We start from the raw sequence: 243,793 nt of genomic DNA on the forward strand, positions 1-243,793 counted from the left end.
CTATGAAGTTAGAAAAGCTAATATAAATAACCTTGAATTATGATTTTATCTAACTATGGATTTTAAGATTGGTTGCTGAATTTGATAAGAATATTACAGGATTTAAGGGAATAAATGGAATACTTATCAATGATTCAGCAGTGAGCAGGAAAAAACCAAGAGTAAAAGATATCCCTAAATTGTTTAACCCTTAACCACAGACATACCATTTCGGCTACACTATTACAGACATGAGGTCATAATGACCTCACTAACAAAAAGACATTTGATGTTTTCATGGTTGGATCTAAACATTGATGTATAGAGCAGTAAACCAAAAAATGTATTGATCTCTATTAAATCCACATCGTGCAGGTCACTTTTTGTTTCTCCATCCTTGATCTTCAATCTTTCTTCTCTAATTTTTGCATTGGTCCACTGAATGATAGTGCTAATAATTTCTTTAGAAAATAATAATTTCCAAATCTCTAGGGGAGTCAGTGAATTTCTGACATATCTAGCTGATGGCCATAATCTAGGTAATTGCACAACAATATTGTGACTAGCAGTTCTGGATGTCGAGCCCAGCTACATGCTCGACAACGCTGACGCTCGATGAAGCGGAAGACGGGACAAACCTGCATTCACAAATGGTGTTAGTGGCACTGGGTGTCAGGCGGTCATGTGCGGGGTGGGGGAATGGCGGATATGGCAGGGATAGGTGTTATGAGTGTTAGCTCGTTGCTGGAATGTGGAAGGCAGATGAATAACGAGCGCCGCTTCCGTGGTGCATTCGGGATGCCGGAACCGCTTGTTACGAGGCATGGGCGTGTTAATAAACATGACGTTCACGGGGTGGACTATTTAATCGCACCAATCCAGATGGGGGTGGATCTATTGCTTCCAAAAGGTGCAATTTGTCCTTGCCATATAAATTATTGCACGACGTAGATTGTATCTAGTCATCAATTTCATTGGGAGCTTCATCATCGCTGATGTTAGAATTGGTGGCGGCAGCGCAGCGGGTTCCTCATCATCTGTTACAAAATTTTCATCACAATCAGATTCCACTTCACTCAGATCACTGTCTGCTTCTCCATACCATTTTAGAACAGTTTCTTTGAAGTTTGGATCACCAAATCGTACTCTTTTTGGTGGAAAACATGGCCCCGACATTATAAAAAAAATATGTTAACAAAGATCTGCGGTCAAAATGACCGAAACTCAAATTCAAATGCCGCTATGGAAAACACCAAATAACTGACACAAGTGCAATACTGCATATATCCTTATTGGTGGGAAAACAAAAACCATTCGCAACTGGAATGGTCTATTTATAAAAATAGGGGTGTTCCGAACATTTTGGAAAACTGTTGCAGTCACTATGACCGCAGGTCTGTGGTTATGGGTTAATATGATTATGGATAAATATATAAATAATGCTTTTGGTGATGTTAGTATTGGTATGATATGTTGGTTCAGGATGTGAATATTGCATATACTTTTACATGCGGATAGTGTCATATTGTTGACATGTATATATGAAAAAAGGTTAATGGATTGAAGGGAAGAGGACAAAAATTAAAGTTGTGGTTGAATCGCATACAGAAGATCCTGAAAAACTTAGAACAGAATACAGAATAATGGAGTTGGAAAGGACCTTGGTGGTCTTCTAGCCCAACCCCCTGCTTAAACAGGAAACCCTATACCATACCAACTGGCTATTAAATATCTTCTTAAAAACCACCAGTGGTGGAGCATCCACAACTTCTGGAGGCAAGCCTTTCCACTGATTAATCGTTCTCACTGACAGAAAATTTCTCCTTAATTCTAGATTGGATAGGTCTTTGTTAAATTTCTTAACTTCTTTCTTTTTACCTTCATTTTATTCTTCTCCTCTTTTTTGTTCTTTTTATCCTACCCTAACAGCCATGCAAGGAAAAAAAATGCTATGAGGAAAAGTTCATCAGTAGCAGGCACCCCATGCCATGCCACTGCTGACAATGCCACTATTCTTAAATTCCCCTTCTCCTTCTTCTCCTTCTCTTCCCTCTCCTTGTGTGTAAACAACAGTAATATAGTGTGCAAGCTGTATTTCCTTTTCTCCCAATTTGATTTAATGTCTTGATTATTTAATTAATGTCACTGGATGAAGTCATCCACCAGTTTTGAATTAGGTATCATTCTGTATGCTGATAATATCCAGATATACATTTTAATCCTTGCATCCTAGGCAAAGCAGTTGAAGTTCTGTCTTAATATCAGGATATTGTGGCGATAAAGATTGGAGAAAGAAGCTCGGATTCAACCTTACTAGACTGAATTACTGTGGCTTTGGATGCAGGGAATTTTTACCTTTGATTCTGGATGGAGTTCTGCATACCAGATAGAACCACTATGCAATTCTTCCACTATGCACTCATGGCTCCTCTTTGAAGAGATGATAACAACCATGGTTCAGAGACCCTTTGCACAAATCCATTGTCTATGACAGAATAACAGAATTTGAAAGGACCTTGGAAGTCTTCTGTTCCAACCCCCTGCTCAAGCACTAAACCCTATATCATTTCAGAAAAATGGTTGTCCAATCTCTACTTAAAAACCTCCAGTGTTGGAACACCACCGCTTCTGGAGGTGAGTCATTCCAATGATTAAAACTTTCTAATGGCCAGGAAATTTTTCCTTAGTTTGATCTTGGTTCTCTACTTGATTAGTTTGCATCCATTCCTTCTTGTTCTGCCTTCAGAATAGGTTGACCTCCCTGTGGCAGCCTCTTAGATTTGGAACACTGCTGTCACCCCTAGTCCTTTTTCTCAACTAGACATTCCCACCTGCAACCATTCTTCAAGTGTTTTAGCCTCCAGTCCCCTAATCATCTTCTCTTCTCTGTATTCTTTCCAGAGTCTCAAGATTTAATTGTCGCAACATTTTTATAAGACAAAAACTGGATACAATATTCCAAGTATGGTCTTACCAAGTGGTAGTAACACTTCATGTGAGCTTGATTCTATCCCTCTATTAATACAGCCTAGAACTGCGTTGGCTTTTTTGGCAGCTGTAGGATACTGTTGGCTCATAATTAAATGATTTTTCCACTAGGACTCCAAGATCCCAATGAAGATCCCAAGATCTCCAATGGACAATTGTGTCCATTTCTGAATCATAAGCCCTGTTCGTAGTCATTCAGTCAACTTTCAGCTGGAATACACTCTATTAAATAAAATGCACACTTCAGCAGGGGTGGAATACTTCCGGTTCAGACCAGATCGCCCGATCTGGTAGCAATGGAGGTGGGTGGTTCAGAGAACCAGTAGCAAAAATCCCTCCCCTCCCACATTGCCCAGCTGAGCTGCGCAATCATCAGAGGCTTTTTTTTATTATTTTTAAAAGCATTTTTTCTACAACCTCTTTGGCCAAAAAAATGTTTTTAAAAGTAAAAAAAAAAAAAAGCCTCTGATGATCGCACGGCTCAGCTGGGATCATCAGAGGCTTTTAAAAGCATTTTTTCTATAACCTCTTCAGCCAAAGAGGTTATAGAAAAAATGTTTTTAAAGGGAAAAAAAGCCTCTGCCGATCAGGCAAGTCAGCTGAGATCGTCAGAGGCTTTAAAAAAAAAGCTTCTGCCAATCAGGCAAGTCAGCTGGGATCGTCAGAGGCTTTTTTAAAAAAAGCTTCTGCCGATCAGGCAAGTCAGCTGGGATCGTCAGGGGCTTAAAAAAAAAAGAAAGAAAGCCTCTGCCAATCAGGCAAGTCAGCTGGGATCGTCAGAGCCTTTAAAAGCATTTTTTTTACAACCTCTTCAGCCGAAGAGGTTGTAGAAAAAATGGTTTTAAAAGTAAAAAAAAAAGTTGGCCATGCCCACTCAGTCATATTACCCACCACCACCAAGCCATACCCACAGAACCAGTAGTAACAAATTTTACATTTCACCACTGCACTACAGGAATCTAAATTTCTTGAAGATCACTAGAAAGCTACAACGGGCCAAGAATTTAAAAGCCTGAGTGGTTATGGCATTATCTCAAGATATCCGTGTAATACCACAAATGGCACTGACTACTAATATTTTGGGTTCCATTCAAGATGGTGATTGTGATTTGAAAGTTTTTCCTGGTATGAGGCTCTCTTATTTGTACAACCATCTGTCTCGCTTTATTTCTGCTCACCCAATAAAATATGACAGTTTTGGTGGGCATGCTCCATGTCCCATCAGTTAAACAGTGTAGGAATATTTGCACTCTCTGGTGCCACACCTGCCCTATGAAACAGCATTCACCTCAATATTTGAATGACCTTTTCCCAACCTACCTTTCAGAAGGCTGGATTGTCCATGCCTTCTATCAGGAGGGTGTTCTGTCCATCAATAATTTTGATTGTTTGGGGATGAATGATGTTGCTTTCTGTGCAATATATTTTACTACTGTTAAGGATATTGTTGTGTTAACCAACCAGCAGAGTAAGTGCACAGAGAAACGGTACTGAGAGCAATGAATACAATACATACAAACTGGTTTAACAAAGCTTTTACTTTGTAGTGAAAAACAATTGCATAGTCTTTTAGTCAATCCAAGTCTTTAGCCATTCAAATCAGTCTGAAGTTACAGATATCTTCTTACCAAACAAACAGCAGTAGGTAATAAACAGCAATTCAATGCTGGTAACAAGTCATGATGGTAGCAGATCTATCCACTTCTTCACACACGACGGTAACAGTTCCAACCAGCAGGTCAAGCAATTCTGACCAACAACGACTATAGCTCGGCTCTCTCCTTATATACAGTTTACACTAGTAATTATCCACTTAAGATAAGTGGAGTCAGCAGTGCAATGACTCAAGAGTACAATTAGGATAATTGCAGTCAGCAGTCAGTCAGCAGTCAATTACAATGACTCATCAGTACAATTACTCAGCATTACATCTTAAAGTTACAGAATACATTTAAAGTTATAGCACATATATAATGCTTGGACAACTTGTTAGGCTTACACTATATCGTAACAACTACTTTTTCAATTTTTTGAAGTTATGGTTATTTTTATATTTTAGCTACCTGAGTTCCATGTTTGGGCAGGTATATAGATAAAATAAAATAATTCCTTATCATAGATAGAGCTGATAAATATATTTATGAAAAGAATGTTTGAAAATAATTCCTTAGCATATGTTAGGAAATGGTTATTGCCTAATTGGTTGGCCAGGAAATATATAAGCCAACATTGTATGTTTGTATTATGTGAATGTATTATGTAGCTTTAAGAATTGTGCTGAGTCATTCTGCATCCTGATTGGCTGAGCTCTGTAGACAATGTATTTAAGGAGAGCTAAATTATGGTTAGTGTGAACTACTACACCATTTTACCTGCTGCTACCCTGTAACTCTGATTACTGCTTTCTGATATTTATTGAACTGTTTTTATATTGTTCCTGATTGTTCCTTGTATTTTTCTACAAACTGGTAAGAAGATTTTATATCCCTGGACTGATCTTATATTGCACTTTATATGGCTAAGATCTGGATTGTTAAAGGACTATGATTTTGCTTTTCCCTAAAAGTAAAATACTATAAAAACCAGTTTGTCTGTATGTTATTCACAATTACTCTCAAACAGTTTCCATGTGTAAAACTCTAATGGTACTCTGCTTTATAAGCCACAACTTCTGTGTAACTCAATAATATCCTTAACAGCACAGATGAAATTATTAAGTACATTTTAATTATCATAAGCCATAGCAACTATTTCAGAGAATATTTTTGGAATAAAAGAAATATGCTAAAAGTTATAAACAACTGAGAAATTGGATATATAACAAATCTTAGCAGACTTCAGACAAAGTTTTCATTCAAATTCCACTCCCATTATCCATTGAACTGAAGTTTTACTGCAAATGATTCCATTTACACCAATGAGGTAATAATTCAAATGACATATAAATGACATAAATTCACAATTCAATAAATTCAACAAATCTCTGTCAAATGATCTGTTAAATGAAAATTTTACTCACACAAACACACATACTTTTTCTATCTCTGTGTGTGTGTCAGAGTTACATTTCACTCTGATAGGAATGGCATTTATTAAAACAGTGAGCAAACTGAGATTATTATTTCATTGTAAAAGGGAAGCATGTTTAATTTTATACACAGTTAGAGCAGGAGGAAGCACAGGAATGTTTCCAGCCTAAATTGCCTATGTAAAGGTGTCTTGTTCAAAATAGAGTGCTTGCTAGAATTTTTGGGGTATACTTTCACTTTTCGTATAAAAAGTCTATAAGCATAGGCCTTGTATTTCCAGGCTAGTTCCCTAAAGCTACAGAGAAAGGCTGATAAGACAGTGATAGAGAAAAAGACATATATTTGTGTATAAATAAACACATCTATTTTACTGCTATCTCTAATTCATATTCTATCTCCATAAAAACAAATATACGGAAGTACAATTTTTCAAAGATATAATTAAAAGTGCTTGGCAACACTTAAAGTTCTGTTCCAAAGAAGCGTTTTGGAGAATGCAAGGGATATATATACCAGGGGTGAAATGCTCCCGGTTCGCACCGGATCGCCCAATCTGGTAGCAATGGTGGCGGGTGGTTCGGAGAACCGGTAGCAAAAATTCCTGCGCAACCCCCCCCCCCCATGCCCAGATGAGCTGCACGATCATCAGAGGCACTTTTTTTTTAACTTTTAAACGCATTTTTTCTACAACCTCTTCCGACGAAAAAATGCTTTTAAAAGTAAAAAAAAAAAAACCCTCTGATGATCACGCAGCTCAGCTGGGATCGTCAGAGGCTTTTCAAAGTATTTTTTTTCTGCAACCTCTTGGCCGAAGAGGTGGTTTAAAAAATGCTTTGAAAAGTCTCTGACAATCCCAGCTGAGTTGCCTGATCGTCAGAGAGGCATTTTTTAAAAAGCCTCTCTGACGATCCCAGCTGAGTTGCCTGATCGTCAGAGATGCTTTTCAAAGCATTTTTTAAAAAGCCTCTCTGACGATCCCAGCTGAGTTGCCTGATCGGCAGAGGCTTTTCAAAGCATTAAAAAAAAATGCTTTGAAAAGTTTTTTTAAAAAAAAAAGTTGGCCATGCCCCCCCACCAAGCCATGCCCACAAAACCGGTAGTAACAAATTTTACATTTCACTTCTGATATATACCCTTAAAGTTGCTGCAGACAGGTACAGATAGTCCTCGACAGTTCGTTTAATGACCGTTCAAAGTTACAATGGTACTGAAAAAAAAAACGATACAATCATTTTTCACACTTACAACCATTGCAGCATCCCCATGGTCATGTGATTTACCCTCAGATGCTTGACAACTGGTTCATATTTATGATGGTTGCAGTGTCCTGGGGTTGTGTGATCCCCTTTTGAGAACTTCTGGCAAGCAAAGTCAATGGGAAAACCATATTCAGTTAACAACTGTGTTATTATTGATTAGCGATTCCACTTGCAAAAAAAGAAAGATATATCTAAATTTATTTGGCAAAATAAAAAACCAAGAATTAAATATAAGATTCTAAAGATAGAGGAGGTCTGGTTTGCCAGATCTTATATTATATTACGATGTTTGTTGTCTGGCATGGTTAAAAGATTGGAAAACTTTAAAACATTCAAGACTGTTAAACTTTGAAGGTTTTGATTTAAGATTTAGCTGGTATGCCTATCTGTGGTATGATAAAGAAAAGTTAACCCTAGTTTTAAGATTCATGCTATTAGAGAAATCGATTGCACAAATGCACATTTATGGTGGAAGTATGAAAGAAGATTAGCTGATAAAGTGCCATTTTGGCTATCACCTCATGAAGCACTACATGGAACAGAGATGATTTTGGAATGTAAATGGATGACATATTTGGAAAGAAAGAGAGATGCCAGCTCTGTTGAAGAATGGATTTTGAAATTGACTGAATTAGCAGAGATGACAAAATTAACTGCTTTGATTAGAGATAATGAACTAGACAGCTTTATAAGAGACTGGACTTTCTACACGCTAAATATAATAGATGGTTAACAGAGGGGTTTGAAGTTTAGTGTTATGTTTAGCTTAACCTGTTGACTGCCTTTTGTTCTTTCTTCGTTATAAATATGTAAAAGGGGAGGAGAATTTACTGCTTTTTCTTTTTTTTTCAGTAAACAGCCAGGGTGGATCCTACATGTTAAATGTAAATGTTTAATTTATTTGGTCACTTTTTCCTCTCTTTTTTTTGTACACTATTTTTGTTCTTTTTTGTTGTTGTTAGGGTTGAATGTATACTTTTGTTTGTTTCATTTTGTTTGTTTTTCTGTTTTGTATTTTACTTTTTATGATAAAACAATTAAAAATATTTTTTTAAAAGGATTAGCCTAAGCCTAGCTAGTAATTTATATTGTTTTCTGCTGTACATCATTTAATATATGGCAAATTTCACAGATTAATAGGTGAAATACTGCAGCAGTAAATTGAAGGAGAAGTGGACAAGATGTTAGTGGAACACTTCTCCACTAATTTTCCATTCCTGCTGTCAGCACACTATCCACTTGCCTGCATAGGGAAGACAGAGCAAACAGTTAAAATAGCCACAGAGTCACCACAAAAGAATGGGCCTTCTCACTTTCCATATCAAATCTCAATATCCCTCAAACTTTGGTACCCAAGATCTAATTTTTGTACATATTCAGAAACACACATTTAATACAAATTTGGCACAATAACTAACTTTTCTTTTAAAATAATTCCATGTCAAGCTAAAAAAAAAAAGACTGTTTTCATCTTCACATTTGCAAAAGACAATTGGATTTGACATATTCCTACATAGAATGTGTGGAAAAACATAGTACGCAGATCTTTGGTTCATAATAATCAGAATTCAGTCATAAGCAAAATATGACTGACATGGTTGTCCACACATTCTTTCTTTTCCTGATTCATGTTGCTTGGAAGCTTTAGGCTGGAGGTTCACAGACACTGCTAGTTCTGTAATACAGATGACCTCATGTGCATACCACACAGCTGCAGGAACAAGCTGTGAGCACTCGGCTTGAAACAACAGATTTCTGAGGGTTTTATTTGTTCACACATGAACAGTAAATCAGCTTTCAGGATGTGTGTGTGTGTGTGTGTGTGTGTGTGTGTGTGTGAATTCTATGGGAAATGCCTAATCATTAAGTTTCTGTTTTCTGTTCAGAGCTGGGTGTGGAGATGTAGAGAGATAAGAATCTGACTGAAATAAGCAATGGGGACTAGCCAAAAGTAAACTATTCTTTCTGTGCAACCCAATCTTTTGCATCTTTTCTTGGTGAACCTTATCTAGCTTTGTGAATAGAATGAAATCCGCAATCTCCAAATGCTAAAACAATCCCATCTCTTAAAAACACAATAAAATATGTAAAACCTAAAGTAAAGTACTTTCAGACACTAAGGTATCAGTGGAATCCATGTTATTTATTTGATACCTAATTTCAGACAGAATTTCCTATTCCTAGACTGCAAATCGAGGTCAAGTTACCCAAAGGGTAAGCCCAGTAGCACAGAATGAGACTACTTCTTACTAAACGTCCATAACATTGTATTCTGAATCCACATCCCACTTTGATTAAATATGAGCCTCAGAAAATAGCAGCACCTGACTGAACTTCTCCAGGCTTGGAAACCAATGTTGTCATCATGTAACATATTGTGACTTTTTCCCCCTTTGCTAAAATGGGGGTGGGCATGGCCAGCACATGACGCATCTGGCCGGTGGGTCATGAGTTTGACACCCCTTCTATAGACCATAATAAGAAGTAAAAAAGAAATATTCAGAGAAGACAGTGTCAAGCCACTTCAATATTATTGCCAAGAAAATGATTTTTATATATAAAAATATACCAAGATAGATGCAAAGGAAAGTTTACTTTTAAATTATAGGGCGGCTGGTCTACTTCTTCAACTGAACACCTTTCCTGAACTTCCTTCTCTGAGGAAACATAATAAACCATGATACATAGGATAATTTCCATCCTACTTTCCATCTATTGTATATATGTAAGTTTTAAGTAATTCTAGTATGAGTTGGAGATTAATTATGAATAGCAATAAATATTCAATTGGGATACTATGAAAAACAATTACTAAAACTAGTAGACAGTACAGTTTAATACAGACTACAGTGACATGTATGCAAACCAGGAGTGGAAAAATCTGAATAATTTTTACTAAATCTCCGTGTCCTAGATTATTTTTATATTTGGTTTATTATACAGAAACTATATCTAATTATTGCACTTTTTATGCAAATAGGCAAAAAAAATTTTTGGCTTAGTTTCATATGAATAGCACATTTTACAGTAAAAGAACAACATTTAAAATGTGGATTTTAAGACTTGGTAAATTGTAAATGATTATTTGAACTGAGTTGCAAACCCTTTTTACAAAATCTATTTTAATCTATTAAAACAATCAAAATATGTTTAGATATATTGCTAGTACTAACAAGAAATGCATGTCAGTTCTGCCATCTTTGGCTCCAAGCCTGATCAACATCTTGCCATCAGCTCATGCCAGTCTTCAAGGACATGTCAAACTCAAGACCCGCAGACCAGATCCGGCCCGCAATGTGTTTAAATCTGGCCTGCAAGGCCGCCCTGGAGATGGTGAGTGACCAGCCCTGCAACCCCAGCCTCAGCCTACTCCAACCTGACTGGATGCTCCCCCTTGGCCTCTGCACCTTGCCCCTACCTCAACATCCACCCCTCCCCCAAATAAGCTTGGAACCCCACTTTCTTTTCTCCTGAGAGCTTCCCTGGTGCCTCTCCTGCTGTTGTTTTTGTGGGGCAGGAGGACACATTGACAGGTGTCTTAGCCCCTGACCACCGCCAGCCAGCCAGCCAGCCAGCCAGCTAGCCTGCCTGCCTACTGTCTCCTTCAGGCTGGGCCAAAGCCGCTGGGTGCGGTGTGAAAAGGAGGAAGAGCAGGAGGAGTAACTGGCCGAGGCATCTGAGTCCAGCTTGTTCTGTTCGCGGAACAAAGGCTAAAGAAGGGAGGCAAGGCAGGATAAACATTTAACAAATGTTTATTGGCTAACAATAACAGCTAACAGTGACTCGCTCTGATTAGCTAACTACCTTGGAGAGCGAGCAAGGTTTTGAGACATGGATAGCTCTTTTATACTTCAGCTGTCAGAGACTGGGCCAATCAGGAGCTGCCAATTTCCCGCCGGCTGCCTGCCGGCGTTTAGACCAATCGGCTGCTCTCTTGGCTGCTCGTGCTTGCCGTCCAGACGTAACACAGCTCCTCCAGAGTCAGTGGCACTGACACTGCTGCTGGCCCCCCGAAAAGGGGAGTGTGAGAAATGGAGGTCACCACAATTGATGTGATCTGTTGGGCTTCGGATTTCTTCATCCCCACCATCACTGAACAGAAAAGCTGTTTTGCGTATAGGCATTCTTAAGCATTTTCCATGTTTATATTGCAAAATAAAATGGCATTTCCAGGCAGACTGGGCTCCTTCTTTCCCTCCCTCCTTCCTTCTTTTCTTCCTTCCTTTCTTTCCTTCTTTCCTTCCTTCCTTTTCTTTCTTTCCTTCCTTCTTTTCCTCCTTCTTTCCTCCCTTCATGCCTTTCCTCTCCTGATGGCTCCTTTGTTCAACTGCTGTGGAGGAAGGCTCCACCACTCTCCTCCAGCCCGGGAAGCCCACATGCACACACACACACACACACACACACACACACACACATACACACACACACACACACCATTCCAAGCTTGCAGACTTTTATCAACATCTGAGATTCCAATCATGCCTGGGCTTGGGAGGAAGAACCTCCCTTTCCTCTGTGGATAAAACTCCACAGAATTGCAATGCAGTGTGTGTATGCATGCGTGCATTTGTGCATACGCTTAGCTACCAGCAGTTTGGGTAGGCGAGGAGCTTGTGGTGCATCGAATTGTCCTCATATTGAGTTAGACTTGTTCCATCCTGACCCCGCAGTCCCAAGTCAGCTGCTCCCAGTGAGTGGCCTCACCCACCCAGCCGCACCCACCTATTAGCAGCCACGCCTACCTAGCCATTTCTGGCCTCTGTGAGTTATCAGTCTTGCATGCAATTGGTCCTTTGAGGGCAATCATAATGCTGAAGTGGCCCTCAATGAAATTGAGTTTGACACCCATGGTATAGATTGATATTTAAACATAAATAATTTTATTTTTCAAATCCATAATTAGATATATTATTATGAGAACTATGCTATTATGTATTAATATAATATTGTATTTTAAGAATATCTAAAGCAAAGAAAAAATGAGCAAGTTGTGCAAAACTGTTATCATTCTGAATGTACATATGACAGGAGATGGGAATCAGCTTGGGAAGTTGGAGGAACAATTAATAAAACACTCAAAATAGAATAAATGTTATTGTACATCTATCAGAAACTTTCGAGGAGTCTTTGTTAATACAATATCAAAATAATCAACTGACAATCAATCACTGACAACTTCATGAGGCACACATTTATTCTGTATCTAAGCTGGTGTATGCGCATCTCTACTTTATCTTTTTCACAATGGGAAAAGGTCATTGGGAGGGATTTATTAATAACTCCTCGAAGGTCCTATTCATATACAATAAATTTTCCCTCAGCCTAATAATAGAAGTGTAGCAATTTGTTCATGGGGTGTTGAGGACATTCAGGTATTCACTAAATTATAGATTTCCAAGGGAAATCTTGAGTAGCTGATACTGTAAAATATAAAAATATAACACCTGGATTTTTATGAATAATAACAGTTGTGAAAAAGATAAAGCTTTCAAGCATTCTGGGTGTTTTTTTAAAAATTCATTAGAAAGCAGAACAATATACTGCTTAGGGCAAATGACTATGAGTACATTAAAATAATTTAGTTGTCAGAAAAATATACTGCCCCATAACCAAGTCATCTTCTGCCACAGTAATGGAGCCAGGGAATGGTGCTGCCCATAGATTTAGTGCAAAAAAAAAAGTTAAGAAAAGCAGTTGATAGTTTATTGTAGCTTCATTTCATCTTGAATCCACTCTTTGGAAAAAGTCAACTATCAATCATCCTCTTTAACATGTTGGGGCAGAGCTGGGAGATTGGAAGCACAGACTTTAGGCTGTGAGTTTAGACACATGTCAAGTTGTCCAAATAACAGGCCACAGGCCTGTTTAAAAGAGCACTAGACCTACTTTCATAAATAATTCAGCTGACAGTTGAAGGCAGAGAAGAAAAGTATGGAATGAGGCAGAAGTCAGTTTCCCTATGGATTTCAGAGAACCCTTACTCTGTGCTAGCCTCTGTCAGTCAGGCTAATGGAGAATAGTGTGGGGTGAAGGAGGAGGCAATAATCAATAAGAAATACACACCATAGTCCAGTACTGCAGAGAAATAGCAGTGCTGCCTGAAAATATGATATGTGGACAGAATGCACAGAAATATATCACAAAGAAGACACAATGGTGTGGGAGTAGACAATATGGCATCACCCACACAATAATAAAAACAGTAAACACTATGGTTACATGAAATGCCTTTTTGGAAAAAGCAGAATTAAAATTGCAGCAAAATAATTAGTGACAAAATGAACAGCACACAATTGGCAAAACCCTCATTTTTTCCCTAGTGGATTCAGAAAAAAAAATAGTATGTGTTTCTCTACTAGTGTATCTGGCAGTGAAATACAATAACAATCATGTTTTAATACTATTATATAACTGATATTTGGCTAGTTCCAAAATAATAAATACCATCCTTCTCTATTAAACTGACTTGTGATAGTGAATTTGAGAGAAATACATCTGCATGTGTAATATTTTCTGGATTATTTTTTTTAAAACTGCAATAAACTTGTACTGATTTAAATTACTGCTGGTTAGCTGAATATTAAACATCCAGATATCATCATTTTTATGAGACCTACTTCCTGAGATTCATTTCATTTATATAGTGCTCTCTTTTGACGGTGTAAAGGGCTGCTGGTTTGGTGTTACACTTCAGTAATGCAATTTGCCACCAAAATTAAAAAGGCCAAGATGAGGGTTTTTAAACATTTAATTTTCTGGACATGTTAAATTTTGGCATTGATCATACTTCCTTTCCCCTGTCCCTGCAAACTTTCATAATTCTTTTATTTTTGTAATCCGTTCATTCTTCTGATATGATCCTAGCTATCTTGGATTATGTTAATGCAGATACTTAATATTATAAAAGGAAAAATAAAGAAAAATAAAGAAATCCTCTTTAAAAATGATATCATAATTCCTAGATATATATAAAAATAAATAAAATACAAAAAATACAAAAAAGAATGCACTATCGTGTAAATAAAATGTCAGGTACTATACATGTCAAAATTCATTTTATACAAGGAGTTCATCTAATTGTACTTTATTGCTATTAAGATAAATCATAAAATCCAATCAAGTTTGAAGAAATTGTGGTTTGGCTTCTGAAATCTGACTACTTTAATTTTATCTGTACATTTCTTCTAATGTGGCAATTGAGGAGGCTTTATTAATCCATAACTCTGTTATATTATCTAAAGCTTTGACAAATGGATTTGTTTATGCCAGTCTCTACCAAATATAAACTGGTTTGGATAGGAATTCATTCTCTTTTTTGGGCTGAATAGAGGTATTCTTAGAACAGGTGGACTATTTCTAACCATTACATGGAAATGAATAGCTATAATTTCACCACCTTCAAAAGTCAAATTTCTTACAATGCCCCACAGTCTGAATTAAAAAGATTGGCATTCTAGTGTTGGAAGATTTTCTATTGACACTCTTGATGCAATCAAAGACAAGAGGGATTCATTACAGACTAATTATTAAAGTACTGTTGATTAAGAAAAATAGTTCCATTAATTGGTACTAAGGATTATAAAATAGTCTTTTCTGCTAACCTGTTAGTAGTCTGGTATTGTTTCTTTAGATTATATGCTGTTGTAAAAAGCCTAAGAATGTGGATATTCTGGAATCAGGATAGCATGCATACACATACCCTATTCAACAAATGTGGCAGCAGCTGCTGTTTAAATAATGATTTAAGGAAACCTATATTTAATATAATAATAGTTTCAAATTATGAATACACATTGCCTTACTATAGAAATCTTGAAGTATAATGATATAGGTACAGTCTAATTATTGTTATATATTATGCATTATAGTTTTTGTATGTTTTCAGATACTGTATAATATTATTTATTTATTTATTTATTTATTTATTTATTTATTTAATCAAATTTCTATACCGCCCTACTCCCAAAGGACTCAGGGCGGTGAACAGCCAAGATAAAGTACAGATAATACAAATATTAAAAATCCCTTAAAATTATTAAATATTTTGGCCGAAACACAGATTAAAACACCCAATTTATAAAATCACAAATTTAAAAATTTAAAAAATTTAAAAGAGGGGAGTTAGGCCAGGCCAGCTTGCTGAAATAGAAAAGTTTTGAGAGCACGGCGAAATGTGCGCAGGTCCGGGATCTTCCGTATCTCTGGGGGGAGCTTGTTCCAGATGGTAGGTGCCCCCACAGAGAAGGCTCTCCCCCTGGGGGCCGCCAGTCGACACTCTTTGGCCAACAGCACCCTGAGGAGCCCCTCTCTATGGGAGCGTACTGGTTGGTGAGAGGCTATTGGTAGCAGAAGGCAGTCTCGTAGATACCCCAGTCCGATGCCATGGAGCGCTCTAAAGGTGGTAACCAAAACCTTGAAGCGCACCCGGAAGACCACCGGGAGCCAGTGCAGCTCGCGCAGGAGGGGGGTCACATGGGAGCGCCACATCGTTCCCATAACCACCCGCGCGGCTGCATTCTGGACCAGCTGGAGCCTCTGGGTGCTCCTCAAGAGGAGCCCCATGTAGAGAGCATTGCAGTAGTCCAAGCGGGAAGTAAGGAGAGCATGAGTGACCATATTTAACGAGTTCCGATCCAGAAAGGGACGCAACTGGTGAATCAGGCGGACGTGATAAAAAGTCCCCCTGGCCACGGCCGTCATGTGCTCTTCTAAAGACAGCCGTGAGTCCAGGAGGACACCCAAGTTGTGAACCCTCTCCGTGGGGGCCAATGACTCGTCCCCAATAGTCAGTGATGGCACCAACTGACTATATCGGGATGTCGGAAACCACAGCCACTCGGTCTTGGATGGGTTGAGCCTGAGTCTGTTTCTCCCCATCCAGATCCGCACGGCCTCCAGGCACCGGGACATCACTTCAAGGGCATCATTGGGGTGGTCTGGGGTGAAGATGTACAGCTGAGTATCATCAGCGTACTGATGGTACTTCACCCCGAAACCACGGATGATCTCACCCAGCGGCTTCACATAAATGTTGAACAGAAGGGGCGAGAGGACCGACCCTTGTGGCACCCCACATACAAGGGGCCTCGGGGTCGACCTCTGCCCCCCTGTCAACACAGACTGCGATCGGTCAGAGAGAAAGGAGGAGAACCACCGTAGGACGGTGCCCCCCACCCCTAACTCCTCTAGCTGGTGCAGCATGATACCATGGTCGATGGTATCAAAAGCCGCTGAGAGGTCTAATAGGACCAGGACAGAGGAACAACCGCTGTCCCGAGCCCTCCCGAGATCATCAACCAACGCGACCAATGCCGTTTCCGTGCTGTACCCAGGCCTGAAGCCCGACTGGAACGGATCCAGATACGACGATTCATCCAGGTACTGAGGGAGCTGTCGCGCTACCACACTCTCAACAACCTTCGCAACGAAGCGAAGGTTGGAGACTGGACAATAATTTGCCAACACTGCCGGGTCCAGGGAAGTCTTCTTGAGGAGAGGCCTCACCACCGCCTCTTTCAAGGCGGCAGGGAAGACACCCTCACTCAAGGAAGCATTTATAATCCCCTGGAGCCAGCCTCGTGTAACCTCCTGAGAGGCCAGCACCAACCAGGAGGGACACAGGTCCAATAAACATGTGGCTGCGCTCAGTCTGCCCAGTATCCTGTCCACGTCTTCAGGCGTCACAGAATCAAATTCTTCCCAGATAATACTCACAAGACCTGCCTCTGTCCTCCCCACTGAATCTACCCAGTCAGAGTCCAGGTGTTCCTGAATCTGAGCGATTTTGTCATACAGATACTGTACAAAATCCTCGGCTCTACCCTCCAAGGGGTCCTCCCGTGCTTCCTGGTGGAGCAGGGAGCGGGTCACCCTAAACAGGGTGGCCGGGCGATTATCTGATGACGCAATAAGAGTGGCAAAATAGTTATACTTTGCCACTTTTATCGCCCCCAGGTAGGTCTTAATATGAGTCCTTACCAGTGTTCGGTCAGATTCAGAATGGCTGGCCCTCCAACCACTCTCCAGGCGTCTTTTCCGGCGCTTCATCTCCCTCAGCTCCTCGGTAAACCAAGGAGCCAGGCGAGATCGACGACGGGTCAGAGGCCGCAAAGGCACGACACGATCCAAAGCTCCAGCGGCCGCCCTATCCAAGGCGGCCACCAGCTCCTCAGTTGAGCCGTGTACCAGAGCCTCAGGAAATGGCCCAAGCTCCGTTTGGAACCTATCAGGATCCATCAGGTGCCTGGGGCGGTACCACCTCAATGGTTCCGCCTCCCTGCAGCGGGGTGCGGCGGTTCAAAAGTCAAAGCGAAGGAGGGAGTGATCTGACCATGACAAGGGCTCGAACACTATATCCCCTATCTCAAGATCACTCAACCACTGACCAGAGACAAAAACCAGGTCTAGCGTGTTTCCCCCCGTGTGAGTAGGGCCATGAACTAACTGGGTCAGGTCCATGGCCGTCATGGAAGCCATGAACTCCCGAGCCACCTCAGACGCCTCACCGACGGATGGCAGGTTAAAATCCCCCATGACCATAAGCCTGGGGGTGTCAACTGCCACCGCGGCTATAACGTTGAGCAGTTCGGGCAGGGCTGCCGTCACGTGGCATGGAGCCAGGTACGTAACCAGCACACCCATCTGCACCCCATGACCCCACTTCACAAGGAGGGACTCACAACCAGCCGTCTGAGGAACAGTGACCTCCCTCGGCATATGGCATATCTGTCAATACTGGTAAAAACAGTATGAGTGCAATAGTTCAATGGTTGCAAAAGGGAAATATTTATTTCAGTTCATATAAATAAAACTCCTTCAGAATAATCTCACAGACTCAATAGTAACAGAACTCTGTCAAGGAAATTATAGTTTAAAAAATATAAAAGGTAATCCAATAACCATATAGTAATCCAAATATATCAATTAGATTCAATTTCACAGACTCTCTCTCACACACAGACACACATGCAAGCGCGCGCACACAAATACAGAGAGAGAGAGAGAGAGAGAGAGAGAGAGAGAGAGAGAGAGAGAGAGAGAGAGAGAGAGAGAGAGAGAGAGAGAGAGAGAGGATATACAGTATTTGTCACCAACTATTAGTAATTGTGCCCTTCAGTCTGGATTTTTCTGAATGAGATTTAAAGCAAAGCATTTTATTTTATAGACTTGTTTTGTACTGAGGAATTAACATAAATAAGGACTTTAAAATAAGTCCTGTGTTCTTTTGTAGAACCTTAAAAAAAGATTGCTGCTAAAGTATGGATTAAGTATGAATTTCAGTGTAGATTAAAATGTGGATAGTAAAGAACTGCAGTCATCCACAGAAGCTTCAGTCATGTGAAGAGGGAATCCCCTCTTTTGACCATGTATGGTAATAAACAGCAGTAGAAAAATGAGCCTCCCACAAAATCAGCTTGCCAGAAAGAGCCGTGACAGGAAAGATTTACAATATGTACTGGATAAATTCCAGAGGGATTTCAAGCACAGGTGGGGAATGAGAATTTCTTTGATCTAACCACCAGATGCTTTTTTTTTCTTTTTGTAAACAAAAGAAGACATAATCACAGGCAGACATTAAAACTATATTTGTATCTGACAAAACAGAAATATTTGCAGAGGAGATTAGGAACACTGGCTACATTCACTAAAAAGAACATCAAGAAAATCAGTCTCAGTAGATAAAGCACAATGGTTGGCACGTTTCTAGCTAGCTTAATGTTAGTTGAGCTCAGACATTTGTAATGAGACATGGGAGGGGGGACATAGAATTGCTATATGTGATTATAGCACACCATGTGAATGCACCCTATTTTTGTTGCTATTGTTTATTTAACCCAGAAGCAATAGAGGAAGATGTCATGGTTGCCCAATAACCACAGATATGTTCCTTTTTCACATGAAGAGTTATTGAATATTTCCAATATGAATGAAAGTAGTACAAGTAGTACAAGCTGCACGATATGTTCAGGACCAACGCAGGACTCAAGTGATTTGGAAGAGATCATCCTGTGTTCTACAACATGTTTGCCATATTTTTCAGTTTGTTATCATGCAAACAGGAGTAAATATATGAGTGCCTAGGTGCAAATATGGTATTTGCTGGATCTTGACAGGGGCTGAGTATCATTGTGATCTTTCTTCTGATCATTAAAAGAAAAGAAGCTCTTTGTTATTACCACATTTTTTTTCTTTATAACTATATTTCCAGGTTTTTGTATTGTGGAATTGTGTGTGATTCTATAATTCCCCTTTTATGTGTGTCTTCTTCAGGTAGCCAAATATGGACAAAAAAGAGAGAGAGAAATCTAGACAATAAAAAATATTAAGGTATGTAAGATGTGTGTTGTATTAAATTACACTGAAAGAAATCTGAGTGGATAATTTTTATGCTCAAGCCCTAAGCATTTTGCAGTCAGTCAGAAACTCAGTCGTAATAAAACAAGAAATGACAAACTGTTGTTTTCTGTAAACAGAAGAAACAATTTAGAATTATATTTTCCCTTGCCAAATCACCATGTAATTTATTCTCAAACCTGGCTTGTTTAAAACATGAAACCTGTGGGTATGTTCCAAGTTAGTAACACATGTACATTTTCCAGTTTTGAAGCTCTGTTGCTTTTACATTGCTGTTCTAATCTAGACTTCCTGATACAATAAAAGCACACAATGAGTCCCAAAAACCCTCTTTTTATTTCAACGGCTGTGAATTCTGTTCATTCACAGATGAGTCCCAAATAGTTGTAAAGAGTCTGACAGAAGTCTGCCACAGTCCTTTATCTCCCTTGACACACTGCCAAGACCTAATTGGCAATTAACTTTGCAAGGCCACATGGAACACAGAGTCAAAATGGAGCTGCTGAAGTGAAACAGGCCAGCACGAACAACATTGCTTCCTGCAAAGGCCCACGTGCCTTTGCTCCTCCTTTATGTCTTATGGGAGGGGCCAATCATCTCCAAGCCCTACTCCCAAGTCGTCCCTTTTGTTTTAACTGTTCTTGCCTTCTGGCAGCTCTGTGCATGTGTGCACTGGGAACAGGCTCCCCCTGTTCCTCTGCCTTGCTGATGTCCGACTCTGGAAGCTCTGGAGTCCGCATATAACTCCCAGATGGCCCCGGCCCCATCTCTGCCTCCAATGCAGAGCCCTCGTCCAAGCCTTCCCCAGACTCCAGGACTGGCCCATGTTCCTCTCCAGCCTTCTCACTGTCCAACTCTGCTGCCAGCTCCGCAGGCCGCCAGTGGACCACAACAATTGCTTTGGATGAAAACACATATAACATTTCCTGTGGCAGAACATTGATTTTCCATAAATAACAGGTACTTTCTGTAAGAAGCTTGATGGACTAGTGATTAAGACACTTGATCAGGAGCCAGAAGTCTCAAGTTCTAGTTCTCCCTTATATACATATAGTGGTAGGATTCAGCTGGTTCATACTGGTTCAACTGAACCGGTTGTTAACTTTTTACGCAGTTCGGTGAACCGGCTGATCCCACCACTGGCTGGCCCTGCCCCTTGCCCCTTGCCCCTCACCCTTCCCCATCACTCATCACCTGGCCTGACAAGGTAAGGGTGATGGCAGGGGAGGGAGACTCATGGCATAGAAGGTGGTACAAGAACTGGTGCAAGGAGTAGCGCAGCCCTTGCCGGCCTGAGGGAGGTAATGGCACTGTTGCGGCAAGGTGGGGAGGTGCAGGCGGGCTAAAGCAGTGGTGGTGATGGCCGGAGCCTTAATAAGGGAGTGAATCATCCCTGTACTTGCTTTTGTGCAGCAACAGCATTCCTCTTTTGTCGCTGTACATTTGCACTCAAGGCAGCCTGCACCTCCCACCACTTCAGGCTCAGAGCTGTAAGCCACGTCTGGTAAGTGCTGTGATGGAGAGAAGTGACAGGTCTGATTCTCCAGCGCTTCATCTCTTGCTGGGTCTTGCTGCCCGACAGTCAGGGGATTTTAAAAGATTTTTGCAGTAGGAAATGGCGGGCGGCTACTTCCAGCCTTTGTTGGTACAGCTGGGCATGCATGCCGCAGTCACTCGGAGAGATGCGTGACCTGATCTCCACACTGAGATACTGCCCTGCCGCATTCATGTTCACGGCCATCTCATGTTCTGCCTGCTGATCCGACCCATTGCCACCATTGCCACCGCCGCTGCTGTTGCCACTTCATGGCCCAAGTGGCCTCCCCGGTGCTCTCACAGTGCCTTGCACAGTACAGTGAAATTTAGTGTGCTACATAATGGGGGAGGTGGGGTCCTATCCCCCTCCTGGAGCCCATTACAATGCAGAGCCACAGTGTGACCCTGGCCCACTTGCCCCTGGCAACAGCAACAGCAGCAGCAGCAGCCAGGTCGGGTTGGATCACGTCAGTGGACAGGACATGAGGCAACCACGGTGGTGAACGCAGCTGGCCAATGTCTTGGGGAAGAGAGCAAGGTTGCACATCTTCCCGAGTGACAGAGGCCTGCTTGCCCAGCTGCACCAACAAAGGCCAGAAATAGCTGCCCACCATTTCCTGCTGCAAAAATCTTTTATATATATATAATATATTTGCAATAAAGAGGATAATTTTTGTATTTTAGTCAAATACAGTAGATGCTCTTCTGGATTGTCCTGCACTTATCCTATAAAGGACCAGTACTTATTTATTGTCGGAGAACTGTTTTTGAAAGTAAGTTTTCATATTTTAAAATTATTGAATATATCATGACAGTCACATAAATAATTGCAAAAACTACTTTGATTCCTTAGATAATGTGTGTGCCTGTTCTTTTTCTATCCCACTCTCTCTCAAGAATTTATTCCCACAGAATATGCGCATGTGCCTTCCAATAGAAGAAACAGTGAAGTGGTTTTTACCCAATGACAGAGGGAATTTGTCAGAATATTCATGACTGGGAAGACATGGTAACAAGGTCAGCCAATGAATAGGCATGGCAACTAAGTCAGCCAACTGGGAGCCAGGGCGTGTCTTAGTATGCAGCTTCAGAGTCTGTAAAGAGAAACTGAAACCAGTGTGTGTGTGCATGCGGTCTGCTCTGCTGAAATGAAACTGTAAACTTACTTTATGTATTATTGTGAATATAAAGAAGTTAATGAATCCTGCTGAATCAGTTTATTTGTGTGTGCTTCTGGATTTGATTTTTGCAAGAAATTCTGACAGAATTGCAACCATCCAATAATTAATGTAACCAAGCCAACCGCTCAGTTGGTAAATGTGCTTATTCATGTCACAAGTTAAAAAAAAAACTTTCCAAAACTTACTCTAAATTATTTTTACAATCTCTCTATATGCTTGCCTTAACCTTACCAATCAATAACAGTGCCCTTTTTTGTTTTCCTTTATATTGATATTTTACACTAGAAATCTAGCCTATCTACTTACCTAGCCCTTCTGCTCAACTATTAGAAATCAATAATATTTTTTAAAAAAAGTTTGTTGTCAGAATTTCAGCAGCAGAGTGTGTTTATTACTAAAGCCCCATAGCACATTAAAAATTGCTCTTGAAATCTATAGAGAAAAACAAGGCCGATATACATACTTACAGTAATTCTGATACAATGTCAGATTTAGGGGGTGGGGATTTTTTTACACTCTTGAGAGAAATTATAGACAAAACCCAGTTTTTTCTGTGAACCTGACATTTACTAAAATTTGCTTTCACATCTTTCAAAATTGGCCAAGGGTTGTTAGTACCCTTGCCATGTGTCCACTATCTGAGCGGACAGTCCGCTTTTTTCACATTATGTTCACTATTTTTTTTCACAAAAGAGTGGACAATTTTTTTATTCAAAAGCTTTATGATGAAATGGTACGTAATCTAAAGCTGTACAGTCTTAGAGAATTAGGATAGGAGAATCGCGTTTTGTCTTTTTTTTCATAAGTTAGAATGAGACAAAGATTGAATATCCATTGAACTTGATTCTCCGAAAAAATTAAAATAAAGAGATTAAAATAATCTCTTTAAAATATGAGATTAAAATAAAAATATATTATAAAATTATGTACAGTTCACATTTTTAAAATGTATTGTAGCTTGTGTCGACTGACCTAAAATGGCGTCGAGTGATGAGAGTGACAGCGGTGAGATTTCGAATTCTTTAAAACGAAAGAGAGGAGTGTGCAAATACATCAAAGACTGGGAAGATACTTTTACATGGATTACCAACAACGAAACCGACAGAACAAATACGACGGCCTACTGTAAATTGTGTCAGAAATCGTTCACAATTGAATATAATGGTATAAAAGCTGTCACACAGCATGCAAGCACAAAAAATCATTTAGATAAGGAGAAAATAGCTTCCAGCAACAAGTGAATCAATTCGTTTTTCATTGTTAAAGACTCCTCTTTCAGTGAGAAAGTGACTGTAGCTGAAATTGCTGAAATTTACCATGGGATCAAACACCATATTTCTTTCCTGGCTCAAGATTGCGGTATTAAGTTGATGAAGCAAATTTTTGATGATTCAGAAATTGTAAAAAAGATGTCTTGTGGAAGAACCAAATCATCAGCTATTGCCAATGAGGTTTTGTATCCTTTTTCTATTGAGTTGGTTCTCAATTATCTTAAAACTGGAATTCCATTTTCTTTCTCCACTGACGCATCAAACAAGGGAAATCGCAAAATGTATCCCGTTGTTGCACAATATTTTACTTGTGAAGAAGGACTGTGTGTGAAAATTTTAGACTTTTATGAGGATTCTTTCTAAGATTCTACATCAATAAAAAATCAGCTGTGTTGAGTTCTTAGTGATAACGAATTGGAAATAAATAATGTTTCAGCTTACTCAGCAGATAATGCATCGGTCAATTATGGAGTGAACAAATCTGTTTACCAAAAATTATTGCTGGAAAATGACAATTTTGTAGCTGCTCATTGCAATAATCACATTTTACACAACAGCGCAAAAATGCATTAAAGCAGTTATCTTTTGATATCGAAAATTTAGTGCTGAAGGTTTTTGCCGAATTTTCGAATTCTGCGAAGAAACGAGAAGAGTTGAAATCATTTTTTGAGTTTTGCGAGTCAGAATTCCATGAAGTTTTGCGCCATGTTCCAATATGTTGGTTAAGTTTGTTTAAAGCGGTCGAAAGACTTCTTTTAAACTGGATACCTCTAAAATCGTATTTTATTTCTCTTGGATCTGATGAGTGCCATAAGGTTATCTGGAACCTTATTTCGGATCAGGAAAATGAACTCACAAAGGACGATGAACCAACAATTTCAGAATTGTATTTATATTTCATGCATTTCTTCATGTCAATAATGCAAGACACCCTACTGAAGCTGGAAAGCAAGAAAATTCTTGCATGTGATCTTCACATTATCATGTGTAAGCTGCATGATTCTTTGCAAAAAAAAATACGATGAGCAGTTTTTTGGAATGAAAGTTTTATTTGCCTGAGAATGCCGTGCAAAAGTTCAAGAAAGAAGCCATCAACGTGTATCAAAGAGCCATTGCGTACCTAGAAAAGTGGTATAATTTCACCGATTCAGTATATGAGACGCTAAATTGTTTCAATCTAATTGATCGCAATAATCCTCCAACTTTAGAAGAAATGACAAACATCTGGTTATGATCACCATGGCGAGAAGAACTTCCACCCAACACTCTCTTCGATGAAATTTCTGCCTTAGAAGAAGTTTATGTTCATCTGCAGGGCGATTCATCCCTTGATAAGTGGACGTACTTTTTCAAGAAAGAGCCAGCTCCGAGTTTACTGAAACTGTTCCAGTATTGTGCATCAATTCCGGTATCAAATGCAAACGTTGAACGAATTTTCAGCGTCATGGGAAATTTATGGACTGACGAACTTAACCAACTGCTTGTACCATCAGTTCGAAGTGAACTTTGTATATTTTTTAATATTTCTCAACGTTGTACTGAAATTAAAGAATTATTCCTTAAACACAAAGAATTGATCAAAGCTGCGCAATCAAATAAAAAATACACACGACAGCAAAATAAAATGTAATTTAATATTTTACATATTATTATAATATATTTGATGTTTTGAATTTTAAGTAAAGTTTTGAAGTGATTATTTTAATACGTGTTAAAATGTTTGTAAGAAAATATATAATTTAATTGTAATTTTTTTTTAAAAAAAATTACTATTTAAACCCCCCCCCCCCTCCCACTTGTCCGCTATTCTTTGGAAGCAGACCTGGCAACCCTAGTTGTTAGATTTAGCATAGGGGAAATGGGATATAAATTGTCAGATAAGTTAACAACAGCAACAACAACAGCAGCAAAAAATCAGCCTTCCAAAACTGATTTTGATCAGATCACTCATTTAGTTCTGTTTACTCTTTTATGGGTCATAAAAAATTTTGAAGGCTTATCTTAGTCCAGGCCAATTTGTTATGAATTATATAGCTTTGATTTCCCGCTTCATTATCCTATTCTTATATTTAAAAAAATGTATTAGAAGAAAATTAGGGAAACGTAATCGTTCCAGTCATGCTCATGCTATGTTTTCTATACAGAAAATATAACAAGGGTTGCTCCTCTGTCCTGGTCCTATTAGATCTCTCAGCGGCTTTTGATACCATCGACCATGATATCATGCTGCACCGATTGGAAGAGTTGGGGGTGGGGGGCACTGTGTTGTGGTGGTTCTCCTCCTTTCTCTCTGACCGGTCACAGTCTGTGTTGGCAGCGAGGCAGAGGTTGACCCTGAGGCGCCTTATATGTGGGGTGCCACAGGGATCGGTCCTCTCACCCCTTCTGTTCAACATCTATGTGAAGCCACTGGGTGAGATCATCCGTGGTTTTGGGGTGAAGTACCATCAGTATGATGACACTTAGCTGTACATCTCCACCCCGGACCACCCCAATGATGCCCTTGAAGTGATGTCCCAGTGCCTGGAGGCCGTGCGGATCTGGATGGGGAGAAACAGACTCAGGCTCAACCCATCCAAGACCAAGTGGCTGTGGTTTCCGGCGTCCCGATATAGTCAGTTGGTGCCATCACTGACTATTGGGGGCGAGTCGTTGGCCCCCACGGAGAGGGCTCACAACTTGGGCGTCCTCCTGGATTCACGGCTGTCTTTAGAAGAGCATTTGACAGCCGTGGCCGGGAGGACTTTCTATCAGGTTCGCCTGATCCGCCAGTTGCATCCCTTTCTGGATCGGGACTCCTTACGCACGGTCACTCATGCCCTCGTCACCTCCTGCCTGGACTACTGTAATGCTCTCTACATGGGGCTCCCCTTGAGGAGCACCCGGAGGCTCCAACTGGTGCAAAGTGCGGCCGCACGGGTGGTTATGGCAGCGACGTGGCGTTCCCATATAACACCTCTCCTGCGCGAGCTGCATGGCTCCCGGTGGTCTTCCGGGTGCGCTTCAAGGTTTTGGTTACCACCTTTAGAGCGCTCCAGGGCTTAGGACCGGGGTACTTACGGGACCGCCTGCTACCACCAGTAGCCTGTCACCGGCCAGTATGCTGTCATAGAGAGGGGCTCTTCAGGGTGCTGTCGGCCAAACAGTGTTGACTGGTGGCCCCCAGGGGGAGAGCCTTCTCTGTGGGGGCACCTGCTATCTGGAATGAGCTTCCCCTGGAGATACAGAGGATCCCGGATTTACACACCTTCCGCCGTGCCCTCAAGACCTTTTTATTTCAACAGGCTGGCCTGGCCTAACTTCCCTTTTTAATTGTAAATTTTAAATTTGTCTTAAAACATTGGGGGTGTTTTAATCTGTTTCGGGCCAAATTTATTTAATGGGTTTTTATATTGTTTTTAAATTTTGTAGTCTGTGTGTTTTATCTCTTTGGCTGTTCACCGCCCTGAGTCCTTCGGGAGTAGGGAGTAATCTAATAAAAATAAATAAAATAAATAAAATAAATAAAATAAAATGTTCAATTGCAACATCAATTGTATAATATAGGAATACAGATAATCCTCGACTAATGACCATAATTGAGTTCAAAATTTCTGTTGTTAAGTAAGACATTTGTTAAGTGAATTTTACAATTTTCCTTGCCACATTTGTTAAGTGAATCACTGTAGTTGTTAAGTTAGTAACATGGTTGTTAAGTGAATCTGCCTTCCCCATGAATATGAACCTATCTGAATTTTGATTACATGGCCATGGGGATGCTGCAGTAGTCATGAATGTAAAAAACGTTCATAAATAACTTTTTTCAGTGCCATGGTAACTTTGAAAGGTCATTAAATGAACTGTTGTAAGTCGAGGACTACCTGTATTTCATGATATGTCAATTTGTCAACTAGAAGATTATATTTATACTTCTGTAAATGTTCAAAACACTTCACAATGAGTGTATAATAACACAAATATTTTCTAAACAGGTACCAACCAGAATCCAAATTCATATTTTTTTGTAAGTTGCCAAGAGGTCTGCTGCAAATAGTACTTCCTTAAAGTAAGTACTAAAATTACATGTTGTGAAAAGAATAAATTGCTCTCATTTTGATTATATAAACAGTTTTAAAATTTCTACATTTATACTTCATATCAGTTTTAATTAAGTCATATCAGTTTTAAGGATATTAACGGTGCTTGAACCATACCAAAAAAATTTTGATGGCTTCTCAAAAAACTTTAGGAGTCTTTCCCTTTAGATGTAATCCATAACAAGGTCTTACTGTTTCACACTTTGCCAATTAAATCAGAAGTTTGCTTTTATATAACAGAGTTAATATTTTTTCCCAAAGCTGTTTCCCAATAAAAATGTGAATTGAAAAAAATTGAATCAAGTGTATTAATTATTGAATAAAATATTACTATGCACATTAGAGAGTTTCATGTGATTAACTAAAATAAAAAATTCATAATGTTCATTATGGTTTATGGAAAGTATTATTGAAATAATTATTGAAATAAAATTCCTATGGAAAATTTAAACTGAGCTTGGTTCTATATTTGTATTTTTGACTGCAAGATTTTTTCATTCTCAAGAACATTTTTTAATTCCACAGTTATGTAAATTGGAATGAAATTTATTCCATAATCTATTCTACAATTTATTTCTATGTTTCTATCACAAATTGAGTTAGGAATCTAGGGGGATTTAATCCTTTATTTCAGTCTAATCATTCTGCATGGCTGCTCTTTCAAATGCTTTCCTCCTTGTTTCCTTTTTCCAAGAATCATCAAGATGGCCAGAAGAGATTATCTGCCCCACAATTTCTACCCTTATTTCATGGTTTTTATGAAAATCCACAAAGAAAATACAGTATGTCTAGAAGCAGAGCCTGGTGAGAAAATATAGGTTATCGGTTGGTTAGCCACTAACACCCCCAATAGCATTTTGAAGTTTAAAATAAATAAAAATACAAACCGATTTATAGTTTGCATTTCTCTAGCTTGTTATTTTATGTAATTTTATTTAATGCTAATATTTTATTGATAATAAAATTAATAAAATTAATTAATTAATTATGCACCCACACAAATACACATATATAAAATTAATAGAATTCCACAGTTGATGGACAGGCATATTGATTAAGGCTAGTAGGTTGTCAAATATACAATAATTAACTGCTGTTTCTGTTACATATCTAAACTACAAAATTCCACCCATACGATTCATGGAAAAAATGAATCTTGAAGAGGGGGCTGAGAGATTTTTATATTCTATACACATTTTTCTTCTTCCTTTTACTTTTTTTTTTTACATAAACCCTTAATGAGGCCTCAGTAACCACCGCCCACATTTCATCTGCAGTCCAAAAAAATATAATGTGTGTTAACGTCTGCCTGAACTGGAAAGGAAACTGTAAATTTTATACAGTCTGGTAAAAATATTTGGCATTTGGATCTTAATAAGTCTGTGGAATGAAACTAGGCTGAGTTCTTCCTTCCCCTTCTGCTTTCCCGAGTAAGGTTTCAGAACAGAGCTTCAGCCTCTTTTCCTGCGTGTGTGTGTGTGTGTGTGTGTGTCTGTGTCTGTGTGTCTGTGTGTGTATGTGTAGGGAGAGAGAGAGAGAGAGATGTATGCTCCACCCTTCCCCCAACTGTAGATTACCATCCAAATTCTGTGCTGTCTAGAAAGGTCATGTGACCCTCATCAGTCTCCTGGGGTGGAGGAGGGGAAGCAGATTGAACCTGTTCTTTGTTAAGAGGTCAATGCCAGCTCCTGGAGTAGGAATTACCAACACATTTAGAATAGCTGCGCAGCCTCCTTCTCTTCCTCCTCTAGCTGTGACTGCTGATGAAGCCTTGTGTAATTCTATGTCTTCTTAGGCACAACACAATTTGCATCGAGTTCTTTTCTAATCCCAAAGAAATCTACAACTGAAACGGCAGGAAAGCAACACAGCTCAGTCAATATTGTGTCATGCTTAGGGATGCAATGTTGCCAGGATCAAACTCAAACTAATAAATGGAATATTTACACAGGAAAGAATATAGGTGGACAACTTCTATGTGTAATAATAACAATAACAGCAATAACAGCAACATTAACAGGATTACATTAATTGTCAGACCTGCCCTAAAGGGGGAAAAACCCCTCAACTCCATTTGATTGAAGTAAAGGTACTCACTAAGAGATGTTGGTTTCAGTAAAGTCAGGGGGAATCTAAGTTCCCACGCAAAGAGACAAATACTATTCCCTTTGGTCTCATCCTCCCCCACCCCCCACCCCCATCCCATGACCAGTCCAAACCCAGCCAATGTGATGCTGCCTGGAGTTCTACTATAAGGTCCATAGATATCTCCTCCCATGGAGCATTTGGCTCTGCTACTGGTTGGAGGAGTCCTGGGGTTTCCCCTTGATGTTGTTTTACCAAGGAACAAACTGGGCAGATAGCTACATAGCATTCAATGTCCTTTTTTAAGTGATGGCCACCAAAACTGTCTTTAGATCAGGTGTAAAGTTTTCACAAACCCGAAATGCCTGGCAGTTTTAGAGTCATGACTCTTTTCTAGTACCAGTAATTGTTGGCTTGCAGGGATGTACAATTTAGCCCGTACCCAGGCTAAACCATCTCACATCATGCATTCATTTCTATGGGCTTGAAACCACTTGTCATTTTCTACTGGTATCTGCTTGAATGACGAATGGGGCATTTGGTCTTGGTGTTTCTATGTTCTTGCCTATTTGAGGCTTCATTTTTTTCTTGTGCATGGGTGGTTACCGATGCAGCAAGTTGGCGGGATGAAATGACTGGCCTCATCATCTCTGTCTTGGTGCTGTTGCATTGTGGCATCTTGGACAGGGCATCTGCAAAGAAATTTTTTCCTCCTGGGATGTACTGAAAAGTAAAATTAAACTGATTAAAGTATTGAGCCCAGCGGACTTGTTTGGAAAACAAACTTCTACAGGATTTTAAAGCTTCTAGGTTTTTGTGATCAGTCCACACCTCAAAAGGTTTTTTGTCCCCCCTCCAGAAAGTGCCACCAAGTTAGGAGTGCTCAGCATACTGCGTTAAGTCTCCTTTTCCCAGACTGCCTACCATTGCTCAGTTTCAGTGAGTTTTCAGCAAGTGTATGCTCATGGTTGTATGGTTCCCTGTTTATTTTTCTGTAAGACTACTGCCCCTATGTCTACATCACTGGTATCTGCTTGAATGACAAATGGGGCATTTGGTCTTGGTGTTTCAACACCAGCTCAGCCGCAAATAGGTGTTTAATTTTTTCTAATGCTGTTTGGCATTCCATTCTCCATTTCAGCAGCTGGCTGGGCTTGGGTTTAACACTTCCCGCTTTCATTTTTAGCAACTTGGTAATGGGGAGAGAGATTTGGGCAAATGAAGGTGTAAATTGATGATAAAAATTGCCGAACCCCAGGAAGCTTTGCAGTTGCTTATGGGTGTGAGGTGGAGCCCTGTTCTGTCCCCGTACCACACACGCACCCCCACAGATGGCCCGGAGTTAATAAGCCACATGACAAAACTCTTTGAAGATAAAGCTGGCAGCAACCCAGTGGCTAGCTGCCAATTCAGACTTTACTCACACAAAACAAAGATTAGACTGCAAGCATTCCGATAAAACAGGCAGAGTTTCAACCATACAAGAAATAATCCAAATGCAGTCCGATAAAGCAGGCAAAGTCCAGTAACACAGAGATCGTGGATTATTTCCAGTTTTTGCTCATCACAAACTGAACCGGCCACCACACCCACATTTATACCCTGTGGGGTGTGGTCCAGTGACTCAGCTAATCTCTGGCACGCCTTCCCCTCTGCTGTGCACGCTTCTCCCTGCGCCTCTGCCGAGGGTCCAGCCAGCACTTATCTTCTTTGTTGCTGTCCACCTGTGGCTGTGGGGACGTGCTTGGCTCTGAGCCTATCATTTGGCCTTCGGTGTCCTCCTGAGGCATTGCCAGAGAGGAGGGTCCTGGAGAGGGAGGCCTTGCCAACTCCTCTCCCTCACTCTCAGAGTCTGCATCTGTTGATAGCCCAGGCTCAAGCAACGGAGCCACAACAAGCCCAGTCTAATGTGGCTTGGACCTTCTCAGGTTCCATCTCTATCCCTTCATGAGAGATGCAGTAGCCCTGGTAAACAGTTTAACTTGATGGAACATTTGGAGAGCTTAGTGTATAACTGAATGGCTCGAAGCTTTTTGAGGACTGCCCTCACCAATTTCACATGCTCTGCCATAGTTTCAGTATAAATCAATATGTCGTTAAGTAAACCAACATGCACTTGTATAGATGTTCATGCAGCACTTCATTTATTAGCTGCATGAAGATAGCAGAGTCCCCCTGTAGTCCAAAGGGGAAAACTCGGAATTGGAAACATCCCAAGGAGCAGTTAAATGCGGTTTTCCATTCATCACCCTCCTTAATCCTGACTCAGTAATATGCTTCTTGCAAGTCTAGTTTGGTTAAAAAAAAAAAAAATCTTCCCCTTCGCCGAGTGGGCAAGCATATCTTTCATCAGGGACAATGGGTAGATGTTCTAGATGCACACATGATTCAGCCCTCTATAGTCCATGCATAAGCGAAGGGACCCATCTTTCTTTTCCCGAAACAGGACCGAGGCAGCCACCCTAGGTTGGGCTGGTAGAATGAATCTCCATTTCAGATTTTTGTCTATAAAAGTCCTTAACTCGTCCAATTTCCTGTCATTGAGTACAGCTAGGATTTAGGTAGTTTAGCCCCTGGTAATATCTCTATGGAGCAGTCAATTGGCTAATGGGCTGGGAGCTCATATGAGCCCTTCCCACAGGACCCACAGGTCCAAGTACAAGTTGACCTGCATGGAGCCCCACCTCCTACCTTGTCTTTCAGTTCTCTAGGCCCCTATTTGGCTCTCTCTTAGCCTCACCTCACTGGATTTTTAGTAGCCCTCTCCTCCAGTTCACATAGGGGTTTCATTTCCACAGCCATGCTAATCCTATTACCAGGGTCTCTCCATGCCTGGTGCTCAACAGAAACCCTGATGAAATTCAGGGTTTCTCTGTGCATTTCTATATCCATTCACATTTTTATGGGCTCAGTGACAAACATCACTGGGATCCTCCCCCACTATGTAGCCATCTAGTTGGCAGAATGCCACCAGCACTTTGAATGGCCTAAGCTGCATCCCTAACTTTTCCATCAAAGCAGAGCTTACCAGGAATTTGGTGCATTTGAGTCCACAAGGGCCACAGGCTGGTTTTTTGTCCTGAAGATCGGACTATCAGTTAAGTAGGGGTGACTGGGCCACTTACCAGGGGATCAGAGTTGGAGTCAGTTTTGCTCTCTCCAGGGCCCTTGGTTGGGTCGGTCAAAGTTCCCTTACCATCCTTGGGGACTGGGATGAACTCTATGACTTCCACTCCCTTTAAAGCCATTTTGCAGGTTTGAGGTGATAGTTTGGCAGCTTTCTCGGTGGCGCTCAGAGTCATTTTTTGGGTAGAACAATCAGACTTGCACTCAGCAGCCCAGTGTGTCTCCTTTCAAAATTTAAAGCAGGTGGTCGAGCATCGTTGTGAGTTCGAGACACCCAGTTGTGGCTTCAGCACTTCCTTCTTGTCTGGAAAGGATTTTCACCATCCACATCCTGGGCAGTGCTTATTCCGAGCCAGGTCAATCTCCTCCTCTGCCAACACATTCCAACCATGAAGGGTAGAGGGATACCCCTGGAAGTTGTAGGTTTCATCACTCAGCCAATCTTTGAGGGCAACTGAATAGGATGGTCAGTCATTGAGCCTCCATGCCAGGTCACAAAACTCTTGGGTATACTCGGCCACCACTCTGCACCATAGCTGATGGTTTTGATGCAGTCTCTGGCTTTGCAATCAGCCAGGGGTTCCTCGAATTGCTTGTAGAGTGCTGCCATGAATTGGTTGGTTTCTCAGCTCCGGGGCATCATAATTATAGAGGGTGATCATCCACCATGCTGCGGCCTCTTCTAGAGCCATGGTGACACACCATAGCTTTCCATCTTCTGTGGCTATCTCTGGACCATACCCCAAATGCTGAGGATCTCTGTCAAACTTCACACCCAGCAGTAGGGTCTTCAGTCTCCTCTTGCTCACTGGTGCTCCTCCCGGGGGGGGGGGGGCGATTTGGATCCCCACCACAGATGCTGGGTCCATGGCTGCTAAGAATCCAACTCTGGTATTGCCAGAAGTGTGTGCCCCGTTGGCCACTGAGCCTGGAAACTGCTGGTCATTGGATTGCATCACTCAGGCAAGGGCTTCGCACACCTTGAGGTTTTCAAAAGGCCCACACATGAATTTTATGGCTTGCTCCATCATCCAGTCAGCCTGGCCATGTTCCCCGCTCATCTCTTCTTCCTCCTATAGCTCCTCCAACTCTGCTCGTTGCCCCAAAGAGGGTGCATCTGACACTTATAATCACTCTACCTTTGCCTCATCTCTTGTTTAAAAACAAATTGCTTAGAATCCTGGAAAACCTATGATGCTTGTGTGTGTGTGTGTGTGTGTGTGTGCGCGCGTATACATGTTTGTTTGTTAGTTTGTTTGTTAGTTTGTTTGTTTGTTTGTTTGTTTGGAATTGGGTGGCTGATTGCTTGGCTATAAAAAGTAGCTTAACCTGTGAATAGCATTATAACTAATGTTCTTTTAAGAATAAATCAGAATTTGGTAAGACTATTATTTTCATGGCAGAAGGCTACTAGGGAAAATACGGTATAACAATGTTGTTTCCATCAGCACCATCACTTCATCACATCTGAACTATTTAAAAAAAGGTGAGCAGTAGATGGCAACAGAGAACTATGTTTTTTCTCTTTGCTGCCATCTAATATTCATCCAGATTTTTGCAAACCATATCTGGCATCTGTACATGATATTCTTTTGGTATAATGATACAGATGGTGCAAGTAACATTGTTGTTATTGTGAAAATTCATAGGATGGGGGTAGTTAGGATTATTTAAAATGGATTTGATTTCCTTTATTTATTTAAATTGAGTTACAGGCCTAGATATTCTCCCCAATTTATGTTGAAGTAGCTTGGCCACTTTTGAAACAATGCTTTTGAAGAAGTAAAATGAAATTATGCAGTACAATGCTAGGGTGGAAGTTCCCTTTACCAAGATAATATGGTAAATACTTTCCTGAAACCTACAACCAAGAATAATTGGATCAGGATGTACTAATGCTAGCAGCATTTTTTCCTGTTTATATTGACTACGAAAATTATAAACTTGAATTATAAAATCTATCCAATTTCCAATAGAAATTAGGAAATTGCCATACAAACAGCAAAATAAAGTTCATTCTGGGGAAAGGATTATTGTTGATGATTCCACTGTGTCCCAATAAAATGGTTCGTATAGCTTGTAGCAGCATAGAAAGCATAGGGAAAAGAACACATGAAGCATTTTCCAAGACTGTAATGCTTGGGGCAAAATTCATTCAAGTGAATCAGTAATGTAATAATTCTGCAAAGCATTTAGGACAAAGGCAATGATCCCAGCTTTGTTGAAACTTGAAATTGTCTTTTCTCAACTAGTATATAGCTTGTCTGATGCAATCTGAGATTTTTTTAAAAAAAGTTCATTAAGCTGCATTTTTAGATGCCTGATTATAAAATCCAGTTTTCTCCTTAAATGGTGCCTCTTTCCTTGAGATTCCTACAAGTAATTAGACCTGTATGTTGATTTTTTTCTCTTGTATTTAAAATAATAATGCAGAATCCAGTCTGGGTCAATCACCCGGACCAGAGTTTTGTCAGAAATTGTGTGGGTGATGTTACTCTGGTCCCAGTGACCAATGCAGATCGGATCCTGCAACATTATCCTAGGACACGTATATTCACCTTCATTTGTAAAATAATAATGTCTCTCCTGCATGTGTACTGCATGTATACTTCTCCAACAGAAGGTCCAATGTGATGGATCACATTTTAGGGCAGAGACATACTTAGCATTTTCTCCTTTCTATAATGCTATGTTCTTTCAGATTTCCAATAATGCAATAGCGAATTCATTGCATTCCACTAAACTTTTCTTTATATCCTTTTTTTCTAGTCCTGTATAAAATGGCTTGCCTGATTTGTTTGGAGCTGCTTCTGTACAAATGTTTCTAGTATGCAAAAATGGCATGACAGGTTATTGCTACATCTAAATAGCAGGTATAAACTATCCAGCAGAACAAGGCTAACAGGTTTCCTGTCCCATATTCACCTTTGGCATATATACATACACAGGCCATGTGTGTGTGCGCGCACACACACACACACACACACACCATTTCCTCTCTCTCTTTCTTTCCCTTTCCATACATGGCTACCTCACATTTGGCAATCTTTTCTTCTCTTTTTCTTCTGAATTTCTATTTTTCAAGATAATTTTTTGTTCTGAATTTTGACAAAGTGAAAATTATTTCAAGACCAGCACATTCGGAATTTATGTTTTATTTCTAATTAATTACAAGTAGTCCTTGAGTTACAACAGTTCATTTAGTAACTATTCAAATTACAACACTAGTGAAGAAAGTGACTTATTACCATTTTTCCCACTTATGACCATTGCAGTATCTCCATGGTCACATGATTTATATTTGGATGTTTGATGTGGTTCATATTTATGATTGTTGAAGTGACCAGGGGTCATGTGATCCCCTTTTGCAACCTTCTGACAAGCAAAGTCAAAAGGGAAGCCAGATTCATTTTGCAACCATGTTACTAACTCAAAAACTGCAGTCATTCACTTAACAAATGTGGCAACAAAAGTTGTAAAATGGGGCAAAACTCACTTAACAAATTTCTCACTTAGCAACATAAATTTTGGGCTCAATTGTGGTCGTAAGTAGAGAACTACCTTTATGCTTTCTAGATATTTTTTTCTCTGTAGTAAATGTCTGGCACAAATAGGCATTACTGAGATACATGTTAGAAATGTGTTTTTGACTAGTGGTAAACCAAGTATCCTGATCCAGCCAAAGCAATTATTTGCCCATTATATTTTGAAAAAGTATCTATAAACAAGTTTATTTTTAATTATTAATAAATTGTGCATAGATTCACATATTATTGCAAGAGATCTTATGAAAATATGAAAACTTTGTCATGTCTCAAAAACAGTACAATTTAATAAGGTTTTATCATTCATAAAGGTAAAAATTTCCTCTGTCCAGATGTGTCCAACTCTAGGAGGCAGTGCTCATCTCCATTTCTTAGCCAAGGGAGCCAGTATTGTCCAAACAAATTTCTGTGTTCATGTCAAGGCATCCAGAATGCTGTTACCTTCCCACCAAAGTGATACATATTTATCTACTTGCATTTGCATGCTTTCAAACTGTTAGGTGGGTATTATTCATAACTGAGTTCTAATGTATATTACTCAAAACATGGACCTAAATTTGACAGGATCTCACAAAAATCATATTAGATTTGAGTGACTTTCTTGGTAGTAGAGAACTGTTTTATGAAGCCCTCCAAAAATTGATAGTCTCTGCTATATATCATTATTGATATTACCTCTGTATAGGTTGGCAATCACAGAGAGCTAAAATACCTGCAGTATGCCCTAATATAGCACATGTAATATTATAGATAGTACTTAGATAAACTTTGTTGAATGTCCATTAGGATAATTGGGTAATATTAAGAGAGATGTGAAAAAAGATAACATTAGCTTTGTAACAGATGCAATTCCTTTCCCCACAAATAATGTTTACTACATTACATGAGATAGAACCTTAGAGAAAGCTGCTGTTTTCTGGGCAAATACATCTATCTGTTGCAATATAACATATGAGAAGTTTTTAAGTAGAATAGCTGAATTTTTATTACATTAGAAACAGAATACAAAGCCTTCAAAATAGTCCCATTATTTCAATATCATGAATACAAAGCCTTCAAAATTGTCCCATTATGGGCAACATTATGTTTGTATCAGGGCATGTTTTAAGTGATTCAATAATAAACAAAATGACATTAGTTTTTAAGAAACAAGACGTTCTTAGTTCTTCAAATAGCAAGAAGTTGAGCTAGTCATCATTTCTCTGAATATCTATGTCTGTAATTTTAAACGTATTGCAGGATCCAAACTTGGTCAGTTACCAGAACCAGAGGTTTAGTCTTCCGAATTTCAGACTCATGCTGGAGCCCATCTTCAGGGAACTTCTCTATAGCCAAGTGTGTGTTTAAACATATTTACTGGGCAATACAACTCATTAAGACTAAGATAAAATATAAAGAATGGCAAAACAGACTGTCTTCAGGCATTCTCTTTTTTATTTAATCTATATGATGAATGTATATTAAGGGAAGCTGGATTGGAAGATAAGTGTTGTTTAAAACTGAAAGAAGAAACACAATAAACTGTGTTATAATAATAATAATAATAATAATAATTTTATTTCTATACCGCCCTTCTCCCGAAGGACTCAGGGCGGTGTACAGCCTATTTAAAAACACAAAAAAACACAACAACAATTTAAAATTTAAAATCATTAAATAATTAGGCTCCAATTAAAATCCCAGAAATTTAAAATACCCCAATTTAAAACGTTATGTTAATAGCCCTGCCTGGCGGAACAACAGGGTCTTCAGGGCGCAGCGAAACACCCGGAGGTCGGAAATCTTTCGTATTTCGGGGGGCAGTTCATTCCACAGGGCTGGAGCTCCCACAGAGAAGGCCCTCCCCCTGGGTGTCGCCAGCCGACATAACTTGGCTGATGGCACCCGGAGGAGACCCTCTCTGTGGGAGCGGACTGGTCGGTGGGAGGCTATTGGTGGCAGAAGTCGGTCTCGAAGGTACCCGGGTCCTATGCCATGGAGCGCTTTAAAGGTGGTAACCAACACCTTGAATCGCACCCGGAAGACCACTGGGAGCCAGTGCAGCTCGCGCAGGAGGGGTGTCACGTGGGCACAATGGGTTGCACCCATAACCACCCGCGCGGCCGCATTCTGGACCAGTTGGAGCCTCCGAGTGCTCTTCAAGGGGAGCCCCATGTAGAGAGCATTACAATAGTCCAACCGTTATGCTGATGACACTATCCCAATAACTAAAAATGCAAAGGCTCTGCAAGCCCTAGTACAAAAAGCCAAAGAGCACATTGAAAAAATGAGACTAAAATTAAATATAGAGAAGACCAAACTAATGACAACAGGTAGAACTACCAGCCTTGAAATTGACAATGAAGGTATTGAAAAAGTGGATAGGTTCTGCCTAGGTGACTCAGCGGTTAGAATGCAGTAGTGCAGACTAATTCTGCCGACAGCCAGGAGTTCAATCCTGACCAGCTCAAGGTTGACTCAGCCTTCCATTCTTCTGAGGTGGGTAAAATGAGTACCCAGATTGTCGGGGGCAACAGGCTGACATTTGTAAATCACTCAGAGAAAGCATTATGGAGTGCTATATAAATCTAAGTGCTATTGCTATTTTCATATCAACCATCATCAATTCAGGAAAAAGGAGTCAAGAAATACACTGCAGACTACTATAGTAGAACAGCCATGAAGCCTTAGAAAACATTCAAGTATTACAGATCAGATCATGCAAGCCATGTTATTCCCTGTGACTCTTTTAAAAAGCAGGAAGAGGTTTGTTAATAAATATGAAATTGGAAAGGAGATTTTATTTTGCATTTTTAGAAGTTACTGTGTAAAGTAAATAAAAGAAATATGAAATTGATTTACTTGTATAACACACACACAAGATTTCTAATAGCTCTTAATAGACTTTTGCTGATTACAATTGAGTTATGAGGCTTTATTATTTGCTAACAGATAAAGATTTGATATAGAATGAAGAGATTTTAGGTTAAATGTTAGACAAGGTTAGATAAGTTACTGAAATTATTTGTACTTGTTTTGATGCAAAAAGTCATTTCTTTATATATTTTCCCCTTTTTAATATCTATTTTTCTTCCTTTTTTCTCTTTGTACTTTTTTTCTTTCGTGTATTTGGTTTATCTTTGTATTTTTAAATTCACTTAAATTTATTATTTCAAAAGCAAAAAATAATAATTAATAGTTATATTACTGCCTAATGTTTAAACATTTTTATTTGTAGATTTTAGATACAAAATGTTAAAATGTTCTAAGAGGTCAGGGAACAAGTTTCACATTTTAATTGCACAATCACATACTTGGACTCAACATTACAAAACAATTCACTACTTAAGAAGTTCTTATATAAATCTTAGCTTTAAACAATATGTTGGAAGTTGAATTTTCAGTTATAACTAACAGATGTTTTGAGACTCAACTAAAAAAAATTACAAAATTAGATCTAATAATAATGATGCATTTTTCTAGAAAGAAGTATTTTGAACATCATTTTGATTTAAATTATAATTTTATTATTTTATATAAAATGGTTATGACTTTATGGAAGTATTATCTATATACTTATCTACATTTTATCACTCCATTTTTCTAAATAATGACTATAGTAAATTTCCTTTTAAGAGTCACAAGGCTTTGATTTCTTTATTCATGATAGCATTTTTTAAGTGACTCAAAAAAAATTATTTCATTGCTTCTTTATGGTTTATAGTCTAAAAATGTCTAAAAATGTCAGTTATAAATTGGATATTTTGAAGATTGAATGATCTCAGGTTAACTCAAGACGTAAGCAAGAAAAATAAATTAGAGACAAATTACCATATTTTTCATACTATAAGATGCTCTGGACCATAAGATGCACCAAGCTTTTGGGGAGGAAAACAAGAAAAAAAATCTGCCTCTGCCTCCCAGCAATTTGCCTCCTTGCAGCAAACAGCAAACAGCCTGGTCAGGTTCAGCACAGCCTGATTTAGTATGAGCAGCTGATTGGCAGTTGGATTGGCGTCCCAGAATACTGCCAATCAGCTGTTCCAGGCTGCAGGGATTGCTGCCGCCCACCGCTGCTGTTGCCGCCGCCTATCACCGCCTCCGCACGCCCCATTTTTGGCCTCCACACCCCCATTTTTGGCCTCTGTGCATCCCATTTTCAGCCTCCACACACCTCATTTTCAGTCTCCCTGTGTCCCGTTTTTGGCCCATTCCAGGTGGTGGGAAATGCTGCCGCTGCCTATTGCTGTTGAATGGCAGTGGCAGCAGCAGTGATCAGCAGCAATTGGTGGTGGCAGGGGCAGCACTCCTTCCCACCTGGAATGGGCCAAAAATGGGCAAAGGCTGAAGATTGGGTTCATGGAGGCTAAAAATTAGGCGGAGGCCAAAAATTGAGTGTGCGGAGGTGGTAATAGGTGGTGGTGGGCAGTGATGGAAGTGATGGACGGTGGCGATCCCCACAGCTTGAAACAGCTGATCGGTGGTATTCCAGCGGGGCCAGCCAACCACCAATCAGCTGCTTGTGCTAAATCAGGTTGTGCTGAACCTGACCAGGCTGTTTGCTGCAAGGAGGCAAATTGCAGGGAGGCCGAAGGGTCAGAGCCGGCGGGTGGGTGGGGCTTCAGCAACATTTGCTCTATAAGACACACAGAAATTTCCACCCACTTTTGGGGGGTGGGAAAGTGCATCTTATAGACCAAAAAATATGATATATCTTGCATTATATACGGTATGTACTTTCATGTAATGTTTTTGGTACACTTTTTAAAAAAGTGGTGTAAATTAAGTAAGAGGGCCGTTGGCCCTCTTGGAAAAAATGGGGGCGTATGCATGGGGGAGGCGTACATGCACAGTGTGGATGTGCAGTACGGGGCACATGTGCATGGGATCATGGCAGGGGGTCATGTGTACATGCGCAAGTAGGGGTGCCCATTGCACTATGGGTGCTGGCACGCGAGAGTACTCGCGCACTCAAACTTTTGGCACGCAACATCAAAAAGGTTCATCATCACTGCTATGGAGTGTCAAAGAGAGAAAACCATTGCCTTCATTATTCTGATATTTATAAGTATAAATATAAATAAATATGCCCAAGCATTTCAATATTTTTTTCAATGCCTTCATGTTTACTCTAGAGACTATAAGTCTAAAACTCATTCTCAAATTGTATTTTAAAATAATTGAGAGATAGGTCTGCATGATTTCTGTATATAAAGTTCTTTATTGAAGCACTAAGAGGAAAGGTAATTTTTAAGGTTAAAGGAATGTGATTATTATATGGTGGTTTGAAGATATACTGAAAATTTGTTTGTTTGTTTGTTTGTTTGATTGATAGATTGATTGATTGATTTTTATGTGCCGCCATCTCATCTAGAGATGATGTTGCGTGAATTAGATAAGGTCTGCACACACTGTTTATACACTTTTTTATTATTACATGTTAATTTAATGACTATATGACCTTTGCTAAAATGTTGAAATAAAATAAAACTTCACTAGAATATATTGAATTTACAAGACAGCAGATTGACATATTTCTTCCACCATAAAAATTTAGCAGACCCAATAACTGATTTCTGCATAAGCCACATATTGGCCATGTTAAAGATAAATGCATTAATGTGGGAGGCTAGACTCTTCTATTAAATGTGACTTAATGAAGCTATAATGGCTGAACTTTTGGCAACTCAGAAGATAAATTCATCTTTTAGAAACTCAGAAACATCAGTTTCAATTCTAGATTAGTATTTCATACAATTCCCACTGGCAGTTCTGACCTTGGAGTGGTTTTTTGCTGTAACAGTGACTATTTTCCATTACTAGGGTATTTGATGTCATTACTCTAAAATGTGGGCTCACTGAATGCAGGTATATAATCCTCAAGTTAAGTAACCTAATTTGAATGGTCTTGTTGAAGTTTCTACAAGATTAATTTAAATTTAGGTCTGCCTTTTTCCAAAGTAATTAAACAGAAAGTACTCATAAGCCATAAAGAAAGCATTTGTCAACCCTGAAGTGAACCTCAGCCAGGTTCACTTCATTCTAGTTAAGGCTAACTTTGTGGCTGCATTTAGGACTACCAAACACAACATTACCACTGTTTTCACATCTTGAAAGCAGAATGTAGGGGTAGCTGATGAAAGAAAAAACTGCTATTTCAGAAAGCAGATTGGAAAAGATTGCTGCAAGCAGCCAAAGAAGTCATTGAACAAGAGAACATTGAAAGTGGGCTTTAGGCCAGGTTTCTTAACTTTTGTTCAAAATATCATCTTCCAATGTTTGGATGCAAAATATTCAAGCTGCCCCCATGGAATCCTTTATATCAGTTTTATTGACTGGAAAGTGATTTTTTTATTAGAACTGCCATGAGAAGTTATGGCAGAATCTGGAAAGTTATTCTATCACCTACCCATTACTGTGATTGTTTTAAAGCTTCATGAGGCTTCCTCAACAGTTGAAAGTGATACCAAGGGCACTTCCGAATTGCATTCCCATGCAACAGGGTGTTAAGCAAGAATGTCTATTTCTTCCCATTTGGTTCAATTATTACATTAAAGGAATTGGGCAAGCTTTGCCTAAGCATGAATTTCATCCTGTCTTGCTAAATCAGCTTAACCTCCTTTTTTTCTATCCCCCCCCCCCCTAAAATGACATTGTTATTTTCTGTTAATCCAGGTTATCCTTCTCTGGCCACCCAGAACATGGAAATACACTACCTGTATTTGAAAATGAAGATTTGGCTTCTCTAGAAAAGATGCTGCTAGTATAAATATAAAATTAATGACCTCTCAATAGTGCAGGTAAAGACATTTAAATACTTATCCTTTAAAGTTCAATTCTTCCTATAAATCATAAACACATGAAGTTTCAGTCTGGGTTCAAAATGCTTCCAATACAATTATAAGATTGGCCAGATGCAATGGGAACACTTTGGTTTATGCTGCTATTAAGTTGTTTAATATTAAAGTCCTACGTTTTCTGCCTCTTGGCACTCAGTTTCATGCTTACTCTAAATCACTGTACTAGAAAATCATTCACTCAAAATTCATTAGAAATTGATTGTGATTTCTTTGCTCTATTTAGAATGTACTCCTTTGTCTGAAGAGATTGAAAATTTTCCCCTGGAAATTTTGGTTGAGACAAATGTTTTGGAGCAAGTTGCTGGCTCATTGGGAAGTTCATCTGCTCTTGGGGGGGAATCATAATTAATGACTTTTTATGTTTGTGGAGGGGTCCCCTGCCCCATTTTTCATATTGGTTGCCTTGGTATAGTTATTACACAAGACATTAAACAAGCTGTCCTTTATCTGTATATACAGTACAATAGATTCAACATTGTTTTAAAAACTCCATTTATAACTCTTTGGAGACTTCTAAAAATCTTTAGAATAACTTCTGCCAAAGACACAATAACATTAGGTTAGTGAGGCCAATGACCTACTTTCAATGTTGATGTATGAAAGATTTAATAGTACCTTTATGCCAACCATTTATGTATTTGCTGAGAGGAAGTAGAATACACATTATTTTACTGCCTACTTTATTATAGATGACATTTAGAGTTTACAGTGTACCCGATGTCTCATCTACTGCATAGGTTTATCAAAACTGAAAGTTGTTTACTTACGCGTTTTTCAGTAACAATTTTCAGGAATATAGCAAAGTTTTCCTCTATTCCTAGAGCCACTACAAGGCTTGGGACAATCATCTTTATTCTGAGGCTGGTTTTCTGGTTTTTTTAATCACTTGACATTATTATTACAATTCACTTGGTTACGTGCCCTTCATTATTGGTTGCATTGGTGTTTTGTTTTTGTTTCTGGTTTCTGTCAGTAAATGGATATACCAGAATATGTTCAATCTGCAAGCTCAGCTGACTGGCATATTTGTTCCCATTAAAAAGATTTTTGCTGATCCAATTGCTTCAGTGATTTCTGCATAAAGCCACAATTAGGTTCTTTTTATCAGCAGTATCTCTGCAACTTGATAAGTGCAAGGCAGCCTCTTGAGACTTTTCCAAATAGCTGGAAAGAAAACAAGATATCCTTGAGTCTGTTGTAAGAAGAAAAACAAAAGATAATTTTGAATTTTCTCTGTTAAGCTTAATGAAAATTTCAATTTTATAGTTCTTTGCATGGGGATGATATGAGGTGTCATGTTTTACCCCCTCTGGAATCTTACGTTCCATAAAATACATATAGTTTGTAAGTATTAGCTGCGATCAAAATGAGTTAATTTCTATTAAAGTTCTACTTTGTTCTATAATTTTATCATTAAAAATATTGAGCATATTAACAGATACCTGGCATTATCCTTTTCTATCTTTATAATGCAGTTGAAAATGAAATAATAAAAAAGAAAATGGGACGGTTTACATATAAAACACCTTTCCTTTGCCATTGAGCAATCTTAGCCAGACTTCACACAAAGACTAGACAATCAGTATCAGTTCTAGGCAGGTCTGTGAACCTGAATTCCTTTTAGAAAGAAGTACAATTTTTACTCTGCCTGGATCACACTCGTTCCAAAAGTCACAGATAAAGAGGCTTTTAATCTAAAATTAATCTCATTCTCAGGGTCCAGTGGCTTAGCATCTGAGTGTGCTTAATAACAACAACAAAAAAAAAGTTAACGGTACTCTAGATTCAATGTCCTATCAGTTAATAAACTCATCCAAGGTGTACTTTAAATTCATTGAGGAGTTTCATCATTAATCTAATCAGGCCTTCCTCAGAGCAACACAATGGAAAATATCTGAGAATATAACTTCCTTCCCTCCCTCTTTACTTTTTTCAGAACAGAGTGAAATTGTTTCTGCCAGGCGTTAAAGGAATATTATTGATATCTGTGATTTGTTAACTGTTGTAAAGAAAAGGCAGCACAAGATACGTGAAAGTTAATCATTAATCAAAAGTTCGCTAGCTGACATTGATAAAAGTCTACCTTACCTGATATAAAGCCTGATATTTTCTCCTTCCCTGACATCAGGAATTACTACAATATGTCTGTGCTTTCAAATGAAATACCGAACATAAAAGTCAATAATTATATCAATCATTAGGCTGGTTCATCTTATGTATCAATCCATGATTAATTTTTGAGATGATAAAACTGTAACTTTCTGTTATTTTATCACTCCAATTGTATATGCAGTGCAACATAAAGAGGTAAATTGCTGGATCTGATCTGGGTTGTCTTTAGCTTGAGAGAAGTTCCCTGAAGATGGGCTCCAGCACAAGTCAGAAAGCTCAGAAGACAAAATCCATTGTACCGGTGACTGACCCAGATTGGCTCCTGTAACATTATCCTGGGACATGTATATTCACCTTCATTCATGAGGTAAACTGCTCTCTATCCCCATCATATGTATATTTAGAGAAGGCAGAGTCAAACTGTGACAAATCTAATCTTGCATAGCTTCTTCTCTGGTAATGTTGTACTACTAACTAGAGCAAACAAAACATTTGCTAGACCAATTATTGAGTACAGCTCATCTGTCTGGAACCCGCACTGCATATCAGACATAAATACAATCAAGAGTCCAGAGATATTTTACGAGAAGAGTCCTCCATTCTTCTAACCGCAATAAAATACCTTATGCCACCAGACTTCAAATTTGGGGCTTAGACAGCTTAGAACTATGCCGACTTCAGTCTGACCTAAGCATAGTACATAAAATTATCTGCCACAATGTTCTTCCTGTCAATGACTACTTCAGCTTCAACCACAACAATACACGACCAAATAATAGATACAAACTCAAGGTAAACCGTTCCAAACTTGATTGCAGAAAATATGACTTCAGTAACAGAGTGGTCAATGCCTGGAATGCACTACCTGACTCTGTAGTTTAACTTTAACTACAACTTTAACCTTAAACTGTCTACTGTTGACCTCACCCCATTCCTAAGAGGTATGTAAGGGGCATGCATAAGTGCACCAGCATGCCTATCGTACCTGTCCTAATATTCCTTTTTACTTACACTTTTCATGTATTCAAATTATGTTTATATTTTCACCAGTTATCTTATATATACTTGACAAATAAATAAATAAATAAAATCATTTTGTTCCCCCCAAATTTGCATTCTTTTCTTTTGAAAAGATGACATCCTAGAAGTCTAATATCATCTAATAGTTTTTTCTTTGCCTGTACTTGTCTGCACTAAATGTGCTATAACTTTTTAAGATGTCATTTCCATTTCTCAAATCATTACTCCCACCCTTTAATTATTTTAATATATATAAAATCTTCTTAGAGTCAAGCTCAGCTCTTGGTGGCTTTGTGGACAGGTCCATGCAGTTTTTTTGGCAACAATATAAAGTGATTCATATTTACTTTCTTATTGTGATTTTTAAAAACATTTTATAGTCTAATTTACAGCTGTGCTATTTCCTGGTGGTTTCAAATCCAGATACTAACTAAACCCAATGCTGATTCCAATTCCAAACATAGATAATATCTCTAATTATTTTGGTAAGATTTTAAATAACTGAATTTAATCCAAGGAACTGAATTTGAACAAGAAAAAGCCTATATTCTATTCAGGAGTGTCTACCTGTAAATTAGGAAGCATGATGGCTCAGCGATTAAAGATGCTGAGCTTAACAAGCGGAAAGAGACCCAAGTACTGTGCGATGTGGTGAGTTCTCATTACTCGCTCCACCTAGCGTTTTGAAAGCATGCAAATGCAAATAGATAAATAGATACTTTGATGGAAAGGTAACAACGTTCCATGCATCTCAGCATATACTCATGCAGGTCACATAACCATGGAAGTGTCTTCAGACAACACTGGCTCTCATCTAAGAAAAGGAGATGAACACTGCCCCTAGAGTCAGACGCAACTGGACAGGAAAATCTTTACCTTTACATGGAAGTTAGTAAAAAAAAAAAAAAAGTCACATGATACATGTAAAAAAGGTGAGACTTTGTTTGCATGGACACAAAAATGACTCAGTTAGTGCCATGCTCTTGATAGTGATTGGCTTCCCTGTCCCACCTGACTCACAAAATATATACTCTTGTTATTGGTGAGAAAGAACATTATAAGATGGTGACAAGTATTAAAAAACAATGAAATGTTTTTATATCCCCAAGCCAAAGACATACATGCCTCTCCCTGGAATCTACCAATTATTTATCAAGGGAACTTTGATCATATGAACAGAGTTTGATTTCAAATTACAATTGGAATAATAATAAATATAACAAATTAACCTTGGAGGTATTCTAGTCCAACCCTTTGCTCAAGCAGGAAACCCTTTACCATTTTGGACAAATGATTGTCCAATCTCTTCTTAAAAACTTCCAGTGTTGGAGCACCCAAAACTTCTGGAGGCAAGTTGTCCTCCTCTACGACTTGTCCATAATCTTAACCCCACAGTCATGTCCTGTTAAATCTCATCCCCAATACTTAATAATTAGTGTGAAAATAATACTGATCTAGATGGACTATTGGGTTGAAATAAAGTAATAAATTGTTTTGTCTGTGTGGTTTTGGAGAGAGAGAGAGAGAGAGAGAGAGAGAGAGAGAGACTGAAAATCCAGCCATGCTACTTGTTCATTGTTAATGATTTTCTGATGAGAAAGCTAGGTTACTGAGGTAATTTGTAATCATTCATACAGAGTATTAAATTGAAGTAAAGGTGAAAGAAATAAATAAAACAATTGATGAATTAAATTAAATTGAAAGAATTAAATTAAACAAATCTTAAAAACCCTCAGTCAAGTTTAATTCAAGGAATTTTCTTGCTTTGTCAACTGATCACCATGTGGCAATACTTTTTTTGGAAACATATGACACTGAAGTTCTTTTTCTTGAGTGTTTTTCTACACTTTTTCTCCCACTTACAGATACTCCCAAAGTATCTGTTAAATGTTTGATTGCAACTGGACTACAGGTAGTCTTCAACTTATGACCACAATTGAGCCCAAAATTGATATTGTTAAATGAAAATTTTGTTAAGTGAATTTGTCCCATTTTACAACTTTTCTTGTCACATTTGTTAAGTGAATCACTGCAGTTGTTAAATTAGTAACATGGTTGTTAAGTGAATCTGGGTTCTCCATTGACTTTGCTTGTCAGAAGGTCATAAAATGATCCTGAACACTGCAATCATCATAAATATGAGTCAGTTGTCAAGCATCTGAATGTAAATCACATGACTACTGGGATGTTGCAATAATCATAAATATGAAAAATGGTCATAAGTCACTATTTCAGTGCCTTTGTAACTTTGAATGGTCACTAAATGAACTGTTGTAAATCGAGGACTACCTGTACTAAAATAAAACTGGAAATCCAAATCTTTCCACATAGTTCTTCTTTATTGCAAGTCAGATTTATAAAGCACCTTAAGTATTCATAAATTTTTCTCCATATGAAAGGCTGGAAAACAGCTCAAAACAATCTGAAAAAAATCTTCACCAAATGAAAATTGTGCTATAGATTAACTACTACATATGTTTTTTAACTTTTATTTTCTTTAATTATACAGGGCTTCTGAAGTCTAGAACTGATGAATAGTTGTGGAATTATAAAAACTATATGAGTCTTTCAGCATGTCTGGCTTCTTGGCCTATTCAGTAATTGCACATTCCACTATAGACTGTAAACAGATTTACAATTATCATGGCCATACATCTCATATATTTCCACTCCAAGAGGTATGGCTATATTAAAATACATTTATTTATTCATCAGATTTCTAAGCTGCCCAAGTATAAATTCTCAACAGCTTCACAATTAAAATAAGTAAGAAACAATATCATACAGAAAAGAACAGTTGCATGGACAGAGCAAATCAAAAAGAACATTTGTTCCACCTTAACTCCACCCCCACCCCCCATTTAAAGGGTTTCACATGTAAGGCCTAGGGAGAATAGCCAGGTTTTCAAGATTTGTTTAAAGATGGGCAGGGTGGGAGGGCATATGAATCTCTAAGTCACTGCTATTCCAAAGATAGATGCAATAACAAAGAAGGCTTGCTTTTTTATTTCTGATACATGACATTATGCATTTGAGAGAACCCAAAGCAAACTGATTCTGTGTAGTGCCCCGCCAGAGGCCTGCGCGGATTGTTGTTGATCCCGACGAGGAGGCTGGTGTGGTGCTGTGCAACAGCCTGTGCAGCCGGCGCTCGAGTCGGACAGCGAAGAGGCTGAAGAAGACGTGGTGCCAGAGGCAGGGATTCAGTCGGGGCCTTCAGAACCTCCAGAGGCTCCTTTAAGTGAAGAGGATGAAGAGGAGGAGCCTCTTCTCAATGCACGGGCATGCAGAGCTGCCAAAAGGCAGGAGTGGTCCTCAGGAGGAGGTCTCCTCAAGAGTAAGGCTTGGGGCTAATTGGCCACTCCCTTAGCCTATTTAAGAAAGTACGCAGCTTGCAACAAGCTGCAGGAAACAACTTTAGTTCGCTAATCATCGCATTGGGATGTCTTTGCAACCTTGCTTCTGGGCTTTCTGCCAACTTCAGTAAGACTCTGACTATCTTATCTGTGGAATTCTGGCAGGCTGTTAAGAAGCTTATTAACAGCTGGCATTTGCTAAAACTGCGTTATTTGAGTAAACTAAGTTTTGTTCAGAGTTTGTGTGTGCTGTGTTCTTTGGGATCCGTAGCTGGAGCAGAACATTCTGTCCACTTTTATCGATGAGAAGAACACTATGAGAGATAGTTGATCTCTCAGGTCCTATGTCATGTAATCACCAGCACTTCAAATTGTATTTGGAAGCTTTCTGGTAACTACTGCAGCTCGTGGAGTAGGGGTGTTATACAGATCCATCACAGTTTGCCCATCACTGTGCCATTGCATTTTGGGCCAACTGCAGCTTCCAAGTGCTCTTCAAGGGCAGCCTCATGTAGAGCACATTGCAATAGACTACATATGAGATGATCAAAGCATAGGAATTTGAAAAGAGGGATAGGATGATGATTAGCCTCCCAGTCCATAAACGGGTGCAATTGATACAGAAGCTGAAACTAGGCAAAAGCCTCACTGAGCAGAAACTGAGAATCCAGAAAGACCCCAGATTGTTTACTACTCCCAAATAGAATAGTACAATCTCAGTCTTAATCAGAGCTGGAAGATCTTTTGAACTGGGTGATAGAAGAACCCATAACCACTCAATCATTGTAGGAAGATTGAACTGAAGCCTATTTCTCCCAATCCAGACACCACCACCCCCAAAGCCTTCAGGCACAGGGACAAGACCTTGACTACACTATTTGGTTGGCCAAGGATCAACATGTACAAGCATAATGTATTGATGATATCTGAGTCTGAATCAAAAGATGATCTTTTCCACTGGAGTCTTGAACATGCTAAGCAAGTGGGTGAGAATGTTCAGTCCTATGTCACATCACACCGGGCATTTGTACTTCATCATCTCTGATCAACACCAAGAGGAACAGGTCTCAGAGAAAGAGCCAACATGTCTCCTCACAGTTGCTTCAGGTTTATACTGTGGCTGATATTATAAAAAGCTGAAAGATACAGTAGAAACAGAATCCCCATATCAGCACCACCATCTCATTTTATTAGATTTTATTTGGCCATGAAAGAGTTAAATTCCATGCAGAATTCATAATGAGATAAGATAGAAGGGAAAATATTGCCCCTTGGGTTTTTTTTAAATCTAATTTTAGTAATAGTTGGCATTTCTAAAACAAAATTCCCAACTCTTTGTACAGGTCAGCCTATATCAGTTGTTTTACCATTAGTCTTTAATGTCATTTTGATGTACAGTATAATGTATGTATTTATACGACTACTTTTGTTCACCAATTTTCCTTTTGTATATTTCACTATTTCACTTTAAATATATAATGGATTTATCTGTAACTTCCTTTAGCTGTGTAGCATGAGAGTCTAATTCTAAAGAATACGGGATCAAAATTTTGCTTGAAATCTTTCCTCCTCTACTGTACATCACAAATTCTATTTGACTAGTTTATTTTAAGTCTCAAATTGTGATGGAATAAAATAACAAAATGAATAACAGAATTATTATAATAATATACCAAATTATGTGACATGTTCTGATAGGTCACACATTTATATTACAGTAAAAGGCAGGCAGTAGTTTCACAGCTATTATTCAAAGCTGTTATTATCGCCACAGCCACAGGTATACCTAGTCAGAAAAATACTTTTGTTCACTCTTCAGATCTGAATGAACACTGGCTGCTTTTAGAGTCCTTACAGTAGTTGCAACTGATACAAAGGACAACTATATACATATTAAAAGAAGTCTGCAAAAGCATGCTTTCAAGAGAGAACTATATGCAGCAATGAAGAGGAATATTGTTTTTTTCTTTCCGATTAAATACAAAAACTCACATGAAAAAGCTGAAAATTAATTGGCATAAAAAAGCAAATTCTGTTTAAGTAAGATGTTGAGAGGGCTTATTAAAGAGGAAAAGAATAGAAGAGAAGTTATTAAGAATTTCACACCACAAATCTTTTAAAATAACTGTTTTTTATACAAATACAAGAATAGGTATCTGAAGAAAACTGACATTTCAGAACAGATATTTAAGATGAAGACTTCGGAAAGGATTGTTGAGAATCTCTGCTTTCAATAACAGCTAACAAAATGCAGTGATTTCATGGGTTAATTTAAATAAATGCCATATCATAAACTGACTGTCTAGGTGATAAACTATGGTTACATCATCTGTTCTCATGCTAAATTTTGAAACCTAGTGTTGCAGAACAAATGTATTTGAAATACAAAAATCCAGCAACTGCTAAATGACAACATATGCAGTAACCTAGCAGTCATCTCAATATTTGCAAACCTGATTTCATAGTCCTCATATTTGCAGATAGCACAGAGTTTTCTCCAACAACTAATAAATAACCACGTGCTCAATGAATTGTCATATAATCAATACAAATAAAATAGAGAAGAATAGAATAACAGAGTTGGAAGAGACCTTGCAGGTCTTCTAGTCCAACCTCCTGCTTAGGCAGGAAACCCTATACCATTTCAGACAAATGGTTGTCCAATCTCGCCTTAAAAACTTGCAGTGTTGGAGCATTCAAAACTTCTGGAGGCAAGTTGTTCCATTGATTAATTGTTCTGTCAGGAAATTTCTCAAAATAGTTTGGAGGTATTTTTTTTACCTTGCAGTAGGTATGGCAAACAAATTAGAACCATAGTAATTCATGCTTATTGCTGGTATATATACTGCTCAAAAAAATAAAGGGAACACAAGCAGAAGACATCCAAGATCTGAATGAATGAAATAGCCTTATTAAATACTTTGTTCTTTACATACAAGTAGTTTATACACTGCTCAAAGTGTATTTAAGTATTTAATAAGGCTATTTCATTCATTCAGATCTCGGATATCTTCTGCTTGTGTTCCCTTTATTTTTTTGAGCAGTGTATAATATTCTAATTTACCAATGTTAACAAATCAAGTACCCCAATTCATCAGCAGCATTGCTAGATTAATCCAGAAAATTGATTAGCAGCATGCTTTTTAGCCTTCATATCATCTTTTATATTAAAGCACAATGTCTCTAAACAATTATTAAGTTGTGTTCTGATCTTTATATTGAAAATATACTCCCCTGTAATTGCATCACTCACAATTGGAAGTCTTGGAAAGGAAAAGTAAAACTGACCAAGTCTTTTCATCAATGGTACATCTATATAATAGGACATTCCTGAGCAGACAAAAGATAAAATGATTTGATATGATGTTTAGCATGAAGCATATAGGAAATCTATGTTCAATGAATGTAGAATTAAATTATTTTACAGATGGTTCCCAAAGTTACAATAGACCCCCCAAAAAGGGGATGATTAGCTCCCCACCTATGACCACACTTTGGGTGCTCAATAACCTGGCCACATTTATGGCTATTTGAAGTTACATGACCACATTTTATTAGTTTTGTTGAGAACTGGCACATACTTTTTGCAAAACCATATGATAGTGAACAATTGGTTTTCTTAACAACCGTTGCATTTGCTTTACGTTGCAGTATTCACCTAATGACTGCCATAAAAATGTTGCAAAATGGGTTGATTGTATAAACAAAATTTAGAATGAGAACAGCTGATGTAATTATGGTTTGCCACCTAGACAGTCAATTTATGATATGGCATTTATTTAAACTAACTCATTTTATAACTGTTACAACTCATGACTATGATGGCTGGCTAACTTGATAACTACTTGTCAGCTGTCTTGGGACATTGTGCTTCCCTAAAGTTAAACTTTATTGAATACACTACATTGACACAGAAGAAGCAAAACCAGCTCTGGTTTTCCCACATGCAAGCTCACATAGTTAAACTTGCTTTTTCCCTTTGGCCAACCCACTCAGTTCATCGCATTGTCCAATTGCATCCACTTCTTTGTGATGGAAACAGTCTAGATCATTCAAACACCTGCGCTGTGTGATCTTAGGGCTGGCAACAGGGTCTCACGATCTGCAGACAGAGTCTGGGCATTCCATTTCCAGCTCGACATTCCAACCACCCCTTCCTAATTATTGTCAAGCTGAGAGTGAAGAAGTAACTAGGTTAAAGAGCTAATCACTCTTGACATTATCTTCAACAGTTTTGTCTCCTGCTTTCATTTTACTTCCTTATTTTACATGAAAAGGTAGTCTCTTGGTTTATCACTTGGTTGCCCTGGTTATCAACTGCAAATTATTTCAGAAGACATCAGTGTTGCTAATTCATATTATAAGCCTTATTGACTTGATTTTTTAAAATCTATCATGAGGTCCAACCTACAGCAAATGGTGATCACATGAAGAAAGAATAGAAATAGGAAAAGTTAAATTATTTTGCCAGACAATTTACACTGACACAACAAAGCTTAAAATTGCTGAAACACATATTGAAAAAAGTTTGATGCAGTTCAGTGATCAATTATTAGAGCGAAGATGACATACATGTGGAATCAATAATGTTCTCAACATGGGAGAACTATGAAAATGTCACCATATACTGTATATAATTTAATGGTGTGATTTTACATTACTTTCATACTCATGAGTATGAGTATGCAAAGTAGAAATAACAGTTGACTAGGTTGCCAAAACACATAATTGTGTTCCTTTTGTAGCATATTAGTTTAATAGAAGGAATTTGTGGCAGATAAAGAGCCAATACAAGAGAGGGAAACAATACTGTTTATTATTTCCAGAATGTTTATATGTGTGTGGTTAGGTTTGTTATTGTTTTTTGAGCCAGGAATAAGAAAGTAAAAGAGTTCATTGATTTTGTCAAATATTGTTGGTTTTATTCAAATGATAGAAAATGGTATAGGCTACTGTTTCAGATTGTTTACCTTGTTTTTCTCTTTCTGTTTTTGTTGCATTTTTGGTTCAATAAATCTGAAAGCTGGAACTATTTCAGGCTGAATTACAGTTGAGAATAAGTCCATTTTAATGTCCTATTCTTATGTTCTCGTTTTTTTCATCATCTTCTCATATATCTAATCTTATGTTTTGAAAATAAGTATTTTCTTTTCATTGACTGCCTCTTTTATATTAAATGAATAGGACTTCCAGAAGAAGGGAGAATGATTTGTGTTCATTTGTGACATTTTTTCTCCTTTGCTGCCTTAATGCCATTTTTTCTTTGCTGAAACAATGGTTATAACAGAGTAAAAGAGAAATTAGTGCAATTTCCTGTGACAAAGATGTGTCCCATACTTTCGATTTCAGTGCTTTTGCATGTACCAATTTTTAATCATCATCAAATAGTCTGCCATATCAGATTGCTGTGTATAACCTCTACTTAACCCTACAGACCTTATATTTATTCTGTAATTGAATAAAGTAGTATCAAATTCTGCAAACTGAAACAAGTTTAAAACTGTGAAACATATACCTAGTGTAATTTATTCTAGCACATTATCTCTTACCAAACTATTAATTTTATTTTGCTCTAAGAGAGATAAATCTGCAATAAGACAAATGGCAATATTTTAGGAATGATTCTATTTATTTATACAGAAAGCTTTATTTATAGACAATTGTATTCCTATGTAAGACTTAAAGTAACATTTAGCAGGCATTGGTTATATAGCACATCTGCTTAAGCAAACACAGTTTTTGTTTTGTTAATTATTGAGGACATCTCCTTGGGTAAGGATTAGACAAAAGTAGTCCATTTAAATATAGCTAAATTATTCATTCCTTAACAGTGCTATGAAATAGTATTTATTGCTTGTCATTGATTAAATTGGTTAGAGTAACACTCTGCATACAATGCTTAACAGAACTTATATTTGATTAACTTATACCACACAGTTTGCTTAACAACTGTGATTTGCTTAACAGCTGTGATGATTCGCTTATCCAAAAAATGTAGAATAACCAGGATCAGTCTCGTGCATGCCTTGATTTACAATAGCAATGACTTATGACCTGATATGTGGTCCCAGTTGTGGGCATAAATCAAATATGACATGTGTGTGTGTGTGTGTGTGTGTGTGTGTGTGTGTGTGTGTGTGTGTGAATTTTAAGCATGTTATAGTAGTGACTTATTTGTGGGTTTTTTAAAGTTGCTTTCAATTTATGGTAAACTGATTTTTTCCCCCAGATATTTTATTTTTAAAATTGAAAAGCAAATTTAAAATATTAATAATAATAAATAGTAATATTCTGTGGTTAAATAAATTCTGGCTGCTATTGCAATTATGTACAAGGCAGAGTGAATACCTATGGTAGATTCATAGTTTAATTCATAATCATATCCAGTCTTTTTCTCTCCTAAATAGTTCTTCGAAAAAAATTTGTGTTTTTTCATTTTTCAATCAATAAGATTCTGTTCTACTATTGTCCACAGTGAATTTCACAATTATGAGAACATGGATCATTATTTCGGAATGAGCCAAAGTGATACTAATACTCTAAATGCAGTACAATAATTTTTCCTCTCCTTGAATGCACAAAAATACTTTTATATACCTCTGCTTTTAATTAATATCACCAGTGTAAACTGGTAGAATACATGGATACCAGATGTGGTAGCCCACAATTTTGTAGGTTATTTTGGATGAGAATTATGAGAATACAATTCAGCATACCAGAACAGCGTTAATTGGAAATAGCATGATGGACAAATGAAACAAACAAAATATTTGTAAATGTTATAGTATTTGTAAAAGTTATGGTAGATGTGCTTGGTATGGTTACAACTGTAACCATGTCACAACTTTTGAGCACCCCTAATGTTCGGAAATTGAAAGCTGAAAAATTTGACACGCCCTATAAATTAAGGTAGGTCTATTATTTACATTGTTGAACATCTGTTTGTTAAAATTTTTGTTGTGACTTTTATCTAGATGAAATGATACATCATAGAGCAACAATTTTTGATTCAAAGTACCTCAAATGAGCTAACTTACAGAATGTGTCCAAATCCAGACCAATGACACCTGAGGGAATGACATTTTGGAAAATTGATTGCTACAGTGCTACTGGCTATTGCAGCATTGTGGTTGCAGTCATGTTCAACATTTTGTGATAGCTTTGCAATTCTCACTCCCCCCCCCAATGTTGACTCATTAGGTGACTCTTAAGGAAGTAATAAATTTAAGGTGCATAAAAAAATATCAGATTATTTTTATTGTTTTACATCTCCTTCTCCAACACACAAACATGCACATCTATCTACACCCCATCTTTGCTCAGGAACTCAAGACAAATACATAATGCTCCATCCTCCTATATCTCTTCACAATAAACCTGTGTGCTAAGTTGGACTGAACATCACCAAGTGAACTGCTGTGGCTGTAAATGGAGTAGAAATTTGATCTCTCTGGTGTGAGTCAAGTACATTAGCCACCATATGTTAATCCTTGCCATCCTGTTTCATTTTTCATCTGCTTCCAATTCTGAAACTGAATGTAGGCCGGTCCCTTCTTTGGACACTGAGATCAGATAGACTGGTCCCTATGGAGAAATCCATCTAGCTGGAGAGGTAATATCATTATTGCAGCAACATTGATGCCTAGTTGTAGCACAGCCCATTTAAGGTTCAAGATACAGCCCAAAGTCAATGAAAATGCTTTGCAACCTCAAAAAAACCTTTAATACTGCAAATTTACTTTGACATGCAAAGTTTATTGTCTGGGATCACAGCTCCAGGATTAGGAGGAAGAACTTTGAATCTGTAGACTGGACTTGTTGCAATATATGTGGCAAGAATGAGGTCTTTGGGAAATTTTAACCAATTGCAGTTGTGATTTCTATTGGTTTCTACCACTTGTGAAAAGAGGAAATGATCTTGATATGAAGAATTCATGCTTCAAAAAGTCATATTTTTGGAGAAAGCTTGTCAAGTTTCAGTTGAAGAAAAACATGCAGCTGAATGAGGAAGAATAAAGAAGTTTTGATTTCTTATTTGGATATTCTGAACAAAATTCAGAAAATTTCAAAATGATGAAATAGAATTGTCTGAATATATGTTCCATCAGCAAGAACTGTAGAAGAATATATACAGATTTCATCCACACAATATTTGACAATCTTGCAGAATTGTTTTCAAAGAAACCTATCTTGGTTCCTCTCAATGAAATGATAATAAAAATCAATTCCACATACATTAGAAGCTTCCCTGGAATGGTGAAAGAATATTGTTCCTTCAGTGCTATCAATGAAGGAGCTAACACTACTCAATTTCCAACAGAATTCCTTGATTTGGTTGAATGGTCTGGATTGGCACCACATAAACTGGAATTGAAAGTAGAATGTCTTGTAATTTTAATAAGAAACTTGGATCTTTCATCATTTTGCAATGATGATAATGAAAGAACTCCACAAGAATCTTATTGTAGCAAAGATAAACAAACTTTGGCGTGTTCAAAAATGACATTGTCATGATTCCTATTACACCCAATTTTATTAGAAAGTGAAGATGTCTGTCTTCAGCAGACACAGTTTCCAACGCAGTCATGCTTTGCTGTCAGTATACATAAAGCATAAGGAGAAACCATGGAGAATGTTCTGATTTATCTGGAGAAACCGGTATTCCAGCATAGTCAGCATAGTCAGCTGTATGCTGAGGAAAAAGAAGTAAAAACGTTAAAGAATGGCATATCAACCATAAATGTTGTCATCAAAAGAGTTCTTTGTTAAATAAAAAGCATCTATATTTTTCTTGTTATGCATGTTTCTTCTGTAATAAAATGATGTTTTCTTCTTTAATTCTAAAACCAAAACAATAGTAATCCACCAGTGGTTATTCTATTTTTCTGTGGTGGTAAGGAAATATCTCTGAAAGGATGACCCCATCAGTCATGGGTTGTCTAGTAGCTCATAGAATCAAGAAAGATAATTTAGAATGAGAAAAAATTACCTAGTTTTAGAAAAAATAGGTTAAAATAATAAAATGTTAAGAGATTTCCCGAATCAACTAGCAGTTTAAGAGATTATGAAATGATTCTTTAAAAAAATACTAGACAAGAATCTGTCAAGAATGCATCATATGTATTTTAGAAATGACCTTTAGATTAAATTAATTTTAAACTGGTTCCAACTTTGGTTTTATCAACTTTTCTTCATAATTTGAATGAAAAAAAAAAAGAAAAGTGCAGCTCTTTCTTAATATTGGATTTTTAAATGAAATACTCTGAGTGCTAAAAAGCAAAGTGTAGAAATATCATGTCTTAAAACTAAGCTGTGAAAATGTACCTCCCACATAATACATTTGTGAGTAATAACAATTATCTTCTTAGTTTTTTTTCAAGACATGAGTTGGGAGATCTATATAGAAGTTTAATCACTCTGCTTTTGTACCATGTTTCCCTGAAAATAAGACAGGGTCTTATTTTCTTTTGAACCCCGAAATAAAGGCTTGGCCTTATTATTGGGGGGTGTCTTATTATTTTGGGGGTGGAGGCAGTGAGCATAGGATTGAATGTCCCATTGCTGCCACCACTTCCCCTCCCTATTCCTTGCGCTGGCCGAGCCGCTTGTTGTGCCGCTGCCCTGACGCATCCTGCTGCCACCGCTGCCTCGTAGAGCAGGACTCTGCAAAGCTTGTTGTGCCGTTGCATGCACGAACTGTATGCAGGTCTTACCTTTCAAGCCCCATGGTGTTCCTCGCCATTGTGTCCAGGGAAGCACGTTGTAAAAAGAAACTATTGAACTCGTGAGAAGGGTTTTTTACAATGTGTTTCCCTGGACACAATGGTGAGGAACACCACAGAGCTTGAAAGGTAAGATATGTGTCCCACTTCTCGCCCACCCCACTTGCCACCCCCAAATTGCATCCCTAAAGGGGATGGGTGGCTAAGCAAGGGGCAGGAGCCCTGCCATGCCCGACAAGGGGGGGAGAGAAGAGATGGCAAGGGGAGCCATGTCTCGCTCCATGTGTCTTGCTTCTCCCCCACCTGTCAGAAATGAGTCTTTGTGAGACTCATTGTGCCGCTGTCGCCTCGTGGAGCAGGACTCTGCAAGGCTTGTGCCATTGCATGCACGAACGGCAGCACTGCCACAAGATTTGACATACCAGCACAGCCGTGAGTGGTAGGACACCAGCTGTACTGGTATGATGAAGCTCGCAGTGGTGCTGGAGTTCGTGCGTGCAATGGCACAACAAGCCTTGCAGAGTCCTGCTTCACGAGGCAGCGATGGCGGGACATGTCAGGGCAGCAGCGGCCAGCCGCTTGGCCAGCATAAAGAACAGGGAGGGGGAGCATGTCCCCCCTTCCCCCACGGTCTTGCCTCACCTCGTGTTTTTGCATGGCAAGTAACCAGAGGAAAGGGCGGGACTGGCTGAACATGAGTGTAAGTAATTGGTGGGGGGATTATTTGGGAGGGCTTATTTCAAGGATGCACTGAAAAGCCCAATTGGGCTTATTACTCAGACAGGTCTTAGTTTCGGGAAAACACGGTAGTTGTTTCACTTTCATAATAATAGCACTGACCATTTAGCTTCAAAGTTACCTTTGTACTTTCTTTGTGCTTCTGAAAATGATTTACCAGTTGAATCACTGCTTTAACAATAATGTCACAGTGAGAAAATGCAGGTATCTTTAAAAGCAAGTGGAATATATGAACAGCTAGATTTGAATTGGATCAACCTATGATTGCCACCTAGCATTAAATTTAACCTTAAAGTCATCTCAACTTATTTCATAAGATTGGCGCAATTGCAATATTTTGATTCCGAGGTACATGGAGGTAGGATGGAATTTCAACATAACACACATGCAGAATACAATAACATGAACAGACATGTCAAATATATATGGGATGCCTACAAACTATGAGTGCAATTCAACCCTCTTTTCCTATTTCCCAGAATTGCTAATATTTCTTACAACCTTTGATCATGACTGTAATGCATAATGTTTATGACTACCACAATAGCCATTGACACAGATTAAATCAAGAACTTCTGTTTTTTATTGGGATTGAACTAATATTATCGAGAAACAGTACTCTTGTTCATTTTGTCTCCTGAATACACAAGCAATAGAATATTATCATACTTTCGATTCCGATCACACGTAGTCTCATATAACAGTGTTTTAAATGAGTACATTTCCTCTCAGAATATCAATCCACTCCATAAATCAGGTTTGTCTCAGCAGGTCCTTTGATGTTCCAAAGATTACTTTCTATATAACAAAATAACTTTAGGAATTCTACTTGAATAGTCTGTAGCAATTTTAGATTTCTCTAAAGTTCCTCTTTTGTCACAGACATGCATTTTATATAGTGGCCTTGTATTGTATTTTAAGCGAGGGGAAGAGAAAGATAGATCAGAAATAATTCCTGATTCCTAATTATCAAATACTACTTACTAAAAAGCTTTTCCTCCCTAAATTAGGGTGCTGAAAAAAAAATCTTGGGGAAAAAAAGTTTTTTTTATCAGAAAGTCTGGCTCTCAAGGAATATCATATTCCTTAATTCTTGCTAGTTAAATTGCCTACCTATTTCTGTTTGCATATATTAGGCTAAAGCGTAGTCAATGTGTAGCTCAATGTATTCCATGAACCCAGCCAATAAAGTGAATTCATTAAGTCATGATTAATTAAACCATGGGTTATGATACTTTGAATCAACCTTCTTTTGGTATCATCTATATTTATCAGTGATGACAGTTAGAAAAATTGGAAGTTACACTTCTAATGAAACCAAAGAACACAGGATGGGGAAGCCTGCATCATATCATTCTTTGTAGCTGAGTCAATACATAATACTATAATGTAGGCTGGGTGATCTTTTATTTACTGAATTGTTCAACAATTCAATCTTTAGTTACTGGCTAAGTACATAAATCAGCCAGTTGTGATTTATTCATTAAACCATGGTTAAGCTAACCATACCTTACTGAAATATAAACATAAACATAGTGACCTCTTGTGAATACAGGTAGTCCTCCACTTACAACCACAATTGATCCCAAAATTGTTGCTAAGTAAGACAGTTAAGTGAGTTTTGCTCCATTTTATGACCTTTCTTGCCACAGTTGCTAAGTGAAGCACTGCAGTTGTTAAGTTAATAACAAGGTTGTTAAATCAATCTGGCTTCCCCATTGACTTTGCTTGTCAGCAGGTTGCAAAGGTAATCACATGACCCTGGGACACTGCAAATAGAAACCAGTAGCCGAGCATCCAAATTTTATTCACCTGACCTGTGGATATCATGGTCATATGTCACTTTTCTCAGTGCCATTGTAACTTTGAATGGTCAGGAAAAGTTGAGAACTACCTGTACTACTTTTTATGGCAATCAGTGGTATAAAGCTCCGATGATTATCTACAGGGCCATGCAGATGACTGTGTTGAAATGTGCCCGCCAGGTTTCCAAGCATTCCATCAGCCCAGGTCACAGGGGAGGGGCGGGGGGGGTAGCGGTTATTATTAAAGAAGGTCTGAGACCGAGGGAGGCCACTGTTCCTCAGACGGCCGGCTGTGAATCCCTCCTTGTGAAATGGGGTCATGGGGTTCAGATGGGTTTGCTGATCACGTGGCAAACAGCCCTGGCTCCCTGCCACGTGGCAATAGCCCTGCCCAAGCTACTCAACGTCATCGCCAGGCTTAGGGTCATAGGGGATTTCAACCTGCCATCCGTGGGTGAGATGTCTGAGGTGGCTCGGGAGTTCATGGCTTCCATGACAGCTATGGACCTGACCCAGTTAATTCATGGCCCTACCCACACGGGGGGAAACACGCTGGATCTGGTTTTTGTCTCTGGACAGTGGTTGAGTGATCTTGAGATAGGGGATATAGTCACCGAGCCCTTGTCATGGTCAGATCACTCTCTCCTTCATCTCGACCTTCGAACCGCTGCACCCCACCGCAGGGAGGTGGAGTCAGTAAGATGGTTCCATCCCAGGCGGCTGATGGAACCTGATAGGTTCCAGATGGAGCTTGGTCCATTTCCTGAGGCTCTGGCACACACCTCAACTGGAGACCTAGTGGCCGCCTGGGATAGGGTGGCCGCTGGAGCTCTGGATTGGGTTGTGCCTTTGCGGCCTCTGACCCAGCGCCGATCTCAATTGGCTCCTTGGTTCTCCGAGGAGCTGAGGGAGTTGAAGCGCCGGAAAAGACCCCTAAAAAGTAGTTGGAGGGCCAGTCTTTCTGAATCTGACCAGACACTAGTAAGATCCCATATTAGGAATTACCTAGTGGCGATAAAAGCAGCGAAATGTAGTTATTTTGTTGCTCTTATTGCATCATCAGATAACCGCCCGGCCGCCTTCTTTAGGGTGACCTGCTCCCTGCTCCATCAGGAAGCACGGGAGGACCCCTTGGAGGGTAGAGCCAAGGATTTTGCTCAGTATCTGTATGACAAAATCACTCAGATTCGGGACGATCTGGACTCCGACTGGGTAGTCTCAGGGGGAGGGACTGGGGCAGGTATTGAGAATGTTATCTGGGATGAGTTTGATCCTGTGACCCCTGAGGACGTGGACAGGATTCTGGGCAGACTGAACACGACCACTTGTTTATTGGACCCGCGTCCTTCTTGGTTAGTGCTGGCTTCCCGGGAAGTGACACGAGGCTGGCTCCAGGGGATTATAAATGCTTCGTTGGGTGAGGGTGACTTTCCCACCACCTTGAAAGAGGCGGTGGTGAGGCCTCTTCTCAAGAAGCCTTCCCTGGACCCGGCAATGTTGGTAAACTATCATCCGGTCTCCAACCTTTGCTTTGTGGCGAAGGTTGTTGAGAGTGTGGCTGCACAACAGTTCCCCCAGCACCTGGATCTGGATCCATTCCAGTCGGGCTTCAGGCCTGGGTACAGCATGGAAACGGCACTGGTCGCATTGGTAGATGATCTCTGGAGGGCTAGGGATAGGGGGTGCTCCTCTGTCCTGGTCCTGTTAGATCTCTCAGCGGCTTTTGATACCATCGACCATGATATCATGCTGCACCGGTTGGAAGAGTTAGGAGTGGGAGGCACTGTGTTGCAGTGGTTCTCCTCCTTTCTCTCTGACCGGTCGCAGTCTGTGTTGACAGGGGGGCAGAGGTCGACTCCGAGGTCCCTCTTATGTGGGGTGCCGCAAGGGTCGGTCCTCTCGCCCCTTCTGTTCAACATTTATGTGAAGCCACTGGGCGAGATCATCCGTGGTTTCGGGGTGAAGAACCACCAGTACGCTGACGACACCCAGCTGTACATCTCCACCCCAGACCACCCCAACGATGCCCTTGAAGTGATGTCCCGGTGCCTGAAGGCTGTGTGGATCTGGATGGGGAGGAATAGGCTCAGCTCAACCCATCCAAGACCGAGTGGCTGTGGTTTCCGACGTCCCGATATAGTCAGTTGGTGCCATCACTGACTATTGGGGGCGAATCATTGGCCCCCATGGAGAGGGTGAGCAACTTGGGCGTCCTCCTGGATTCACGGCTGTCTTTAGAAGAGCATTTGACAGCTGTGACCGGGAGGATTTTTCATCAGGTTTGCCTGATTCGCCAGTTGCGTCCCTTTCTGGATCGGGACTCCTTACACACGGTCACTCATGCCCTCAACACCTCACACCTGGACTATTGTAACACTCTCTACATGGGGCTCCCCTTGAGGAGCATCCAGAGGCTCCAACTGGTGCAGAGTGCGGCCACGCAACATGGCGCTCCCATGTAACACCCCTCCTGTGTGAGCTGCACTGGCTCCCAGTGGTCTTCTGGGTGCGCTTCAAGGTTTTGGTTACCATCTTTAAAGCACTCCATGGCTCAGGACCTGGGTACTTGTGGGACCGCCTACTACCACCAATAGCCTCCCACAGGCTGGTACGCTGTCATAGAGAGGGGCTCCTCCAGGTGCCGTCGGCCAAACAATGTTGACTGGCAGCCCCCAGGGGGAGAGCCTTCTCTGTAGGGGCACCTACTATCTGGAACGAGCTCCCCCCGGAGATACGGAGGATCCCGGATCTGTGCACCTTCCGCCGCGCTCTAAAGACCTTTTTATTTCACCAGGCGGGCCTGGCCTAATTTTCTCCCTCTTTTTAAACAATTTTAATATTTTTAATATCTTTTAAATTTTCAAAGTTTAAATCTGTTTTAAATTGATTGGGGTTTTAATCTGTCTGGGCCAAATTATTTAATTCGATTTTATTTCTGTTTTTTAAATTTTGTATGTATGTATTTTATTGTTGGCTGTTCACCGCCCTGAGTCCTTCGGGAGTAGGGCGGTATACAAATCAAATAAAAGTAAAGTAAAGTAAAGTGTGGTACAAGTCCATGTGAGATGCCTGGGGAAAGGTTTTCCTCAATGATCTGGGAATGGTTTGACCTTGTTGGACCTGAGGAAGTGGGCAGGGTCCTCAATGCTGTCAGTGTTACCACCTGTCAGTTAGATTTTTGTCCCTCCTAGATACTAAGTCTCCAGCATTGCTAAGCATCCCTCCTAGATGCTAAGGTTCAGGCAGTGATTAATTCATCATTGCAGGTGGGGACATTTCTAGGACCTTTTAAGGAGACCCTGGTTTGCCTCCTTTTTTAAAAAAATCACATGTCTCACCTGTCTGTTTCCCATCTTCTTTTTTAGGGAAAGTGGTGGAAAAGTGGTTGCTTGGCAGCTTCAGAGGGTCCTGGATAAAATGGATTGTCTGGACCCTTTCAGTCAGGATTCAGGCCTGATTATGGGACAGAAACAGCATTGGTTGCAATTGATGATCTTTAGTGAAAGCAGGATGGAGATAGTGCAATCATCCTCACTCTTGTTGACCTCTCAGTGGTCTTCAGTACCATAACCATAGTATCCTTTTGGGTGGCTATGGGGGCTGAGGCCAGGTGGCAGAGTCTTACACTGGTTGGCTCCTTTCTCCAAGGCTGGTCCCAATCAGTGTTAATTGGGAGTAAAAGATCCAGCCCACAGCCACTCTCTTGTCGCATGCTGCAGGGCTTGGTACTCTCTCCACTCCTTTTTTATATGTACATAAAATCGCTGGGTGAGATCATCTGTCCTCTTGAGTTGAGGTATCATAGAGTTGAGTATCATCAGCATACTGATATCTCTACTCCTAGTGAACAAGTGATGCTGTTGTTGCCCTCTTGTGGAGGGAAGCTAGAAGTTTTGGCTAAACCCTGGCAAGACTGAATGGCTTTGCGTACATGGAATCTCAAGATCCGGGATTTTGACATCCTTAGGACTGGAATAGGTGGCACTACCTCAGACAGATCCAGTCCACAACTTGGGGGATCTCCTGGACTTGCAATTCTTGCTTGAAGACCTTTTATCAAATTTCAGGTTATGCGCCAGTTGTGGTCTTTCCTGGAGCAGGAGTTCCTGCACCTAGTCATTCAAGCTCTAGTCCTTTCATGTTTGGACGACTGCAATGCACTCTACATGGGGCTACACTTGAAAAGCATTCAGAAGTTACAGTTGGTGCAGAGTGCAGTGGCGTGGGTAGCTTTTGGGCTCCCAGACTGGCCCATATTACACCTCCATTCCATGAACTGCACCGGCTGCTGGTTGGGCTTCCAGGTACAATTCAAGGTGTTGGTTATCACTTTTAAAGCACTTCATAGCATGGATCCAGGTTCCCTGGGAAACTGTCTCATCCCAATGGGATTGGCCCGCCCCACGTGCTGGCAGAGGAGGCATGATGCATCAAATTTCCTGGATCAGCCAGGACATTTGGCCTGATGGGATCCAGGAGTGGAGCCTTCTCTGTTGTCGCTCTTGCCCTTTGGAACATCTTACACATACACTCCTCAGAGGGAGGTTGCTCCCACCTTTCTGACCTTCTGCGGAAGTTTGAAGACCTGGCTCTGACAGTTGGCCTGAGGCTCCAATGGGGAACTGTCACGCTAGAGGTGATTAACAACAGACCTCTCCTCTCAATAAATCCTCCAGCTCATCCTACTCCCTCTCCCCCCATCTTTTAGTTATAGCTGATAATTTGTATTTTTGTAGTATTTTATTCTTATTATATACATATTTTTGTATACTTTTATTCTAACATTATAAGCTATCCAGAGTCACCTGGTTGTGAGATGGGCAAACAAATTTAATAACTAACTAAATAAATCTTTTAATTATTTGAGTTGTATTGTATCCTATCACGGCAACCCCATTTTCCCAAAGAATGATAGAGAAGATGTAGTAGGATACTGATGAATGGGATAGATTACAGTTAAAAGATAAGGGGATTTCCCAAGAGAGATACTGTGGGTGACTGGAAAGGTCAGAGAATCAGACTTCTACCAGTCTGATTCCATTTGCATATATCTAAATGGAACTTTCTATATTTAGTTCATTTGTCTGGTTTCTGATTCTCACTCTGTATTTTAAAAGAGAAACAGTATGTATATTTTATATATGTGTGTATGTGTGTGTGTGTTAAATTTAATTTTCACTGAGAATACTCGGGCTACGTGGTGACAAATAAGTAGTTATTATTGCTATGCATAGACAGCAGGAAAGTTGACAGAATTTTCCTGTTTTATGTTGAGTCAATTGGATAAGACATAATTTTTACATATAAAGATAATAGAATTGTGAGTTCTATTTAATATATCACAACAAAAATTACTCTGACTCTGTAATTTTCAGCTATTTAAATCCAGGGTTTTCTAGATCTTAATCAGCTACTGATATTTAATATAGAAGAAACATTAAGAAGGAAGTACTTATGTATCCAGCATGTTTCATTTTTTTTGTTTCTATAGATATTTGTATAGAAACATCTGCATGGAAGAAGTTGTTTTTTTAAAAAAAATTCATTAGTGGTAGGTCGGTTATAGTTTGGCAAGAGTATAGGTGTATATTTACTTCTAATATATATATATTAGAAACATATGCTTAGGCATAATAATAAGAAATTAAGTTATTCCCACAAGTGTCCTTGCCAGCTCTCTTGGTAAAAGACTTTTTATTATGCCTATTCATTTCACTATTCAGATACCAGTTTTTTCAAATGACTCCTGACAACTTTGGCTTCAGAGCTCAAGCCTGCTTCTGTGTTATGTCATTAGAATTTGTTACTAGGATATGTTCACAAGCTGCCATTTCTTCACGTTTTCTGGTGCTCTTTTGTACATGCAGTCTGCAAAGCTGAAGATGTGATATCCTTTTTTCTGCTTATAATTTCCTATAAAACCACAAAGCGTATTTTCAGTGATAAATGAATTCACTTTTAAAAAGCATGTGTGGACATCATGCACACATAGCTAAGATCAAGTTTCTAGTTAAACATATAAAGAACCACTTTTAAGGCTTGAAGGATCTAACTTTAAATAATGAGGGTGTCACAAATTCCACTGTTCACAACATATGTTATAACTCATATTGCTGCCAACCATATGTCAAAAATGATCACAGATTTTTACTCTGGAGGTTCTGATTAGGAATTAAAGCTATGACCAAAAGCAATTATTTGAAGTAATCATTCTAGAAGCCTAGACCAACTTTGAGTTGGTTTACACACTAAAATGCATTATGGAATCAACCTTACTATAGCTCAATTTCACAAAGCTCCAAATAATATGAATATATAAATCATATGAGGCAGAAGAATCCCATGAGAATGATCAATTCTATATCTTTCTGAAATCTTTTCTCATTGTTGTCATTCCAGTAATAATAGGCTTCTTCATGCATTTAATAATCAAATTAAAGCCGCCTCAACTCTGTAACTAGCTAATGTGTTTGATGATGATGCATCAAACATAGACAAAGGATAGCCTATGTAAAAACATCACTCATATTCAGGAATTCTACACCACGTAGATTCCAAACATAATCCAACAAGTATAGGTTCTTCATTAAATAAATCCAGGTCTAATGTTTACCTTTAACGTAGGTTTCACTCCAATTTTTATTTAATATATTATACAAACTAGGGGAGCTATAACAAATATGGAAAAGACAGAAAATTTGAGAAAGTCCCAAACTGGTATCATGATTCTCCAGAGTGAAGTGTTACTAAAACATAAGATTTGTGATGGGATAGACCAAAGGCCGTTATAATCAATATTCTGTCAGAATAATAATAAGGTATATGTTTTTGAGACATGAATGCTATGTTTCACATTAACAAGTATTGAGGGATATGTCTCAGATATTGAAGGTTACACATAGGTATCTACACCTTACACTGTATTAATCTGTCCCTTTTCAAATCTGTCATATTCAACAGCCTTTACTACTACTTATCTCTATTTCTATTGTTTAACTATGGTCTGTGTAAAAAGCTATTTACTGAATATAGATTTGTGGAATGTTCCCAGATTCTAGGGTTAGGAAACGGGGGGGGGGATCCCTTTTCCTTATGCACATGCTTAATTTTATATGTCCCTGCCATGTTCTTTTTAAAACTTCATTTTGTTTTCTAAAAAAGAATGATAAAAGGCCCTAAACTGGCAACCTTTCTTTCCTAAGAAGGAAATTGTTACAGCCTCTTGATCAGATTGACTGTGCCTGCCATGTCCTTTTTGATATGGAAACTTGGTTATAGTTCATTCATTGCTGAAATACATTCTAAACTAGGGACTTCCTCTTTCCACTTTTCTATCCTTTCCTTTCACCTAGTCCTAGAGAGCTCTGTGTCATTGTTTAAAAAGTTGGTTCTTATATCTGCTTACTGGTCAGCACTTTTGAGACACTGTTGTAGGAGGATTATCCTGGGATCATCAAGAGTTAAACCCCTTCCTAAATTATTCTGCATTAGCAAGAGAACTATTGTTTGATGATACAAAATAACATTTTTCTTAAAGATTGTATTGGCCTACTCCACCTATTATTCCAAGTGGAGTAAGTTCCATGGAGATGAGGCCTTTCTGAACTCTGTTGATATCACCAGGGCTAAATGGTCTAATTCTACCACACTATTTTCTAGTATGCAGAATCAGTCTATAAATCAGAACAGTATAGTGTATTATATCTATAATACAAAAGATCCCAGATTCATTTCCTGCCATTTCAGGGCAGAGCTGGAACCAGTACTTTCTGACTTCTGGAGAAATGTTGTCAATGCTTTATTTCACATATTATAAAATACTATATTTTGTTAAATCATGGTAAGCTGGTTTTGTATATAAAGCCAAACTAAAATTCAGCCAACAAGAGTTAATAGTACTGAGATAAATAGACCAAATACTGTGACTCAGTAGAAAGTCTGTGTGTTGCCAGTAACATGTGTAGAATGTTTAAAATGAAAAAAAAATACATAGATATATAGCAAGACAACTGTATCACACAGTTGGTCTACCAAAGTTGCTTTGGTGAATGTACAAATATATATTTACTTATATCTCTTATTCTATAAGAGTTGCAAACTATATTGGCCTTATACAAAGGACACTTCAGTGGTGGGTTGCTACAGTAGCAGCGACGGCAGCTCTACCCAACCACCCAGATGCTTCTGAGCATGCGCAGAAGCGTTGCGCCTGCATGAGCAAAATGGTAGCAAACTAAATTGAAACCCACTACTGGGACACTTCAGTGCATTGATTAGGACTTCAGAGTCTTTATACTTCAGAACAGTACAGGTAGTCTTCGACTTGCAACCATTTATTTAGTGACCATTTGAAGTTACAACAGCACTGAAAAAAGTGACTTACAATTGGTTTTCCCACTTATCACTGTTGCAGCATCTCCATGTCATGTGATCAAATTTCAAGCACTTGGCAGTTGGCATGTGTTTATGACAATTGTACTTTCCCAGCATCATGGGATCATCATTTATAACCTTCCCAGTCAGCTTCTGACAAGCAAAGTATTATATAATATTTTCTAATGTCAAAACTTTCTCTGTTTTGAATTTTAATGCCTATCTACCCAAGGCAGCATGACTAGTAACAACTGAATATAGGAGCTGCAATCCAAAATTTATGAGCACCAGGTTGCTTACCAATACATCAGCACAATTGGGTGATCCTATTAACTAATATAGCTGCAATCAGAGACTATTTAATATAAAAGGCTTCAGTATTAATTAATCAGGCCAAAGGGACATGTTAATATTGACATATTTTCCTAACTTGTATGAAATTAAACTTATAAGGTAATGTTTATTTATTTGGAAGCAAACTTTAATATGTTCCATAAACTTCCAAGTAAACAAGGCTAGTGCTTGCTGAATAAAAATAATCACTTATATATATGGTTGTACACATATATTTATAATTTAGTGAAATTTCAGTGAAATTTGCTTCCAAGATTTTATATACATGATAGCATATGCTTTTTTAATTTTTGAATTTAGTATTCCATACATTTCTGTGTCTTTTCACCACACACATTTATTTAAGCATAAATTGTATGCACAAACTGATCAAGCCACTCTTTTCTTTCTGCGCAGCTAATAGAGTGTGCTTGGTAGCACAGGAATGTGTCACAGTAATGCAGAGAGCAGTAATGATGTCAGCTTGTTATTTACTTTCCAAATCTGAATGACTGAGCAAGGCGAAAGGAGAACCAATCCGCCACAATGTGACCCTGCAGGCAGAAAAAACACAGCACTCTCACCAGTAAGAGATTGGGGGATGGGAGGCACATGTAACCAGGGTAATGTTGCATCATGTATTTGCACTGCTTTTTGCACAGCTTCCTTTTTCTTTTTCTGTAAAATGACTGTTGTAATTCAGAAAGCTCTGCCAGCCTAGAGAAAAATAAGAAAAGGAGGATTAATTCAAGACAAAAAACATCTATCTATGTCAGGGCTAAGTGTAATAATACCTATTCCGCTGAATAACAGTTATGGAGATAGCGTAAGTCTACATTTAAATACATTATAATTATATCATGGCAGCACTGGTTTTCATAAAGTATATAAATATTATGGGTTGTCCCCCCCCTTTTTTTAACTGAATTTCCAAATATAAAATACTGAATTTGCAAAAGCATTGTATTCTGATGTCCTAGTAGGTTACATTTTATTTGACACAAAATTACTTCTTGACTTTTAGAAACAGGATGTAAATAAAAGTATCAGATTCTTTATCAAAATTTAGCTGCTTAAAAAAGCAGTCTTAATGTTTTACACATTATCCAATAGTGTATTACATTATTCTCTTATTAAAAGGAGAGTGAAAATAAGATTGATAAGTAACACTGGTCCATAGGAGATTGTGTAAACATAGATTTTACTACCCTTTGATCGAATTTCTTTTCTTTCTTTCTTTTTTACTCCACAGGACAAAGAATTAATTTGAACAGTAGAAAGCTGGTGAGGTGGGCAAGAATTCCTTTTTGTGGAACAAAACATTTCAATTACCCCTAAAAGTGACTAAGGAGTTATTTCAGGACACTGCAATTGGAAGAGAAATTCATTTGACGGTCGGGGTAGGTGTTGATGTTTTTGTTGGTTGCAAATCATTAAGGCAGAACTGCTGATAAACCCACCGCATCTCCTCTCTCCGGGTTTCCTCCTTGAAGATCAATATGCTGATTTCCACCAGCAGCTCCGGAGACCACTTAGTCAGCCGGGTTCTGCCAGCCTTTGCCTGCTGCTTCGTTCTCTGGTAGAGAGTTGCAGCAGGGAGAGGCTGGCCCTGGACTTCCACATGCACTTCGCTCTCCGAGCACATTAACTTGCTCACGAAGTCATGAGCATGAGCAGCAGCAGCAGCAGCACCACCACCACCACCTGACCGCCATTCTGCACCCCGAAACTTTCCGTTTTCCTGCCCGCCACTCTCTCGGACTTCCTTTTGATCCCCTCCGCCACCGGAGTGGATGTGGTGGTAGTGGTGGAGGTAGAGAAGGAGGAGGAAGGGAGGGGGGGAGAGAAGAGCTACGAGGGCTGCTCGAGATTTACCATCTGCTTCACGATCTCGGGACCTCAGGGTTGGAAAGAAGAGTTCCACCATGGGCTGCCTGTGAAAGGAACTTGGCTTACTCGGGGCTTTGGCAGAAGTTGACTTTCCTCGGGGGCTTCCTGGAGGGCGAGCCGGGCCTTTCTACACGCGGAGGGAGGTGAGTTTTTCCGGCCGGCCTTTTGGGGACTCCCTAAGAGAAATTGACAAACGAGGGTCGGCAGCGCCGAGAACGCCTCGGGAGGGCCATGTTTTCCAGCGCGATTTCAACTTCCTTCTGTTTCCCCGGCCGTAATGGATGGGCGGTTGACTATTGTTTATATGGGTGGACGTTTGCGCCTCACGTTTCGGTGGCCTTCGAGCTGGGTTGGCCCTCGGACTCCCCCGCTCCCCCTACTTTCCCAGCAGGATGGGCTGCGTTTCCTTGTGGCAACCCCTCTCCCCCCCAGGCTTTGAAATGGGCCGGAACAACTCTCCGGGCCTTGCGTTGAACGCACACCCTGGGCGGGGGTGCCGATTGGCCTCCCGGTCCCCTCATTCGATCGCAGGGACCTCGGGTTGATATTTATTTCGTTTCGTCTGGTTTAAACAGTATCGCTGCAGAGTGGGGGGAAGGGAGCTTCCGTGCTTTTTTGGCCGTTTGCCTTGGCTAAGGCTGAGGGAGGAGGACTGCGGCCAAGGGGGCTGCTGAACTTGGACCCGGGGGGAGGAGGGTGCCTTTTAAACTGAAATAAGCGGTGGGGGTGGGGACGTGAGCGCGGAAAATGGTGTCGCGGTTGTGTAACCCCAGCATGGGGGAAGGGAGCCCCTGAATCAAGCCTGTCGCTGAGGCCGTTCCTGAAGTTTTCCCGGGGTGGTGTGGCCCATAAGCCCTTGGGGGCTGCCTAGTGAAGGACAACGTTTTAGAAAAGCGCTCGGCTGCTTTTCAGACTGCAGCCTTAAGACCTGTTGCATGCTGAAAGTTCAGAAAGACGGAGAGCCCTCTTTATGGGGACCTCATTGGTTCACTCCTGCAAATGACTTCCGCACGTTGGCTTTGTCTTCTTTCTCTTCCGTTTCCCCCTCCCAAGTTTTGTTTTGTCCCAGTAGTCAGCCTATTTTCATTTAGGTTGGGTAGGGGGGAGCACACGTTATTCTTTCCTCTATGAACCCTTGGCCTACTTATTGACATGGCGGGTGACTCATAGAAACAAAAAGAATCACCTATCCTCCACTTTCTGCCAAGCTTTTCTTGAGCTTATAGCTCTAAAGCTGCATGAGGTAGCCCTTAAATAGTTTAACGTGTGCACATGTGTGATCTAGAAACTGCATTTGCGGGGTATATTGGCATTAATTGTAAATAAGCTTTATAAAAAAGGGTTTTTTTTTATTTCAGATGGCTTATGAAATGAAATACTGTCTGAAGAGAAAGGTCCAGTATGGAAGTTTTAGTTCAATACTTTTCATGATAGTTTCTCCCCAAAGAGATAATAGAAGTAACAGCTTGTCAGAGCTCTTTCTGTAGTGGATTCAGTATGGTAGCTTTTTTCTTTGATTACTTATTAGTTGATTTTAAACAAGACCTTTTCACAGAGTAAAGACAAAGTTAATGCAATAAACCTTTCTTCCTATATCTCTGTGCAAGGTAGATGTACTTCTTTTTTAGGCCAGATGTAAATAATGTAGTGTCACATTTTTCAAAATTGATTTATAATTTCAACTTTTTGTCAACCCACATGGTATGAGGCCTGATTCAGAAAGAATGTTTATGAAGTCCAGGAATATAATTAGAGTTTGCTTATTTTGTTACTTTTTCCAAAACAGCAAGTCTACTTCAGGTTTGTTTACATGTTTGGCGATTCCCAATGGCTTTCTAGGCTCAGCTGCTTGCAGATTATTTTGGGTCACTGCTACTCCTTGATGTGGATGACTGATCAAACTTCATCTAGTCAAACTATCATCATACTGTTTACATAGACTAATATCTTTAAGAAGCAATACATTAATTCATTTTGACTTTGAAGTTGTATGAATAAGGAGCTGACATGTTGCTGCGAACAGTTTATAGTTGATAAAGAATTTCCAATTTTTTCAAAATACTACGGTATTAAGTAAATACTTAAAATTAAATAGTATAATTACATTGCTTAACTTCCAACATAACTCTCATTCAGAGAAATATATCCTTCTTTAAAGGATATAAATCACTTCCCACAGAATGTCCAAAGCAGTAGAAGTATTCTAACAAAAACAGATTTTTTGTCTCCATTAAAAAGCAACTAAGTATATTATAGTTTAATGTTTTCAAAAAAAAATTTTGAGTAAATAGACTGTTGTCTATGAAAACCTATGTATAATCTTATGCATTTTTAGTCTTTTAGGTGACACAAATTATTATTAAATCAGTGAATACATTCTAGTCAATTTGTTTTCAAGTGAACATTTCAAGTATGTGAATTGGATGCATTATCTCAAGTTATACTGTGTGTTGGTGTGTGTGATACTTTTTGCTGAGTGGTAATTCTGATAAGTTGCTGAGTGATTCTGTAAGATTGAAATAAGTCTTAATTGAATATTTACAGTGCTGAATCATTTTTGGCTATGTACAGTATTGTGGTAATTTTATACAAAATAGTATTTATTTAAATAATTTGGAGAATGAACTTGACCATAACAATAAATTACTGCTCTATCTTCAAAACTACTTGTCTATTTTCAGAAAGTAACTGAATATATGTATATGCAATATTGTTACAAAAATCTGAAATGCCTTTATCAATATGGAAAAAAGACTATTACTATCTTTTATGTTTTATTTAAAAGAGACAGTCATTCTTTGTTGCATCTTTCTAGGGGAACTGGTAGAACATAGTGTTGGCAGCTAGACTGCCACCTGTTCAGTTTAACACTGATGTTAATAAGGAAGGCTATTTTTATAAAAGAAGTATGGCTATCTGCACTTCATTTAGGATTTGGATCCATTTTTATTCATATGATTCTTGTATTTATTTAGTATCAAATATTGTAATAGACATGCAACAAATTGCCAATTGAACATGCATCAAATTGCAAATTGAATGTAGAATATTTAATAAAATGCTTATATGGTTACATGGTTTCATTTTGAACAGAACATTTAAATCTGTGGGAGACTTCCAATGCAGCATAGTTTTTCTTGTTGTGGAGCAGAGAAAAGTAGAAGTGTTGATGCAAGGGTTCATCTCTAAAAAAAGGAATGTGCCCAGAATATTGTGGGACACTGTTAATAGCATGGAAAATGACACCAGGAACTTCAGAATAAAAACAAGAACCATACTATAGAAATTAAGAGTCCTAATCCACCCTTAGACATGAAAACTGACTGGCTGATATTGGGCAAGTCACTCTACCTCAGTCCAACTTCTCAAATGGTTGTTTTTGTGGAGGAAATAGGAGGATTATATATGTCACCTTGAGTTGAACAAGAAAATGTGGTATACATATTAAAAATGAATCCAACAAAATAAAAATGGTTTCCCTAACTCCTGGATAGAACATCTTGAATAAACTCTGCTTTGTACATGCCCTTCCAGGAAATACGACATTCTGGATCCAAACTGTTGCAATTAATGGTATACAGAAAGGATGACTGGCATAATTTGTGTATCTCAATTTTTCTTCATATTGCATTATTTATTACTCTTAGAAAATATTGGAAATATTGGTTGGAAAATATTCCCAGTTTTCTTGAACTACTTTTTTTCAGTAACAAAAAATCTAGGAGCACTTGTCCTTAAACAGCCAATACTGAGAATTTGTTTATATATAAAAAGAGCATTTGATAAAGAAAATACATGATAAACAAAATCATCCAGATTCTACAACTGAACTCTCTTAAGGCTGCCTTCATTCTGATTGAGATAGTAAAAACAGATTTTACCTGACATATTACATGAAAGCTGGCCTAGTATCCAGTTAGCTTCTGAGAAAATTCTGTGCTCTAATTTGTAACATCTAAACTTCTTTTCAGTAACAATAAAACTATTTTAGACAGCTCGCTGAATGCATTTAACTGTGTTCCATATGTGGATTGATGGAAAGTCAGTAGACATCATTTTTTGAGGTTCTGATATTATGGAACAGAGGAATAAAATTTTGGGGTTTGGACTAACAATTTGGTTTTTCTTGATGATTAAACTAAAAAAGAGATGATTGGGGTTTTTTACATCGAGTACTAATGTAATCTCGGTAGTCTTATTCTGTACTTGGATGCCTTCATTATTCATCTTCCTTACATGATTAAATTTAATAATACATTATAGTTGAATAGTGGTAGTTGAACAGTAATAAATCAATTTGGCAATGATACCCTGACCTGACCTAAAAAATATTATCAGTCTGTATAAAAAGCATTACCGGCCAACTTCTATTTTTAAAGCAAATTTGTGTGATTCAAATTAGTCTTCTGAGTAAAAAGTCGCTGGAGAAACTATGTTTAATTTTCATTGGCAAATCATCTGGGAAATATTTTTTTCCCTACTTCCCAGGTTTTGGCCAATCTCTAGAGTAGAGATGGGTAATTATGGCCCCTTTAAAACCTTTGGACTTCAACTCTTAGAATTCCTGAGCATGGCTGTCTCAGGAATTCTGGGAGTTGAAGTCCACAGGTCGTAAAGGGGCTATAGTTGCCCACTCCTGCTCTACAGAATGTTCTTTACTTAGGTATTTTTCTCCTTTGCTCTGTACATAGGAGTCATTTTTAATATGAAGGGGGCAAAAACTGTCTTCCATGGCTATTGGAACAAACCATCCTTGCTGTCTGTAAGGCATTTATTTTGTTGAACTAATCCATATTCCCGAAATTCTGTCATCTTTATTTGCATTCTTTGAATATATTCATACAGTGTGTATGTGTTTGTGTATGAGTGTGTGTGTGTACAGTATATGTATATACAGTATATGTGTATACACAGACACACATATATATATATACACACACAGTATATTTGATATATACTGTTATTATACCAATCACTCTCAGGCCAATTTACTGTCTACAATTGTTGTGGTTAAAATAGGAAGGTGTGTTGGATATGTTCGCCAGCTTGAGTTATTTATTATAGTAAATATAGTAAAAATAATAAAGACAGGATATAAATATTCATGTATCAAAGGAACCTTAGAATGGGATATAGGTTAAGCTGTTTGGTATATGTTATCCTTTTAGTCTAGCATGGCAATTGCTGTCTAATAAATTTTAACTGAAAGTAAAACACATGCTTAGTTCACTAATTCATTTATCAGATTTATATCCTGGATTTAATTTAAGAGTTTAAGAGCTTAAGGCATATACAGCATACCTTCCTCTATTTTCTCCAATAGCTCTGTAAAATAAATTGAAGGAGAGAGAGGGTTTGCCCAGAGTCACCCAGCGAGCTTCTATGTTTGCGACTAAAGTGTACTTAAACCACTATACTTAGCTCTCAAGTCTTCAGCAATCAGTATTTCCAGGCAGATCTTCTATTCAAAAACTAACCAAATATGATTCTACTTCGTGTCTGAGATTCAGCACATTCAGAGTAGTATTCTCTTACCTTCACCCTGCCTCACTTTATTCCACAGAATCATAATTTTGAAAGATTCCTTGGAGATCTTCAACTCCTTGCTCAGTGTTGGAATCTCCTATCATCTCAGACAAATGGTATGATCTTTGAAAGTTTCCAGTGATAGTGTACCCACTACTATAGACTGAGCCTGTTTCACTGCTTAACTCTCACAATAAGAAGAGATTTTTTATTTCGAGTATGGATTTTTCTTTGGTTCTTGTCCTACCTTTTGCAGCTGTGGAGTATACACCTAACCATATGACATCTCAGTTTACACAAAATGTACCCATTTTCTTTAATCATTTTTTTATTTTTTTATTTTTATTTTATTTGGAATTTATATACTGCACCTTCTCCCGAGGGACTCAGGCGGTTTACAGCTAAATAAAAACATACAAACATTAAAAATAATTAAAAGGATATATATTAATTTGGCCCCAATTTAAGATAACAAACCAATTAAAAATTAAAAAAAATATGTTAAAAAATATGTTAAGCCAGCCCGGCTTGCTGAAAAAAGAAAGTTTTAAGGGCACGGCAGAAGGCACCGAGGTCTTGGATTCTCCTTATCTCTGGGGGCAGCTGATTCCAGAGGGTAGGTGCCCCCACAGAGAAGGCCCTCCCCCTGGGGGTCACCAGCCTACATTGTTTGGCTGATGGCACCCCGAGGAGGCCCTCTCTGTGGGAGCACACAGGTCGGTGGGAGGTCATCGGTAGTAGCAAGCGGTCTCGAAGATAACTAGGTCCTATGCCATGGAGTGCTTTAAAAGTGATGACCAACACCTTGAAGCGCACCCGGAAGACCACTGGGAGCCAGTGCAGCTCACGCAGGAGCGGTGTTATGTGGGAGCGCCAGGCAGCTCCCGTGATTACCCGCGCAGCCGCACAGGGAATCCCGATCAAGAAAGGGCCGCAACTGGCGAATCAGGTGAACCTGACAGTCCCCCTGGCTACAGCCGTCAGATGTTCCTCCAAGGACAGCTGCTTATCCAGGAGGACTCCCAGATTGCGCGCCCTCTCCACGGGGGCCAAAGACTCCCCCCCGATAGTCAGTGATGGAGTCAACTGACTATATCGGGATGCCGGGAACCACAGCCACTCAGTCTTGGAAGGGTTGAGCTTGAGCCTGTTCCTCCCCATCCAGATCCGCACAGCCTCCAGGCACTGGGACATCACTTCAAGGGTATCATTGGGGCATTGTAGAAGTTAGCCTCTGAGTCACTCACCATCTTTTGTAAGTTTTCTCACACAATTTCCAGTTTTTCAGTGTCCATGCACGAGGGCAACCAGTACTGGACACAGCATTCTAGGTACAGTCTGGCCAGTGCAGTATAGAATAGAAATATAATTTCCATGATCTTTTCATTATAACTCTTTAGATACAGCCCAGGATTGCCCTAGGTCAGGAGTGGGCAAATGTGGCTCTTTTACAACCTCTGGACTTCAACTCCCAGAATTCCTGAGACAGCTTGGCTGGGAGTTGAAGTCCACAGGTTGTAAAAGAGCCACATTTGCCCACCCCTGCCCTAGATCTTTTGACAGCTGTAGCACAGTGCTGGTTCATGCTTACTGTTTGATCTGTTAGGATGCTTATATCTTTCTTACAAGTACTACTGCTGAGCAAGGTACTATCTATTTTACTATTGTATATCATTTCCTAAGACCAGAAACCCACATTAGATAATTGTATTTTGTGATATAAGACCTAATGTTCAAGTCTACCAAGATTATTTTAAACTTGTGGGACTGTTTATGAAAGTAAACAGTTTATGAAAGTCCTTAATCAGGACTGTTTATGAAAATCCTTAATCAGTTATTGCCATGATTGTTTTCCAACAAATTAGATAGGGTTTTTGGGTGCTTGATCCCATTTCATATTGTCTACTTTGAATTTTTATTACTATTTTGACATAAGCTCTAGTTATGTTCATGTGTTGTTTGAGATATGGGAGAGTAGAAATCTCCCGCAAATTCTTGTGAGGAGCTTAATTTTTTTCCCCAAATGTTTTATCATTAGGCAAGATTGAAGTTTTAAAAACTATTTTTTGAACTGCTAAATTAAGCATTTCCCCCCTCGCTATTTTTACTCTAAAATACTGGCCTCTTTGGTATAAGAACTCAGTTCCCATGGGTGTAATTTATAGGTTTCTAACAAATGGCCTATTTGGACAACTTGATTGAACTAGGACTAAAACAGCAATAGAACAAGGATTGTCTTAAGATAATAGTAGTCTAGTTCACAAATACAAGATATGCTATCTTAATTTCTTGATTGCTGATCAGAATATAGATTCACTGAGTATTGATGTGTTCAAAATACCCTTATTCTATTTTATAGAATTGAGTAATATATGTGTTGAAGGCCTATTTCATATAGTGATTAATGCATCAAGTAATAAACCAAGAGAGAGTCAATTCTAGTCATGCCTTAGGCTGGGTGACCTTGGGCTAATAATCTTTTCACATCCCTACAATGAAGGCAATGGTAAACCACTTCAGAAAAACATTGCCAAGAAAACTGAAGGGACCTATCAAGTAATCTCCAAGAATAATTGAAAGAAAGAAAAGTATTATATAAGTAAAATATCCTTAGCATTTTCCTCCAGCCTCTCCACACCTTTTTGTAAACTTTGTAGATATATCTTGTTTGTATGTATAGGAAATTCTCAGAAATAAAATTTCATAGCTCTTCCTCTTCCCCATAAAAGCATAGTTACTCAAAGCCTTTCTCCCAGTTAGGAAGAAGACGAAGAAGATAAGGGTTCTGGGGCAGAGTGTTGGGAATCCTGTAAAAGTTGTTTATCCCTCACCTTTTGTCCCTTTCACCATTATTAGTTCTCTCTCTCAAACAGACACACAGCGCCAGGGAGAAAGAAAAAGTTGAACACTTTTCTTTTGAACTTCTTTGCATTTATTTAAGTTTCAAAGGTGGAATATTTGGGAGGGGCATTCTGTGACAAGGTATATTTCATGTTTTTTTCCCATAAATTAAAATATAGGTATCATTATGTTTCCAAATTGTAGCTTAATTGTTACTCTGCCTGAGTGCCAGCACTCTTAAAATCAATTTAAGGGTGCCAAAGAAACTGAATCTTGTTGATTGATTAAAAAACAACAACTTGATCTTGATAAACAGATTATTGTATTTTAATTTCCCCATGTTGATTAGCATTAATTTTATTGGGGGAAAATGTAATAATTTTAAGGCTGTTTTATACCCCAATCATACTAGCTGCGTAAAACATGCATGTTGGGCTGGCAGCTATATGAACAGTTTTAAGCAGTTTTTTGATCTGGGAGGAAACAAAACAAATCACAATATATTTTTATTATTGGTTTGTAGTGTGGCCTGGTTTACCGTTACAGTCTGGTTTACAGTTGGCCTTATCAGCAATTCATTAATCTTGCCCACAGAATTATTCTCTGTGTACAGTAGAGAGAACTGTAGTATAGTTCAACATTAAAAACCCAAACTTTTACAGATCAGTGTTTGGGAAATGAATAATTTCTTTGACAGTACTGAGTAAAGGGAGCTATTGTGATACTTTTATTAATTCATGTACAACTCTTATGTAAGATTCATGCTTGGAAAAAGTGCTGTAATAAATTCATGCTGATTTTCACATTCAAGTAGCCTACAGTACACAGATTCACAAAGTTCTGCCAAAAACAATAAGCTTCATAGAGTATGCTTAAATGTAAACAGTAGATTTTGTTTTTGAGCATAGAAACATGGCCTTAATTGTTAATAGTAAATATGTACTAATTATATAAACAATCTGGCAGCTGTTTTGTTCTTTTTTTCAGAATGTCTTTTACTTGACTCTAAGGATGATTCTTAGTCATTCCTAGTGTGTACTTCCTAGTAATTCCTAGCTAGTGATCTTGACTTGTCTACTACTAAGAGTTGAGATACAAACATCAATATGGCAAGCCATGCCCAATGTTTATCTAACCTAATTTCAGTGAGCACATTCTTGGCAGACTGTGCACAGTAGGTTTGAAAGAACACCACCACCCTGCGTAGTATAAATTTACCAATGGTCACATATACATACTCCACCAAATTAGTGGTGTAGATGACACTTATAAAGGCCAAGTTTTGAGTCATTGTTGTGAGTGATGGGTTTCTTCATAAAGGTGTATGAATTACCAGTTGTGGTCAGACTAGTGGGCCATTTTTTAATTTATAAATTTGTTAATTAAAAGTTTTACAATGATCCTGAAAAGTAACAAACTAATAAAAAGTAAATTCAAAAAAAGAAAGGAAAAAAGTGCAGAAAGGAGGAATAAAAATAAATAGAAATTTCAGATTTTCTTTGCAACAAATATAAGTACAAATACAAAGTTATCTCTGAACCTCAATTACAAAAATATTACTTTTTCTATTGTCCCATTTTTTCTAATCATCAAAACCACAAATTATAAATATATTTTGTTCCATTTTATACAAAAAAGTCTATAATGGGTTTCCAATCAACCATAGATATAGACATTATTTTTTTCTCTAATCAAGAGAAATTAATTTAGCCATCTCTGCAACTACCATCATTTTCACCAACTATTCTTCTAAATTGGGTTATGTCGATCCTCCAGTGAGCCAATAAAGCAATTCCCAGTAGACTGTCTTAACCTGGAAGACAAAACACATGCAACAAATTTATTTTATCTTTCACTTGACTTTTATGTTATGAGATTGCTTGAGATATTGGCTCTTAATCTTCCTTGGAGCTTCATCATATACATTGTTACTCCTTGAACCTGGATCTTCATTTTGTATGCTTTTTTCTCAATTACTTTGTGATACTTGTTGACTAGAAGTGATGGGTTATTCATGGTAATTAATTTATGTGTAAACAAACACATTTTTGAATAATAGTTCTGGGTATATTTTTGTATACTTGGTTTGAGCAGGAGAAACGGAAGTCTTTAGTTCTTTTCTTTTGCCTATACACAGAATGTGTTCCATTACATTAAAGTAAATTTATTTGGACAATGGAAACAGTTCAACTGTTCTGATCAATTTAGGCCTTAAGAATGAGAGGTGTAGAATAACAAGCCAGTGCAACGGAGTACTTCATATTTGGATTTGATTGCGGTTAATTATAAGGATGACACAGAAATATGATTTGCATTTTATTTATATTTCTTCTACTTTCTTACTTGTGGTTTTAATACTGTTCTGTATTTTATATTTTGTTTTCTGGTGTGGCCTAATGGTTAATCAATAAAGTTATATTTAACCGCTAGCAAAACTATCCAGTTGGCCTGGAAAATAGGAAATTTGATCCAAAATTTTAAACAAATGTTTATACCTGTAAATGTTTATATACCTGTAAAGCAGATGGTAAAAAAAAGGAACCTTTTAGACTATATTAGGTGCTGTTTCCGTTAATGATCACTTAATATTATAGCAAGCCCACAGGCAAAGGCCAAGGTTTGATAGAGTGGGTGTGAGGATTAGATTTTAACAAATCTGATTGGGCAACAAGTCAGGCAGTGCAATTAAGGCAGTCTGGCTAATATATTTGTCTGGAGTAATGAAAGTGTATGGCTTTCTTATGTTTTTAAAGTCAAATACTTATCCTGGTCAGCATAGCCAGTGGTATAGTGTTATTGCACTTACAGTAAAATGTCTGTCACAGTGTGTATAGCCAGGCATAACACATCTGTTTTAAAAAAGGGTAGATGGTATTATCACCCAGCTATCTATCCCATTGCTATGGGTTGTTTTTTTAAAAAAAATCATTGTTTATTATTGATTTTTTTTCCTGACAAAATGAATGTACTTTTAACAAAATAATTGGATTTGTGGAGATTTAAAAAAAAAAATAACTTAAAAACCAGGCAAGATAGCAAGCCTATCTCATGCAAGTGCCTATGGACACGTTGATCGTTATCTACAGTATGTAATACTTAAAATGACTCAATTGACAATTACTTTGACTGTAAATGATCACTTGGATTCTACTTTAAAAAGAAAGAAGTTCAAAAAATAACAGATAACAGATACAAAAGCAGGACAGAATTTATCTTTAATAGTAATAAGAGATGATCTAATACTTATACTTTACAAAAGTGACCTGTATATAAAGACTTTGACTTTATTATCACAGAAAGTCACTGGTTTAATTGGTTATATCCAGAGGATTGTTGAACCTGTAGTTAATATTTAAATAGTGCCCGTTGTCTCATCTTGTTTACATAATCTTTAAAATATTATTATGGATAAGGATGGAGATGTATCGGTAAATGCTACAGGCAATTTCTCTATAAAAAATTGTCTTATTTCTATCAAGAAAATATAATTTCCTTTATCTTCTTAGCTATCTTTTTATATGGCAACATCAGAGATTATAATTAGAATATTTATATTTAAGATATTCTGCATATGGGGCAAAACTCATTTAACAACTGTCTCACTTAGCAACAGAAATTTTCGGTTCAATTATGGTCATAAGTCGATGACTAGCTGTACATGATAGGTTTATGATAGCTTAAAAAGTTCATTCACTTGGTGTTGCCATGGTTTAGCTAAAGCTAAAGAGAACCTTGATGGCATCAATTGGGTGGCCTAGGACAGACATTTAATTGTGCATGATCAGTATATTGATGATATTGTATTCTAATTTGATGGATTGCTACCACCCCCAGCAGCCTGTGGACATTAAATAGGAACAGGAAGTGTGGGTACTGAGAAACCCGACAAGGGCTTGAACTTGATCATTTCATACTAATACTAGCAAAACAGGCAGAAAAAGACTCATAGAGCTGATCCATAATTCCATGATTTGGAAAGTTTCTAGAAGATAATGGAAGCCAGGTTGGTTATATACCACCATCCAGTACTTGTCAAAAGTCATCAACAAGATCAGTGCCATCGCAGTGTTATAACAAGGTCTGGATCCTGACTGAAAAAGATAGTTGCTTCCTTTGGGGCCTTCTGGAGCTTCAAGCCAAAGACCTCCGAGGTCCCTTCCAGCACTATTCTTATTAAAGATGGAAACTGGGAAAAAGCTGTCTAATTCTGTGGGGTCAATCAATAGCCTCTTGAGGAGAAGGCAGATATCCACCTCTTTTAAAAAAGTTAGCACTATCCCCTTCCTCAAAGAAGCATTAGCAACAGCATGGGACCAGCCAGCCACATGTCATCTTCAAGGAATTCTTAACTACCAGGAAGGAAATTGATAAGAAATATAAGCCAAGATCATAGCTTAAAAATTTCCACTTCAACTTACTGTTCACTTTGTCAAAGAAGTTCAAACTCTTCCAAGATATTTGGACATTATTATGTTTCAACCACCTCCATTGGACTTAACCAGCCAGAGTCCAACTTTGAGTGAATGTGAGCGACTCTATCTAACATGTATCTAAAATAACATAAAATTCCTGTAGGTTTTATCTGAGTCCTCTTACTCATGTCTAACCCATGAGTCTCTGGTTCCAATTGTGAGTCCGGCTATAGATGACCAGAATCAAGGCCATGGTTAAACTTCTAAGATGTCTCTGAGTTTGCATCCAGGAACAGCAGCATAATTGAGTGTCATACAAGTTTAATAAATCATCACCTTACTCCTGGGGAATTCCACTGCTAATCTTCCCACAGTTTGGAGCAAGTCAAGTAGAGAAGTTGATGTGTACCATAAAAGAATGGTACACCAGCACAATCCCATCTGATTCATACAGGCCTACACAAGCAGATATCTATGGAGCAGCAACTCTGAAAATTACAAGGGTTTCTTGGATAATTATGGCTATATCTTCATGTAAACTCACGATTGACACCACACAAAAAACTTTGTACGGAACATCTCCAAAAGGGAAGCAGCAGAGAAGCACAGTGTTGTTGCCACATGTAAAGAAAGTTTTTTTTCTAAGTTCCATTTCAGTAGAGAGCGAAACTATAGATGATAGCAATAGATAGTAAGGAGGCTGCCATCATCTGTCTTTAGAGAAACTCTAAAGTAAGTCTGGTGAATAAAACTGCATCATTTAACATATGTTAGAATACTCTATTGTGATCTTTGCTATTCAAGAGCATACGTTAGTCTGGTTCACTGCTATTATGTAATCCAATTAGTTTTTATTGACTGGAAAAAACCTTAATAGGTTTTATTTATGTATTTTGGGTTTATTGCAGTTAAGTGTTCTAAAATCCACACAAACTTTCCAGAATAACAAAGATGTTATTAATGTGATGTTCTTTGGATACTTTGAGATAATATTAGGATATAATTAACTTATTATTCAGAAGTCATAGCAATAATGTTTCCAAGTCTGTCCAATGGTATATTTTTCTTACGCTGCAGTTTTGCTGAATTATTTGTTCTTTTTTTATGGGAAGAATAATGTAACAATTGAGTATGTTTTAATAAAATAAATTATAAAATATGTGCTCTTCAGTCAGATAATTTCTTTAAGCAAGAAATATTTTTATTTTTAGAATGAAAAATACATTTTCATAGACTTTTATTTGAGAGTACAAGTTTGTGTTTTATACGAAACAATTTTAAAGATGGGCCCATGGCCGCATTGTCATCATTTAGTTGCAGTTTTTTTAAAAAAATAAATTGGCTAAATTAATGAAGAAGAAAATAAGACTAATTAAATTCTTAACTTTGTAGTAAGCTAAAGAATTGCATGTGTAGTCTGGATGAAGAATAGTGATTATTTTCTGAGTACAGCTTAATGCTTAAATCAGCAAAAATATTAAACTTTAATTTTGAATCTATAGCCAAAACACTAAAAAGAGTAAAAGGTTCTCTCATAATTGTAGGAGTAGGAAATATAAAATTTCTGAAAATTTGAAACAATGAAAATTAGCAGTCATATTTGATAGCTGAATTGCTGTTGTTTTACATTTTAACTTATTATTTCATTTGTGATATTCCAACTCTGATTCACTTTATTTCCATATTTAACCACTGTATGCAATATTTAAAATGAAAATATTTTTTTTCTAGTTTACAGGCAAAATCCCTCTCTGTCAGGGTTTTTTTTCTTCCAATTTTTATCTCCCCCACCCCCTTATTTTGATTTAGGAGAAATGTATATGAAGCTGATTTGAGAACATTAGGCAAAAAGTTTTGGGTTAAGCCTTGGTCATGAACTTATGTTACTTGAATCCATGGGAGTCATCTGAAAATCATTACCATTTGTTTTCTGTCCACCCATTAGAGATGCGAAGAAAAAACAAGCTTCAACTAGTTTTCTTTCAGGTTTTACCCCATGAACCTCTTCCTTATCAATTAAGTTCCTTTCTTTTTACTGTACAGTATCTGGCAAAAAGAAAGAATCTGTGCAGGAAAGATTATGGAGCTTATTTGGCTCACATTCAGATAAATCTGAAACCAAGAGAGGAAGTCTTTCTATATCATTTCTCTATATCAGGAAAAAGAAAGTCACTGAGTTATTTTCTCTTCTAAACTACTTAGATCTCTTGAAATTTTCAGTATTCATGAGATTTTTTTTTTAATTTTGATTTTTAAAAAATGCAAAGTTACAAGTCAAATAGAAAAAAACAATTTAAAAAAGCTCAAGAAAGAAAAAGAGTAAAAGTATAGAAAAATAGAGGGGGGAAATGTAAAAAAGATAGAAAAAGAATAACCTGGCTTTTTTAGATACAGATATAGATTTTTAAAAATACATAAAAGTATTTATGTAACATTAAAGTATTTTTCTACATTATTTCCAAAGTCCCATATAAAACTAATAATCAAATCCCAAAATCAACTTTTGAATTGCTAGATGGTGGGATGGGCAGGATATAAATTTTATAAATAAATATTTTCAGTTTTTAACAAAAGAACCAAAGAAAAAGAAAATTTGTCTTTTCATTCATCTCGCCATCTCTGCCAATTTCACTAGCTTCACCTCCACTTTTCCACTGTAGGTTCTACCTTTGAGACTATAAAATTTCTGTATTATTATCATATAATACATAATCAATATATTTGATAAGTATTCCTGCAATTTCTTTATTGAAGTCATTAGTAGAAGTGTTAACTCAAGGGCTGAACCTTTCTTATTTATTTATTTATATACAATTTAAAGGCTTTCCTACATCATCTGACTCTGGGTAGCTTACAGTTAAAATGTTTTTAAAATAAAAAAGACTCCCCTCCTCAAAATAATAATAATGAGCAGCTAAAACTCAATTTGTAACCCCTTCCCCTTTTTCAACAGGGATTCAATCTGCTCCAAAGCCTGGGAGAATAGTCAGGCCTTACTAGCTTCCTGAATGTCAACCAGGGTGAAAACTATCTGAACATCATCTGACTTGATAACTCATTCCAGTTTGATAAAAGAATCACTAGTGAGCACGCTTTGAGAACTGCTTTCAAGTCAGCTATAGATTTTGTTAATTATCATACTATTAAGTGCATGCCAATCAAAAAGTCATGGGTACTGTATTCTTTGCTGAGTCAAGAAACATTACATGTACTGCATTCTCACAATCTATTACTTAATCAAAAAATGAGATAAAGGTAATCAGGAAAGTTGTTATGCCATATTAACATTTTGTAATTACTGCACTGTTTTAAGGTATTTGAATCTATATGTGATTTCTCTAGAATCATAAATAATGAATGTTAGAATGACTGGTTTGTGGTTCTCTGGTTCTGGTATCTTCCCTTTTTTGAAGATACAAATATTTCTTATTCTTCTTCATATTTTAGCGGTATGCAAATTGCAAAGACCCAATTTAACTTTAACTTGAGTTTGCAATATATTTGAATAAAAGTCTGCGTCCACAAAAATCCATCAAATGGACTGATTTGAAATGATTTAAAGGCATTTGAGATGATTCATCATACCAATTGGTTTAAAAGAATGTTTCACATTGAATTTTCAGATTGTAGACTTGTTATAATTCGTATTTTAATATCTTTTGCAGTTAAACTGTTAAATAGTTTTCAAAACTATACTATAATGTATGATCATAGTCTCAAATAATAGTACTAAGTTCAGATTTCATTACATACTCATTATTTACAGAATTTGGAAATAAAGATAACTAAAAGTAGGCAAGTTGTTTTGTAATATATTTCTTTTACATTTCCTTTTTTAATATTTAAAAAAAGCATAAGTCAAGTGCCCACTAACTACTCACCATTTACAGTACTTAGAAATAAAAATAACTAAAAGTAGGCATTTTGTTCTGTAGTATGTTTCTTTTACATTTCCTTTTTTAATATTTAAAAAATATGTCAGGTGAAAATAGAAAACCTGCTGATGTACCGGTGAACACCAATTTGTTCATCCCTGATTTTCAAAAGTTTTAAACAATAGAAATGCAATGAGATAATTGTCTACTGCAGATCCTTAGTGCTATAAGATGAAAGTCATTATTAATTTAAAATATGAATAAAAGAAGGAAGATCCAGTTCTAGATATCCGTGTTTCCCCGAAAATAAGACCCTGTCTTATATTTTTTTGAATCCTGAAATAAGCGCTTGGCCTTATTGCCATGCACTCAAAAGCCCGATTGGGCTTATTATCAGGGGATGTCTTATTTTGGGGGGAAAACAGGTATATGTTTTTAGAGGTTTTGAGAACCTCAAAGTTAATCCTTTTGATTGACTGTTTCAGTGGCAGATTCCTCAACTCCAGAAGGTGACTAGGTACTATGGGAAAAAAGTGACTTCCATATTATTTATGATATGTTTTCTATCACTCTTGCCATGCACATTACCCAGTAGCCTTGGCCATGCCTGATCTCAGTAAACCCCAGGTCACAAAACAACCACTTAAGCTTTTCTGCCCATATTGATGTATTGACAAAGATCCCTTCCTGACTACCGGTAATACCGTACCTCCAGCCACAGGAAGCCGATTGATATTGTAAATGAGTGGACAAAGACCCATTGCTCAGTGGAGTGCTTAAGCACCCCTTTTGGCCATCCAAGTATTTACAGTTCCAATAATTCCTAGTGGTGGGCTCTGTTTCTAGGAGGAACAAAGGAAAAGGTATAAAGGTAATCACTTAACAACTGTAACTCTGTAGCCTATCTTTATTTTGTTGTGCACATTATGCTGTCAAAATAAATTCTGCCTCTGCTCCAAGTAACTTGCCCTGTATGTTCTATGGAAGGCACAGGCTAGATTTGAAGCCAGAATTTTCTTCTAATTGTACCATCTTGAGTCAGTCTGGCAGTTGTCTGTTTAGGAGTATGATCAGAAAACTGAAACTCTACTGTTAATATTTGCATATCAACATACACACACATATACATATAACTGTGTATGTATATGTTTTTATAGGGGTGTTGAGGAGAGGACAATTATTTCTTTTTTCAGTTGCCTAAATAATAAAATCATCTGGGCTAAATCAGTACCTGATATCTCATTCCTACCAGTCACCCAGTATAAAAGGAAACCTCTACAGATAAGCAGAGCTTGATCTTTTTCCCCCCAAGCCCCTTCCACTTAAAGAGAAGCAAATACCGTATTTTCCGGCATATAAGACGACTGGGCGTGTAAGACGACCCCCGACTTTTCCTGTTAAAATACAGGGTTTGGGCTATACTCACCGTATAAGACTACCCCTCTTCCAACACACACCAAATAAAAATTAAAAAACATCAACTGGCTCACCCACAATGTAAAAGCAGCTGTGCTAGACCCAAAATGGCCCCTTCAACAAGCAGGAACCTCACACAGCCACAAAAAGCCCCAAAAAAACAACTTTCACACTTTACACACACAAAATTCCACATACAGCTTTGTGAGATTTTGTGTGTTTGTGTAGTTAGAGTGAAACACTACAGAAACACACTAAATCTTGGAAAGCTGCACAAATATTATTTTATTTTTATTTTTATATGAAAACAAAATTTAAAACTTCCTAAACTTTAAATGGCTAGGTCTAAAAAAGAACAACTAAAAAAAAACCCAATTAACTATTTTTTTTGAAAGCTCCCAAAGGGGGAAAAAACTTACCCAATAGAACAGGGGTCTCCAACCTTGGCAACTTTAAGACTTGTAGACTTCAACTCCCAGAATTCCTCAGCCAGCTTTGCTTTGCTGGCTGAGGAATTCTGGGAGTTGAAGTCCATAACTCCCTGCCTGCTTGATTGCAGGCAGGGAGTGGCTTGCTGATGGAATGGATTTAGGCAAGCGAAGCAAGGCAAGCATTGCGATTAGCAGCTAAGGTAAGCAAGCTGGAGGGGGGAAACTTTTTTCCTTTTACAGGGCTCTGGCGATCCCAGCTGAGTTGCCTGATTAGCAGGCAACTCAGTTGGGATCGTCAGAGCTTGTAGAGTCACGTAAAAGGAAAAAAGTTTTTTCCCTTTTACATGGCTCTGGTAACCCAGCTGAGTTGCCTGATTAGCAGGCAAAGCTGGGATCGTCAGAGCTTGGATCGCCAGAGCCATTTAAGGCTCATCAGAGTCTTTCGGGCTGGTCTGCCTGGTTACAGAAGAATGACACCTGGCGTATAAGACGACCCCCAACTTTTGAGAAGATTTTCATGTGTTAAAAAGTCGTCTTATAGGCCGGAAAATACGGTATGTTTGTTGTATAGAAGAAGAAAGGAAGGGCAACATTCTCTCTGCTTCTGTAATATGATTAAGCAAAAGCAAACACCCATTTTACTCCATGCCTTTCACTGTATAATTTTAGCAAATATCCAAAATTCTGAAATGGGTATGTAACAGTGATCTGGTTGCAGGGGTCTCTCTAATTTGAGGGGAACTTTATGATCATAAATCCATAAATCCAACCCACCAAATCATTTTGTGCAAGCGTTTTCCCCTTCTTGATTTTCAGTATCCTTTGCAGAGTGGCATATGCCCATACTAAAGCTTAAAGAAAGATTTTCAATCAGGAAGAGTTGAAGATCTTTCTTTTACCTTGATGAAATTTAAAACTGCAGTTTTGCACTGGGTTCTGCTTCATCTCCAGTTAAAAGCTAGTGCATTTCATTTTTTTTTAGTTTAACCTTTGCCTCCAGTTATGGATTAAAAGGACGGTACTTAATTATTAAAACATGTGAATACTGTATAGTAGTAGTATAATACACACATATTAGTTAATAATACAACCCAAAATAAAGTGTTCTGTGTAGTTAATCATACACACAACTTTGATTACTCATACAATAGTGTTGAGGAATTCGCAGAGCAACCCTTGAGTAGCAAGGGTGTGCGCATGAAAAGCGATTGAGATTAGTTAGGAAATAACACAGCCAACACAGAGATACACTGAGTTGTGTTTACTTTCAGGAAATAGTAATAAGGCACAGTCCAATAAACAGTCCAGGTCATACACAGATAAAGCAGTAGATGGTTAAACAATAGTCCAGGGATAATCCAATAAGTCTTTTTACCAGTCGTTGTAGTCATACATGATAAACAGTTGCAAACAGTAGCAAAACACAGCACAATGCAGTAAAGAGCATCAGAAAGAAACAAACCAGGTTTCTAGCTCCCTTTTAAGGACATTGGCTACAGAGCTAACCAATCAGGACACAGTATGATGCAATACAGCAATACAGCAGTCTTAAAGCTATATTCATGGTTTATATATTGCCAACCCAGCAAGATAGGTAAAACCATTTCCTAACAAATAGTTCATAAGGACTTGGAATTCAATAAACACATTTTTGTTTGCTTACTTGCTTTAAATGTGAGATGCTACATTCTAAATTGGTGGGGTTTTCTTTACAACAGATCCAAAGTAGCTTGCATTATATCTTACTGTTGCCATTGCTAGGAATACACAAGATTCATTTCATATCGCATTTCTATGTCAGTACCATCTGGAACATCAAGTGATTTTTATGTGGTTTCATTTTGTTGTGCTATTGATCTTTGTGGAAAGAGACTGTTAGAATGACCCACTAGACCTGTTATAGGGATTTAACAATGTCATTTGGAACTGCATTGTTTGTACATCTTGTGAATCTTTGATGGCAGATGTAACCCAAGTAATTCCCTTAGCCTTACAGTATATAAGTCATCATATGCAAATTAATTCTTACATTCCAGGCAATTTGGAAATACATTCATGTAATAAAACTTCCTGCATGTGTGCATATATGTATTTGATTATTAGAGGCAAATTAATGCTTGGGGGAAATCTAAATTTTCTCAAATTTAATTGCATGTTAGTTATAATGTGAAGGCAGCCATTAATAATATTGCATAGATTCTTGTAGAAGAAAATTCCCAGACTCTCAGGTGAATAGCAAAAATTGATATGTATATCAGGTGGAGCAATGTATTATCTTGAGGCAAAAGTTGTAACTGGGTGATAAATCAAATACTATGACAACCTGTCTGAGTTCTTTGATATTTAGATTTTTTTTTCCTATCACATATTTTGGAATGCCAGGAACTCAAAGATAAATTTCCAATGGTTAGTTTTTCTCCTGAAATGTTTCATCAAAATTATAATTAATAATAACATTAAAGCTATTGTTTTATTTTTATTGTTTATTCAAAGTTGATATGACACTTGTTCTCATAGAAAATTTTGTTTTGGGGGGAGCCAGTTGGTGTCATCATGAACGGGTGTGTGGGTGGGATCTCCACAGAGCACAGCTGGTTTCTGTCCATCTGGGGCGCTCCTTGGAGCTGAAGTCACCCTGTAGGGACAATGGGAGAGGAAGGGCTCTTCGTTGATTGCAAACAGGCGGTGGTCCATTTTGCTGGTCAGGAGTAATCCTTCCTGAAAGAAGACAGAGAAGAAGACGGCCATTAATGGCCAAACTGAAGCGATGACAACTGGTCAGAGCAAGCATTGAGAAAGTGGAAGAAAAGAGTGGATTGCACCCGGTTGAAGTTTCTTTCCAACTTCCACCAAAGTGAGTGAATTTCCCTATGCTGATTTAAGAAAAAAGGGGGACTCCAGAGAGAAGGAGGGAAATGGAATTTCTTCTCCCTCCCCCCACCTTTGAAGTGGCAAGGAAAAACGCAGAGCAGTTAAAGATCCATAATAATAAGGAAGGAGTGAAGTGAGAGTTGTTAAAAAAAAATAAAATCAGAGAGACTGGACTGGACTGGACCTTATAAAAGAAGAAGATTTGGACAGAAGTAACTTTGGATAGAGACAATTTGCAATTATATTGAGTTGCTTTCATGGACTTTGGGTTAAAATAGGGAAATAATAAAATGTCTCCCCCTCCTTGCACTGTCATATAAAGTACTATGAGAAGAGAAGAAAGGAGCAAGGAGGACATCTACTAGACAAAGAGGGTACAAAGAGGATATAAAACTGAAGGATTGTGGAAGTGACGAGTACCCCTTCTTTTTTATCCTTTTCTCTTTTTCCTGGATATCTTATAATCTATAATCTTGGTTGATTTGTGGATTACAAATAACGTGGACTAAAGATTAAGCACTCACTGCCTCCATCTCTTTGGAATACTGAGATATTGGAAGTTGGCAATTTAACAGGCCCTGTGGATTATAAATACTCTTGATGAACTCATAATACTATTGGACAGATAAAGTAGTACATTAAGAACAAGTATAGCGGTCCCTTTTGGATTACAAATTCCTTCTTATCCTGGGATGATGATGATGATTTTCTCTACTAATTGCATATAAAGACATTGTGAATTACAAAAAGAATGGTCTAAAAGGAGGATTGAACCGGGATTGGATCTGAAAGATGTTTTTATATGTTTTTCTATAACTATAGGTCAAGCGAGATTTGGGGTGCTGGAAGGTTATATACATGTTAAAAGGTGATTGGAGGTGAAATCTGACGTAAAATTGTTGACCTTGACAACCAGTAAAAACCTAACAAAGATAAGATTAGGGAGGAAACTTGCCTCCACCCTATCATCAGCCACTTCAAGTCCATCTAGGCAGAGGTCAATAGAAGATATGTTACAAATGGAGAGATCAAATCCATTTAAGGAATTGCAGGCTATGATTCAATAGATGCAGGAGAACATGACAAAAAACCATGAGGAAATAAAGAGGGAAATACCATGTTTTCCTGAAAATAAGACCGGGTCTTATATTAATATTTGCTCCAAAAGACCCATTAGGGCTTATTTTCTGGTTAGGTCTTATTCTGGGAGAAATACAGTACTAAATGCACCCATTTGGCTGACAATCTTAACTGGGGCTTATTTTAGGGATAGGGCTTATCTAACGAGCATCCTGAAAAATTATGCTAGGACTTATTTTCTGGTTGGGTCTTATTTTCAGGGAAACAGGGTAGGAGAAGTGAGAAACAATAAGGGAGAATTAAAAGAAAAGATACAAAAGATGGATGAAAAGTTTGAAAATTTCCAGCAATTGATTACAAAAAACCAACAGGAAATACAGGAAGTAGAAGAGAGGATGGAGAAAGAAGAAAAAAGGGTAGATGAAATAAACGATAGACTAACCCAGGCAAATAAAGAATTAGAAACCACAGTAATATTGCTAGAGACAGAAAAAGTAGCACATTATCTGAGATTCCAGAATATGGAAGAGGAGAAAGGGGAAGATTTACCGGATGTTATGGCAGAATTACTACAGAGGCATTAGGGACAGAGAAAGAAGAGATGCTGATAGAAATCGACGAAACATATAGAATACATACGACCTACACAAGGAGACACAAATTACCAAAGGAGGTGCACATAAGATTTGTGAAGAAATCGATGAGGGACGAAGTGCTCAACAAGACAAGAGATGAGCCAATACAGTATAAAGGGAAACAATTGGTAGTTCTGAAACAGAGTTAGAGTTAGAGTTAGAGAGTTAGAGAGTTGCAGAAGCAGTACCAATTTTTAACCACATTGTTGACTAAGTATAATGTAAACTTCAGATGGTTGACCCCAGAAGGAATACTGGTCACATGGCATGAAAAGAGGCACAGACTGGACTCATTGGATAAAGCAATGGAGTTCTACAACCAGCATTTCGGTACCGAAGAGGAACTGGAGGAGAGGGAAGTAATAGAAATTAGAGATTAAGGAATGCTTGCTGTGGAAGAAAGCGAACTGCAGCAAAAGGAAAATGAAAAAGAGAAAAGGGACCATACAGAGAGCAACGGAGCAAGGCCCAAAGAATCGAGAGAAATAAGAGCAACCAGGAGTATAAGATCCAGATATAGATAGAACAATGCAAGAAGAACTTAAGATACTGTCATTAAACATCAATGGATTGAACTCACCCATGAAAAGGAAGAAAACCTTCTATAAATTACAAATATTGAATTTAGACATAATATCACTACAAGAAGTCCATATAAAAGAAAAACAAACAACTACTGGAGTATTCTAAATTGGAGAAACTATTAGTGTTGTTATTACAACAAAAGAAGAGAGGAGTGGTGTTATATGTTAAAGAAACAATTCAGGCTAACCAAATATATAGTGATGAAGAGGGAAGTATCCTGATTGTGGAAGTAACATTAAATCAAAAGTGGGTACTCCTAGTTGCAATCTAAGCACCAAATAGCGGACAAGAACATTTTAATAAAAAACTACATAATACTATACATGATATAGTGTATGATAATCTCTGTCTCCTAGGAGATTTCAATACAATAATAGATAAAAAATTGGACTATAAAGGTAATAGAATAAGGAAAGGAGTAAGGATTCTACCTAGAACTTTATTTTAAAATGACAGAAGAGTTAAACATACAAGATGTATGGAGAGAGAGGAACCCAGGAGAACCAACCAATACACATTCTATTCTAATAGACACCAATCCTGGTCTAGAATAGACATGATATGGATGTCGATGGAATTAAATACTAATGTATATGGGGTAGAAATAGATACAAATCTATGGGGAGATCATAATCCAGTGAAAATTAGCTGGAAAGGATGAGAGAAAAGTATAAGATGGACTCTGAACTGATCAATATTAAAATATATAGAATTTAGGCAGACATTGGAAAAAAAAATGGGATTCTTCTTTAAAGAAAATAGGAAAGCAGACATGTTGTTACAAAACCTATGGGACCAAGGGAGAAATTCAGCAGGTTCTGAGAGGTTCTGGAGAACAAGTAGCGGAAATTTTGAGTAGTTCAGAGAACCAGCAAATACCATCTCTGGCTGGTCCCAGAGTAGGGTGGGAATGGAGATTTTGCAATATCCTTCCCCCAGGTATGGGGAGGGAATGGGGATTTTGCAGTATCCTTCCCCTGGAGTGGGGTGGGAATGGGGATTTTGCAGTATCCTTCCTCTGGAGCGGGGTGGGAATGGAGTTTTTGCAGTATCTTTCCCCTGCCACGTCCACCAAGCCACGCCACGCCCTCAAAACCGGTAGTAAAAATTTTTGAATTCCACCATTGTATGGGACACAGCAAAAGTATACATGAAAGAAGTTCCTATAACATTTATAGCGAAGAAAAATAAAAGGAAGAAGCAACAACAAAGAACTTTAGAAGAAGAATATAAAAGGCTTAAAGCAGAGTTACAAAAGGAACCACAAAAACTAAATTTAAAACAGCAAATGGAACTAACTAAACATAAATTGAATATCCTTGAAAAAGAAGATCTGGCGCAACATATAAAAAGAATGAAACAAAACTTTTGAGTATGCAAACAAACCAGGGAGATGGCTAGCTTACAAATTGAAAAAGGAGAAAGAGAAAAAATGGATAAGTAAATTGCAAGACAAAGATGGAACTCTACATTACCAAATTGAGGGAAAAAAGAATTTATCCAGGACATTTATAGGAAACTATCATATTTTTTGGAGTATAAGATGAATCTTTTCCCCCCAAAAAAGGTGAAAATCTGGGTGCATCTTATACTCCGAATGTAGCCCCGCCCAGCTTCTCAATGGAGGTTTCAGAGGCTGAAAAAAGCATCAGAAACGAAGCTTCAGAAAAGAAGCCCCCAAACAGAGCTTCAGAAGCTTTTATTTGGAAGCTCTGTTTCGGAAGCTTTCAGAGGCAGGAAAAAAAGTTTTTTCTGAAATGGATTTTCAGAAGTTTCAGAGGCAAGAAAAAAAGCCAAAAAAAGCAAGGCACAGAGCTCACAACCAAGGAACCTGTTGCTAAAATTCACCTCTGGGAATAGCTGATTGGGAGTATTCCGGGAGGCCGATCCACCTGCTAATCAGCTTTTTTCTTATTTTCCTCCCCAAAAACTAAGGTGTGTCATACTCTGGTGCGTCTTATACTCCAAAAAATATGGTATATGATGAGGAGGAGGAACATTTAGAAGAGAAAATATTACAATTCCTGGAAAAAGCCAACTTATCTAAGGTTCCAGAAGCAATGAAATCTATCCTGAATGAGAGGATAACAATGACAGAACTAGAAGAGGTGATCAAAAAACAAAAACAAAAAAACACCTGGCCCAGATGGGCTACCGGCAAAAATATATAAAGAGCTACAAGATACTCTGGGCCAATCATTATTAGAGGTATACAATGCAGTTTTATCTGAAGCGAAGATACCACCATCATAGGTGGAAGCTAACATTACTTTGATACCAAAAGAGGATTCAGACTTAACGCAAATTAAGAACTACAGACCCATATCCCTATTAAAGGCAGACTACAAAATATTCACCTCAATAGTAGCAGAAAGACTGAAGAGATTTTTGAAGGAGTTTATACACCTTGACTAAAATGGCTTCCTACCCAAAAGGCAGATATGAAATAATATGAGAGTAATATTAGATACATTGGAATATTATGAAACACATAGTGAAAAGTAATTGGCACTGTTGTTTCTAGATGCCCAAAAGGCATTTGACAATGTTAACTGGCAATTCATGTTGTACCAAGTAAGACATATGGGTTTTGGAGATAAATTTATAAACATGTTCAAGGTAATATATACAAATCAGAAAGCCAAAGTGATTGTGAATGGCTAGGTAACTGTAAACTTTTCAATACAAAAAGGTACAAGGCAAGGCAGTCCATTATCTCCATTGTTATTTATCTTAACACTGGAAGTACTAACCAGAAATATCAGGCAAGATGAGCAAATCAAAGGAATGGAAATCAAAAGAGAAAAGTACAAACTACAAGCATTTGGAGATGATTTAGTTTTCATCTTAGAGCAACCATTAGAATCAGGACTCAGGAAACTCAGAGAGAAATTAGAGGAATATGGAGAGGTTGCTGGATTAAAAATAAACAAGGAAAAAAAACAAAATGATAGTTAAAAATCTTATAAATAAACAGAGAGATGAATTAATCGAGAAAATGGATATTCAGATAATGAAAAAAGTGAAATACTTAGGAATCTAACAGCAAGATGTACAACAATCAAAGAGGACAATTATACGAAATTAATGTATCAAATTAAGCTGGATATGGAGAGATGGCTTGCAACTTTCTATGATGGGTAGAATAGCCACAATAAAGGTGAACATACTGCCAAACATACTTTTTTTTTATTCCAAACAATACCAATAAAACTAGAGAAAAAATATTTTGATGAGTTGAATAAAATAATGTTAAAATTCATTTGGCAAGGGAAAAAAACGAGAATAAAACTGAAACTACTGCAAGAGTCAAAAGGGAAAGGAGGTTTTGGTCTACCAGACTGGGAATTGTATTACCAAGCAGCTGCACTCACGTGGGTGAAAGAGTGGATACTTTTGAGGCATAGAAGACTATTATTATTGGAGGGTCATGATCTTCAAGTAGGGGGGCATGCATTTCTCTGGTACAGGAGAAACATAACACATTGATATTTCCAAAGACATTATGTAATGTCCACCACCCGCGCGCAGAGTGCGGCCGCGCGGGTGGTGATGGGAGCGACGTGGCGCTCCCATGTAACGCCTCTCCTGCGCGAGCTGCACTGGCTCCCGGTGGTCTTCCGAGTGCGCTTCAAGGTTTTGGTCATCACCTTCAGAGCGCTCCATGGCTTAGGACCTGGCTATTTACGGGACTGCCTGCTGCCACCAATAGCCTCCCACCGACCAGTACGCTCCCACAGAGAGGGGCTCCTCCGGGTGCCATCGGCCAAACAATGTCGACTGGCGGCCCCCAGGGGGAGAGCCTTCTCTGTGGGGGCACCTACGATCTGGAACGAGCTCCCCCCGGAGATACGGAGGATTCCGGATCTGCGTACCTTCCATCGCGCGCTTAAGACGTTCTTATTTCATCAAGCTGGCCTGACCTAAATTTTTCCTCTTTTTAAATGGAAATTTTAAATTTGGTTTTAATTTATTGGGGTTTTAGAATTGGTTCAGCCAAATTTATTTAATTAGTTTTATCTCTATTTTAAATTTTGTATCTATATGTTTTATTTTATGGCTGTTCACCGCCCTGAGTCCTTCGGGAGTAGGGCGGTATACAAATTTAATAAAATGAAAATGAAATGAAATGAAAATGTAAGAAATGCACTGCTATCAGTGTGGGACAAAATTAAACAACAAAACTATAGGGAAATACCAGCCTGGCTCTCCACCTTAGAAATATTGATACACTGAAATCTTATAAACATGGAAAAATTGTTTCTTAAAAAGATATATTAAATGAGAATGGTAAATTGAAAACCAGATTAGAACTAAAAAGCCAAGGGGTGGAATTAGAGTGGTGGTCGTACATGCAGATACAATCATGTTGTGTGAAAGATGTGAAAATATGGGGTTTTTTATAGAGAACTAACAACATTGGATAAGGTATTAGTGGGGACTGATGACAAATTGATAAGGATATTATACAATTATCTATTAAACTATAAAATGGAAGAAGAACAAGTTAAAGATGATAGCATGGGCCAAAAACTTTGGATATAATATAGATTTGGATAAATGGCAAAAGCTTTTGGATAAAAACCGGAAACTGACAAATGACCACATCATATAAGGAAAATCTCTATAAAATGTTCTATAGGTGGCATCTATATGTTTAACAATATGTCCCCAAACTGTTGGAAATGTAAACAAATATCAGGCACATATTACCACATGTGGTGGACTTGCATAAAGGCAAGGAAATTCTGGACACAAATCCATACATAGTTAGAAAAAAAATGATCAGACAACATATAGATTTTAAGCCAGAATTGTTTTTATTAGGCATTATATCAGATGGCTATGACAAAGGGACAATATATCTAATATTATACATCTTGACCACAGCAAGAATTGTGAGCAGCAGTGGAAGAACGAAAACACCCCTGCAAAGGATGAGACAATAAGGAAGATACTAGACTGTGCAGAAATGGACAGACTAACGCTAAAAATAAAAGATAAAGGAGATACAGAATACTATTCAACATGGAATAGATTCTATCAATGGTTAGAAACGAGGTAAAGTTGAAATGTGAAAGAATCAAGTTAGGTGGACATGGAAAGAGATATTATTTTTAATATTGATATAGGAATGTAAATATTAGAATGATAAATAAGTTGACATACTAGAATATGATGGTCAGAAACTATTGTACAACATTAGCATTGTTTAAAATAGTATATATGTTATTCTGATTTTTACTTTTGTTTTATAGTAAGTGGAATGCCAGGACAATTACACTGTATTCAATATATTCATCTATAAACAATAAAAATATATCTTTAAAAAAAAATTATTTTCTAAAATGATAAATATAGCATTTGTTAATTTATAACAAATGCTTTTTTCTGAATTTGGGACTTATATGTGTTTATTGTTTTGAACTTCAGCAGTATCAGAATGCTATTGCATTTACCCAACAGGAAGACCCACCACCACCATCCTATTCCCAGAGTCAAAAGGAAAAGCATATATTTAAGAATCTTATTAAGTGTCCACTTTCATACCATACCAGGCTAGGGTTGCCACCTACAAGTGAAAACAGTTTTAAAGATTTTTCCAATAAAGTTGCATTTGTATGTATGTAACTATTCCATATACTGATTGTTGTACACCACCCAGAGTTGCTTTCTGTGACATGAGCAACCATAAGAATATGATTAATTGATTGATCTTTCTTTTGTATATACCAACAATTTTTATCAAACCAAAGCATTCAATTACACACATCCATATACTTAGTATATGATGATGAAATGAATGATTGTATTATATAAGGTGATCCAATGTAAAAAGATATTATTTTATTAGTATCTTTCATGAATATCTTTAGTAAATAGAATTAAAGAAAAAATGTGTGTGTAATTCAGGCTTCTTTGCATTATGTGGCTTTTAAAATTATTGCTGCCAAAATACTAATGCCTGATTGGTGATTGGTGTAGAATCTAATATAAAGTTTCATCTATCAACAGTAAGTTCCTAGTTTTGCTATGATATGAGTGTCTGAGAAGTCTCAGAATTAAGTTTTGTATAAATCTGTTATAGGGAGTTTTGAACACATTTGAACTTTTTCTGATTATTTTTATATGGTGAAGTTGCTAGGAAAAGTTAAATTGATGGGAACATTTTTGAGAAATAACTTTTATTTCATAGTGGTCTTTTGGGAGAAGCATAAAAGCTTAAAGACCTTTTTACACTTCCTGCTAAAAGTAGAAGCAAAATATCTGTGAGAAGCCTCACACGAGTGTCTCTTGTTTGGTAAAGGATAATCACTTATTTTGTATGACTGTCTAGACAATATCATGTGCAATAAATAATAAAATAATAGGAAAAATAGTTTTGGGTTTGTTAAAGTATAAGTTGCTGTAGAAATGATATGACATATCAGGAAATTTTCACTTACTATGCAAATGTTATGATCCTTGACATAGATTTTAGTGCTAAATTGAATACTTTTGTTATCACTGGGAAGTACATAAATATAAAGTATATTTTTGCTATGAGCTTGGACATTAGATCATGGATTTGCTTATCAGCTTGGCTAGAAGTTCTTCACAGATATAAGAAAGGAAACCATTCCGGCTGATGATAAAATAAGATATGCTTTTTAAAAAGCCTTTCTTTTCCATGATATTCCAATTATTATCCATTCTTTGCTGATATGTATGTTCTGAAAAAGAAGATGTAATCTATACATTTTCTAGTACACTACAGTATATATGGAGTATTGAAAATACAGTGTTGTTTTCTTGGCTGATGTCATCATGTCATAATAATCACAGGGATTGATTCCTACCAGTGTTAAAATAATAGATAGAATACATGAAATTTTTTCTGTAGTATCGCTGCCCTGATGTTATCCCATCACATACATTTTCCCATAAAATGAAAAGAACCTGAAATGGAATGTCATGCTCTTAATAAGGCAAGTGAAAACATCGCCCTGATTTGTAGTTAAAAATATTCTGATCTGTGTATATGGGCACATGTTCTTTGGCAAGACATGAGAAATTTCTTTGAAACCTGTAATTATTATATCATTGCTTAATCAACTGTAATTTTTAAAGAGTTCATTCTAGCAATTTTTTGAGAATTAAACTTTTCAAATTCCAATAATTTTATAGAACTGTGTAATTTTATAGAACTACAGTGTTTGAAGGTATTAGCAGAATTGGATTTTTTCATAATATAATTTTTTAAAAAACACTGTAAAATGTTTTACAATTATTAAAACAGACACCAAATTCAATAATAGTGAATAGTAACTACAAAAATCTATCTTTCTTCATTCCTTCCTCTTTATGTTATTTGACATGCCTGAATATATGATGATTTTGTTGCTTGTTTACACAGTCCATTTTTCTTTGCTTAAAGCAATCTTTGAAACATTACATCCTTGTCACTTCTATATCTGGCATAAGTGCATTAGGCATTAGAAAAAGCCTACAACATCACTTCGCACAGGAGCATTTCTGTCTAATTTTAATTCTAGATATGTTTCCTGTGTTGGGAAAAGAGCAATGTAAACATGGCTGCTCACATAGTTCAACATGATGATGATGCCCTTAAAGTGATGTTCCAGTGCCTGGAGGCTGTACGGATCTGGATGGGGAGGAACAGACTCAGGCTCAATCCATCCAAGACCGAGTGGCTGTGGTTTCCGACGTCCCGATATAGTCAATTGGTGCCATCACTGACTATTGGGGATGAGTCATTGCCCCCCACGGAGAGGGTTCGCAACTTAGGCGTCCTCTTGGACTCACGGCTGTCTTTAGAAGAACACTTGACGGCTGTGGCCGGGAGGTCTTTTTATCAGGTTCGCCTGATTCGCCAGTTGCGTCCCTTTCTGGATCGGGACTCATTAAATACAGTCACTCATGCCCTCGTCACTTCACGCCTGGACTACTGTAATGCTCTCTACATGGGGCTCCCCTTGAGGAGCACCTGGAGGCTCCAGCTGGTCCAGAATGCGGCCACGCGGGTAGTTATGGGAGCAGCATGGTGCTCCCATGTGGCTCCCCTCCTGCGCGAGCTGCACTGGCTCCCTGTGGTCTTCCGGGTGCGCTTCAAGGTCTTAGTTACCACCTTTAGAGCGCTCCATGGCTTAGGACCGGGGTACTTACGAGACCGCCTTCTGCCACCAATAGCCTCTCACTGCCCAGTACGCTCCCATAGAGAGGGGCTTCTCAGGGTGCTGTCAGCCAAACAGTGTCGACTGGCGGCCCCCGGGGGGAGAGCCTTTTCTGTGAGGGCACCCACCATCTGGAACGAGCTCCCCCCAGAGATACAGAAGATTCCAGATCTGCGCACTTTCCGCTGTGCCCTCAAAACATTCCTGTTTCAGCAGGCCGGCCTGGCCTAACTTTCCCTTTATATTGCTTTTTTGATTTTATTTTAAACTGGGATGTCTTGAATTATCTAGGACCAGAGTGTTTAGTATATTTTAATTGGTTTTTTATTAACGTTTGTATTACATGTATTTTTATCGTTCGCTGTTCACCGCCCTGAGTCCCTTAGGAATAGGGCGGTATATAAATTTAAATAATAATAATAATAATAACAACAACAACAACAACAACAACAACAACAACATGAAGTGAGTTTTAGTGTGCAGATTTGATTGAGAATGCTTGCTAACCCAGAAGCCTTGTTCAACAGGGACCTAGATTAAGGGCTATTTCTTGATAGAACATAGACATATATACATACAGTTATTCAGTGACTATTTAAAGTTACAATAGCACTGAAAAAGTGGTACAGGTAGTCTTTGATGTTTAACAATTCATTTAGTATGGTCATGTGACATTGCACTTTATGACTGCATTGCTTAGTGAGGGAAATTCTGCTCCCATGTACCATTATTAAGCAATAACTACCTGTAGTTTAATTGTCCCTTTGTATGTATATTTAATGTATGAATGCATTTCAGTGTAATTTTTGTTATGACTATTTTCTTTATTTTGCTACTACATTTTGTCAGAAGTAAAGGATTAGCTGGTGACATCACCATTGCCCAGGGGAGGGCCAAGGAGGCTTCTTTCATGCCCCTGATATCTATTTATCTACTTGCATTTGTATGCATTTGTATGCAAGTACAAACGGCTAGGTTGTCAGGAGCTGGGACAAATTGATGGGACTATTCCATCATGCAACTCACTCACAGGTTTCAGGGTCCTAACCACATGAGCGACTGCGGCTTCTTCTTTTATGGCTTAAACAGTTATATATCATAGTTTAATTCCTGGGGTATAGAGATTTTTTTATACTGTGCTCTTTTTGTTTTAGGAATCAAAGTATTTATTTTTTAAAATTTATTTTAGATTTTTTATCCCATCTTTATTATTTTTATAATTACCTCAAAATGGTGAAGATATTCCTATTTTTTCCATTGCGATGCTTTGCAATTCAATGGTGGGTTCTCTCATACTTAGTTGATTGGGAGTGAGTATAGTGGGTCTTTAAATTTTCTTGTCTGGCCACGCCTCCTTGGCTTCGTTGATCTCCAGTTATTTCTCTCAGTCTGAGGTAAAGGGACGTGTGTTTTAGCTGTCCTCACTATTTGTGAGGTTTCTTGTTTTCTGTTAGTATAGTTAGTATTGATAGTGTGTATATTTTGTATATAGTTATATTGTATAGAGTATATAGTGTATATAGGCAATTTTTTTTGGTTAGGCTGAGGGAGCGAAACGGAATGAACAGAAACTGCTGTGGCTGCAGCCAGTCTCCCGCTGATGGCGTCGGTGTGTCCCTGGGGATCCGGCTTGACTGCCCCGTCAAATTGATCTAATTTTGAGCAGCAATCGGAGTTTTCTTCAGCAGGACCTCCGGACACCCTGTAAGGCTGATTGATCGGCCGCCGGTGTGTGAGCAGCATTCCTGGTCTGCTGGATTTCCCATCGCCGCCATTTGCTCCCTCTTATCCTGGGCGGCTACAGAGTACCTGCTTGGGGCTCTGAGTCACACTCTGTCAACTTAGATCACCTCGCAATGCTTTAAGGGGCAGTTTGTCTCTTGCGCTTGGATCGCCAGGCTCACTAAAGGACAATTCATCAATTGTGAGTAGTGGAGGAATGACTGAGGCGTTTGAACTGTGCGCCAATTTGGGTGCCATTTTGTGAGCCAGTGGCCATTTTAGGGATCCTTTTGTTCCCGCCTGACTTGTGGGGCTTTCTTTGGCGAGGCCTTCAACTATAGAAATTACTTTGACACTGTGTGGCTGCACATCTTACTTAAGTCTGTTGGCAGCATGTTTAGATCTTTTAAAATATTTTTCTCTGTCACTGCCTGTCAGCTTTGCAGGGTCTGACAAGGATCTTTATTAAACATGGCTGACCAAGAATTTTCCTCTGATTCCGAACTGGCCTCTGTTCCTCCCATACCCAAGAAGGTTCTAAGCCTTCTTCTTCTAGGTCAAAGTCCAACCTCTGCACCAACGTGGCTGCTTCCAGCAGGCCTAACTCTACTTCTTCCACTACTAATAAGGAAGAACAGAAAAGACATAAGGCCTTGGAGAGACAATTTTCAAAGGCACAAAAGAAAGTCCAGGAAGGGGTGCAGGCTCTCCCAGTTGCTAGGGAGACACCAACTATAAGTCACCAGTCTGTGGACCTTCAAGGTCCTGAACTTCCTCCACAAGTTTCTCAAGTACCAATTCCAATTTCCCATGGGGACATCCATGGAACTTCCCAAGGGGTTCCTACCTCTAGTAGACCAGGACCATCAGCGACCTTTACCCCAACTGCTGCAGGGCTCTGTCCACAGGAGGGGCTGGGTTGGCCTCCTCAATTTGATTTCCAGGCCCTCTTCACTGATGCATTGACCAAAGCTATCGCCTCTGGGTTGCATCAAGGGGGTCAGGACGCCTGGGCTTCCTGCTTGGCAGATGCCTATGGCTCCTCCTCCTATACCTGCCCCGGTAGTCAGGTGACAATGGAAGAGGCTAGTAGTGACAATTCCGGGGCTGGGGACACAGAACAGGTTGATCCTGAGTTCTCGGACGATGAGGAGGTTATGCCAGATAGACCAGCGTTCTCCACCTTATTCCGGCCAGCGGTCTTCAAGACCCTTCTTAGAAAGGCCAAAATAGCAACCAACATGGGCACGATTGTGAATCCTGCTGACCAAAGCCCAGGAGGGGTACAACCTCATGGGGATCTTTTTGCTGTGCCTGCTCCTGACCAGGATTTCATTCCTTGTCCTGAGCTATTCAAAGATGTGATCAAAAGACAGTGGGAGTCACCAGGTGTTCTTTCTGCTCCTACTGGACATGATAAGAAGCTATATTGTGCTGACCCAGTGTTGGACGGGCTTCTGGGCCTCCCGACCATGGATCCTCCAGTTGTCAGTCTGTCCTCCTATACAGTTTTGTCTACTGACGCTGTGGAGGTTTTGAAGTTGGATGAAAGGAGGGTGGAAGTGTCGTTTAGGAAAATGCACTAGGCAGCTGCTTGAGCAGTGAAGGCAGCAACCTCTGCATCATTTTTTAATAGGGCCACCCTGATTTGGCTTCGCCAATTACAGGAGAGACTTCCCCCCGATGACACCAGGATCAAACAGGATTTTAGCAAGTTAGTAGCTGCCACGGAGAATTCCGCGGATGCATCGTTAGATGCGGCCAGATTTGCTGCCAGAGCAATGGCGTCCTCTGTGACCTCTCGCAGGCTGCTTTGGCTTAATCCTTGGATGGCTAATGCCAAATCTAAATGGAAGTTGGCAACAGCTCCGTATCACGGATCCTCCCTCTTTGGATCAGCTTTAGATCCAATATTGGTGGAGGACAGACATAGAGGAAGATGTTACCAGTCTCGTATAATAGACCTGAACGTAGATTCACTCCCTATGGTGACCGGCAGCCCTTTCGTGCAGAGTCAGGGCCCAGTGGGTCCTACTATAATAGATCCTTCTCTCAAGGGTTTGATCGTTCAGCCAATAGACAGGGCTTTAGGGACCGGGGTAGGTACAATCTACCTCCAAACGACCGTTTAGAGGCACAGGTTCTAGGGCCGCTAAGCGGGGCAAATGACTCTCCATCCCACATTCCCATTGGGGGCAGCTACATCTTTTTCTACCCCTGTGGGAGACCACCACATCCGACTCTTGGGTGCAATGGACGATGAAACAAGGACTTCGCTTGGAATTCCGAGCTACTCCCAAGGATTTTTTCATTCCTTCTCCAGTTTCCCGTCACAAGGACAGGCAAGACAATATAAGGGCAGAGATCCAGCATCTGCTGGAAATAGGGGCGATAGAAAGGGTACCGGCGGGACAGGAGTTTACTCCATATTGTTCCTGGTGGCCAAGTTGTCGGGGTTGGAGGGCCATCTTGAACCTCAAGCATCTCAACAACTTCATTTGTTACAAGAGGTTCAAGATGCAGTCCCTCACGACCATCTTAGACTGTATATGGAAAGGGGACGTTATGACCTCCTTGGATCTTTAGGAGGCACACCTCCACGTGCCGGTCCATCCACACCATTGCAGATATCTCAGATTTACGTATGCCAACCAATATTACCAGTATTGGGCAATGCCGTTCGGCCTCTCATCGGCACCATGGACATTCACCAAACTTCTCACCGCGGTGGCTGCCTCAATTCGCCTGGTCCCTATTATCCTCTGTTATCTAGGCGATATTTTAATTCTGTCTCCTTCCCACCTCCAAGCTCAATAGGATTTGCTGACAGTCTGTTGTATCCTGAATCTACACGGTTTCTTCATAAATCTCCAGAAAAGCCACCTGATTCCCACCACGTCCATCATACACCTGGGAGCAAAGATCGACTCGGAGCGGCTCCAGGTTTTTCTTTTGCTCGACCGGCAACAGAACATCAAAGCGTTGGTTCATCACATTCTGTCCCTGAAACATGTGACATTACTAAGCTTATCACAACTGCTTGGCAAATTTATCAAAAGTGCCAGGGTCACACAGACACTCGAGACCGCTCCAGTGGTTTCTCCTACCATTTTAGAGAACGGGACATGGCTCGTCCACGACCAAGGTATCCCTTCCTGTTCAGGTACGTGCATCCCTCCAATGGTGGGCATCGGGGGCTCTGTCAAAAGGGTGTGTGTTCTATGAACCTAACCAAGTGGTAGTCACAACGGATGTGAGTCTCTCCGGCTGGGGAGCCCATCTAGAGTCTCAGGTAGTTCAGGGACTTTGGTCACACACAGACTGCCTAGACAATATCAATTTCCTAGAGCTGAGAGCAGTACATCTCGCTCTGGTACATTTCCAACACACTCTACTTCACCGTCATGTTCTGGTCTTAACCACAACATATCCGCAAAGGCCCACATAAATCGGGAGGGGGGCACTCACTCACGCTTGCTGATGAGGGAGGCAGAATCATTACTGGAGTGGGCAGAGACTCACCTATTATCACTACGGGCGGAACACATCTCGGGGGCATCCAACATCAGGGCGGACTGGCTCAGCAGGAAACAATTGGATCCGTCAGAGTGGAGACTACATCCAGCTCTATTTCAGGACATGGTCCGCAGGTTTGGTCAACCGTTGGTCGATCTCTTCACCCAACTGGACAATGCTCAACTGCCCAGGTTTGACACAAGGTTTCCTTGCAGGGGGCTGATGCCTTCAATGCCCTACGTTGCCCGTGGCCTCCGGGGCTTTTTTATGCCTTTCCCCCCATCCCTCCTTCCAAGGGTGATTCGCAAGTTATTGTCCGAACGGGCAGAGCTTCTGTTAGTGGCACCTCATTGGCCTCGTCGTTCCTGGTTTGCCGACCTGGTGAGCCTCTCCGTGGATCGACCCTGGCGCATTCCTCAGGATCAGATCTCTCTCAGCCAGGGGGTTGTACTTCATCCAAACCCCCAGTGGCTGCAATTAACCATATGGCACTTGAGAGGATCCACCTGAGGAAAGACAACCTTTCGGGTAATGTCATTCATGCCATCCAGGTCGCTAGGCGTCCTTCAACCATCAGAATCTATGATGCCTCTTGGAAAGTCTTCTGTCTCTGGTACCCCAACAGCCATGTTGACCCCACGTTGGTGACCATATCTGACATTTTAGACTTCCTGCAATCAGGTGTGACCAAAGGCCTTGCCCCTTCAACACTGAGATGCCAGGTAGCCGCCTTGTCAACAGTACTGGCTCCGGATGCTGCCCAGTCTCTGTCTCACGATCCTCGAATTAGAGGCTTTCTGCGGGGGGCCACTAACAAGGCCTCCTGTCATTCATCGCTACCCTTCCTGGGATCTGTCCCTAGTGTTAAGGGCCCTTACCACTACCCCCTTTGAACCATTGGCTTCAGTTAGTCTCCGTTTTTTGTCTTTCAAATTGGCCTTTCTCCTTGCCATTACATCAGCGAGGAGGATTTCTGAACTGGCGGCATTGTCTATAAGTAGTAGCTTGTGCATGTTCCACGCCAACACTTTTGTGGATCCTGCCTTTGTGCCAAAGGTGAACTCGCCATTCCACAGGGGTCAAGAGGTTATACTGGCCAACTTTTGCCCACAGCCTAGACACCCTTTGAAGATCCAGTGGCACATGCTGGATGTCTGGTGGACTTTGCGTCATTATATTGCCAGGACTGCATCATTTCGCAAGTCGGAAGCACTCCTGGTATCCTTTCACCCTGCATCCATGGGGAAGAAGGTATCCTCGCAGACAGTTGCCAGATGGATTAAAGCATGCATTTCGCTAGCTTATAGCACTCAGGGCAAGCAATTGTCGGGTAGGATCTGGGCTCACTCCACACGTAGCGCGGCTATGTCTGCTGCCTGGTCCACTCAGGCATCGGTGCTAGACATTTGTTGGGCTGCTACGTGGACATCCCTCTCGCCCTTTGTTAGACACTATAGATTGGACTCCTTTGCTTCGGCGGAGGCCTCCTTTGGGCGTAGGGTACTTCAGTCTGTCCACTCTCCTGGCATCCCGGGATCCAGCCAGCCTCCCTCCCATTGACTCTGTGCTTGGGCATATCCCACTATTGAATTGCATAGCATCGCAATGGAAAATGGACGTTGGCTTACCTGAATGTCCCTTTTCTTGGCGATGCAAAGCAATTCAACCCACCACTCAGGCTGCCTGGGGGACCTCCCGGGAAGTTGTTTGTGTTTCTCCTTTGGTCACGTCTTCCATGGACGTCTTCGAGAAATAACTGGAGATCAACATAGCCAAGGAGGCATGGCCTGACAAGAAAATTTAAAGACATACTACACTCAGTCCCAATAAACCAAGTATGAGAGAACCCACCATTGAATTGCTTCGCATCGCCAAGAAAAGGGACGTTCAGGTAAGCCAACGTCCATTCTTCACAATAACAATCCTGTGAGGTGAGTTGTGGTGAACCAAGTTGTCTAGAAGAGTACCATAACTAAAATATTGTTCATAGTGGACTACCATGGATACTTTCATTTATGTGAATATTGGAGACAGGTTTTATAAACTTAGGTGAACCGTTGCTAGCTATATTACTCTTTGGATTATTTTCTTGATCCTACTCTATTTATAGCTTCCATATTTCATAAAATGAAAAATATACGAATGGAAGCCTATATCTTATTCAAATGATAAATGTTTATTTTTAATAGCCCCTAAATTGGACAATTCTAAGCATACAAATATAATGAAACATAAATAACAAAAAAGCAATACATTTGTTAAAAATACAATACTCATTTCAATTCATTAAGATATAATAAGAAAATCATACATACGACTACAATTTGTAGTTAAAATTCCTTTGATCTGTGTATATGACTTGCTAATATTTCAATTTGTGACCCTCTGGAGTCCAGAAGTAAGAAAATACAGTTGTCTAATTGTAGAAGTTTTTAATGTAGGTAATCAGTGCAAACAGTCTACAATCATTACAAAATGATACTGAGACAAATTGTTATACTTCAGGAAGAATTTGTGGTCCTGCGGTATTCTTAGCATTAAAATTCCTCAGGAAACTCCTGGAGAATGAGTGGCACCGTTTCCCCTGGGACTGAAAGCCATAGAGCAGGGCTGTCAAACTCAGGGCCCGGGGCCAGATCCAGCCTGCAGGGTACTTAGATCTGGCCTGCAGGGCTGGCCTGGAAACAGTGGAGAACCGGACTGCCATGCTTCTGCCAGCGAAAACGGGCTCCCAAGCTCTGTTTTGGCTGCCATGGCCTCCTGCAACCCTCTGCCAGCGAAAACAGAGCTTGGAGGGCACCAGGTCCCGCAGATCACCACAGGCACCCCCGACACAAGTGACATTGAGCTGGCCCTACCCATCCTGGCCATGCCCATCCTGGCCTCACAGGTCAAACACAACCCTGATGTGGCCCTCAATGAAATCGAGTTTGACACCTCTGCCATAGAGCAAAAGTTGCCCAGGCAGGGAACTCAAGCAAATGCTTAAAAATCAACTACTACTGGTAAACTGTCTTCTTCCCTTTATGTACACTTGAAATTCAGTTCTGAACAATGAGGCTCCATTATTTAACATTTAACATTTGTATTATATGTATTTTTTCTTTTGGCTGTTCACCGCTCTGAGTCCTTCAGGAGTAGGGCGGTATACAAATTTAATAAATAATAATAATATTATTAATAATAATAATAATAATAATAATAATAATAATAATAATAATAATAATCTTTATTAAACATGGCTATAATTATTATTATTATTATTATTATTATTATTATTATTATTATTATTATTATTATTATTATTATTGGTGGTGATGGGATAGGGTTACATAAGGTTCTTCCTTACCACAAATGTTAGCTGTATTTTGTCCATGAAAACTCAGATTTTAAAATATTTTCATGGAATCTTATATAAAGCTATATAAAACATAAAGTATACATGGTGGTATTCAAAATATTCACCTTTGCCAAGTTATACTTTTTATGAAGAGGCTGATATGAATAGAATTATGTTAACACAGTTTGGCAAAGAAAGAAAGATATGCTACTTCTCATGCCAAACCACTTAAACTGCAAGTGTGTACCTGCCAAGATAGTTCAAGGCACCCTTCTTTCCATCTTCACAACTCATTGGGTGTGGTGATCCAAATTTGGCCAACAAATATTTAAGAATGGGAAACTAACTTCAATTCGGGCTATCTTTTGATTCTTCAGCTATTACGTGTTCCTTGGTTCAACAGTTTTGTTATATAATGTAATAAATTTCTAATGTATTATGAATGTACAGTTTTACATTCAGTTCTAAATATCTCAGGAGATCAAGATCCTTTCCCAGCTGTTACCTGTCCTTGAGGGCCATCTTCAGTTCTAGAAGTGCCAGCGTTTATTTCAATTTCTAATTCCTGGAGTATTTGCAACTTCAGCAGCTATCATTGATCATTTGCTGCTTCTAGAAACAGCAGAAGTATCTTATAATCATAGAATAAAATAGCATGCTATCAAATAAACTAGAGGTGTAAATTTGTCATTTGAATTTTGAAAATTCTTTAGCTTTAATGCGATGTTCTTAGAGCAGGATGGACATTTGCCCTTCAGATGATATCTTCTTATCAAAATGCTGCTTTGGGAAAAATGAGCTGTTGACTGTTCATGAAACAGTGAAGGTGAATGGATATGCCATTGAAGCAGATTACGTTATGGATTTTGTTCAAAATGCAATACTGTTGTACTGTTGATGTTAAACTAGAGCAGCCTTGCTTTCCTTGGCATGTTCAGATGTGTTGAGACTGGAATTTTTAAACTTCTCAATCAGCATAGCTAAAGAACAGGCTGCCTAAGAATATAGAGAATTGAGTTCTGACAAACATGCAAGGCACACAAGTTAGGCAAAACGTAAAAGCTCTAATTTGCAAATTTGAAAATGTGCTTCAGGAAATATATTCTATGTCTGAACATGCCTGGCCAGAAAAATTAGTAAAACTCAAGGCAGAAAGCAGAAACCTTGAAGTTGTGAATCCAGCTTCACCAAATGTGCTGTTGACTGCTATTACACTATAATTAAATGAGAAAAATCAATTCACCAGAAGTCTGGTAGTGTAAAGTGAAAATAGCTTTGGTTTTGCTGGATGTAATTTTCATCAGTCTATTTCTTGCAGAGGCAGAAAATAAATCTTGTCACAATGTCTTCTACTCTGATTTGGAATATATTAAATAAGCATTACTTAATTAAAGTATTTAATTTAGTGAGATGGATTAAGGGCAGAAAGTAGTTTGTAGTGTGATATAGTTTATTTTCAATTTAAAATACAATTCAAAAATATGAATATTTAAACACCTGGATATAAATTACATTATTCTATTTGCAATAAGTTTTTATAGTAATGTCATGACACCATCGGAGCCTGAATCTGAGCAGGAGGAGGACAAGACAGAGCTAGGGCCAACAGAAGAACGACCAGAGCTGCAGGACAAGGCAGTCCTAGGTCCCTTGGCCTGGGCAGTGGTCACCAGTGAGGGAGAGGGGGCACAAGAGGACCAGGTAAGGGGGGAGGACAGGGCAGGCAGTGGAGCAGAGAAGCAACGGAGCTCCTGCGGCAAGCAATTACCTTCCCCCCCCTCTGATCCCCAAGCATGAAGAATGGAGAGGAGGCGGGATCAGTGCAGGGCAACCGGACGACTCAGGAGGTGGGCGCCTTGCCCCTTTTCACAAGGCTCACCTGGGGAATGAGATTTAAAGAGACGCTGTTGGGAGGAGAACAAGCGTTGCTTTTTTCAGCCTCACATGCTGTTACCGAAGTCTGGATACTTTGCTGTGTTTTGTTTTGTCTTGTTTGCCTTGTTTGCTATGTATAACAGTAACACAGTTATACTCTGGGTGGTGCTGCAGTCTCAGGGAACTCTTCCTGGGACTCTCTGAAATCAAACTCCTTGAACTGTGGCTGCTCTCAGAACTGTGCTGCTCCTCCGGACGGATAGCAGCCAAGACCTATTGGAGGTGCAAGTTTAGAGTTGGCTCCTGGACTTGCAGGGAACGGTGGGAGTTTGGGGGGAAAATTGAAACAATAAAGGAAAGTTAAGCCTTTCCTTTAAGTAATTGATTAGAGAATTTCAGAATATGTTAATGAATCTAGATTGGTGACCCTGACTCAGAAATTGATTTTTAAATTTAAAGTAATAATTTAAATAAAAATATTTTTAAAATTATTTAAAGACGTACTGGCTTACAAGTGCACAATAGTAGAAACTGAACTTGCTGTTTAAAGGGAAACACATCACTGTTGTGCTGATCAATAGCCAACACAAATGTCACTGTTGCAGTTCATTTGAAGTGTGAACCTTGCTTTATTATTAAAACTGTAGTGTGAATAGGTTGCATGCTAGCAACCACTGCTGAGTCTATTACTTGCACTTTAATTTTAACTTGGACAGGTTTATAACACAAGTACTCCTTGCTTAATGACCATTCATTTAGTAACCGAAATTGAGTCTTCGGAGGAAGGCGGCATACAAGTTGAACAAATAAATAAATAAAATAAATAAATAAATATAGCATTGAACAAGTGGTACTTATGACTGATCCATGAAGTTAAGGCTGTCTTAATACCTTGATGGTCACATCAGTGGTGGGTTGCTACCAGTTCAGATTACAGATTAACAGAGTTCGACATGGATCAGGCGAACCGGTAGCAGCGGTGGGAGGTTCCGCCCGGATGCTTCTGCATATGTGCAGAAGCATCGCGCACGAGCGAACCAGTAGTGACGGGTTTTGAAACCCACTCCTGGGTCACATGATTGCAATCTGAGTGCTTGGCTCACACTTAAACAACATTTGCAGCCTTCCATGGTCATGTGATTACTATTTGTAACACTCCCTGCCACTTCTCACAAGTTAAGTCAAAGGGGAAATTAGCAGGGAAGGTTTTAAGTCACTCTGATGAGTTACTGGCACTCTTTCCAGCCCCTTCAAATAGGCTACCTGGACTCTGTCTCCTACCAAGCAGCAACCAGCCCTGGTTTTACCATGCTCACATCCTACCTTAAAGTACATGTTTTACTTGGTACTTGTTTAACCACCCACAAGTAGGCTTGCCAGGTGTCCACTATTTGAGCGGACAGTCCACTTTTTTCACATTATGTTCACTATTTTTTTTTCACAAAATAATGGACATTTTTTTTTATTCAAAAGCTTTATGATGAAATGGTACGTAATCTAAAGCTGTACAGTCTAAGAGAATAAGGATAGGAGAATCGCGTTTTGTCTTTTTTTTCATAAGTTAGAATGAGACAAAAAATACTGTGACGAAATGGGGTTGAGGGGTACCCCGGACCGTGAACCAGCTCATGAGTAAACACACTGAGACTGAAATGATTCTGGCAGAGGCGTCTTGTGTAAAAATATAATTTACTTTAAAACATTTAAAAAGCACTATGTCTTTAAGAAAACACATTAAAAACAAAGTCTTATCTGGGTATGTGAAGCAAGGCTATCTCCCTAGATCCCTCTCCACAATACCGAAACAGTTCACAAAAGAATAAAGCTAGCATGAAGGTAAGCAGCTTCGGCGTCGATACATCATCAAGGCCATCATAATGGGAGCAGCACGAGCTTCACAGCTGAAAGTCACCTGAAGTAAAAACAGTTCAAACAGCAAACATTGCTTGAAGCTTGTGGGAGGAAGAAGGTCCAGCAACATCAGTCCCGATGATAGCTTGCATGCTACAAAACAGCAAAAGGCAAGCATCCGTGGGAGTCTCTCTGTAACGACGTCTGGAGTCCTTATCTGCATTCTTCTCCCATCTGTGGCGTTGCACCAAGCTTCCTGCAGGAGCTGTGCATTTAGGCCTAGAAGACTAGGCCCGGGTAGCAAGCAAAAGGTCCTTGCTTATATAGGGAGTTAACCTGCAATTAACTAGGGCGGGGAAGGCTTGCAGGTAATTGCCAACAGTAGATGTCTTGATTAAAACCATACTGTTTGTGAGTAGGCAGATAGCCACAGCAATCCTGGAAACACTCGTGACAAATACGATGAGCAGTTTTTTGGAATGAAAGTTTTATTTGCCTTACGTAAAAAACATTTGCCTGAGAATGCCATGCAAAAGTTCAAGAAAGAGGCCATCAACGTGTATCAAAGAGCCATTGCGTACCTAGAAAAGTGGTATAATTTCACTGATTCAGTATATGAGACGCTAAATTGTTTCAATCTGATTGATCGCAATAATCCTCCAACTTTAGAAGAAATGACGAACATCTGGTTATCACCATGGTGAGAAGAACTTCCACCCAACACTCTCTTCGATGAAATTTCTGCCTTAGAAGAAGTTTATGTTCATCTGCAGGGCGATTCATCCCTTGATAAGTGGACGTACTTTTTCAAGAAAGAGCTAGTTCCGAGTTTACTGAAACTGTTCCAGTATTGTGCATCAATTCCGGTATCAAATGCAAACATTGAACGAATTTTCAGCGTCATGGGAAATTTGTGGACTGACGAACGTAACCAACTGCTTGTACCATCAGTTCGAAGTGAACTTTGTATATTTTTTAATATTTCTCAACGTTGTACTGAAATTAAAGAATTATTCCTTAAACACAAAGAATTGATCAAAGCTGCGCAGTCAAATAAAAAATACACACGACAGCAAAGTAAAATGTAATTTAATATTTTATATATCATTATAATATATTTGATGTTTTGAATTTTAAGTAAAGTTTTGAAGTGATTATTTTAATACGTGTTAAAATGTTTGTAAGAAAATATATAATTTTATTGTAATTTTTTTATATTTTTTTACAACTTAACCCCCCCACCCCACCCCACCCCCACCCCGCTTGTCTGCTATTTTTTGGAAGCAGACCTGGCAACCCTACCCACAAGCCTTGCTTAATGACAAGAGGAGTCCTCGGATTGCTGTTGCTTAGCAATAGGGTCATGTGGTGTTGCACTTTGCAACTGCATCTTTTAGTGATGGAAATTTTGGTCACAATTAACATAATTAACCAAGGACTACCTGTGTATAAATTGGCAGGAACACATTTTTCTAATATAAATAGTAACAATTGTTGTAAGAAGCCGTTGTTTCCTGTTCTTGTCAAGAGAAGGCAGTGATGACTTCTGACTTTCTTTTTCAAATAATATTGAATCTGTGCATCTACCCATGTGATTATGTGCAAAGTTACGCTTGATATCTATATATCTCATGACAAAAAGATTATTAATGTAGAAGCCATTTACAAAGCACAATCTACTATGAATAAGATGAGCAATAAAATCATAAAAGCACAATATGTCAATAGCTTCTGTACATATAACACAAGCTTTTCTGTCTAGTGCTCCCCACCAGTGTTAGGATTACTGTAGAGTTCTAGAATTTCTAAGAACTATGACTCTTTACTCATGTGGCCTTCTAATTTGGGAGCCAGGCTGGAATAATGGCTGAAAAGTTTAGCTCCCTAGAGTTTATATAAAGTGTCTCAGGGCTCAAAAACTAAGTAGTTTCTTTAGTCTGTCTAGCAGATTATTAAATCTATTTTGCACCAAGAAGGATTTTTTAAAAGTCTACAATGTATCTTCATCCTTGTAATATTATAAGAACAGAAATTGTATCTAAGGTCAATGCTCCTTTTATATTACACTTTTAAATAATAAAAGAGCCAATGGGTTATGTTCAGATGTCATAAATGTTTATGAGGGAAAAAAATAGAGTAGCATCCATCTTTCCATTCTTCATCGTCTCAGATTCATGAATACAGATTAAACAAGTGTTTTGGAAACTATGTAGGCTTTATATTTCTATATATGGAGTGGAAAATCAAAGATAAAATTCCTTCTCATTACATGTACATTGTCACATTACCAAAGAGAAGTTTTGCTTTATACTTGTGCTATGTTCCCTGATATGCTTGCTGCCTACCTCAACAGAAAAGATATATATGCAGAAATGTGAAACTTTAAATTTAACAACAACAAAAAAATTTTTAAGTATCTGTTCTTCTTGATTATATTCTTGGAGAGTATAAAGTTAATTTTATTCAGATGATTTTTAAAGTACCGTGAATGGTTTATATAAACCCATTCCTATTTTTATGTGTTGGCCAATGGATCTAAAAATAGAAAAGTCTTGAACTTGAATTAGGGAAAGCTAAGAATTGGCATTATCCCTTTTTTTATAGTAAATTACTGTCATGATATATCTATTGCATAATTTCACAAGCATGGTGGTTGAAGCCTGTGGAGTTTAAAACAGTTTAAAAAGACGCATTATTTTCATAAGCGAGTATGTTAAAGTAGATTTACTTACACTTTGGGAGATACAGAGTGAATATGAGATTTAATGAAATAGAATGTTTCATTATTTTTACCTCATGAAATGGTGTTTATTGGCTTTAACTAATTATAAAGCTAAAATATAAATCTTGTATTTGTTTAATCTGTGGAAAACTGGTTTGCACAATCTAATCCAGTGGTCCCCAACCTTTTTATCGCCGCGGCCCGCTGAGCGTGCGCAGGGGTGGGGGCACGGCCCAGGAGCTTTTGCGCACGGCCCATTGCGCACGGCCCAGGAGCTTTTGCGCACGGCCCAGGAGCCTTTGCGCTGCATCGTTTATGTCCCCCGGCCGCTGCGCGGCCCGATGCCAGGTACTCCACGGCCCGGCACCGGTCCGCGGACCGGGGGTTGGGGACCACTGATCTAATCTATCACTGCAAATTGTATATGAAAACCTATAGCTTAATAAATATCTTTCCTTTTAATATATGTATGATTATTAACTGAAATACAAATTTTATTCACTTCATAATGCATTAAGATAATCGTTCAGTATTGTTAATTTATTAACAAAAAATAACCCAGTTGTTATTTTTGTTAATAATAATTATTGTTCTGTTTACCAACTTTACTTGAGTATAATAAAATTACAAGATTCCTATAATATATACAGTACTCCTAAATTATGGTTTTACAGATAGATTGTATCATACCTTCCCATCACCTAGGCCCATGGTGGCGAATCTATGGCACATGTGCCACAGGTGGCACGCAGAGCCCTCTCTGAGGGCAGGGCAACTGTCACTCCAGCCCAGCTTCACCATGCATGCGCATCTCCCACCAGCTAGCTGATCTTTGGGTCTCTGCTGCACATGCGTGGGGGTGCAGGTTGGTGCAGAAGGCTTTCCATGCCCAAAATGGGGTGGGGGCTTCACGCGGTGCCCCCATGCCCCATTTTTGCTTCCAGGTTGGTGCAGGAGTCTTTCCAGACTGAAAACGGGCCATGAGGGGGACCCACATGGTGCCCCTGCACCCCATTTTGGGCCTGGAAAGACTCCTGCAACCACCTGGAAGCAAAAACAGGGGGCATGGGGACCGGGGCACATGTGTGGGGGACACGCATGCATGCACAGGGACGCATGCACACACACAGGGGCCAGGCACACATGCACAGGGGATTCATGCACACGCGTGGGGGGCGCTGGCATTGCATTTTGGGATTCGGGCATGTGTGCGTGCATTCGCATGTGCGTGGTTTGGGGACTCGGCATCAAAACGGTTAACCATCACTGACCTAGGCTAAACATAGCCATCTATGAGGAAGACCTAGATTGGGGAAATGTTGCAATGTATTCTGAAAGCTGAGTCTATGTTATAAAACAAACCATATTATCCCAATTTTGTGGAATTACTCTGTAGTAGGAACAATATTTAGTTGTGGTCTTCTAAAAATTAAATGGCTACTTTATGTTGTCATATATTTTAGTAATTTAAGATTTAAAATATATTCATATTTTGTTTCCACTGAGACTTATATTCCTTTAGAGTTTGTTGGGATTGCAGATCCAAATCTATGGAACATCCCGCTTTCCTTTTCTGGACTACTGGCAGGATACAGGAAAAAGAACATGGTGCTTTTGATGGAAGTGTGGATATATTATTTACATATGCCTTCTGAATTTATTCCAGATAGGCTTTCCATTGCTGATTTCAATAGGTTCTGTGCATGGAATAAACATAACATTACTGCAGAGAAAACCTATTTGTAAATATTTTAATTAACTTAAATTAGGCATTTGTCTTATATTTAATCAAGTTGAGTAGATAATCTTCAATGATACAGATTTATGTTCTAGAATAAGCAAGCAACTTGGTCTTTAATTTACAGAAGTGAGATAAACAAATGGACAGATATCCCAAATAAATTAACAAATTTTAAACTTCAGCTGATTAAAATACTAAATCCAGAAAACCTTGGTTTGCCTTAAAGCATTATTTTTCACTGAATCATTAGAGTTGGAACATTTATTTAAATAAATGAATGAACACTACTTCTTAACAAATTTATAACTACACTAATTGATAATGAACACTGCTGAACGATCTCTTTTAAAAACTCATTTTGATGTTTTTTTTTTTTTATTAAATTTATATACCGCCCTTCTCCCTGAGGACTCAGGGCGGTGTACAGCCAGAATTAAAAAACATAAAATACAAATATTAAAAAACAATTAAAATATATATAAATTTGGCCCAAAATTAAAAATACAAACCAATTAAAACATTTAAAATTTCTTCTTAAGCCAGCCCGGCTTGCTGAAAAAAGTGGGTTTTAAGGGCACGGCGGAAGGCACTAAGGTCTTGGATTCTCCTTATCTCTGGGGGCAACTGATTCCAGAGGGTAGGTGCCCCCACAGAGAAGGCCCTCCCCCTGGGGGTCACCAGCCTACATTGATTGGCTGATGGCACCCTGAGGAGGCCCTCTCTGTGGGAGCGCACGGGACGATGGGAGGTCGTCGGTAGCAGCAGGCGGTCTCGAAGATAGCTAGGCCCTATGCCATGGAGCGCTTTAAAGGTGATAACCTTGAAGCGCACCCGGAAGACCACCGGGAGCCAGTGCAGCTCGCACGGGAGCGGTGTTACACGGGAGCGCCATGCTGCTCCCATCACTACCTGCGCTGCTGCATTCTGGACCAGTTGGAGCCTCCGGGTGCTCTTCAAGGGGAGCCCCATGTAGAGAGCGTTGCAGTAGTCAAGGCGAGAGGTGACAAGGACATGAGTGACTGTGCACAGGGAATCCCGATCAAGAAAGGGCCGCAACTGGCGAATCAGGCGAACCTGACAAAAGGTCCCCCTGGTTACTATCTGATGTTCCTCCAAGGACAGCTGCATATCCAGGAGGACTCCCAGATTGCGAGCCCTTTCTGTGTGGGCCAAAGACTCGCCCCCAATAGTCAGTGATGGAGTCAACTGACTATATCGGGATGCCGGGAGCCACAGCCACTCAGTCTTGGAAGGGTTGAGCTTGAGCCTGTTCCTCCCCATCCAGATCCGCACAGCCTCCAGGCACTATGACATCACTTCAAGGGCATCATTGGGGTGGCCTGGGGTGGAGATGTACAGCTGGGTGTCATCAGCATACTGGTGGTATCTCACCCCGAAGCCACGGATGATCTCGCCCAGCGGCTTTACATAAATGTTGAACAGAAGGGGCAAGAGGACCAATCCCTGCGGCATTCCACAGATGAGAGGCCTCGAGGTCGACCTCTGCCCCCCTGCCAACACAAACTGTGACCGGTCGGAGAGAAAGGAGGAGAACCACCGCAACACGGTGCCTCCCACCCCCAACTCTTCCAGCCGGTGCAGCATGATACCATGGTCGATGGTATCAAAAGCCACTGAGAGATCTAACAGGACCAGAACAGAGGAGCAACCCCTGTCCCGAGCCCTCCAGAGATCATCAACCAACGCAACCAATGCTGTTTCCGTGCTGTGCCCAGACTGGAACGGATCTAGATAAGATGTTTCCTCCAGGAATTGTGGGAACTGTCACGCGACCACACTTTCCACAACCTTCGCCATGAAGCGAAGGTTGGAGACAGGACGGTAGTTGGCCAATATTGCCGGATCCAGGGACGGATGTCGATATTCAAATTCTTTTTGACAATGTTACGCCTGTGAAAAATGGTCCTGTATATGAGAATCTTGCTTGACTCCAATAAAAGCTGTAAATATAAAATCCTTGTTTTGAAGAGCAGGTACATTTTTCCCCTCTGTTCCTTGACTAAATACTAGAAAAGAACTCAAGATGAAGAATATTGTATTAAAGTGCATCCTATTTAGAAGCACATAAAAGGCTTTTAACTCAATGAGCTCAAGCCAAATGTATTCATTTCATATTTGAAAAATGTCTCTACTTGTTTGTTTCTAGCAAAATTAGGGTCTTTAGTAACTGACAACACAAGAAACAAAACAGTACTATCAGGAGAAAATACCTGGCTCCAGGTTTCACAGGTTCCAATATTAATGCAAAGCTTAAAATCTCTGAATTAGAATCCATTGCTGCCAAAAGAAAAAAGAAAAAAAGAATCACCCCACAGTATGGTGTGCCAGTGTATTTTGTTGTCTCATTTGACAGCTGCTGGGTTTCAGACACTTATTTATTTAAGTATATACATTTAGGGATGAAAAATATTTATAACCTCAATATTCAGAGAGGGAGAATCAAAACGTGCAGGTAGAAAGGAACACTGAGTGCAGGAGAAGAGAAATAGTATACTGTTGACAGTACATAAGCAGAGATGTGCGTCAATAAAACAAGTGTCCTACAGTGCTGGAATATAAATGGGTTGTTTGTAGCAGGATACAGCACAACGCAGACATTTTGAAAAGAGGGAAAGGAGAGCTTCTATGTAACATAATTGAATTGACCATTTCTCTAAAGAGCAAGAAAATTGTTTGGTGCAGCATTTATCATCTTGGGCAGCCCAGTTTGCCAAACATATTATATTTCTAATAAATAGAAAGAAAAGCCCATGATTCTTGCTCTAAATCACAAATACATTATCTCTCTTGCTATGACTGCAGTATTTAAGTGATCGTTATTTAATCTTTAAACTATTTAAGCCTATTAGTTTTTTGAAATGTGCTTTAGTGAAGGACGATTAAAAGAATTATTAGCCCATGGCATTATTTTTTACAACTGCATGCAAATGTATCAAGTATTTCATATTTGGCATGCAAAAGGTCCCCTGACTGTTCTGTTTCCTTAATTTAATAGATGTATACCTGGAGCTAAGAACCTTTGAGGTTTGTAGGTTTGTGACTTTTTAAAAATGAATTAAATAAAACCTCTGATGTCTCATGCCTTGCTAGTTTTGCTTGACTTTCATTTAAATCTCCTTTTCTTTTAGCAGCTAGTTCTTTGTTTTAATTTGCTATAGTTTGACAGATGATGCAACAAGCAGTAGCCTATCCAAAGTACTACATGAAATTTCAATATATCAAGAAACCTCATTCAAGCCAAGCCCATAACATCACATATAGCAGTTAACCACTTTTCATTTGTAAAGGCCTAACTATTAGATTGGTACATGTGTAGAAAACAGTTTTCTTGCACTACTATGTTCCTGATATGACCCTTTGAAATAGGGTCATATATAGCTTTTGGGGGGTATGTTGTAACTTTGAACAGTCATTAAATGATCTGTCATACCTTGAGAATTACCTGTAATTTAATTTTGGACATATTGATGCATATCTGTGGACATATTGATGGATATCTGTGAACAGTGGGCTCAGAAATTAATTTTAGAAGTATCCACCATTATAGACGCAGTATATTTAAAAAGTGTTATGGAAGAGGAACAAATTTTGTTCATAAGACAAGATTTGAAAGTGGATTTAAAAATGACAGGCTACAAGAGTAATAAAGAAAAGATGCTACATTGGGTATACAATGAAACCAAATGAATGGCATCTTAATAATTAAAAGGGATATGCTAATAACTCAGCAAAAGAGTGATCTGGATATCACTATATTGGATATACAAAAAAAAAACTTGTTAAAGTTTTGAAGAATTTTGTGGGAAGGGATAAAGGAAAAAAAATAAAAAGAAAGTTTTAGGACATAATTTGTCCTAAAGGATTAAAGAGCAAGATTTTAAAAAGTAAAAGGAAGGAATATAATGTTGTTTTATTTGATCAAGGTTAAAATAGATACGTTGTTTCTGATAATTCTTACTGGACTTCTGTTGACTACAATTGAACTACAAGGTTTAATAACTACAAATGAGTTATTGGAAAAAGAAATCATTTCTTATATTTTAAGAGAAGGTGATAAAGTTTCCAAAATTGTTTATGCTTGCAGTGCCAGGTTAAGAATATGTTCTGTTCCTAACCCTATATTTAATGTGTATGTAAGGTGGAACTCATACTTGTGTACAGGCTGTCTATTATTAGACAGTGTTGTCCTTTTTCAAGCCAATGAATCGCTGAAGTCATGCAGTGTTTTCATGAACAGCTGAAGTTGCATATTTTTAATATAGTTAGTTTTCAGTGGTTTTCAGTGGTTCATGAAAACATTGTGAAGCTTTAGCTTAAGGAAAGAGAAAGGCATCTACCATTTTTAATGTAGAGTACATTTGTAACAAGGGATCATTTTTAAGTTGTATGTTCTTAACTCAGACTGTTTATACTCGTGTTTAAATATATTTTTTCTTTTTATTTATTATTTTTTTCTTTCCTATTTCTCTATTTACTACACATTCCATTTTTTCTTTTCTTTTTCTTATTGTATTAGCTTTTATCTTTTTATTTGTAATGTTTAAGAACATTACTATAAAAGTTAATTGTATCTTTGTCAATAACTATGTTATTGTATGTAATTAAACATGGGATTGTACTAATCCTAACTCTTTTCAGTAATGCAGGGATGCATAACTTGAAGCCCTTGAGTTGCACCCAGAGCTACTCCTCATATTGACTCCCACCTGCAATTTTTAATGTGAAAGGAGAGGAAGATTCTTAATCAAATGAGAAGTATCATGTTTATGTTTTGAATTATATTTTTGAACTGAATTGAATTTGCTATAACCCTAGTCACTTCTTCATCATAGCCTCATGTAATTTATCTGACCTCAGTATGCACATACTCAGCCCTCTGGTCACATACATGATAACAGCTTTCTGCATCAGGAAAGGTCATTTTCCACCCACTGCATAATTAATCCTCATAAGGAAAGGGATGATTTTGTCACAGTACTGGAGGAGGACTATATTACATATACAATATAGAAAGAGGTTATTCTGTATATTAATATATACTAAAGGAGGATTTATTTAGACAATACTGTTTCCATCTGGAAATCTGAAAAATATATTCTTGGATATATTTTTTTAAGTAACTTCTCTATTACACTGTTGACATGAAAAAAAAAGTAGTTGTTGTAATGTGAGCTTTGTGATTGTGTGATTGTGTGATTACAGCACCCATCAGGGACTTTAAATTAGTTTTCATTCCTTGTGTGAATTTAAATTTCTGTACTAAAAATAAGCAATACTTGCATATCTGTACACACACTGAGACACATAAGTGCTATAATCTTATAATCTTTTTCTTCCTATTTCCTCATCCCTGTCTGTTGCTGACTTGTGTGAGTCACACCAGGGAAAGTAGAAAATTGAGATAGTTGCTACCTGTTTTCAATTGCTTGGTTGCTCTCCCGCTCCAGTTGCTGCAGGCATGGAACAGAACAGCCCCCTTATCAGTCACATCAATCTGGTTTGCTGAGCATAACAGTGTAAGAGGGAAAAATGGTTGCCTTGTTGTTTCCAGAGCTGACACAGCAAGAAAAAATGATGATGAGAAATTGTTTCCTGGCCAGTTGAGTCTCTCTAAACGCTTCATGAAAGATTATTTTTTTTAAAAAAAATCTATCTGTTTCTGCATGACTGACTTGTTCATCAAAACAGTGGTTCCAGCCAAACTTGTAAAAAGTACATCTGATTTAAACAAGGAAGCAACCTGAAATGTTCTCAAAAATAGTATCGGAAGTATTATTCTGAATTGCATGTCTTATCTGTAATTTATATACTGCATAGCCAATCCTCAGCATGCATTTCCCCCACATTCCAAGGACCAGGATGTTTATTAACCATGTGAGATTGTAGAATTTGAAATCCAGCAGACTTGGAGGTCACAAGGCTGAGAATATGGTTTTAATAAAGTAGCACATGTTTGTATTTTTAATTGTTCACAAAGGCATATTGTTTTATAATAAGACAAGAATAAAACTAGGCACTCTCTATGTTTATGTTTGCATAAGCAACTGAAAAGATAAGAATTCCTTCAATTATAATTTTATTTCTAACATTTTCTAACCCTGTAACACATTGACTTCTCCATCTACTTTCATATGTCCAATGCCTTGAGTCTTGTTTCTAAAAATATTTTGAAATATTATACATAGTAATGAAACTATGGCATAAACCAGACAAGGTGGTCCCACTGGTCATTGACCCACTGGGTGCCCTACCAAACATATTGGACAACTCTTAGAAAAAAAGTTCATTGGCAAAATTTCATCTGTCAGTTACAAAAGGCTACACTGCTTGAATTGGTAGACATACTGTGCCAATACATTATGACTTCCAAGGTTTTGAGAAGAACTCAGTGTGAATGAAGGGCAACATCCGCCAAAAAAGTAGCTTTGATTTCACGTTATGTATATAATAATAATAGCAGACAACATCCAAGATTATTTAGAAGGAAAAGAGAGAACAATGGACTAGAAAGGAAAGAAGAGGAAAAACAAAGTTATAAAAAATCAATTTATGATTGATAAAAAGCTTCAGAAGAACTGCAAAAGCCAAAGAAATCAATTTATGTATAGTCTGGATTGATTTTAAAATTTGACCCATTACCACATGATTGGATCAAATATATGGAAAAACTGGTAATAATATTAGAATGTTTGTTGAAAAAATAAGCAGCAGAAGACAGAATTGGTGGTTGGAAATGAAAACTATGGGCTTATCAACATTAGGAGAGGCATCTTCCAGGGTGACTCATTATCATTCTTATTATTTTCATTGCATTGCCATGATACTGCTCTCAGTGATTTTGAAGAAAAATCTTGGCTACCAAACAACAACAAAAATCTAGTATCTCATATATACATTATATGTATGTTCTGAAGCTTTAGGGAAAATCAGGAAATTGAATAATTGACAAACACTGTAAGAATTTTTAGCATATAGTAGAGGTAGTCCTTGACTTACAACAGCTTGTTTAGTGACTGTTCGAAGTTACAGTGGTACTGAAAGAAGTGACTTAAGACTGTTTTTCACACAACCATTGCAGCATCCCCATGGTCATGTGATTACAATTTGGATACTTGGCAACTGACTCATAATTATGACTGTTGTAGTGTCCCAGAGTCATGTGATCACCTTTTGCCACTTGACAAGCAAAGTCAATGGGAATACCAGATTCACTTAACAACAGTGTTACTAACGTAACCGCAGTGATTTACTTAACAATTATGGCAAGAAAGGTAATCAAATAAGGCAAAATTCACTTAATATCTGTCTCTTTTAGCAACACAAATTTTTGACTCCATTGTGGTCATAGGTTGAGGACTACCTGTAATGGAATTTGACCAAGAGAAAAGCACAGTTGCAATAAAGTGGGGCAAAATCACAAAGAGTAATGGAATTGAAATGCCAATGTGATACTATATACTGCTGGATTTATCAACTGGACATAAGCTGAACTAGACAGTTTGGACTGAAAAACAAGAAAACTGATGACTCTGCACCATGCATTACATCCCCATAGTGATTTTGATAGATTATACTTGCCCTGCAGAAATGGAGGCAAAGATTTATTTCAGGTCAAACAGTCAAAGAAAGAGAAACATGCATTGGCTGATTATGTAAAAGACCCACAAGAACAAGGTTTGTTGTAAATTAAAATTTGAAACTTATTAAGTATACAGGACACAAAAGTCTAAGTATAAAGTTGCTCAGTTAGGAAACAAAAATCAAATTTTCAGATACAGTATAGGATTGTGGTTACTTAATTTATGGTACTTGCAAAAATATAATAACTCACTGCAAACTGAATAAGAGTCAGTAGTGTGAAGTGGCTGCAAAAAATACGAAAATGCAGTTGTTGCAATAGAAATATAAGTTCCAAACAGCATGAAATAATCATTCTATAGTATTCTGCTTCGGTCAGATACTCCTTCAAGTATCTTCATTGTTCAATTTTGGGTACCATAATTTAAGAAAGATCCGAGAACTTAGAACTGGTTTACAGAAGGACAACAAGGATGATTAGGATATTTCTGTTGATGAAATAAAGTCTTTTAATCTTTTAAAAACACAGATGGTACTTATGGTACTATGCTTCTAATACCTGAAGGCATACTGTCTTGGAGTTCCTTTTAAACTATATTCAGTTTGATAGAGTCAAGCTCAACAGATCCATCAAAAGCAAAGGACTCTAGGCAATTAATTCTTTTTATCTCCCAATAAGGGTTGGGGAGATTAGTTTTATTAGATTTTTTTTCACACTATTATTTATATTATACTTAACTCAAGATGGTGAACATACCTAATATTCCTTCCTCCTGTTTTCTTCACAACAATTAACCTGTGAGGTGTGTTGGGCTGAGAGAGTGTGTGATTGGTCCTTTTTTTTAATTTTGAAAAAATATCCAACATACAAAAATAAAATTTACAAACATGTGCAAATTCTTTCTATATCTATTATTTTATGCTATATTTCTATTACTATTGATACTACACAATGCTCTGTATATTTTATAACTTTTATTATACTACACTTGATACTATTACTTCTATACTATATTTTGTTACTAGCATACTATTAGTATTGATACTATACTACTATTGGTATACTACTAGTATGCAACAGTATTTTACTCTTACAGACCTGGACTGTCTTTAAATCCTCTCTTTTTCTCTAGGATTCTTGAATTGCTTTTTTCTTTTTTAGTAATGGGCAACATGTAAAGCAATGGCACCTTCCCAATATTGTGCTTGCCTTGGCTTTGCTTTTTCCTTCAGACATTTCAGTCTCTGTGAAGAAAAAACTCTCTTTATTTGGCTGTTTTTTGTTGTTGTTGTTGTTGTTGTTGCTACTGCAGGCCTGTCAAACTGGTGGCTCGCGGGCCGGATGAGTCACACACAGGCCACGCCCACCCCAGCTCCCCAAAGGCAAAAACAGTCACTATAAGTCACGTGGTGTGATTAAGTTTGACACCTGTGTTTTCCTGTGCGCTGCTCCCACTATCCATTAATGGGTTAACTTCTTCAGCCTTTGGCAATAACTGAGTGAGAGCTCAATTTTCCTTTCCTGTTGCCCTGCCACGCCCCTCAATCCCATGATCCCCAGTCTTCACTCAGTTATTGGCAAAGACTGAAGTGTTTTTTCTTAGAGCTCCAGGCTTCAAGCCCTTTTCTTCCCTTTCCTAGGTTTTTTATTTATTTTTGAGTAGTTTATTTTCTTTCGGTTCCCTGCTTCAAGCCGAAGCGAAGATCGGCTCATCAGCTGGGCGGCGGTGATCGCTTCGGCCGCCCACGCATCGCGCCCGCCGGAGGCTCCCGATTCACGCCGGCTACAACTCTCACGGAGAGGGAGAGAGACCGGCCTCCCTTTTAACAGCGTGGAAGGGGAGAGCGAGCCTCGGCAACACCCCCGCTAGCGGCGATAGGAGCAGCCGCGCGTCGGATCGGCGAGGGAGAGAGAGAGCGGAGAACGGTGAGGCAAGCTACCCCTTCCTCCTCCCCCTTGCTATCAGGAGCCCATCGGAGCCATTTCGGGGCAAGCGCGGCAGGCGGTAGGACCTTCGGGCCGCCGCTGTGAGTCCGCAGCCACCTAAGCCCGGCGCAACGCACGTGGATCAGAGGAGAGCAGCGCGGTGAGGCAAGCAGCCCCCCCTCCTCCTCTTCGTTGCCAGAGCCCTTGGGGCTGCATCGGGCTGAGCGCGGCAGGCGGTAGGACCTTCGGGCCGCTGCTGTGAGACCGCAGCTTCCCCAGCCCTCGTACTCCATAACCACGTGCTCCAGCCTTAGCGGTGGATTCCCAGGCCGCCATCTTGGCCACATTCAAATAGGGCTAGCTCCGCCCTCATTGGTACTTAGAGGCCCACATCACCTGCGGGCCCATCTCAGTGGTTTATTTGCTGCAAGCCCCATTTCTGCGGGTGGCACAGGGGCCTCTGTTAAAGCACAGGCAAGGAATCCTGCAAAGAGGGGCAGATGGCAACCATGGCCTTGTCAGACTCACCTTTCTCATCGGACCCGGAGTTTGAAGCAAGCCCACCTCACAAGGGGTCCAAATCCAAAAAGCATTCCAAGAAGCAGTCCTCTCATCATAAAGACCGTGGGGAAAAGACGCCCCAGATCCACGATAAGGATGCTGCAAGACGCCATAAGACCTTAGAGCGCCTCTGTGCCAAAGCACAGAAGGAGAGAGCGGCAACACCCATCCAAGGGCCCGAGTTTCCTAGCCCCTCGCCCCAGGCACACGCGGGGGCGGGCCCGGGCATCACGAGCCTGACGGAACTGGCCCTAACACCGGCAACCCCGAATGCAGCCGACCTCAACCAGGAGTTTCCTCGGCCCAGAGGAGCATCCCGCTCATTGCCAGATATGCCATTATCGGACCCACCTCACTGGCGCCACCGTGGGGCCGAGGCAACATTCACACCAACGGCAGCTGGCCTGCGTGCCCCAGAAGGGCCCTTACCAGCCAGCCAGCTAGACTTTCAAACCATGCTCTCAACAATATCCTCCTTCTTGGCTGCAGGCTGGCAACAGGCCGCAGGGGGCCCCCCTCGCCAACTACCAGCACAGGGGGCGCCCCAGCACCAACTGGCCCAGCATCAACAGGCGCATGCCTAGTCATCCTCGTCTGAGGATTCAGACCAAGCTGAGGACGGCCCAGAGACCTTTGAGTTGTCAGAGGACGAGGGCCTGATGCCAGATTCTCCGGCTTTCACAGGCCTGTTTCGCCCAGCTTTATTCAAATCTCTCCTTCACAAGGCGCGCCTCACAACCAATTTGGGTGTGCCTGGGGACATCTCCGCGCCTAATACCTCAGCTGCGGGACCCCACAATGCACTCTTCAAGTCCGCCAAGCAGGAAAAGGACTGTATTCCCTGCCCCCAGCTCTTTTCGGACGTGATCCAGAACCCCTGGGGGCAGCCAGCCTCGCTAACAACCCCGAGCAGCCTGGACAAGAAGCTCTACTGCTCGGCCCAGAAGCTGGAGGACCTTTTAACTCTGCCATCAGTGGACCAGCCGGTAACCTCCCTGTCATCCTCATTGATGGTGTCCACGGATGCTGTAGACGGGCTCAAAACTGAGGACAAGAGGACGGAGTGGGCCCTCCGTAAATCTCATCAGGCAGCGGCTTGGGCAATCAGGACGGCAACGGCGACCTCCTTTTTCAACAGAGCCACCCTCATCTGGCTACACCAATTACAGGAAAAGCTGCCCCCGGAAGACACTAGGCTGCACCAGGACTTGAACAAGATTGTAGCCGCCACCGAATATGCCGCGGATGCATCCCTGAACTCCGCCAAATTCGCTTCTAGATCTCTGGCATCGAACGTTACAGCGAGAAGGCTGTTCTGGCTTCGCCCCTGGAAGGCAGACCTTAAAGCCAAATGGAAGCTGGCCGCAGCCCCGTACAAGGCTCCAGACTTGTTTGGGGCAGCCTTGGAACCAGTCTTGATCGAAGATAAAGACAAGAGGAAGGTGCTCCCATCAGCGTACCGGCGGCAGGACCGCAGATACACACCTTACTCTTACCAGCAGCCCTTTCGGTCCAGCGCAGGGCCAAGAGGGCCCCCACCACAGCTCTCCCACTTCCAGAGTGCCAGCAGACACCAAGACAGATCTCAGTTCCGAGACCGCGGCCGACCCCAGCAAGCTAAACGACCCTTTCGCGGGGCCGGCTTCAAGACTGCCAGGAGGGGGAAGTGATGCCCGGGCTGTGGGGCCCATCAGCGGGAGACTCCAGCTCTTCCACCAGCAATGGGCCCGATCAATGGAGGACTCGTGGATTCAGCGCACGATCTCATCAGGGCTCTCCATCGAATTCTCCGGCCCTACACCCAGTCGCTTTGTACGTTGCCCGGTCCCACAGTCCAAGGAACTCAGAGACCTTCTGGCAGAAGAGATCGCACACCTGCTGGAGATAAGAGCTATAGAACCGGTGCCTCACAATCAGCAGGGCTCCAGTTTCTACTCGACCCTCTTCCTGGTACCCAAAAGATCGGGAGGCTGGAGAGCCATTCTGAATCTCAAACGACTAAACCGGTCGGTAAAGTATCGCAGATTCAAAATGCACTCCCTCAAGTCGATACTAGCGGGCGTAAGGAGAGGGGATCTTCTCCAGTCAGTCGACCTGCGGGAGGCCTATCTTCATGTGCCAATCCATCCCAGTCACCGGCGCTTCCTGAGATTCGAGTTCGCAGGCCAGCACTTCTAGTACCGCGCAATGCCATTCGGACTCTCGTCGGCGCCCCGCACCTTCACCAAGTTAGTGGTGGTGGCGGCCACACTTCACTCCATCCCAGTGCGCATCCTTTGTTACCTCGATGACATTCTGATCCTCTCGTCGTCATACGGCCAGGCAACCCAGGATATGGAAAGAGTCCTGCGGGCATTCCAAGACCACGGCTTTTCCATCAACTTCGAGAAAAGCCAGCTACAACCGTCATCTCGTCTTCTGCACCTGGGGGCGGAGATCGACTCAGTCAAAGGCCAAGTTTTCCTCTCTCAGGAGAGGATCCTGAGCATTCGAGACCTAATCCAGCAGGTCTCGGAAGGGGGGAGAGTCCCCCTGGTTCAGCTAGCATCACTCTTCGGAAAGATGGTATCCTGCTTCAGTATCGTTCCGTGGGCACGCAGACACTCGCGGGCCCTCCAATGGTTCCTGCTGCCCTTCCAGAGAGCAGGCAAGACCAACCTGAAGCGCAGGGTAACCATACCATCTCAGGTCCGTCTCTCCCTCGGGTGGTGGAAGTCCCCTGCGCTCCTCAAGGGCTGCGAATTCCTGGACCCGGACAGACTCACACTAACCACAGATGCAAGTCTGCGGGGTTGGGGTGCCCATCTGCACCATTTGGTAGCCCAGGGCCAGTGGTCCAGGAGCGAAAGACTCAGCAGCATCAACCTCCTGGAACTCCGAGCAATCAGGCTGGCGTTACGTCAATTCCAGACAGCAGTTCAAGGCCAGCACCTTCTGATCCGCACAGACAACTTTTCGGCAAAAGCACACGTCAACAGGGAATGGGGCACAAGGTCCCGTGTGCTGATGTTCGAGTCCGAGGCCCTATTCGCTTGGGCGGAGTCTCACCTGCTGTCGATCAAGGTGGAGCATATTTCGGGAGCAACCAACGTCAGGGCGGACTGGCTCAGCCGTGAACTGATAGACCCAGCGGAGTGGCAACTACACCCATGCCTATTTCAGGAGCTCAGTGCCCGCTTCGGGATGCCGGAGGTGGACCTCTTCGCGACCCCGGAAAACGCCCAGCTGACCCACTTCATATCCCGCTACCCATCAGCACAGGCAGAGGACCACGATGCCCTACGATGCAGGTGGCCCAGGGGCCTACTCTACGCCTTTCCACCGATTCCCCTTCTTCCTCGCCTCATCCGAAAACTGCTGGCCGAGAAGGCTGACCTACTGCTAGTGGCCCCCAACTGGCCTCGACGACCGTGGTACGCCGACCTCATGGTGTTATCCGTGGGGCATCCCTGGCAGATCCCCTCCCACCAGGTGGAACTCTGCCAGGGGGCGGTCAGTCATCCAGAGCCTCAGTGGCTACAATTGACCGTCTGGCATTTGAGAGGGTCATCCTAAAAAGAGATAAACTATCGGATGGGGTAGTAAATACTATCCAAGCTGCCAGGCGGCCCTCGACGACTCGCATTTATGAGGCTTCGTGGCGGGTGTTCTGCCGCTGGTGCTCCCAGCACCATGAGGACCCAACATCAGCAACGGTCCAGAACATCCTCGAATTCCTGCAGTCAGGTCTGGAAAAAGGGCTGGCGCCAGCGACCCTAAAACGCCAGACAGCGGCTCTGTCCACAGTCATCGTATGCCCGCCCTACCAAGCTCTGTCCCATCACCCGCGCATCAGAGGTTTTCTCCACGGTGCCAAGAACTTGTGCCCCCCCCCCCCTGCACCGGTACCCATCCTGGGACCTTCCGCTGGTTCTCTGAGCCTTAATGGGGCCCCCGTTTGAGCCCTTGGTCTCAGTTGCCCTCAAACACCTATCGTTCAAGGTGACATTCCTACTAGCCATCACCTCAGCCAGAAGAGTCTCGGAGTTAGCAGCACTCTCAATCCGGAAGGATCTCTGTCTCTTCAGGGACACCTCGGTGGTCTTGCGGCTGGATCCGGCCTTCATCCCCAAGGTGAACTCCTGGTTCCACCGCGCCCAGGAACTCATCCTACCGGACTTCTGCCCCTGCCCGCGCAACAGCAGGGAGAAAAAATGGCATTCCCTCGATGTCCGCCGCGCCCTTCACATCTACATTAACAGGACGGCGGTCTTCCGTCGCACGGAGGCGCTTTTAGTGTCATTCAACCCGGCCTCCATGGGACTGAAGATCTCAGCATCTACGGTGAGCAGATGGATTAAGGCCTGCATCTCTTTAGCGTATGAGCTGAACACTAAGCCTCCTCCGGGAAGGATTCTCCCACACTCCACCCGCAGCGCGGCCACAACGGCGGCCTGGGCAACGCAGGCGTCGGTGGCAGATATTTGCAGAGCAGCAACCTGGTCATCGGTGACGCCCTTCATCCGTCACTATAGGATAGACGCCTACAGCTCTGCAGAAGCATCCTTCGGTCGTAGGGTGCTGCAGACGGTGGTGACAGAGGAGGACTCTGGAGGCACTCAGCTTCCCGCCCATGGGGTTTAAACTTGGGTATATCCCATTAATGGATAGTGGGAGCAGCGCACAGGAAAATGGACGTTGTCTTACCTGAACGTCCCTTTTCTGGGCGCTGCGTACACTATCCATACCCTCCCTTCTCTTTTTTAGTTGGCTCTTGCCAGTAGTGGTTTGTTGTTTACAGTTGGTTCATTAAAGTTATGTTGCTTATCTGACACGGTGTGGTCTCCCATAACTTCGTTCAGACTGGAGTTCATGGGATTGAGGGGCGTGGCAGGGCAACAGGAAAGGGAAATTGAGCTCTCACTCAGTTATTGCCAAAGGCTGAAGAAATTAACCCATTAATGGATAGTGTACGCAGCGCCCAGAAAAGGGACATTCAGGTAAGACAACGTCCATTCTAGAACATGCATATCTTCTCCGACACCTGTTTCAAGATTACAGCTTTTTATAAGCAATTGTATCATGCATGTGCGGGATAGAAAGCTTAAATAGGAGAAGGGGCAGGCAGCACAGGTACCTGCAATTGTTAATCAACAGTCTGCTCTTCCATAGATAACTGCTTTTGCCATAAATCAGCAATACTCACAATCAGAGGACATTGCAACTAGTTGTAAATGCAAGCTGGTTGCCAAGTGCACGAATTCTGACCATGTTATTAGATAAATGGTTGTAAGTCAAGGATTACCTGTAGAACAGAGAGATGGTAGATTGCATAGGTGGAGCCTAGATAACTGTATTTGTAGGATGCTTTAGTTTGCAGTCTTAAATAAGCAAGTGATTGGACTTGATGCTTAAATATCCCCACTGTGCTCTAAAATTTTATGATTCTTTTTTTTAAAAAAACTTGAAACGTAAACAGTGTAGTAAAGAATAAAAAATTCTTTTACGCTTTCAGTTAGTGTGTTTCAATTAAAAATTAAGAATTGCAGATATTATATTTTTGCATTGATAGGTCTACTTTATTCATTTTTTCTCTGTCTCTTCCTCCCTTTGTCTGTTTCTCTCTATCATATACAAACATAAAGACAACTTTAATCTTCAAGAACTTGGATAGAGTAATTTCTTGTTAAAATTTCATAAAGGGTCATATTTCTCCTTTGTAAATTTGATAAATCATATGACATTGGCAGCTCTTTTCAGGCATATTAGTGAGAATTTGGAAATCCTATTAATGTTTCAAAGATAGAGTAAAACCAGGATTCCTTCATCAGAGGAGCTTTAATCAAAATACTTTCCATTGTTTATCACAAGGGCAACTCATTTATAAATAGTCTGTTTCATGATTAGCATAATTTGTTCATACTACAGTACATTACATTCCTGGTTGTCTTTGTTTATTTAGTTGCAACTGTTAATTGATAGTTGAGTGTTCATTCAAAAATACCAAATAATCTTAAACAAAATTGGTTCAAAATATGTATATCTTTACCAGAATTAGCAGAAAATATCTTTCTTTTTCTTGGAATACAAAGATCTTAATCAGTACAAGTGGCCCTATTTTATGTCAGTTCGACATCTAGTAAATTCTGCTTCATGCACATTTTTCTCTTTAGGACTTTTATGGCATTTTAGTATTACAAAGGATAAATTCACCTACCAGTGAAAATAGGATATCTGTGGCCAATTTTGGACTCTATAACCGGTCAATTTCAACAACTTTTTAATCTTTTTTTAAAAGAATCCCATCCATCAACTTGAAATTTTTGTAACTTCATTTTTTTCTTCTTTTTAATGTTCCATTCTTTGAAGTATAGAATAAATATTTGTACTCATTCATTTCCTAGAAAATCATACAACTAAGTCATCTAAGTGATTGCATACTGAGAGGCTCTCAGAACTTGGAGCTTGAATACATAGAAACAAATAATGCAATAGAAAGTGCTTATTCATCTGATGAATGAAACTAAGAGCTCCTTAGAGAGCCAGAATGTAACATGCTTTCAGCAAATCAGCAGAATAGAGAAGTCAGAAGTAATTCAAATATGCATGCACAAATGTAGTATATTCTCAGGTATGATGTACTTACCTTTCCACATAGAAGGAGCATTTGATAAGGGTTATTTAGTTAATGGCCATTTAAATGTTGCTTGAGAGTGCAATAAAGTGAGGTTAAAGCTGTAATCATATGCATAAAAGTAAACAAAACAAGAAAAATGTATTGCCTTAAAAAGAGAAGTCCACATGTCTATTCCATCTGTGACTTTTTTTCTAAATCCTTTTTAAAAAAACATTTTATCCAGAAATGGTTGAGTTGAAAGAGTAAAAAATTGGTGTTCCCTTTGAAAATACAGGTTGTTGTGGTCCACCAGCGGCCTGCGGAGCTGGCAGCAGAGTTGGACAGTGAGGAGGTTGGGAAGGAACATGGGCCAGTCCTAGAGTCTAGGGAAGACTCGGACAAGGGCTCTGCGTCGGAGGCAAAGAAAGGGCTATCTGGGAGGTACGTGCTGCCTCCAAGCCTCCAGAGTCGGACCTCAGTGAGGCAGAGGAACAGGGAGATCCTGTTCCGAGTGCGCGCATCTGGGAGTAGGGCTTGGAGATGATTGGCTCCTCCCATAAGACTTAAAAGAGGAGCAAAGGCACGTGGGCCTTTGCAGGAAGCAACATTATTAATTCTGTTCAGTTTGAAGTCTGAAGCTCTGTTTGATTCTGGACTCTGTGTGGCTTTACCAATTAGGTCTTTGGCAGTGTGTCAAGGGAGATAAAGGTGGGTGATTATCAGCCTTATCCCGAAGGACTCTTTACAACTATTTGGGACTCATCTGTGAATGAACAGAAGTCACAGCTGTTGCAATAAAAAAGGCTTTTGGGACTACTTGTGTGTTTTTCTGACTCAGGAAGCCTAGGTCAGAACACAGGTAGTCCTCAAGTTACGAATGTAATGGAGCCTGCCCATTCCATTTATAACCCAAGGATTCGTGGGAGTGAATCTCATATCTTGAATGAGATCACTCCCTTTTGCCCACGCATTCGCTAATCAAATGCAAGGCTCATTAAGTGCACATTATGTATTTCAGGATGGGTAGGCCATGGGGGAGTACTGATGTAACAGGCCACCTGCCTAAGACCATCCAAAGCCTCCCAGACCCACTGAAATATCTTATGTTCCCCAAATCGCTTTCCCCCCTAACCTGCCGTGCCAAGTCACTTATCTTGTGAAAATCTAGCAAGCAGTCCCCACCAGCCTCATGCGCCCCGCTGAAGCTCCACTTGGCCCTCTGCTGGCTTCCCCCGGCCCATTGCAGGCCAAAATGGAGACTCCAGGGGCTGGATCCGAGCTCCATTTCAGTCTGCAATAGACCTGTGGAGGCCCACAAAGGGATGAACGGAGCCTCGGAGGGCCGGATCCAGCCCCTGGAGGCTTATATTCGGTTTCTGGAGGGTCCATTTTGGCCTGCAACTGGCTGGGGGAGGCCCACAGAGATGCTGCAAGATTCATAGTTGTGCTGCAAGATTTGTAGTTTAGGGCCTCATTTGGAAACACTAGGGGGCGCTGATCACGTAACTTCAAACATTTGCTAAGGGAATGCTCGTAACCCGGGTATTACCTGTATAAAGAGAGGCTGGATAAATAAGAGCTTCTAATTTGATTGATAACATTTCAAAACTGTCCATACATCTAAGATACACAGTTATTAAATTCTTATTGAACTCAGCCCAGGATCCATATGTATATCACAACAATATTGAGTACAAAATTAGTAATTTTTTATTTAGATGAATGCTGCCATTTCTACTATTCAAGTATATGACTTTTTAAAGAGTCTTGACCAGTTATGTAGGTAGTGACATCATGATAAAAATAGTTCTGGCACATGTAACTTTTGACTGGAAATCTGTAGACCTGAAGCCATAATTTCTCAATATTACCAATCTTTCCCAAAGATTGGTCTTTCCCAAAGTTGCCAATCAATTGTTATTTTTATTGAGACCAGAGTGTGAAATTACCAAATAATGGGAAATAATAATATTGACTCTACTTATTTTAATTTTAAATAAATTTAAATCAATTCAAATCTATCTTTTGTCTTGTCCAAAGCTGCTTGTCTTGTTGGAATGTAGCCCAGAACATACATTTCTAGTGAAGACCATTAAGAATAAAAATGTCAGTAGAAATGTGATAGAGTGATGAAGCATTTTAGGAAGAAATAATCTTTATTTTATATGGTGGAATGTATTTAATCTTATGTAAGCCCAACTGAGAAATAATGCTACTGAAACGAAGGAAGATGTGATACAGAAATAGAGCTTGGTAAAATAGAACCTTGAATTCTCTTTGGTTTTGATATTTGACTCAAATTTGGCAGCTTGGATCATGTTTATGGATCCTGGTTTTTAATTGATGTGATGTTTGTCCCATGTAGAATTAGTTGCAATTGTTACAGTTGATTTTGTAGACTACATTGTTTCTTTGGGATGGGACAAACTCACATTAATTAAAAACTAGGATCCATGAACACCAGCTGGCAGTCAAATGCCACAATCCCAAATCCTTAATCTCTATCCATACTGACACCAAACAGCACCAGTTAAATTGGAGGAACACAAAAATCATCAGCCATGCTACCACCTGCCACGCTCATGAGTTCATTGAAGCCTTGCACCCCACAAGCAATTCCATCAAGAGAGACATTGCCCTACAACCAGCCTATGAACCCCTCAGAATCCAAATCAACTGCACAGCCAACCAAAGACACCACCAACCCTCAACCAGCCTACACAAGCTCCCAACAGAACTGTAAAATCTTGTTAAATCCTTTTTTTCCTACCCCATCTTGGGTAGGAAAAAGCATTGGAATATCAAAAACCTATTCATTGAAAGGTATATTACTTTCAGCCACCCAGTCTTTTTAAAATAGGTATATAAATAGACTCCTCTTCTACAATTTAAGAATGCCTTTATTCTAGTGTAGTAGTAGTTGATGATGTTATTGTAATAGATATGTGAAATCACAGCTGCCAGTACTTCAGCTATTGGCCTTCATCCACATCAAGTTCTTCCCAAGAACCGAAGATGTATCAGCATAGTATATGTGCGAATTCAAGCGGTGTGGCTTTTTGTAATTGACAGATAGAAATTTTGTCAATGTACTGATTTTCTAAGTGTCTTATGTTGTTAATTATAATCAGTTTGTGTTATTTTCTTGCACAAGCTGACAATATGGTCTGTTTCTTCTGCTTCTTTGCACAACCTACTGGCATTTGTTGAAACATTTGATGATTTTTCAATTCTGGCCTTGATTGCATTAGTTCAAATAGCTTGATCTTATGCAACCAAAACCAAGTTTCCAAAAGAAACTTCAGTTTCCTTTTTTAATGTTCTTATTATAAGCCATTTCTTGAAATGTTGTTGTTAATATTATTATTATTATCGTTGGCCACATAGTCACTTGTTTAGACTGAATTTGGCGTTTTTATCTGCTTATCTTCTCAGTTGTTTTTGTTTGATGGTGTTAAAAGTATCATATAAACTGTTCCCAGTAAAACTGACATTTGCAATTGATTGATGGTCAATGCCAATGGTGTTTAAGTCTTCAAAGTGGTGTTCAAAAAACTCCAGAAGTTTTGAGATTGTACACAAGGTGCCTATTACTCATTGGTACTATCTTTGCTTTATTTAATAACATTTAATATTATTTCTTTGTTTTCAGCCTTCATGGGTTTGTGATGCATAAAAAAGTTCTGAGTTCTGTAGTCCATTTGTCACTTGATGTCCAGAAACTCCAACACTTAGGAACTCCTTGTTGAGCTGGGCAAAGAGTGATTCAAAATGGGTTTATGGAAATTATGCCCAACCATATTGCTTATGGGAGAGGCATTCTTTCTCCAGATCCTCTGATGAGATCTATCCAACATGGCTGAATCTCTGTCATAGCTCTTTTTGTATAAAGGCTTTTCTGCTACTTTGGACACTTTATGAATATTATATTCATACATTAGACACATTTGAATATGCTTCAGACCAGGGGTGAAATGCTCCCGGTTCGGACTGGATCAGGTGATTGGTAGCAATTGTGGCAGGTGGTTCGGAGAACCGGTAGCGATGGCGGCACAAGGCTCCGCCCACCTGCCCGGGTGTCATTACTTCCTGCTTTTAAAAGGTTTTAAAAAAGGCTCTTACAATTGTGCGCCACAGCTGTGATCATCAGAGCCTTTTTCTTACCTTTTAAAAGTATTTTTCTCGGGGACTTTCTCTGCCCTGAGACACCGGCTGGGGCACGTCTCCCCAAAATCCTCATGCCGCCTCTGTGGCTGCTTGCTGCTTTTGCACTTAAATTTAGCGCACTGCACAATGGGGGAGATGGCATCCCCTCCTCCTCCTCCTGGAGCCCATTACGACGCAGAGCATTGGCTGCAGCCGGGCAGCCCGGCCAGTGTCTAGGCGCGGAGAAAAGTCGTGCGTCTCCCAAAAAGGGCTGGAAAAAGAGGCAAGTAGAAAGGCACTACACTTCCACTCTGGAATATGGAGTGAGTCTCCATCTGCCACCATCGCCCTTCTCAGGACAAGTGAGGGGGAGGGAAGGGTGAGGAGGGAGCAGCCAGCTGACAGGGAACCATAGCACAGGGACAAAAGAGCTTCATTTATCTGGGAACCTGAAATGACTCTTGATTTAAATCATACGGTAAAAAACACCCAAAGAAGAAAGAAGAACATCAGCAAAAAACCCCCAAACAAACCCAATCCTCACCTGGTTTTGGAAATGGTTTAACAGGGAACACGCACACATGCACGTACGCACGCACACGCACGCACGCACACAAATGAGAGAGGGAGAAAGAAAAAGATGAAGAGAGAGATGAGAGAGGGCTGCCTGCTGTTTCCTGCTACAGTCGGGCAGCGAAAGAGAGAGAGAGAGAGATTCAGCTCCGTCTGCTCCCCTCGAGAGAACCTTATGGCGCTGTGCTGTAACAGCCTGACAGTCACTCCTTTTGCAATGCAAGGTTTATTTTGCTGTCTTTCCAGAGACAGAAAGAACGTGGCCGAATTTCCTTACAGTTATTCCCTGGGGGTGGGAAGTGGGGGTGGAGAGTGGGAGGGAGGGAGGGAGGGAGGAAGAGAGAGAGAGAGAGAGAGAAAGGGAAAGGGAAAGAAAGAGGAAGGAATTTTTGGTTTTTACCCCTGGTTTGTACAGAGGATTGGCGGTGGGGAATGCATGGCCCTCTGGGATAGAGAGTGGGGCAAGAGAAGGCTCTGATGCTCGCTTGGGTGGCAGAGGGAAACTCAAAGTGTTGGGGGCTTCAGAAGGGGCAGAATGTGCTTCAAAATGTACAGCTCCTGGTTCTAACAGTGAGTGATGTCAAGTTGGCCACGCCCACCCGATCACATGACCATCAAGCCACGCCCATCAAGCCACGCGCACAGAACCAGTAGCAAACATTTTTACATTTCACCTCTGCTTCAGACACATTTTGTAAAGACCTAATTCTCTGAAGAAGTTTAACATTATGGGAAAAGTGGAAAAAGGAGAAGATAAGGGACGTTGGACTTACCGTGATACGTTCCTTCTCGTAGTGTAAAATGGGAGGTGCCAGTCTGGGTATTCCTTGCTCTAGCTCTATGTCCTGAGCTGAAAAGTTCTGAAGATCCGCCTCCCTGGTGACGTCTCTTCAGTTTTGTCAGCGAAGCCAAAGCGAATGGTACGCAGTCCATGCCAATGTACGCAGACTGAAAGATAGAAACAACATGCTCCACCAGGGGAGCCAGTCCAGGAAGCCACAAGCAGGGTGGGGAACATATCACGGTAAGACCAACGTCCCTTCTCCATAGTGTAGAAATGGGAGGTGCCAGTCTGGGATATACCAAAGACTGACCAGCCCTAAGAGTGGGAGCTGTCCTGGGCCGACGACTCCGGATCTTCATGAACCCGCTGCAGTACCCTTCTCCCAAAGGCCGCCTCCGCCGAAGCGAAGGAGTCAAGTCTATAGTGACGGATGAAGGGAGTGGGAGAAGTCCATGTGGCCGCCCTACAAATGTCTTCCACCGACGCCTGAGTAGACCAGGCCGCAGTCGTGGCAGCACTGCGGGTGGAGTGAGCTGTTATCCCTGGAGGCACCGGGAGAGCCTGAAGCTCATATGCAGATGAGATGCACGTCCTAAGCCAGCGTCCCACCGTGGAAGAGGTCACCCTGTGGCCAAGAGTCGACGGCTGAAAAGAGACAAAGAGTGCCTCTGTCTTTCGGAAAGAAGAGGTTCTAAAAATGTAAATACGGAGGGCCCTCTTCACATCCAAAGTGTGCCAGCTCTGCTCCAAGGCGTGCCGAGGCCGAGGACAGAAGTCTGGCAGGATCAACTCCTGTGCTCGGTGGAACAAGGAGTTGACCTTAGGAAGGAAGGCAGGGTCCAGCCGCAGAACCACCCTGTTGGGATGAAAAATACAGAGGTCTTTCCGCACCGATAAAGCCGCCAACTCTGAGATCCGTCGGGCCGACGTGACGGCCACAAGGAAAGCTACCTTACACAATAGGAGACGAAGACTAGCCTCCCTCAAAGGTTCGAAAGGTGCCTTAGTCAAAGCCTGGAGAACCTTAGCGAGATCCCAAGTGGGATAACGGTGAAGAGGCGGCAGTCTTAAATTAGTCGCCCCACGCAGAAAGATCTTCACCCTCGGATGGTTAGCGAGGGAGCCCCACCTCCCAAATGTCAAGACAGTGCCTAGCGCAGCCACCTGTCACCGTAGAGTGTTAGTGGAAAGTCCCATGTCCAACCCGTCCTGTAGGAACTCCAGCACCTCCACCACTGATGCTGAAGTCGGGCTCAACTGTCTGGAGGCACACCACCCGGCAAACCTGTTCCACATTGCCTCATATATCCGCGTGGTGGAGGGCCGCCTGGCCGCCTGCATAGTCCTGATGACCCTGGTCAGAAAGTTCTCCCGCCTCAAGAGGCCCCGCTCAACCTCCAAGCGGCTAACTGCAGTCTCTGCGGGTCCGGATGCTGAACCGGGCCCTGGCTGAGCGCGACTGTCCGGGGGGATCCACCAGGGAGTGGCGACCGACAGGTCGACCAGGTCGGCGAACCAAGGGCATCTGGGTCAATAAGGGGCCACTAAAACCAGTTCCGCCCCCTCCAGTATCAACTTCCGAATGACGGCCGGGATTAGGGGTAGGGGAGGGAATGCGTAAAGGAGGCCCCTGGGCCACGGGGTCTGCAGAGCGTCCACCCCCGCCGCTCCTGGGGCAGGAAACCGGGAGAAGAAAAGGGGGAGTTGTGTGTTCGCTGGGGAGGCGAAGAGGTCCACTACCGGGCAGCTGAACCGGTCGACTATCTCCGCAAACAAGTTGGGATGGAGCCTCCACTCCGAGGGATCCACAATGGCTCGGCTCAGCCAGTCGGCTTCTACGTTGTCCGTCCCTGCGATGTAGTCCGCTGTCAGAGACAGAAGGTGAGTCTCTGCCCAAAGACAGAGGGTCTCTGCCTCTCGCATTAGAGGCCCGGAACGAGTTCCCCCTTGCCTGTTGATATGGGCTTTCGTCATCGTATTGTCTGTGAGAAGGAGCACATGCTGCCCCCTCACCTACGATAGAAAGGTCTGAAGAGACAGGCGGGCAGCCCGGAGCTCCAACCAATTGATCTGATGGAATAGATCCTGGCAGGACCAGCGGCCCTAGGCCACCTGAGACCCGCAATGGCCCCCCAGCCCGTCAGACTGGCATCCGATGTTACTATCACCCTGCGGGGTTCCCTAAAGAAGCACCCCTTCTGGATGGCCCCCGACGTCCACCAGGTCAGGGATCGTAGGACCCGTGGGGGAACCTGAACCCTCATTTTGGATGAGCTCGTTCCTGCCTTCTGAAAGGGGAGCAAGAACCACTGTAGTGGCCTTGCATGGAACCTGGCCCAGGGAACTATGTTCATACAAGATATCATTTTCCCCAACAATTGGGATAGCTGGGCTACCTGAACTGTCTGGGATCCCTGAATAGACAGAATCAGCGACCTGATACTGTCCTGCCTGTCCGGGGACAAGAAGACCTGCCCCGCTAGCATGTCTATCAGGGCCCCTAGGTGAACTAACCTCGTAGAAGGTACGAGATGACACTTTGCCAGATTCACCGAGAACCCGTGGTCCCTCAGTACCTGTATTGTCGTGGCCAAGTCCTGTTCCGCTCGCCGCTGGGAGGACCCTTGTATGAGCAGATCGTCGAGGTAACACTGAATTCTGATGGGAAGAGACCTGAGATACGCCGCCAAAGCAGAGAGAATCTTGGTAAACGTCCAGGGGGCGGAGGCCAGCCCGAACGGCAAGGCAAGATATTGGAAGTGACGGCCTGAATAGCAAAACCTCAGGTATTGACGATGCTCCGGCTGAATTGGGATGTGGAGGTAGGCTTTGGTCAAATCTATGGAAGCTAGGAAGTCTCCCTCCCTGATTCCAGCTAAAATGGAATGCAGGGAATGCATTTTGAACTTCCTGTAGATGATAAATTCGTTGAGGCTTTTCAAATTTAAAATTGCCCTCCACCCTCCCGAGGCCTTTGGAATGACAAATAGGATGGAATAGAACCCGCGCCCCCACTGCCCCCGTGGAACCGGCTGAATGGCCTGGATATCCAGCAAATGCTGGATAGCCGATTTCATGAGTTCCCACCTGAATGGGTCTCCAGAAACAGGGCAGCAGAGGAAACGCCTCGGAGGAGATGAAAGGAATTCGAGGGAGAGCCCTGCTCTTACTGTCTCTCTCACCCAATCTTCTGTAGTTAGGTCGTCCCAGCGGTCCGCAAACAGGCTGAGCCTGCCCCCAAGATGGTCCAGCGACGGATAGTCACTTAGATCTCCTGGCCCCTCTGCCACCGGAGCCCCTAAAGGGCTTGTTGGACAACTGTTGGCGACCCCGGGGAAAGACTGATCTATCTGCCTGATAATTAGGCCTGGAGGAGTGAAAGGGCCGTTGCTGACGGGGAAAGCTTGGCCCGGCTCCCCCCTGGCGGAAGGAGGGCCGCCTATAGTAAGGGGATGAACGGAAATCCGTTCGCCTGCTCTGGGACGGGAGGACCTTCCTCTTATCCCTTGTCTTGATAAGTAGGGGATCTAAGGCTTGTCCAAAAAGAAACCCCCCTTCAAAGGGAGCGGAAGCCAACTTCCACTTGTTCTTCCCGTCCATTCGCCAATGACGTAGCCAAAGCATACGCCTAGCGGTGACTGACGAAGCCATGGCCCTGGCAGAGAACCTGGCAGCTGCTAAGGTAGCGTCCACCGTGTATTTAGCTGCAGCCAAAATCTTAGAAAGGTCTTGGTGGGCCCGGACATCATCTGGTGCCAAATGGCCTTGTAGCTGGCGAAGCCATCTGACCGACCTCTGGTGAGAAAGGATGCTGCCGAAGAAGCTCTTACAGCCCAGGCATCCGCCTGGTGCACACGACGAAGAGCCGTCTCCTCTCGCCTATCCTCTGCCTTTAAGGCATCCTCTGCATCAGGTGGTAAAACAGAAGAAGAGGTGAGAGTCGCCACCGGAGCATCCACCTTTGGAACCTCCAGCAAGTTAAGCATGTCCGCATCCACTGAAAACAACTGGTTGTCCAGCCCTGAGGCCCTGGAGGGAAGAGCTGGGGCTGCCCACTGTCTACGGATCATGTCCAGAAACATTCCCGGAATGGGAGTAGTATCTGCCTCCACCGCCTGTTCTGTGAAAAAATAATCATCCTGCTCTCCAGTACCCGAGGTACCAGAGAGTGCTAGGTCAGGGCCCAATCGAGCAGTGGCCCTAGCCTTAGTCAGAAGTGGCTTCAAAAGAGCAGGATTAAATAAACCTTTGAAAGCAGGCCTGGGTGGTTGGATCTGATCCCCATCCGAAATCTCTCCCTCCTCCAGATAGTCTTCTGCATAGTCAACTAGTTCAGAAGGGGAAGGAGAGACCTGTCCAAGGTAATCCTCAGAAGGGGCAAGATATCCCTGGGACTCCACCTCAGGTCTAAGGGCATACATTTGGGCAAACATCTGTGACTGAAGCTGCATCCCTTCTGCAAAGCCTTGCCTAATAGCCTGCTCCACCCAAGACTTCATGGAATTTTGAACATCCCGCTCCCCACCTTCATCCTGGTGAAGGCCAGCCGCTGTGGGGGTATAGGTGGCTTCTGGGCGCTTGCTGGTCCCAGAAGGCTCAGGACGTTGCTGGGGCTCGGCCTGCAACTCTGGAGACCAAGCCCTGGATGGCCCAGCCAAGGAAGGAGAATGGACAGTCTGAGGGACAGAATCTTCCACAATCTGAACTGATGGCTGAAGCGCAGGCACAGTGGCTTGAGGAGGGTCAGCAGCCGTATTAATGGCAGCAGCCTTTGCAAATTCTCTGTCCAAGGCATGTTGTCTAACTTGAGCTGTCTTTTCCTCAGCCTTGGAATGCCCGGGGCGAGCTCTAGCCTTGGCCTTAATTTTATTAGCTGCAGCAAGGCTGGCAGTTCGTGGCCTAGAGGCCCTACCCTTGTCAGGTAGAGGTGACCAGGAGCCCTCAGCAGAGAAAGATGGTTGCCTGTCAGCATCCCCCATGATGTTAAGTCAGATGGCAATCACAGGAAACCAAAATCCAAAGACTCTGCAAAAAGACAACAAAAGAGAGGAAAAAAAAATAAAAAAATAAACGAAATAAAATTATTCTGGCCTAGAAACAAAATACAAAATGGTTCCCGGGTCTCAAAATGGCCGCTCCTCAACTGCCACAGTTCAAAGAAAGGCCCTCTCTATAATCAGAAGCAATATCAGGTCAGGCCGCCAGGCAAACCCGCAGATAAAAATGCGCTGGTCAGAAATCCACACTCTTCTCTGCTTCCCAAGGAAAAAAACACCAGCTTTGTATTCAAAGGTTGCCAGGGGATCACAGCCGCCTGGACTAATTTGCGCCAAAAAAATTGCGCGGGGACGAAGGCCGCCACGACTTACAGGCCGCCATTACCAACCAGGGTGTAGCGTGGCCCAGCGCCCGGCCCACACACATCAACCAAGGTACCTTGTTTCAGACCACCAGCCAATTCCGGCTGGTGCGGCTGCAGCAGGGACAGAAAAGCCTCAAACCGGCAAATAAGGCCAAAAAACACCACTCCACCTCCCAGCTGACGAGCGGTGATCAAAGGGACGCCGCGGCCCTTCAAAATGGTGCGCGCAGCTCCCACGGCTGTCTGAGAAGCCTGAGAGGCTTCCGAAGAGTATTTGGAGGGACCGGGGCGAAAGCCAGCCAGCTAGCCCCTCACAGCCGCCCACACGCTAAGGCAGATTGAGGGGAGAACAACAGACACCCCCCCCACGCTCAATCCAGAAACTGGAGAGCTCCCCTTTGCACAGTACCTGCAATCAAGCAATGAGGAGAAAGCAGCTTCCAAAAGAAAAAATTATTAAATAGAAAGAAAAAGAAAGAAAATCCAGAGAAAAAAAATTATTTACACTGGCTCAAAGCTCAGGAGCTAAAAAATTTGCGACCATGAGCTGTGCTGAGCTGAAAAAAACTGAAGAGACGTCACCAGGGAGGCGGATCTTCAGAACTTTTCAGCTCAGGACATAGAGCTAGAGCAAGGAATACTCAGACTGGCACCTCCCATTTCTACACTATGGAGAACAACCAACAGCAGCAAGACTCAATTACGGTGGCAATGGGTGCACCTTTTGAATACTTGAAGGGTAGGTTGGGATGTTTTCCTGGAGAAAAACTTTCTATGTAGTTACTAAAGTTGATATCAACTTTATGGCACATAATCAATAACTCAATGTAATTCTGTTGGAAATAAGTACATAGCTGTAATTGAGAATTTTTAATCAACTTTCCTGAAACAGTATACCTTAGCTTGCTGAAAAAATTCACTGCTGTCCTCTTTCTTTCCCTAACAGATTTTATTGATTAATGGTTGGAAATAAGGTTGAGATAATAGTGGAGAAAATACAGGCTAGTTACAAGTAGTTCAAATTCTATGATTGAAGATAGGTAATTGCACAATAAAAGCCCACTCTGGGAGCATAATAGCTACAATTGCCTTGAATTTTTTTCTGTTAGATTATATTTGGACACCAGGGACCAGTTCCATGGAGAGAGGTATTTCTGTGGACCGGAGGGGGCATGGTTGGGTATACTGCCTGCATCCTGCGGATGCTTATTTTCACGGCCCAGTATTTGGCATGCTGTGACCTGGTGCTAGTCCATAGACTGGGTGGGTGGGGACCCCTGTGTTATATAAACTTACAGTAGGCCACATATTTTAATAATTTTCAGAATCTCTTCAATTAGAGATAGATTAGTCTATCCCAGTGATGGCTAACCTTTTCTGGACTGAGTGCCCAAAGCACGCGCCTGAACCCCCAAAATGCAACGACCTCCCATCGACCCGTGCGCTCCCACAGAGAGGGCCTCCTCGAGGTGCCATCAGCCAGACAGTGTAGGCTGGTGACCCCCAGGGGGAGAGCCTTCTCTGTGGGGGCACCTACCCTCTGGAATCAGCTCCCCCCAGAGATAAGGAGAATCCAAGACCTCAGTGCCTTCCGTCGCGCCCTTAAAACCCATTTATTTAAACAAGCCGGGCTGGCTTAAGATGAAATTTTTAACGGTTTTTTAAATGTTTTAAACGTTTTTAATTGGTAAATGAGTTTTAATTGGGCCAAATTTATATATCTTTTAATTGTTTTTAATATTTGTTCTGCATGTTTTTTTAATCTGGCTGTACACTGCCCTGAGTCCTCAGGGAGAAGGGCGGTATAGAAATCCAATATAAAATAAAATAAATAAATAAACACATATGCATCCTCCCCACATTCACCCTGCCCCCATGCATGTACGCACAACCTCCCCACACACACCTCACCCTCACGCGCATGTGTGGCAGAGACCCGAAGACCAGCTGGCCAGCGGGAGACATGTGCGCCTGCGCAGCAGAGCTGAACTGGGACGATGGCTCACGTGCCCACAGGGCACTGCGTGCTACCTCTGGCAGGTGTGCCATAGGTTCAGCATCATGGGTATATCCTATAGTTCTGAACTATAAGAAATCTACTTTGAATGTTAATTTGGTGTTAAACATCACTTCTGATTGTCTAGAACAGGGCTGTCAAACTCACAGCATCATGGCGGCATCACGTGATGTATCGAGACTTTTTCCCCTTCACTAAACCAGGCATGGGCGTGGCCAGCACCTGACTCCTGTGGGCCGGGAGTTTGACAGCCCTGGTCTAGAATATATGGACAATGCATCACATATTCATTTTATTCTTGTGGAGTTTTTTTAACCTCATTTCCACAAACTTGTTCTCAAAGTAATATACAGAAAATGACTTGATGACTAAAGGACTGCAAATAGTACAATAGCAGCAATTCACATTCTTTAATACAACAGAACATTGAGACCATAGTAATAATTATCTACCATCATTGTTATTGTCTGATTATGCAAAACTTTTTTTACATGTGATAAAGTATATAATGTGTATAAGAACATGTGGAAGTATCTCAAAGAGAAAATTATGTTGAAAAAGTAACATACGCAGCTATAACAGAGCAGTAAATTTTGGCTTAAAATTGAAATCTTATAGAACCTGTGCTATGGTGCTTTATAATATTTTTTAAAAACTAAGTAAACTTATTTTCTTAACTAACTTCCTTAGTCACCAGTTTTTTCTAGTGTAAGATACTTTAGCTCAGTGGTTCCCAACCTTTTTTTGGCCATGCCACACTTAAGCATCTCTAAAATCCTGATCCCACCGCCCGGTGACATATAATACTTACTATTCAAAAAGTGAACTCCTACTCATGTGGAGGAAGCCTAAAAGGCCATTAACTTGGTTTAAACAAGGTTTCAAATTGCCCCCATTAAAAATCAAATTGCCTCCCTTTGGGGCGTAGGCCCCACGTTGGGAACCACTGCTTTAGATTTTTTTTCAAAGCTTAAGTGAAATCAAGATCTAATATTACCATGAGGGCAAACCTATGGCATGTGTGTCCGAAGTGGCACGTGGAGCCATGTCGCCTGGCATGCACGGGATTGTCCATTCCTCTTCTGGGTTTCTGACACGCATGCACGCATGACAATCAGCTGGCCTTTGTGTGTGCGGCAGTGCCGAAAACTGGAAGAGCTGGTCTTCCATTTTCCAGCGGGAGCATGCTCGCTGACCAGCTGATCACCATGCGCGCCAGTAACCAGAAGACTAGCTGGCTGGTGCGCATGCACGCAGCGGAAACCGGAAGTTCATTTTCTGGTGCGTGCATGGCCCCTGGCAGCTACTCTTCTGGGTTGTGGTCCCGTGCGCTCCCTTTTCGGCACTTGGTGCCGCAAAGGTTCACCATCACTGTAATATTCATTCCAGATTATGTTTTGTTTATCAGCCAAGTTGCCACAGAACCAGATGCTGTTAAGACCAAGATATCCAAAATCGCTTAGCTGGCTTCTACGCCTAAGAGAAAACAGAAGCCCCCCATTCCTGTCAGCATTTTAATTTCTATACCACACTGGCACTTCAAATTTAAAAAGAACATTGTAATGCAAATTTGAATACATACTACTATTTGTGTGTAAAAATTCAAAATAAGAAAACATGTTTTCAGAAGAAAATATGACTGCAATACTATAGGTGCAAAAGTTTAGACACTTCAGAGAATGTCAGAAAACTTTGTAATATATTCACTGGCAGAAGTGAAGCTTTTATTGTAGCTAGTTTAGAAAAAAAAATTGTTGGGTGTAATGTTTTTACTGTTCCTTGCAGAAATCTGAGAAATAATCTTAGGTCTCCTTGGACTGAATTTTTGAGATCGCTCCAAAGATTTTCAATAATATTAAAGCCTAAGGACTGTGAAAACCATTCCAATACTTTTATTGTTTTTTGTGCAAGTGAAATTGGCATTGATGATAAATAAATGATTAGACATTATCTTTTTTATTATTGTTGTTGTTATTTTCTGTTTTGAAGTTTACATTCTACAGTCTTGTGGACTAAGGTAACCTCTAAATTGTATGTATGCATCTATGTATAAATAAAATAGGCACTCATTGAAACATATAGTTTGATCAGGAGGGCTTAAACGTTCTACAGCTTTACCATCTTTAGGTATTGTGTGCAATGATATTCCTGCTAGATTCACTTTCCCTGATTTCTGGGTTTGTTATTTGCAAATCAGAGAACCAATAAGAAAGGTGATGGCCGGGTGTTGGCAACCCGTGGCTCCAGAGCAGCATGTGGCTCTTTGACCCCTCTCCTGCAGCTCCTGCTGACCTGGTCGGGCAACATGCTCTCTGCCCTGAGAAGGCACATGTGTCTCTGCAGAGCCACGCAGCTGAAGCACTCCTAGTGTTTTCTCCGCACTTCCTACATCTGGCTGCTTTTTGTGATTCCGTGTCCTTCACGGGCAGCTCAGCACCAGCCGCAATCTCCTTTATGTCAGCTCAGGAAGGAGGGGAACGGGGAGGAGCAGCTGCCACCACTGGATGCAAGAAGGGAAGAGCTCTGGCTCCCCTGTGCAGCCCAGGCTCTCCTGTCCTGTGCAACATGGCCCGTTACTCACCTCACTGCACAGTGGAGGGAGCAGGAGGAGAAGTCACCATCCCTGCTGCCGCCATGATTGTGGGCCAGGAGGGTATCCCATTGGGTGCGGGCACATGTGAGAGACAGATAAGAGAAAAGGGGAGAAAAAGAGAAGTAGAGAAGCAGAGCCAGCCACAAGCGGAGGTGACGGGCAAAGAGGATCACCTCTCTCTATGATTTTTGTCCTTCGTTTGAGATCTGACAGAATTGGTACTATCTGGTTCCTGTTGCTTCAGCAATGCAACTAGTAGAACTCAGAAAGCATATTTATTTATTTAACGAAGGAAGGAAGGAGAGAAAGAAGGGAGGGAGAATGGGAGGGAGGGAGGGAGGAAAGAAGGAAGGAAGAGAGAAATGAGAAAATGATGGAGGGAGAGAATGAGAGAGGAAAAAGAGAAACAAGGGAGAGGGAGAAAGAGATGAGAATGAGGGAGGGAGAGGGGGGAAAGGGGGAGAAGGATGGAGGGAGAAAGATGAGAGGGAGAGAGAAAAAGAGATGAGAAAGAAAGAGATGAGAGGAAGAAAGATGAGAGAGGGAGGGATAGAGGGAGAAAGAGAGAGAGAGATGAGGGAGGGAGGGAGAGGAAGAGAGGGAGAAAGAGGGAGAGAGAGACAGAGATGAGAGGGAGGAGAGAGAGAGAGAAAGAAAGACACAGAGAGAGAGAGATACCTGTTTCCTATAGAAAAGAAAACACCGGGAGCCACAAAACCTGGGTAGGCGTGGCTGAGAGGGGTCATATGACTGGGTGGGAGTGAGTGACATCAAGATGGCCACGCGCACCCAGATTTTGTGGCTCCCGGTGTTCTGTTTTCTGTGGAAAATGGGTCCAAATGGCTCTTTGAGTGTTTAAGATTGCGGACCCCTGGTGATGGCTACAGACTGATTAAATAAAATCAGGAATCATAGTTTAAAGCAAATTTTTAATTTGATAATCTCGCAAAATGGGCTTAGCTCTTCTAATAAATAGAATTTGTTCTCTGCTTGTGTAGCAATTGAACATAGTTCATACTAAGTGAGAATCTTGGAGTCACATGTTCAAGTGAGTACAAATTGCAACGATTTTATTCTGGAAGATTAGTATAAAGCTTGCAAACTTTCATTTGCAGAAATTTTAGCACATAAACCTAAATATACCATGTTTATGTTCATTGCTATAATTCAACAGACCACTTTAGATAATAGTTCCTACTTCCCCCTCTGGGCAGCAGTAAGGACTTGGACAATGAACCAAGGATAAATTCTTAAACTCTGATAAATTGTACTTCTTTTAGGAAAATTGAAATGCCTTTCCTAGTTTATGATGTATTATAAAATATAAACTCCATTATAACTCCAAACATTTTTGCTAATATCTGAAGTTGATGATAACGGTTGAAGCTCAAACATATTTGGAACAACGGCTGCTATTAATGAACTCTAAGAACTACCGCAGCTTTCCTCATTCTCAAATTTCTAGAAAATTACTAACAATATCTTGCAATGTTTCCATAAACAGAGGTTTATTCCTAGTTCTGCTTTCTTTCTATACTGGTGACATTTTCATTTGTTGATATTGCCTAGTGAAAATCTAAATGAAGTTTTTATTGATGAAAAATGTCTTGCTTGGAAAATTATGCATAATTATGACTATAATTGTAATTACAGATTAAATTATGCAGGCTTCAGTTATAATTGGAAAGAATTGTTTTGAATCAACACTTTTGCTATTCATTAAAGTAGCCACATTCTTCACAGGTTTTGTGTGAATTTAAAATGGCACTGCTGTAAGGAAACTATTTATTAAGGCTAATGCTATTCTTCAGGCAGTGACATCTTTTTTTCAGACTCATGCAGAAATCTAAAAAAAGGGGGGGTGTCTGGTTACTTAAATGAGCAGAAAAACTCTGTGCCCATATAAAGTCCAAAGCATTTATCACAAGTCTTCTGATATGTATAATATGTATGCATTTTCCTTAAATAAGTTTTCTTGGCACTTGCAAGAATCTAATCCCCACATCCTATTCTGAGGCAAGTAGAGATTATGAATAGGATATGGAATTTGAATGAAATGAAAACATACCGGTATTTGTTAACTAATTTAAATGAGCAATTAATTCCTAAAAAGGTATTTGTGAAGATTGTTATTAAAATATCAACACAACAAAACTAATCATAAAGCAATTTCTTTCACTAAACAACATGCTTCAAACAAAATTCTTTCCTAGTCCACATTTCTAAAATGATTATATTGTGGGACAGACATAAAATCAAGAGGAGAAAAAAATCTGTATGTGTTTTTTTGTTTTGCTTACTTGTTATAAATGATGCAATTGTCAAAAAGCTATTAAAGGATACTTGGGACTTTGACCACAACAGTATTAATGGAATAGACCTCATATTACTGATGATTCAGTCATCTGTCAGCCAGATAAATGAATTAGTGTAAGAGGTATTCTAGTGAAGAAATGTAGCCTGTGGAGCTTTCAGCTAATTATATTTAAGTTGTTTAGTACTGCTGGGAAGCAGAATCCAAGCAAATGCTGAAAGCTTTCATGCAACATGTCCCATTAGAGTTTGTGTTCAGAAACTCATTATCTTTTCTGGTTTATACTGGATGGATTCTAGGAACCTGACGTGAAATGGAAAAGAGCAATAAATAGTAAAAAAGACATTTTAATTTAACTTCCAATTCTTTCCTGAATCAGCAACTATTGGTTTGCATGATGTGTCTGCTATTTCTGCAGTTAAAGATAATTGTGCTTTAACTTGATTTGTTATCTCTACAAAGATAATTGTGCTTTAACTTGATTTGTTATCTCTACAAATCTTTTTCTGCTATCAGATATATATCTATATATCTAAAGAAGAATATGATTTGATCATTCTAAATTCAGATTAAGAACAGGAGAGTGCTATAGGATCCAGCCATTGTCAAATTCCCAGATGACACTTAGAGAACATTTGCATGATTATTTAATTGCTGCCTTTCTTACATTATCTGACTATTATTATTATTATTATTATTATTATTATTATTATTATTATTATTAAAATTTATATGGCTGCGCAACTCATACTCGGTAACTTCAGGTGGCTTACAAGGATAGAATGATAACTATTGTTATCATTATTTATATTCAGCATTGTGATTTAATATCATTTGTGAATAGCCTACAATGTGCAAACAGCAAACAATGATTAAAAATAACTGGATCATTGTATGACATTCAGAATCCTCTAGATTTAGAGTTGTAATTTAACTATCACCAAATAAGACAGCCAAACATTGAAGTTTGTTTAGTGTAGCTTTTGCCTTCAAGATAAATTGAGAGTAAGTCTCTTGGATTTTCAATTAATATATTTTGTCTCATTCTCGCACCTTTGTTATACTTGGAAGAGACGTATATGAAGAAAGATTGACATGTTTTGCACAGTTAACATCCTTGAAAACTCTAGCAGGACTAACAATTCTTTAACTTCCAATGGTTGACTTGCTAGTTTTCTCCATATCCTTTGGCTGCTATTTTTTTTCCTGTTAATGGTTTTTGTTACCACATATTTCTTAATGGGAAACATTTAAACTTTGTGCAATTGTAAAAATGTATGAAGTACTTCCAATGATATGAATCTTGCCTCTACTTCCCTTTCCCTGCTATGGTAAAAATACTGTCAAGCCTGGCTAATTCTTATTTGAAAGTATGGCAAAATAGCTTTTAAAATATCATCCTTTTGATCAATCATGGGTTTCAGGTCTTATAATTATAATTTATTATTTTTAATATGTTTTAAATTTATTGTAAAATATATTTTAACTACCTCTTTTAAAAAGGAGTAGCTTATATATGTACATTTGTTTCTATTTCTGCACTTTAGACTGACAAATCAGAGTAATTTGTGATTTGCAATTAACACTGCATAAGGTGACCTAAGAAGTAAAATATATAATACGATGCCATGATAATAATTGTATATTCTAATTGTCATAGAAACTAAACAATCGACCAAAGCTTTTATATACAAGTAGTCCTCACACTAAAAGAATATTCTTTTAGCAATCATTGAAAATTATGACAGTACTGAATGAAGGGACTTATGATCTGTGCCCAAAGTTAGAGCCATTGCAGTATCCCCATGATGGTAATCTGGACACTTGGCAATCTGTACACACTTAAGAAGGATTGCAGAAGGGTTGCCAAGTGCCCTGCTATCATGTGATTGTTATTTGCAATCTTTCCTGCTGGCTTTCTTAGAAAGTCAGTGGAGAAGCCAGCAGGGAAGGTTGTAAGCCACTGCTTCCTCATTGATTCCTGGGGACTGCCTGAAAAAGGTCTGTCCAGAAACTCAAGCAGAAATCTAAGTGTGGGATTTGGAACAGACTTTTTTCAGCCAGCTTCCTTGAGAGAAAAAGAGCTATTTGGCAGAGGCACAGTTACCATTTTTGCCTCAAAAACAGTAATTGTAAGAGGGGCCTTGGAGTCTTAGTCAATGATCAGTTAGATATGAGCCAGCAGTGTGCTGCAGCAGCCAAAAAAGCTAATGCAATCCTTGGTTGTATAAACAGAAGCATAGAATCAAAATCACATGAAATATTAGCACTGCTTTATAAAGCCTTAGTAAAGCCACACCTGGAATACTGCATCTAGTTTTGGTCACCACATTACAAAAAAGATGTTGAGGCTTTGGAAAAAGTGCAAAGAAGAACAACTAAGATGATTAAAGGCCTGAAGATGAAAACATATGAACGGTTGCAGGATTTGTGTTTGGCTAGTCTAGAGAACTAAAGTGATGTGGTGGCTCAGTGGCTAAGACGCTGAGTTTGTCAATCAAAAGGTTGACAGCAGTTCAAATCCCTAGTGCCACGTAATGGGGTGAGCTCCTGTTACTTGTCAGAGCTTCTGCCAACCTAGCAGAAAGCACGTAAAAAATGCAAGTAGAAAAATAGGGACACCTTTGGTGGGAAGGTAACAGCGTTCTGTGCGCCTTTGGCATTTACTCATGCCAGCCACATGACCACGGAGACATGTTCGGACAGTGCTGGCTCTTCGGCTTTGAAACAGAGATGAGCACTGCCCCCTAGAGTCGGAAACGACTAGCACATATGTGCGAGGGGAACCTATACCTTTTTAGTCTAGAAAAAAGAAGGACTAGGGGAGATATGATAGCAGTATCCCAGTATTTGAGAGGTTGCCACAAAGAGGAGGGGGTCAACTTATTTTCCAAAGCACCAGAGGACAGGACAAGAAACAATGAATGGAAACTAATCAAGGAGAGAAGCAACCTGGAATTAAGAAGAAACTTCCTAACAGTGAGAACAATTAACCAGCTTGCCTTCAGAAGTTGTAGGGGTTTCATCGCTGGAGGTTTTTAAGAAGAGCCTTGGAGCTTTGCTTGATATGGGATTATTACTTGGAACCCTGACAACTGGTCAGCCACATGTCTGAAATGGTATAGGGTCTCCTGCTTGGGCAGGAGGTTGGACTAGAAGACCTCGAAGGTCCCTTCCAGCTCTATTCTGATTGATTGATTGACTGACTGATAGATTGACTCTACCCCACGTGGGATCTGAATCAATTCCGAAGGCAGCTTTTTTAGGTTTGTTTTCTAACCCTGTCCTCCTTATTTCCATATTCCTGTTCTATTTAAAATTGGACAACAATGTTATGTCTCTCCAGAACCATAGATATCCGTTATTTGTGCTTTTCTGGGCTCTGATTCATGAAGTATTTTGAGTTGCAGAATTTGGGAATTGAACTTTTACACAGAAAGCATCTTTTTATAATACAGTGTTTCTCAAATGAAACCCAATAGTATGACTTGTTTCTTACTGCACCAAATCAAATCTTAATCCATATAGCCACATATAATCCAGTTGATTTTGTGTACTGGTAGTCCTAGTTTAACAACCACAATTTGGACCAGCAACTCTGTAGCTAAATATATGTGGTTGTTAAGGAAAATATCACATGACTGTGATAGCTTTACTTCTTCATTTCCATGTTACTGTTAAGTGAGACATCATGTAACCGCAAGTTGCAATTTTACTGCCAGCTACTCCATTGATATTGCTTGTTGGAAGCCGACTGTGAGGTGTGCACATTGTGATCACGTGACCATGGGATGCTATGGTCACCATAAACTTAAACCAGTTGTGAGTTGAAGCAACCTGAATCTTAAACACATGACCATAGGTATGCTATGACCGTTGTAAGCGTAAGGTCCAGTCACATTTACTTTTTTAGCAAGTCATAAACTTCAAACAGTTGCTAAACAAGACAGTTGTTAAGCAAGGGCAACCTGTACTGCATTAAGCTATGCCTTGTTTCAACTATTTTTCTGAAAAGGCTTGGTAACCTGTTATGCTGAGCCATAAACTAAGGCTCAAAACCAAGGACGTTATGTACTTAGTGTGATGTGTTAGCCAAATGACTGGTTGGTAAGCAGAACTACTGGATTTTATTAAGGGCTTTCAGTGTTTTATTGGTGGTTCTAGATGCTGAATTTGGGCTTAAGCTTCAGTACTTATCCATTTGGATTTTTTTTAAATGAACATTTAACTGTCCAAATTTAATGTTTTCATTTGATTACATAGTGAGGTTTTTTTGCTGGTTTTTGGCAAATAAACTGGAGAAGATGGCCATAGTATATGGGTGGGGTTTTTTTTCATTCTAAGGTTCACCTGACAAAATATTTCATTGTATCGTTCCAGATTTCTCCATTGTTGAATGTAAAGATCTCCATGGTAACTCAAACCCCCAGCCTCTTTGTAGCAGCCTGCAAGAAGCAGTTTTCAACAGCTCAAAGGTCTCACGGCCAGGTAAGAACAACAATTTGAAAAAGTGATGTTTTCACATCCATTTTATCAAAACCATAGAATCTGATTTACCGTATACGACGGAGTAAACTATTCTTTTTTAAAAAAAACTGGGCCACAATTAGATATTGAATAACAAAATATCCAAAGGAAAAAAGTGATAGAAGCTGGATTTTTTAAAAAAAAAAAATAAATCAGTCCAATGGTAACTGAATATTTTTTTTTTTATTGCAAAAGTTTTACAATTACATTTTCACCCCTTTTTTCACCCCCCCACCTCCCTCCCCAAACTTCCCATCCTCCCTAACCCTCCCTGACCCACCCACCCCCCGGACTTCCCTATTACATACTCATAACTAATAACACTAATATATAAGCCTGAACCCATCCCTCCCCCTATATAATTTTTCCTCTTTAATATTTCTAATACATTATTTTCAAATAAAAGCTATTTGATACTTTCTAGTTTGGTATTTGTTCTGAACATATTCTATCCACCTTTTCCATTCCCATTCATAAGTCTCTTGTGAACAATCCTTTAAATACGCTGAAATCTTCGCCATCTCTGCAAAACTAGCCATCTTCAAAGTCCATTCCTCGATAGTAGGCAAAGCTTCATTCTTCCAATATTTACCTATCAACAATCTTGCTGCAGTTATCATATACAATATTAATTTTATTTCACCCCGTGTAAAACCCTTAACTATACCCAATAAAAACAATTGTGGAGAAAATTGAATTTTTTTCTTCAAAACATTCTGCATGACCCACCAAATTTTTATCCAAAAAGCCTTAACTTTCCTACAGGTCCACCAAACATGATAATACGTAGCATCCAAACATTCGCATCTCCAACATTTTGGCTGAACATTAGGGTACATACATGACAACTTTTTGGGATCTAAATGCCATCTGTAAAACATTTTGTAGAAATTTTCCCTCAGGTTCTGGGACTGTGTAAATTTAACATTCTGAACCCAAATATTTTCCCATGTTTCCAACATCACTGGTTCTTCAAAATTTTGTGCCCACTTAATCATACAATCTTTAACTAATTCAGTTTCTGAATCCCTTTCTAGCAAAACATTATAAAGCCTTTTAATATGCATTGGACCTTTCTCTCTTATATGTCTAACCAATTCTTCCTCATGCAACATAATACCAGTTTTTTGGTCCTCTTTCCATCTCAATTGTAATTGATTATATTGTAACCAATTTAAATTAATTCCTTCGTCCAACAGTGTCTGTAATGTCTTCAGCTGCCATCTGCCCGCATCTGTAAAAAGAACCTCTTTGTATAAAAACCCCCCGAGTGACATTATATTTGTATTCCACAAAGTATGACCAAGATCCAGCCATAACGGTATTTTATAATCCCATTTGAGTCGGTGCTTCTTCCAAACTCTCATCAAAGATTCTCTAAGTATATGACTTTTAAATACTTTATCTATTTTGTCGTCGTAAAATAAATAAGCATGCCATCCAAATTCAAGATCAAAACTTTCTGCATTCAATATTCCAGCCTTCTTATTTCCAAACCAATCGCTTGTTAAAGTTAAAGCTGCTGCATCATAATATAACTGTAGGTTTGGGAGTTTAAGACCTCCTCTTTCTGGAACATCTTGCATAATTTTCAATTTCACTCTCGGCTTTTTCTCGTTCCAGACAAACTTATTCACGCCAGACTGCCAGACTTTCAGTTGTTTATCACTTTTAAGCACCGGAATCATTTGAAACAAAAACAGAAATCTTGGCAAAATATTCATCTTAACTGCTGCTATTCTTCCAAGTAAAGACAGTTGCAGCTTTTTCCAAGTCTCCATGTCTTTCTGAACCTCTCGCCACAACACCTCGTAATTATTTTGAAACAATTTCATATTTGATTCTGCAACCTGAACTCCAAGATATTTTACCTTAGGTACAATTTCAAAACCTGCCCTCCTTTCAAGCTCATGTTTACGATCTTGTGTCATATTCTTAACTATCATTTTAGTCTTTTTTGAATTCAGTCTAAAACCTGAAACTCTACCATAGTCTTGTATAATGTCGTTCATCAGGATTGTTGATTCCATTGGTTGTGATAGGGTAACAACCAGATCATCTGCAAATGCCTTTATTCTATAATCCTCTTGCCTTATCACTATGCCTTTCAGAATTTTTGAGTCCCGTATTGTATTTAGCAAGACTTCCAATGTTAAAATAAATAAAAGTGGGGACAACGGACATCCCTGTCTTGTTCCTTTTTCAATTTTAAACTCTGTCGTCAAACTTCCATTAATGATAATCTGTGCTTTTTGCTCTTGATAAATTGCTGAAATCGCCTGTATAAATTGGTCCCCAAAGCCCATCTTTATTAAAGTCTTTAGTAGAAAATTCCAATCCACTCTATCAAAGGCCTTCTCCGCATCCAAAAAAACCAGCACTGCAGAAATCTGTTTATTCTTATCAAGATATTCCAATAAGTCTATTACTTGCCTTACATTGTCCTTCATGTATCTGCCCTCAATAAATCCCGCTTGGTCCTCATGAATCACTTTTTGGATTACTGGCATCAACCTGTTGGCTAATACCTTCGCATAAATTTTATAGTCTGTGTTCAAAAGAGATATTGGTCTGTAGTTCTCTGGTTTTTTAGGACCAACTTGTTCCTTTGGTATCAAAGATATATAAGCAGTTGTCCAAGATGGGGGTATTCTACCCCCTTGTTGAATATTGCAAAATAAATCTCTAAGTTGTCCCACCATTTCAGCTTGTAAAGTTTTATAATACACTGCAGTCAAACCATCCGTGCCAGGAGCTTTGGCTGTTTTTAGCTGCTTAATTGCCGCTATTATCTCCTCCTCTGTTATAGGATAATTCATTCTTTCCTTTTGTTGATCAGTAATTTTTGTAACTCTCTTATCCTTTAAATATTTTTCTATAAGTCCATTCTGCACCTCTTCTTTGGCATATAATTTAGTATAATAATCCACAAAAGCTTCTTTAATTAATTTTTGTTGAAAAATTTCTTTCCCTCCAATGTCAATACTATCAATAGTCCGTATACTTTGTTTTTTCCTCAGTGTGTAAGCCAACCATCTGCCCGGTTTGTTAGCGTTGCAAAATGTATTATGCTTCGCGTATTGTAAACTTGTTGCAACTTGTTCCGCCATAAGCATTTGAAATTGGTCTTTCAAAAGTTTTATAGCGCTTCGTATTCTTTCATCTGTTGGGTTTTTAATAAGTAACTGTTATTTATTCTTTATTTCCATTTCCAACTCAGATCTTTTCTTTTGTCGGAACAGTCTATGTTTAGAATTCATGTAGATAAGTACCCCTCTCATATAAGCTTTACTTGCGTCCCAAACAATTTCAATTGGAGTACCTTTATTCAAATTTATTTCAAAAAATTCATTCAAATGCTTTTTAAGTTCTATTATATTTTTTTCATATCTAAACAAGTTCTCATTTAATCTCCAAGAACGTCTCTCAACCTTATCCATCTCGATTTCTATCCATACAGGGCTATGGTCAGTCAAAGTTCTTGGAAAAATCTTTGTTCTTTTTGTCTTAACAAATAGATCATTTGACAACAAAATAAAATCAATCCTAGAAAAGGATCTATGTCTATCGGAAAAGAAAGTGTAATCCAATTCATTTGGATTATGTATTCTCCAAACATCTTTTAGTTCCATATCTTCTTTCATATCAAAAAAGGTCTGCGGTAGTCTAATTCTAAACTTTGCCAAGCTCTTTTTGTCTAATTTAGAATCAATTACTCCATTCCAATCTCCCATAAGTAAAATAGATCTATAGTCCCATTGCAATATTTTAGTATGTAACATCTTGTAAAAATAATCCTGTTGTTGGTTGGGAGCATAAATTCCAATCAGAAGAATTTGACCATTTGCTGTGAGCAATTCAATTGCTACAAACCTACCATCTTGATCTACTTCTATAACTTTTGCTGTTAATTTTTTATTTACATAAATAACCACACCATTCTTTTTCTGCGAAGTTGAAGATATATAATGTACTCCTAATTTTGAGTTTATCAAATATTTTTGATCTTGAGTTGTAATATGCGTTTCTTGTAAACATATTATATCATTATTAAATTGTTTCAAATATGTAAATAATTTCTTCCGTTTCTGTGCTGAATTCAACCCATTAACATTCCAAGATAGACACTTAAGGGTCATCAGCCTGTTTCTGGAGCGCAGAGCAAAATATTTGAAGTTCATCCAAGAGCTTCGATCTTGCTCCTCCCATAGCTCCACTCTCTTGTGGGGTACTCTTAGCTGCCTTCTTGTCTTGTCTTTCCTGTTGTTGTTGTTGCTTTTGTTTAAGTAACTTGGATTGAGCTCTAGTTATACGTTGATCTTTAACTTCAGTCAACTGAATCAAATCCAAAATTGGAGAAGAATCCAACAAGGGCTCACTCAGAAAACCTCCTTCTGCACCTTGCACTTCTAATTCCTGCTTAGACTGTTCTTCCAATTGCCTCTCTTCACTCTCCTTAATCTCCAAAACTGTAGATGTACGTGGAGATGGTGTTCTTTCCTTAAGAATAGTACTATAAAAATGTTGTGCCTTCTCCACGGTGTTCAACCGATATCCTTCTCCCTTATATCTAAAAATTATCCCAGCTGGTGCATCCCACCGGAAGGGTATCTGTAAGTCTTTCAATTCCTTAACAAGAAAACCAAATTCTTTTCTAGCTTTCAGCATTTTAGGAGGTAATTCTTTAAAAATTACAAGTCGTGAGCCCCCCACTTGTACAGAGGTGTGAAAAGATTTTTGGAGGATTTCATTTCTAATTTCTCTCTCAGTAAAGTATATGACCACATCTCTAGGCAGTTGTCTTTGTCTGGCCACCCAAGAGTTCACTCTGTAGATTTTATCTATTTTATGAAATACCAAATCAGGATTAACTTGTAAAATCTTAGCCAGGGCTTCAGAGCAAACTTGTCTCAAGTCCTGTCTCTCCTCCTCTCGAATTCCCCGAAGCCGTATGGCAAATTCCATCGCCCGGAATTGTATCATGACAATCTCATCTTCAATTCTCTGCATTTTATTGTCTACTTCATCAATTTTATAATCATTATCTTTCATCCTAACATTAACTTCTGATTTGAGTTCTTCAACTTTAAAATCAACTTTCCCAATAAAATTTGCCAGGCCAGACGCCACTTCTGATATTTTTTTGGTCACCATATTTTGATTCTGTTTCACCATGTCTTTAACTTCATTAATTTCCTGCAAAAATTCCTCATGTGATTTTTGAAGTTTATAATCTATTTCCTGTTGAGATTCTTGAAATTTGTCATCCAAAGTTTTAGAAATAAATTCTTTTAAATCTCCCACATCAAAATCTTTTTTCTGAGTCTGTATCTGTTGTGCTGGGGGAGGCTGTGCTTTATGTGTGGGAGATCCACCTCCTGTTGCCTTCACTTCCTGCTTCTTTGAGGCCATCCTGCCACGTAGGCTAGTTTTACTAAAAAGGGAAGTTCTTCTTCCTCTCCACAAAGACTTTTAAAAAAGTCCCCCAGATTTAATCAAATAAGAACCAAAATAAAGCAAAGTCCAATATTGAAAAGTTCCTCTCTTATTTCTCTTGTAAAAAAAAAATACAAGCGAAGCAGCTTCGTGGCAGTTTAGAAACTTTGTAACAAAGCAAGATGAGTTCAGCAATCCACACTCGCCCGCTCGTTAACTTTGAGGCTAAGCGCCATATTTTTACAGTTCACTTTCACTCATCCGCATTTCTCAATCAAGTTAGAAAGCCAAGAAAACTCTAGTACTTGCGATTCCGAGTTTCAGGGTTCAAGTAACAATATGCTGCTTATTCAGGCTGGTTTCTTTTCTTTCAATTTAAAGTTTCCTGTAGCCGGCTTGTTCTGCGAAAGCAGACTTGTCCCACGCCGCCCGGAGTTCCAGCAGGTCGAATGGGAGCCGCTCCTGTTCCCTCCCCAGAAACTGTTCCCTGGGGGGGTTGCAGGGGCTCAACCTGTACCCTGCGATCTCTCTTCAAAAATCCTAAAGATTTTTGAAGTTTTCGAGCCGCTTCTTAGTCACGAAGCGGCTCTACAAGCAGCGGGGCTGGCGGAGCTTCAAAAGGCACCGCCGCCGCCGAAGACGAGGAAACCGGAAGTTCCAATGGTAACTGAATATTAATAGAATCCTGATCAGTGGATTTATGTATAGTCTTTTTGGATTAGTACTTTGTTTTCAGCACATTCTTCCGAACAATCCAATAATGTTTATGGATCTATATATTTTTTGTGAACTATCTGATGTCTGGAGCATATTATTAGTTATTTCTTCACACACTTACTTCCCATATGTAAAATTGTTCCATTAATTGCCAGCATTATTCAGAAAAATAATCCAGGCTTTTACAAAGAACCAATATGCTTCTTGTAATGACTTATACAGACCAGCAGTGCAAAATCAGTCTGACCAGCAGAACTTTTCTATGTGATAGCCTATAGAACTGGAGACTTGAGGAAGGACTTCTCATCTCACACAATACATATTGTCCCTTATGGTAAAATATGTAATTGCAGTCTTGTCATATATTTTTTTCAGATACTTCCTGGTACTTCATGTTGTGAAGGACTTTCTTTTCCTCATGTGACCAGTGGGGCTATACATGATTCTGTTGTGACTCATATCTTTAAAAATGACTTTTCTAGATTGTTGATCACAATCCAGTCCTATACTACCTGTAAAGTCAGGAACTATAATCTGGTTTTATAGAAATTCTGTGGCATTTTCTGTCTATCTCTGTGAAAATTATATATTTTAAATATATTTATACAACTTTTTAACCTACTGTATTCTGTATAAATGAGATTGAGATTTCATTATACTTTTCTATGTAAAGTATGTCTATAGATGAGTTTTACAACTATAAGAGTCAAAGATGCACGTATCTTCTAAGTATAATATACAAAATCTTCAAAATCTAACTCTAAACATTGTGTATAAACAGGAGCAATTATAACATTGAAAAACAGCAGCAGTAAACAAAATGTACTAATCCAGATAACATCGTAAAACCACACACACACACACACACACACACACACACACACACAATTAAAAAGCAAGAGTTTTGAAATAATTAAAATATAAGGCAGTGGAATCATAAAATATCAAGATTAAAACTCTCTTGATATTTTATGATTCTACTGCTTTATAACATTTTACTTATTTTGATACTCTTGCTTTTAATTTCGTGTGTGTGTGTTTCTGTTAGTTTTATGACAATCAGCTTTGTTGAAATGCTGATATTAGATGCTTTCCTTAATTATACAGAAAATCAAAAATTTATTACTAAAGACGTTCTTCCTCATGACATTTACCTCAGTGATGAAGTTTATTACAACATCAGTTGAATGTCTAATAGGCTTTCGGTAAATAAAAACAAACTCAAGGATAGAGCAGTTAACTTCTCTGTCCCTTTAATTGGTAGAGGTTAACACTTAAATAGCAACAATTTTAATATATAAAAATAAAACATTTTAAATGATAATTATATGTTTTAACCTTCAGTATTAATTTGCTTTTTAAGTATTGAAAATTTTATAATTTGTATCTTTTGCTTTTTCATTATTTTAAGTGTTTATTTACCAGCATATTTGAATCCTGGTAGGTATACAAAACATAAATATTTGCTTGCCTGTGTAGTTGCTATCTGAATACATCTGCTACACTGTGTGCACAATTATTAGGCAAGTTGAGCATTAGTTTTATTATTGAACAACTACCATGCTCTCAGTCAATCCAAAATGTTAATAAATCTCAAACCACAATATTTAAGAAAGTAAAAGTGAAGTTTTGGCTTTCTTAGGAGACTATCTATGTGAGCACAATTATTGGGCAACTATTAGTGTGCAGAATTATTATGCAACTAAATGAAAAATGAAAATCACTCATTTATTTGCATCTGTTAAAGTAAGACTAATAAACAACTCAAAATGTGCAACAACTCAAAACAACTCAAAATAATAAACAACTCAAAATTTCTGACATTTCAAAAAAAATAATAATCAGTGACCAATATAGCCACCCTTCTTTTCAATAACAGTCATAAGACTTCCATTCATGGGGTCTGTCAGTTTCTTGATCTGTTGATGATCAACATTTTGTGCAGCAGTAACCACAACCTTCCAGATACTGTTCAGAGAGGTGTACTGATCTCCTTCACTGTAAATCTCCAGTATCTTCAGTTCTTTCTGCTATATGGAATATTGACTGTCATGTGATTTCTCTGTGTTAGATAATTTGATAATTTACTTTCAAACATAGTTTTCAGAATGAGATTTTGAAGTAGGGGCAGCTATTGGTAAAGCTTTGCTCCCTTGCCTTGTGTGGAATATGAATTGGCTAAATTTATAATGAATAATCAGTTACAGTGGCACTGATAAGCTTTGCCTGAAAGAAGCTTCACTATCAAACTGTTCAATGCTCACAAAATATTTGTGGGTCTTGAAATATACAATAAATTCACTGAAAATATTCCAGGCTTTTACAGTCCTATTTACAAAGCTTTTCTCTTTATAACCATCATTAATGGAAGAGGTGAGGAGAGGAAAAGTAACAGTAATATATTTCATTACTAAATTGCCTCATTTCCATCAGAACAGCTTAATCAGTATTTTTGAAATCTGATGAAATCATACAACAACTTCAAAACTTACTATCTGTCTGACCTGCATAATTGCTCCCCAGGGAATATAATTATGAACTCTTGAATTGAAGCAGAAATATGGGGTGATATTTAGCAGGTTGTAAATGATAACAGTTTGCTTGTTTGCCAAATTAGCAGGGTTCAATCATGCTCTGTATAGAGAATGAAGTGACTATTCAATTATACTTTACTGCTAATAAAATAAAGCTGGATATTTCATAACAGTGAAAGTTGATACACATGAAATCTTGATATGCATCTTTAAAAGTGCACCAAGTTTGATGACATTTGCTGAAATATTGCATAATTACTATTATAACAAGCAGAAAAATTACATTTATAAAAGAAAGATGATAAGAGCAAATGTTTTTTATTTATTTTTTTTGTATCCTGCCTTTATTATTTTTACAAATAAGCAAATACAGATACCTGTGATTGAATCCCCTTATTTTAACTAGAAATTCTATTTCACCCAGAAATTATATCCATTTGCATTTCCATTGATTCCGTTACAACAAAAAAGTTGCTGAAACTGTGATTATGGAAATGATAGGGCTTGTGGTATCCCATGTCTTAATGGAAAATATTTATGAACAATTCTTTATACAAGATACTAAGCTTTCTTTCTTTTTTTTTCTTTTTTTTAATGAGTCTTTGTACAAATTGTTACATTCTCTTTTTTTATTTTAAACATTAAATTTTGCAAGAAAAAATATAAACAGGTTGTTTTATGGAACATTTGGCTACTATGATTTTATTTTGGTAACAAACATGTTATTCATGTTTATTGGCCAATTAATACTGTGGCCAATTAAGTTTAATAAAGGTTGAGAATTCTAGCCCTTGTCAGCTTTTCAAACTTTTCTGATATCCATAATATGTTTCAAAAGTTCAGCCAGATGTTTGGACTGGATTTGGCATCTTTATTCACCTATCAAATTGGGATAGACAGATGCTGTTGTTTGATGACTTTAAAGGTATTATCATAGTATGTAAACTGTTCTGGGTAAAAGTGTCTTTTGCAATTGAGTGATGGCGATTTGGTCAATGCCAATAGTGTTTTTATTATTATGGTACTTTGCACAGTTGACCAGATGTTCGGACTGGATTTGGCATTTTTGTCCACCCTTCCCAATGTTTGATGGTGTTACAGATACCACCACAAGATATAAGCTGCTCCAAGTAAAGCTGCAGCTGACCGATGGTGAATTTGTCAGTGCTGATAGTGTTCAAATGGTGTTCCGGTTGTTTTGGAATTGTATCCAAGGTGCCTTTTACTATTGGTACTACCTTTCTTTTTTTTTTGCCACAATTGTTCTATTTCTATGTGCAGGTCTTTGTATTTTGTTATCTTCACCAGTTCTTTCTCTTCTAGTCTGCTGTCTCCAGGTACTGCCACGTCCACTGTCCAGACTTTGTCTTTCTTATGGACAGTTGTTAAGTAAGGGGTGTTATGTGACACATATCAGTTTGAATTCTAAAGTCCCAGGGTACTTTAGCTTCTTCATTTTCTGTGATTTTCTCTAGTTTATGGTCCCATCAATTCTTGCTTGCATTTAAATGATATTTCTTGCAGATCTTCCAGTGCACCATTGTTGCTACTTTGCTGTTGTTTGTAGTCAGTTTGTGCAATCTTATTGCAGCAGCTTTCTTCAGTTTCTTTGCAGAGAGAGCATTTGCTATCTTTTGCTGTCTTCTCAATTCTGACTTTATATACATTTGTTCTTAAAGCTAGGTCTTGTGCAGCCAGAATTAGCCCCCCTGTCTTTCTTCAACTTTCTTGCTCTTAGCTATTGCCAAGTCTTGTTGTTATCTGTTTTCCCTGCTATTTTTTTTTAATGTACTGGCCATGTAATGCTTTGTCTTCCCATGTCTCTTTTCTGTTCTTCATTTCATCTTACTTGTAAGCCAATTTGGTTTCTCTAGTACTCAGCTGACCTTCCTGGTATAGTAGTTTCAGTGTATCATCTTCATTATACTTAAAATATTCTTCCAATGCCCTTTTTTCTTCTTCAGCCATCTGATATACATGCAACATTCCATGTCACCTATTTTCCTTGTTACATAGAATCTGTCAACATCAGTGCGTGGATAAGGACATGATTCATTGTCATTATTTTTCTGGTCTTCCTATCTGCTTGAGTCCAGTCCAATAATCCAGCTGTGTATCTAATGACTGAAATTGCCCAGGCGTCAATTACCTTGATTCTACTGCCTCCACTGAATTTGGACTTTACAATCTTCTTCACTATCTTGATGTATTTATTAACTTTTTTTTTCTTCAGTGTGCTTGATATTGTCAGCTTGATATTCTTATATCCAGGCATTTGTAGTGGTCATTTTCATCCTGACTCTTGATGCTATTTTCAAAGGGCATCTTGATTCCTTCAGTTTTCACTATTATTCCCTGTTTAATGACAAGTGTGGCACATTTATCTAGTCTAGGGGTCCCCAATTCCTGGTCCGTGGAATGGCACCAGTCCGTGGCATGCCAGAAATTGGACCATGCAAACAAGCAAAGTCCCATCTGTGGGATGCAGGCAGCATGTGAAACCATGCTCCCTCCAGTCCATGGAAAAGCCTCTCTCCACAGAACCAGTCCCAAAAGGTTGGGGGTTGCTGATCTAGTCCAAACTCCACTACAACATTTTGACTGTATATGCAGCCAGTGTTGAGTAGTGATTCTATTTCAAATGGTGTTTTTCCACACACCTTCAAATCATCAATTTAAAGGAGATAGGATACTGTGGCAGATGTTTTTGATGTTTGATAGCCATGGCCTGAGTTATTCAGTTTTGTTGATAGATGAATCAGTGCAGTGACAAACAGTAGTAATAGTGAGGAATAGTGAAGATTCCTCTCTTGATATTTATTTATTTATTGGTTTCATTTATATGCCGCCCTTCTCCGGAGACTCAATTTATATGCCGCCCTTCTCCGGAGACTCAGGGCAGCTTACAATGCATTAAGCAATAGCCTTCATACTTTTGTATATACCTGCTTAGTAGGGCTTTCGGCCTCCCCAAGCGGTGTTCTTTTTTATACAAAGCAGGGTGGATTTAAATCACTAGTCAGTAAGGCTTGATTTAAATCATAGTTTTCTACATAAAGATTAATTCTTGCTGGTATAACTTTAATATGCAAGTAGATGAAGATTTTTTAGAGTAACAACTTTTCATATTAGTTTTTTTTATCCCCAGTTTAATAGGTTAATCATTCATATTTGGACAACTTTTCTGTTGTACTTAGGAAGGAGAAAAATAATAATTACCTTAATAATAACAATTTAAATAGATTTATTCAACTGAAACAATAACATTACAGCATATGTTATTTGCTTAAACAAACATCCATGTTTGTTAACTAATTTGGCTAAACAATATATATATATATATTAAGAAACTTAGACTGTCAGCCCAGCCTACACATGAAAAACTTAAATACTGTCCTCTGTAGCTCACTCGTCATCTTCATCTTCTTCTTTGTTCATAATCTGGAAAAGAAAAACAAGCTTTCCTGCTTTATCGGGTCCCAAACGATTTCTCAATTTAGAATGAATGAGTCCAAAGGAAGAGAATATTCTTTCAACGCCTGCAGAAGAAGCTACTGCTGTTAAAAGTGAAATCATTACTTGAACAGTTTCTAAATCCAAGTGCTTAAGTGACTTCCACCAGTTCACTGGTGTGACTTTCTTTAAAATATCTTCAGCAAACATATATTTCTTGAATGATTCCCCCCCTTAGCTTTGAAGTTTATTATAGTTGGCATTACAGATGGATGATTGCTGGATACCCATGTCATAGCTAACTCCTCTTCCTCAGCTCTTAAGTTTTGACCCTGATACTGGATATTGACAATATTTGCCAAAAAATGAGCTGGAGACAGTACTTGTCCCATTCGTTTTTTTAATGCTTGTAATTTAATTCTGTCCATGTGTAGTTCTGGTTTTTAAGTGTTCACTTCAGTTCCTTCCAAATTTCAACAGCATATCAGCAATAAATCAGCTATTTTTCTGTATTTTGTTTAAAGCTTTAGAGATCGGTTTCAGGATGCTCAGCATATGTTCAACATTTCTCTTAAGCCCAATGTTGAGGATTTTGGCCATGACAGTGCCATCTATTTTATCTTGATTTTCTTCACAAACTGTCATCAGAATAGGCCAGTTCTTGATATACTGCTCAAAACAGTCCACCACAGAGTTCCATCTAACGTCTTGTGGGAGCGTTAGTTTGGTTCCACCCATCCTTTTCAGAGCTGCTGCAGCAAAATGATTGTTACGGAAGTATTTAGCAATTTCAACAACATTAGTCTTTATTTCTGGAACACTTAAGTCTTTGGCTAAAAGGTGCAGCAAATGAGCACTGCAACCATATGTTATTAGCTTTGTATTCCCTTCCTGCTCTTTTAAATTTCTTCTCATCTTGGATACATTTGCAGCATTGTCTGTGACCAAACTGCATACTAGACATTTGAATTTTTGTTCACATGTTATTATAGCTTTTACTGCCACTTGTAAGTATTCTGCTGTGTGTGCATTTCCTGATGTATCAATTGTTTGTGCAAGGAAGACTTTCCCTTCTTCTGTTGTTATACAAGCATATACAATAGGATCATTGTGGACATTACTCCACTCATCAATACTTAGGTTAACAATTCTACCTTTCAGAGCTGTTGCACATTGCTCCATTTCTCTGTCATACACTTTATCCAGCAGTTTCCCTGCAACATCTGCTCTGCTGGGTGGACTGTATCCTGGTCTCAGTGACTGAACCATATTAATGAAATGTGGGTTCTCAGTCAGACGGAAAGAAGAGTTCGTTGCATAAACAAACTGGGCAATTTTTTCATCAATTAACTCTTTTTCTAATCTGCTAGTTTTTATCACAAACTTATCTATGGTGGTTCCAGGAGGGAAGGTTTTTTCTTTCTTTTAGGTGATAGTGATATGTGGCTGTGGGTGTCTGATGATGATGATGCTAATGAAGCACTATCCTGGATGGATAACTCTGAAACTGTAGAACAGCAGGATGGTGATCTTGAAGGTGGATAGTTTCCAGAATCCATGAATTCCCCTAAACAAAAAAGTCAATGCTGTTATTTTATTGTTTATACAATTTCTGCTTATTGTACACAGCACTGCCCTAAAAGGAATATTTGCTTTTCTTCATAACTGTACCAAATGACAATAACATGCAGTAATAATAAGAAATATAATTTTGCTCAAACATGACAGTTCAAGGCAGTCTTTAGAAATATGATTCAATAAAAATGTTTACCAACCTGAAGATCCTGCCTGTTCAAATGTGTTTCTTTGGTCATCTTCATCACAGCACTTCTCATGATGTTGCCTCATTCGGGCCACCAGGCCTTGCATTTCTTTGTTGCAGTGTTTGCAGTTTGCACGCATGCCTGCCTTACCGATAGGTAAAGGAACTTCATTAAAATATTGCCAAACTGGGTCTCTTTTACGGCCTGCTGCCATTATAGGTTTTTTCCTCCAAGGAAAGAATGTGATAAACCTCAGGTTATACACACAAAAAGATCCAAAACTTGTCTGTCTGTGGCTGTGCAGTATTGTGCTCAGAAAGTTTCACTTTCATTTTGTACTGCTTGTCTGCTTGCCCCTAGCTCTTCACACTTAGTTTCACTTTTTTCTTGTGCAGATCTATTCCACTCCAAACAATCAGAAAAATATTGTTTCTATTCTATTCACTGAACTTCTTGAAACTTAGCACTGAAGGGGTTGATTCTGTATTCATAGGTTTGTAGAACAATAGGATTAAGGTCTTTTTCTCAACTCTGTTCATGTTATAACATTTTTGCTGTGAAGAAGAGGCATGTGATCTCTGCTGAGTCAAATTCAGTTTTGAGAACTGCAAAAGTAAACCAAGCATCTGTGATAATATCTTGTAGGCAGAGAAACTGCCCAATAATCTTACAAAAACCTCTGGAAGAGCATGACATTGTGAATGGATTAATGGAATTTATTTACCAAAAAAATTAAACGCATACAGCCTTATTCTACATAATTAAAAAACTAATCTTTATTTCATGATGGAATAACCTTTGGATGGTAATATATTTTCCTCAAAAAGCATTTTATTTAAAAAAATCCGATTTAAATAAAAAAAATCCGATTTTTTTGATTTTTTAAAAAAAATCATTGATTTTTATCCACCCTGATACAAAGTCAGCTTATTGCCCCCACAATCCGGGTCTTCATTTTACCTACCTCGAAAGGATGGAAGGCTGAGTCAACCTTGAACCTGGTGAGATTTGAACTCGCAGTAATTGCAGGCAGCTGCCAGCTAAGTGCTACTTAACAGCACTTTAGTCCGCTGTACCACCAAGGCTCTATTAACCTCCAATTCCATCACCTTTGACGAGCAACCATGTTTTTCATTGTGCCATTGATCATTGCACAAAGCTTCTGATGTTTCTACTGATTCCTTTTATTTCTAGGCACGTAATTATACAAATTATCATGTGGCATGGAGTCAAATGCCTTCTTGTAGTAATCAATCCATACTACATTCAAGTTGGTCTTCCTTCTTTTACAATTTTTCAGAAACATCTTGTCAATTAGGAGTTAATCTTTTGTTGAACGGTTTCCTTTCTGCTCAAGTGGAAGAAGCTTGTTTTTAATTAGATGCTGTTGGACTGTATCAGCTACTACACCAGTTAATGATTTGAAAGTTAATTGGCCTACCTGATGCTGCTTCTTTTGCTAGATTTTTCATTATCAGATGAAAAATTATCAGGTTTTGTCAGATGTTAACCATGCTTCAATTTCATCTCCTTACAATCAGATGTTTCAACCCAAACCCATGCAGTTCATTTTCACATGCTCCTGACCAATTATTCCTTGCCCCTTTCTCCACTATTAGTGTTGTTATTACAAGTTTTCATTTCAGCTTCTTTTTTATCTTTTTATCTATCTCCTTTAACCAAGCTGGGTTCTACTTGTATTTCTTTGGGTTATCCTATATCTTTACCCAGAACTGCCCTGTTTCTTCCTTGTCAGGTGTTCACTGCAGTCTCTCTATTATTGGATTGGTAGAAACATTTCTAATCAGACTGAAATTGGAAATTCTGCCTTTAATTTGCAATTTGAGCTTCATATTTGCTGATACTTTTAGCTTTAGCTACCGCGTTTTCCTGAAAATAGGACCTACCCCAAAAAATAAGCCCTATCAGGGGGTGGAGTTGGTGGATCAGAACAGTGGCCAGCTGTGGGAGGCTCATCCGCACACAGCGGCACCGGCAGCAGATGGAAGCAGAGGTGCAGGGATCGTAGGTGATCTAGATGCAGCATGTGGGTCATGATAAAGCTGGGAATCAGTGGGCCAGAGCAATCGGCAACAACGGGAGGCTCGTCTTCACATATCTCAGCTTTCCCACTGCCCACGCAGCACGTCCAGATTGCCTGCCTTCTCCCCACGCCTCTGCCTGCATCTGCTGCTTGGACAGCAGCATCAATTCACCTGTGCTGCACAGCTGAGCAGCCCCAGAGTGTGCCGACCAAGGGAGCAGTGGGCTTCAGCTGCTGCCAGATATTGTTGGTCCCTGTGCGCTTGTTGCCTCTTGTACGTGCTCTGGGGGTGGGGCGTCCAGCTGGGCTGATCACCCTGAAATTGTGTTTTCCGAAAAATAAACCCTAGTGCTTATTTTGGAGCCCCAAAAATATAAGACTGGGTCTTATTTTCAGTGAAACATGGTATTATTTGCTGCTTTACTATTTTAGTGCTTCCTTGAATTTCCTTGTTTCTAACTGGTATTTCTTGATCAGGTATCTGTTAGTCTTCTTGTTCTTCAGCTTTTTTTCTTTCATCTGTTCTAGCTTGCTTGCATCTGATCTCACTTGCTGATCTTATTTTCTAGCCTGATCTTCCATTTTGGAGGTGCATTGTTCACCTTATTTTCTTTCTTACTGATGTTACATCTCAGATATTTCGCATCTCAGATATTGAGTTATAACTGCAGCTGTGCTGTCCATTAATTGGTTGTTGTTGTTATTTTGCAGTGAGCTGGTGCTTATATTTGTACTACAGTATTTGCATTTTTTAATGCTTGTGCTAACTGTTTCTTTGGAACAAGTTTCAGTGCAGGCAATCTTTTCTGCTTTTGTGCTGTTCTAGATGCTCTGCTATTTTTTGTTTTGTTTTGTTTCAATTCTTTTACTTTTTTAGTTAGAGAGCTTTGTTCTTTCTGAGGGAGAGATATGGTTGCCTAGTTTCCAAATGAAAACAATTCTATCACTGCGCTTGTTTCCTCTACTGCCATCTCTCCTTGGTTTGCCTCTACACTTAGAGTTACTTGTGGCAAGAATTTGATTTCTTTGTCCCGGATAGACCTTTGCAGTGCTTCCCATTCCGCTTCTGTGAATACTTTATTTCATATTATAAATCGGCATGATCTGCTAGCCTATGTTCTGTTATTTCTGATTTTGGATGTTCTTCTTTCCAGAACTAGTGCTTTCATTTCAAATATCCTGTTCTTTTTTGACATAATCTGAATAACAGATTATTATTTACTTATTTTCAATCTCTATATTATTATGCAATGGATAAACACCTTTCTGTTGTGGCCCCGCCCTCTGAGCCTATCCCATCGGAGGAAGAAAGCTCCGAGCATGAGGAAGAGGAGTCAGCCAGGCCTCCCTCTCCAGGCCCCTCCCCTCTGGCACTGTCTCAGGAGCCGGCCGAGGGAGAGGAGATTAGCCGGGAAACAGGTGTCTCGGATGAGAGTGAAGGAGAGATGTCATTCCTGGATGCACGCCACTGAAGGCGTGATAAACAATTGCAGCAGCTCAGGAGGCGTGCTAGGGATTAGAACTGAGTCACTGGACCACACCCCAGAGACTATATAATAGAGGGTGGTGGCCAGTGATCCCTGTGACGAACAAAAATAAACCTTGGATAGTCACTAGAGCATCGTCCGAAACTGCTGAGAGGAATATTATTTCTGTCGGACTCTTGTACGCTGAGTATATTATCTTTCTGTTTCTGTGGCAATAAAAGCACTTGGCAGACGGTGTGTATATCGTTGCCAAGTTGGAGATAAAGACCTGGGTGTGTGCCAAGTGCTTCCTTAACCCTGGGCTGGCTGTGTTTGTGTGTGTGTGTGTGGACGGGGACAGATCATCTTGTTCGTCACCCCATACTCCATCATTAACCCACGATGGACCAACAGCTGCAGCAGCAGTTACAGCAGATGCTGGAGGCCAATCAGCTTCTGCAACAGCAAGTAGCACAGCTAACTGCCCAACTTGCTTTGGGAAATGCTCCTGCAGCTCCCCCTCCTCCCCCTCCCCGTCCGAGATGCCCAGTGAACATGCCAGATAGGTTTTCTGGGCAGCAGGAGATGTTCCCGGCCTTCTTGGGGCAATGCCAACTGTTCATGGCGATGAGGCCGGAGGATTTTCCGGATGACCGGGCTCGGGTGGCATTTGTTATCAGCTCCCTCTCTGGCACTGCCACCCGATGGGCCATGCCCCTGTTGCTGCAAGATAGCCCCTTGCTCCTGGACTATCAGGGCTTTTTGCAACACCTGCGCACCATGTTTGAGGACCCCCTCCGGGTGCAGACGGCAGCAAGGCGCATCAAGGACCTCCGCAAAGGCAAGCGCCCCCTGCAGGACTATATTGCGGAGTTCCAACTGCTAGGCCAGGATTCGGCTTGGAATGAGGTGGTGCTGATGGATGCCTTCCAGGACGGCCTCTCCGCCGAGATGCAGGACGAACTGGTTCATGTGGAGGCGCCACAGACCCTCGACACGCTGGTGACCCAATGCCTGCGCATCGACGCCCGCCTGCAACGGCGACGGCCCCGTCAAGCTCTTCCGGAACCACCGACAGCGTCGGCACCCCCGCGTTTCGCACCGACAGCGCTCCGGACCGCACCGCGTTTTGTGGCGACGGCTGAGGAGCCCATGGAGCTCGGAGCAGCCAGACCTCAACTGATGGCCCAGGAGCGGATGCGGAGACGCCAAGGGGGGTTGTGCCTCTATTGCGGCGAGGCTGGACATTTTGCCGCCTCGTGTCCCCGGAAGCGGAGTGAACCGCTCAAGCCTGTTCCGGAGTCTCGGCATGACCAGCCGGGAAACGGGCCAGGCCTGGCCTAGGGGAAACTCTGGGTCAGGCAGGTGACCATGCCCTGCCGGAGTCGGCGGCTGTGGACTGTGAGCCCCCTCGGCACCTGATTTTGAACACCCGGGTGTTGTTGGCTAACCGGTCGGAGGGGCTACAGGCGCACGCGCTGGTGGACTCGGGGGCCACGACGAACTTTATGGACCAGGCCCTTGTGGCCCATTACAAAGTCCCCTTGGTTCCAGTGGACCCTCCGTTGAGGGTCGAGACTATCGATGGGCGGGAACTCGTGGCAGGGCCCATCAAATTCGCTACCCAGCCCTTGCGCCCCGCCATTGGGAACCACGAGGAGGCAATCCAGTTTTACGTAATGGTGGATCTGCACTTTCCCTTGGTCCTGGGGATGGCCTGGCTTCGGGCGCACGACCCTCAGGTGGCATGGTCAAGAAACGCTATCTCGTTCCCGAGCCTGCAGTGTGTCGACCACCTTCGCCACACCTGTGCCGGCCAGGACGTCTCTGCCCCGAACGCCTCCTTGCCTCTGGAGCTGACGCCCTTCGCCGACATGTTCAGCGAGAAGGAGGCGGACCGCTTGCCCCCGCATCGACCCTACGACTGCACAGTGGACCTGATGCCCAACGTGCCCCTGCCCTCGGGACGCCTGTACTCCATGTCGGAGCCCGAGCAGGCCGCCTTACGGGACTTTCTGGAAAAGAACCTGGCCCGTGGATTCATCCGGCCTTCGACCTCCCCGCTCTCGGCCCCGGTCCTCTTCGTTAAAAAGAAGACGGGGGACTTACGCCTGTGTTGCGACTACCGGCGCTTGAATGCCATCACAGTGCAAAATCGCTACCCCCTGCCGCTGATCCCGGAGCTGATGGAGAGGTTGTGGGAGGCCTCGATCTTCACTAAGCTCGATCTCCGAGGGGCCTACAACCTGGTGTGCGTGCGAGAGGGGGACGAGTGGAAGACGGCGTTCGGCATTCGGTACGGACACTTCGAGTATACCGTCATGCCGTTCGGGTTGACCAACGCCCCCGCGGTCTTCCAGCACTTGATGAACGACGTGTTCCGGGACATGCTGGATCGGTTCGTGGTGATCTACTTGGATGACATTTTGATCTATTCCCAGACCCCGGAAAGTCACCTGCAGCATGTCCGCCAGGTCCTGCAGCGCCTGCAGGAGCACCAGCTCTATGCGAAGTTGGAGAAATGCTACTTCTTCCAAACTTCCATAGAGTTCCTCGGGCACATCATCACCCCCGAGGGCATCGCGATGGACCCGCGCAAGGTGGAGGCCTTGCGCAGTTGGGAACCCCCACGTCAGGTGAAGGACGTCCAGCGTCTGTTGGGATTCGCCAACTACTATCGGACCTTCATCCCGGGCTTCACCACCCTGACCTTGCCATTGACCCAGCTCCTTCAGAAGAAGGTCCTGTTCCAGTGGGGGCCCCCGCAGCAGCAGGCCTTCGAGGTCCTCAAGCAGGCCTTCGTCACGGAGCCAGTCCTGAGGCACCCCAATCCACACCGTCCATTCGTGGTTGAGACGGACGCGTCCAATGTGGCGATTGGGGCAGTGCTGCTACAGGCTCCGGTGGATGGCGGCACTCTTTTTCCCTGTGCTTACTACTCCCGGAAACTCAATCCTTCCGAGCGCAACTATACCATCTGGGAAAAGGAGTTGCTGGCTATCAAGGCTGCGTTCGAGGCTTGGCGACATCACCTCGATGGGGCCTGACACCAGGTGGAGGTGCGGACGGACCATCGGAACCTGGAGCACCTCACCACGGCCAGGAAGTTGAACCAGCGGCAGATCCGGTGGTCGTTGTTTTTTGCCCGGTTCAACTTCAACGTCACATACATTCCGAGCAACCTCAACCAGAGGGCGGACGCGCTATCCCGTAAGCCGGAATACTTTTGCCCCAAGGACTCCCTTTCCCCCCGGATGGTGCTGCCAGCGGACTCCTTGGCCACGGTCCAGGAACCAGAGGACCTGCGGGCTCAGGTGCTGGAAGCGCAGCGATGGGACGACTAGTCGCAGCAGCGGAGAGCGGACGTCAGCCCCGCGTCCCCATGGACTGTGGAAGAGGGCTTGCTCAGGCACCGGGGTTGGCTGTACGTGCCCACGAGTCCGCTCCCAGCCCTCGTCATGAACCAATGCCATGACAACCCCGCGGCGGGGCACTTCGGCTTCTTTAAGACTTTGAACTTAGTGACGCGGACTTTTTGGTGGCCTCGGGTACGGCACGACGTGCACGCCTATGTGACGTCCTGTGTGACGTGCCGACAGGCCAAAGCCGCATCCGGCCCCCCTCCTGGACTCCTCCAGCCGCTGCCGACACCGGAGAGACCGTGGGGAGCTATCTTCATGGACTTCCTGACAGACCTGCTCCTGTCCGCTACGTTCACGACTGTCCTCGTGGTGGTGGATGCGCTCACGAAGATGGCACATTTCATCCCGTGCCGCGGCCTGCCCTCGGCCCGCACCATGGCTCGCCTGTTCCTGCAACACATCTTCCGCCTCCACGGCCTGCCGGACCGGGTGGTTTTGGACTGCGGGGCCCAGTTCACGGCCCGCTTCTGGAAAAGCCTGATGGCCGCGCTGGAGGTGCAGGTGTGCCTGTCGTCGTCGCACCATCCGGAGACTGACGGGGGCACGGAGAAGGTCATCGGCATACTGGAGCAGTACCTCCGCTGTTTTGTCAACCAGCAGCAGGACAACTGGGCCGAGTACCTTCCCCTGGCGGAGTTCGCCTTTAACAACTCCCAACACACCTCCACCCAGATGACCCCGTTCCATGCCAACGTCGGATACCATCCATGGCTTTTCCTGTTGACCATCATGGACTCCCCTGTTCCCAAGACCCGGGACTTCCTCTCGGAGCTGCAGGCGGTGCAGCAACTGGTGCGGCGGCAGCTGATCCGGGCGAAAGAGGATTATAAACGGTTCACCGATCGCGCCCGCCGGGCGACGCCACCACTGGAAGTAGGAGATCGGGTGTGGCTGTCCACGAAACACCTTCCCACGGACCAGCCAGTGAGGAAACTGGCCCACCGCTTTATTGGTCCCTTCCCTATCGAGGCGGTCATCAACCCGGTGGCCTACCGGTTGACTCTACCCCGCTCCATGCGGCTCCACCCCATTTTTCATCAGTCCCTCCTGGTCCCTGAGGCCCCCGCGAGCCATCTCCACCACCCGCCGACGCCTGCCCCCCCAGCCGCAGCCGACGAGGACGACGCCTCGACGTACGAGGTGAACAGTATCCGGGACTCCCGTTGGCTGAAGGGGCGCTTCCAATACCTCATCGCCTGGAAGGGGTACGGGGCCGAGGATTTCACCTGGGTGGACGCGTCTGCCGTTCAGGCCCCTGACCTGGTGCAAGCTTTCCACGAACAGTTCCCGTCCCGACCCCATCCCAACCATCAGACCCGGGGGAAGGGCCCTGCGGTGGGGGATAGTGTTGTGGCCCCGCCCTCTGAGCCTATCCCATCGGAGGAAGAAAGCTCCGAGCATGAGGAAGAGGAGTCAGCCAGGCTTCCCTCTCCAGGCCCCTCCCCTCTGGCACTGTCTCAGGAGCTGGCCGAGGGAGAGGAGATTAGCCGGGAAACAGGTGTCTCGGATGAGAGTGAAGGAGAGATGTCATTCCTGGATGCACACCACCGAAGGCGTGATAAACGATTGCATCAGCTCAGGAGGCGTGCTAGGGATTAGAATTGAGTCACTGGACCACACCCCAGAGACTATATAATAGAGGGTGGTGGCCAGTGATCCCTGTGACAAACAAAAATAAACCTTGGATAGTCACTAGAGCATCGTCCGAAACTGCTGAGAGGAATATTATTTCTGTCGGACTCTTGTACGCTGAGTATATTATCTTTCTGTTTCTGTGGCAATAAAAGCACTTGGCAGACGGTGTGTATATCGCTGCCAAGTTGGAGATAAAGACCTAGGTGTGTGCCAAGTGCTTCCTTAACCCTCGGCTGGCTGTGTTTGTGTGTGTGTGTGGACGGGGACAGATCACTTTCCTTCCAAAAATTTTATAGCTCCTGGGTGCTCAGTCAACAATTCTGAGTCCTGTTGCCATTTTTCACCAGATGTCCAGGAACCTAGACCAGTCCTTGTTGAGCTGAGATGACCGAAATGGTATGGTTTCTGTTATTTACATCTCCCATATTTTTTATGGGAGAGAAACTCTGAGCCTCTGATGAGACCTGTCCAGTGTGGTTGAACTTCAGGCATAGCTGCTATCTTCCTCAGAGCACACAAGTCCCACAACCATGTCAAGGTAGGGCGTCAGTGGGGGTTATTATTATTAGAGTTAATTGCAGAGTCAACCAGATATACATACGATTTGACATTTTTGTCTGCCTAGTGAGTTCTTTCTAAGGATCTGGGATAGACAGATGTGGATTATTATTATACACATTTTGCATGTCTCTATGGAGGTGTGTGTGTGTGTGTGTGTGTGTATGCATTTACTTAAGAAATATCAAGCAACTAAGCAGCATAAATTCAAGATCCGTAAGGAAAAAAGATATAGAAAATAAAAAAAAAATTCTACAGGTAATTCTCAATTTATGACTATGCTTAGCAACAGTTTGAAGTTACAACTGACCCAAAAAGGTATTTACAAACTAGATTCATAGTTCCAATGGCCATGTCCCCTCCTACAGTCACATGTTCATGTTTTGATTGCTCAGCAACTGACCCACATTACATTTATGTTTGCAGCAACCTGCAGTCACATAACTTGAGCAATTCCAACCATCTGTGGATAACCACAGTCATCTGTGTGTTTGGTACACAGATGACTTATTCTCTGGAAACAAATACTGTGGGGTTAAGACGCCCCGGTTGTGTGTGTGTGTGTGTGTGTGTGTGTGTGTGTGTGTGTCTGTCTGTCTGTCTGTGTCTGTCTGTCTGTCTGTCTCTGTGTGTTCTAGCATAACTCTGGAATGCCTCAAGCAATTTTAACCAAACTTGGTTCACAGATGATTTGCTCTCTGGAAAAAAATACTGTGGGAGTAAGACACACCTGGGGGGGGAGGGTGTCTGTGTGTGTGTGTGTGTGCCAGCATAACTCTGGAATGCCTCGAGCAATTTTAACCAAACATGGTATACAAATGACTTACTCTCTGGAAAAAAATACTGGGGGGGTAAGACACCCCTAACACCCCTTGGTGTGTGTGTGTCTGTGTGTGTGTTCCACCATAACTCTGGAATGCCTTGAGCAATTTTAACTAAACTTGATTCACAGATGACTTACTCTCTGGAAAAACATACTGTGGGGATAAGACACCCCTAACACCTCTCAGGGTATGTGTATCTGTGTGTGTGTGTGTGTGTGTGTGTGTGTGTGTGTGTGTGTGTGTGTGTTCCAGCATAACTCTGGAATGCCTGAGCTGCTGAAATGAAAAGGAATGAATTATATCTACAGTGTCAAATCACAGTACTTTTGACAGTGATAGTGTGCATTTTGGATTCATGTTCTGATAAGATACAGCTTGTTGTGCCTTAAAATGGCTTCTAATGTACATCACAATGAAGTTGCATGGTAAGGGCTTCACAGTACTCCACAGGGGGAGCTCCCTCTGGTAAGGGGGATTGGTTCTTAAACAAACAAAAAACAAACAAAAAATAAACCCCCTAGACCCTCAGCTTCAAGCAAAGAAGGCAAGTTGTCGGGGGGAGGTGCCTGCTAATGCAGATAATCACCTCAAGGCTGTTCCCTGTAGAATTTTTCTCAGGCTTTTGGCCAGGGCAATTAGGTCTCTAATTCTCACCACAGTGAGTAATGGCTTTTCCTGTCTACTACAGGATTGGGATAAATAAATACCTGGGCAACGCCGGGTTATCAGCTAATAAAATATAAAAATAGAATTATATAAGTGTAAGCACAATCATTACCTAGCTAAACCTCCTGTTAAAAAGGAAGTATTATTTAGAAAAGCCCTTCAGGATGTAAATAAATTTTTAATCAATTTAGCTGCTATCTTGTGCCCAAGTGTAAACTCCACTGAATTTAATGGAATTCCTTTTTGAATAAACACATATGGAATTGTGGAAGTGACTCTGATTTAAACAGAAATGGTTGGAGTCGAGTGCAATGTATTTTATCTATTTTTTAAAAATGAAATATTTGATTGAAAATAATTATTCAATTTAGAATGCTGTTTATTACTCATATTGCGTCCTACTACTTATTTAGTTTTACTTTGATTCTGGAATCCTGCTCAGATTTTTTTTTCCCTGTTTATAGTTCTTCATATTTTGTAATTGGTAAAAAGGATACAGATTCCAAGATCAATGAATTTGATTATATAGTTCTTGTTCCTTTTGTCCAGGACAGATTTGTCATATGCTGTAATAATTAACAGATGACAAGTGCAGTGGCATCAGTGCTCTTCTTCATTCCCCAACTGTCATGAAAAGACAGACAAGATTCCTGAAGGCTGCATGGCAGTTTGAAAAGATGGAGGATAGTAACCATACATTTTACCAATGACTGTTTCTAATTGCTTCAAATGATATCTAAGTTAGAAGACTATTTTAAAAGCTATGTTTACATAGTATTATTGACAAATGATATTGCTATATGTTATGCTTTCTTGACATATGATGAATCCATAAAGATTGGAGCAGTCTGGTTTGATTAGAGTAAAATGATGTTGCACTTAAACACTAATGGTGAAAAGATAATAAGAGCTTTCATCCTATTCAACATAAGCTTTATGTTTTAGGTACAGCTGTTTTGTATTTGTTTATTTTCAAACAGACACAATGCTTTAATTTTTAACTGGCCCATTAACTAATGCATTGAAGTCTAATATGAACCTAACAGTCTATTGTCTGAAGAAAATAAATGCTGTTGTTGAAACAGTGCTCTAGAGGAGAAAGAAGGTGTGCGTTCTATGTCTGTCTCCTTGTTTTTCTGTGTGTGTGAAAAGAAAGATTATTAAAAATATAATCATTTCAATGAATCATTTTTAACTGTCATTCATGGGAATTGTCATTTCCAATAAATGTCACACTTGCAACTATTATGCAACAGTAGTATCAGTTTGTATGTATTTGTTTCTTCAGTCGAAATTCATATCTGAAAGCAAAAGATATTGATTGACATAATGCATTTCAAAAAATTTTAAATCTGCATCTGATCAGGATGTGTATTTGAACTTATAGTTTAAAGATTACTTATATCTACATTCTTGGATGTTATATAACTTGTTTTATTACTATTGAAATATAAATGTAGATGTAGTGGCAGGAGCCCTGATGGTGCAGTGATTAGAAAAGAGCAGTGTTGTAGGCAAACTTTGCCCACAGCCTGGAGTTCGTCCTGACGGAGTTCAATGTTGGCTCAGCTTTCCATTCTCCCAAGGTCAATGAAATGAGGACCCAGATTGTTGGGGGCAATATGCTGATGTTGTTAACTGTCCAGAGAGTACTGTAAAGCACTATGGGGCAGTATACATTAAGTGATATTGCTAGATATCTTTGCTATTTATTATTATTTTTATTTTATTTTATTTTATTTTTTATTTTATTTTTTATTTTATTTATTTTATTTTATTTTATTTATTTTTATTTTTATTTTATTGCTAATTTGATTTGCTCCATTCAAGTCTTGCAATGTGCTTCATCATAGTGATTTCTTGGGGAGAGGAGTGAAGTGCCAAAAGTCTGTGCCAAGAGTACATACTCCCAGCAGAATTATCTAAGGCATAAAGTTTATCCCTGCTGCCCAGATATAGCAAGCAAACACCTGTATCAACCAGCAGCGATATAGAAAGGTCTGAAGGTGGACAATTACTTTAGGGATAATAGCAAAGGCATTATTTCATAATCCATGGGAGAAGGCAATAATAAATCACTCCTGTATTTTACCAAGGCAACTACATGGATAAACAGTACAAATGGATAGACAGTATAATGCCAAATACTGGCCCCTCAGGTGGGAAGGCATTCAATATGCTGCTGAAGATCTTTTAGAATACTAATGGTGTTTATGACTCAGTTAGACTAAAGCTTTTAGGATGTCTAGTTGTTGATATTGCCATATAGAAAAATAAAACCTGAAGCTCCAATGACAGAATTAGAATGGGAATATGAAATGTAGGAATCATGAGCATGGGAAAGCTGATATGAATTAACTATAGATCAACATGTTAGGCATCAGTAAATTAAAATAGACTGGAACTGGATACTTTTAGTCAGAAAATCATACTGTTACAACTCAAGACAAAATCCTCCCCAAAGAATGAACAACATTGCTTTCATGGTCAGGAAAAAATACAGCAAAGGCAGCATTTGGATTCAGTACAGTCAATGATTAAATAATATCAGAATCTGCAAGCTTCCCTTTCGATATGATGAATATCCAAGTTTATGCTCAACTATTGATGCAGAAGAAAATACAGTTGACAAGTTTTGTAGTTAAATTTGTGATGGAATGTGCACCTGGAGAAACAGGGGATAGGAGTTTTGGCAGCACAGAGCTTTCCCAGGGAGGAGGGAGTACATTCCATGACAGAGAAACTCAAATTAAGAGATTGCAGTCTGGAACTGAATGAGGGCGAGGGAAGACACATCTTAGCATCTTTCAAGGTATATCTAGTAAATTAGAAGGTTACAGCTTTAGTTTATCGAGATTCTGTCCTTTAGGTATAAGAAAATAAAGAACTGGATTAATTGGATTTTACTGTGTCATCTTTGGGTTTGAGCCTGACAAAAGCTGAAATCAACAGAACTTGCAAGTAACCTGCTTATAGTTGTAGAACACTAGAATGCCAAAACTGGAAATAATAAAGAAGAAAACATAGTTGGACTGTATGGCTTAGGAAATGAAGTAGAAGAAAACCCTATTAGATTTTAAATTTAGATTTTTCATTGCTGTCACAATCTTCAAACAGCTAAAACAACATGAATATCATCAGCTAAAGTATACATAAATCATATTAACTATGTGATTGATACAAGAAGGTTGAAGACCTTAGTTATTACAGTAAAGATGTGGCCAGGAGTTGACTGGAACATATCATGAACTCCTCATGTGTTAATTGCAAGTCAAGCTAAAGGGGAAGAAGAAAACTTAATCCTTTCCACAATTTGGTCTTGAGCATGTATACACCACATTCATGCATGCTGATAGGGAACAAGAGGAAATGTGAAATGAAATCAAAGAAGTTAAGTATAAATGTGAAAAAGGTCTGCAAAGATCAAGAAACAGAATAGCATTTTTACAACCTACTCTAAGCGATTTACAGAGTCAGCATATTGCTCCAACAATCTGGATCCTCATTTTACTGACCTGGGAAGGATGGAAGATTGAGTCAACTTTGACCTGCTCAGAATCGAACTCCTGGAGTAAGCAGTGAGTTAGTCCTGAAGTTCTGCATTCTGACCATTGCACCACCAAGAAAGTAAACTGGGTATCAGAAAAATAATTGAAATTGCCACTAAGAGAAGCTTTGCCTCAGGAGAGGCAAAGATCTCAAGAAGGAGTTGTAGTCCTCCCTTAGCAGCCTTGAAATCCAGCTGGATGACTTTGGGTGAGTCACTCTTTCTCATCCCAACCCATCTCATAGGTTGTTATTGTGTGGGAGAATAGGGGGATGAAGGTGTGTTGGATATGTTTGTCACCTTGAGTTATTTGTAAAAATAAAGGTATGATACAATCAAACAAATAATATGATAAAAAATTTCATAGAGCTACTAGAAGAGACAAAGAACAGTATTATAATAACACCTGTACAGATGATCCTCATTTAACAATTACTTGCTCAATGAGTATTTGAACTTGTGACTGTCATGGACAACTCAAACTGATAAGGAACCAACAATGAATAGCCAATTCCCAAGATGCCGGATGAACTGCTGTCTCAGGAATTGCAAGCAGAAGAAACTGCACCATCTGGTAATCCATGAGTAGTTTGAGCTGACTCCCACCTCCCCTGGTGCAAGAGCTTGCCATGTGGAGAGGAGAGCAAAGTAAAGCAAACCTTGCCCTTGCAAATGAAGATAGGGGAACAATTAGGGTTGCTTCTATTTAAGAAGAGTAAGCTCCTCTGTTCGAGACAACTGTCAAACTCTCAGTACGTGGGCTGGATGCGTCATGTGTTGGCCATGCCCACGCCTGGTTTAGCGAAGAGGGAAAAAGTCCCGATACATCACATGACGCTGCTGTGACGACGTGAGTTTGACACCCGTGCCCTAGATTAGTGATGGCGAACCTATGGCACGCGTGCCACAGGTGGCACACGGAGCCATATCTGCGGGCACACGAGCCATTGCCCTAGCTCAGTTCCAGCACACATGCGCATGCCAAGCAGCTGATTTTCGGCTGGACCCGCCCATGCCACCCACGTGGAGGCTCTGGGAGGGGAGGGATGGCATGGGCAGGGCCAGCCGAAAGCCTCTGGAGCCTGAGGAGGGTGAAAAACGGGCCTACTGTAAATCAGGAAACAGACCGTTTCCGGCCTCCAGAGGCTTCAGGTAGGCCTGCTAGGCCCAAGACGGGGCATGGGAGGGGGTGTCATGCGTGCATCCACGGGGGCATGGGGTGCGGTCGGCATTGAATTATAGGTATGGGCACGCACACACAGAATCCCACCGTGCTCGCCGTGCTTTTGGCACATGACAGCAAAAAGGTTAGCCATCACTGCCCTAGACTGTGTGTGTTGCCTGTCATCTAGAAATTCTGTAAGTATATTTCTGGCCTTGGACCAGCTGACTATCCTGCTATGATGTTTGAACCTTGGATTTCGTCTGATCACTCTTGTGCCTGCTGCTTTGGATTTGGACTTTCTTTCAAGGCAAGCTTGATGGACTTTTAGGGTCTTGATTTCTCATGTATGTGTTTACGTGTTTGCCTGTGTGCATAGGTGTATTTGCACATACATTTCCTTTTTTTGTTTATTTTCTTGAGAAACTCATAATGAAGTTTGCAAAGCTGTCTACTTATTTGTGAATGTATGATGTTAAACAGGAGAGTACTAGCACTAAACAAGCAGTAGTTATGACTGGTCTGCAGAGTTCCAGCCAGCGCAGTGCCCCCATTGTCATGTGACTGTGATTTAGGTGCGAAATAACCAGTCCTGATTGTCACATAGTCTTCTAGTCATGTGATCACAATTTGCTATCTTCTCTGCCAGCATCCCACCAGCAAAATCAATGGGGAAGCTGGCAGAAATTGGAAGTCACAATCACATGTGTTCCTTGCTTAATGATGGTAATTGAGGATTTCCAAATCTGCCATCGCTAATGAGCATGGTTATGTGGCATTGTGCTGTACAATTGCATTGCTTAGTAACAGAAACTCCAGTTCCAATAACTGTTGTTAACTGAAGACTAAACATTAAATATGGAAACAGATATCGAAAACAAGAGAAGTTTTCAAACATCTCTGTGCTGAGAAGAAAGTCCAACTTCAAATTTTTATGCTAAAAGATGCTAATAGACTGATTCAAAGAAGATAAAAAAGATAGAACTGAAATTCTATACATTATCATTATCATTATCAGTGATCAGTATCTAAGACACCTTAAAAGACATAACCCTATTTACAAGAACATCCAGTATATTATTGCTGTAAAAGGAACAAATGCTAAAAAAGAGTCAGCATGCGCTTCATTGATTATAGAAAGATCTTTGCTTGTGTCAGTCATGTTAAACTGCAGAATGTGCTTAGGAAAATTTGAATCCCAGAACACCTTATTGTCCTAAATGAAACCTATACACAAGACAAGAAACCACAATCTGGTCAGAACATGATAGAACAGACAGGCTCCCATTCCACAAAAGAAAGAGACAAGGCTTTATATCTCTCCTTATTTATTCAACCCATATGCTTTTATCTTGTGATTTCTTTATTCATTGTAATATGTTTTACCAAAAGAAATTAGAAAAAGGAAAAAAAAAACAAGGAGAAATTAATATAGATAATCTATATGCTGAATATATATATTTGAGGCACACTGGATTAGGAAATGAAAATGGCTTTAAAAACTGAAGGAAGAAACATCAATAAGATATGCTATGCTGATAACACTACTAATGAACTAAAAGTGTAAATTATCCAGAAGCTCTAGTAATAAAAATCAAGGAACACAGTGAAAAAGTGAACACCAAACTGATAACAACTAGCCTTAGAATTGATAAAGAAGATACTTTGGATAATTTCTGCCTTTTAGGAGCAAATAAGAAGAGTAAAGAATGAGTAGTCAGGGTGTATGGCATGGACTAGTACTTAGTAGCATAACAAAGAAGACCTTGGAAAATGTATTCAGATGCTACATCATGTACATATTTAAAAAGATCAGAATTGTGCTGGTAGTGTTTTTCCATGGACTTTGAAGAAGCAGGATAGAAAAGACATTGATGCTTTTGAACTTTGGTGTTGGAAAACACTTCTAAATATACCCTGAGCCAAGAAAACAAACAATCAATCCTAGAACAAATCAATCCAGAATTTTTATTGAAGGCACAAATAACCAGGCTCAAATTACTGTATTCTGAATATATTTATGAAAAGATCCAGTTATGTATAACACAGAGGTTGAATCACTACCACCAGCAAGCTAGATGAATTTGATTACAGCTGTGATGAGTGTAATGTTGGAGATTGGGACAGATCATCCTGAAGAAAATCTACCTTTGTGGTTGCTAAAAGTTGACGCTGAATTGAAGGTGCATAATCAATTTGATCTGTGACATACAAAAATAAATGGGTAGTAAATACAGACTTTCTGGCAGGAAGTGAGAGAAGTCTTGTTGAAGGTGAAAGAAGATGCTATTGATTTACTTCGGTTAGCATTTTTTTAAAAAAAGTTTTTAAAAAACCAACAATGAGAAACCAAAGAAGTGCAGAAGAAATTGAACTGAAACAGATCTTCCTAGGATCAAAAATTCATCAGAATAACAAATACTACCACTAAATAAATAGTTGTCTGCCACTATAGCAAAACTAAACAAAATACTAAGGAGCTGAGATACTACATTGGCAACAAAGATGCACATTGTCAAATTCTAGATATCATAAAGAATTAATACTGACATCAGGTAGGAAATGTGAGACTAGGCCGAAAATACTCAGATGATGCAGAAATATGAAGAGGGGTCAGACAGGGCGGTATCCTGTCTGCTGTTATTTAATATCTACTCTGAGTCAACTTTCAACGAAGCACTGGAAAACATTGAGGCTGGCCTAAAAGTAAATGATGTTCAGATCAACAATTTAAGATATGCTGATGGTACAGTTCTGCTTGCCAGTAAGCATGAAGACCTTCAGCTCCTCATCAACAGAGTCACAGAAATATCTGAAAAATACGGCTTGAAGATTAACACCTCAAAAACCAAGATCATGGTTGTCAGCAAACAACCCATTAATTTACCACCAATAAATTCAGAAGGAGTACTGCTAGAAAAAGTTGAAAGGATCATGTACCTTGGTTCTAAGGTGGGACATGACCACTGAAGTAAAGGCAAGGATAGAGAAAGCTCGAACAGCATTCTTCAAACTGAAAAAGGTCTTCTACAGTCATGAAATAAGCCTAAGAGTGAAAATCAGGCTTGTCAGATGTTACATCTTTTCTATCCTGCTCTACGGAGTGGAGAGTTGGTCTCTGACAGAAAGTCACTTGAAGAGACTAGAACCATGATGGTTAACCTGTCGCACATGTGCCAGAGGTGGCAAATAGCGCCCTCTCTGTGGGGACGTGAGCCGTCACCCCAGTTCAGCTCTGCTGTGCATGTGCGCATGCCTCCCACCAGCCAGCTGGTCTTCAGGTCTCTGCCATGCATGCATGGGGGGCTGCGCACGCATGTGTGGGTAGGGCCACACGCAGGAGCCCATACGCACGGGTGGGGTGCATGCAGGGGCACATGTGCACAGGAATGGAGGCGTGCAGGGGCACACGCGCATGCGCAGGGGGTTGGATGCATGTGTGGGGCCCACACACACATTGCATTTTGGGGACATTCGCACACACGCACACTTTGGGCACTCAGTCCAGAAAAGATTAGCCATCACTGGACTAAAAGCATTTGAAATGTGGATTTACAGACGGATGTTACGTATAAATTGGGTTGACAAAATCAGAAATGAAGAGGTGACAAGCCGCCTGGGAAAGCCAAGGGAAATCATCAAAACCATTAAAAAGCAAAAGTTAGAATATTTCGGACATGTGATGCGACACCCAGAAAAATATGGCATACTTCACTTAATCCTCCAGGGAAAGATTGAAGGCAAACGAGGTCCAGGCAGAAGAAGAACATCATGGCTTCAAAATTTAAGGGACTGGTTTGGACAAAATTCAGCAGTACTTTTTCGTGCGGCTGTTGATATAAATAGGATCGCCAACATGATCGCCAATGTCCAATGATGGATATGGCACAAGAAGAAGATATCATAGTTAAAGCATGCAGTAATAAAATCATCAGAAATTGATGGTTCTGAATTATGGTGCTGTTGAATTGTGTTGTGGAGAAAATTGTCAAAATACCTTAGACCAGAAGAACAAATTATTAAGTGTCAAATGAGTATTTTGGACATACAAAGTGAAGGCAAGTCAGTAGAGGAGAACTCAACAATTGAGTAAATTGAAGGCAATTGAAAAATAGGCCTACCTCAGATAAAATAGTGAGATACTTAACTGACGACACATGTGTAAGCTTACAAGTATTAAGAGAAGCAGGTATACTTACAAATAATCTTGGCAAACCAATACATATTGGGTCAACAAGAGTCAAAAACAACTGAGCAACAGCAAAAAAGTTTTCAAAACTAATTTCAAACTCAGGCCACTTTTTAAAAGGCAACAAGAAGAACATCAAAACATTTTCTATGATGCCCATGGGAACAGCCTATTTTGAGTTTGAAATGGTGAAGATCTCAAATTCAAACTGCTTTGCATTTCAGTAAGGGTAATTCCCTGGGAAAAGGGTTTTGGTTGTTAAGTCATATAAGTATTCTTCTAATTTAACTAAGTTGAACACTGCTGTTAGCTGCTGCATTTTAATATAGCGGCACTATCTATTAAGGTAAGAGGATACATATTTTTAATATTTGTTTACTGGTGTTACATACAATGGTGTAAAGCAGTTGCACTTGGAAAATAAACATATGCAGCCTTATCTAATAAATATATTAACTCATCAGTTCAGTAGAGTGGTAGATAATTTCTTGACTAATCTTTGCATTCTTATAACTAGAGATAATTAATTTGTAAATATAAATTTTCTGTTGGAACTTTTCTGTTTGCAAACAGATTTTGTTCATATTTAAATAATCAGTACTAATAAATCTTGACAAAGGATTTTTGATGTTGTTTCAAAATATGCTTATTATTACATATAGTTTATTTCTTCCTTTGAGAATATTGCAAATAATTTCAGATCACTGAGCTGTATTTTATGACTGAAAGAGATTTTAGATGGAGGTATTTCTGTCTTAACTATTTTTCTGTCTGTCTCTATCTCTTTATCTAATTTATAATGCCACTTCTTTCTTGCAAGTACTTCTCTAGTTTTGCACCTGTGCCTTATTCAGTGCTCACCTTGTTCTGTCCTGTACTATATTATGCCACAAAGTTTTGAACAGGCTCGGTAGAAGGCAAAATGCTTTGCCACATTTTCAATAAACAAATGAGATTAAGCACTTCCTCTTCCTGTATTTGTTCCTTAAATACACATTTGTAGCCCTATTACTTCATCTGAATATTTTTTGATATATTTACCATTTTAACATCAAATTCTATGGATTTGAATTTATTTTTTCCTGCTTTAGTAACCAAATGACATTATGTCAACTGCTTTCAGTTGGATGTATCTTTTTAAAAATTGTCCAATTAAATGATACATGCCTATTTAGATGAATACTACATGAAGATTTCATAGATAGTATCACATAATTTTGTTTCTGCCATTGTTTGCTATATATTATCATAGCCAAATTAATGGAAACCATTAATACTGATATCAAAACTTCGACAGTTTGTCACATAAAGTGGGTAGTCTTCCTTATTTTTTCCAATGTTGGAACATAATTAAAACCAAATACATTACTATATATTGTTACTAACAATTGTTATATTGTTACTAACTTTTCTAACTTCTTTTAACTTCAATAATGTGATCCGTCTGTTCTCACACCTTTCCTTTTTCATAGGCCAATATATTAATATCAAGTATTTTATTTTATAAAAGACTAATCAGAGTTCTTACATCTCAGAAGTAGGTCATGAAATAGAATCTAAAACAATCTCACTAATTAAGAGATTTTTTTTTTCTGAGTGAAGTGCTTAAACAAAAGATCAATAAAGTTTCACTGTGGACAAGAGGGAATTGGAAAAGATCCATTTCTACTTTCAGATTTTAAATGCTAGAGGCTGCTGACATTAAAAAAACCCAGCTCTGAACTGAAAAAGTAAACCAATCAAACTAATAGAGTTTAAAATGTTTAAAATATGTATCTACCGGTATCCAATAATCTCTGAGTCTGTTGTCAGGTTTTAGGCTTTCGGGCATATTAGCTTCTAACCCCATTTAAACATTTTTCATTTTTCTACATTTTTTCTTTCTTTTTCTGGTCACTGGATGAAGCATCAAACGTCTTGATAAAGCTTCTACTTTTTTTCTCTGACTTATTTCTTCCTAGTTTTATTTCACATTGATTTCAACCATATCTGTAAATCACCTGCTGGTATCTCTTATCTGAAACTATTGGTTTTTAGAAAGCAGTGAATTTCAAATTACTTTAAATAATATTCATAATATTCGTATTTGCATATCAGCCTTTCTGTGAATTTCAAACAAACATCCATTTTTAATCTCATCGCTGCAATATTTTATGACAAAGAAATGAGCTGATATTCAAAGAAGTACTTAGGACTCCAAACTAAGGCTAGAAACACAGCTGTGTTGTATACAGTATTTATTTTATTCAAGATTCTACTTTATTGGAGAATGTTTCATTTTCTATTAGCCATGGAAACAGTGGTATAGAAAACAATTTGAGAGTGTTTTACACTACTTGATATGATTAGTTTTCATTATAGAATATTCCTTTTTACATGGTTTTGTTCTTTGTGAAATATTTTTAAATATATTTCAGAGAATTTAATCATTCTCCAAAATCTGTTTGTACCACTCTCATATATACAATGGTGCTTAAAGTTTCTTAACCCTTTGCATAAATATGACTATAACAAGATCTGTTCTCCACACAAGTCTGAAAATTAGGTAAAGAGAACCCACTTAAACAAATGAGACAAAAACATACTTTTATACTTTTTTTTTACATATTTCACAAACTGTCAAGCACTGGTGTAAAAATGTATAATAAAATAAAAAGTTTTGCAAATAAAGTTTTTTAAAATACTTTTATGAATAATTGTAAATATGTACAATAGTAATATGTTAAAATATTTATGTATTTCCTAGTTAAAGTATAGAAATAAGAAAGTATAATAATATGTCACAGATTCACTTGAAACTTGTGTCTTCAAGTAATTTTAGATTTCTGGCAACTATCCTTTGCACTTTCCTTTTTCAGAATTTTCAGAAGTCACTTGGCAATTCTTTCTTCCAAGGGATAAGTTTAAGTTTAAGTTTTATTAAATTTCTATACCACCCTTCTCCCAAAGGACTCAGGGCGGTGCACAGCCATATTAAAACACATGAATTTATAAAATTTAAAACTAATTAAAATCAGATATATAAAATTTGGCCATAAATTTCATTCATATTAAGATCATTATTAACACCCATTCATATTAACACCCATTCATATTAAGACAGTCTGGCTTGCTGAAACAGAAGGGTCTTAAGGGCGCAGCGAAAAGTGCGCATGTCGGGGCTAAGACGAAGCTCTAGGGGCAGCTCATTCAAAAGGGCTGGTGCTCCCACAGAGAAGACTCTCCCCCTGGGTGTCGCCGGTTGGCATTGTCTGGCCGATGGCACCCTGAGGAGCCCCTCTCTGTGGGAGCGTATTGGCCAGTGGGAGGTTGTTGCTGGCAGAAGGTGGTCTCATATATACCCCAGTCCTAAGCCATGAAGCACTTTAAAGGTGATAACCAGAACCTTGAAGCGCACTCGGAAGACCAGCAGAAGCCAGTGCAGCTCACGCAGGAGGGGTGTTACATGGATATGCCGAGTCGCTCTCATCACCACCTGCGCGGCTGCACTCTGCGCCAGTTGGAGCCTCCGAGTGCTCTTCAAGGGGAGCCCCATGTAGAGAGCGTTGCAGTAGTCCAGATGGGACGTGACGAGGGCATGAGTGACTGTGCGCAAGGCATCCCAGTCCAGAAAGGGACGCAACTGGTGTATCAGGCGAACCCAATAAAAAGCTCCCCTGGCCATGGCCGTCATATGATCTTCCAAAGACAGCCATGCATCCAGGAGAACACCCAAGTTGCGAGCCCTCTCTGTGGGGGCCAAGGTTTCACCCCCAATAGTCAGCGATGGTGACAGCTGACTATACCGGGCCGCCAGAAGCCACAGCCACTCAGTCTTGGAGGGGTTGAGTTTGAGCCTGTTTCTCCCCATCCAGATCCACACAGCCTCCAGGCACCGGGACATCACATCAAGGGCATCATTGGAGTGGTTCGGGGTGGAGATGTACAGCTGAGTATCATCAGCATACTGATGGAATCTCACTCCGAAACCACGGATGTTCTCGCCCAGCGGCTTCACATAAATGTTGAACAGAAGGGGCAAGAGGACTGACCCTTGCAGCACCCCGCATACAAGGCACCTCGAGGTCGACCTCTGCCCCCCTGCCAACACAAACTGCACATGTTCAGAGAGGAAGGAGGAGAACCACCACAACACAGTACCCACCACTCCCAACCTTTCCAATCGTCACAGCATGATACCATGGTCGATGGTATCAAAAGCCGCTGAGAGATCTAATAGGACCAGGACAGAGGAGCAACTCCTGTCCTGAGCCCTCCAGAGATCATCGACCAATGCGACCAATGCCGTTTCAGTGCTGTGCCCTGGCCTGAAGCCCGATTGGAACGGGTCTAGATAATCAGCTTCATCCAGGTACTGGGGAAGTTGTCGCGCCACCACACTCTCAACAACCGTCGCAACAAAGTGAAGGTTGGAGACTGGGCGATAATTCGCTAATACAGCCGGGTCCAGGGAAGGCTTCTTGAGGAGAGGCCTCACCACCGCCTCTTTCAAAGAGGGGGGGAAGTAACCCTCACTCAAAGAAGCGTTAATAATCCCCTGGAGCCAGCCTCGTGTAACCTCCCTGGAGGCCAGCACCAACCAGGAGGGACACAGATCCAATAAACATGTGGCAGCACTAAGCCTCCCCAGAATCCTGTCCACGTCCTCGGGAGTCAGAGGGTCAAACCCCTCCCAGATAACATTCTCAAGATTCCCCTCCATCAGTCCATCCGGATCTACCCAATCGGAGTCCAGACCTTCCTGAATCTGAGTGACTTTGTCATGTAGGAATTGCACAAAATCCTCAGCCCTGCCCTGCATAAGAAAAATTACTATTCAAGGTCACCCAGCTTGCTTTATGCTCATGGCAGGATTAGAATTCATGATCTCTTGATTTCTAATCTGACACTTCAGGCATTACACCAGACTGCTTCTATGCATACATATTTAGATATTATAACTAGTAATCGATAAATGCAATTAATATATTGCAATCATTTAATTTCCTTTTTTAGTCCTTTTTTTGGGGGGTGGGAATTTGATGTGATGAAAGATAAAAAACAAAAGAGCCTTGGTGGCGCAGCAGACTAAAGTGCTGTTAAGTAGCACCAGCTGCCTGCAATTACTGCAAGTTCGAATCTCACCAGGCTCAAGGTTGACTCAGCCTTCCATCCTTTCTAAGGTAGATAAAATGAGGACCCGGATTGTGGGGGCAATAAAATGACTTTGTATAAAAAAAGAATACCGCTTAGGGGGGCCCGAAAGCCCTACTAAGCAGGTATCTACAAAAGTATGAAGGCTATTGCTTAACACATTGTAAGCCGCCCTGAGTCTCCGGGGAAGGGCGGCATATAAACTGAACTAATAAAATAAATAAAAGGAAAAAGGCATTATACAAAAAACCATTTAGATTGCTCCTTCCTTCCTTCCTTCCTTCCTTCCTTCCTTCCTTCCTTCCTTCCTTCCTTCCTTCCTTCCTTCCTTCCCTGGATGCATTGTATTCTGAACTTATTTAAGCTTGAATTATTATTTTAAATCTGAAATTTTTAGAAAGTTAACAATGATCGTGGACCTGGAAATTATTCGAACCTCTTGGAGGGAGAAGAGAAATGAATGCAACTTCTTTTGGAGGAAGTTCAGCCTTTTTAAAGGGAATAGAGAAATTAATTCAACCTGTTTTGTGAGAAAGGGCCCTGCTCAGCCTGTGCTGGGGTAGCACCAAGCAATTTTACTACTTCAACAAGTAGGAGTCCTTGAGAGTCAAGAAGCTGGAGTTTCGGTTACTGATCACTAAAATTATTATTTAGTTTTAATATATAATAGCTTATGTTTTGTTTTGTTGTATTTTAATTTTATTTTCTTAATTGTTACCCAACTGCATTTTAATCTGGTTTCAGCTGCATTAAGGAATGTTGTGGACAGTATAGTAATGTCTTTGCACAGTATTTGGTGCTCACTTTGTTTACGTGTAGAACAGTGACTTGAAATGCCAATAAATTTTACTGGCACAATTGAATCTTGATGCTTTAAAAGTTAGATATCTGTTGCCTGTCTTTTAAATCATTTTTAGATTTGTTTTTTAAAAAAACTATTTATTGGCTTTGAAAAACATCACATCAAAGAACACTTTGATTTTATAAAACTTGTTTTAAAGTTTAGTATACAGTTTTTAAAAACTCTCTTTATGACCCTATGAGCTCTTAATTCGGTATGGTTGACAAAATGTGTGAGGGTAGGTGATGACTGGGAATGAAGTCAGCTTCAAGAGTTGCTTGAGAGTTTTCATCAGCCTAAGAAGTTTGAACTGACATGATTACGGAGTTTTCAGATATTTTATGTCATTTCAACCAATACAGATTATCCATACATCCTGTAAAGTTTTAAAACAACTGTCTTTCTTCATCCCTACTTCTTTGGCATTCTGATAAAAATGATCTTAAAGAGATCACTGATAGATATTAGGAACTTATTGGGGGCATCAAGGAGTGACAATGCAACATTGATGTAACCATTATAAAGCAGTAGACAGAGCAGTGAAGATAATGCAGATAGATTCTGTGGTGTGATAGTTCAGAAAATCAGTCAGAGAAAGAAAACTCTCAAAGAAAAAAAACAAAGGTATTTTAGGAATCCTGAAAATGTTAAGTTAGAGTTTAAACAGTTCATTGCAAGGTAGCTGTGTCTAAAATATTTTTCCAAACCTTAGTATTTATTTTGTGTGTTCCTATTTGTGCCTCACTCTCCCATAGATCAATACTGAATATTGTTCCAAAGATAGGCCAACATTAGTCTTAACAATTTTTTCTGTTAACTTCAATTGCATTGGTTGGCATCAGTAGTAATAGTAGTGTGTAATAGTAGAACAGCAGCAGCAGCAGCAGCAGCAAATAGGTATTTTGGACATGGAGATAATAAATATGAAGATATAATTGATATATTAATTGGTATTGTTTATTAGACTTGCAAATGGTTTATTGTAATGAGAGTTTTTTCCAATGAAATGTCTGTTTTGGTGTGATATAGTTGTGTGATATTGATATTGAATCAGTTATAATTATTATTCCTAGTGTCATTGATACGTCTGCTGTCAGAACTAAAAGGTTATTTTTTATATTATTCTGATGTAGTTTATTCTAACAGAACCTATAGTTGTGGACTAAGCTTTGAGAACACTTAAAATAGATAATGTACCATTTTTTTACCAGTCTTGCCACTGAATGCAGTTATGTCTTTCCATATTATATATAGATTTCTGTACAATTGTATCTTCTTCATGGACTTTTTAATCATTTTTTAATTATAAAGTAATCCAAAAGTAGTCCTTTTCAGAGAAACTTTTTACTGAAGATAAGATGAAATATTTTTCTGTTAGGAAATACAATAGAAGGAAATAAAAGCAAATTACTATCTCTATTGTGCAAAGTACAAATTACTGCAGTAAGTATAATTAATACCTAGGAAAAAGAGTTCTAATTTACCATGATTGTAAAACTGCAGGGGGAAATCAATATGTATGGATGATAGATTATATGAAAACACTGAAATAAAAGCACCAAATAGTTCCAAAGAAAAGCTCACATAAATAATGCAGACATCTGCTAGACTAATGTCTGACCTTCAGTTTCAAGGAAACCTGTAGATTAGTATAGCTGACTTAAAATAGCAGATGTCACTTTAAGCAGAAGGAATTGCTGAACAGTTTGAATGAATAAATGTTTTCCTAAGTACAAAAAAAGGAGAGATGTTGTATATATATGTAGAGAAATCGTAAAGAGTCAATTCTGTTGTCTAACATTATTGTGTAACTTATGATGAGAGTGGTCAAAGTGCAACATAGACATTGGAACAATTGGATTATATACTGTATTTTAAAGGCCATTTGATATACTTTTGATTCATAGTCATAGTTTAAAATTACCGTATATTTTATTTGTAATGTAATTTTTTTAAACAAATTATAAGGTGTGGAATCACCAACCATGCTTTTCTAGATGACTTCTTTTAAACTGGCTGTTATGTTGCAATATTTGGTTCTTTTCTGGTACGTGGGTTCATTTTACAAGAACAACCATGTAAATTGTAAATAGCTTCAAAATAAATGATGAACATCTCATTCAAAACTATCAACTTACTGTTGCTACGCTTATTTTACCTAACAATTAAATATTTCAGTCAAATAATTATTTGAACACGTTTATTTCATTTAAATGCAACTGTAATGCAGAATAACAACATACCTACCTTTAAGAAATGTAAAATTCTAAATTACAGTTAAAATAATTGCAATCAAAAGATATATTTATTCCTCTTTGAACAGAGCGTGGATCACACTTCTTGCAAGCCTCATTTTATTGAGGTGGGGCTAAGATGAGCATAACCAGCGATGAAGTGAATTTCTTGGTTTATCGCTACCTTCAGGAGTCAGGTAATTACTGTTCTTTTAACAATATAATGTATTTCTCAAACACAAAGTTATTGGAAGTAACAAAATCATCTAAAGTGGATTAAAATAAATATGTTAATTGGTTTGTTTGACAGTATTATTTATCCCCAGTATAGCTTAACTAATTTTCATACTTTGTTAAGATACAGACACTATACTTCCAATTGGCATAAAGGAATTTGCAAAACTGCTCATAGGATTTATAGGAACCTCATAACAAAATTAACAAAATCATAAGAACACTGTAAAAATTGTACACAGTAAAAGAATACAATATCATTCTGAATCATAATATCAGAAGGTTCTATGAATGGAAAGGCTCTATTGCAGTCTTTCTCAACCTTGGCAACTTTAAGTTGACTGGACTTCAACTCCCAGAATTCCCAGCTAAACATACTGGCTGGAGGATTCTGGGAGTTGAAATCCAGACAGCTTATAAGACAACAAATAACTGTTTTCCATATATGTTGTTTGATGATTAAATCAGAAGCAGCTTCTTTCCAGAGAACTGGAAATGAAATAATCTTTTAGAACATACTATGATTTTATACTGTTCAACAATGTAAAAGCAATTATGTTGAACTGGCTTTAGAAATAATTTAAAAGCCAATTTTATTGGAGTAATAAAAGAATAATATATTCTATCAATCTCATTTGAAGCTGTCATTGGTGGTTTCTATTTCTTCCATTCCTCAGCTTTTTTTGAAAGCAGCAGCAGTACTGTATAGTAATCATAAATTTTTATAATTCTAAATTGCATAAACTTGTGAACATATTAGAACCAATATATTAGCCACTATTGCATATTAGAACCGTCATCATAGTACAGTAAAAACCTTGATACACAAGACAAATCATAGTCTATAAAAAGGGGGTGAAGTCTGTATAATAATATTCATTGTATGAGGTCCATTAAGCCAAGGTATCACTGAAATAATAAGTAATAATGTTAATCCAGACTGTAAAAAATAAAGTTCAGCTCTCATCATTTTATTTTTATAATCTTTTTTGTTATTTCAACATGTTCTTCCTTGGCATAATTTGTATAAATTAACATTGAAAAATATTCTTTTGAGCAAAGAAAGCAGAAATAATGGACAGGTGATCCTGAGGACACAGATAAACCTCCAAGGGCTTTAACAACCCTCTAAAAGGATGGAAATGACCAGCTGTCTGCAAGGAATATAATTCCTCACCATCCAGTCAGAGCTGAAGAAGCTTCTTGGAGGAGAAGCAAAACGTCGTCAAAAAAAAAAATCAAGAAAGTCCAGTTACCTCCTTAAAAAGCACCTTTGGGAAAACCATGACCTGGATGACTTTCAACAACTGTAGAATCAGGCTTTAGCATAACAAAATTGACAAAAGTGAAGGGGGTCTGAATTCTTCCTGAATGCACTGTATATCTAACCACTTTTAGTCCCAGGAAAGCAACCAAATGCCTACTATTATTAGAACCAGGAACTTGTACAGATTACAAGGGTACTAAAAACAATTCTCAAAATGAGACTTATTCAGTATTATTTCATTCTAATACTCCATTGAAGTTAACAAATGCATAAATAAAAGCATTGTTTTAATACACTGTTTCTCAAACTTTTTGCTCGTAGAACCCCTTTCACCTTTTAAAAATTACAGAGGGCTCCAATAAAACTTTTGTTTGTATGGATTATATATATCAAAATTTATTGTATTAAAAATAAAAATGGTGGCACTTGTAATAGATGTATTTATTGTGTTAATATAAATAAAATATTTTTCCATAAATCCGTTCCTCTTTTAACAAATAAAAATTATAATGAGAAAAATGATATTATTTGAAATGTTTGCATGTATATCAAATATTTGGTAAATAATTTTGATTTTGCAACTCCCTGAGGGGTGACTATACTTTAAGAAAGTATATGTTTAATATGTTAAAGTCTTGATACAAAATTCATTTTCACTTTATTTCCAGTATATAAACTTAAAGGTATTTTCATATTTCTTTTAATACCTTCCAGTGCCTTTTTTGAAGTTTTATTACAATCCACAAATAGACTCAAAACCAAAATAAAAAGATAACAGAAAAACAGAGTTGAAAGAGATTTTGGAGATCTTCTAGTCCAGTGATGGCTAACCTTTTTGCCATCGCGTGCCAGGAGAGGGGGTCGGGGAGGGTCGCGCACACACGTGCCCATGTGCATGCGTGAGCAACCCCCTCCCCCCCGCTCCTGGCACATGATGGTCTGGTAGGCCCATTTTTCTTTCTTATCTGGTTCCAAATCCTTTCTGTATATTTGGGAAGGCCGAAAACAGCCTTTCCCACTCCCTTGGAGGCCTTACGGAGGCTGAAAGGGCCCATTTCCCAACTCTCGGTGGGACAGGAAGTGACATTTTTTGCTGTCCCCAGCCTCCAGAACCTCTCTAGGAGTCTCTAGGAGCCTCTCTAGGAGTCTCTAGAGGCTGGGGACAGGAAAAAACGTCACTTCCTGTCCCACCGGGAGTCGGGAAATGGGCCCTTTCAGCCTCCGTAGGGCCTCCAAGGGAGTGGGAAAGGCTGTTTTCGCCCTTCCCAGATACACAGAGAAGATCTGGAGCCAGGTAAGAAAGAAAAACGGGCCTTCCCCACCCCGCCCCCAGGCCCTCCAGAGGCAGGAAACAGCCTGTTTCCCTATTTCTGGTGGGCCCAGAAGGCCCGAAAATCAGCTGGCCAGTGCACGCATGTGCCCCAGAGCTGAGCTGGCGTGCCCACTAATATGGCTCTGCGTGCCACCTGTGGCACACGTGCCATAGGTTCGCCATCACGGTTCTAGTCCAACCCTCTGCTCCAGCAGAAAGCACTATACCATTTCAGAGAAATGATTGTCCAATCTCTTCTTAAAAACCTCCAGTGTTGGAGAACCTGCAACATCTGGAGACAAGTCGTTCCAGTGATTTAATTTTTCTGTCAGGAAATTTTTTCTTAGTTCTAGGTTGGTTCTCTCCTTGATTAGTTTCTATCCATTGCTTCTTGTCCTGAAAAGCAAATGGTATCTGAAATACCCACAACCCAAAAGATTAACAAAAGAATTCTATCAAATGATTGCTTTTTTCTTTGATTGAACATTTAGATATGTTCAATTATTTCCATATTTGCCTGCTAAAACTATTAAATATATGAAAGTATTTTTCTTGAATACTTTCCTTTTATTTTAATAGATAAATATATGTTGAATAGTTCTGAATTTTTTGCAGGTGTTGATTTCTCAGTCAAAGCAGTACAGTATAGTTCGATATTCAGTGCAGTCATGGATATATTCTTATTTCTATGAAACTTCATGGGCAGCCACACTTATTATAATTTTAGCAGCTAACTTGTTCCTCCAGAATCTTCTGATGATGCTCAAATAGTTGCAAGAATTAATATATAAGAGCAAATATTTAGTGAAGGAGGAAAGGATTAAGCCCTATTGATCCAACAATCATCTCCCCCCAACAAAGTTTGTAATTTCCAGTAGGGTTTAAATTTGTACTAGACTATAATCTGATGCTTACATGATTGAGATTGAACCTTGTGATCTCAGTGGAACTTCTTTTGGAGTAGATTAATAATAAATTATTAGTATTTTACATATGATTCTAAAATTAATAATTTATTATGGTTTTTAACATAGTGTAAGATAGTTTGTGCTTATTAATACTGTTGAATAAGTTTTTTAATTATGTAATTATAAGCAAAAATGTAAATGTATTCATTTATTTAATTCAATTTACATGGTTGCTCCTCTCTCATAAAATGAAGTTGGGAGACCAACACAATAAACATCAATACGAAAAATAAAATACAATAAATAAAACACATTAGATACTATTTTTTTTTAATTTTTAAATAATTTTTATTATTAAAATAACATTACAAACAACATATACAATACTTCACCCTGTGCTATACATAAGAAAGGAAGATTTGGTTCTTTGGATATATCCTCATGATCGCCAAAATCCACGTTCTCGGGGTACAGGTACCGAAGCATACAATTTTCCCAGCACATAGTCCACAAATGGTTTCCAAATTTTCCAGAAAATATCTTCTTTATAGTCACCATTTCTAATTTTAATATTGCATGTCATTTTATCGTTTAAAGCTAATTTCCACATTTCACAATACCATTCTTCTATTCTAAAATTCACATCTAATTTCCAATATCTGGCTATTATAATTCTACCCATTATAACCATAATTCTAATCAATTCTTTCTCATATTTTGTTGGTTCTATTTCATTAATTATCAACAGTAATATAGTTTCTGGTCTCAATATTATTGCTTTCCCCATCATTTCAAATATCGTTTTCTCCAATTGTTGCCAAAACTTTTTAACTGTATCACATTTGTACCACATATGTTCATAAGTCCCTAATTCCATATCACATCTCCAACATTGTTTACTAATTTTGTTATCCATCAATGACAATCTTAATGGAGTCAAATACCATTTCCAAACAACCTTATAATTATGCTCTTTAATCCTTACAGATAAAGTCTTCATAATTCTACTCTTCCAATTCACATTCCAATCTAAATCTGATATTTTAATATTAAGTTCTTTTTCCCAATTCGTCTTCATCACCCTTTGTGGTTTTCCATCAAAATTTATAATCTTATATATTTTACTAACGAGTCCCTTTAGCCTAATTTCATCTTTCATAATTTGGAATACTAAATGTTCAAATTCAGTTTTACTTCTACTTATCGAACAATTGTCCCTTACTTTCTTAGTCCATTTTTCTATCTGTATTTTTTCAAACCAGCCTAAACCCAATTTTTCAATGATTTCTTTTTTCCTCCTTTCATTTTCTGAAGTTTTTAACCAATCTATTATAATTTGTATATTTTCATCTTCCATTACCCTATCACGACTTATATTAGTTTTAATCGGCCAATTTTCAATTGTCTTCCCTAAGAAAATTATATGGTTTTTTAATTATGTAATTATAAGCAAAAATGTAAATGTATTCATTTATTTAATTCAATTTATATGGTTGCTCCTCTCTCATAAAATGAAGTTGGGAGACCAACACAATAAACATCAATACGAAAAATAAAATACAATAAATAAAACACATTAGATACTAAATGTGTTTTAAATACTAAAAAGAAAAATGGTCACAAGGATAAAACAACAAATTCATTCAATTCATGGCTCAACCTCATTATCTGGAAAAAAAGGCAAGTCAGAGAGCTTTATGGAAGTCTATCTAGTCTTGAAAGGAATAGTGTTCTAGAGGGTAGGTACTATAACTGTAGATATCCTTCATGGGACTTGAAAGGTAAATACCCTTTAATCAATAGGACTGGAGCATGCCCTTTCTGCCAGATCTGGTGGGGCAGGTATAGATCAGAGGTTGGTTTCAGCAGGTTCTGACCAGTTCGGGAAAACCGGTGGCGGAAATTTTGAGTAGTTCGGAGAATCGGTAGTAAAAATTCTGACTGGCCCCGCTCCCATCTATTCTCTGCCTCCCAAGTCCCAACTGATCAGGAGGAAATGGGGATTTTGCAATAACCTTCCCCTGGAGTGGGGTGGGAATGGAGATTTTACAGTATCCTTCCCCTGCCATGCCCACCAAGCCATGCCATGCCACGCCCAAGCCACACCCACAGAACCGGTAGTAAAAATTTTTGAAACTCACCACTGGTATAGACAATTAGATATGATTGTTCAAATGTAATGGCATGTTCCATAATAATGTTGAAAATATAATCGGCATTGCTCCAAAACAATGATGTACTGAGTGATGATTTGAATTCTGTTGTTTCTCTTAAATTTTGTACACATTTGACTGGCAATAGGAATGCACTCACTCTTTTGTGTCTGATTTCAAGTAGCAGCTGCACAAGTAGGCATGCTGAGTGGCCTTTTTATATGAATGTCCATATTTGCTCTTCTATTTAACTCATATTTTGAAGACAAACATAATTTCTTAAGATAAAAGAATGTGCCTGCCCTGATTAAATTTGGTTCATAAAACATTAGCTAGTAATATGAGGAAGGATTTACTTCTAGCTATAGTAGATCTGACGGGGTGTGTGTGTGTATGTGGCTGAAATGCATGTTTGAAGAAATTATTTCAAAGGATCTCATTATGCTATCTTCCCCACTTCCCCCAAAGACAGTTTGAAAATCAAGGTGTTCCCCTTGCTATCAGAACCCCAGAAAACTTCAGAAATATTGCCAACTTTGATGAAATTATTTTAACTTAATTATATAACAATTTTGTTACTATTAGGCTAATTTGCCTTTTGTGAGAATCTCTTTATTCCTTGATTACCTTGTGATTTTTCTCTTTTGGTCTGTATGCTATGGTCTGTAAAATCAGCTAAAAATGAAGATGTTTTTTGCTTGACAAGATAGCAGCAAATGCTTCAAGCTACTCAAGGGTACAGATAAGGTTATGATGCCAATGAGATTTTTACATTGTTCACATGCACAGAATAAAAAGTGTAATTGAAACAAAGATTAAATAGGTTGTATCTCTCTCCGCAATTTCTTCATCCAGTTCTCTGTGTGAACTTGATTCTGGAATTTATCTGATAGGTTTCTAATATTGCAAACTATTGGTTATACTCGCCAAAAATCAATTGAATGTAATGGCTAAAATTGAATGAATGTGTGAATGAATATGTAAATATGTCCCTTAGCATTTTTCAGAACATATATACATACACAGACACATAAGTATAAATGATGGTTGTTTATCTTTACCTTGAATCAAGTTTGTTCAAAATGAACAACTATGAAATTAGATAATATTTATTTTGTTTTCCAACATTCATTTTGCATAGTTTTCCTGCCAATTATTGTTAATTAAGCTTCTGTAATCTTTGTTTAGCAGATTAAGCAATTCCCCCATTGTGCCCTAGACATTGATGATGCCTATTACCTCTTGCCCTCTTCCAGTAGCACTGCTGCAGTTGCCAGCTCCAAGTTCCAAGCCATTATGACAAGCTAGCACTCATTGCAGTTTATTGTAGAGACAGCATTGGATAAACTTCTCACAAAAATTACGAACAATATGGAATGTTCAACATTCCCTTTGCACTGGTGTGTCTGGAATTATTTTATATAGCAGTTGTGGCACAGACCAAAACTGACAGCTAAGCCAACTGATAGGTACCTTTAGGATCACCTCTTCCAACCAAAAATAGCCATATGATTCATTCATCTTCCTAAATAAACTGTTGTTAGCTTCCTAGTAATTCATAGTACAAGGGACTGACGCTTGGAAATACTGTTTTTCATTAGGAGTATCCATCATCTTGAACAGCTTCCTCTTGAAGTTCTGACTTGCCTGCATTCTGCTGTCTCCCTTTATATTATTGAAAACAGCTCTTCCAGTGCCTAGAGAGTGAGATCATGCTCTCTTTATTTGGATTGCACTTATATTTTACTTTTTAAATTATGTTTTGTTTTATTTTATCATGGCTATTTTTGTAAAATTATTATGTACATCTTAATTATGCTATTAAGAAAACTGCAACAAATTGACATTGCTCTCTTCCTTCAGTTAAGAAAGAGTTATTGGCACAAGATCACCCAGCCGACTTTCATGACTTATGCAGATCTACAACTACGTTTTTCTGTTCCTAGTCCAACACTAGACCAAATTGGCTCTAATGTTATCAAAACATAAGAGAATATACACAATTGCAAAATTTAAAGAGAGGGAAAAAGTCTTCAGAATTCAAACTGATGTTCAGGGTATTTTAAACAGACATGTATTAATTTGACACCTGTATATTATATTCCATTATATTAAAAGTGATATACCAGAATATTTGTAGCCTTCCAAATATTTTTTAAAACTGAACTGTTTCAAATAATGTAATGGCAATTAATATGATGCCCTGAATTTATTGACTTTTATTTTTGTTTGCTTTTTTATGTTAGATGTTTTACACATTTTTATATATGGGATCAAACCAATCAACATGGTGATTTAATAGGTATCCCTTGCTAAGCATTTTCTTTACATTAGGTGTTGGCAAACATATTTGTCCAGGATGTGCTTCCCAAGTAAAAATAAATATAAAGTTGTCAAGATGCAATCATAATGAAGAGCACATGAATTATTTGGTATGCCAAGTTAAAGGATGACCAGCCAGGATTTGTAGCCAGATCCTCAACTCTGGAAACAGACCAACTAGCTTTCCTTCAATCTGGAGCTCAATGACCTGAAACAAATAAAAATAGTGTGCCATCCTACCACTATCTTAACGCGTGGGAAAATGCATAGCTATAATGTTTTTTTAATGTGAACAGGATAAAATCTGCATGACAGATGGAAACATTTTAAGTGTAGAAAACAAGCCATGTCATAGAAATTGGTGCTGCATTCTTTATGCTTTATAGGCTTTTTAAAAGCTTATAACATTCTTGTTTTTATCAAGACAGAATTAAATGCAAGAAAACTAGATTTCTATTAACAACTGATGGCTGCAAATATAATAGAAATCAGTCATTGATCTTAATCAAAATTATCTTCCTGTGTTTCCAGATCTGCTCTCATCATAAAATAGTTTCAAATTCTGAAGCTGAAAATCAATTTCCATGCAAGTAACATGTACAAAAAAGTCACAAAATGTAAAGAATGCTAACTGAGAAGGGAAACATTTCGTTTCAATGGAAAGAGTGAAATAGTATGCCTTGTGCATTGATACCCAAATGGGTAAAAACTACTTATTACTGTGTTTACCACTACAGGAAGCACTACGTGGGTAAAATTAAGCTTGGTATAATCAAGTATACATTTTCTTAGTGTATTTAAAAAGTATTATGCAAAAGCCTTGATTCAGGAAAGGTGGTGGTCATCTCCATGTAGCCATCTGAGGATCATGGTCTTACTCCTTTTCTGCACTTCACATGACACTGATTACAATTAAAGGGACTAGCTTCATATGTATGTGATGTAGATGAGGTTGCCAGTAATATATAACAGTAATTTCAATATTATAGCAGGTATGAGCCCTTTGATGTAATACTCCTTCTGATAAACTGAACTTTTTTCTTTTGTGTGAAAAAAGATTCTCCTACCTACCATTCTAAAAAAATATAGAATTTTTGTAGATAATATAAAGAAATTATATACAAATTATATATTAAAATGTATGTTTTCATTATAATAACCAGCAGTGGCCTGTATAATAATTTCTTGTATATATAGCAGGCAATGTAAGAGGTTGCTTTTACTCTTAAAAGAAGAATAGTTTGTAAACTAAGTAAGCTTTTAATAGAAGTAATTTCATCTGATATTATTTCTCATTTAATAGACAGTTTACTGTTTGCTGTAAATATTACAGTGTTTCTCCTAAGAGTTATGTAAATTAAAATTTGTCTGGTAACAATATTATAGTGCTTGTAATTCAATAGATTTGTGACAAAATTAGCTAACTACAAAATCATTTTCAAAGGTAATTCTTAGGATGACTTACCCGCTTATCTTAGGACCACCGCAGCCATGCTTCCCATGCCCTGACACCTGTTGCACCACTGCCCAATTTATTTCATGGCCACTCGCAGCCAGATGCCACATAGCTCATCAACCGGTGCCGCCACTCATGGCATGACGCCACGAGGCTTATCAAGCCCATGACATCGCTCGTGGCAGGAAGCTGCATGGCATGTTGTGCCATTGCACGCAAGAACAGTGATACTGGCACGAAAAGTGTCACGGCATTCTGCTGCGAGTGGAGGCACTGGCATGAGCCATGTGGCATCCTGCCACAAGGAGTGGCACCGGGGCAATGCGCCATGTGGCGTCTGGCCATAATTCAAGCAGCTGCAAGAGGCTACAGAAGAAGTCATACAGCAGCGCAACAGATGGGAGGACGTGGGAGTCCTGGCTGCGGCAGTCCTAAGGTAAGTTGGTGTGGGGCGCATGGGGCAGCTCCACCCCCTACTCCCACCCTAGCTTGATTTTTACGCCTGCACCTTGTCCCATCTTGTACAGTTGGTGGGCTGGGCTTAACTAGGGCTTATTTTTGTGTAGGGCTTATATTAGGCACAGGCATGAAAATTGGGCTAGAGCTTCTTTTTGGGGTAGGCCATATTTTTGGGCAAACACAGTACCACTGTACTGTTATAAACTAAACAAAGCAATGCTAGCTCATATGAAATATACAATAATTCTCAATGAGTGCATAAAAATTAATTGGTAGATTTCTTTACTGTAAGCTATTAGCAGAATAAGAACTACCTGTAGAGTATGTGCTATTAGGGGGCAATATTAGTAGGCATGAATAGCTCAATTCAAACATCTCCTGACAATCACATTTATAGCATAACATTTTGACTAAATTGCTGCTGGCAGTTTTATGTTTAATGCATATAAAATGCAATAAATATATTTATCATTGGGTTGCATTTCTTGGATAACTTTTATATAAGATTTTTTGGCAGCAGCATATGGCCAGTTTCCTCTGATGTGGCATTTATGTAGTATCTTCAGCACTGAAATCGTATGAGAAAAAAATCACCAATTCTTACACTTATCTGTTACCCCTATTTGCTTCTGTATTTTACAAAAACTATTAGTGATTACTGCATTGCTATTCCAAAAAAATCCTTATATATATTATTACCCTTTCTGTATTTAACTAGCTAGAGGTGCCTACGTTCCATTATATAGAGGACTGTTCTAGTCTTTCTGTGCCTGTTTCCCTTGGAGATGTATCTGTATGATTTCCATGCTGCTTGGATTTCAGAAGGTTTAAAAAAATCTTGCCTGTTTTCCCAGGCCTTGAGCTGAGCTTGGAGAGATGCTCTGTGTTGTATGTGTGGGTGCCTTTGACCAAATTCTCCATTTGTTTTCCTTTTAACTTTATTCTTTTATTTTTAAAATCTCATTTTGTTTTATTAGATTTTGCTCAGAATCCAAAAAATAGTTTTGGAATATTCTAAAAACAAATCTGAAGTGCTACACAGCTCTATTAACCAATTATACTGTTATAAGCAGCCTAGTAATATATGGTAGTTAGTCCTTCACCAGAGTAAAAAAAAAATTGAAAATAATTGCAACAAAACATATTTATGCACTGAAATATAACAGCCTAGATAGAGCTTACAAGAGCATAGATAACTTGGCTCAACTGTCTCCAGTTATGGTCACTGTTGGCAAAGCAGCCCAATATGGATATAAGATACTTCACAGAGAAAGATCTCTGTGTAATGATATTGGATCAATAAACAACTCAGATTGCATACCAGATCTTTCTGTGATACTCAGCTCATTATTATCTAATGTGCCACTTAAACTTTATACTTTAATCACCAAATATGTAGAGTAGAAATCATCATCAAGGTGACAGATTTGTGACAATATATGCCCCATTAAAGTATATTATTTCTGTTGTTTCATTTTTGTTCTGGTTTATTAATTATACTTGCATGTCAGATTAGCTGGTAATTACTGTGTTCAAGAGCCAAACGTGTATTCCTTTTCTATAAGTGGGTAGCGCCCTCCTGTATAATTCCTGCAACTATGACTTTTTCTTCAGCATTTCATTTCCTACTTAATACAAATAGTTTGGACCAGGGATGTCAAACTCTATTTCATTGAGGCTGCATCAGCATTGTGTTTGACTTCATGGAGCTGGGGGGCATAGCCAGGAGGGCCGTGGCCAGCTTGACGTCATTTGTGTTGGAGGTTGGTGGCCTGAGTACTCTGCCAGTGATAACGGGTTCATGAGCTCCGTTTTCAGCGCAACGGCCTCTTGCAACCCTCTGTCAGCCCACTTGCAACCCTCTGCGTGCGCCCCCCCCAGGCTACATTTTTGGCTGCTACAGCCTCCTTCTGCCCTCTACCAGCAAAAACAGAGCTTGGGGGGAGGTGCGTGGCTCCCCCGAGCTCTGTTCTTGCTGGCAGAGGCACTGTGGGCTGATCCTTTGCTATTTCCAGGGCGGCCCCGCAGGCTAGATCTAAGCACCCTCTGGGCTGGATCCAGCCCCCGGGCCTTGAGTTTGACACCCCTGGTTTATACCATTTTCTTTTGTCTTGCTTGCCACTAATTATTTTTTTCCAAATGCTCATTCTTTAAGAATTAAGCGTGCAAATGTAATTGAAGGGGACCATTATAGGGTTTTTTTTTCTATCAGACCTAATGTGGAAATTTTTCTCCCTTGTTGGGAGAGGCACAGGATTCAGCTGTGTTGTATTTAGTATATGTGTCACATTGCAGAGAGCTTAGATTTCATATCATGCCTTCCTTTTTCTCAGGTTTCTCCCATTCCGCCTTTACATTTGGAATAGAGAGTCATATTAGCCAATCCAACATCAATGGAACACTAGTGCCACCTGCTGCCCTTATCTCTATACTTCAGAAAGGCCTACAGTATGTGGAAGCAGAGATAAGCATCAATGAGGCAAGTATCACCTCTTCCTTAGCTAGAAAATGCTTAATGATTAGAGCTTGATCAACCTAAGGTAGTTTGCTTGAGTTGATGCCAATTTTGAAAGATAGAAGAACACAAACAAGGCCTGACTTATTTGTTAATGTTGGTTTTAATTAAAATGGATGTACCTGTTTTCTTTAATTGATGAAAGCTCTAGGGTCTCTTCGTTCATTCTGCTAAGCCTGATATCTTAGCCAATAGAACCAACTGGCTCTTCTTTTTAATTTTACTTTTTAGTTTCTACTATTACTTTCCTCTACTTTTTTTCCATGTTTAGTTTTTTTATTGTTATCCTCCCTTATCTCTTAATCTACTTAATCAGCCAATTTCATTGTATACATGATGTACAATGACAATAAAGGGTATACTATACTTGTCTGATTAATAGTCCTCATTGGTCCCTTTCATTTTCTTCCTAAAAGTAGGATTTTTCAAACTGGGGACTTGTATGGATTCCATCAGACAAATAAGAAAAAGATCTCTCTATCTAAGGTTGTTTTTCTTCCTTAATACCATGCACAGAAGTTTTCTCCTACAAGTGACTGAAGTACAGTGAGCAGGGTAGGATTTGTCTCTGATCATTTAGAAGTTCTGCCCGTCTTGATAAGAGGTTCTGAGCATTTTTTGAATATACAGGTTGCCTTGGGGAAAAAAATAGAAAATGTCTGCTGAAAAATATACAACAGTCCTTTTTTTCTCATTCCATTCTCCCTAAAATGAATCAGAGCTGTGCATTTTAAGTACTAAAATCAATGTAATTACATTGAATTTTATCAGATTAAATTTCACATTAATTAAAGTATAATATTTGAATTCTATTTTAATAGAATTGAACAAGTGTCGCCTTGCACATTGAATTCAAATCTGATCTTGACTGATTTACATGCCATTGCATTTAATGTCAATGTGCGGAAAAACTTTTGCTTCCTTATACTGTTGCCACATTCATTTTTTTTCAGAATTAACCATAGAGTTGATGGTATTTGGGTGACATATAAATTTAATAAATTATGATTGGTCACACAGTCAGCCAGATGTTTAGAGTGGATTTGGCATTTTTATTCACCTATCACGTCCTTCCCATGGAACTGAGATGGGCAGCTATTATTATTTGATGGTGTTAAAAGTATCATTGCTGGATGTAACTTGTTTCAAGTAAAGCTGCCTTTTGCACTTGATTGATGTATATTTTATCAATGCTGTTGGTGTTCAAGTGATGCTGTAGACATTTTGGGATTGCACCCAAGGAACCGACCATGGTTGGTACTATTTTTGATTATTATTTTTTTGCCACAGCCATTCTACTTTTTTTCTGTTCAGTCTGTAGATTTATAGTTATAGCAATTGAATAAAACTTAATTGAATATTATAAATAGATTTATGCCTCCCTAAACTCACTTCTTTTAGATAATTAAGTTTGTAATGCATACATTCTATATTTAGCATGAAATTTTGTTACTAAATATATATTTAGATTGCAAACAAATATTTCCGTATAATAATCTGATTACTCTCAATGAACTTCTGATATTGTTTGACTTCAGATTTTAACTGTGCTACACAGAAATCATTAAGAAGTGTTTCTTGCTAAGGTTCATTTATTTGAGACCATAATTTTGTATGGCATTTAGAAGATAATTCATTTTCTGTAGATGTTGTCTGTTTTCCTTGGTTTTACTTGCACTATGTTACATAAATTATTATAAGCAAATTACTGTATTGTCAATAGAAAAATTATTTAAACAGCAGGTTATTTATACATATTAAAATATCTCAGTGTTTTAGGTATGGAATGATGCATATGCTGCTTGCTTCACTAATCATAATCAAATGTGATAGGATAATTAAAAATCATGTTGTCAGATCAAAGTCGGAACTAGGGTAGAACTTCAAAGAATTCAAAGTCTTTGTTTGATAAATTCTGATTGTTCTTAATTTTCCAGTCATTGAAAAGGGTGACTTAAGATTGTATTGGTGTTCTTAATTTTATTAATTTATTTAATTTATTTATATGATCCTCCATCTCATCTATTGTGACTCTAACTGATATACATTAATCCACTAAAACAATATATACTGTATATAAAAACAATCATACATACACACATACACACACACACACAAATACATACCACAGTTCCGTGTGTGTGTGTGAGCTTGCACACATAACTGTGGTTTAGTGTGTTTATTAATATTTTCCCACAACTCCCTTCACTAAAAACCCAGAACTGTCCCAATGAAGTCCAACCACAAGCAGACCAAAGCTAGTCCACAGAGCAATGGCCATAAATCCACAAGGCACTTGAAAGTTTCCCAATCAAAATAAACCTACCTGGCAAAATTAAATCCACAATACAAGAGGGTTCACGAGGCAAGAAAAGTCCAGAGTTCACAAGGCACAATCCAAGTCAAGGCACATTGTCAATCCAAAGCAAGGCAAGAATCACAACGACTAAAAAACACACAGCTAGGAAATGAATACGTTGTTCCTAGCATCGCTTCCATCTGTCTGCTGTGCTAATAAATAGCCAGCTTCTGGTGCAGCCCATCAAGAAGGGCAAGACTTTCTCCTCGCGAGTAATCTGGCTAACCTTCTCTGTTCCTGCCTTTTCTCTGCCCTATGTGTTCTTGGAGCAGGTGCAAAAGGCAGTTCCTTTTCCTCATCACTGACTGGCTGCAGCTGCATGCTTCCTCCACCTAAAGCCTCAGGGCTGTCCTGCTGCAGCTGTGCTTGAGCCAAATCCTTCTCAGATGGCTGCTTGGAGCCATTAACCAACTCACTTCCAGACATGCCTGGAATTGGTTCATCTTCCTGGGAACTGACATCTGGAGAAATATCTGGAGAAGGGTCCAGGGGAGTCATCACACTATCCCCCTGGCATGACCTGTCTTCCCAGAGCCCCGCAGTCCAGGTTTCTGCAGATACCAGCAGTGCAACCAAAGGACCAGCCGAGGGACATGCACAGCATTGGCATTTTCCCAGAACATGTCCTCAGGGCCATAGCCCTTCCAGTCCACTAAATATTGTAGACATTCCCAGCAAACATGGGAATCCACAATGAGTACCACCTCATATACCGGCTATCCCTGAACTAATACCAGCATGAGCAAGGACCAGTGGAATATTGGGTGGATGTGCATTCACGTGGGCAGGGTCAGACGATATGCCATTGGGTTGACGACCAATTCCACTGGGAATGGGCCTAGGAAGCAGTGTAAATCTGACCCACCGGAAGCTTGGCATTCAGAACAAGGTCATTGGGTAGTCGTACGAGCAACGTGGTGGGAGTTGCTCCATCTCTCACTTGCTGAACACATCGGCATAGTAGAAAAAGTAGAAGAGAGGTGCATTATACTATGATATATCATAGCTATATGATTCATCCAATGTTGGACTAGAAAAACCTTTGCTGATCTAAAAAGGAATTTTATTATGTTCTTATTTAACCTTCATGAGAAAAAAAAGGAAATAATAGAATGAATTTTATGAATCTCCCAAAATCCAACCAGATCAAAAGGTTTCAAATGTAGCCTTACTTTTGTTAAGTATAATTTTATGAGATTAATGTTTTCTGAGCAATGTTTTCTGAGGATAAGTCAAAATATTTTTTCTTGTTCTTAAGTATGTGACTGTCAGTTTCATTGTCAGTATGTGACCTCCATAATTTATTTCCTGATTAATCATTCAAAGTTTTTTCATCGTTGCTTAGTACAGGTAGTCCTCAAATTACGACCACAATGGAGCCTGAAATTTATGTTGCTAAATGAGAAATTTGTTAAGTGAGTTTTGTCTCATTTTACAACCTTTCTTTGTTTGTTAAGTGAATCAGTGCAGTTGTTAAGTTAGTAATACAGTTGTTAAGTGAATCTTGTTCCCCACTGACTTTGCTTGTCAGAAATTTGCAAAAGCAGATCACATGACTCCAGGACACTGCAATCGTCATAAATGTGAGTCAGTTGCCAAACGTCTGAATTTTGATCATGGGACCATGGGAATCACACAATGATCATAAGTGTGAAAAATGGTCATAAGTCACTTTTTTTAGTGTGGTTGTAACTTTGAACAGTCACTAAATGAACTGTTGTAAGTTGAGGACTACCTGTAGTCTAGCAAGTTAGTAGTAAAAATTCTATATATTCAATTAAAGACTATAATTTCAGATTACGTGGTAATTGTATTCTGCTTAGCTAGTATTTCATTTATTTAACAGGAAAAACATTTTCTTTTTCTTTTTTTTTTCTTTCCATTCCTAGGATGGTACAGTGTTTGATGGCAGACCTATAGAGTCATTATCTTTGATAGATGCAGTAATGCCTGATGTAGTGCAAACTCGGCAGCAGGCTTTCAGGGAGAAATTAGCACAGCAACAAGCTAGTGCAGCAACAGCTGTAGCTACAACAGCAACAGCAACAGCAGTCACAACTACTACAACAGCCACAACAACTATTGCTATCCCACAGCAAAATACACCAAAGACTGGAGAAGCCACTGTGAATGGAGAGGAGAATGGGGCACATGCAATAAGTAAGTTAAACTATGTTTTCTAATGGGTATGTTTACATTAAATGCAAATTTATGTGGCAATGACAGATATATATATAGATATCTTTGACCGAAAGCCACAGACACATTGCCCTCATTTTAGCCTTACCTATTAGTTGATGTCTTTTCGCTTTTGTCTTTTGTGTTCAGGTTACTACAAGGTGATTACCAAATAAGCATTCTGAAATTCTAAATTGTATTGACATGTTTAAGCACTGTAAGTTCTCATTAGTCCTCATGTGCTGGGAATAGAAAGCAGGCTTGAGCTGCCTTGATATCAGTCAATAATGGTCTCCTCTTGGGAAAAAATTAACATTTCCAATCAATATTTATGCTTAATTAAATTTTCCTATTAGTTTTGTTACTATTGTTTTATTTTCATTGTTTCTGTTTTCACTATGCCTTGAATTAGTTTACATAGATTTATGTATGTTTTGCAGATAATCACTCAAAACCAATGGAAATCGATGGGGATGTTGAAATTCCTTCTAATAAAGCAACAGTTCTTCGGGGTCATGAATCAGAGGTGTTCATCTGTGCCTGGAATCCTGTCAGTGATCTACTAGCATCAGGGTAAATTATGGATTAAAACAAATGTGAACTTTTTAATATTTTTCATTCTTGCCCAGCAGTATCAATTCTAGCAACAACAGTAAATAGAATTTGGCAGATAATCTTCGTTCTTGGAAGGAAGACATGTGCACATAAGAAATTGATTTCCAACTAATATATAATAATATTGTTTCAAAACAATTTTGAGCCAACAGAACCCCAAGCTTTTTTTTGTGAGTAATATGTGTATTCATTCTTTTTAGATCTGGTGATTCCACTGCCAGAATATGGAATCTTAATGAAAACAGCAATGGTAGTTCCACACAACTAGTTTTGAGGCACTGTATAAGAGAAGGAGGGCATGATGTTCCCAGCAATAAAGATGTAACATCACTAGACTGGAATGTAAGTTGACAAATAAAACTCTTGTCTATAGAATACAGCTTGTGTATAAAATATAATTGGGTGTGGGTGAGCGCAAGTTGGTTGGTGAATGAATGAATGAATTGAATGAATGAACGAATGAGAGCCAGCTTACTGTAGTGATTAAGGCACCAGACTAGAAACCAGAATACCATGAGTTCTAGTATGAAAGCTGGCAGAGTGACTTTGGGTCAGTCTCTCAACCCACAACATAATGCTCAGGTTACAAGCCAATCGGTCAATTCATGTTGCTAGCAAAGGATCAACACTCAGTTGATCTGAAAAGAAAAAGTAGAACCTGCACTTAGGAAGTTATAGATACAGTATAAATATAAATATTTCTTCCAATTTTTCCTTGCAGGTATAATAATAATTTAGGTGTAAGCAATTTGATGCCTTCTAGACGTTTTGGATAATAGTTCAGCAGCTCCAACTAGTATTATCAGTTATTTTAAATGTATGCTAATAGTCTCCTTACATCCAGAATCGTACTAATGTGCTTATGGAACAAACTGAAAATGTCACAATATTTTTTGCAGTAACAGTTTATTTTGAGAATATTGTAGATGGGAACTATTTGTTTATATATTCAAAATAAAAAATACATATGTAATATTTAAATAAAATAATATTTCTAATGATCCAGAGAGAATCTATCCTTTAGTTTTGTATTTTTCAAAGTTACAAAGATTGGAATTTGTAGTTTAGAAAAGGAATCGGAAAATATATTTAAAAAAGAGATACTTTCATTTTGGTCAATGAGTAACAAATGGAAAAATAAAATATATCAAACTATAATGAAACATCCATATGAACGCTATTAAAGTAAATAAAATATTACCTAAGATTATGTACATTACATTCATAAAATTTGTGAAACTTCTATTAATCTATAAAAAATTTATAACTCCTATTAATCTATAAAAATAAAAAGTATAGATTCAGTTATTATCATGTACAGTGGTACCTTGCTACTCACCTGCTTTGAAACTCATCAAATTTGGTACTCAACACATTTTGATGTGAAATTTTTGTCCCAGTGCTCATTATTTTGTTTGGTACACAACTCACAAGCTAGAATTTGTTGGTGTCAGCTGCCTTGTGACTCACAACATTATTCCTTATGGGAAAAAATATGTTTGGTACTCATTGTTTTTGGTACTTATTATGCCTCCCTGAACCAATTAAGGATGGGTACTGAGGTATCACTGTATTAAAGCTTATGTTTTACTACCATACCAAAAAAAAAAAAGCATATCTAATAAGTATGAAATATCAGAGCATAGTTTTTATGCTCTTGCAGAAAATTAAGCAGTTGTCCTCTTAATATTTATAGGCAGTGTACCAGTATTCAGAGATTTTCAGGGCAATAGCATTAATAGGCGGCTCTTGAGAATATTATCTGAGAGGAGTTTGACCCTGTGGCTCACAAGGACATGGACAGGATTCTGGGGAGGCTTAGCGCGGCCACATGTTTATTGGACCCGTGTCCCTCCTGGTTGGTGCTGCCTTCCTGGGAGGTTACACGAGGCTGGCTCCAGAGGATCATTAATGCTTTGTTGAGTGAAGGTTTCTTGCCTTCTGCCTTGAAAGAGGCGGTGGTGAGGCCCCTCCTCAAGAAGCCTTCTCTGGGACTTCCAGTTTGGTCCCCGTTGTCGCCAGATGGTCTTTTTTCAGACCGCCAGTCCCGTCGCCTGTAAAGAGCCGCTTCGAGAAAGGAGAAGCAGCTTGGAAAACTCCGAATTTCAAAGGAATCGTGAGGAGAGCCAGCGAGAACAGGTAGAGCCCCTGTGAAGCCCCCAGATTGCTTTTTTCTGCTTCTGGGGAGGAAACAGGCGAGACTCCCTATCCAGCTCGCCGAGGCTCCGGACCTCGGGGACAATTCTACACTTCGTAGAACTAGACGGCGTGACCAACCTTACTAGCGAAAACAAAGAGAATTCTCTAAACGAACAGGGTGAAATCGGGACTTGAACTTCATAACAGCAAGTATTTGTGCTAGCCCTGTGTTTAAATTTAAGTGAAAGATTGAAAGTCTCTTGAAAATGGCGCCCGGCTTCAGCGCTAGGGAAAGCTGAAAGCGAAAGTGGATTTGCATAGTCATTTCAATATGCTACAAAGTAACATTGCTTGCAACAAGCGAAGAGAAAGGGAAATCCTTTTAAAGTAAGCCTGATTCTGACTTAATTTTATTTTTAATTTGATAAAACCTGGGGGAATTTTTTAGAGGACTTTGTGGAGGAAGAAAGGGAAAAAAGACTTCCTTCTTTGAAAAAGTTAGATTACGTGGCAGAATGGCCTCAAAACAGACCAAGCAAGAAGCGAAGGCGGCAGGGGGGGGGATCCCCCATGCATAAACCGCAACAATAGCCTCCTAGCCAGCAGAGCCAGAAAAAGGAGATTGGTCTTGAAAACTTAAAAGAATTTATTGCTCAGGCTTTGATGAGGCAAGATGAAAACATGGATGAGAAGTTTAAAAAATCTCAACAGGAAATTAAGCAGGAGATTAAAGAAATCAAAGAGGTGGTTCAAGAAAAATATGATAAAGTGACCAAAAAGTTAATGACAGTGGTGACTGGTCTGTCAGATGCAGTTCTGCAAACTGATAAAAAAGTGGAGGAATTTAGACTAGAAGTAGATGTTAAAATGAAGGAGGCTGACCATAAAATCTTTAATGTTGACAATAAAATGCAAAGGATTGAAAATGAGATGACAATGATGCAATTCAGGTCTATGGAATTTGCTATAAGACTTAGAGGTATAAAAGAGAATACCAGAGAAGACCTGAGAAGGATCTCTGCTGATGCTTTAGCTGTGATGTTAAAGATTAGCCCTGAAGAGATTTTTTGCAAGATGGATAAAGTTTACAGAGTGAATTCTTGGGTGGCTAAACAAAGACAATTGCCTAGAGATGTGGTGATATATTTTACAGATAGAAGAATAAGAAATGATATTCTGCAAAGGTCCTTTGTCTCCATTGTGCAGGTGGATGGAAGGGAAATTGGAGTTTATAAAGAGCTGCCGCCTAAGATGTTAAAAGACAGAAAGGACTTTGGATTTTTAGTGACTGAACTAAAGAAACAGCAAATTCCATTCAGGTGGGATGCTCCAACTGGCATAATATTGAGGTTTCAAGGAGAAAGATATCGATTAAATACTGTTGAGAAAGCGGAAGAATTTTATTCTACAGTTTTTAAAACAGGTTCAACATCCCCACGTACATCTTCACTGTTGGAGATAAAGGAGAGTGATAAGGAGAAGCAGTTTGAACAAGAGACTGAAGAACAGTGTAAACAGATGGAGCGGGAGGCAATGGAAATGCAGGGAGCTACAGGGGGATTTCTGGATGAGCCTCTGTTAGATCTCCCTCTGGAAACTGTAATTGGATCACCTAAAAATACAAGAGAAGTGGCTTTGGAGCTAGCTCGGATGTGTGAAGCTAAAGATCAGCGTATAACTCGAGCAGCTTATAAGCAAATCAAAGAAAAACAACAACAGGAAAGGTCCAAGCCACAGCAAGACAAGAAGGGAGTTAAGGGTAATATACAAGCATGTGAAGCCATGGGAGGAGCTAAGCCGAAGACTATCAACTTGGGAGAAAGCCTTCAGCAAATGTTCTTATCGCTTCAAGAGGCTCCAGATGACAATTAAGTTTTTATCTTGGAATGTGAATGGATTAAACTCACCACAGAAAAGGAAGAAATTATTTAATTATTTGAGACAATTTAACAATGATATTATTTGCTTACAAGAAACTCATATTCGAATACAAGATCAAAAATACTTAATAAACTCTAGATTAGGAACACAATTTATAGCTTCGAATTTGGAAAAAAAGAACGGCGTAGTGATTTATATAAATAAAAGATTGTCAGCTAAAATTATAGAAGCAGATGACTGTGGGAGGTTTATAGCAATTGAACTTTATACAGAAAATGGTCCAATTTTGGTGATTGGAATTTATGCTCCTAATCAACAAGAAAAATTTTATAAAACATTGTATTCTAAAACATTGCAATGGGATTACAGATCTATTTTAATTATGGGAGATTGGAATGGAGTAATTGATCCCAAAATAGATAAAAAGAGTTTGGCAAAGTCAAGGATTAGACTACCACAGACTTTTTTTGATATGAAAGAAGATTTGGAACTAAAAGATATTTGGAGAATACATAATCCAAAAGATTTGGACTTTACTTTCTTTTCAGACAGGCACAGATCCTTCTCTAGGATTGATTTTATTTTATTATCATCTGATTTACTTGTAAAAACAAAAAAAAACAAAGATTTTTCCAAGGACTTTAACTGACCATAGCCCGGTATGGATAGAAATTGAAATGGGAAAGATTGAGAGAAGATCATGGAGAGTAAATGAAAACTTGTTTAGATATGAAAAGAATGTAAATGAACTCAAAAAGCAAATGAAAGAATTTTTTGAAATGAATTTGAATAAGGGTACCCCTATTGAAATTGTGTGGGATGCGAGTAAGGCATATATGAGAGGGGTACTCATTTATATGAATTCTAAACATAAATTAAACCAACAAAAGAAAAGACTTGAAATGGAAGCAGAGATAAAGAAAAAAGAACAGTTACTTATAAAAAATCCAACAGATGAAAGAATACGAGGAGCTGTAAAACTTTTGAAAGATCAATTTCATATGCTTATGGCGGAACAAACAGCAATTAATTTACAATTTGTGAAACATAATACATTTTGCAATGCTAATAAACCGGGCAGATGGCTGGCTTACACATTGAGGAAGCAACAGAGCACACGGGTTATTGGCAGCATTGAGAGTGGAGGGAAGGAAATTTTTCAACAAAAACTAATTAAAGAAGCTTTCTTAGATTATTATATCAAATTATATGCTAAAGATGATATAAAGACTGGATTTATAGACAAATATTTAGAAGAAAGACGAGTTATGAAAATTTCTAGTGATCAAAAGGAAAGAATGAGTCAACCTATAACAGTGGAGGAGATTACTGCCGCAATTAAACAATTGAAAACAGCTAAAGCACCAGGGACAGATGGTTTAACTGCGGTGTATTATAAAACTTTACAAGCAGAAATGATTGAACATCTCAAAGATTTATTTTGTAGTATACAACAAGGGGGTAAAATACCTCCTTCATGGAAAGCAGCTTATATTTCATTGATACCAAAAGAGCAAGCAGGTCCTAAAAAACCTGAGAATTTTAGACCAATATCTCTTCTGAATAATGACTACAAAATTTTTGCAAAAGTATTAGCCAACAGGTTAATGCCAGTTATTCAAGAGGTGATTCATCATGATCAAGCAGGATTTATAGAAGGCAGATACATGAAGGATAATGTAAGGCAAATAATAGACTTATTGGAATATCTTGAGAAGAATAAACAGATCTCTGCAGTGCTGGTGTTTTTGGATGCGGAGAAGGCCTTTGATAGAGTGGGTTGGAATTTTCTATTAAAGACTTTAAAAAAGATGGACTTTGGGGACCAATTTATACAGGCGGTTTCAGCAATTTATCAAGAACAAACGGCACAAATTATTATTAATGGAAGTTTAACTACGAATTTTAGTATTGAAAAAGGAACAAGACAAGGTTGTCCGCTATCCCCATTGTTGTTTATTTTAACATTAGAAGTCTTGTTGAATACAATACGGGACTCGAGTACTTTGAAGGGAATAGTGATAAGGCAAGAGGATTATAGGACAAGGGCATTTGCAGATGATCTGGTTGTTTCCCTAACACAGCCGATGGAATCAATAATCCAGATGAAAGACATTATAGAAGAATATGGTATGGTATCAGGATTTAGACTGAACCAGAAAAAAACTAAGATGATAGTTAAAAATATGACACAAGATCGAAAACAGAAACTTGAAAGAAGGGCAGTATCAAAGGTTAAATATCTAGGAGTTCAAGTTGCAGATTCAAATATAAAATTGTTCCAAAATAATTATGAGGTGTTGTGGGGAGAGGTACAAAAGGATATGGAAACTTGGAAAAAAACTGCAGCTGTCTTTACTTGGAAGAATAGCAGCAGTTAAGATGAACGTTCTACCTAGATTTCTTTTTTTGTTTCAAATGATTCCGGTGCTTAAAAGTGATAAACAACTGACAGAATGGCGAAGAGGAGTGAATAAGTTTGTCTGGAATGAGAAAAAGCCGAGAGTTAAATTGAAAATTATGCAAGATGTTCCAGAAAGGGGTGGCCTTAAACTTCCAAACCTACAATTGTATTATGAAGCAGCAGCCTTGACGCAAGCAAGTGATTGGTTTGGAAGGATAAAGACTGGAATATTGAATATAGAAAGTCATGATCTTGAATTTGGTTGGCATGCATATTTATTCTATGAGAACAAAGTGGATAAATTATTCAAAAGCTACATACTTAGGAACTCTTTGATGAGAGTCTGGAAGAAGCACCGACTCAAATGGGATTACAAAATACCGTTATGGTTGGATCTTGGTCATATTATGCGGAATACAAATATAATGTCACTCGGGGGGGGGTTATACAAAGAAGTTTTTTTTATGGATGGGGGCAGATGGCAACTAAAGACATTAGAAATACTGTTGGAAGAAGGGATTAATCTAACTTGGTTACAGTATAATCAACTTCAACTGAGATGGAAAGAAGATCAAAAAACTGGTATAATGATGCAATTTGTTAGACATATAAAAGAGAAAGGCCCAATGCATATTAAGAGGGTTTATAATGTTTTGTTAGAAAGAGATTCGGAAAATGAATTGGTTAAAGATTGCATGATAAAGTGGGCGCAAAATTTTGCAGAACCAGTGATGTTGGAAACATGGGAAAAAATATGGGTCCAGAATGTCAAATTTACACAGTCGCAGAATTTGAGGGAAAATTTTTATAAAATGTTTTATAGGTGGCATTTAGATCCTAAGAAACTGTCATGCATGTATCCTAATGTCCAACCAAAATATTGGAGATGTGATTGTTTAGATGCTACATATTATCATATTTGGTGGACTTCCAAGAAAGTGAAGGCTTTTTGGATAAAAATTTGGTGGGTTATGCAAAATGTTTTGAAGAAAAAAAATCAATTTTCTCCTCAATTGTTTTTATTGGGTATAGTTAACAGCTTTACAGTGGGTGAAACAAAACTGATATTATATATGGTGACAGCAGCTAGGTTACTGATTGGTCAATATTGGAAAAGGGATGTTATGCCTACAATTCAAGAATGGACTTTGAAGATGGCCAGTTTTGCAGAGATGGCGAAAATATCAGCATATCTAAAAGATCGGACTCAAGAGTTTTATGCATGGGAGTGGAAGAAGTGGATAGATTATATACAGAATAAATATCAAACTAGGAAATATCAGATAGCATTTAGTTGAATGTATTATATAGGGATAGAATAATTGAATGTTATTTACGAAGAAATGAATAGTACACGGGGTGGAATAGTTAGGGGTTATAGTATTATAAAATGTGATTTTGATTTGGATTTCATCTTGAGGAAGTCCTGGGGGGAGGGGAGGGCTAGGGAGGGTTTGGGGGGGGAAACCGGGGGGAAAATGTATTTGTAAAACTTTTTAAATAAAAAAAAAAGCCTTCTCTGGATCCGGCTGTTTTGGCAAATTACCGTCCAGTCTCCAACTTTCGCTTTGTGCTGAAGGTTGTTGAGAGTTGCACGACAGCTTCCCCAGCACCTGGATTATGCTGTCTATCTAGACCCGTTCCAGTCCGGTTTCAGGCCTGGGTACAGCACAGAAACCGTATTGGTCACATTGGTTGATGATCTCTGGAGGGCTCGGGACAGGGATTGTTCCTCTGTCCTGGTCCTATTAGATCTCTCAGCGGCTTTTGATACCATCGACCATGGTATCATGCTGCGCCGGCTGGAGGGGCTGGGGGTTGGGGGCACCGTATTACGGTGGTTCTCCTCCTTTCTCTCTGACCAGTCGCAGTTTGTGTTGGCAGGGGGGCAGAGGTCGTCCTTAAGTTGCCTTATGTGTGGGGTGCCGCAGGAGTCGGTCCTCTCGCCCCTTCTGTTCAACATTTATGTGAAGCCACTGGGTGAGATCATCCGTGGTATTGGGGTGCAGTTCCATCAGTACACTGATGGCACTCAGCTGTACATCTCAACTCCAGACCACCCCAATGATGCCCTTGAAGTGATGTCCTGATGCCTGGAGGCCGTGCGGGTCTGGATGGGGAGAAACAGACTCCGACTCAACCCCTCCAAGACTGAGTGGCTGTGGCTCCCGGCATCCCGATATAGCCAGCTGGTGCCATCGCTGGCTATTGGAGGCAAGTCATTGGCCCCCATGGAGAGGGTTCGCAACTTGGGTGTCCTCCTGGACGCGCAGCTGTCTTTAGAAGAGCATATGACGGTCGTGGCCAGGGGGGCTTTTTATCAGGTTCGCCTGATCCGCCAGTTGCATCCCTTTCTGGATCGGGACTCCCTGCGCATGGTCACTCATGCCCTCATCACTTCCCGACTGGACTACTTCAATGCTCTCTACATGGGGCTCCCCTTGAAGAGCATCCGGAGGCTCCAGCTGGTCCAAAATGCAGCCGCGTGGGTGATTATAGGAGCGGCGGGGAGCTCCCATGTAACACCTCTCCTGCGCAAGCTGCATTGGCTCCCAGTGGTCTTCCGGGTGTGATTCAAGGTGTTGATTAACATCTTTAAAGCGCTCCATGCCTTAGGACCTGGGTACTTACGGGACCGCCTTCTGCTACCGACAGCCTCCCACCGGCCAGTATGCTCCCACAGGGCGGGGCTCCTTGGGGTGCCGTCAGTCAGACAATGTCGACTGGTGACCCCCCCGGGGGAGAGCCTTCTCAGTGGGGGCTCCTGCCCTCTGGAACGAGCTACCCACAGAGGTACGGAGGATCCTGTACTTGCGCACCTTCTGCTGTGCCCTGAAGACTTTGTTATTCCAGCAAACCGGGCTAGCCTAATTTTAACAGTTTTAAATTTTAAATTGGATTTTAATGGGATGTTTTCAATTGTGGGCCAAAGTATTTAATCTGGTTTCAAATTGTTTTAACTTTTATATTTATGTATTTGATCTTGGCTGTTCACCGCCCTGAGTCCTTCGGGAGAAGGGCGGTATATAAATATCATTAATAAATAAATAAATAAATAAATTTTGTCAAATGAATGGGGGGGGTATTTGTAGAAATGATTTTTTTCCCAGATTATTGGTTTTTACTTAGTACATTATCATATTACCTGTAGTTGTATGCATTTTTACCCAGCAACTTTTGTTGAGGAAAGTGAATTCATGAAGCTCTTATTCGGAATATGTTATTGGGAGAAAGAGGGAGGAAAAACCTGAATATGTTGAGATAAATTTTTAAAATAAAATCCTTTCAGATTAGCTAAAATGTCTCATTAAAATACTTATATATTAGCTAAATTATTGTGATAACACTAACAATAGCATAGCATATAGACTTATATACTTTTCAGCACTCTCTGGGTGGTTTCCAATGTCAGCATACTGCTCTCATTTTACCAACCCTGGAAGGATGGAAGGCTGAATCAACCTTGAACCCTATCAGGATTCAGGGCAGAGTTTGCCTGCAATAGTGCAATACTGCGTTCTAACCACTGTGCCAATAGGGCTCTTTATCCTATTCTGAGAACAACATACTGCATTGAGAGGCTTGTCTCTAGTTGTCAAACTAGCCATTAATTTTTTATATAAACTGGTATTGATATTTACTCTTTATCATGAAAGTATTTTGATTTTTAATACTAGAAAATCATAATTGAATTATTGAACCATAACTGATTTCGGCCTCATATAAAAAATCCTTTCCTTTTTTCATATTTTACAGAGTGATGGAACACTCTTGGCTACGGGATCATATGATGGCTTTGCAAGAATATGGACGGAAGATGGTAAGACTGAAGAAATATTTTTTTTCAAATCATTAGATATTTTTTTTGTTAGCCTAAATTTGTTTCAGTGATCAAATTATTTATTTTTTAATTCATCACAGGAAATCTTGCAAGCACCTTAGGGCAACATAAAGGGCCCATCTTTGCTCTGAAATGGAACAAAAAGGGAAATTACATTTTAAGCGCTGGCGTTGATAAAGTAAGTGTTGGATTTTATCATTTGCAAGTATCAATTATCTAATTATCTTTTTAATCTTCTGTTTCAATTCTTCAAACAGCTGCTATTTCTGTATTTACCAGGTGGTGGTGCCATCTTCATTTCTCTATATGCACAATACTATTATAATCAATTCTTGTCCAGTTTATAAATGGCCACATTTGTTATCTATTGAATGCCCCATGTTATCTATTTTGTGTGGATTGTTTTGATTTTACAACTGATAATGCTGTTTGACATCTGGTTTTTTTCTTCCATTTGCTCTTCCTTCTCTACCTAGACAACAATAATTTGGGATGCTCATACAGGTGAAGCTAAACAACAGTTTCCTTTCCACTCAGGTAATTAAAGTTCAACTGTTATTTATGCTTGCTATATTTAACAAATGGCAAAGAAGTTTATTCTGTCATAATTATGTGTCACAAGTGACTATTAAACAGATTTAGGCTATTGCATCCTAGTTTGCTTGATTATATTTGTCTGATGAGAAGAACAGAAGTGAAATCATTTTTGTTAGACAAATTTGAGAGTAAAAATTTGGATATTGCCATATCATAAAGTATTGATAGACCAAATCACTGAGAAATATTCATTATTCTCAGTTATCTTTTACATAAGAGATGGTATCTTTGTAGTGATTTAGCCCAATCACATACTTATCATTTTACCAATGACATAAATTTACATAAATGGTATCAAACAATAACATCATGTAAATTGCATAAATTATTCCATTTTCATCTTATATTATTCAAGCAATACAAATTGCATTGAATATTTGGTGCCACAGAAATTTAAAATGCAAAGTCCGTTTTATGTCAAGATTTCATCTTGTATTATTTTGGTATAGAGTCTGGGTCACACGTTTTAGTTCAGACCAATAGTGGGTTGCTAACGGTTCGCCCCAGATCGGGCGAACCGGTAGCAGTGGCGACAGGAGGCTCCATCCACCCACCCACCCGGACGCTTCTGCGCATGCGCAGAAGCATGAGCAAGCACGCAAGCATGAGCAAACCAGTAGCAAACTAAATTGAAATCCACTACTGGTTCAGACTGATAGTGTTCTAAAAGTCTATCCTCTGGTTTTCCAAAAGCTTTATTCTGGCGTGTATGTAAAAACTACATTATTATCTAATTTATTTTGATAAGTGTTTTACAGGTTTCAGAAAGTGTGCTGTGTTTTTAGATTTGTTTGGAGTTTTTTTCTATAGGTAGTCCTTAACTATGACTGTGATGGTCATAAATTGGGTCACCCACATGACTGACCCGATTTTACATATTTTTGCAATGGTTGTCAATGAACATCACAATCACTAAGTGAACACTGCAGTTGTTAAATGTTCACTAGCAGTTGGTTTTGCTGAAAACCAGAAGTAAATGCTGATTTTCAGCAAAACTGTCATAAAACACTTTAATGTACTTTCCCCCAAAATAAGACATCCCCTGATAATAAGCCCAATCGGGCTTTTGAGTGCATGGCAATAAGGCCAAGCGCTTATTTTAGGGTTCAAAAAAAATGTAAGACAGGGTCTTATTTTCTGGGAAACACGATATGTTATTTGTATGATAATGTCATTAGAGTGGAAATTAGACCCACTGCATGCTGTGGCATCAAAGCTGGTATATAATGGTTTTATTCTATTGTAAATAGAATAAATGTTGGTCATACTATCAGAAAAATAGTATAGTGTTAGGATGCTACATGTAATTAAATTAAATTAAATTAACAGTTACAAAGGTAATTTGCTTCCTGGCCAAATTTCCTAATGGTCCCTTTCTGTCCTCCTTTCACAGCCCCAGCCCTGGATGTAGATTGGCAGAACAATACTACCTTTGCATCGTGCAGCACTGATATGTGCATACATGTATGCAGACTTGGCTGTGATCGTCCAGTCAAAACCTTTCAAGGCCACACGGTAAAATTAGGCAATAATCTTAACACACTGCAATTAAAACAGACTTTATCAATATTTCAGGAATACTATATTCTTAAATCAATAGCTGTCTAATTCATTTAGCTGGCAGGCATATATTGAATTTTGAGAATATATATTTATGTGTTCATGCAAAATAGTAAGCATGTTACTCTTGGATGAGAGCGTCCTCATTCAGAAATTAGCTGGCAAAGTGGTCATGTCTAATAACAGGAAACCAAGAAGGAAAGTTCTATTATTACCACAGCTTATTTTGTCTTCTTTCTAGGTAGTATCTATACTTCAAAATTAGAAAGAAAAGAAAGTACTCTTGGCAGTAAATTCATTGATGTTAATAAGAATGTAGTGAAATAATTTTTTATTTGTTTTTATAGCTTTGCTTTAAAAAAATAGAAATGCTATTTTTATTAGAACATTAAATAGAATTCATGGTAGTGAACCAGTGGTCTGAATTAGTATGCAACACTTTTCCCCAGAGATGATTTAAAAGCCAGAGATATTTTTTTAAACTGTGAAGAGATAGGTAGCTACTGTAAAAAAGGTAGCTAATTGTAATATTGGGAGAATGCAAGATAATTTATCAATTAAATAACAAATCCAGAAAAATTATAATTTTACATTGTAATTTATAGCGTAATATAAATTAAATTTATAATTTTGAGTTTTTAAAAATATTTAGGCTTATTATGGTTGTATGGTTGTCTCTCTATATTACACTACACACAACTGCAGATATAACTGCATTTTTACATGAGGCAACTTCTAATTCCAATTTCTAATTTTCCATGCATCCCTGATGGTGATTTATTTATAAAACAGACAAAATATCCATGAAATGATGTGGTAATAATAATAATGCCTTTTAAGATGTTAATTCATTGACATTTAACCCAGTGGTGAAATCCAATTTTTTTACTACCGGTTTTGTGGACATGGCTTGGTGGGCGTGATGTGGCTTGGTGGGTGTGGCAGGGGAAGGATACTGCAAAATCTCCATTCCCATCCCACTCCAGGGGAAGGATATTGCAAAATCCCCATTCCCTCTCCACTCCTGGGGGAAGGATATTACAAAATCTCCATTCTCACCCTACTGTGGGGCCAGCCAGAGATGGTATTTGCTGGTTCTCCGAACTACTCAAAATTTCCGCTACCGGTTCTCCAAACTGCTAAAAATTTCCGCTACTGGTTCTCTAGAACCTTTCAGAACCTGCTGGATTTCACCCCTGATTTAACCTGACACAAAATTATGAACTCTGGAGTGATTATAATAAAAAAGGGAACTTGCTTCCCTCTATAGTGAGAATGTATAAAATCTTGACAGTTTAAAGGGATGTCTTGGACAGAATGATAACAATAGCCAAGCAACAGATTGAATTCTCTCCAAATTTAGGCTTATTATGTTTAACAGAAGGAGTAAAAAGTTGCAAAACAAGAAATGCATTGTTTATCTGCTTATAACAGCAAAATTAATCATTATCTTCCAATGCAAAATATCTTAATAAACCTTTGCTTGAAAAATGGTTCAATAACATTCAATCTATTTCCCTGTTTAAAAAACTTCTGAAAAACTTGATGTGACAATAAATTCAGCTTAAGCAGCTTGCTTGTTTCTAAAAAGTACAACACTGTTTACAGAGTATATACACTAATTTTAAAATAAATCCTTTCTTTCAGAATGAGGTCAATGCAATTAAATGGGATCCCTCTGGTATGCTTCTAGCATCCTGCTCAGATGATATGACGTTAAAGGTATGATCTCAGGTCCAAGCATAGTATTTTCAAGAACTTGAATTAAAGTTTATAAAATATTATTTGTAAAGTTTTTGAAGGATTTGCAATCATCTGAAAACAGAAATTACTAGTCTTTTTTGCATGGTTTTTGCATAGTGACCTGCATCATAGATGGACAAAATATTTCTAAATGCAGATTTTATTCATCTTCATTCAATTGATTCTTTATATAGATTTGGAGTATGAAGCAAGACACTTGTGTACATGACCTTCAAGCACATAACAAAGAGATTTATACTATCAAATGGAGTCCAACAGGACCAGGTACCAGCAATCCAAACTGCAACATTATGTTGGCAAGGTAAAAGCAAAAGAATGCAATGTCTTCTATTCTTATACCAAAGCACTTGAAACACAGCTTCTTTTCCCAGTCCCTTAGCATCCTGCATTCTCAGTTATATTTAACTGTTTACATATTTACAAAGTTACTGATATTCTTCATAGAATATTAGAAGCATAAGCATGACTTGAAAAAGTTTCCTTGCATTGTCAGCACTGGCAGAGGAAGAACAGGTTGAACTACATTTTTGTGCTGAGCAAAAATCTCTAACAACCTGTGTAATTCCTATACTGCAGTTCCTACTTCGTCCTTTTCCTCCAAGCCTACTTATTTAAATCTGTTAAGCTTCATGGCCCACCTACATGCTATTTAGGGTTATTTATGACTACTGAGCTAGTATGGGGCTGTGGCTCTGACACAGTCATTCAAGGAACTTGTTACATTGGGAAATCTCAGTATCAGCACTGGAATGGGGAGATATGCCCAAGCACGTATTTGCATAGGAAGGCAGAGAACATTGCATAAGATCAATAGATTGTTTTCACTTTGATAGTAATGTTTTAACCACTTACATGAGCAATATCCTCAATGAAAAAAATGTTTTTATCTCTTTGCTTCAGTGCTTCATTTGATTCTACTGTTCGGTTGTGGGATGTAGAAAGAGGTATCTGCACTCACACGTTAACAAAACATCAAGAACCTGTCTACAGTGTAGCTTTTAGTCCTGATGGAAAATATTTAGCAAGTGGATCCTTCGACAAATGTGTTCATATATGGAATACCCAGGTATGGTAATTTTATATCATGACACTAAAATAAATTAATCCTGCTCTTTAAATTGTAGTAAATGTGTTTGTAACTTGTTTTTACTACATAATATAAATATTTTTGATACATATATTTAAATAAATGTGGCAGAGGCCTATGAATCTAATAGACTTAACAAAAGGATATTCCTGTCACTAGTAGTTTTGTGTCTAGGAGCAGGTGTGTATATAATACATTGTAGCCATATCTTAACTTTTGTTGAATAGTAAAATGTATGACCAGGATTCCTTTTTTAAAATGATTTTCAGCAATAAAGCTATATAAAATTTGATTAAATCATACTCCTTAAAAACTTAATAAGTCCTTTCCCTCAGCTTTATCTTTTCATTAATTGAAAGAGGTTATCAACAGTGTTCTTTCAATGGCTTAATTAGAAGTAGATAACCTAGTACTTTCCAGATACTTTAGACTCCAACTGCCATTAGATTCAGACTGTATAATAAATAACAACAGAATGTCCTGTTTATAGTCCAGAAGCATGTAGCAAGTCTGATTGTTTGAAAATAAATTTAAAGCAAGTTTAATGGAGACACTTAAATGTTCATGTTTAATGTGCATGTTTTTCACCATGGTAGACTTCAGGTTTTGAATTTAGTCCTAAAACTAACCTAATTTAATATCGTTGCATTTTTTATCTGTTAGAAGGTCTGTTTTTATGTTGATTCTCAGTCAAATTCTCAAAGGCAACCTTGAGGCTAATGAGATTAGCTGTATTCCTTCCTAGGAATAGCAGTCTGCACTCAAGATAAATGAACTTAATTAAGAAATTATATCAGTCCAGAAATATTGCTCAAAATACCAATGTATTGTGTTATAGGAGTGACTCTCTCAATGTTGCTAAATTTTTGGCAAGCCTCAACATTTTTATACTGACTGAAACTGTTATTTCAGTTATTGTAGTTTGGCTCTCTTGCTATAGGGTCACATTCTTATAAATTAGAGGCAAAATTACATTTTAAGAGCAGTTTCATTCTTAGTTATTTTTTTAATTCAGTTTTCAATTTTATGTAGACTCCTTACTTTTTACTCACCCAATACGTACCCCTAGTTAAAGGCCAAGTACTTTGTATAGTAAGTTAATAGTTAACAAATATCGTGTTATCAAGATAATGATGAAAACCGTCTTGAATGCATTTGGGTTAATATAAAAGGGGGGGAATGACATTGCCATAGATGTATACTATAGGCCACCCAACCAAATAGATGAAATAGATGATTTTGCTAGTCAGTTAATTAAGGTATGTAGGAAGTACATCACAATAGTAATGGGGAACTTAAATTATCCTGACATCAACTGGGAAACAAACAAACTTTACACCAAGTGGAAGATCAAACAGTTTCCTGACAAACCTAGCAGACAACTTTGTCTCCCAAAAAGTAGAGAAGGAAACTAAGAAGTCAGCCATATTGGACTTAATTCTCACTAACAGAGGTGAAATGGTAGAAGGTGTTGAAGTTATAGGAATCTTGTAAAGGAAGTGATCATGCAATATTGGAATTCAACATTATTTATTTATTTTGTTTGTTTGTTTGTCAAACATGTACAAGATAACAAGTATAGCTATGAACATAAACATGAACAAAGGAAGTAAATACAGATAAATGTAACAGTAAGACAGGGATGGTAGCACGCTGGTGCACTTATGCACATCCCCTTTACCGACCTCTTAAGAATGGGGTGAGGTCCATGGTAGACAATTTGAGACTAAAGCTGTGAGGGTTTGAGGCTATAACAACCGAGTCGGGTAGAGCATTCCAGGCGTTGACCACTCTGTTGCTGAAGTCGTATTTTCTGCAATCGAGTTTAAAGTGGTTTACCTTGAGTTTGTATCAATTGTTTGCCCATGTATTATTATGGTTGAAGCTGAAGAAGTAATTGCAAGGCAAGATGTTGTAGAAGACAATTTTGTGTACTATGCTTAGATTGGACCACAGGCAGCGCAGTCCAGATTGTCCAAGCCCAAAATTTCAAGCCTGGAGGCATAGGGAATTCTACTATGAGTAGAGGAATGGAATATTATGCAAGCATAAGCAATAGAACAAAGTCAAACTAGAGTGATTTCAATAAACTTAGAGAGAGCTTGGGAAGGATTCCATGGATGACAATCCTCAAGGGGAAAACAACCCAAGAAGCTTGGGGAATTTTGAAAAGTGAGATTATAAAAGCCCAGTCTAGCACATTTCCAGTGAAGAAGAAAAAATAACAGCTCTCAAAAGAAACCAGCATGGCTGCATAAAGAACTCTCTGATAAATTGAAAGACAAAAAGGACTATAAAAAGTGGAAAGGGGGGCATAAAACTAAGGCAGAATATCAGCAAATATGAAAGCAGGAAAGCTAAGGCTCAAAATGAACTAAAGCTTGGAACAAAAGTAAAAAAATGACCAAAAAAAGTTTGTTTCATTATGTAAAAAATGAGGAAAAAATCAAGGAAACGATTGGCCCATTAATGGGAGAAAACAGTAAGGTGACAAGCAACGGGGAGAAAACTGAACTGCTTAACTTGTTTTTTGCATCTGTCTTTACACATATCCAAATGATCCAAGTTATTACTCCATAAGCTATAGGCAAAACTAATGCAACTATTATTTATAGAAATGTATGTGTTATGATATCAGTATTGAAATTACAAACAAAATGGTACAGATTTGTCCCCTGAATGAAGGTGTTCTATTTATTCATAGAGTGGGACTCTAGTACATAGCTACAGAGGCACCGGTGGAATATTTGAAGTCTGCTGGAATGCTAGAGGAGACAAAGTTGGAGCCAGTGCTTCAGATGGATCGGTATGGTTTCTTCAGTTTTGGGTTTTGTTTTGTTTTTAGTTATCCATAAATGAGTGCATTTCAACACCGCAAGTATTTCTTCTTGTGCTGCACTAGTGATCTCTCTGCTAAAATGCATAATTCAGACAAATTTATTTAGATATGTTGGGAGTAAAATCCAGAGTGCAATAAAATCTAGTTCTGAAGCTGACAAGAAACCACAAATCACAGCCTAAATAGAATAGTTAAATGTGGAACAGGTGCCCCCAACAATTAAAAGATGGCCAAGAGTTCTTTGCCTTGAAAAGACAGGGGGGAAAGACCTGAGGTTTAAATCCTGGAGGTAGGGGTCCTGGCTGTGTAGGCTTTTTGAAAAGTTTGCATTAAACTTTGCTCTCAGGAGTTGCTGGCTGGGTAGGGAGGGGGAAGTTGGTTCTTTTGGCCAGATAAGGAAGGAGGAGAGAAAAGGAAGGGAGAGGGAGCATATTTTTTTACTCTTTTCCTCTTGGGTTCCCTCCTGTTCTGCCATGCATTTCCTGCTGACCAAGCTAGAGCACATATGGGGGGCTTTGAACAATGCAGCATCAGTGCCAGACTTTTGGAAAAAGCATCCCACCCCAAACTGTTTCTTTGCCAGGAGATTAAGCTCCTTCGGAAACTTATTCCAGCAAATTCCCATCGTTGCTAAGCAGTCAAATGTTAGAGGTCTAGTATGCTTGGATTTTAACAGGAAGAATTTTCAGTGCCAGAACAGGGAGGCACCCTAAAGTAAAGCGTGGGTGCCTCATGGCTCTGGGCAAGGCTTGGAAAGCCCAGTGTAGGCCATGCATGAATCTCTCACTTCTGGTGCTGAAAATTCTCACTGCTAACATCCAAGTGGAAAACATTTTTTTAGGGAAGCTGGCAGGGAAGATTGCAAATGGCAAGCACATGTGTTTTGTGATGAATGGAAGTGTTTTACAGACAATAAAGCACTGTTCCAAGGCCATTTTAATTTTGAACAGTTGTTAAGGTAGCAATCATAAGTCGAGAACTACCTATAATGGCCAGGTTCAAATAAAGCTATTTCTTGCTTTCATTGTATGTTTTTGCACACTTGAAAAATTTGAGTAAGGATTTGATTTTAGGCAATCCTTATTCTTCAGCTTGCCTTTCTTTCATCTGTAATACTCAGGATTTAAAACTGAGTGGGTGTGAACATTTTATGAAAATGCAAGTGTGCTCTTGTTCATTATCCTGATAGAATTATATACAGTTGAATTATCAAAAGTTATTAAGAGTTTATTTGGTGCCCAATTTTTCTGTGTTCCAGGTGTGTGTTCTAGACCTGCGAAAATAAATATTTTAGAAGAAACTGCAAATGGACCAGCGTTGAATGTGGAGGTAGAAGCACTCTTCAAACATACTTTTAACATCTCTGGAATGGCAAAAACGGGGGGAAATAAACAGAAGCAGAACTAATCAAATAATGCATTTCTCCCAGGCAAAAGGAGCTTGCAATGTTTTGTCCACCAACCTTCAACAAGGTTCACCTTCAACAAGGAATCACTTAGGGAGGGGGGATTTTTCCACTATGAACTTACAGCCTTTGGAGGCAAGCAAGAAGGTGGCCATCAATAGCTAAACCTGCTGTTTGCTGGGGTCAGATCTCTGAGACCTCATTTTGACAGCTGCTAAAAAGAAGACGAAAAGCTGTGCCAAAAACAATAAAAATTAAAAGGAAAACAAAATCTATGAAGCAAAATGCTTTGATAAACCAAAATGGGAAAAAGTTCTCCTCCATGTGGTATTGCATTGTTTTTCTTTCTAGTTTGGACACTACAATTGCTCTCCCAAAGGACATTCAAAACCAGTTTGTATTGATGATACACTCAAATTTGTAATCCCAACACTTTGTATTTTCTAGACTACTGTTATTTGTTCAGTGATTTTTTTCTTATCAGCTGGAATGTTACAGCCTTGACAATAACAGGCATAGGTTCAAACTGAATGTCTTTGTTTCTTTCTTTTTGTTTGTTTGTTTATTTGTTTTCTTTCTTTTCTTTTTCTTTTCTTTCTCTCTCTCTCTTTCTCTTTCTTTTTTTCTTTCTTTCTTATTTTCACCAACTTTTTGCTTTGTCCTAGTTAATGCAAAGGGCAGATGGGCCTCATTAGTGACTGCTTCTGTTTTCCATTTCTCCTCTTCAACCCTCCCCCCCCATCTTTTCTCTTTTCTTTATCCTCTGATTCTGCTACTTCTTTAATGTTTCCATGCTTCAGATCTTAAAATCTGAAGGGCACTTTCAAAAAATTGTGTATTAAGTGCTTTAGGTGCCGGAAAAGCTTTTTACAGAAGAAAGATTACTTTTTAAAAAAAGAAAGAACCCCATGTATTTTTGGAATAAGAAATAAAGGACGTAGTATTTTTATGTTAAAAGACAATTTTAGAAACTTAAAATATCTAACATGTGGATTGGATTATGTTCCATCATTTAAAAGAACAATTCAGATGAATCCCTATTTAAAGATGCAGTATCTTTTTAATCTTCATGAAAGGCAGTTTTGCCTATCTTCTTTTTAAAAGATTCTTTAATCATGCAAGTAGTCAAATATTCCGTGGCATAAATTATTTATCAGATATTGTAACTCGACAGAATATTAAAACATAATTTCAGAATTATAAACTTCAAAACTTACTTTGAATTAATTTTTTCTTAAAAATCATGACTTTTTAAAAGAAAACTATTACCATTGGTGTACCATGATCTGCTTTCAAATATAGCTTTGACTTATACTTGAAGTTATGAAAGAATTAATCTTAACATTTCACTCTATATGAAATACTATTTACAAATTATGTAGAGATGTTTGATAGATAGAACAGATTTCATCATTTTTATTTTTCAAATAGTATTTCACCCCAAGATATTAGGCTTGAGTACATTAAACTCAAAGAAATTCACTTCTAAATAGACATGCATAATATTACTGTTTAAATCTGGCTTCAAATCAACAATAACTGGGTAGTGAGGCATATAAATATAATAAACAAATAAAGTACAGATAGTCCTCAAATTATAATCACAGTTGGGACTAGAATTTCCATTGTGAAGCAAGATGGTTGTTAAGTAGGTTGCACCCAATAATATAACATATTTTGCCACAGTTAAGTGAAAAATTGCAGTTGTTAAATGAATCACATGGCCATTAAATGAATCTATCTTTCCCCATTGACTTTGCTTGTCAGAAGACAGCTGAGAAGGTTGCAAATGGTAATCACACGACCCCAGGACACTGCAACCCTACATGCCAATTGCCAAAGTAGGGATGTTATGATAGTTGTAAGTGCAAGGACTGGTTGTAAGTTACTTTTTTCAGTGCTGTTGTAACTTTGAATGGTTCTAAATGAATGGTTGTAAGTAGAGGACTATCTGTATTGTAATATTAAAATGATAAAATATTATTCCATAACCAATTCTGGAATAAAATTCTGGACATTCTATTTGAATTTAGACTTAATTGAGATACATGTGAACTAATGGGATACTACATCTTTAATATGGTAAACAGGGTTCCTGTATGGGGAATCAAAATGCCTAATATTCCTAGGATTCCACAAAGATTTTTTCTTAATATAAGAGATTGCATTTTTATTTTTTATTTTAAAACAAAACTATGTAATTTTTGTCCCAGGTGATGTGCACTTTTTTTTCATTTTTATAGCTTGTTTCCCCCCCCCCTTTTTTTTTTTTTCTTTCCTTCCTTCCTTCTTTCCTTCCTTTCCAAATTATATTTTCAGCCATCCACTGATAGTCTAAATTCTGGCTTCTGAAGTTTTATTGTCTGTGTCAGACTTGAAGCCAGGCTTGGTTCTCATTTCAGCATTTCATAGATTCTGTTGAAACACCTCCCCTTGCCCATTTTCTCTCTATACACATCCCCTCTTCCAGGCCTACACACACCCAAAAACCACGCTCACTTTCTTTCAACAAATCACCTTGTGTGTTGTAATTCATTTGTTCCAAGAAGAAAATCAAGAGATCATATTCAGTGTCTTGAATAAATTGCTATATTTTGATATTAGAACAATTTTGTGTGAGTTATTCCTTGTATGCTATCAGCATTTTCTTTTTGTCTTCAATTCTTAAGACTTTTATATTACTAAGGTCTCAGGTTGCAAAATTGTATAATTTTGTTTGTGCTAGATATGGAAACATTGTATGTTTTAGTCACTAAAATCCTTTAAGTACAGTATACATTACATATATACAATAATATTTCTGACATTTTATGAGGCACTATCAACCTACTCATCTTTTCAGAATTGAAGACTAGAAACATACAGATTTATTTTTTTAAATCTGGATACCCAAATTCTACATAAGTTGTCAGATCCTATGCTTGTACTCTGTGATCAAAGCAACTAAAAAATAATTCTGCCATTCGTTTTTTTTCAAGAGGAAAAATATTACTTTATTACCCTGTTTCCCCGGAAATAAGACCTCCCTGGATAATAAGCCCAATAAGGCTTTTGAGCACATGCACTAAAATAAGCCCTCTCCAAAAATACTTAAATGCATGCGCAGCCAGTCCCCAACATTTTCTCTGGTTGCTTGCCGCACCCAACAACATGAGGTGAGGCGGCGAAGCTGGAGGAGAGGAAGGGAGGGAGGGCCATGCCCCACACACCCCACACATCCTTACCTGACACCCGCTCTTGTAACCCTAGCCATTGCGCCCCTTCTGTCACGCTAATGGCTGCCGCAAAAGCAATTAGCAAAAAACAGGTGGCGATGGGACATCCGGTCGCAGCGGTGTGGCTGGGCCAACGGCATGGTGCAGAGTCCTGGGAAGCATGGCTGGAAGCGCATGCGTGGCCTCAGGGATGAACAGCTGATGAGCGGCTGTGTCAGCAGCAGCCATGAGGTGTCCACGCTCGTTGCCTCCTGCACCTCAAAAATAATAAGATGTCCCTGAAAATAAGGCCAAGCGCTTATTTTTGGGGAAACACGGTAGAATTGCATAATTAAAATTAGGGTTGAATTATTCAAAGTTCCTTAATGGAATTTACAATTTTTAATAGCAGTGTTTATGATAAAAGGAAAGCTACTGTGGCATTTCCTTAGAAATAGCTGCCAATATAAACAGACTATTTTTTTTTTAAGTCTTCAAATTCTATGTAGTTGTAGTCTCCAGATAACAGGTAAATAGGATATTTTACGAATATCCCATAAACCAAGTAATTAAAGAAGTAAAACATTGGTATGTGGCAGGGTTATGTTTCTGGGCATTTTTTATTTATTTTTATTAGATCTTAGTTGGAGTGTTTAGAATTTTTTAAGCACCTTATTCAGCAAGGAAGTGTGGAAAAAAGAAAGGAAGGAAGGAATGCACATTGAACCAAAAGAAACATTCTGTGGAGTTGGAGTAGTGGTGTTTTATTCCCTCATTAAAATAAAGCAAAGAACAGCAAATTGTAATCAATACATTCAAATAAGTAAAGTAAGGGGGGTTTTCCAGGCCTGGATATGCTTTGAAAATTATTTGAAAAAGTGCTTCAGTCTTTGTGTTAGAGATTAGGTTCCTAGAGATTAGCCTGGGATTATCAGTGAAAAAAATAAAGATGATTAACAGTAAGAAAAAAATAAAGATGATTACACTGGGATTAACAGTGAAATAAAGATGATTACACTGGGATTAACAGTGAGGAAAATAATAATGATTTGTGTTACTGCAATATCTCTGTTATTCATTGAAGCACCCTGACTTTTTATAGGCTGAAAAAAAGATGCATCGTTTTTTCAGCCTATAAAAAGTCCATTAAAAGTGGATTCCTTAAAGATGTGGCATCTCTGTTTCAGGTTTGTGCAGAAGCTTGAGAAAAGTCAGGATGCTTTAAATAATTATCCAAGAAATGTTGTGTTTCTATGAAATGCAAAATGTTATTACTTTCAAAGTGTGTATCACCTATATTTTCTGCCCCAAAGTTGAAGGAAGAATCATAAGCAATCAACACTTCAATATAGGAACCCTAACAACCTATTCTCCATAGCTTAATTTAAATGTTTGTGCACATTATTTAGTATAAAACAAATTAATGGGTTATACTTGAAATGCAGAGTTTAG

General features: G+C 39.3%; 1 protein-coding gene and 1 long non-coding RNA gene across 3 annotated transcripts; one reads left to right on the forward strand and one right to left on the reverse strand.

Annotated features, from left to right (window-relative positions):
* Positions 1-67,807: 67,807 nt before the first annotated feature.
* On the reverse strand, positions 67,808-72,692 carry LOC139316642 (uncharacterized). The gene is made up of 3 exons (XR_011600376.1): positions 72,603-72,692; positions 71,312-71,444; positions 67,808-67,934 (listed from the first exon to the last, which is right to left on the reverse strand). It is a non-coding gene; the product is annotated as an uncharacterized lncRNA (long non-coding RNA).
* TBL1X (transducin beta like 1 X-linked) lies at positions 72,674-240,430 on the forward strand. Of its 2 annotated transcripts, XM_070943470.1 has the most exons (17): positions 72,743-72,760; positions 73,976-74,011; positions 160,082-160,189; positions 201,942-202,049; positions 214,297-214,442; positions 218,727-218,997; positions 219,456-219,588; positions 219,831-219,972; positions 229,811-229,874; positions 229,976-230,073; positions 230,372-230,432; positions 231,886-232,007; positions 233,700-233,774; positions 233,990-234,117; positions 234,717-234,882; positions 237,608-237,709; positions 239,001-240,430. In XM_070943470.1, exons 4-17 carry the CDS (start codon positions 201,992-201,994, stop codon positions 239,025-239,027), a joined length of 1,593 nt encoding a protein of 530 aa, XP_070799571.1. In that variant the 5' UTR covers positions 72,743-72,760; positions 73,976-74,011; positions 160,082-160,189; positions 201,942-201,991; the 3' UTR covers positions 239,028-240,430. The 2 variants fall into 2 exon arrangements, with proteins under 2 accessions (XP_070799570.1, XP_070799571.1); XM_070943469.1 differs by lacking the exon at positions 73,976-74,011 and having other exon boundaries at positions 72,674-72,760.
* Positions 240,431-243,793: the final 3,363 nt, after the last annotated feature.

The sequence above is a fragment of the Pituophis catenifer genome, unplaced genomic scaffold (assembly GCF_029215685.1).
Source record: "Pituophis catenifer annectens isolate HBS135680 unplaced genomic scaffold, rPitCat1.0.hap2 SCAF_4, whole genome shotgun sequence".
NCBI lineage: Eukaryota > Metazoa > Chordata > Lepidosauria > Squamata > Colubridae > Pituophis > Pituophis catenifer.

Excerpts from the sequence above, each read along its gene's own strand:
- TBL1X (XM_070943469.1), top strand. The coding sequence starts at position 201,992 with ATGAGCATAACCAGCGATGAAGTGAATTTCTTGGTTTATCGCTACCTT. Across the intron at positions 219,589-219,830 it reads AGTGATCTACTAGCATCAGG|ATCTGGTGATTCCACTGCCA; the intron begins GTAAATTATGGA and ends CATTCTTTTTAG. Across the intron at positions 219,973-229,810 it reads TAACATCACTAGACTGGAAT|AGTGATGGAACACTCTTGGC; the intron begins GTAAGTTGACAA and ends CATATTTTACAG.